Genomic DNA, 288,358 nt, shown 5'->3' on the forward strand with positions numbered 1-288,358 from the left:
GTGTACTTTTCTTAGTTGGAAAATATAAACTCAAAATAATCCCAGAGGATATTTGCATACAAATTATATTTGGCACTTTTATAACATACTATGCAGTCTTCAATGCATTTTGATGCGGCAGGGTATGGTATAAGGGGGAAATACATGGTTTACTAATAACCAATTGCTTTTTTCACAGATAAATCTGTAAGGGCGTTATAAGAAGGTGGGGGGCGGGGGAAGAGGGGAAAAAAATCCCACAACATAATGGTAAACCAGGTCTGAAATGCTGAGAGCATCTTTCAAAGAAAGGTGGTTAACGGGTCTTTGAATCATCTGGGGCCACGCTGCTGCCCAATGCGTGTGCTTGGAGAATGAGTTTTACAAAACCTAGAGAAGAGGTGCTGGGCTGTGATGGGAATGCTTGTAGAAGGAACGTGGAACCTTCATTAATTCACGTGGGAAGCCAGGCTCTCTGGCCAAAGGTGGAAGCGTCCACTCTAGAGAAGAAGCCACTTTCCTGATCCCAAGACTCCACCCAGCAAGACCAAATGGGGTGACAGGCTTGGAGCTCACAGCCAAGGGGGAGGGTTTAAGGTGGTGTCGATGCCTGATATGTTTATGTTTCATATGTATTGATTTCTACCATCCGCGGACAATCACTACCCTACAGAAGCACTTGCTATCTCCTGGGCTCGAATCATTGTTGGATAAACACACACATCAATCGACCTGTTTTTGCAAAACTGGCACTGAGAGAAATGAGGAAGCTTGCCTCCAGGCTCGCTGGAGTTGAAACCCGGGTCTGTGGGACTCAGAGGGTTCCGTGGCCTCTTGTTTCCTCGGCTGCATGGGAGCGTGAGTTCCTCCGTCCTTACAGGGAAAACCATGGGGCAGAAAAGGGGCAAGAAGAAATGAGAGTCATTCCCCTCTGAGATGAGGAGGTGTCCCGGGCCGCCTAAGGATGTTCGCGGCCATCAATGTGCCTTCACAGCTCCCTCCTTTGTAAAACGGTATTGAGAATTACACACACACACACACACACACACACACACGACTGGGTTTGTTTACAGACCAGTATTATTCAAAGTGGGTTTTTCTTCTGACTTTAAAAGAAAGTAAAAGATTTTTTATGAGCCTCTCAAAGTATCCTGGTTGCAGGCATCGCGCCTTCTGTGCCTAAGGGAGATTGCAGCCCTGATAGTATCATGGAAAAACTCCGTCAACTAGCAATGTTCACACAAAAATATGTTATGCAAGTCACATGTCTGCAACGTTCTGATGCTCACAGCATTTGCCAAATACTATTGAATTAGATTACCTTTGGCTGCTCACCCTGGAGACCCATCTCTGGTGGTTTACCCAAATAGAAACTTTTCATATGAAATCGGCCCAGACATGGCAGTGGGTCCAGCTACTCATGGGGAGTCCTAAGGACCCAGGCTCCTTCACGTTTCCTCTCCGACATCCTCACCCAGTGTCTGCTCCTCATGGAAGCAATCTGGCTTCTCCATCTCCAGCCATCACATCTGCATTCCAGGCACGGAGGAGGGAGAGTGCCAAGGAGGAAGGACAAAAGCCTCCCCTGCTTTATTGAGGAAAGAAAGCTTTCTGCAGGGGCTTCTGCTTACATCTCATTGGCCAGACTGGATGCCAGGACCTGGCAGAGCACCTGGGAAAGTGGGCAGTTTCAGGTAGAGCCAGGGCTTCCTCCAAACACAACCAGGTTGTTAGTAAAGAAAAGACTGGGTATGGGGTAGGCAATCAGTGCTGTCTGCTCCAACAGCCATCATTTCTATAAATCAAACTGACGGCCCCGTCCTAAGCATGACCAAAGCTTTGAAACTATGGCTCAGTTGAGGACGTGTCAGCCCACCAGCACACTGGGCGAGTTCTTGGTTGTCACCTGGGATTGCCTCCAAGCCACCTGCCCTCGGTCAGCACCTCCGCAAACTGAGGAGTAGACTGAGCATCAGGCTGTTTGCTAACATGCCTGCGCCTGCGGTAACCACTTCCCCAGGCGAATGCATTTTTATAAATCACATTTCTTAGTATGAGACACCAGGGTTGTCTTTCTAGGCCAACAAAAAGAGGTGTGTCTTTGCATCTACTGCCTGGCTAAGCCTCAGTTGCTTGCAGATTTTTAACTCAGGTGCTGGTTTCTGGATGGAAACTCTGCTGCGCATACCCAGGGCTTGGTCGAGCCTCTCTGCTCTGCCCTGGCCCAGCTCTGAAACGCAGCATCTCGGTGCTTCTCCCACAGGACAGAAGCTGCGTGAACCCTCGCTACTGAGCACGGTTGTTGGTGACTGAAGCACACAGTGTCTATAGACTAAACTATGAACATGACAACAAAACCTTCAGCTGTCCCACGGGATGTGACAAGGTTAACCAGCTGCCCAGGTTTGCCAGGGACCCTGGGGCTTCCCAGGACATGAGATTTTGCATGTTAACACCAGAGAAGTCCAGGGCAAGGCAAGCCAGGACAAGTTGGTCACGGGGGTGCAATGCCCATGCTACGTTGCCTGAGAACCGATCTCAAGTAACTTCATCATGACTAACAAATATCACATTAAGTGATAAGCGCACCTGGGCCATTTCATTTTGTCCTCAGAGGGAGGGACCATGGTTATTCGCATTTTATGGATGGGAAAAGGGGGCACTGACACCTGAGGATCTAGTCAGAAGCAGAGCCTGCTGCCAGAAACCCCTGTTCCTGCCCACAGCCCCTACCATCCCCTGGGCTCCCTCTGAGATGCTGGGCCATGTGAGCTGAGGCCCGTTTTCTGAGCAGGCAGGGGGCCCACTGTCTCTCTGTGCATATGCCAAGGACTTCTGTTTTACAACTGGGAGTGGAACAAGGGTCTATGGGCAGGGACATTTGTCTGTGCTTGATTTTAGGGGTTCACCACTTGAGGCAATTTTCCCCCAGGAACTGATGGAGACATTTTTGGATGGGAGGGGGGTGCTACTGGCATCAAGTGGGTAGAGGTCAGGATGATGCCAAACACCCTGCAGTGCCCAGGACAGCCCCACCACTAAATGATCCAGCTAAATTGTTCAAAAGGCTGAGTTGGAGAAAGCCTGCTTTCCTGGAATCCTCATCCATCTTGGGAAGCAGGGATCATGACATCACTTGACAAGGTGGGAACCTCAGAGAGGCTAAGGGTCCTGCTGGGGGTCAAGGAACTGGTAAGGAGCACAGCAGGGTTTGGAATCTGGGTATGGTTCCAAAGCCCATACACCAAGTCACCTTCAGGTCCTGTCTATGGGCTGAAGGCATCACTCCACCTGGTCCTACTCCCAGCACCCTGCCTAGGGCTCGGCATTTAGGATTTCCTGTTTGTCCATCCCCAGTGACAGCCAGAAATGTTTTGTGGTGGTTCTTTTTTTGTTTATATTTTTATTCCCATTCTTTCTTTTGGCTAGTTCTATCAGCTGTCTAACCACACTCAGGAATCTCCCCTGGTTTGGATTTTAATTCCTCCTCTTGCCAGCTGTGAGGATTTGAACTCAGCTTCTCTAAGCCTCATCTGTGAAAGGAGATATGCTCCCGCCAGGCTGTGGGGAGGATTAGCTGAGAACATGGGTGAACTCCAGGCCTGGCCCAGGCTGAACACAGAACACAACGACTCTCATTCCATCTCTCGTCCTCCAGCTTGGAAACTGGCACAGAGGGGGGTGAAATGGAAGTTATTCCCAATCTCAGTGACATCTTTAAGACTATCAGAGTAGGGTTATTTTGGTTGTTTTTATCTTTTTTTTTTTGTTGTTTAGCTTTCTTGATTCTGGCATGCAGTAAGAAGTAGAGCTTACCATGAGCAGCCTGCATCCGTCCAAGGAGCAGCAGCCTTGCAAGCAGCCTGCCCCAATCTGAGAGGCAGCAGCCCCTTGAGCAGTCCGCCCCCATATGAGGAGCAGCAACCCTGCGAGCAAACTGCCCCTGTACAAGGAGCAGCAGCACCACAAGCAGCCTGCCCCCATCCAAAGGACAGCAGCCTTGTGAGCAATCCACTCCCATCCAAGGAGCACCATCTGCGTGAGCAGCCTGCCCCTTCCAGCCAGAGGAGACACCATTGCTGAGAGAAGAACCCACCAGAGGAACCACCAGCAACTGAGGAGCAGCCTCTGCTGTGACCACCCAAGGAACAGCCAACACCCAAGGAGCTGCTGCTGCCCAAGGAGCAGCCCCTGCATTACTCGATACATAGATCCTTTGGTGAGAGCAAAAATGGGAAGACAAAGAAACCCCCAAAGGAAAGGAAAAGAAGAAATCGCCAGAAAAGAAGCTAAGTGAAATGGAGGCATGGAATATGTGAGAAAAAGAATTTAGAATAAGAGTCTTAGAGTTCATGCCGAAACCGGTTTGGCTCAGTGGATAGAGCGTCGGCTTGCGGACTGAAAGGTCCCAGGTTCGATTCCGGTCAAGGGCATGTACCTGGGTTGCGGGCACATTCCCAGTGGGAGATGTGCAGGAGGAAGCTGATCGATGTTTCTCTCTCATCGATGTTTCTAACTCTCTATCTCTCTCCCTTCCTCTCTGTAAAAAATCAATAAAATATATTTTTTAAAAAAAAGAGTCTTAGAGTTCATAAACTGGATGGATGAAAAAATCAACAACTTCTGTAAGAATCAAAAAGAAATAAAGAGTGATTTAGCTACAATAAAAAAAAAAAAAACACAATGGAAAGTTTCAAAAGTAGACTAGGAGAAGCAGTGGACCGAATTAGCCAATTGGAAGACAGGGAAGCAAAACACACCCAAACTGAACTGAAATTGGAGAAAAAAATTAAAAGACAGGAGGAGAGCCTAAGGGAGCTTTGGGACAACATGAAATAAGCAACATATGAATAATAAGGGTGCCAGAATGACAGGAAGAGGAACAAGGGTTAGAAAACCTATTTGAAGAAATAATGCCAGAAAACTTCCCTGATGTGGGGAAGAAAAAAGTCACACAACACAGAGTCCCAAACAAGATGAACCCAAAAAGAGTCACACCAAGACACATCGTAATTACAATGGCAAACATTCAGGACAAAGAGAGAATCTTAAAGGTTGCATAAGAGAGACAGAAACTTATGTATAAGGGATCTCCCATTAGATTATCAAATGATTTCTCAACAGAAACACTTCAGGCCAGAAAAGAATGGAAGGAAATTTAAAAGTGATGCAAAGCAAGGGACTGAATCAAAGAATACTCAATCCAACAAGGCTATCATTCAAAACTGAAGGGGAAATAAGGAGATTAACAGACAAAAAAAGGCTAAGGGAGTTTATCACCACCAAGCCAGCAATGCAAGAAATGCTAAAGGGAATAGTGTAAAAAGAAGAAATAAAAAGGAAAGAAAGAACACAGGCACAAAAGTAAAAATGGCTACAAACAAGTACCTATCAATAATAACTTTAAACGTAAACAGACTAAATGCTCCAATCAAAAGACATCGAGTGGGTGAATGAATAAAAAAACATGACCCATATATATGCTGTCTACAAGAGCCCCACCTCAGAACAAGGAACTCACACAAACTGAAAGTGAAGGGATGGAAAAATATCTTTCAGGCAAATGGAAAGGAAAAAAAAAAAAAAGCTGGGGTAGCAATACTTATATCTGACAAAATAGACCTCAAAGTGAAGGCCATAATAAGAGATAAGGAAGGCCACTTCATAATACTAAAGGGATCAATACAACAAGATGCTATAACCCTGGTAAACATACTAGTATATGCACCCAATGCAGGAGCACCCAGCTACATAATAAAACTCCGGGAGCCATAACCAGTTTGGCTCAGTGGATAGAGCATCAGACTGTAGACTGGAGGGTCCCAGGTTCGATTCTGGTCAAGGGCATGTACCTTGGTTGCAGGCACATCCCCAGTAAGATGTATGCAGGAGGCAGTTGATCAATGTTTCTCTCTCATCGATATTTCTAACTCTCTATCTCTCTCTCTTCCTCTCTGTAAAAAAAAAAATCAATAAAGTATATTTAAAAAAAAACAACAACAACTCCTGGAAGATATCAAGGGAGAGATTGACAATAATACAATCATAGTAGGGGACTGTAATACCCCACTGACATCACTGGATAAATCCTCTAGACAAAAAAATCAGCTAAGAAATAGCAACCCTAAATGACTCACTAGAACAGATGGACTTAAATGACATCTTCAGAACATTTCACCCCAAAGCCACGGAATATACGTTCTTCTCAAGTGCACATGGGATATTTTCAAAGATAGACCACATATTGGGTCACAGGCAAAATCTCTCCAAATTCAAGAAGATTGAAATCATATCAAGTTTCTTCTCAGACCACAATGGCATAATATTAGAAATAAACTACAATAAAAAAATTCAAAAACTGCCCTAACCAGTTTGGCTCAGTGGATAGAGCGTCAACCTGCGGACAGAAAGGTCCCAGGTTTGATTCCGGTCAAGGGCATGCACCTTGGTTGCGGGTACATCCCCAGCAGGGGGTGTACAGGAGGCAGCTGATCGATGTTTCTAACTCTCTATCCCTCTCTCTTCCTCTCTGCAAAAAATCAATAAAATATACTTAAAAAAATTCAAAAACTTGGAAGATGAATAGCATGCTATTAAATAATTATTGGGTTACTAAAGAGATCAAAGAAGAAATTAAAAACATCCTGGAAATGAAAACACAACAATCCAAAATCTATGGGACATAGTGAAAGCAGTCCTGAGAGGAAAGTTTATAGCACTACAGGCCTACCTCAAAAAAACAAGAAAAAATGGTAATAAATCATCTAACTCTACAACTTAAAGAATTAGAAAGAGAGCAACAAGAAAAGCCCAGAGTGAGCAGAAGAAAGGAGATAACAAAGATCAGAGCAGAAATAAATGACATAGAGACAAAAAATAATACAAAAGATCAATGAAACCAAGAGCTAGTTCTTTGAAATGATAAACAAGATTGATGAACCTCTAGCCAGGCTCATGAAGAAGCAAAGAGAGAGGATGCAAATAGGCAAAATCAGAAATGAAAGAAGCAAAATAGCAACCGACCACACAGAAATAGAAAGAATTGTTAAAAAATACTATGAACAACTCTATTCCAACAAACTAAACAACCTATGGCAGGGGTGGGCAACCCCTGGCTTGCATGCCAAACATGGCACACCAGTAACTTTTGTTGGCATGTGGAACCCTCTCTTATAATCTTCCATTTACAATTTTTTTCTTAATATTGACTTTTTTTATTTTTCAGATAAATTCAGTGTAGGTGCATCTTAGATAAATAAATAATTTTACATAACAAGTTATCTTAAAGACCATAGACATGGATTGACGAGAGAGGGGAAGAGCAATTTCTATGCCTCTGCCTTAACTCTCCCTGACTTCCTAAATCCAACCAGTGTTTTGGTTTCATCCACATAAGCTTGTGAATCTTTGTTCTCAGTGATGAATTTTGTTAAGTCTCGTAATAGGAGTAGCCTGACGGATGAAAGTAGTAGCTCATACATATCTCTGAAGGTCACGAAATATAAACCTGATGTAAAATCTCTGTCATCAGTGATGCAGCAGCAAAAGTCCCACTGATAATATCAAACAAAGTCATAAAGTTTTCTGTCGGACTATCACTGTACATGTATACATTAAAAAATAAATGTATTTTTCATCATCATATACTGTGTTTTTGTTGCTTGAATGAATTTTATTATTTCTTCAAGGTTAATATGTACACCTTCACATACGTACACCTTAAGAGATATCAAGTAGGCATAACATGTTCTCAAAAAATTAGGGTTGGCACGCAGAAAAATTTTGAGTCAGAGATTTTGCTGGTTTTAGCAAGCGCTCACAAAAAGGTTGCCTACCCCTGACATAGGGGAAATGGACATATTCCTAAAAAAATACAACCTTCCAAAACTCAATCAAGAAGGATCTAAAAATATCAATAGGCCGATAACTATGGAGGAAATTGAAGCAGTCATCAAAAAGCTTCCAGCAAACAAAAGCCCAGGGCCAGATGTCTTCACAGGGGAGTTTTACCAAACATTCAAGGAAGAACTAAAACCTATCTTCCTCAGACTATTGCAAAAAATTCAAGAAGAAGGAGCACTTCCAAGCTCATTTTATGAAGCCAGCATTACCCTAATACCAAAACCAGATAAAGACAACACAATGAAAGAGAATTACAGGCCAATATCCCTCATGACCATAGATGCCAAAGTCCTCAGCAAAATTCTAGCAATTTAGATCCAGCATTACATCAGAAAGATCATAATCCATGACCAAGTAGGATTTATCCTAGGATTCAAGAATGGTACAATATCTGCAAATCAGTAAACATGATACATCACATAAACAAATTGAGAGAAAAAATCACATAGTCATATCAATTGATGCAGAAAAAGCATTTGACAAAATCCAACACCCTTTCTTGATAAAAACCCTCAGCAAAATGGGAATAGAAGGATCATACCTCAACATAATAAAAGCCATATATGACAAACCCACAGCTCAATGGGCAAAGCTAGAACCATTTCACCTAAGAACAGGAATGAGACAGGGATGCCCACTTTCACCACTCCTGTGAAGGTTGCAAGTACTGGAAGTGCTAACCATAGCAATTAGACAAGAAGAAGAAATAAAAGGTATTCAAATTGGAAAAGAAGATGTAAAACTGTCATTATTCACAGATGACATGATACTGTACATAGAAAACACTAAAGACTCCATCAAAACATTATTAGACTTAATAAATGAATTCGGCAATGTAGCAGGATACAAAATTAACACCAAGAAATCTATGGCATTTTTATATACCAATACTGGACTTATAGAAAGAGAGATTAAAAAAACAATCCCATTTACCATTGCACCAAAAAAATTAAGATACCTAGGAATAAACTGAACTAAGGAGGTAAAAGATCTGTACTCAGAAAACTACAGAACACTGAAAAAAGAGATAGAGGAAAACATAAACAGATGGAAGAACATACCGTGTTCATGGATTGGTAGAATCAACATCATTAAAATGTCCATACTACCCAAAGCAATCTATAGATTCAATGCACTCCCCATTAAAATTCCAACGGCATATTTCACAGACCTAGAACAAACTGTCCAAAAATTCATCTGGAATAAAATAAAGACCCCAAATAGCTGCAGCAATCGTGAGAAAGAAGAACAAAGTAGGAGGGATCTCAATTCCAGATATCAAGCTGTATTAAAGCCACTGTTCTCAAAACTGCCTGGTACTGGCACAAGAACAGATATATCGACCAATGGAATAGAAGAGAGAACCCAGAAATCGACCCAAGCCATTATGCTCAATTAATATTTGACAAAGGAGGCAAGAACATACAATGGAGTCGAGACAGTCTCTTCAATAAATGGTGTTGGAAAATTGGACAGACACATGCGAAAAAATGAAACTAGACCACCAACTTACACCATACACGCCAGGAGCCAATTCCAGCATGACAGCAGAGCTGAATCTGGGAATGGCTAATGGCATTTCCCCAAACCTGAATAGGATACATTAAATTGATTGTTTGCTGCCACACAGGTCAGGGCATCTTAATCTACATGTTATTGCCTCCTACTGGCCAAACACCTGAACAGCCGTAGGCTAATCCTCCCCATTCTGACAATGGACTCTGTATAGGAAACCCTGACCCTTTGAAGTGTATATCTCTACCTTGCCTCAGGAAAAAAATGTGTTAATAAAAAGCATGGGGTCCTGAGACGAGATCTTAGTTTCCTTTAAGCTAGGCTCCTCTGACCCCCAAATGCCTTTCAAAATTATATTTTGTCATTGGACTATTTAAGTTATACACAGCCCCTTTTCCAGATTGCTGAACCCTTTTTAATGCCGGAACAAGAACCCCGGCACATACACAAAAATAAACTCAAAATAGATAAAGGACTTAAACATAAGACAGGAAACCATAAAAATATTAAAGGAATCCACAGGCAGCAAAATCTAAGACATATGCCGAAGCAATATCTTCACAGATACAGCTCCTAGGGCAATGGAAACTAAAGAGAAAATAAACAAAAGAGACTACATCAAAATAAAAAGCTTCTGTACAGCAAAAGAAACCATCAACAAAACAACAAGAAAGCCCACTGCATGGGAGAACATATTTGCCAATGTTATCACCGATAAGGGTTTAATCTCCAACATTTACAGGGCAGGGAACTCATACAACTTAACAAAAGGAAGATAAACAACCCAATAAAAAAATGGGCAAAAGACCTAAATAGATACTTTTTGAAAGAGGATATAAGGAAGGCCGAGAGACATATGAAAACATGCTCAAAGTCACTGATCCGAGAGATGCAAATCAAAACGATAATGCGGTACCATCTCACACCTGTCAGAATGGGGGGGGGGGGGGGGGTTGATGAAGGGAAATCTTGATGGTGGTGGGTATATGACAGTGTCCATCAGTTGAAATTCATCAAACTACACAAGTAGAAAAGGTAGACATTGTATTTTTTAAATGTATTTTTATTGATTTCAGAGAAGGGAGAAGGAGAGGGAGGGAGGAATAGAAACATCAATGATGAGAGAGAATCATTGATCGGCTGCCTCTTGCACGCCCCCTACTGGGGATCTAGCCTGAAACCTGGGCATGTTCCCCAATCAGGAATCCAACAGCACCTCCTGGTTCATAGGTCAACGCTCAACCACTGAGTCCCACTAGCCAGGCTGGATATTGTATTAATTAAAACTTTATGTAGCTTATTGTTTCAAAGAAGAGTATTATGACCCTTAGTAAAATACCAGTGTCTTACTCTACCCAATTCAGGAGTTCCCAGCATTCAAATTACATTTGATAGGAAGATTCATATTAATCATTGAAGAAGTCAAGAACCAGGTGTCTCTATTGGCCAACCATCCAAATTGGTAACCATTGCCTCCTAAGTGATAGCCATTCCCGAGACCTCCTCCTGGGAGGGCCTGTCCCAGGGCCTGGGGGTTTCACAGCAGGATCACAGCCACACTCTGAGTTAGGAGTTTGTGTAACAACTGTAGAGATGAGGAAACTGAGGCCTGGCCAGTTAACAGTCATTGTCCAAGTTTAACCAGCAAATAAACGGCAGACGGTGAGATGCAATGGTAGGGTTGTCAGTGATATAATAAAAAGTATCTACTTGGTCTTCATCCAGGTTCCTGGCACAGGGCTACTGAAATCCTTGCAATCTGTAGTTATGAGAGTGCCTTTTGTGTGCTTAGATGGCTTCAGGAAGGGGTTGGTGGCTAGAAATACTAAGGCATGATTAGAAAGTTGGAGCTCTCAGCATCACCCCCTGACCGCAGAGACTAGAAGCAAGCGGGGTTGGAGATTGAGTTCAATCGCCAGTGGCCAGTTATTTAGCCAATCATACCTACATAATGAAACCTCCAGGAAAACCCCACAATGGCAGCATTGGGAAAGGGGTTGGTGAGCATGCTTAGGTGCTGGCAGGAGACATGCTGAGAGAGGCATGGAGGTGTCCTACATGATGGATGTGAGAAGTGATTTTTCTTGGTGAATAAAGGGCATCCAAGAATATATGGAATAGCCAGAAACACTGAAGACATCCCCATTTCCTTCAAAATTGGGGAGTAAGATTTCTGCGGACCCAGGAACCTTCACCCTTCACCTGGCAAATGGCCCCCTCATTGGCTTGGGATTCCCACCAACTGCTTCTCTTTTAAGTTGATGGCTGTGGATCCCCCCCTGTCCCACCCCCACTAGAACCTTAGCTCCATTGTGCCACTAGAACATTCTCCTGTCTGCCTCCGGGAAACCTTTCCCATATAACACAGTCAGGGCAACTGTGAGAATGTGGCCTGACACCCAGCCCACCTCACTGTTTCTGTACCTGCTGGTTAATCACTGTCAACAGGTATCTGGAAATTTGGTGCAACAGTATTGTCAACAAGCGTGTCTGATGGCCTGTTTGAGGGCGGGGAGACCTGCCCTCATCTGCCTTTAATCACTGGAAGCTACTCATTCAATAACAACTGAAACCAAAACCTAGAGTGTTGAGTCTGAGTTCATTGTCTCGTGACATTGAAGAATAAAGTCGAGGACAAAAACAGTTAGCGGGAGCAACATTTATTGAGAGCATCCAAGCGAATTGAAGCCTATTACTCCATGTGTGGAGGCCCACATGGCCATGAGCCACATGGGCAATGGGGAGCGCATCTCCTGCCGTTAACCTATGCCTGGAGTAGTTTAGTATCCAAACTAATTAAAGTCTAATAGTCCATGTGTGGAGGCCCACATGGCCATAAGCCACATGGGCATAAGGGATGTGCTTCCCCCACCCCTCACCCCATCTCCAACCCCTATAATGAGAGAGATGAGGGCAAGAGGAAGCACACGCCTTTTAATTTAGGGAGTGAAGACAGTCTTGCTAGTTCCTGATTGGTCTTTTCAAAGAATTCTGCCTTAATAACATTCTTGGGATTGGTTACATGCTTCATTGTCTTGTGATTGGCTATCTGCAAGCTGCCTGTCTTAGCAACATTCACACATTTTAAAGCTCATGTCTCTCGCACTCACCCTTCCTTGCCTGCCCAGTTGGGGTGCCTTAGTAACTCCGCCTAGTTGGGTTCTGGTTCTATTCCCACACCCCAGGGTCCCTGTCCCTAACTACCTCTCTTCCTTCTGTCTCCTAACAACCACCACCAGCTAAACCATCACAGCTTACTGTTGGCGATTCCATTATGTTTATTGAAGGGAGGACTCCAAAAAGACCTCATAGTAAAGCAACTCATTGGCCAAAGATTCACTTAAGAACAAAACTGAGTTAAAACAAACAAACAAACAAAACAAAACAAAACCTGAACTGGCATCTCCTGGAAGGCCCCTGGGCAATCCTGTCCAGCCCTAAGGACCCTTCTCTGTTACCAACATTTCCCCCAGCCAGCACCTGGCCCTGAATCAGACAGCGCTTTTCTGCCTTCAGAGCTCAGCGCTTCCCATTGTTCTCTGCTCCTTTCTTCCTTTCCCAAGTCAATCTCAGGATCTTCAGGACCGCATTGAAGCCAGAGGCACTGTGATCTTAATCTTCAAAGCCATCCAGCTTGGCCTCTGGCTGGAATTTGCATGGCAGCTAAAGGAAAGTAAATTGGGGGGCTGGCTTCCTTTGATAACCAAATGCTTTTCTTCCTTTGTTCTGATGGTACAACTTTGAAAGGAATTCAGCGATGAGGAAAATAATTCTACAGTGTTTAGCTCCGTGCAGTCACTGTGGCGGCTCAGGGCATGTGCTTCAAATAGAAAGCCTGTGGCTTGTCTTCAATAGAGGTCAATTATTCCGTGTCTGGACTGGACGCTTTAAAAGATGAGCCACAGCCCTGGGTGGGAGCCATGTGTGAAGGCAGGAAAGAGGCAGAAGGAAAGTCAGCTACACCGGAATCCTAGGCCCACTCCCCTTGCCTCCTCTTTCAGGAGCACCGTCCAGTCCACACAGGATGGGCCACAGAGGGTGGGACACCCAGCGTGGAATTAAAATGTGGCTCTGTGTTCAAAAGGCAGCAAAGAAGCGCCTTTAGAGGAACTGAAGTCTAAAGGAGTTTCCTTCTCTCTTTCTCCCTCTCCCCCCTTTTCCCTCACCCTCTGCCTCCCTCTTCCTCTCTTTCTCTACCTCTCCCCTTGTCAGTGTGTTTCCTATGGGCTAGTGAGTCATTATGTGGGAGGCAGTTAGACAGACAAGAGCAGAGCAAGGACAATGGGCCAGGTACAGAAGGTCACAAGGGCAGAAAGGCCCGGGCACCCAGCAACAGGCAAAACTGAGAAAATAAGGACCTCGCCCCCAGGGTGCCCTTTCTTCCCTGACTATCACTGGTCATGGGTGTTAGGGTCGTGGGAGGAGGAACACAGGAGGCCACAGTGGTGAGGGATTATGAAGCTATTAGGTCCTCTGGAGACCAGATGGGCTGAGCTCCTGAATGGCACCAGCCTCAGGGATGGGGAGTCAGAGATTTTAAAGGACTCTAGGCCGACTTTTTTGGCGGGGAGCTCTCTGGGCAGGTCTGGATCCTGGGAAAGTCCAGAGGAGAAAGATAATGGTCTTAGCAAGTGGAATGTGGTCTAAGTGAAGGGAATTTCCACTGTGAAAAGGTCTAAAGGTCAGTTCTCAGGGGAGGGGCTATCGATTTGATTATTTGATCAGACCTAACAATGGGGTTTGCACCCTCTGACTATTCCTCCCTAGAGATCACATCTGGGCCTCCGTTGTGTTTCAGCGCCAGGCCCAGAAAAGCAGCAAATCTGGGCTGGTGGTGCCAGGGCCAGTGGCATTGACTAATGACCCCCTCCCTGGCCACCAGTCAGTGGAGAGAAAACGCTAGGGCTCACTATCTCCCCTGACCTGGTGATTGCCAGGTGCACTTGTTGCCGCCTCTCTTTCCATGTCTTTGCTTAGAAAATGATTATTGAATGAGCACCCCCAAAGTTAAGCAGGTATTTCGTGTGATGCTGGGGATACAAAGCTTAGTCGAACAGGTACAATTCCCCACCCCCTCTGGGACCGTGAGAAGCACAGAGAAAGCAGACAACCCACAGCACATGAAAATGTCACGGTGAATAGTAATGAGCGCTGTGCACGAACCAGCCCTAGTAATTTAAATGTCTCTGGCTGGTGGCTCCGTGGTCCTGGGGACAGGCGGGCATTGGGAAGGACAGAGGACAAGGACCCCATGTTTAGGTGGGAGTCTGCCTGCAGGAGATTCTGGGTCTGCAAGCGTGGAGGAAGGTAACGTTTCTGGAGCAAACAGCGGAACCAGAAACCCCTGCGGTGAGGGGGAGCTGGTCCTGCGTGGGGTCCGTAACCTTCCCCTCCAGGGTCACCTTCTGTTGGATTCCAGGGAAGCTGCAGTGGCGGGAGCCAGGATGAGCGGCTGGTCCTTGGATGGGACTCATGCAGTGCAGGACTGGCCAACCTTTCCTGTGGCCAGTCCGCTAGACTCGGAGGCTGTGCCCCCAGAGCAGGCATAGATCTAAAACAGACAACTGTGCTCCAATGAAATACTAGTTTCAAAGGCAGGGGGTTCGGGGGCTTCAGCCAGAACCTGCAGACCCTGCCACAGAGGGTGTCTGCCCACCTCACTGGTCCTTGGCCTCTTGGTTTCCCATATAAACCAGCAACCAATCACAACACAGAGATACTGAGAGGAGCAGGCACGGTCAGTCATGACTCAGAGCAAAAGTCCTCGTTGTTACCTTTCTCCGAAGGCTTCCAACCCACCCAAGCAACCGCTGCTTTTCAGGAGAGGAGGGAACATGACATTGCCAAAGGAAGTGAGGTCAGTTTCAACAAGGATGGGAGCACTTGGGAAGGGGGCGGGGTGGAGACAGGTGGGCCAGCAGGAGCAAGCGCTGACTCATTAACTGGGCGCTGGCGCCTCTCCTGCCTCTGTGCCTGGCTTTCCCACAGGGCTCCCCGTTCCTGGCTGGCTTTTGCACTGCAAGCACCTCAGAGAAACAAAGGAGGTCAAACGGAATCTCTTTATTAGTTGTTATAGCAACAAAAAAAATATTGCAGAGGCGTTGAAAACGCCATTGGGGAGCCCACTTCTGGAGCTGCAATTACTTGTCCCCTTCCCGTGTGTGACCAGAGCATGGGGTCACATTTGCACCTGTGTGCCCGGGGGCCTGCGCCTCCTGGCATCCCACTCTCCCCGCTGACTCCAGACGCTGTCTCGCTTAAGAACACCTTACCGATCGCCTCTGGGTGCCAAGGCCCAGCTAATGGGAACTCTCTATTTCTACCTCCTGGAGGTTTCCTGAAATGGAGTGCATACCCACCTGCATGGAAAAACCTAGAGACGAGGATTGAAAATGTAGATTTATGGGTCCCCCCAGACCTACTGAGTGAGCATCTTTTGCCAACATTTGATACCTAGAGCTCAGAGAGCAGAGTGTGGGTGGCAAGATTTCACTTAGCACAGATGTCAGATCACCAGATATTAAACCAAAAAGCTGCTTTAAAATCAGCTAACTTCCTGGCTGGTGTGGCTCAGCAGTTGAGTATCAATCAAAGCAATAAGAGGTCACTGGTTCAATTCCTGGCCAGGCCACAGGCCAGGTTGCCTGTTCGATCGCCAGTGGTGAGTGTGCAGGAGGCAGCAGATCAATGATTCTCTCTCATCATTGATGTTTCTATCTCTTCCTCTCCCTTCCTCGCTAAAAATCAATAAATATCTATATACTAGAGGCCCAGTGCACGAATGGAGGGGGGTTCCCTCAGCCCAGATTGCGAGAGGGTGCAGGCCAGGCTGAGGGACCCCACCAGTGCACAGGGCCAGGAAGGGACGTGGCAGGTTGGCCAGCTGGGGAAGGACTGCAGGAGGGCTCCAGAGTGTGTCCAGCCCATCTCGCTCAGTCCCCATCTGCTGGACCCCAGCAGCAAGCTAACCTACTGGTCAGAGCGTCTGCTCCCTGATGGTCAGTGCATATCATAGTGAGCAGTTGAGCAGCCTTAGCATATCATTAGCGTATTATGCTTTGATTGGTTGAATGGCTGACCAGACAACCAGACACTTAGCATATTAGGATTTTATTATATAGGCTATAAAAGGTTAAGTGACCATCTGACCTACCAACTGTCCATCTGGTAGCTATGAGGCACAATGACCACCAAAGGGCAGATGCCCCAACTGGCAGCACACTGACCATCAGGGCGGGGTGGGGGGGTGCAGATGCTCAATGCAGGAGCTGCCGAGCTGTGGTGAACCGCCCTCTTGCAATCCGAGATCCTTCGGGGGATGTTGGAGAGTCGATTTTATCTCGATCCCCACAGGCCAGGCCGAGGGACCCCACCTGCTGGTGGGACCCCATTCACTCTGCAGAAGCCCTTTGAGCTGCAGCACCACCCCAGATGCAGCCAGCCAGGGAGGAACCATGGGAGGTTGGCTCTAGGGCGTATCTGGCCCGTCTCACCCAGTCCTGCCCCACCAGCCACCTTCTAACTATTTTTCACTCCATGTGCACAAATCCATGATAATATATATATATATATATATATATATATATATAATATTTTTTTAAATCAGCTAACTGTTGACTTTCATCAGAAGATGGGCAGCCTTACCTCCAATCTTGAACCAAAAGAACTTAAAACCACTCTATGAGTGAAAAATGTTGAGTTTGTCATCTTCATTGAAATCTGAAAATGGATGTATTTTATACTGGAACTACAGGAAAGAAGATTTTGTTAAGAGTTAGTGCAGCCTTGGCCAGTGTGGCTCAGTTGGTTGAGCATCCTCCCATGCATGGAAAGGTTGCTGGTTTGATTCCATATGCCCAGGCTGTAGGTTCAATCCCAGGTAGGGGGCGTGCAGGAAGCAAGTGATCAATGTTTCTCTCACATCAATGTTTCTCTCTCTCTCGCTCTCCCTCACCCTCTCTTTCTCTCTCAAATCAATAAAAACATATTTTTGTAAAAAATCTGTTGATGCAATATTCGCCTCTCAAAGTCAAGACTGTCCCAAAGAGGAATCATAAAATGTCTCTGTACAAATGTGTGTTCTCTTCATTCTGTCTGTTTCCTGAGCAATCGGCTGAAACGCTTCAAGCCCTTGGGTTGGCCGTTGCTCCTGCTTTTTTCACACCGTGTTTCCAGGAAAACCACCACACAGCCATGCACCCACCACACCCACTAAACACGTGGGAAATGCACGGATGGACTTCAGAACCCGGCTCTCCCACTGAGGAGGCCTCTTAACCACGCCTGAGTTCTTCTGCCTTCAACGGAGCGAAAGGCCTTCTCAGGCTTGAGCATGGAAGTGGAATATGAAATTTACTCCCCTACTCCCCACCCCGCCTCCCGACAAAAAACTGTCATTTTTCTCAGTGTATAATTAAAACAGAAACAGCAACGATGCCTAAGGAAAAAATCCCATAGTTTGATCCCCAGATTTCAGTGTGTTTGCAATGTTGGCCAAAGTGCATTAGGATGTAGTTTATGTACAAATCCACCACAGCTTAGAAAAATCCCTTCCTCCTCACACTTGTGTGTTCACCACTTAGCTTGGGGATTAGCAAAAGACGACATCATTGCCAACCAGCTTCCCCTCAGGGAAGGCCGGAAGTGTTTACGTTTCTCCTGGCTTCTACCAAAAACCTGGAACTAATAAAAGACAGCATTGAGGTGCTTTCATGTAGAGCAGGGATTGGTGAATGCAGCGAGGGCCAACCCAGCCACCCCTATGGGTTTATGTATTGTCTGTGGCGATACAATAGCAACAGAGCCACTTGACACCCGAAGCCTAAAATATTTACATTCTGGAGTCAAAATGCCTGGGTTCAACCGTGAGGCTACTCAGCAGTAACTGGGAAAGTAATTAAACAAGGAGGCTATCAGACTGGGTGGCGCTAATGCATTGTTAGCGCCTGAGCTAACCGAAAGGTAATCCAAGGAAAGGGAACTTAAGAACAACTGACCACAAACAGCCAGCTAGGCTTTCCCAAGTAAGGTAACCGTTATTAAGTCCTCATCCGTGCTTTGCTTTCAGCCACATCTTCTCTCTCGAGACCTCTCCCCAAGCCCGTCTTTGGAGCACTCCTAACCAGCTTTTATTTGGCATGGCCCATACCCAGTTGATGTAGGCTCAAATAAACTCTTACAATTTTTTAATGTGCCGAGGTTTACCTTTGAACAGAGCTCAGAAATGTTGGGCACATTCTTCAGATTATTAAAACTCCTTAAGGCTCAGTTTCCTCGTCTGTAAAACGGGAACAATAATTACACTGACCTTCTAGAGCTGTTGTGGGGATCCAATAAGATAACACAAGCAAGGCACCTGGAATAGTACTGAACGGAACATAGACGCTATGTGGATAATCTAATAGAACCCCAACTCTTGTGTGCGTGCGTGCGTGTATGTGTGTGTGTGTGTGTGTGCGTGTGTCTATGTGTGTGTGTGAATATGTTTCTTTTTTTAAAATCCTGAAAGAGGTTTGACTTGTAGTTAACCATACCCAGCATCATTTCTTTACACATTCATTAGCTTTAGACTTGCTTCGGCAATTCTGACTTTCATTAAAATTATCATTATTTCTTTAATTCCATTTTCTTTATCTACTTCAACTTAATCCCCCACATGGGCTGCCAAGGCCCTGGACTCGGGGAGGACCTCTTAAGAGATGGCTTTAGAAGACAAGAAGAGCCAGGCAGAGCCAGGAAAAGGAACAGTGAGGGAATTATCAAGTGTGTGCGGAACCACATCTTTGCAAGATGAATAGGTATGCACCTGGGAGGAGGAGGAGGAGCAAAATGATGTGAAAGTTGCTAAAACACAAATGCGTTCCAGCCAAGCCATTGGCACCAAACCATTTCCATATCCTTAATCATTGGGGCTTCATGGGTCAATCTCTATTTGGGGAAGTTGTGTACTTTTTGAAAAAAGCACAAATGAAAATAATCTTTGCCCTGGTTGGGTAGTTCAGTTGGTTAGAGTGTCCTCCCGATACACCAAGGTTGTGCGTTCAATCCCAGTGAGGACACATACAAGAAGCAACCAATGAATGCATAAATAAGTGGAACAGCAAATCAATGTCTCCTCTCTCTCTCTCTCTCTCTCTCTCTCTCTCATCAATTAAAAAATAGAAAATAAACCTTTTTACGGCCCTTTCTTGAAACTAGCAAAATTGTATTTTTTTTCTAGAAAACACAAGATAATATTTTCTGGTGAAAAATCGCCATTTTGAAAGGGCCTAGCCCTGTGCCTGGTGCTGAGAAAATATATAATCACTATTAATTTGCCTCCTTTAGAAAGAACTCTATCCCTAGGATGGAAATTGATTTGTCTATCCATTCACTCAACGTGTATTTCTCAAGCATGAGCTGAGCCAGGCACCACCCAAGGGCCAGGAAACAGTAAGGCCAGCTGTAGAAGGAAAAGTGCAGCCCACCCAGTCCAACTTGACCTTGAGAGATGCCACGAGCACTCTTAAAAAACATAATGTCCCATGCAACACACTTAGACTAAAAACTACTCATTGCGCATCTGAAACTCAATGTAATGGGCGTTCTCTATTTTATCTGGCAACCACACTGTGAACAGAGGAGACAGATACCTGCCTGCTCTCTCTCCAGCCTGAGGCGCCCACAAGAATCAACTCCCAGGTGGAAAGCCTGGGGGAAAACGAGGCCTTCTCCCTAGAAGTGCGTCCCCCCTGGGGCCCATGGAGCAGCCGCCCTGAACGGTCAGGGCAACCTTATTTCCTTGTTGAACTCTCTGCAGTTAAGGTCCTCAGAGACAGGTCCCCGGGCTCCAGCCAGCACAGCCCCGAGCTGGCAGGTGCTCTGACCAGTTTAATGAATGAGAGTGATGCCCAACCGTGCTCAGGGCGAAGAATGCGCTTTTATTTTGAAACGGGTGACGAAGGTACTTCAAACAAAATGAAGGCTTGGAAAAAGACAAGAGGGACAGTTGTGTGAGAAACGTTCACCCCATAAAGAACACTCCAGGGTCCTTAACAGAATAAGTAAGAGTGAGCCGAAGCCCTGGTTTAAACTAACTGGCGATATAATGAAATGCAGTCGCCGGTAGCTAACCAGACCCACCAGGTATGAGTAACCGAAGCACCGAGGACACACAGGTAACAAATAACGGAGGGCATTTTATTGTCAGTGCCGACTGTGACACAACTGAGATGCAGAGGGGAAATCACAAGGACCACAAAAGAACTGAGAGGTGCAGGGGACAGGGATCGACCATAGAAAATCACGTGTGGGTTGACTCCTTTCTTTCCGGCTGTAAAAGAAGTCGGTATCTGTAGAGCATGTTTCAATTACGCTAAGGGGGCTTGATTTTTTTTTTTTTTTTACAAAAGGAAAGAACCAAGGGGAAAGAAAGAGAGAAAGAAAGACAAGGATAGTATTGCAGTTTCCCAGTGACCACACGACTAGGCAGGACCCGGAGCTTCCTTCATCCTTCTCGCTGCCGGCCCGTGACCTCCGGTGGATCTGTGCGGACTCCTTCCACGCGTGTCACTCACGTGCTGGGCAGTTGCTGTCAATGCTCAGGACGGTAGGCGGGGAAGGTCTCTGTCCGATGAAGCTTCAGAGGACTGGCAACATCTTTTCCAAAAAGAATGTTAGAACAGCGGTTACATACGTGTCCAGAAAGCCCACCTCCAGATTAGCTAGCAACACGTGTCTATGCACGAGAAGTAAGTAACACGGTTCCCACTCACAGTGATTTGCAAATAAAACTCATGGGAGATTACATCATTAACATATCATTTGCATGTGGCCTTTGCCTGGGGCTATAATCAGATAACTGATTATTTTCCTCGATTTTCCTTTCTCATTAACTCACAGGGTATTTAGGAAAAATGAGTCGGAATCATGGGACTGTGGAAACTTGACTAGGACATTCTTTGTAAACCTGACCAGAAGTAAGACAAGTTTATACTTATAACTAGGAAAACTCGCCGCAAAGGAGGACTTCTTAAAACCCATTTGGTCTTTATGATTTCAGGGTGAGGTTCCAACCAAGAAAGATGAGAAGTCAGGAAGTTAAACACGCAAGGCCACGGCCAGCCCTCTGCGACATCGGGGCGCGGCAAACTTCTTCCACGCAGACCAGGCGCTACATGCTTAGATTTCACAGGCTGTGCACTGGTCTCACAGCAACTCTGCTGCCTATAGTTCGAAGACAGCCGCAACTGCCAGGGATTGAAGGAGTGGGCGTCAATGTTCCATACACCTCTGTTCCCCTAATCAGAGAGCAGCTGCAATCCCCCCAGCCAGCCCTAGTTTGCCAATATCTGCAGAGATAACTGGATTTCATAGAAAACGAGAGGTTTTACTGCCACCTGCTGGTTAAGGTTACCAAGAGCCAAGAAATGCACACTGGGCAGGTAAAGGTCAACCTGAGCAGAACAAGCCTGGCCTGGAGCAGGCACTCCTGGGAGCCAGAGGCAGGGGTCAAGCCTGCACCATCCCAGAGAGAGAGGACCGCAGCTCCACGGGCACGCGGCCCGCCCGGTCACTCTCAGAACCACGCTGTGTTCAAGCCTTGGGCCACACAGGAACATTGATGGAGCCCGGGGGCCCTTGCTCATTCCCCATTTATTTCATGACCACAAACAGCCCTGCCTCCGTCTGACCTCATGCCAAGCCCGAGGCGGTCCAGGACGAAAGGAAACACCGCAGGTCTGCTGAGCGGTGAGGTCGCAACCCCCAAACAAAAAGGAAATAGAAATCACGGAGTCGGTATCCACATGCCTCAAGTGTGCACCGGGAGAGAGTTATCTAGCCAGTCAGATGGTCCCTGGCACTCAGCAGCAGGGATTAGTACAGAACCCTTGAACTTTAAAACATCCTACATCCCTTCTTCCAGCCTCCCAGCCATCACAAATGCGGATTCTATTTCCTTTGCCTACACACGTACACACATGCAATAGGAGGGAGGTACACGGTATTCATGAGGTTACAAGTAAGAATCCAGGTCTAGCTTTGTAACGGCCTGGTAACGTTTCCCACAGGAAGCAGCCAGTGTGCAACGGTATTAACGCAACAGGCACGTCCTCGCTCAGAAGCAGAGCCTCTCTCTGTACCATCAACAGCAGCTCCGTAGGCTCCGAGTCTGCAAGGACAGCGACTGATGGCATCCACCTGGGGTCAAGCCAAACTGAAAGCACCTGCGGCCTCTGCCGTGGGCTCCCGGCGGCTCTCCAGCTGCTTTGAACACTGTGCTTAGCTCAAAGCCAGGAAATGGATGGAAAGATTCTCTCCATTCTTCGCAGTTCCCGGAATGGTCGCAAGCCGGCACTGCCCTGGGCCCCCCCTGGGCGCAGCCCCGCTCTCTGGCCTGCACAGGTCACGGCACATTGGGATGTGCTTGCCACTGTTTACATCACCGTGGACTTCCCACGAAGGGGCTCATTTCCCTGCTCTGCTGGAGAACGGAAGGTGGTGCTGGCCTGGATTCTGCCCCCGCGCACAGCATGGCAGACCAGAGGGGACGCAGCTGCCCCTTACAAAGGAGGCATTCGGTTCACCAGGGCCCGCTGCTCCCCTTCTGCCCTAACCCTCTTGGTGTGGCCCCGGGTGCCTATAGACAGGCAAGTTTCAGAGCCTGGTTTCTTTGTCATCTGCTCACGATCGCTCAAGTCTTAATCTGTCTTCCAACTTAAATGCTGCACGCACGATGTCAGCAACTGGGCTAGAACTGATTGAAACCCAACGTTAACAACTTCTCCAAAGCAGCCACATACTCCAAGAATCTATGGTCCTTACAACACATATGTAAACCATGTGGTGGAGCCAGTCCTGTGGAGGTGCTATTTCCATTGCAGGCACATGCCTGTGAGACATCCATGGTGGCAGAATTTCTACCCACAGACAAGGCCCCTGGTAAAAGAAGTAGCCTGGACTAGTGTCAGAACCCTGGAGTTCATGCCACCCCCTTCACTCACTAGTCATGTGATCATGCACAACTACTTGAACTCCAAGCGTCTGGGTTTCTGCCTTCATTGAAACAGAGACGGTAGTCCTGTTCTTGCCAACTCAGACTGTCGCTGGGAGAAGCAAACAGCACCTGGCTGCCCGCTAGCGCCCCTATGCACCAGCCACGCTGCCTGCTCTCTGCTCTTTGAACCTCCCCGCTGGCTTCTGTCTCAGGGCCTTTGCACTTGCTGCCGTCGCCAGGGAGCCAGATTTTCCCTCACCCTCAGTATGGCTGCCTCTTCTCAGACGTCAGGTCTTGGGATAAATGCCACAGCCTCCTGTGACCACCTGGTCTACAGAGGTCCCTTTAGCCCTGACTGGTTTGGCTCAGTGGATAGAGCATTGCTCTGCAGACTGAAGGGTCCCAGGTTCGATTCCGGTCAAGGGCATGTACCTTGGTTGCGGGCACATCCCCAGTTGGGGGTGTGCAGGAGGCAGCTGTTCGATGTTTCTCTCTCATCGATGTTTCTAACTCTCTAACCCTCTCCCTTCCTCTCTGTAAAAAATCAAGAAAATATTTTTAAAACGAGGTCCCTTTATCATCGCCCCTCCCCCCAAAATCAACAGCTACACTTCACTATTCTCTATTACAAACACCTTCTTTTCAAAGTGACATGTGTCAAGTTTGAAATTAAATATATTTAATTATTGGCAATGATCTTTTTTGGACTATAAGCTCTAGGAGGGTGGAAACATACCTATCTAGTAGCTCCAGCGTATCTCCACTGCCTCACTCAGTGCTTGGCACAAAGGAGGTGCTCAATAAACACTTACTGACTAGATGAATGAGTGAGTGGATGAATAGAGAGGTGAAAACCTCAACTACTTACTAGATTGGGAATCTCGGACACATTAGTAACACTTCTAATTTTCAGGTTCTTCCCTACTAGTGGGAATAACATACTCTCAGGAGCTGTTTTAAGGATGAAATTAGATCACGTGTCTTAAATGCCTCATGCAACACAGTAGGTCTTCGAGAAAGGGTTGCTTTCATAAAGATACTCATGGAGAATGTCTTGTCTCCCTTGTAAGGAGCAAACCTGGCCCTTCCCTGGTGGATATGCTAATGTTTGTTTATGTAAAAAAGGAAAGAGGGGCTTCATGTTCAATAAATTTGCACATCTCTGCTTTAAACAAGGCTAAACAGATTATTTACTGCAAGATATCGCAGAGCCTTGAAAATGCTGACCTGCATGCTGAATCTTGGAAAAGAGAATGAACAGGTAGCATGTCCCCCAAACTTATTGGGCATCAGTACTGCTAGGGGGGAGGGTGAAGACGACACGGAACACAACTGGTAAAAAACGAGTCTGTGTTACGTTGTGCAATGCATTCCTAAAAGAACCTCCTGAGTGCAGTTTCATGATACACCTCCTTGACATGTTGATTCTGTATATTCCTAAACGTAGAAGAGAATTTCTACATGGACCCTGGAAAATGGGGTGAGAGAAGGTGTGATAGTGGATTAAATACATCTTACTGTGTGTGGCATGTATCAGAAACAGTAATAATAAAGTGACAATTCCAAGGTCAACCAGAAGGTGGCGCCGAAGGACTAGATTTAGCGAGGAAATGAAAAATTTCTCAAATCAGATAAATTCCCCCATAAGGGCTAGTATAATCTCCAAGACTACACCAGCCAGGGAAATTACAACTCATAAATACCAGCAAAACAAGAAGGGACTATGTACCACGCAATTTTACCGTGTGGCACACACAGAGCCATAACGTCATTAACTTTTTCTAATTTCTCTAATTCATGTTGTCACTAATTTTTTCCAGGGGTGAAGAAGGCAAATGGTATAGCTGGAAAATAGATAAACCTAATTCCATTTATTTGCCATGGAAATTGCCATCCCTGATAACCAAGATAATTTTAGATAGTCTGTGAACAATATATGTATTTTTTTTTTAATTTTAGAGAGAGATTTGTTGTTCCACTTATCTATGCATTCACTGGTTGATTCTTGTATGTGCCCTGATGAGGGATGTAACCTGTAACTTTGGGGCATCAGGACAACACTCTAACCAACTGAGCTATGTGCCCAGGGCAATGGACAATATTTTTATAAGGGAACCAGTTCCTGGTAAATTGTGTCCCATACAACACAGGCCACACATTGACACTGTCTCAAGGAATACCGGCAACTAAAGAGCAGTCCACAAGGTAAAATAAAAGGGTCAAATCTACATAAAACACACAGGTGAGGAGCTACCTCAGTAAACATGGGCACAAATTAATTAGCAACATGAAATACATTTACACAAATTCCTACACAAGTAGCAGAAGTGTGTGAAAACGAATCACTGGGTGAAATAACCAATACAACACCCAAAGCAAACACACACTTGTGAGGCAAGTCCCGCACTGCCCTCATGCACAGGAGCAGCCCAAGATCAGGGGCAATTTCAGGGAGTGTTGCTGGGCAGACAACACAGGAGAAAGGTAAGGAGTCTAATAAAAAGCTATATGTTCAGCGAAGAGCACCGTCGGCAGCAAAAAAGCCAACAGTACAAGTTTTCCTTATGGTCTCCAGAGCCCTGCAGTTGTCGCCACAGAGCCGGACAAGCATCGTCTCTGCAGGATCCCAGGCACTTACTCTGCCTCTCCCCAATGACTCCACCAGAAGCAGAGCCACCCCTCTCTCCAAATGACGGTTCTGTAAGCGCGACCACTGTGCTCCTTTGAAACGTCTGGACCCATGAACTTGAACCTGATTTTACAGTAATAGCTCATTACTTTTGAGTGATGGGTGAAAGGTTAATAAAAAATAAACCCAACTGGACAGGGATGAAACCCCGACTTCCCTGTGCGACGCTGGTTGGTTTGTGGCCTGTATCTTTGATACAAACAACGCCGGGACCTCCTGGAAGAGTGTGCACTTCTTTCTCGGCCGCGATGGTTTGCATCTCGGCCCCATTCCACAGGGGATGCCGCCACTTCTCTCGTCTTGGAATTCGTGGGTTAAGAGTCTTTGAGGGTCACCCCGGACCTGTCTGCTATGCATGGGCCTCCCAACCACCAAAGGCGGCTCTGTGTGTGCAGGTATGTTTGCAAATTGTATTGTTGTTTTTGTTAAAAAAAACCTGTGACTGTGTGCTGCCAAACAGATGTATCCAGATGTAAACCCTGTGGGGTAGTCATAGATACCCTGGGCGCACATAAGCCATATGCTTACAGTACCTAAAACATCCTCCTTCAATTTAAAAAAGATTTTAAAAAATATTATTATATTATGATACATTCAGAAACCTGAGAAGACCCTTCGCCTGAAATGATTGCTCAGGAATGTGCACTTATGTTGGTTAAGGATAGTTGGATTAGTCAGAGATCGGAAAGTGAGTGTGCTCTTCATACAACATTTTCTGTCCAGATTGTCCCGAGGATTTCGGAACTCTGGGATATTGGCTAATAAATTCAGAAACTGCAATTTATTTAAGTGTTCCCTCCCTCTCAGGGCATCTTTGCAGACACGGTGTTCTAGGGAAATGATTCATGCACGCTGTATCTCAGGACTTAAGGCAATTTCCTCTCTATGATGCCTACATCACCTTGGTTCTCCACTTCCTTTTGCATTCCAGACACCTGGAATCTAAGAAGATGTTTCCTTTGTGTAAAGATTGTGTAGGTATATGTAGAAAGTCAGGCTATACAGCCATTCAATAGGTTTTGTGATATAAGTTCATATGCTTTATCTTATTGCATATTGGAAAAATATAATTGTTATAACTGCTTAAAAGACAATGAAATATACTTAAAAATAGATGTATTTAAGTAGATGAGGCTGAACAAAATTGAATATATAGTGTAAGTGGCACATATAGGGCAATGCTGAGATGATGGAACTCAGATATTGAAGCGTCTCTGAAGATGATACAGAACAGATGGCAGTTGTGACAACCCGACCTGACTCTGCGTGTGATCTTGGCAGGTGAGCGCATCTGTCAGTTGTTTAGCAAGGCAGCCGCTCACTCACGCACTCAGCACTCAGTGGTGTTTTTGAGCGTCTACCAGGTACCGTGCTCCCTGCTAGTGACAGAGACTAAAGGCATAAGGACTAAAATGCAACCGCCTCGGTGCCCTCTTCACATCACACACGGCTGCTCCGTGCCAGGTGACGGGAGAACAAGTGATGAAGGCGAAGGAAGGCCCGGCTCCCCTGCCCGCCTGGGCATGACTGGCCGCGAGCCAAGAGGCCCACAACGCATACGAAGTGGAAACCGCTAAGGGCAGTAGGAGAGCAAGTGCCCTTGTCCGCTCCTGTGAGTCACGTCACCAGAGATGCCGGTGCTGGTGATGATAAAGTCTGGGAGCCCTGGAGAGGGACCCGGAAGAGCCCCTGGGGAGGATTGGCCAGCGGGAGGGGCTGGGGGGGGCCGGTGACCAGGCTCGGGGAGCAGGCACTTGACCTGAGCCCACTGTTCCCAGAGGTCACCACTCATTGTGGAACTGAGGGGCTCAGCAAGCGCCTCCTCTGAGCGAGGCGCCTTCTAGCGTGTGCCCTCTGGGTTCTGGCCTCTTGCTCCCCATCAGAGAAGTTCTCCATCAGGGTCCCCCCAGGCCTCTCTATTCACAAATTGTACATGCACAGCTGTTCTTACTGACCATCAACAAAAAGCTGCATCTGAAGGAGTGAGAAAATGCTGACGCCCTCCTGCACCTGGTTCGGAGACCCCGGCTTTGGAAGAGGGGCATCTCAGGATCTGCTTAGAAGTGCAGCAGAGTCTGCACCCAGGACTCTGCCCTCTAGCAGGTTCCTAAGCTGAGAGCCACCTGGAGGCTTGTTAACGCGGGGATGGTCCCCATCCTCAGAGTCCCTGACTCCTCAGGTCTGGGAGGGGCCCAGAAACCTAAGCTTCCAGCAGGTTCCCCAGGAACGCGGGGGCTGCCTGTGCTCAAGCCACCAGACGCCCTGGCACCTGATGACGTGCACACTGCTCAGCCACAGCCTCCGGCTCAATCTCTGCACTGTGAACAGTGTCCCCCGGACATTGTGGCAGACGTGGTGCCTCGGGAGTGAGGCCCTGATGGGCTCTGGCACCAGAAGAAGGGGCTAACCAGCCTGGCACCCAGCAGCAGTGAGTGGAGCAGAGCGCCCTCTGCAGGGCTGCCCATGCTGGCACCCTCGCCCACTGCGGTCCTCCCACCTGCACAGTCTCCCTCCCACACTCAGGCTCCCACACACGGGCTCCCGCACACCGGCTCCCACACTCAGGCTCCCACCACAGTTCCCAGGCACAGTCGCCCGCACTCACCCTGCAGGCGGTAGAGCTGGCCCGTGCTGTGCTGCCGGGTGATGTGCTGCCAGTAGGCGCTGCGGGGCAGGGGCACCATGGTGCTCAGCGAGGCGGCCCGCTCACTCATCTTCATCTGCAGCTGTCAAGGCAAGTACAGGGGTGTCAGCGACGTGACTGAGAGGGACCTGACCGCCCACGGGAACGCAGAGACCTGACCTCCAGACCCCTGGAGGCGACTCACGTCTCCGTCGCTCAGCACCTGGTCAAAGCGTACGACACGCACACACACACTGGATGCGTGGCCACTGCGAACCAGAGGAAAGCAGATTTAGTCAATGAAAAGGGAGGCCTGCAGGCTGTGTCCCTGCATACCACTGCTCAGGAGAAATCCATCAATGCTCACTTGAGAAACCACCTGGGCTGGGGGAGCGCTCTGGGAGATGGACCTGCTTAGCATTTGCCCAGCACAGACCGGGTACAGGAGCAAATGGGGATATTATTATTATTACTATTAACTGCAATACCCATTTGAAGATTATTTAAAGAAAACACCCTGCTTATCATGAGTCATCAGCATGGTAGTTCCAGGTATAATATCTGTACTGTGAGGGAAGCCCAGGTCCTGGGTGCCGGCAGAAGCCTGGGTCCCGGGTACCAGAGGGAAGCCGGTGCCAGCAGCCGGGGGAAGGAAAGCCTACTCTTGCACAAATTTCATGCATCGGGCCTCTGGTATATATATAAAAAGCTAAAGGACCATCTGACCGTCAGACCAGCCGGTACCTATGATGCACACTGACCACCAGGGGGCAGACGCTCAATGCAGGTGCTGCTGAGCTGCAGTGCCTTGGCAGCAGTGGTTCTCGGTGACCTGACAAACCCAGAACCAGAGAGGAGGGAGCCTGATTCCTCGTGGGGGCTGGGTGATTCCACCGTCAGCGGTGGGTTATGTTGTTGCTGGGGCACTGTTGGTCCCGAATCTGGTTTACTGCACCCTTGCGTTTGCGTTCTACACCCTGTACGGCAGCATCATTGCAGAGTGCCCTCGCACTCCGGGACCCCTCAGGGGATGTTAGAGAGCTGATTTCGGCCCGATCCCCGTGGCCAGGCCAAGGGACCCCACCTGCCGGAGGGACCCCGCTCACTCCAAATACACCTTGCCTTTCGAGCCACAGCATCACCCCAAGTGCACCACTCCAAGGAGGAACTGCGGGTTGGCTCCAGGGCGTGTCTGGCCTGTCTTGCCCAGTCCTGCCCCGCCAGCCACCACCCAGGACTGCCCGCATTAGTCCCTGCACCGGAGCCAGCAACATGAGCCAGAAGACCTGAGTGTGAGCTTTCTTTTTCTTCCCCCCATCCCCTCCCCTACTCTGCAGACGCCCTTCGAGCCACAGTGCCACCCCAGGAATTCTAATTAATTTTCTTTCAACATGCGCTAATCCATGCACTGGGCCACTAGTAAAGAGATAATATTTAATAGAATAAGAATGTAATCTAGGAAAAACACTTGGGAAAGAGCCACCACTTTGAATTACTCATGACCATGGATGTGTCTGCAGCCCAGCGCTCTGGCTGTGCTTTTAGAAGCTTGTTGAGGAGGAAGTGGCAACAACATCATGTTTCAGAGAGACCCTTACGAGGCCTGGCACTCTCTTTCTCTCTCAACCCTTTGAACAAACAGCTCAGTTTATGAAAGGAGCATTCTGTCTCTGGAGAAAAAATGATGAAAAGTCTTATTTCATGCAAAAATGTCTGAATTCTCAAGGGTGAGAAGCCTGAGGAAGTGATGTGGTGACACATTGAAGAGGAAAGTGTCAGCCTCATTTTTCTTCATCGTTGCAAGTAACTCTGATGCGGGATTCCAACAGCTACCGCAGGGACTCGCGCAGGCCACTGGCGGGAGTGGAAATTAACTCTCCATTTGGAAGGAGTTAAAATTGGGTAACCTGGGATATCTCCTCCATTTTTTTTTAACCTGATACACTTTTATATAGTTTGTTTTTCCTTTTAAATAAATAGAGTGGTTTCACATTCAACAGGAAAAATAAAAATTACCCCAACCATAATATGTTTAAGTAGAGGTATTTCTGTTATACTGTGATAGAAACGTTCCTGGAAAAAAATTCCCATTTTGAAAATTGTTGGGGAAATCGGGTTATGGGACGATCATTCAAAACATATGCCCATTTATAACCAAAGTCACTTTGGGAGGCAGCCGGAGGCTGGGAGGTCACAAGAACTGTAGAAAATGCAAGAGAATATCTGGTTGAAAATGCTGGCTGAGAAGTCCAGGCTATAGAGACAGGAGGGACTCTACCCCAACAGTGGGTGCTGGAGCCCGTGTAGCCACATGAAGAAAGGATGCCCCAGGCTACCTCTAGTCCCCAGCAGGCTGTGGGTGCTTGTGGTCACACTGTCCACAGCTGCCACTTCTAAGTATTGGACAGTTCAGATGTGCACAGCCCAGGGAGAGGAAGTGAGCCATTCACGGGGAGCCACGAGGATTGCCACGGAAGGGAGTCAGCGTGTGAGTTGGAGCAGTCAATGTAAACATGTAGGAATAAGACTGGTAGGATAATGGGGGGGAGGGGCAACAAACACACAACTCTAGACCCAGGAAACAATGTTGTTGAATGCTCTGTTCACTGATGTGTTCTCAAGCTCCCAGAACCTGGTAGACAGTAGATGCTCAATAAATATTGTTGCGTGAAAGAATGAATCCAGCCAGTGGTGTGGGAGAGCTTCTCAAACAGCTTGCAAAAGCCCACTGGGCCATGTTTCAGGAATTTTGTGAGTGCAGGCTGTTAAATACAGCCATCATTAAATATTAAGTTATATAAACTTACAGTTGAATAAATATATGTATATACCCATGTGTGTATACACACAAAACTCACTTCCTAGTTCTCTCACTAGCCTATACTCCTGAGGTCATGATGCTGACCATGGTCTCATGGGCTCTTCTGTCCCCAACGGGGTCTGTGGTCTCAAACCCTAAAACTGCCATCACTTATGTCAACCACCTGGCCCTGCAGGCAATGAATTTGTGATTCTTCCCCTAAACCAATTCTCCCACTGACAGAGACAAGGGAAGCAGGGGAAAGATTCCGAATCCGCTGACTTAAGAGTCGGAACCTAAGTTTTAGGACTCCCTAGTTCGGGGCAAGCAACCAACATAGAAACAGACACGTGAGCCACTGCCTACAGAACCTTGGCCGAGTCCCCTCAGCCGACAGCCTCCTCCTTCCCCAGCCTCCCTAACAACCTTCTGTGGCTCCCAGCACCCTCAGGCTCACAGCCAAAGCTTCCTAGAATGGGGTCTTCCGATCCTGCTACCCCTCCAGTCACATGGCCCAAAACACACCCAGGTCCAGCCAGCTCCAGCACCGTGGCACCCACTCTCACACCTCTGTGCTACCCAAGCTTGAAAGCCATCCCCACTGGTCACCTGGCTACACTCACCTACCCTTGGGGTCAGCTCAGGGAGCATCTCCCCTGGACACTTTCCTGACATCTCTCCTCCTTTAATGGCATCAGGTGCTCCGAGCAGACCCCACAGAGACCTGTTCTTACTCTGACCACTGACTGTCTTGTGATGGTGCGACACCAGCCTGCATCCTACTACAGCCATGAGCTCCTGGCAGGCGGGGACCATACCTCTACTCTCTGTATCCCCAGCATCTACTGAGGGCCTCCAGAGGCTTAGCAAATGGGGGATGGATGGATGGATGGATGGATGGACGGACAAATGGCCCCAGCCTTTGCCCACGCAGCAGAGAATACTTTCCAGAAATAAATCCTAATGAGCCCAACCCATGAGAAGCCCTGTGAGCCCAGGGCTGAAGTCTCGGGTCCAGGTTAAAGTGCATGTGGCTGGCCCTGGCTTCATGGACGTGGGAATAAGGCTCTGCCTCGTTCTATTTTGCCATTCGAGTGCTGAGCAGCAGTGAGCCTCGGGGAGACCCTCTCTGTGCACAGGCACGTGGGGTAGGACAGTCCCTGGCAGGGAGGGCAGCTCTGCATTTATCCCCATTAGCAGTGTCAGCACAAGATCCCACCAGGGAGGAGAGCAAGCTTCTTGAAAGTCTAATGCTCAGACTGCTGCCTCTTCCTAACCAGCCCACGTGACTCCTGATCTCCCCAGTGGCCTAAATCAATGGAGCTAACTGACTGGGTTGTTTTTATTGATTGATTGATGAGAGAGAGAGAGAGAGAGAGAGAGAGAGAGAGAGAGAGAGTTTGTTGTTCCACTTATTTATGCATTCATTGGTTGATTCTTGTTTGTGGCCTGACTAGGGATAGAACCCACAACCTCGGCATATCAGGAGGATGCTCTAACCCACTGGGCTACCCGGCGAGAGCTGACTGACTGGGCTTTGAAGGCACAAAGATCGCTGTGCTCACAGGCAGGGAACGTAACCATAGCGTCAGAGACCCACATTCCTGTTTAGGTTTTTCTCCGTGAGCTGTGACAGGGGACCCATCCGCCCCTTCTTTGAGCCTGAAAGTCTCCTTTCTCACAGCACTTCCCTTCTAAGGAGACAGATAATTAAACTAACTAAATAAAAGTGATCAGATTAGCATCAATAGCAGTGCGGTCCTGATCCATGCGACAACACGTGTGAACCGAAAGCATGATGCTGAGTGAGGAAGCCACACACAAAAGGCCACACATGTGTGATCCCATGTATAGGAATGTCCAAAGGGCAAATCCAGGGAGAGAGGATAAATCAGTGCTGCCTGAGGAGGGTGAGGGTGAAAGGGCACGGGTTTCCTTTTGGGGTGAGGAAATGCTCTGGAACTGACTGTGGGGATGCTTTCATCACTCTGAATATAGGCCAATGCTCTAACCACTGAACCACCAGCCAGGGTGTAATATTTAAACTTGAGTGACAACTGACCAAAGCATGGTCCCCATCGTTATCACTGTCAACAATGCAGACAGAGCCCTAATTGGCTTGGTTCAGTGGATAGAGCGTCAGCCTGTAGACTGGAGGGTCCCAGGTTCGATTCCAGTCAAGGGCATGTACCTTGATTGTGGCACATCCCCAGTAGGGGGTGTGCAGGAGGCAGCTGATTGATGTTTCTCTCTCATCGATGTTTCTAACTCTCTATCCCTCTCCCTCTCTGTAAAAAATCAATTAAGATATATATATATATATATTTTAAAAAAACAATGCAGACAGAGCCTTTCTGAGATGTCCCAATTCACAGTGAGGGGATGCTGATCACCAAGACCCTTCCCTCAGAAGAATGGACGAGTTTCTTTGGAGCTCAGAGGAGAAAAAATTCTAACGAGCACGTGCAGAGCTTCTGAGCGAGACAAGGAAAGCAAGTGTGGCCACCCGCTGGGCCACGCACCGCTGGTTCCTGTCCTCCTGTCCGCCTGGCTGACGCTATGGGTCGGAGACAAAGGCTACAGAGCAGTGTGGAGTCGTAGCCGCAGAACCACGCCACATCGTCCTCTGGAATCTGACTGGTTCTGCGGCGGAGATTGTGTTTTTGGAAGCTGATCAGCACGACAGGAAGTAATGGTTCGCCGCTGCAGTCAATCACGAGCACCAGATGGCGCGTTCGAGGTGTGGGTCTGGATCCATTCGGGAGCAAGCATCCATCATCACGACACAATAATTCCTAATTCCATCCTCCGACTCCAACTTCCACAGGCTGCTCCTTCAAAGTGACTCAAGGCGGGGTCTCTGCCACAGCAACTTTGCATATGCAAATCACATCGTCATTTCCCACCCACTCAACCTGATGAACAAGTGCATGGCCCATGCAGTGGTCGCTAACCGGTGGTCCATGGACCACTGGTGGTCCGTGAGGTCTGAAAGGTTGGCGACCCCTGGCTCAGGGTGGAGCTGAGTCAGAGCTACGCCCACGTCTGGATGTCTGCTCAACCTGGGAGATTTCCAAAGCTCACCCAAGTCTGAGAGGCCTCTGAGAGTATATACCAGCCACATGACTGGCTGTGGGGTCTATGGGTAGGTGCGCGAGGGTGAGTCAGAAGGGACAAGTCAGTCCACGAGAGAAGAAATCACACTGAGCTCCAAAGAAACTAGTCTCTCGATGTCTCTGTCTCTCATTCTACCCAGAACTCAGCCGTCTCACTCACACCGCCCTCCAGTTGCATGGACAGCATCCATTTGGCTTCCTGAGCTATGTCCTCCTGGTCTGCCCACATATTCTCCTGTGAAAACAATATTGAAAATATCCTCTACCTGTGCTTTCTGGACTCCGGGTCAGTGGTTCTTCAGCTTCAGAGAAGGACTCCAATATCTCATGAGTCGTAAATGTGTTTTGAACCGCATCTTAAAATATTCAGTTTATTTACACAAAATCCAGACCAAACGTCTCCCTTAAAAGAGAACAGTAGCATAGACAATAGTTTCTAAGAAAATAGAAAATTAAGCGTGTGTTTGTGGGCCACACAATCCGACGAATCTATGCTTCGGCAGTTTATCAAACACCCTGGTAAAGTGCTAGCAAGTAGGTCTCGTCCGGTCGGGAGCTGGGAGTAATTTATGCCAGAACCACGCTCGCTGCACTTCGGAGTCCTTGCCTCTTGATGAAGCAGGCTCCCTCAGTCAGTACAAACTGCTCCCCATGCTAATTGCTGCGCTAGTGGCAGGAACCAATTCCTCCTGCACAGCCATGCTGCTGTCCTTGATGGAGCTTTGTAATCCTCCTGGAGCAGCACTGGGGGTGAGAAGAGACTGTCCCAAGTGCAGGAGCCCCGCAGGCAGCTCTGCGCCCGCCTCTGCCCCTGCTGGGCAGTGCGCGCCCTGCATGTTAGAGGAGGAAGGACGTCCTGAAAGGATCTAGTTTTCTCCCATGAGAGAGCTTCCCATGTCCCTGCCTCTAACCACAGGAAACCTTGTACACACATCGTGCTGAACCCGTGCAAAGCCCGGTCAGTGTCGGACAGAACCAGCCGGGGAGGGGATCCGGCTGCACTGACACTGCTCTTGGCACCATGTGGTGCTGGGTGCTCAGTGGAGGTGGAAGTCCCGCTGTGGCTTTTGTGCGCAGAAAGGGCACCGAGGCACGCGGTCCCATGCTGTGCTTGCCCTAGCTCTGTTCCCTTTCTTCCAGGGACCCAGGCGCCAGGTCTCAGTCACTTTAGAGTCGAGGTTCTCAGAGTGCGGTCCCTGGACCAGTGACATCAGATTCACTTGAGAGTTTATTAGACATGCCAATTCCTGTGCCCCACCCAGACCTACTGGAACACTGGCATGGGCCCAGCGATGACCGTGGAGACCCAAAGTCCCTGAGTGTCCCTGTCCCATTCCTTCCCCCGTCACCCCTGCCCAGACCACAAACACTACACTCAGGCCCCGGGTGCCCTGTGTTCTCCCTCCGATTCAGTTCCCACTGAGTCCAAGTCCTGGGCTATATGTCCCTGTCCTGACTCTTCACTTACTAATGCTAAGCCATGGAGCCTCAGCTTCCCCCTCTATCAAACGGACCTAATAACACTGCCAATAAAATGCAAAGTTTTCCTGCATTTTGGAAGGCAATGTAGCAACACTTATTTGAATTAAAAAAAAAATACCCATTTTAATTCAGCAAGCCTACTCCTGAGTTTAGAAAATCCAGTTAAATAAAGTTTTTAGAAACTCAGTTAAATAAACAGTATATAAAGGCACATATATTTGTCTATTGCAGTATTGTTTATTTATGGCAAAAAATTCTGATATTCCCATAGACAGGCTTAATAAATTAATGTTCCATTGAGACTCGGGAATATCACACAGCGATGAAAAAGAATGAATAAGACCAAGGCTGGCAGACTTTTCTGTCAAGGTTAGAAGTGGCTTTGCAGGCTGTACACTCTTTGGCCAACTAACCAACTCTTCTGCTCCACTGTGGCAGTGGCCATAACAATATGGCAATGAGTGGGCGTGAGTGTGTTCCAGTAAAACTTTACTTAGAAAACACACGTGACCTTTAACTATTTCCACTGGATATTTACTACCGAGTGAGAAAACCGGGGGGTAGTTTTTAAAGTGTGTAAAATGGTCAGACTTTTGTAAAACAATGACCCTCAAATCCCCATCTTGTGTATGTGCCCACGTGTGTGTCTGTCTGTAGCTATGTGTATGGCATGTAGATACCTTTCTACACAGGATTGTATGAGTACAGAGGAAAACCTGGGAAGATAAGTGCAACCTTCTAGATAAGATGCAGGAGTTGCTGGAAAGGGGAAATGAGGGGAAACACATGGGAACAAATAATGAAAAGAAAAATCGGGTATAATCATCACCAATATGGTCATATTTTTGCAGTCAGTGAAATTTTACATACATGCATCTATGTAAAAACAAATTACACAGGATTCAAAACCCAACCCCTACCTCCAAGGAGAGCTGTGAAAATTAAACGAAATAAAGCGTGCAGACGCTCAGCACAGGCCAGATGGAGCTGCTAGCTCCAACTTTAATTATCCCTCAATTAGACTAAGCCTCCTAGCGCGGGTTTTCTGCTCACAGGCTCCCTAACAGCCCTGCCTTCACCTCCCCCTTTCCATGAATTCTGCCCTCGGGTCTTCAACACATTTGTTCACCGATTCCATCCATTTCTGTGCTCTGGGCATCATCTCTAAGCCACACGCTGCACTTGGGGCTGGAAACATAGACATGAATCAGACACAGCTCCCCTCGCTCCAGAGTGTACAGTGGATGGCAGAGAGCTGGTCCACAGCCCAGCTTCGATCCTGTTGCTACCTGCTTCCACAGAGGTGCTCCCTCCCGACAAAAGGGCAGACCCTCTTCTAAGCAGAGTGTTCCTTCCCAGGGCACAGAAAATTCACTGCATGTGCTCTTGGACCTGGACCTGGTGTGATTCCTGGCACAGAGTAGGCCTTTTATAAAAAGCAGTTGAACAGCCCTGGCTGGTTTGGCTAAGTGGATAGAGAGAGAGTGTCGGCCTGCGTATTGAAGGATCTCGGGTTTGATTCTGGTTAAGGGCACATGCCTGGGTTGTGGGCTCGATCCCTGGTAGGGGGCGTGCAGGAGGCAGCTGATCAGTGATTCTCTCAGCATTGATGTTTCTATCTCTCTCTCCCTCTTCCCTTCCTCTCTGAAATCAATAAAAATATATTTAAAAAATAAAAAGCAGGTGAATGACTCAATCCCTGATGGATGGGTTGATTGACTTGACTGAATAAATGAATCAGGAAGTGACTGAGAAACCTCTTTCACTACAAGTCAATGATGATGACAGCTCAGGTGACTTGTCGTCAGTAGGTGCCAGGAACTGTGTCCAGATATGGCTTGTTTTATGCCACCTGACATAGCATGTGCCGATATAACCCCCTGTACAGAGGGGAGACAAATACCAAGGGTGGTGAAGAGATTTGCCCAAGGACACTGGGCCGACCCCAGGCACTTCCTGCAGGACTTTAAGTTCACGTCACAACCTGTGTGCTTCTCGGAGGAAGTACTGAGTGTATTATGAAGACCTCAAAGGATGAGCTTGTGTCCTGGTCATAATGATAAAGACACCCGAATTTTATCTCCAAAGCTTAGAGAAATGGCAGCTGGCCAAGTGCCTGGGCTGTGAGGAGACGGGACCCCTGGGCACCTTGAGGAACAGAATCAACCAGTGATTGGGACACAGGCTTCTGGACCCCCGCGGCTTCAGGGCCTGCCTTCTCTCCTGTGGACACCAACTGCCTACCACACATGGTCTTTCTTGGCTTCCTACCGGAAACCTTCCTCATGGGCTGCCTGATCCTGACTCCAGCTCTGAGCCATGAAACACCCAAAGCGCTCTTTCCTTTCTCCAACTCCTCTCCGTATTCTGACATTCACAGGAAAAGCAATGGGTATTGTTATCATCAAAATGCTACCCAGATATCACAGAATATTATTGAACTGTCGAGGAACTAGAGTGAGCCGAGGCTTACTTCTTGAATGGGGAAAGGAGGGAGAGAGAGAGAGAGAGAGAGAGAGAGAGAGAAGAGAGAGAGAGACAGAAAGAGAGACTGCTTTCCTCCCCCGGAGAAAACACAGCAGCCAGTAGGTGAGCAGAACTATGGCTGGAAGAACACCTCCATTGTGGCTGTGGCTTCGATGAAGCAGACTGCTCGTGAAATCAGCCATTTGGGGCCAAATTTCCAAGCGCAGCGTTTTGCTGAGTACCAGATGCACTCGAATGGTTATTTTCATGGGGATTGAAAGTGATTTGCATCTATTTATTCAGAGCCATCTGAATTCCCAGCCACTTGCATAAAACAAAACCACTGCTCCCTTTGCTTCGGGTAACTTTTTATGCCTCCTTGCTCAGGAGCCCCTCCCCCACCTGCACGTGGAGGCTGACACCACAGGGACGGTTTCCCATGGCCTCATGAAGCGGATGTGCTGGGAACCTGGGCATTGCTGGGCATTGAAGGGAACTACAGTTGGTATTCCGGCTTCATTTTTCTTTTTCTCTACGCTCACTAAATTATCTAACCAATCCCCAGTTTGTTCATTCAACAAACTTTTAGAAAGCCCTGTGTTTGGCCTTGAGTTTCTTACAGACACGGGGTGAGGGGGGTGGGGAGGGTGAGAGAGGCCTGGCCCCACCCCACCCCTACCCCTGCAGGCTTAGCCACTCAGAGGTCAGCTTTTGCAACTAAGATCTCATATGAGCAGATTGAACCTTTCAACTCAATGGCTCACACTCACTAAGAGCAGATGTTTTGGGGACAGGATGCCACAGGTGCGCCCGAACTGAGAGCAGTGGGTGGGGTCCTATTACGTGTCCCTGTGCTCATTCCAGGCACAAGCTCAGAGTGGAGGGGGACTGGTGGGCACAGTGCCCCTGGCCCCAGAGATGGCTGCAGAGCGGGTACAACTGGCTCTGCCTGTGCGTGTTTTGGAGGTCCTGCAGGAGCCCCACCCAGCAGGCAGGGCCTCAGCTCAATGGCCGGTGCGGACATGCCCATATAAACACCACCAGTGTCTTAGAAAATGAGCAAACAAGGGCGCTCAGCCCGGGCACCTGAATTCCTGGTGCTACCCGTTTACATCCCATGGCTGCAAGGCGAGTCTCTTTCCCCTGGCCCCTCCAGGCCAGTGGTGTCCTGCGGGAGCACAAATGAGTAAAACCGTCTGGTTATTAAGACAACAAGAAAAGACAAGAACTATGAGACACTGAAGAGCATTCACCATCTCAAAATGGTAGTGGCTGCTCCACTTTAATTCAAGCGATGTTAACAGATATTCCTATTTTTCAAGAGGTAGAAATCTGCATTCTATGTGAAACCCTCCATGTTAAACACTGGGAACTAATTTAATTTTCTAAATCTATCATCTGTGCCAATATTCTGCAGACCAAATAAAAAGTGGCCCGCATAAGCCTGCCCACCCCTACCCTCTAATCTCTGTCATCTGCCTCGCTTTCCCTGGCCTGGCCAATGAAGACGTCTCCCAGAGCTTCCTTGTTGCCTGCAGGTGAGCCAATAGATAGCTCTTCCCTCCCTCCCCCTTGTTACTCACAAAGTCACAAAATAAGGGAGGATTTGTATTCCACACTTGGACAGGTCAATGGACCCTTGGGTAGGGACCTAGTAAGTGGTCAGTTTCCAATTCCGCAGAAACAATTGATTAGATCTCTTCTGAATGTTGAAACTTCCAAAGTTGTTGACAACCATCCATGTTGGCACCACCTCTGGTACCCTCCCCAGTTCTGCCTTCTGGTGGTCAGATTCTGGTCATGCCCAAACTTTAATATCCTGGGAAAAAAGCCATACAAGGCAAAGCATGTGTCTGCTGGGCAACCAAAAGCTGAACCTCTTGTTCAATGATGCCAATGGCTTCTCTAAAAATGACTGATTCTGGTTAAAACCACAAGTGGCTTCTGATTTCACTGATAGGGACTTGGGATTATTACTTTTGCCTCTGGCAACTCCTGCTAGAAAAAGTAAGTCCACATAGCTTAGAGGGGAGAGACTGGTTAAATAAGCTCATTGGTACCTACTGCCTAAAACCTGGGGTGTAGATTCAGGGTCAGTGAACTACAGCCTGCCTGTAGGCCAAGTCCTGGTGGCCTGGTTTTATATGGTCCAGAACCAAGAATAGTTTTTACATTTTTAAAGTTAAAAAAAAAAAAGAGGAGAGGAAGGAAGTGAAGTACTAGCAGCAGGAACTCTAGGTGGCCCAAAAGCCTCAAGGAGTTACCCTGGCCCTTTCCAGAAAAGATTGGCCAACCCGTGGCGGAGATGGACAAATCACCTCCTACCTTCTCAAAATCGATTAAAATGGCATTGAACTGACTCCATTTATCTCTCAGTCCGCGTCACCATTCCTGTCTCTAGCCTCTCTGCCATGACTGGTGCTGGGAAGTGGGAGCACCATATTGCTCACCATGTCCATCTGGTCAACCAGATGCTTTCTGCTCTCACATGAGCATCTTCTATTCAGGTCATGACCTGCTGTCTTGCCACTATCAGGCTTTTCCATTTTCTCTCTACTTGGGGAGCCACCATCTTAAACATCACTATTAGCTTTAGAGTCATGAACAAAGCTACAACCTGTTAGCAACATTCCGTGCGTTTCCTTTTCCTGCAGAGGCACAGCCTCCGGCTAAACAATGACCCCAGCAAAGTTATAGGAGTGGACAGCTCTGGGGAGAAACTGGATGGGGTGGGACAGCACTTCAGAATCAGGTGAAAGCATTATTAAAACCCAGCATCGCATGTTACTATGTCTTTATAAGAGATTGAAAAGGGCATGCTCAGAAAATTACATTTTTCCCAATGTACAGGAACAAAAGTCACAGCAGCTGTTAGAAAGGAGCCTGAGTTGTAGAGTAGTATCTGTATCTAGATTCTATACTGTCTGAAGAAACAACGTCTATTACTAAACGTAGGTTCATTCAACTTAGCCTCTTTCAATTTCTAATGGATTCGGCAGGAGTGCTTGGTGATATAATTCAATTAATTTTTTTAAATATATTTTTTTATTGATTTCAGAAAGGAAGGGAGAGGGAGAGAGAGAAATATCAATGAGGAGAGAGAATCATTGATGGGCTGCCTCCTGCATGCCCCAATACTGGGGATCGAGCCCACAATCCTGGCATCTGCCCTGACTGGGAATTGAACCATGACCTCCTGGTTCATAGGTTGATGCTCAACCACTGAGCCATGCTGACTGGGCCAATTAATTTCATTTTTGCTCAGTGAAGTGTGGGCACTGGTGCCTGGATTTAAATCTTGGCTCCCTCCACTTTTAGCTGGGTGGCCACACTTCAAACTTCTTAACCTTAAAAATAGGAGGACAGTGTCCACGTCAACAGAGACACATCAGTTGAAGGTTAAAAGTTAATACATGTCTAGTGTTAATACATACTCAGTGCACTTGGAATATAGTAAGTTCTCAATAAATGTCAGATATCATCACCATCAGTAGCAGCATGTAGCGAACTGTAGTTCATCTTAAAACTCAGCTCAGGCATAACCTTCTCCAACAAGATGATCCTTCCTCTTAATGGAGACCCCATTTCTAGCACCTGAAAATTTACCTACTAAGCTCTTAGCTTCAATCATTACCTCTTATCACATAATTTTTATACATTCCTAAGACCTCCCTCTCCCCCATCGGTGGTTATCAATTCTGTTTGCCATGTGCCAGAAGCTCAATACTGTTTCTGTTCCTATAAATACAATTATGTAGCCAAGACTTAAAAAAAAAAACCTCAAATGAAGAAGAAAGACATACGGTGAAATATAAAAGTCCCTCCCCAGACCTCACACCGTCGTCCTGCCCCACAAAGGTAACCAATGTTACCAGTTACCTTTGCATCCTCCAGAAGTTGTGTTTGTAGACCGTGGGTGAGCATGTCCTCTCGGCCTATCGCCCTGCCTCTTGCTCATTCATGCCCTTCACACACCTTTGCTATTACCAAGTGTGATTCTCTCTGTGCTCTTTAACCGCCTGTTAAAATTCCGGTGACATCATAGGCCACAGTTTCTCTAACTATCCTCTTCTGATGGGCACATAAGCTGTTTCCACTTACGTCTCTTATTACAAATAAGCTGTCCAAGAATGTGAACTTCATCTTCCTCAGTCATTTCAGCACCTCGAAACCAAGGCTGAGCAAACACTTGCTAAACAGCAGAATGTAAGGACAAAGGCACGTGTCCACGGCATCTCGGTTTCTGCTAGTATGTCTTTAGAGTAGATTCCTACAAGTACTATTGCTGGGGAAAGAGATGTACCAAATTAATTTTGATAAATAAGGACAAGATGCCCTCCAAAGTGATAATAACCAAGTGAATTTACAGGACTATATTGTTGCATGATTTGAGGAATACAAATTGTAACTCCCTATCTAAATTTTAAGCTCCTTTTAAAGATGTAAAATGTTTTTCATACTTTAATTTATATTGTCCATAAGGCCTACCTTATTGCTTTGCTAGAAGTAGATGGGTGTTTGGTCAAAGGATTTTGAATGATAACTAATATATCAGAAAATAAAAAGGATTTAATTCAGGAAAAGGAAAAAGCTGATAACTGCTTTAAGTAATACACTTTTCAAAAATTCCAATTAATCAGAGCCCATAAATAGAAGAAAAGGTAAGAAACATTTTCTCTTTGGGGAGTTCCAGGGGGAGGAGAGGAGATATAAAACCCCAGCAGGCAAGGCTCTGTTTTGGTGTCTGAATAGTAATGAAATGGATGCTGTAATTTCTTGGATTGTAGGGAGCAGCTATAGGGTTAAACCTGGACTGACCTGTTGGCAAAACCACAAACAAGTCCCAGCTTAGAGGGCACAGTCCTCTTAGCATAATTAGGCTTGACCTTATGATGCCCCCTAGATCCTATCTGGGCAGCTAATGGGCTGAGGGGGTTGCAGCAAGTGCTGCCAAAACAAGTGAAACTCACAAGAACATTGTAACTATGGTGACCACTACCTTGTTTACCTCTGGCTATAAAATAAAGGCTCAGCTTGCTCTCTGGATCTCTCTCTGTGGCCTCAGCCAAGCACAGGAGGTTCATCCAGGGGTGGGCAAACTTTTTGACTCGAGGGCCACAATGGGTTCTTAAACTAGACCGGAGTGCCGGAACAAAAGCATGGATGGAGTGTTTGTGTGAACTAATATAAATTCAAAGTAAACATCATTACATAAAAGGGTACGGTCTTTTTTTTTTTTATAGTTTTATTCATTTCAAACAGGCCGGATCCGGCCCACTGGCCGTAGTTTGCCCATGGCTGATTCTAGACCCAGCTTATTCTCTTTGTCTGTCTTTTCTTTAATCCTTCACGGTCCCCCCCCCTCACCCCCCCAGGCTCACCGAACCCTTGGACCCTTGGCTGTGCTGGCTCACATTGGATGCCATCTCTATATATCATTTTAAGTGTGTAGCCTATTGCTTTTTAAATGAGGTTGACTATAAATGATTTTGGCTTCCAGAATTGTGGAAGAATTCCACTTGAATTCTACAAACTCATTAGCAAATTTTATTTGCAGAACCTAGTGTGGAAGAAAATCTGTCAATTAAACCCACCAACAAAAAAAGAGGGAACCAAGGGAGAGTCATTCAGATTCCACTCACACACCTGTGTGCGCGTCAGGTTCCAGAGTGCAGGGAGCCGTCACCGGGGCCCACATGTCACCTCCCGTCCCGCAGCCGGGGAAAGCCTGCCAAATTGCAGTCATTCTCCACCCTGTCGCTCGCTCGCGCCTTAAGGAAATTCTAGAAATGACAGGCCCGTCGTGGAATGAGGACCATCCCACACTCCTCCACTCCTTATTCCAAAATTAGACTCTGTCATAGACACTGATCTCCAAGGTGGCAAAAATAGCGGCTGCTCGGGGAGCCCTGAGCTGTGCCCCAGACTCCCAGTGGCTCCTCCAGCAAGGCAGCCGGCAGCTGGGCCATCTCACTCAACAGAGGGGTCTCCCCTAATCCAGGCCCACCTGCCTCATGGAGCACCCCCTTCAGAGCAGTCATAATAATACACTGGTTTAAAAAGCAATAAGGGAGGGGAGAATTATGAAGTTGCTTTCTGGTGCCAAAACTGCCAAAAGAAATAGGGTGTCCTGAAACAGTGATTTTTTTTTTAAAGATGTACTCTAAGTTGATATTTCTGAAAGGTTTTCAGAATAATTTGACAATGCTGACTGGGGATATAAGAGGGATGTAAGGGCTTTCACACTCTCCAAGGGGGCGAGGCATTGTGGCCGCAGGTAGAGGCTCAGGACCAGATGCAGGGATCCTGCATTCCTGGCTCCAACAATAACGGGCTCTACAGCTGCAGGTTAGTGACTTAGTCACTCTGAGCATCAGTTCTGCTCACTTATATGACAGGGACAGTGATTCCTTCCAGGCCAAGAGTCAGGAGTAATATTCTCTCGAACTGTAAGCCCCAGGGGAGCATGGGCCTCACCTGTCAATCACCACTACATGCCACAGCACATAACAGCATCTATGTCCTCAATGAGCATTTTGTAATGAACAAATGAATGAGAATGCGTGAATGCATCTACCTCACAAAGATATTGTGGTGATCAGAGGAAAAGCAAGTAGAATGTCTGGCATATTGCAGGAGGCTTGATGAACTGTAGTGGCTATTATTACTAACGAGCCTGGCCTATAGCAGATGTTCAATAAATAAATGACATCATTAGCAAAACACCATAAAGTAGAAAAAGTATCAAAAAAGTAAAATCAAAACACTAAATGAACAGGACCTCACAATTCTGCATGGTGTGGGGACAGACAGTAAGGTGGCCCCATGATCTTCTCATCCAGGTCTTCATGCCCCCAGTGCTCCCCTTCTCTGATGGTGTTAAGGACCTGTGACTTGTTTTTAATTAATAGACTATGACAGGGTGATGAGACGCCATTTCCATGATTATGATACTTAGGATTGTGACCCCCCTACCTAGCAATGAGACTCCCTCTCTTGCTGGTTTTGACTAAGTAAGTGGGTGTGTTGGTCCATGTGGCAAGGCAGGCTTTCATCCAACAGTCAAGAAGAAACTGAGGCCCTCTATCCTACAGCCACAAGGAATTTAATCCTGCCAATAACCATAACAGCTTGTAAATGGATCCTTCTCCAGTCTAACCTTCAGGTGAGACTGGAGCCCAGTGGACAACAGTGCCACAGCCTTGTGAGAAACTGAAGCTGGAAGCCCAGCTAAGCCATATGAAAACTCTGACCCACAGCAACCAGGAGACAATACATGGGTGTGTTTTATGGTGCACAGTTTGTGGGACTCTGTTACGCAGCAATAGAAAATGAATACATGTAGTAACATAGGCGAGACATCCATTGCCAGAGCATGGCATAAATGCCCAGAGAAGGACCGGTTGCTGAGTGACGCCGAGCATGGTAGGCACTGGGAGAACTGAAGACGCCATTCTACCTAAGGGGCAGACGTTACTGGGCAGAGCTGATGGTTGCCATGTGGGGATGTGAGACCAGTGTTACCTGCCCTTTTCACTTTTGAAGACAGTACAGAAACCTGAGCTTTATGTGAAACCTTCATTTTTGAATGTTGGCCACTGATTTGGAATTTTTAGAACAGAGTGAGAAGATCTCATGCAGGCAAAGACAACATGTATTAGGGGCTTGATTCAGACATAAAGCATAATTTGGGGTTACCCCAGCAGGTCACCCCTGCTCCAAATTTGAGCCCACTGATTCCAAGCTGGTGTCCTTAGGCCTTAAATCCAAGGGTCATCTTGAGGGTTAGAAAGTACACAGAAAGTCCTTAACAGGTTGTCTGCCACAGGGGAAAGGCATGAAACATTTCCATTACTATTGATCTTATTATTGTATTCATTTCCTATGGCTGTTGTAACAAATTACCACAACGTGGTGGCTTTAAACAAAAGCAATTTATTCCGGAGGCCAGAAGTCTGAAATCAGTTTCACTGGGTTAAGATCAAGGTGTCAACAGGGCTGGTTCCTTTTGGAGGCTCCAGGGGAGACTCGGTCCCTTGGCTTTTCTACCTTCTCGAGGTCATGACCTTCTCGAGGCCACCTACATCCTTCAGCTCACATCTCCTTCTTCCACCTTCAAAGCCTTCAGCATAGAATCTTCCACTGTCTCTCTCTTTCTGTCCCTCTGCTTCCAACAGCACATTGCCTCCTGTCTGATTCTGACTCCTCCTGTTTCTTCCTTATAAGGACGCTGTGGTTAGCTTGGGCCCACCTAGAGAATCCAGGGTACCCTCCCCATCTCAGGAGCCTTAGCTTGATCACATTGGCAAATCCCTTTTGCCACATAAGGAAACATTCACAGGCTCCAGGGACTAAGATGTGGACATCTTTGGGGAGCCATTACTCAGCCGACCACAATAGTAATACTTACTTGCTATTATTATCCAACCCACACGCCTCCTCTTCATGACCTCTGGAACACAAGGTCATAAGTCTGATCAAAACTAATTCACTCCAGGCTTCAACGTCCAACTAGCATTCCCACAGTGCGGGATTCTGTCTGGGGACGAAGTCAGTTAGCAGTGGGCCAGGGCTTCCTAATAATGAGGCTAAGCCTAGAGGTTAGCTTCGCTATCTTTCTCCATTTATAACCTTAGCTATCTCAGGGAAGCAAGCCAACAGTGACATAAAGGCAATTCCTAGTTGAGAATACAGCCAGCTCTGGGTGGATCCATTTCCAATGACCAGAAAACTCAAAATTGTAGCACAAGGAGGGTGGCCAGTAATGTTTCATCACTTGCTTCATGTTAGCACCGCATCTCTTTTCTCCCTTAATCAGAAATTGATTCAAGTACGTGGTTTTTAAGCCTTCTGCAATCCTGTTTAACTCCCTTGGAATTCAGATCCCATTTTGACACTTACTCATTTCCATCTAAAACAAAACGCTATTGCTTTAAAATCACATTCAGTTGTAGAACCCCTTCAGCATACAGTGAATTAAGAACAAATGTTATTTTCCAGTTAAATTTGCAAGGGGATAATCTGAAGGCATGACTCATAATCCTGATTAATTTTAGCGGAAGTAATGAGGAGGTTGTAAATGGAAAAATGTGTGTGCAGAAGTTGCCTTCCAAGCACACAATAATTTATGCTAATTGATGGCTTCACAAACAAGGTCATCTTGAAAAAACCTGCTCAGATGTTTGAAGGCGTCTAATGGATAGCTATACAACTTTAATGCAATCTCATGTTGCCCTGTAAATTTGAAGTGACTTGAATTCGACTGTACAGCTGACTAGCTAATGTCTATCCATCCACCCACCATCCAATCCAGCCAGCCAGCTATCTGTCCATCCATCCATTTATCTAGCTCTATAGTGATATCCAGAGTTGGTAAGCATATGGGGAAATGGATATCAAATCTCCATTAATTCAAAAAGAACGTTTTTAAATGATGAAGGGGAAAATATTTCATGATATGAAAATTACATGAAGTTTGAATTCAAGTGTTTTGGGAACACGCCACACCCATTTGATGATGTTTTACCTATGGTTGCTTTACCTAAGGAGTTGAAATAGAGACCATCTTAGTCCACAAAACCTACAGCATTTACTCTCTGGCCCTTCACTAAAAGCTTTGCTGATTCCTGCTCTGAAATCCTAAAGCAATGCATGCACAAGCCACTTGGGATAACTCAGGACTGCTCTGGGACAGATCATGTTACTGACATGCTTTCCCTCCCTCTTTAAATCCAACCAGCCCACATGTTTATATCAGCAATTTGCAAACTACTCTAGTGTTAGCATGCCAGCACAGTGCCTTTGGTTTTGCAGATTTCCTTCCAGATGTGCAGCCCTGCATGTGTTTGCAGCCACGATGCATGATTTGCATTGTTTAACTCTTCTGCATTCTATTACAGTTTCCTGTTATTCTTCTCAAAGAAGAAACTCAAGAATCACAGTTCTCGGTATGAGTGACAGTCCCTAATACAAAGCAACAAACAGGGTAGGTGTCCCGAGAGAGCGTCTGTGGATGCTCGTGTGTGTGTTTGTGGAGTCTCTATCCTGGAAGACTATGAAGGTTTATCAACCAGAGATGGCAAATGCATGGCTATGGGCAAGATGCAGTCTATGGACAAGTCGTCTTTGGCACACAAATTGGGACAGTTTTGTTGTTGTCTTTAATTAAAATGAATTTCCAACAGTTATAGACTGGGAGGTAGCATATACAGACTCAAATCCTTGGCTTCTCTGAAAAAAAAAAAAATCAAGAGATCTCCTCCATGGAGCCCGAAGTCTCATGTCAACAGTTATTAGGTCTTTGGCTTTTGAGATTTCATTTCAGTTTCCTCTCAGCCCTCTTCTCTCTCTTATGTTTTTCCCCTGACCCCGTTGACATTGGAAATTACAACATCTGATACAGCGATCACCATGTATCTATAGGCAGGTAACCCACATAGGTGTTGTGCCCACAGGTGTCCATACACCCCAAATTGACTCTAATGTACATACTCCCTACAATTATGTCCCAATAATCATGTTCCCCCTAAATCCATACATTGAAATCTTAACCCCAAAATGGATGGTATTAGAAGGCAGGGCTCTTGGGATGTGATTAGGTCCTGAGGGCAGAGCGCCCTTATAAATACACTCCAAGTCCTCTCTGTGTGTAAGACAGAGAGAAAAGACAGCCAGCTATGAGCCAGGGAGTGGGCCCTCCCCGAAGACAGTGACTCTGAGAGCAACTTGCCCTTGGGCTTCCCAGCCTCCCAGGGAGAGAAATAAATAAATGTCTTTTGTTTATAAGCCATCTAGTCAATGGTATTGGTTATAGGAGCCCAAACTGATTACGGTACACACCTATAGGAACTGTGGCACAAAGAAGATAAGGAGGTGACTGCCTCAGCCACGGGCCACTCAGGGCCGTCCCAGGGTGACATCGAATCCGAGGAATACCTAGGTGAGGACAGGAGTAAACCCCTGCCTAATCGCCGCCTGTGGTTTCCAGTACAGGGATCCCAGGTCACAGCCAACGGCAGTTCCCACCGGGACCTGAGGAAGGAACCCCGACCTACCATGGAGTTTTTCACGCTCTGCAGCAGGCGCTCGTGCTGCTCGGCGATGGCCAGCGCGGCAGAGTGCACCTTCTGGTAGATGGCCTCCCCGTCTCGCGTCTGGAAGATAAACAGCCCCTCGCCAGTCTCACACATCCTGTGGAAACAAGAACAGAGCTTCTGAGAGCCCCACCCCAGGAGCTAGGCACCAGAGCCTCGGACGCACCAGGAGACCAGACCCATGGATGTTGCATGAGGGGAGGACACTCATGCCCATCTGCTAAACAGAGTGAGTGAGAACCCACATTTCCAACGAGCTGCTATTACTACAGGCAGGAACCCATCTCTCTTGGCTAACATGTTGATTTTTTTTCTCAAGAAACAAAGCAGAAAGTTAATAAAATAAAAAAGGCCATTTCTTGATTTTTAGCATAATCCTTGTACTCTACTTTCCTGTTGTCAAAGCAGGAAACCTGCGGGACTGCTTTCCCCTTCAGTCCAGGAATCAGACCCTTCGGCATCCCCACTGCCCAGCTCAGAAGTGAACTAAGGGTTTCATGACTCCCAGGCTCAGTTCTAACTTCCCTTACAGACGATGCCTTAAGGATGCCTTCACTTCCAAAGTCAGAGACCCAATCTGACTCCAGCTTCCACTCAAAGTGAGGAGTCAAATGCAGCTGAAAGTTTTGTTGGGGATCATGGTGGTGCTGCATTAACGTGGTCAACAGAAGAGCAGGTCCCCCAGGGAAGCTCTGTGGTCTGATGGTTAGTGTTAATGACTCAGAGGAAGGTCATCTCCGCCTCAGACTGTTACACCAGAAATGAAGTCCACTCACAAGGGAGACTGGCACACACAGGTAGGCAAGAAGTTAATAAAGGTGTTTTAATTGTTAAGTATACTTTAGTGTGTGTGTGTGTGTGTGTGTACATACATGATATGTAGAATTACCAATATATTTAATTAATCTAAATATTTCTAAAGGACGTGGGCAAAATTACATGCAAGGATATTTTTAAAGTTCTGATTTTGATCTATACATCTATCGGCAGTAAACAAAGACGTTGCTTTTGTTTGTTTATTTTAAAGACCTTAATTATTCAAAGACACAATGCCACTCCCTCCATCTCAGAATCTCCTGCTGAAAAACTGAATCCTGGCTTGAGGGCCGAGTTTCGCTCACATCTGAAGAAAACAACATGGAAATCAAGCACATTTCCATCCAAACGGCTGTTAATTACTTTATCTAGCCCAGTCTATGCAATTAATGCAATAAAAATAGGAAGATTTCTCCCTATCTAATTTCCCACAGTTGGCCTGATACCATGACCATATGGCAATTTTCAGCACATATAGCACAGTGTACGTAATCCGTCAAAACCTGCCTCGCTTGGATTTCACTGATATGGGCTAGGTGAGAAGAAGGAAAAGAATAAACGGTGGCTCTTTCAGGAAGCTAATATAAAGAACTACCTCAGGGGGCTGATTGTGTGATTTTAATTATTAAGTCATGCCAATCCAATGAGGAATGAAAACTAAGAACTGATGTGTTTCAGTCATGTTGCAGCTCTTCCCAGAAGACTCCCTCACTGCCTAGTGCTCACTGCCCTTCCCTCCTCATTGATGCCATCAGACAAATGTGACACCTAATTGTGCAAGGTCTTCATTTTTCACAGCTCCTTTTCCCATCAAATAGGAACTATCATTCCCGAAGAAGAGGAAGTAGCCTCAGTCAATTCTTTAAGAGGAAGAAGTGGCCTTTGGCTTCCCCTATGACCAATGTTGTTGTTTACTTACTTATGTATATGTCAATCTTGGCTCTAAAAAGAATGAAGATACCTGTTACCTAGAAATAGTGGTAGTTTATTGCTTAATATCAAATTCTGTTTCTCAAACTTGGCAATCCAGTTGCTCTTAAAGTTCTTGTGACTGCAACCACAGTAATAAGAGTAGCTTAGATTAGGAGCCAGTATATTTACCTCGCTATTTATGCATCTTCAATTATAACATGCTGATGTTTTCTCCTCTATTTTATCTTAACACAGCTGGTGAAATGCTCCATCTATATTATGACCTGCTCGTTGGCAAGACCTCCTCTTTGGCAATCCCTCTTTCATCCAATGTCTACTTTTGCTCAACATAATGAATCTACAACCTTCCCTTAAGGACATCTGCATCTCTAAATAATTATTGTGATAGAAAACTAGTGAAATCACAACCATTGGAGCATTAAGTATTCTTTAAAGTACAGCAACAATAGACCACCTGCCTCCACCAGAGTATCTGGAAGACACACACCTCACAAACATGCACACTCACACAAACACACACACACACAATGCACACACCACCTGCCACGTACAGTAAGGACCAGGGCTCACAATCTCAGATCCAATCAGGTTTACACCAGGTGAACAGATGCAGAGCTCAGACGCACTTCAATGTAGAGCAGGTGGAGTGGCTCCTGAACAGCAGCCCCAACCAGCCCTAGTCACATGGGGACATAGGAGCCCAATGGGGCCACAGCTTCTGATTATCGGGAAGCCAGAGCACCTGATTTCTATGAGAAACAACCTGAATTTTTAATGTTAGCAACTTATTCCTTTTTTTAAGCTTGGGGAGAGTAGGGGCACTGCCCCTATTAACCTGATCTGCCAGGAGGCCAGCAATTTGCTCTGAAGAGCTCTCCACAGAACAGCAGTGAGGCCTGGGTTTGAGCTGTCAGGGCTTTCGTCCACCCTGTTCACAGGCACGTGTCCTTCGATGGGACAGTGAGACCCAGTAAGGTGATATGAATGAAATGGTCCTTCAGATGCTCTTCCATCCGTCTCTGTTAACCTCAGCCCATGAGTTCTTTTATGTCTCTCTCTCCCTCCAGATAGATTCGGTGCTGTTTCATAAGCAGCTTTAAATCCATTAAAATCCTTACTACACGCCTTTGTCAAAACAATACAATGCGCAAACGCCCCAAGGCAAATAAAAGGGAAATAGAGGGAAAAAAGAAAAGAAGAAAGGGGAGGAAGTAGAAAGAACACACACCAAGGGGGCTAATGGCCTTATGTGGCCTTACGCCTGCGGCTCATCTCCAAGAAACAGCCCAGAACGAAGATGCTCTAATGGCTCCAGCCAGACAGCACTGCGAACACACTTCACTGAAGGCCCAACTTGAGAAACCGGCCTCCTTTCTCTTACCCACTGACTTTTCCCACGGACACCGTGCCAGCAGTGCTCCTTCCTGTGGCCCCACACTAACAGAGAGCAGGGATGGAAACCCAGAGGAGGTGAAGTGATGAGTTTAAGTTTGCCATCTCCTGTGTCCTTTCTGAAGATAGGGATTCAGATAGAAGAATAGCGTAGCCATGTCAATGCACTTCGAGTTTTTAATTTCCCAATAATTACTTTGCCTGAATGATATGCCTGTCACTCTAAACCATGGTTTGTGCAACTGGCCAAGAAGAAAAACAAGAGCACCGAAAAACAGTGAGAAGTTCATTCACCTGTGCCCAGAAGTACCACCAGTACCACAGCAACGCAGCAAGAGGGGTGGGACTTGGGCTCCGGGTCGCCTTGCTGGGATGGCCCTCACCTGCTCCATGACCTGGTGCCCGTCATCTAACCTCCCTCAGCCTGCATTTCTTTTGGAAAGTAAATATAATGACAGTCACTGTCACCCAGTTTTACTGAAAGTACCAGCTATGGCATTTAGGGTACACAGAGCAAATTTTCAATTAGATGCCCTTCCATCATTGCACTGAAGTGTGAGGGCCATGCAGACAGCTCTGTCCTGACTTTGCAGCTCTCCCGCCAGTGCCTAGACTGGGTGTGGCCTCCATATTTGGTGCTCAATAAAGAACCGTATAATGCATTGTGAAGGAGAGGCCGTGCTAGAGAACGCATAACTAGGGACTTAACCCAGCCCCATGGGCAAGGCTTCTGAAACAGGTGCTGTTTCATAAGCAGCTTTAAATCCATTAAAATCCATTAAATGACTTCGCTCTGAACGCCTTGAGAGGGCAAATCCAGTGATTCCCACCCGGTGGGGAGGGAGGGATGGAGAGCCCCGTGCCTGGCTGCGGTGTACTGAGCGTGAGTGTTGGGAGGCCACAGTCTTCACTATTCCGCAGTCGCCACCTGAACGCAATGGTCCCCAAGGGCACTGAAGGCCCAACTTGAGAAACCCCTTCTCTTTGCCAATCACATTTCACAGCATCATCTTTTACTTTTTTCAATATTTTTTAAAAATTTATTTTAGAGAGAGAAGAAAGAAGAGGGAAAGAGATAGAAACATCAATGATGAGAGAGAAACATCAATCAGCTGCCTCTTGCACGCACTCTCCCCCCACCCCAACCCACCACTGGAGATTGAGCCTGCAACCCAGGATGTGCCCTGACTGGGAATCGAACGGGCGACCTCTTGGTGCATAAGACAACGTCCAACCCACTGAGACACACTGGCTGGGCTCAACATCCTTTATTAGAAAAATACAAATGGATTGAAATTATATAAACCAAAACGAATGATCTCATGCCAGGCAGTGTTAATAAGAAAACTGGTGAAATCAGTAAGCCAATCAGTTCCATGTTTCCTTACTTTATAGATGGATTCATATGCATGAGTGTGTATGTTTGTTGAATATGTAGCTGTGTGTCTAGAACAGTGGTCGGCAAACTCATTAGTCAACAGAGCCAAATATCAACAGTACAATGATTGAAATTTCTTTTGAGAGCTAAATTTTTTAAATTTAAACTATATAGGTAGGTACATTGTTATTAACTTAATTTGGGTACTCCTAAACTGGCCTTTGCTAAAGACGTCCTCAATCTGATTGAGGTATGTTCGCTAAGCTCGACCCCTTCCAACTCCCCCATCCACACTCGTCTTGTATACTTGTTTCGTCTATCTCTTTTCGTTCATCCTCTCTATATGTCCAAACCATCTCAACATACCTTTCTCAGTCCTCGACACTACATCTTCTTTCACTCCACAACGTTCCCTAAAATTAACTTAATAAACTTTACTTAAAGTTTTAAGTCAACTTCTCACTGTACATGCTCGCCGGCATGTGGTATTTGTGGAAGAGCCACATTCCAGGGGCCAAAGAGCCGCGGTTTGCTGACCACTGGTCTAGAATATTTGGACACTGCTAAAAGCAGGCTGAATCTTATACTCAACATGTATGTAGAGGATACTCTTCTCTCCACCCCTGCAAAAGCAGTTTACTAACTCAACGTTGAATTTTACATTTGTAATTACATATTATAATTGAAGGAATCAGTACTTGTCAGGCGAACATACGGCAAATCATAATAGTGGCTGTGATGGGTACAAACAAAGGTAAAGACACAGCTTTTACAGGTGAAGGGGCTGAGAAGTACAGACTGGCCGCTACCAATAGTCACGGGATGCAGAGTACAGCACAGGTATAGTCAACAATATCGTATCGACTATGCATGGTGCCAGGAGGGTACGGGACTTATGGGGGGATCACTGTGTAAATCATATGATTGTTTACCACTATGCATACACCTGAAGCTAATGAGAAATAATATTAAATGTCAACTGTCATTGAAAAATAAAATTAATAAAAGCAACATGGCTTTTTCTTTACGGTGGTGACAATTTACTTGGTTAGACAAAATCTACATATGTGAATGATTCGAGAATAATATGGCGGCATGAGCCATGTCGGTCAAAGGGGCGATAAGAAAGGAAAGGCACAGCTGGGGAGAGAGGTGGGCACCCCATTCCCTGCAGCTTTAGCTGCTTCTCAGGGTCATGAACACCTCCCTTTTGCTTGCCCGGGGTTCTAGCCACATAGGAACACTATGACTTAGGGTGGGGCTTTGGGTCTCGTGGTATTAGTGGGACTGAGATCAATCAACCACTTGGGCAACCAATAAATCAATCATGCATGCGTGCCATGGAGCCCCCAGAAACATCCTGAGTTCTGTGGCCTGGGAGATCACAGTCATACTGAGGGGAGGAGGGCCACGCTGCCCTGACTCACAGGGAGAAGATGGTGGAAGCTCCTGCCTGCTACTTCCCTGGGCTCCATTGCCCCGCCCGCTCCCGCCCTCCCCCCCCCGCCCCCCACACACACGCTTCTTCCCTCGGCAGATGTCATCTGTGTCCTTCGCTGTAATAAACTTTAACCCTGAGTTTCACAGCTTTCCGTGAGTCACTTTAGCACATTATTCAATCTCGGGACTTGCAATTGGCGTCAGAGGTGAGGAAGGTCCCCTGCAAACTCTGCAGTTGTCCAACTCGCAGACCCAGTGGCTACCCATCTGACTAAGACTAAAAGCGGACAAACCTTTACAAGGGCCTCAAGCCCCACACAGTCTGACAGAGCACCTTTACCACACATTGCCCCCCCCCCCCCCGCCCCCGCTCATTCTGCTCTGAGCACAGTGCACACACAGGCACACTCCCCTCAGCACCTTCCCCAGCCCCCTCCTCTGGCTGGGATGTTCTTCCCCCCATCCCCCCATGGCTCACTCTCTTCCCTCTTCTAGGTCTTATCGTCCCTGACTCAGCAAAGCCAGCCCTGCTCATCCTATTGCAAACTGCACGCTCCTTTGGCACTTCCTCTCAATCAACTTTATTTTTCGCTGTGCGACTCACCCAATCTAACATCCATTTCACATTTTTAAATGGTTTGTGTTGTCTTCCTCTTTTCTAGAGAGTGAGTTTCAAAATGACAACGCCTCAGTTTTACTCACTGCCCCATCCCCAGGCCTGGAACCACACCCGGCCATCAGGATGCGCTCAGTGAATGTCTGAGGGAAGAAGGGATGCCTCGCTTTTGCTAGACGTTTCTGGAACTCTGAGGTACCATCACATATAAAGTGGTCCCACACACAGGAGGGAGCCATCGCCTACTGTGAGATGGCCACACCATAAAGCAGGTACAGGTACATGAAAAGATGCCCAACATCACTCATCAGCAGCGACATCAAACCACTTCACACGGGGAGGATGGCTACTAGCAACAGACGAGAAGTAACAGCGCTGGCAGAGACGGAGAAAAGGAAACCCCTGTGCACTGTTGGTGGGAATAGTAATTGGTGCAGCCACTGAGGAAAGCATATGGAGGTCCTTCAAAAAAAAATTAAAAATAGAACTACCTCTTGATCCAGCAATCCTACTTCTGGGTATCTATCCAAAGGATATAAAAACACTATCTCAAAGAGCTATTTGAACCCCCATGTTCATGGCAGCATTATTTACAATGGTCAGGCCTGGGAAACACCCTGTGTCCACCGGAGGGAGGATGGTAAAGAAAATGTGGCACAGGGAATGTTACTCAGCCATAAAGAAGGAAGGAAAGGCTGCCATTTGTCACAGCGTGGATGGAACTCGAGGCCACTATGGCAGGTGAAGTACGGCGGACAGAGACAGATGGACACTGAATGATCTCACTGAACGTGGGTCTAAAAACTCTCACCTTACGGAAACAGAGGGTAGAATGTGGTTACCAGGGGCTGGGGCTGGGGGGGATGGGGAGATGTTGGTCAAAGGTACAAACTTCCGGTTAGGAGATGAGTAAGTTCTGGGGCTATAATGGAAAATATGGTCACCATCGTTTAAAAAGACTGTATTATATATTTGAAAGTTGCTGAGAGTAAATCTTAAATGTTCTCACCACAGAAAAAGGTAATTCCTTGAGGTGGCGAAGGTATTCACTGACCTTATTATAGCTATCATTTTGCAATATATGCAATTAATCAAATTACACTGTACATCTTAAACTTAAACAATATTATGTCACTTAAATCTCAATAAATCTGGAAAAAGTAGATACATAATACACATTAAAATAAACTTCTGAAAGATGGCCTCCAGACCGGATGCACTGCTGGGTGTCTAATTTTCCCCAAAGGTCCTAAGAGAGTCACCGTTTCCTTTAGGGGTTCATGTGCTGTGATAACAGGAGCTCGGGGGACCCAGCTAAGCCTACAATGGTGGCCTTGGGGTCCGACTTCACACCCCACACCCAATAGCATCTGGCAGAGAGCAGGCACACGATGATGAGACCCTATGAATGATGGTCATTAACAAGGTTATTCTGTGAGTAGAGGGAATTCTTCCTCATATTCATTTGTAATACACGTGTGCCACTTTATAATTAAAACTAGAGGCCCAGTGCATGAATTAGTGCGCCGGTGGGGTCTCTCAGCCTGACCTGTGCCCTCTCCCAATCCTGGACCCCTCGGGGGATGTCGGACTGCCAGCCTTTGGGGATTGGGCCAAAACCAGCAATCTGACATCCCCCAAGGATGTAGTAGTGCACAAGTGTCAGGCAGCCAGAGAGGAGCCGGAGCCTGGGCGGGGTGCTGTGCCGCTGACACAGAAGCGGGAGAGGCTTGCACTGCCTCAGCTGTGGTCGCCAGCCATGAGCCTGGTGGCGCTCCCACTGGGGGAGTGCACTGACCACCATGGGGCAGCTCCTGTGTTGAGTTTCTGCCCCCTGGTGCTCAGTGCATAACAAAGCAACTAGTCGATAGGTCATTTGGTCGACCGGCTGTAACAGTCCCTTAGGCTTTTATATAGATAGATTATTTTGGGATAGGTAATATCCTAGAACAAATGGTATACCTGGTGCAATAGCAGGTTCTGCTTTCTTTGCAACAGAAGTGATTTTACTTCTGAGCAAGCCTGTGCATGAGATCAAGTTCACCTCCATTCAAGTCCATCTCGGCAGCATAGTGGGGAGAGTGGGCACTTGCCATTTGTTAATTTGCTTTCAATCTCTTAACAAGAATGAGGATATGCTCTATAAAATATTCAGAAATCAGAGACAATTAATAGCTTAGAATCAAGACGAATAGAGAACATTCAAAGATTTCTCCCAGAATAATTGTCTTTTCAGCTGCAATTTCACCGACGAGAAGGGGAAACAATTTTCTTTTCCAATGAAAAGTCCTTTCACCAATTGGACTTGTGTTTAGAGTGATATACACAGGAATTAGATTATTTCTTTTCCAAGGTTGTTTGGATGTCTTTCCATCCAAAACAAGCTTTTTCACAAAGGTGTGCTCTCCATGTAAGGAAAAGCACCTGTGAGTGCGATGTCGCTCTTCTTCGCATATTGTTGGCATGCCCAGATGTTCCCTTAAAACAATGTCGAAAGCTCCAGAGAGTCTCCAGCTGGGACAGAGAGTGCTCGAGCGAGCGTGGTAATTGTTCAGTGCTGCCTTCGCCAAGTGTCACCTGAGCAGCTCTCCCTCTGGGGGTGCTAAACCCCGAGATCATTCCCGGCAGTGGGGAGGCGAGGTGGGCCGAGGGAGCTCGCTACATGAACAGGGCACCCGTGGGCACCTGCCACCTCGCTTTGAACAATAAACACTTCAGAATGGCTCCACGGGGGATGGCGCGCAGTCAGCACTTCACGTCAGCTGGATCTTCCCGCAAACATTGGAGCCCCTGCCACCCCAGGGCTTCTCTGAGGTCCCAGGGCTTCCAGGTGGAAAGAGACAAACAAAAAAGACGAGAGAAACCTCTCAGAACAGAAGCAAGCTGTGCCTCAGTCTCCCAGATTATATACTAGATGTTCTTGCTCTCCAGGGGCAACTGATTCTGCAACTGCACTTTACTAAAAAGTGTATGTGTCAACTCTGAATTTCTTCAAGGGAAAAAACTGAGATATGGTCAGCTTTGCTTGGGGGGAGAATGGGGGCCAGGGAGAGAAATAGCATCTGAAAAACCCTATGGCCTGTAGTCACACCACTGCTGCCCGGGAGAGGTGAACAATCCTCGCTGTATGAGCCTGCACTCCAAACCAAACGGACAAAGAGAGGACAAAGAGAAGCTTCCAGAAGTGAAGTAAACTAAGAAAATGTATACGTTAGTGTATCTCAGGGGCTGGCTGTAGGCGGATGCCCTCTCTCCCTCAACCCTGAGAAGTCAATTAAGAATGAGACTTCCTCCGTGGAAGGAGGCTTGGCTTGGGTGGTGAACACACAATACATACACAGGTGATGTGTCATACAATTGCACACCTGAAACCTATGTAATTTTATTAACCAATGTCACCCCAATAAATCCAATTTTAAAAAGAAAGAAAAAAAAGAGCTAGGCTAACTGCCCACAGGATGGTAATACTTAGCCTTTTTAGAAATGGACAGGGTTTGGAAGAAGATCTGAGTGTGACTCCTGAATATTCTACTGGACCAGTCACGCAGATGCCTACCTTTTAAGATGGGAACAGCGCCCTGCCCAGGTAGTTGGTTAGAGCGTCATCCCGATACATCAGGTTGGCAGTTCGATCCTCAGTCAGGGCACAGACAAGTATCAACCAATGAATGCAAAAATAAGTGAAAAAGTGAAACAACAAATCATTCTCTCCCTCTCTCTCTCTCTTCCTCTTTCTAAATCAATAAATAAAAATTTAAACAATAACAGCCCCTAGTTTATATAATCACTGAGTAGCTTAAAGGAGCCTGTATTTGCAAAATGCTCAGTACAGTGACTTCCATGTAGTAAGGACTCAGTAAATACTAGTGATTGTTGTCAGTGGTGGATACCCCTGCAAGAGCAGTTTCTCAGTCAAATAACTGGACCTGATAGCTCTCTGTGTTGAGGACTGTCGGTGAGTGAGGGGTTAGCAGCATCTCTGGCCCCTCTGCCCACCAAGTGCCCCTGCCAGAGTTGTGGCAGGCACCAATGTCTCCAGACCTTGTCGACTGTCCCTGGGAGCCATCCCCCGGTGAGAACCAGTGTTCTGTACCTCAGCACCACTCTGAGTGACGCTGCTAACTGCAGTCGGTCACTTCACCCACTTGCGTTGAGCAATTATTAAAAGTTGTATTGGACACGTTGTCAGTGTTTTTTTAAAATCTCACATCCATTCCCCTCAGATGACATCAGTACCCCTTCCTGGCCTGGGAGGACCACCCCATTCAATTCACACCCTGTGGGCTTTGCATACAGTGCTCCCTGCGGGGCCTGACACCTTGTGAATGTAATGGTCAGCATAGGGCAGGAATAACAGTATCTCTTCTATAGGCTGATGGTGTGCGGTCAGCCCACAGCTCCTAGCAGCCACCAGGTGGAGCCAGAGGGAAGCCATCCTAGAAGAAACAAGGCTGAGAGATGACACCTAGGGTGGTCATTGACACTGAATGCAGCCAAGCCTGAAGTCATCCCTACTCCTTGGGCTTTGGGCTATGCAAGCCAATGAATTTCTTTCCTGCTCTTGTCAGTTTGGGTTGATACAACTGCCTACTCGGTGCCGGCCTTAAGACACGTGTTTGTCCATGTAGCTTTACCAATCTCCATGGCAATCTTGTGAATATGTGTTACATTATACCCATGTCCCAGGTGGCCAATGGAAGCTCAGGAAGTTAGATGACTCACTCCAGTTCCCACAGCCAGTATGCAGTAGAATTATAATTTAATTCGTTTTGTCCGACTCCCAGTCCAGTTTATCACACGTGCCCACGGTCCGTCTTGGTGGGTGGAATGGGGCCACTGTACAGGATGAACACTCAGCTCCATCCACAGAGGCTGACGAGGAGCAGAAGTCTGCCCAAGGCCATTCCCTGTGCTCCCAGCAGACATAGTGTAAAGTCTTGGCGGAAGCATGTTGGGCATGTGAAAGCGACTCGCCTCGAGGGACTTAACTCCTATTCATTTAGTGCAGGGAGACAGGGAGGAAATTATGTTACTTAACATGAAACTGCCTTGTTTTGAACACATCCAAAAATAGCCAAGGAAAAAATTATCTTCACTAATAAAGCAAGGCAGATATGAAACCTTCACGCTTGGGGGGACCAGGGATGATCTCATTATCCAGAGCATCTTGGACTATAAAAATTCATCTTCATTTGAGTTTCAGGCAAAATATAAAACAGTAATAGTACCTTGTGCTTAACACTGTCTGCATCCTGCAAAGCCAGTCCTACCCCCAGGGGAATTGTAATAAAATATCAGAGCTGCTACTTAGAGAAGCCCAGCACCTTCTAGGCCATCTGCATGCACCTCTGCTTTCACCCTGCAAGGAAGTTACTCCTTGGATAAACTTACAGGGGAAGGTGAACTCTCTGCCCAAGGTCAACAGCTCATAAAGACCAGAGATTAGCATCCAGGTCTCTCTGACTCCTGAGCCAGGGTCCCTTACCAACACCATGCTGGCTGAGAAGCGAGTAAGATCCCAAGAACACAAACCCAATACTTGTCCTTCATCTCCCGTTTGCACAGCCTCGCCAGCATGGCATGAATAAGAATGCTGCTCAAGATCACAGGCATCCGAAACCCCTGCACTATATGAGACTCAAGACTCCGTGGAAGGAGTTGTGGGTATTATAACCACCTACATGCTGGAGTTCCTGGAGGAAATACCCAAAAGGTCAGACCATAATGAAACCAAGGACATAGGGTAAAACTCTTTCATTTTCCAAGAGAGCGCTTCATAGCTTTCCATTAAAGGTCACTGGGTAATTGTGAAATGTATGTCTCCAATACATCCACACTTGTACCCACCACTTCTTCCACCTGAACTATTTCAGTATCTCACCACTTCTTCACCTGTGCCCTGCATCCCGTTGTTTACGAAAGAGGAACATGATTTCACACACACGCGCGTGCGCGCGCGCACACACACACACACACACACACACACACCTGCTTAAAAACAGCTCTGGTTTCTGCACGACTTAGAAGAAATATAAGTCTTTAGAATAATCTTAGAACCTTAGAAATTCAACCAGATTTCAATCTGAATAAATTAACATTGAGGAAGGTATGAGGAGCAGTAAAACCTAGAACATTAAGATAATTTCAAAAAGAAGTTTCAAATACTCACGAGATACTATGAAAGTTTGCTAAGGTTTCAAAAGCTTCAGAAATTATGATAAAAAGCCATACACTTTTCCTATTCCTGTTTCCTACAGACAGTGAATCAAAGAACAGCTGAGACATATTCGTGTTAAAATCAGTGCTGCCCGAGATGGGCCCCAAATGTCCCAATGGATGCAGAATTCTCCCGTGCGCCAATGTAAGTAACAGCGGGGAGGGTATGGGCTTATGGCCAATAGAAACATCTATTATAAAACATGTTACACCTTGATTTCACTGGTTAGGATGAGTACATAGGTAACATCTGAGACCCAAACAGGAAAATACACCCACCTTCCCAAACAAATTCTTAATTTCCTATATAGAGGTTTTCCCATGAGGAAATTCTGGCAAAGGAAGAACATTGCTCTGAAGATTAAAGTTTTATTTTCTAAGGTGAGGACCTTAGAAAACTGGGAGATTCACTAGCTTGTTTATAGCATTTCAATACCGTAGGTGAAATTGTGCTCCACCTGACAGGCCCTTTCAGAACTTGAAAATAAATGGACCGAGAAGAGCAGTATGGGAGAGAGGGATCTTACAACTTTCTAGAATGGTTGTAGGAGCACCGAATTGATCCTATTTCTGAAAAGCAATTTTTAAATACTTGGGCTTTGTTTGGAATGAACTAACAGAGCAACTTGAGTGGAGCATTACTGTCACAGACTCGGGTGGATCAGGGTCTCGGGTGGTCAGAAATTATGTGTTTACTCTCCTTATCTCAAATATATCTCTGTCCACTCTGACGCACCATTTTTGATGTTGTTGTTTGTTTTTAGTTACATTTGTATGTTTTATTTTGTCTCCCTTTTTATTTTATTTTAAATTTTTAACACAATTTTTTTTAGGTCATAAGATGTTTCCAACTTTAATGCAATGCCAGGCCATATTCAGAAGGACTTGTGTCTTAAAATTCAATCATTCACAATTCTAACTTGTAAAACTGCATGCAGTGTGTCAAAAATAGAGCCTACATTTGATGGAGGAAAGGTGGGGAGAAGGAAAAGGAGCACTGATGAGACTGATATCTTTGTAGCTAATGATCAACCCAAACGCTAGGGCGCCATGATCTCTCTCCCCAATGAACTTGCAACAGGGAAAGCGGGAGAGAGCTCCTGGGTATTGCAAGGGGCACGTTTTAGAATCAGCCTCCTCCGGGACCAGTGCCCTGCACTGCGCTGCGAGCAGAGCAGGTGGAACTCACCAGCTGCAGCTTCAAAAGGTGCCCACCCCTCGCCTGGCTAAGGGGCCGGTCAGCTCAGAGGAGGAAACATAAATAGAATAACAACAGGGAGGCTTTCCAGATCCAAGGAGCGTGACCAGTGAAGGACACATTTGGACCTAGTTCAACTTCAGGCTGTGGTATGAAGTCAAACTGTGCAATGAAAATTCATATCATATTCATAGAACATAGAATTGTCCCTGGAAAAGAAGCCATGTTTAATATATGAGAGTTTTGCCACACACCCCCTACTGGTATGGTCTATGCAGTCCCTAAGGGGTGGTGCAAGGTGGGTCTCGTACGAAACCCAGGCCTCGGAGGACGTGCACCTGGGGAAAAAACATGGAAAAGCAATGAGCGCACTCACCTCCCTGCCTCAAAAGTGAACCAAGCAGCATCTCGCCCGTACCGCCGCAGGGCGCTTAGCGGCCAAGAGATGAGTTTGACTCTGGGATTCTGGACGTCCCAAAGGCAGATGTGCTCATATGTAATCTGCAAGGCACATTCGCCATGTACATCTAAGTTAGGAGATGGCATCAAATACACATTGAATCTCTCTGGGAGAAAAACAAAAGGTTAGTCTAAAATCCCCAGGAATAAAACAGCAAAGACATTGTAGGAACAAAGAGGCATTTCAACATCATTCAGGCTCACTGTCTAGCTTTTGACTGAATACTCAGGGAGATAAATCTTTCTCATCCGTTAACAGTCCCAGAAAATGATTTTCAAAATGAAGACCATGTTAAATCACATAATAATGATACAATCTGGCTGACAGCATACACTAAACACTATTTAAATGAGCAAAGAGCGGTTTTTTAATTTTTTAATTTGCATAATAAAAAAATGTGTAGGCCAATAAAAGACCAAAGTGATGAAACCATTAAAAACATTTTCCCCTGCCAAGCACATATTCATTACGCCCACACTTTTGTGTTCACAAAAGATGCAGGTGCGAAATAACTGTCGACTTATCATTTTTCTAACTAGAATAAAACGGTATCCCAAACTGTTTGAATAAAACTCAACACGAACACCGTGCACTTCACAGACCAGGAGTTTGGGAAGATGTCAATGGCTATATCTGAACTAGTTTTAATAGTGAGCTGTATTCAGCCAAATACTGGAAAGAAATATTCATTTGCTTGCTGGGGTGACTATAAAAATTTAAGATTACTTTAAATACAGCTCTTGACTTATTACTGCAACCAAATTTTCATCTCTACAGGCACAATCATAGTATTTCTATTATATTTTAGAAAATTCGTTAATTTAAGAATTTACTGAGTCAAAAATCTTTAAGTGAAATCTGAACATCTCTATAGCAAATACATTTTCACCTACTCATCACTGTTGATTGCATATATCTGACAAAACAGAGTGGCACTAATAGTATTGATGCCATTCTAAGTTAATTATTTTATAGTAAAGATGTCATTAGGATTTTCATATATTTTAGTTGAATTTAGTAAGTAGGAGCGTCAAGACTGTGAAATATATTAATGCATCTTTTATTGAAGTTTTCTAAGTTATTCAAACTCCCTCTAACCAAATATTTGCTGGAACAAGTAAGCAAGACTGTCATCATTGATTAGAAAGTAAGAGAGACCATCACCAGTGTATTTGCTTAAAGGTCCTTTTATAACTACCTTGCTTGAGAATGACAACAGCAAATATTGGTGAGAGGGACCATTTCTATCACAATTCCTTGCAGTCATGCAAATTAATATTGTAAAGTGCCTTAAAAGACCTAGCTGTTTCATAATCATCCATAGTACTTATCTACCAGAGAATGTATTCTCATTCCCATTTGATAGAAGAGGAAACGGAGGCATGGGACATTGGTACAGGAAAGGTCACTCCCAGTTACAGCCCACTCTTGCATTCAGCCCATAGTGCCATCAGGATGCAGCCTCACAAATATAATGTGTGAGAAATAAGTGCTGACCGGAGCACCCTGAATTTTACACAACCACAGCCTGTCATGCTTCCTCTCTGTGTTTGGGTCCACGTGCACCTGCCTGTGAGGCGCAGCGGGTGGGGCCTCGCAGCCCGGGCGTATCCTGACTTAGTGACCACAGAAGGAGCCTGGGCCTGCTGCATGGCCCTGGCACGTGACCACTCTCTGCAGCTCAGCTTCCTAGTCTATGAGAGGTGCCTTCGAATTGGCCAGCACTTCCAGGTCCCCGGCAATAATGCTTCCACGGGGGAGGATTAGGGCAGATAACGGTGCCTCCCAAGTAGTCCTAGGCTGTGACTGTGTCCTGAAGACACAGTCCCCGTCAGAAGGGAGGATGTACTTTATGGATAGTGGAGTGTGCGCCCACAGAAGGGGTCAGCCCCATTCCGCCTCTGCCCTGTGCCTGGTTGAGCCAGGTGACCCACGGCCTCTGGGTTGTAACATAGCCTCATAACTCAATGCAGTGGGCTAACGCAGAGCTCTGGGACCCAATCTGCCTATCACAGGCTCAGCCATTTGGAGACAAAGAAATGATTCTCACCTCCAGGCTCACACTGTAAACCAACATCGATTTTTTTTTTTTTTTTTTTTTTTTTTTTTTTTTTGCTGAAGTGTCATGAATATTTTGGTCATTATTACTTGTAATGACTTATTCCTAGGTTGAATGTTGAGCTCAAAGAGTTGGCTCAAGTGTTTCCGTAGAAAGGAAAAAAAGAAAAAAAATCACATATTTAGGTGGGTTTAAACTTGACGAAGTATTTGTAAAGTTCAAGTTCTATTAAAAAACATTGGAAGGCTTTCAATAAAAGTGAAAAAGGCAAGGCACAAATCCATGTCACTGTTTGCCTGGACATTCTAAATACAGGACCAAAAATAGTCCGGAATCAAACACTAGCTATTGGAACTGGAGCAAGATCTTTAGCTCTTCTAAGCTTCAGTTTCCTCGCCTATAAAATGGGAAAGTAATAGGACCTATGTCACAGGGCTGCCGGGAAAACCAAATAATTGAATCCACCTTCCATAGAAACAGGCACAAAGCAGGCTCCCCCCAATTGCTAGCTGGTGTTATTAATGTAGATATATTCATACTATGCATCGAAAACATATTAAGAAAAGAAATACACTAACATATTAACACAGGTTTTAGGTGAAATAAAAGGTTATTTTGCTTCTATATACATTTTTTATAATTCTAACAAGTTTACATAATGAAGATATGTTATGTTTTATTATACGGGGACAAAACAGTCCTAGAAAAGAGCAAAGCAGAGAATGTTCTGTACGTACCACTCTGCTCTCTCTCAACCCCAGTCGCCAGCAGGTCGGGCTCCCCGAGGCTGATGTCGTTGATCCGTGTCCCCACGCACTCCATCTGGAGCACCTTGCACCACTCATCAGCCTCGAGATCTGCGGGAATGCCCAAGAGGAACCGTGAGCCCAGCGCCCACTGGCCAGCTGGAAGCAGCCCGCCCTGCCGCACCAACCTGATTCACAAGCAAAGGTCTTGGAGGTGTCGTCATTGAAATAAATCCCGATGGCGTGCTTCTTGGTGCTCTTGGGCAACCGAGCTACATTCTTCACATTGTTGAGTTCTGTCACCTGGAAAATGGGCAATCACAAGTTGGATCACACCCCTCAAACAGTGCCTCCCATCAACAACCCCCAACCAAGGGCAGACACAGGGAGGAGCATGAACACAGCGTGACGGTGTCATCAAAGCTCAGACTCACTCCAGTGTCATCCTTAGCACAGAGCAAGGAAGGCGAACATGTTACCTTCATTTTCCAAATGTTCTGAGGTATGTTATGTGGCAAGACTCTCCTTCCTAGAGGTAGGAAGCTAGTTTTAGTCTTTTTTATACTAGTACCCCCCAAAGACTCCACCTTCTCCACAGTTCTCATGTCCATCTCCATCACTGGGGACAGCCACTCCGAGTGGAAGCGTCTTAAACCCAGGGACCCCCGAGGAAGGAGAAGGAAAGCTGGCCCAGTGCATACTGAATGATCCCACTCTTTGCCATCCAGAGATGGAGCATCCGGACTCCCAAAACGCTCTCCACTCAGGTTCAAGTCCTCTGTCCGGCACAGAAAGCTGGTGTGTGAAACGTTTCCACTCTTTCTGACCTCCTGGCTTCTCTCTGACCTCCTAGCTTCTCCCTCTGAACTCCTAGCTTCTCCCTCTGACCTCCTAGCTTCTCTCTCTGACCTCCTAGCTTCTCTCTCTGAACACCTAGCTTGTCCCTCTGACCCCAGAGCTTCTCTTTCTGGCCTCCTAGCTTCTCTCTCTGAACTAGCTTCTCCCTCTGAACTCCTAGCTTCTCCCTCTGACCTCCTAGCTTCTCAGTGGCAGTGAAAATGCTGAGAGCTGGGAACACTGCACTGGTACCCCTGGCTGCTGTCAGCAGGAAAAGCTCTCCCGTTGCACACTCTCTCTCCTGCCTCTCCCCCATGATTCCTCCTCCCTGTAACACATTTGTAAGCCCCTCCCCTTCTTGTGTTTCCAAATGGCTGTCCCTGCTGGGATCTGTCCAGGCCCTCTGCTGCCTTCCAGGGGTGTGAGCATTGAGCCCCGCCTAAGAGGAGGTTTACATGGCTTCAGAGTGGAGTATTTACAAGATAAACAACTCTTCCCCACTGACAAGGGTAACCCCCTTCCTTTACCTCCTTTGTGTTACACAAAAGAATGTGCTCTCATCAACCTTGCCTTCAGTCCTGTGCACCATTTCTCCCAACTGTTACTCAAAATTCAATAAATGTCTGGCTCAAGAAGTAGGTGGGGAGAGAAAGAAATACCCCCATAAAGCATGCTAATCTGATTATTTCATTCCTCTACTTCTGTGCCTCCACTGGCTCTCTCCATAGTATAAATGCAGATGTCTTCGTATGAAATATCATAAAAGTTGCTCTGGACCAAATGTTTGTGCCTCCCCATGATTCTTATGTCAAATCCTCCCCTCCCCACCCCACCCTGCCAAGGTGCTGGTCTTAGGAGGTGGGGCCTTTGGGAAGTGCTTAGGTCTTGAGGGCGGAGGCCTCATGAATAGGGTTAGTTAGTGTCTTTATAAACCAGACCCCAGAGCGCTCCCTGGTCCCTTCTGCCAAGTGAGGACACAGCAAGGACATGTCCATGAGCCAGAAAGCGAGTTCTCGCCAGAGAGTGTATCTGGCAGAGCCTGGACCTTGCACTTCTCAGCCTCCAGAGCTGTGAGAAAGACACGTCTGTGCTGACAAGCCCCCCAGTGCATGGCGTTCTGTCACAACAGCCCAAACTGAGGAGGACACCAGCGTCCCCCAAAGTCCGCCAGACCAGTCTCTTCAGTGGCTAAACGCTACCTGTCTTATTTTCCAAAGACACCAAGTTGCTTAGAGTTTACCAGATGGAACCTGCTTCTATTTGGTTCCTTTTTGTGCCGCTGCCCCACTACAAGCCACTACCATCCTCCCAACTACTTGTCTGTCTCTCCACTCCCATCGTAACCTCATTAATTCACTGTGAACCCAGCATCTGGATGGTCTTTTCAAAATACAAGTCCGATTCAAGCATTTCTGTGCATAGAACACTTCAATGACTTCCCATGGCACATGGGACAAAGGCCCAAATCCCCCGAATGACCAAGACCCTCTGTGACCTTCCTCATAGTCATCTCCCCAGCCTCCTTTCTGACACCTTCGCCATGTGTCCTTGTCCCAGCCACCCTAGTCTCTCTTTAGTTCTGAGAAGAGACCTGATTCTCGTGGCAGAGCCTTCCCCACTCTGTCCTAACTTTGCTCCCATTCATCCTTAACTCTCAGTTACCTGCAGAGCCCTAAAGGACAACCCCACCCCATTCCCATCCCATCAGAGTCTCAGGACTCTACCATCCAATGACATCTTTGTCCTCACGCCCTCTGATGGCCACATGGGTGATGGTTTAGTGCCTGGCTTGCCTGTGGAGGGTCAGGACAGCACGTATCTGCTCACCACTATGTCCCCTGAATCTAACTCAGAGCCTGCCACACAATGGAAACTCCGTCAGCACACGTGGACTTGAACAAAAGGACAAGCCACCCACAGGGTGCCTCTCCAGAGCGGATGCCCCCTCTCCGGCCTCTTCTTTCCAGGGAAATGTTACTTCTCCGCTTCCCCTGGGAAACCTGCCCTGACCTTAGTGGGAATTATTGCTCCCCTCTTGCTGCTCCCATGCACGCTGCATGAAGCTGTATCTGTTACTCCAGCTCCCAGCTAGACACTAGTCACCTATCAATGACTTTCTGATGGACTCCATCAATGAAGAACAGTCACTTGAGAGTCAACATTTATAAAGCCTGGCACTGTGCTTAGACTATTCTTACATGGGATGTCTCCTTTTATTGTCACCAAAATCCTATGAGGCAGCTATTATCCTCAGTATTTTCAAAATCAAGAAACTGCAGCTGAGAAAGGTCAAAGTCATGTGCCCAAGCTCACAGCTAAGGACCCAAGTTTGGAATGAGGCAAACCACCCCTGAACCCTGTGCTCCTCAGCTGCCTGGATGGATGCTAATGACTAGCTCTAAGCTTGCAGCACAGAATCCATCTCCTCCTGGAGGGCCTCTTTCTTTTCCCAGGGCACAGGGATAAGTGTGACGTGAGTGCCCCAGGCTGTGTTCTGACCCGCCACCAAGTCATTATAAAAGAGCAGTCTACCCTGGCCTGAAACACAGCAATGACTCTGACATGTGTCGTTTCATTACACACGCAGTAAGGGCAAAGAGGAAGGAATAAGTCACCCAAAGAGTCAGGAAATGCAGGGAGAACTGCATGAGTCAAAACACAATTACCCATTCTGGAAATGGTTTTAGATAATAACCACCCAACACCCCCGCTCAGGGGACGTGAGTGAGTGTTCGCAGACCTGACAGGGTTCCATTTCATTTGTGGAAGGCTATTCAAGTCCTAAAGCAGCAGCTCTGTCCCTAAATCAGAGCTACATCTCAGTGAGTATGTGCATGCACAAACCCACCACCCCACCCACACACACACACACGCGCGCGCACACACGCACACAAGTGCACATGCACACGCGCGCGCACACACACGCACACGCGCACACACGCACACACACACACGCACACACGCACACAAGTGCACATGCACACTCCTTGCTTTAAAAAAAAAATTGCCATCTACCGCAACCCATGTATCTTCCTCAAAATACATGGTAAAGTGATAATTACGAGAAATAACATTTGCAGATATATTTACCTCACATAAAACTTTTATAAGGTATATTTAATGCCACTGTCACTGCATTTTGTAAAGGAGAAAACCAAGACAGGACGTATTTTTTAATATTCCTTTAACAAAGAAACAATTTGCTCCTAAAGAATCACTTTTAAAGCAAACACAGATTTTGATAGGGTCTCAGGGTCTCATTGAATATGGCTCCTCCATGACTAGCGGACCCTCATTGCACCCAGGACCAGGGACAGGCACAGTAACTCAACTCACCGGCCATTTGAAGTTCTTGTCTTTTCCTTATGTCTCAGATCAACCAGAAGTTATTTCCTGCCAAACTCAAAACTTGTTAGGAAAACTCCCCGTTGAGCCTCTGCAGTTATAGGTTTTTATGTTGTCGTTTTTAAAAATATATTTTATTGATTTTTACAGAAAGGAAGGGAGAGGGATAGAGATTTAGAAACATCAATGAGAGAGAAGCATCGATCACCTGCCTCCTGCACACCTCCCACTGGGGATGTGCCCGCAACCAAGGTACATGCCCTTGACTGGAATCGAATCTGGGACCCTTCAGTCCGCAGACCAACGCTCTATCCACTGAGCCAAACCGGTTAGGGCTGTAGTTATAGTTTTAATTTTCGCTCACAGCACAAGAGCAAGACGCACCATAAGCTCTACCTGTAGTATGATGTCTGTCATACAGATTCACAACTAAAACATAACAGCATCTAACCACCATTGTTGTAGGACCACATCCCCTCAAGAACCTCCTTGCATTCATTCATTCATTCACTCATTCATTCATCACAAATGTAAATCCATGGTTAAAAACAAAACAGAACACAACAACAATCCAATGGGCCTAATTGTCATGGCCTCCAAAGCAACTCTCATTTGCTTGGCACAAGCATGACACTAGATTTCAATAGAAACTTGGTAATGATTTGGTTCCCACATGATGTCCCAAAGGTCACTTCTGCACAGGGCCATTTGCTTGTTGTCTCTTTTCTTGCGGGTTTGTTTGATTTTTTTTTTTTTTTTTTGCCTTTTTTGTCCATTTCACAAATGCATTTTCTAAGAAAGGCAATAAAGACAAATTTCAAGCCTCATGACCAAAATCTAAAATGTCTGAGAATTATGATTTAAGAGAAAAAAGAAAGGTTCCAAGATAGGTCTTAAGTGAGATCTGGTTACAAATGTTCACTACTAGCAGGTGAGTTCTTGCATTTAGCAGAAAACAAAGTCATTTGGTTATTAAAAATGGTATGTAGATAGGAGTTTAAATACCAGTATTTACCCTGCCTTTTCATATGATCTCCATGCTAAAACCATAGCAGACCAAGTTAGAGAAGCAAAATAACCTCTGTGACTTCCTGAGCTGCTAGTAGCTGGTTACTTTTTCAAATACATCTGTGACCCCTCAATGTGTAACTTTCCTTTTTCTTTTCCAAGATATATTTAAGTTTACTGAATCCAGCTATGTGATCAAACAATACCAGAAACATCTGTATGGCTTACTGAAAATGTCAATATTAGGACCTTTGAAATACTTGATTTCCTCGAGAAATTGAGTGTGTACTTTCTAAAACCCAGATCAGCTTCAGGCTTAATCTAATTTTGTACATCCTGGGGCCAACACAATCCTTGGACTAATTGAAAATTCATAGAAGACAGCGGCTCTTTGAAAAATCCGCTGATAAAAAGATAATGAACACTACTAGATAGGAAGGTCTGTGATGCAAAAGGTATGTTTCAGAGCATGGAGGCAGGAAACGATTAGGTAAGGATAAGACTTGGCAAGACTGATTCTCTCCAGAATTTGGAGCTATTTCAAGTCAGACCAAAGGCAAATTCTGCAGCTCACAGCAACCTTCCTTTCCTTTTCTAGACTGAAATACTTGTTCACAGGCATCCATTTCTTCTCAGCCCTGGTGACTCTTTCCTGATGAGCGTGGGCTTGGTCAAGCAACTTGCTTTGGCCCACAGAATGGGAGCTGCCATGCCATGTTCGTGGAGATGTGGCTGATGTATATAGAACTAGGTCAGATCCTCTCCTCCTGAGCATCACCCCTCCACCTCACCAATGCTTCCCTCCCTTTCTTCCTGGGTCTCTGAATGTATGGACAGATGGATCAGGACATTGACATTTTAGGAATTATTTCAGTTTTCTTTATTCTTTCTAGTTCATTTATGCTTCATTTTTTTTTTTTAAACAAAAACTTGGATGTGTGTGTTTTTTCTCCCTTCTGCTTGTTGCTCCAGGAATTTTGTGTTCATTACTTTATTTTCCAAAATTTTATTTTGAAGAGTTTCAAACACAGAAGAGCTGAAAGAACAATACTGTCCCACACCATTTTCCAGGGGGACTTGTGTGGATTGTGGTGTCCAGAGGGGCCTGGAACCAGTCCCTGAGGGACAACCATACAACATACACCAAGCACCCAGAATGGAAAATTATTAACATTTTACCACCTTTCTTTTATGAGCTTTATCTCTCTATGCACATAAATATGTGGTGCCTGTGTGAGTGCCCATGCACACACGCATCCACACTTGGTTTTGGCCGAACTATCTGCAAGAAAATTGCTGGCACAGACACACGTCATCCCTACAACTTTCGCAAATATTTCTTACAAATAACAAGGTTCTTACACATCATCTCAATGTCATTGTGACAAGGAAATAAGCAAGAATTCCTTATGTCTTCTAATTGCCATCTCATATTCAAAATCCCTGAAAGTCCCCAAAAGTCTTTTAGAGCTGTGCCCAGACCTGTCCACCACCAGCCCATGCCGGGTCCAAGGACGCTGCTGTGTGCATTGTCTCTTCTTATATTGAGCCGCTCTTAATTTAGAAGAGTCCTGGCATTTTGCAAATGGTACTACCATTTTGAGAAAATCCTGTCAGTGAAATGTTCCATGTTCTAACTGTGTTTGCTTGTCCTCAGTGCCCTTAATTTTTCTATCCCCTGTACTTCTTCTGAAATGGAAGTTACATTGAAAGGCTTGATGAGATTTCAGATAACATTTTTGTTAAGAATGCTATGCAAGGGCCTGGTCGGTGCTGCTCAATGGTGAGAGCATCGGGCCAGCCCACCTAAGGGCCCAGATTTGATTCCTGGCAACAGGGTTTGCTCCCTGTTCCCAGTCGGGGCAAGTGCGGGAGGGCAAGCAATCGATGTGTCTCTCCCATCGACATTTCTCTCTCTCTCTCTCTCTCTCTCTCTCTCTCTTTCTTCACCTCCATTCCTTCTACTCTCTCTGAAAAGCAATGGAAATAATATATCCTCAACTGAGGATTAATACACACACAGAGGAACTCTTTGAAGGGCTGTTGTGGGCTTGCCCTGCATCGTATCAGAGGACAGAGCACGCCTGGGCTGGTGCAGCTCAGTCCACCACTTGGCGGTAGCTGCCATATCTCTCGAGAGTAAAACAGCAGTTCTACTGATTTTTCGACGATACTATGGTATCGTGTGAATACCGTGTTCCCCAACCATCTGTCAGGGAATCATCTTAGCACCCGCATCAAAGTGCTATTCTTTTTCATCCAGCTGGGTTGTCAGCCTAAGCCCATCAATGTGTGACTGCCGACTCGAGGTACATGCTGACTGAGGGTACTCTTCCTGCTCCCACCCGGACTACTTTTTATGAAATAATCTGGAATCACGGATCACAAATGTTGCTAGAATCACTATTACTATGCATTTCTCACTTCAAAATGTGTAGCCTGGCCCCAGTGGCTCTGTTGGTTGAGTGTCACTCCATGCAGCGAAAGGTTGCTGGTTTGATTCCCGGTCCTGGTGCAAACCTGTGTTGAGAATTGGATCCCCTGCTGGGAAGCATACGGAAAGGAACCTCTCTATGTTTCTCTCTCTCTCCCTTCTTCCCCCTAAGCATGTCCTCAGGTGAGGATTAGGAAAAAAATGTTTTTAATGTGTAGCTCCTGCGTTGAGTCAGGTTACCAAGTTGGACTACGTAGAATGCACTCTATGTTTAGCTGAAATAAGTGCCCACCGTACACTCACATATTTGGGCGTCCTCATCCTTGGTTTTAACTGAGATTTGTCCATCACTGAGCTGCTGTAGACACTGATGCTTGACAAGAGCATCAGTCCTCAAGGGTATCTCAGAGGGACAGCCAGCCAGCTGTCATCCCAACTGCAGGTTCTAGCTGTAGCTGGTGAGGGTCTGAAGAAAACCATGCGCAGGTGGATCTAGGCTCCATTTAGGCTTCACTTCCAGAGCCTGTTCTTTGCTTCTGAAGCTGCTGGGTGGTGTCTGCGCAGCATGTTATCGGGCCTTCAACACCCCTCCCCCATGGCATCGAGGTATCTTCCTGCCACAGAGAGGAGAGGCAGATGGCGAAGGCGGTCCAACAACCCTCCCTGGACAAGGCGGAAACGGCAGAATGACGCCTTGTTGGAGGGTGCCTTTGGCCTCGGCGAGCTGATTCTGCTGGACGGTGCTGCCTGAAAACGTGCCTGAACAAACTGCGATTTGCTTTTGTCAAGATGCATGCCCACCGTGCACCCCCAGCACCCTCTGGGTTCCTCTAGGACAGTGGTTCTCAACCTTCTGGTCCTTTAAATACAGTTCCTCATGTTGTGACCCAACCATAACATTATTTTCGTTGCTACTTCATAACTGTCATGTTGCTACTGTGATGAATCGTAATGTAAATATCTGATATGCAGGATGGTCTTAGGCGACCCCTGTGAAAGGGTCGTTCGACCGCCAAAGGGGTCGCGACCCACAGGTTGAGAACCGCTGCTCTAGGAGAAGGGCCTTCTCTCCGCATCTGGAAGGAACACCGCTGCAGAGTCTCCACGCGGTCCTGCTCATCTGGCGGACGGCGGACGGCTCGCTGGATCATCCGGAGTTCCTCTGAAATGCAGCCACGGTGATGCTGTGGTCATTACATGGAGAGACACCCGTCTCTGAAATAGAGGCAGGTCAACTCTTTGTTTCCTCAGCTTCCAGCCTGAGGGAAGTCTCTTCAGGCCACTGAGCAGCCTTATTCCATGTTTCCTCTTCTTTTGCTAGAAACACTCTTCCTTTAGATTCGCCCACACTCGGCGACTCACACGTCCCGCCGTCAATCAACGACACCAGTGCTGATCCCTCCACTGAACTCTGCCACCCTCTCGCACGGTGCTCCCGACCAGTCCCCACCTTCATTCCCTCCTGAGCAGGCCCGTCACACCAACCACAACCTATTGACCTACACATTTCCTGAGCTCTGTCTCCTCCCTAGCTGAGCAGGGGTGGGCAGCCACCGGCTTTGTTTCACTGCATCTCTAGGGCCACGGATGGTGCCTCACTCCTCATGGCCCCTCAGTGAGCGCCTGTGGGATGAAAGCTCCTGGTCCTGCCATCACTGCCATCACCTCCCCTGCAGACAGGGAGGCCGAGGCACCGCGATGTCATTAACGTGCCCAGGGTTGGCCAATCCCCGACCCTGGCAGAGGCAGGTTTGACCCCAGGCAGGGCAGGCAGACTCTTGGTCACGTGCCAGATGTTGGGTGCTGAGCACTTCACACCCACCGTGTTATTTAGTTTTTCACATTTCTGTCCACGGGCACTGTTCCCTGCCCCTCGGACATGTGAGAATGTGGTGGCCTCCAGAGGTTGGCTTGTTCACACAACTGGCAAACAGGCGAACTGGGATTCACATACAGTCAACCTGACCACACCTCACCGTGGAGACAACCTACAAAAGTGAAAGGGAGTATGCCTCTTCATTTTCAGTAGGATAATGGCTTTAAATTTAAAAAATGAATATGCAGAGAAGGATTGGAGAGGCCGCCATCGCTGAGTCAGGCCTTGTTATTCCTCAGGTGGGTCATGAAGGCCATGCAAGGATTTAGGAGAGAGAAAGACCAGTTTCCAGGCAGAAGAAACGACAAGGGCACAATCACGGGACTGCAGTCGGGTGCGATACAAACGTGGCGCCGTTGGGCCAGGACTAGCTCCTGAAGAGCTGATGTGCTGCCTCCGGTAACGGGAATCATGAAGTCTGAAGGGCAAAGATTTAAAGGTTTGAAGCAGATACATGAAAGGGTCGTATCTGTGTGTTAGAAAGACTATTCTGTAGGGCAGTGGTTTGAGATCGGGGGGAGATTTTTGTACCCCTCCCCTCCCCACAGGGAAATATTTAGCAATGTCTACAGACATGCTAGGCTGTCACAAGGGGGGAGCTACTGGCATCAACTGGGTGGAGGCCAGAGATGCTGCTAAACATCGAATGCACAGGAGAGCTCCCCACCAAAATGTGAATGGCGCTGGGGTGAGAAGCCCTGGGAGAGAAGTGGAGAACGGACAAGGCTGGCAGGTGCATCATGTCACTACAGAGCGACCTTCACGGGAACTGATGATAGTGGCGCCCCTTGCAGTTCGACAGTGAGCAGCTGGCGTGGACATACATGGCAGCCTTAACCTTGGGAAGGATGGGAACAGGATCTGAGGGGGAGATAGAGCCTGGAGACGCCAGCAGACAAGCAGACAGGAAGTGGATTCAGCTTAGGTTAGGACAGGAGGAATGAAAAGACAGATTTAAGAGTTACTTAATGACTATGCAGTTCCTGGTTTCTAGTTTTCTCATTATCATAACTCCATCAAAGGAAAAAAATATCCAACGCTCTCCTAAGTTTTTGATGGATCTTTAAGTATGCCATCCAATTAGGGCTTCCCAAATAAAGACCGCCAAATTCTTCTGGCTGTTTAAAGCCAGACTCCAGATGTCTTATTCATCATACGTGACTGTGTTCGTTGACATGAATGCTTAGCAGCCAGCGATTAACACAGTGGCCATACTTTCCAAGTTTAATTTGCTACTGATACAGTTTTGCATTAACAAAAACAATTTACACGTTACATGATTCAATTTTCCAAATGGATTATTTTGTAACTATATAGAGAGACTGTTGAAATTTCTTCTGCTGCTTCATGGGAAGATTAGACAATCGGATTTTAAAACGTACATTCCCTTGAGGAACTGGTATATTCCTGGGAGAATTATGCCATTGGCAGGCACTGTGTGGGAATTTCAAGTGTGTTTTCTGGTGTCTCCATCTAGGAAAACAAGGATTTAATTTCCAATTGTTCTCCTTCCTTTGCTGATAGGAATGTAGGGCTGATGATTTATTTACATTACAGAGTGAAAAGGAGGCCGCTACCTAAAAGGCAATTTGCCGCCTTGCTTTTTGTAGGCAGTATCCTAATTATTTTCTCCTTATGGGACTGAATGAATTAAGTGAGCAATTCACTTTGTATATGCAAATTGCAAATCTCTGCAGAAGCTTCAAATTGCTTTATTCTTTAAAAAAAATTAAAGCCATTATCCTACTGAAAATGAAGAGGCATAAGCCCTTTCACTTTTATAGGTTGTCTCTGAAAATAAAAGTAATATGAAAGCAATCTATTTTTGGGCCCATAATGTTTTCTCAAGTATTAACAAAGTAATCAATTACACTATTCTTATTATTGTTGCTTTTGTTGTAACACTTGTTTTTATATTATTATAATGTGCTGAAATTTCAGAGTACTGCAAAATACCCCACTAAGCCTTTCTGTTTAAAAAATTTCCAGATTTCTTATATTGTGTTCCAAGCCTTTAAATGTTTCCATATTGTCTTTCCTTAAAAAAGCGCCAATGGTTTTAAGACACAATGTTAGTAAGAGGGACAGGCAACTAAGAAGAGATGCTCTCAGTTCCCATCACAAATGTCATCACAAAGCACTTCTCTCCACAGTCTCCCCTGGGGGCCCTGAACACAGCAGGTTAAGCAAACATCTTGTGAAAGGGTTCTTCAGAAAGAACCAGTCTAGACAGTGCTGCCCAACCCCCAGAGAGACGGTTCCATTCTTTCCCCAAATAGCTACAGGCCACTGGTCACTAAAATAAACTGGCCCAGGGCCTGCCTGAATCATCCATCCGAACTGTCTCCCTGAAGAGTGGGCCTTTATTTGCACATCTGAAATAACCGAAATAACTCGTTCACTGTGTCTCCCTTAAAATTAAAAGGCCCTTAAACTGAGAAGCCTGCATCTGAAATGTATGCAGAGAATGGAGTCTGGGGTGAAGGGCTCTCTCCTAGGATCTCGGCGGGGCAGGGGGAGGAGGGGGTGCTTTTATATAGCCTATCTGGGCACAATTTGGCAGTAGCTACAAAAAGTTGAAAGGTGTGGGATATTCCCTGGCAATTGCACAGCTTTGTCTTCCAAAAAGATTAGCATGAGCACATCAAAGACAGAGGCACAAGTTCTTCATCATAATTAAATTTATATTAGCAAAAAATTAGAAACCATTTTGTCCATCGATTTGGGTATTTTTTAAACAGATCACGGTATATCAAATATTAAAGAGTACTCTAGAACTGTGAAATTAATGAGGTGTCATTAATAAGCCACTGATTATTGGCTTGGAGGGAAAGGGGATTGGCATAATTGATGTGACCATTTAATTTATCTCATGAACCATAATATTATGACTGTGAAAGAAATTGCTACTGAAAGTTACGTAAGAACTACAGACCCACCCAAGTATCCCGGGGAAATCTGTAATTATGGTCTTCTGACACAAGAGCGTACAGTATGCAATGAATGACTCCATTCCTGCTCTAAAAATAGCACCTATATATGACACTGATTCTATTTGTATAAACAGAGAAAACAGTCTGAAAAGTGCACATTGATCTAATAGTATTTTTTTTTCCTGAGGACCAGGGTTAGGGTCATCATTTCCTTTCATTTTACTCAATACACTTCAGAATTGTTTAAACTGGTTAAAAGGAACAGAAGTGATGCTTATAATTTAAAGACTAAGAAGAGTGAAGAGGGAAAAAATCCTGTAAAATATTTTAAAGTGAGGTGAGTGGATCTCCATTCTTTGTCAACACAACTCCTTGACCAGTAACTCACTTGGCCCACAGTACTCTGTGATTTCTCTGAAACCAGAAGCCACTGACTAATTTCTCACTAACTTGCCTTTGACATCATTTACACAGAGCTTCTGTGTGCACTTGGATTATAGCCAAGTGTTTCCACACAAAGGTAAGATATCTTACATAGAAACAGCCCTGGAGATACAGGGTCTTAAATTCATGTAAGAAATAAGTGTAAATGGGGGAAAAGGAATTTGCAGTCAATGAACTTTGTAGGTGAAATTTGTTTTCGTTTTGGCCTTCTTATTTTTCCACATGTATGTGTGTGCTTAAGTCAAACACACGTATAGACCAGTGACAGAGGAAACAGATGAAATTTTCATAAACCTTTAAAAAAATGAGGCTCTTTCCAAAATGCAAGGAAAACTAACCACTTCGAATAATTAGTCAAATAATTAAGGGATTGGAAAAAAAATAATTTAAACAAGATGACTGTTTTATCAAATTATAGGCCAAAAATGACTTACACAAAGTAAGCACTTAATCCAAAAGGGCTTTAAATTTAATCCAAACTAAATAAAATAATTAGGCATAAGCTTAAAACGTGTGCAGGATATGAAGACTGAACATTACAAATGCTGATGAAAGAAATCAAATATTCAAATAAATGGAGTGACATACCATGTTCATGAATTGAAAAACTCGACATAGACAACCATGTCAGTTCTCCCACAATTTGATCTATAGTTTTAATATCATTCTTTTCAAAAGCCTAACAGGGGTTTTCTGTAGACATACAAGCTTATTTTAGAATTTTATGGAAAGGGGAGGCACTAGAATAACTAAAACAACCTTTAAAAAGAGAATAAAATGAAAGAAATCATTCTACCCAATATTAAGGATTATATCTACAGTAACCAACTATGATATCAGTAGAAAGATACATAGCTCAATGGAAAAGAATAGAGGATCTAGGGCAGTGGTTCCCAAACTTATTTGGCCTACCGCCCCCTTTCCAGAAAAAATATTACTCAGCCCCTGGAAATTAATTTTTTTTTAAATTTTAATAGCAGTTACTCATTGCCCCCAAATGCACCTGTGGCCATCACCGCCCCCCTGGATCACTGCAGCGCCCACCTGGGGGCGGTAGCGCCCACTTTGGGAATCACTGATCTAGGGATAGACCCAAGCTAGTATGTCCAAATAATTTTTGAGATAGGTACAAAAGCAGTTCAATGGGGAAAGAATAACTGTTTTTCAACAAATGGTATTAGAATAAGTAGACATCCATAGGTAAAAAGAGTGAAACTCATTCCACATCTCACACCCTGTACAAAAGTTAAACTCAAAATGAATCATGGGCTTAAATGTAAAATATAAAACTATAAACCTTTAAAAGTTTTTTAATAATAAAACTGGGAGAGCCTGGCCAATGTTGCTCAGGGGTTCAGCATCGACCCATGAACCAGGAGGTCACGGTTTGATTCCCGGTCAGGGCACATGCCGGGGTTGTAGGCTCGATCCCCGGTCGGGGACATGAGGAGGGCGACCAATCAGTGGTTTTCTCTCATCACTGATGTTCCTATTTCTCTCTCCTTCTCCCTTCCTCTCTAAAATCAATAAAAACATAATTTTTAAAAACTGGGAGAAATTATTCAGGACCCAAGGCTAAGCAAAGAGTGCTTGGAGTTGGCACCAAAAGCATGATTCAGAAAAGTAGCAATTCAAATACAGGATCACATCAAAATTAAAATTTTTGTTCTGCAAAAGACCCTGTTAAAATAATGAAAAGATAAGCCATAGAATGGGAGAAAATATTTGCAACCACATATCTGACAAGAGACTAGTATATAAATTTTATTTTTTTAAAAATCTGCCAAACTTAATAGTAAAAAATAGTTAAAAATAGGTAAAGAACATATTTCACCGAAAAAGAGATAAAGATGGCAAATAAGTACATGAGAATATGTTCAATATCATCAGCCAGCCATTAGGGGATGCAAATTAAAATCCCAATGAGATCTCACTATCAGCAAGACTAAAATTAAAGAGAGAGAGAGAGACAGAGAAAGAGAGAGAGAGAGAGAGAGAGACAGCACCAAAAGCTGGCGAAGATGTGGAGAAACTGGGTCCCTCAAGCATTGCTGGTGGGAATGTAAAACGGTGCAGCCACTTTGTGACACTCTGACAGCTTCTCGTAAAAGTAGGCATGGAACCACCGTATGACCCAGCAGTTTCACTCTTGGGATTTTATCCCAGAGAAATAAAAATTTATATTCATACAACAATATGTACACGAATGTTCACAGCAGCTTTATCCATCATCATAATAAAAACCAAAGTACTGGGAGTCATTGAGAGAAGAGGCGATGGAGACAGCTACATCAGAAGAGGACGTGTTTTAGAGGAGGGAGAAACGCGTAAAAAAGAACGAGTCACTGGGAAAGATAAGCTGGCAGAATTCTCCAGAAATGATGCCAGGACGTTGGCTCACTGGGAGGAACCGGAATCCTACTTTTGCAGAAACAGGAGCAACGTGTGAAGCCTGGGATCCGGGGGCGTGCCCTGGTCGCTAAGGAAGGACCGACCAAGAGAACCAGGAGCCTGAAAGGTTGGACAGAACGACAAAGGTAACCATGGCCACCGTCCCCCGCAGTTGGAGGGACTTCCATTTCACAAAGCCATTCGCATTTATCCCTTAGACATACAAGTGGACGCTTTGATTTCGGTGGAGCGGGAAGACCCCTCCTATTTGCTGAAATAACAATGGGCCCAGCGGACTTTAGTAAACCAGGTGACCCCCAAAGCAGCACTCAAGACGGGGTTCCTCAGAGTGAGATGTGCTGTTCCCTGGAATATGTGACTTAATAAAAACGATGGCTCCACAGGCAATCGCTTTTGGAAGTGCTGCCTTACCGTGGCTCTGCTCTCCTAACAGCAGGACTCCCCGAGTCTCCATAACCCACCCCAGCCCCCCGAGTGCCCATAAACTCCCGTGGGCTTGGCACCTCAGGAATGGGAAGGAAAAGCAGCCGTCCCCCAACCGTGGCCACAGAACCTGGTCCTCCCAGAACTCGCCTCTGCCGCACCCTCCAGCGCACAATTCGGGAAACGCTTATATTAGAGAAATTGTTGGGTCCGGACTCTGGTCCAAGGTGAACTGGATCCCACAGTGAGGTGGAGAAGCTATGATGTGACCTGCCTTGGGGGTCACGTTACACAGAAGCGAAGATGCTTGAAGGAGCAAAGGCAGGGTTAGAAAGCTGGGTCCCAAACCCGGGCCCGGCAGACGCCCCACGCCACGTGCCTTGGTCTTCCTTCCACTCAGACCCCTTCCCAATTGTCCCTCAGCACAAAAAAGTAAACTACGCAGGGAAACGCTCAGCCCCTTCGAGTGAGAGTGAACGACTCTGATTTCCGGAGTAAAAACAGTGGACTTGTGTCTAACGGGAGGAACTCTATTTAAAGCCACTGGCGCCTTCCCACGGTTGCAATTACACTTCATCAAACTCACAGGCTCTCTGACAGCCGAGTGCTGGCGGGCGCTTCGGGACGAGGTAAAGGAACGGAAAATGAACTGCTCTGTATGTGCATTATTCATATATTTACTTTCCCATTTTCGCACGAGAGCACCGTTAGGTACCGGTGCAGTGAGGAAGGCACCAACTTTTAAAAGTCTACAGCCAATTTCTTGTTTTAAAACTTCTAAGAAGGATCCTGTGCAAAACTGGCATTTTTTTTTCCTTAGTAATATCTTTTAAAGGGACACGACAGCAGCACCGTGTTCTCAGAAAGGCTACCGATTTCCTAGAGGAAAGGTATGCCTGCCTAGGTCCCACCGCCCCTGTACTGGCCAAACAGTAGAGTGTGCGGGCCCTCATTTCTCTCGGCAACGGCCTCATTTAGAGCCGAATGAACTCTGAAATCTGGTCACGGTGTGCTACGTATAACCCCCAGCCTGTTATTATCAAGATTCATAAATTACACAGCATTTAGATTTTAAAAAATGCATATCTCGGAGTCACTTCAGCGTTTTTATGCCCCTGAGAGATTAATACTGAATGTATCAGATCTGCAAGAACAGGCAGGAAGAATCGGCGGCAGGAACTCATCAAGGGCTTGGAGGCTTGATGTAGATAATTCTTCCCTCTAATGCTTTGAACTCTGGTTAATGGTTATTAGAGATGAAAGGGAATTGGCTTACCACGTTCCTCCCAGATTTACATATTAAAGTCCAAAGCCAGCAGGTAGAAGTCTGAAATAGGGCAAGCTTGTCCTCAATCTCCCCTTGCTTGTTCCACATTCAAAGGGGAACTACCAGTCCACTTCTGTCTTCCCTTTGAGTCTGTCCCCAGAAAACTTCCCAATCCTGGCTTCCTCCCCTCTGTCATCACTCATCCCATTTCCTCCAGATCAAAATTCCTGCTCCTGGCTTCACATGTCTTAAGTACAGATTTTTTTTTTCTGGAAAGTGAAATAAGAGTTTAACACAAAGGCATCTATTGTATTCCATGAGTTGACAATGCTCACTGCTTCCCAACCAATGCTGTTCAAAGTGCCTACTGTGTGTGAGGCTCTGCTAACTAATAGAGAACCACACCTAACCCCACCCCCAAAAATCTCTACCCTTGTGGACCTTACTTTAGGATGGTCCAGTGGTGAAGACAATAAGAAACAACCAAGTACTAAGTACATATGTAGTGATGAGTGCTCAAGAGAAAAGAAAAGTGAGATGGGGGGAAGGACCCCAATTTAAATCATAGAGTCAAGAAATGGTTTCACTTTGAGAAAATGTAAGCAATGACCTGAGCAAAGTAAGGCAATGAGCTCTGTGGATATTTGTGGGGACAGTATTCCAAGGAAAGGGAAAAACAAGTTCAAAGGTAGGACTGTGGTTGGCCCACCCCAGGGAAAGCAAGGGGCCCAGTGTGCCCAGAGCTGAGGAAAGTGGGATTCAGAAAGCTGAGCCAATGAGGTCAAACAGGCCAAAAGGAGTCAGATTGTGAGTGTGAGTCCACTAGAAGGACTCGGTGAGGGTGTGGAGCTGGGTATTATGATGTGATTGCCATATGTTTCTAACAGACTCTAGGCCGAGAATTAGGCAGCCTAGGGGCTGGGACCACTGCAGTAGCAACAGGGAGTGTGAGGAGTGTTTGGAGTCACTATGCGTATTGACCACAGAGCCAGCACCACATACTGGTGGGGTGGGTTGGGGAAGTTTCTCTGCAGTATTCCTTGCTTGTCCTCTTTCTTCTCTTAGGCATGTGTAGGTCTGCAAGCAAAGCAGAGCCCATTTATTTTTCTAAATCCTGGAAGGCAGGTAGAGGGGACTGTGAAGACTCAGGTGTTTCCAGATGTATGCAGGACCCAATGAAAACAAGGATGGACTGACGGACATCAGGGACCAGACTGAACAAGAGTGTGCTGGTATCTTAGTCTGTTCAGGCTGCTATGACAAATTACCATAGTAATTTACTGTATAAACCAAATTGTCAACATGGGCCCTTAATCAGATGTTATGAAGTTGCCACTTTAGGAGAATTTGCACGAAAGGAAAGATTATTCACTTTCCCTCACTTGGCCAGATTTCCATGCTGATGGATCTACTGGTTTCACATGTTTTAAATGGCAAGTAGCCTCCTGGTAATTTCTCACCAAATGAGGATAAGAGTCTTCAATATGGAAAACCAACACAATCAAAATGTTCTATCATAAACATAAGCATGGTTCCTCCATAGTCAGAAGAGTAGTATTTCCCAGCATGGGAATAACCAGAGCCTTGGGGAAAAGAAGTGATCCCATATGCTTTTACATTTTCACGGAAAGGGAAAGTACATAGGCTGCCTGATGACAGGGACTATAAAAATATCACCATGTGGAGGGAAAGAGGTGCCTAATTTGTGAATCTAATTAGTAAATATACCTTGAATTACCTTAAATTTCTACTCCTGAATGAAGCATTTTAACACACAATTATTATTTTTAGTAAGGAAGTTTCACTACCACTGCTAGGAAAACTGGACTTCTGAATTAAATTTAGTCATCAAACTTAAAGAAATAAATGAATGGACAGGACTTCCTCCTCCTCTACCTATCTCCTGTTTTCTAGCCTCGCAGCAACAAACGCTACGCAGAAGCCACTGCCCCACCCTGTTGGAAAAAAAAAAAAACTTTCGCCACATCTCAGGACCATTGCCTAGAAGGGAGGGGGCAATTCAAGTCTGAATCCTATCAGTGTGTAGGTAGAGGTGTTCTCTGGAGACTTTGAGTCTTTGCCTGATCTAATTAGTTAGAAACAGTGTTTGACACTGTCCTGCACTAGAGTTTGAGAGGCATAGAGGATCTACCTGGTACATAGTCACAAACCCAAACAGATAGCCAAAATGAGGAAACAAAGAAAAAACACCCAAATGAAAGAACAAGAGAATTCTCCAGAAAAATAGATAAATGAAGCAGAGATAAGAAATTTACCTGTAACAGAGTTCAGAGTATGATGTTAAAGATGATCAACAGCATGAAAAAAAGATATAGTAACTATGAAAAAAGAACAGTTGGAAATAATGACATAACACTAATAAACAACGCATTGGAAGGAATACACTGCAGATTAGGAGAAACTGAGGATCTTGCATGAGGGTCTATTCTGCATCAGGCACTGGGCTACATTCCATGCGATCCAATCCTTACTCTCAAGGCTCTGTTGTTGGAAGTGGGGTCTACTACGCAAGTTGAAAATTTACAAAACAACATGGGATTGGAAAACAACAATTATTTTAAACAATTAGCAAGTAGATATTACTTTAGAGATGCTTTGTGCTTGGAAAAATGATTACTTATACCTTGGTCAAATAATCAGGAGAGGTTTTCAGGGTCAATGAACTTGAGTTACCTACTTGTGAAGGGATGAACTGAGGAGCCAGATCAATCGATCTTACCTTATGGTAACACCTAAAATATGCAGCTCGTTCATCAGAAAATTTCTCCAGTCTCTTGGGGCCTTTGCTGGAGGCCTTCTTGAATACTAACCAGCATCGCTGATAAATCTGGAAGAAAATACAGAGGCTGGATTCAGCAACACCACAGACTCAGGTATGATGTAATGACGTTTGCATTTAAAGGTTTCCTTGTTGATGTTTTCACCTGTGAAATGACCAGAATCCATAAAAGCGATGTTGCACTGGAAAATAAAATTTTTTAAAAAATGTTTCCACAATGGGCACATTATGTCATTCTGACAATTACTGGAATCAAAAGAAAAGAAGTATTCGAAGGCAAATTTATTCATGTTTTGATAACAGTATCAGTAGAAATATTTAGCAAAAAGTCCTAGAGATAAAAATCTCAACCATTTCAAATAATACAGGCATTCACAGCACATGCTCTAATTTCAAATGCAATCAGATATGAGAATCATGAGTCCGATACAGTTTAAAGACCTCATTGGTAGTCAAAAAAGAGAGAGCCTCTCAAATATTCAGAGGTATCATAAAACAATATAGTAATTAAAATAAATTCTTTTGGCTTTTTACCTCGCACAGTCATTGGCCTATCAATGGTTATAACATGGAGACAAAAGTGGAAAAGTAACTCAGTGGAGAAAGGTAGTCTTTTACACAAATAATATTAGAATAATTGACCATCCATAGGGGAAAACAAATACATTAATCTAAAACACCTATCTTATACAAAAAAATTAACTCAAAGTGGACTTAAATATGAACCAAAACTATAAAACTTTTAGGGAAAGAAAGAAGAAAATGTTTGGGATTATGGTCTGGACAAAGAGTTCTTGGACTTCATATCAAAAGCACAATCCATAAAAGAAAAACTTGCCCAGTGGAACCTGATCAAAACGGAAGGCTTGTGCTCTGTAGAAAGCCCTGTCAAGCAGATGAAAAGACAAGCTACAGACCGGGAGAAAGCATCTGCAAACCACACATCTGACCAAGGACTGGAACCTACAGTATAGAAGGAGCTCACAAATCTCCACAGTAAAGAAACACTCCAGCCCAATAGGCATGGCTCAGTGGATGAACATCGACCTATGAACCAAGAAATCACAGTTTGATTCCCAGTCAGGGCACATGCCCCGGATGCGGGCTCGATCTCCAGTAGGGGGCATGCAGGAGGCAGATGATCAATGATTCTCATCATTGATGTTTCTATCTCTCTCTGAAATCTCTCTCTCTCTCTCCCTATCTCTCTCTCTCTCTCTCTCTCTATATATATATATATATATGTATATATATATTTTTTAAAGAAACACTCCAATTACAAAATGGACTAAAATGGCATAAACAGACATTTCCCAAAGAGGAGACACAGCTGATTGCGTAGCTCATGAAAAGACATTCCACATCATTCGCCATCAGGGAAATGTTAATTAAAACAACAGTGACATAGCAATATACCCCAATCAGACTGGCTAAAATAAATAACAGTAATAATAATAATACCACGACCACCAAATGCTGACAGGGGTGCAGAGAAATTGGATCACTCATATGTTGCTGGTGGACATGTAAACTGGGACAGCCACTCTGAAACACAGCTTGGCTGTTTCTTTAAAAAGCTGACTAAGCAACATACGACCAGCAGTAGCACTCTTAGGAATCAATCCCAGAGAAACGCAAACTCCCCACAAATCTGAGCAGGAATGTTCTTGGATGCTTTATTTCTATCCATGCAAAACTGGAAGCAACACACATACCCTTCGATGAGTAAATGGTTTATATCCATATCATGCAGTATTATCTATCTATCTATCTATCTATCTATCTATCTATCTATCTAAAACTGGAATGCTGAACAACTGGTCACTATGATGCCCACTGCAGCTAGTGAACCACCCGATCAGGGTTGGGGTTGGCAGGCCAATCTTCTGAGGCCCCTCCCCCTGGCCAGCCCCACCCACAATGGGCTCCAACCATCCCATCAGCCCGCGGCCCCTCCCCCCAGCCAGTTCTGCCCCCAATCAGCCCCCACCACCCCAATCGGGGTTGGGGCCGGCCGGCCCACCGCCCACAGACCCTCCCCACAGCTGGCCCTGCCCCTAAGAGGCCCTCCCACCCCAATCGGGGGCGGGGCCCGGGGCCAATCATCGTGGTCCCTCCCCGCAGCGGGCCTGGCCCTGATGGAGCCCAGACTGGGTTGAGCTGGCCGGCCAATCTCCCACCGTCTCCTCCTCCCGACAGGCCTGGCCCTGATCCGCCCCAATTGGGGCCGGGCTAGCCAGACCCCAACTGTGCATGAATTTGTGAACTGGGCCTCTAGTCTATATATATAAAACCCTAATATGCAAATAGACCGAGCTGGGGATCAACTGAACAACCAGTCACTATGACGTGCACTGACCACCAAGGGGCGCACGGGGAACATTGCGGACATTGGCTGTGGCAGGATGGTGGAACAGGTGAGCGGGGGCACCAGACCAAGGCGGGGTGCCAGTCGCTGTCATCAGGGTAAGCCTCTGGTGGTTACTGAAAACTCTTTGCTCCTGCACGCCATGGTCCCGCCGGACATTCACACCTGTTGCCGGCACCAGCCCCACTCCCACCCGCTTCTGTCACCCAGTGCCAATTTCTCGGTGCTGGCAGCAGGTGCGAGCAGTGGCTGCTAGCCCCAATCACCCCTGAGGGCTTCTCCACCTCCCCCTGCTCCTGAGTGGTGATTGGGGTTGGCAGCACCACTCGCACCCACAGCCGGTGCCAGAGCCACTACTCAACCCACTGCAGGCGCCCAGCGCCAGTCCCAAATCACTCAGTGCCGTCAGCAGGTGCAAGCAGCAACTGTGGGCCCTGGTCCTCCCTCAGGGCTTCTCCACCTCCCCCTACTCCTGTGGGGCAATCAGGCAGCAGCCACCGCCACTTGTACCTGCTGACAGCACAAGCCCCACTCGCTGCTCATGCGGGCAGACAGGGGACCGGGAGCCATGGTGGGCGGGGGCGCAGAGGATGGGCCAAGACCTGCCCCTGTGTCCACTGCAGCCTTGTGGCCCACAGTTCCTTTCAAGGTGCATGAATTCGTGCACTGGGCCCCTAGTTTACCTATAAAAACAAATGAACTATTAATACTGCATCAATTTGAATGAGTCTTCAGAGAATTATGCTGGGGGGTGGGAGGGGAAAAAACCCAAAGGAAGGCTGCTTGCTATATATGTGATTTATAGAATTCTTAAAATGACAAAAAGTAGTGGTTGTTAGGAGTTACCAATTGGGGGAGAAGGGTGTGTCTATAAAAGAGTAACTGAGGAATCCTTGCAGTGAGGGGATTGTCCTGTATCTTGACTGTTCTATTTTTCTTTTTGTTTTAATATTTTTATTGGTTTCAGAGAGAAAGGGAGAGATAGAAACATCAATTATGAGAGAGAATCGTTGGTTGGCTGCCAATGGGGATCAAGCCCACAACCTGGGCATATGCCCTGACGGATAATCAAACTGTGACCTCCTGGTTCATAGGTCAATGCTCAACCACTGAGCCACTCCAGTTGGACTATCTTGACTGTTTTAATGCCAATATCCTGGTTATAATATGCACTGTGATGTTGAAGATGCTACCACCAGGGAAACTGGGTAAAGGTTCAGAATCTTTGGGTAATATTTATTACCACTGAATGTGAAACTACAATTATCTCACTCAAAAAACACTAAAAAAAAACACTCAAAAAAAATTTTAGGTGAAAAAATGTAGAGAAATTTAATCAGGATCTTAAAATTAGAGCCTAAGCTAATGACAGCCATCTACACGCTTCACCAGTCCTACTTGTCCTGCTGTCAAACCACAGTCTAATTAGCCACTAGACCAGTGGTTCTCAACCTGTGGGACGCGACCCCTTTGGCGGTCGAACGACCCTTTCACAGGGGTCGCCTAAGACCATCCTGCATATCATATATTTACATTATGATTCATAACAGTAGCAACATTACAGTTATGAAGTAGCAACAAAAATAATTTTATGGTTGGGTCACAACAGGAGGAACTGTATTTAAAGGGCCAGAAGGTTGAGAACCACTGCACTAGACCAAGTGACTTCAAGAAGTCAAGTTGCAAGAACCATGGGTAAGAGTTCAATCACCCCTTTTAGGATGAAGACTCAACCAGGAAAATGAACATTCTCAGTACTGTGGTTGGCAAAAAGAAGTCCTACCAACATCTCACTTATGTCTAAATAACAGGCTCCCTTAAAATCTAACAACCACAGGAGGACTGCAATTACAGTGGGAACGACTGTCACTCTGATTGTTCAAATAAAAGGTGTGGAAAATGGGTTTTTCACTGTCATTCTATTATTGGCAACTACTTTCTTTTGTACACGCCCCAGAAAATGTGTTAGAAATCGAGCATGCTAAAGGTATGCGAAAAATATGCCACTAAGGAAAAAAAATTATTGTCACTGAGTTAGGTAGCTTAAGTTTGCTAATTATGCATCAATTTTTAGACCCAATCTTGAATGATAGCATTTCTAACCTTTTTGGTTGTTGTTCATTTTCTCTACAATTGAACCAGTTATTTTCCTGGCTTATGTCCAAAGGCTGTTGAGTGCAAGCTGACAATTCCTGAATTTCAGTATGTCGAATGATTTCCATCCATCCATCTGTATTAAGTGTAGGGGTTTTTTGTTTCTCTTTTTTGGTTTGTGTTTCTTTTGTTTTTTTAAGTAGTAGGGGCAAAATTGCCATGTTATAATACAATAACTGCAAACGTACGATCATACACATTCACATGCAACATTGCTTGTACCCACTGGCCAGGAAGTCAAGATGGAGTAGACGAAAACATTAGTTAATCATAAGATAAAGCAAACCAAAATCTAGGTTATGAGAAGGCAGTTCAAAACATACAAACACATCGTACAAAACTCGACACTGCAAAGTTCAGAGGGAAGACCGCTGTGAAGGCATCCCTTTATTCTGTCATACCTCACACATCAGTGTCTCTCGGAGTCGGCCCCACATCGCTCAAGGTAACTGCAAAATGTGCATAGTCCTAGAGATGAGCCAAGTCTACTGAATCATAGCTTCCTGGGGTGGAGCCAGACACATTGGCTCTTGAACTCATTCCCCAAGGGTTCTGTTTGTAATTTGCAAGCCCAGCCATAAATATTCATAAAGACTTTCAGACAATACCACGCTTCCCTCTGGAGCTGCCCACACAGAGCTCCGCAACCCAACAACGCTCCAGAACCAGGGCCCTTGGGTGTGCTTTCCCACAAGTGGCCCCAGGGGCAGGTGAGGGGCAGCTTGAGTTTGAGGGAGGCATTGATGGTGAAACGTTAATCTGTTCAGTAGAGTCAACTCCAGGTTTCACCCACCATGCACTTTCTGTCCCAAGAACACGAGAAAAGCCACGCGGGACCAAAGGATTAAAAACGTACCCTGATGTGGGCTGTAAAACTGAAACTCAGAGACACAGACAGACAACAGCGTGGTGGTTACTAAAGGGAAGGGGGGTGGTTAGTAAAGGACAAAGGGGGTCAAACATACGGTGATGGAGATGACTCAACTCTGGGTGGTGGGCACACAACACAATAGACAGGTCTGTAGACGCAAAATGTACACTCGAAACTTATATGACCCTATTAACCAATGTCATCCCGTTAAGTTTAATTTCTTAAAAAACCTAAATATGTCAATATTGTTTAGAGAAAAATGAAACAGGACACGGGATTCAGTGAACATGATAACACATGGAGACGAGACGGTTAATGCTGACATTGTTAAAAAATTAAAAGGGTGACAATCTGAGAATAATGCCATTCACCTAATTGTTCAGCACAGTACTTTTTCTTAAAATTCATTCATTCAATCATCCCCTTCCTATTTTAAACAACATATGATTTTCAATTAACAATTTCCTTTCAAAAGAGTTTTTAACTAAAAGTTTTAAATCCTAGACAATAGGAAAGAGCAGTGTCGCTGGCCACAAAGAGCAGGTGACCCTAACAATGAATACGCTGCTAGAGAATTTGATGATGATAGTTTTCATGTTGAGAAATCCCACCTCCTCCTATGCACCAGGATTTCTCAGTCTTGTCACTATTGACATTTTAGGCAACATAGTTTTGTGTAGTGGGGGGCTGTCCTGTGCACTGTGGGATGTAGGATGCTTCCTAGCTCATGGCCTCTACCCCGAATGCCAGGAACAAGCTCCCCAACTTCACTGACAACCAAAATTGTCTGCAGACGCTGCCAAACATCCCCCATGAGCAAACCCCTGCTGAAGGTGAATGCACCATTAGGGACAGCTGAGGCTGCACAATCCAAGAACATGCGGCTTTTATGAAGATCTTCTAAGGCCCAGACTCGGATAAGCCCTTCCACACAAGCCACTGGGGGAGCTGAGACAGACAAGCTCATCTGCCAGTCCTGACATCCTGGCGGGTAACGCCAGATTTAGTGCTTACCTGAAAATGTGCTTATGGCTCTGGCTGGTTTGGCTCCATGGATAGAGCGTCGGCCTGGGGACTGAAGGGTCCCAGGTTTGATTCCGAGATTCCGATCAAGGGCACGTACTGGTTGTGGCCGGGCTCTGGTCAGGGGCGCATGTGGGAGGCAACCAATCAACGTGTCTCTCTCAGGTCAATGTTTCTCTCTGTCTCTCCTCCTCCTTTCCACTCTTTCTAAAAATCAATGGAAAAATATCCTCAGATGAGGATTAACCAAAAAAAAAAAATTGCTCCTTATGAATGTATTCTGTTGCTGCTGGTGGTGGTTTTATTATACCTCATTTTTTCAGCCTTAAATTGTCACCAATCCTTAAATGATTCAACTATTTTTTCACTCTTTCCTTTCTTTAAAACTTGATATCCTGAATACTTGCTTAGCTCTGATTTCAAGTGCCTGACATTTTTATTAGCTGCTTTTCCTCACAAAGAATATTTTGGTAAATTCACCAAGATTTCCAGTGCCAAGAAACAGCTGGAACCATTGAGAATTTGTTCAGAGTTGCTAATTTTATGAGCAGCGCCCCCCAATATGAACAACAGTCACAAATTAAACTTCCAGAGGGTGCATGACAGTTATGAAGGCCACAGGAAGCAAGTTTCAATCACAAACTCTTGCTGGAAGAAAATTACATACTGTCTCTACGTCAGCTCAAGAAAAGAGGAGAGCTAGGTAAGATGTGACCATTTAGGTCTTTCGATCTTCTCTGTAAAGAGCCAGATACTAAATATTTTATCTTTGATGACACTGGTCTTTGTTGCAACTACCAAGCTTATGAAAGCAGCTATAGAATACATGTGCAGGTGAATGCTGTCCTATCTTCTAATCAAACCATTTAAAAATCTGGCACCAGGCCAGAGGTGGGCCATGGGCCACAATTTACTAACCTGCGGTCCAAAGTCTTAAGTCTCAACGTTTAAACTCGGGTCACCTTTTGATGAACATAAAAATCAGTGTGACACGTCCCGCAGAGGGGTTGGGGGGAGCAGAGGGGTGAAGAGGAAGAAATGTGCCCCAGGCGAAAATCCCACATCTTCCCACAAGTTGTACTTCAATAAAATGATATTAAAATGTTGGCCCTGGCCGGTTTTTCTCAGTAGTTAGAGCGTCAGCCCGAGGACCGCAGGGTCAAGGGTTCAATTCCAGATCAAAGGCAAGTTCCCTCCCCTGCCCCAGTCAGGGTGCGTGTGGGAGGCAACCAGTTGTGTCGCTCTCACATGGATGGATATTTCTCTCTCTCCCCCTCCTCCCTCCCTTCCACTCTCAGATCAATGGAAAAAAATATCGTCGGGTGAGGATTTAAAATAATGTTGGCCTTGTAGCCCCTCCACCGCATTTCTGCCCCCCCACCCCCCCCCACCCCCATCCCCACTGCGGGGAATCGCTGCTCCACCCCAATGCCGAGGCTTTCCTGAGGAGCTCCTGCACCTGCAGACATCAGCGTCCCACCTGTGCCCTTGGATATAATTAGCTCTTTAGAGCTGTCTTATTCTCCAAAGTCACGGTGCGCTTGGAAGAAAAGGGAGCTTGGGACTGTTTCCATTTGGTCGGCATCCCCTCTCTCTACCCAGAAAGTAAGAGCATTCTCCCCGACTCCAAAGATTCATCCTCAGCCACAGACTAGTAACGCTGTGAGCCTCGCTTCTCAGGCCCTCCCTCCCTTTCACCTACTCTCTAAACACATTAATACTCGCCTCCAGGATGTGAGTACACATATCCTGCCTCAGGTGGGCAGGAGGAACGCTGGGCCTGTGCGGTGCCTTAGCCCATTAACCCTTCCAACAACCCTAGGGGGCAAGCGCCACCATTATCCCCGCTTTCCAATGAGCCACAGGGACGTTGTTCACCAAGCAGGACTCAAGGGCACGAAGCTGGGAATGAGCCAGGACTCCAACCTCGGGCCGCCTGGCTCTGGGGAGCAAGCTCTTACCCATCACCCCAGGATTTTCCCAGAAAACTGGACTCCTAGGGATGCGCACGGGTATGCTGAGGACCGAGCCGTCTGTGAGAGTTTTATTTTCATGCTTAACACAATCTAAAGGGAGACGTTTTGTGGTAACCATATGCTCTTTCATCTAGACGCCGGCTTACAGCCGAGCCACTTCAGCGTGACATTTCCATTTGCGAGTTCGGTTCCCTGGCACCGCGGGCCCACTGCACGGGAGGGCTTAGCGGAGGATTTCTGAAAGTGGCGTCTGAAGCCTCATCCAGGGCTCCAGGGCGTCTTAGCAATCTGCAAGGAGTGTCTGCGCTTAAAATAGTTGCACCCTCTCTGTCCTTAAGTAAGGAAGTACTTAGTCAGTATGCTTCCCTCAGGCCCAGAAACCCAATCATGCTCAGTGTTTCTAGCGACATGGGAAGATATCTCCTGCAACTTAGTTTTGCTTGGCCTGCCCCTCGGCCCTGCATTCTCTCGTTCTTATTTGTTATGTTGCAGTTACATCTGGCTACCTGTCTGCCTGTGGGTGTGGACGGGCCACTCGCTGGGACGCACCGGTCACTTTTCCGGACACCCAGCCCACCTGGCTCCCGGCGCCTGGCCACAGCTCCAGCGCCTCCCAGAGCCATGGGTTCCTCTGTTACTTTGAGACCCAACACCACAGCCAGGGCTGCATGAGGACGGCTGGAAGAAAAGAGCAGGAGACTCTAACAGAAGAGAAACGGGAGATAAACATAAGCCCAGAAGCTAGTTTCCCTCCGTCTGCCACCGTCTGCACATGCCTCCCTTCACAATGTCAGAATGTGCCCCGGTTGGTCTCTGAGACGGAGAGGTGATAACTTTCTGTTCCTAAGAGTGACTGTCATTGTGGGGTTTTAGAAGGCGACAGATGGCGAATAGAAAAGGAGGAGACCTTGGGCATCCTGGAATCGTAACTTGTCGGCTGCTACCGACTGCACTTACCAAAATAACGAGCTGGTTCAGAATCTATATTTTATGAAGGAAAAAAAATCGTTTTAATGAGCCAACAACATGATTCCGGGCCCATCATTTACATAGTGTACCTTTCATTTGCAAGGAAAGAAATGCTAATTTGAGGAAGGGTTCACAAATAGGTAGCAAGGTGCATTTTAAACTCACTGCAGGTAAAAAAAAAATACCAAGAAAAAACAGGATAATTAATCATAAAATAAAATTTTCATAAAGAGGATTAAAAATCCGTAAAAGCCCCCACAGGCAATAAAGTGGCTATGTCAGTCTTTTGCTGATGGTGAAGTAAATTAGGACAACCTTTCCTGAGGCAGAATTATGTCTACCCTTTGACCTGGAAATATTAATTCTTAGAAACTTGCCCCTGAGGAAATAATTAAGTAACTATGCAAACATATGGGAGGAGGGTTTTTCAGCATAAAAACTGGAAATACTCTAAATGTTCCAGGCAACTAATTTAATTAATTCTGGCATACCTGTACACTGGAAATTGCCATCATTAAAAATGACATTGTAAAATAGTATTTATACCACAGAAAATGCTACTGGTAAATTATCAAGCATAAAAAGTAGGCTGTCCCTGCTTTTAATCAGTTTCTACTTCATTATAAACTAGAGGCCCGGTGCAGGAAATTCGTGCACTGGCGGGGCGGGGGGGGGGGGGGGGGGGGCGGTGCGGGGTTCCTCAGCCTGGCCTGTGCCTTCTCACAGTCTGGGACCCCTCAGGGGATGTCCGCCTTCCAGCATAGGAGTAGGCCTAAGCCGGCAGACAGACATCCATCCCTCTTGCACTCCAGGACCCCTTGCTCCTTACCACCCGCCTGCTTGCTGCTCCTTAGTATTGCTGTGGAGGTTGGAGAGGCTCCCACCACCCCAGCTGTGCTCCCCAGCCACAAGCCCGTCTTCTGGCTGAGTGGCGCTCCCCCTGTGGGAGCGCACTGACCACCAGGGAGCAGCTCCTGCGTTAAGCATCTGCCCCCTGGTGGTCAGTGCACATCATAGCAGCTGGTCATTCTGGTCGTTCCACCATAACGGTCACTTAGGCTTTTATTATATAGACTAGAGGCCCAGTGCACAAAATTCGTGCACTCGGCGGGGGGGGGGGGGGGAGGAGGGGGGGGCGGGGGCGGTTCCCCTCAGCCCTGCCTGTGCCTTCTCACAGTCCGGGAACCCTCGGGGGATGTCCAACTGATGGCCCATGGGGAGTGGGCCTAAGCTGGCAGTCAGACATCCTTAGTGCTGCCGCGGAGGCGGGAGAGGCTCCCACCACACTGCTGTACTTGCCAGCCAGAAGCCCGGCTTCCCCCTGTGGGAGCACACTGACCACCTCCTGGGTTGAGCGTCTGCCCCCTGGTGATCAGTGCTCGTCATAGCGACCGGTCATTCCGCCATTTGGTCTATTTGCATATTAGCCTTTAATTATATAGGATGCTCATTCAATAGATATGGCTCAGTTGCTCATACAAAGAGTGTGAGCTACATTCCATCCTTCCACACCAGCCCTCATTCACACATACACACACATGCAAACACACTTACAGGGGAAATCTCTGCCTTGACTGGAAAACTATGCATTCTCTAGCACACACTGCAAAGGTGATCTGCCTCTGGCTTGTAGGAGCTATTCTCAAGTCTAAATTGTTGATAACTCCTAAAAACGCAAAGTGATTCTAGTCCAAAAAGATGCAATTCTGTTCCTTACAGTAGAGGTTCCCTTGACGCCCCTCCCCATGGAGCTCTTCTGCCTCCTTTGGACAGAATCTATGAGCGTGAGTCCCTCCGATTGCCCTTTGACCTGGTGATAGCGTTCTGCTTTGTTCTTTCATTTAACCAATGAGTTAAGCAGAATCTTTGATGTGTGCATTTTATATCTTTATGTCATGACTATACCTGTTTTTGAAAATTCTCTTTTAACACATGCAACTACCCCCAAAGCCTGTGTTTTTTACCTCCTAGTTAAGCCGGAAGCATCCTTACTTCTTTGCTGGGGACTGGCACCCTAATCGGAGCCACCTCCTGACTTTCAGAGTGTCCTGCCTTCAGTCTATGTCCGTCAGTACATGCGGGGTGATGTTTACAATCTGACCACATCAGTCCACTGTTTAAAACATTTCTGCAGCAGCCTTTTGCCTTTAGGGTAAAAACTAAAGCCACGAGAAGACATTCCAGAACCTGCAAGAACTTGTCCCTCCCCACCGTCCTAGGCTTATTTTGCTGCTTTCTTCATTTATAAATACACAAGTATGCATTGGTTAGTAATGCTCAAACAAGGAATATGCTATTGTGCAAAATTCTCATGGAATCAGTATCTTTCAAGGACTGTTCTTGCTGCTGTGGGGGCTAAACGCAAGCAGGTTTCCTCCCACTGTCTAAGTTCTTGTTGCTGGGCTAACAGTCCAACTAACAGACACGGATTAACAGGAGAAAACCACATTTTCATATGTGTGTATGCAGCATGCACACGAGCAGGAAAATTCCAAAGACAATGAGGCCACATTGGGGATATATGTCATTTTGGACAAAGGAAGGAAAGGGGGTGATGAGATTTCAAAGGAAACTTGAGACCCCATGCACAAAATTCATGCAAGGGGCTCTGAGGGCCAAGGCAGAAGCCGGTGCTTCTGCTGCAAGGGCCTAGGTGGCAGCCGGGGCTGCTGCCTCAGCCCTGGCAGCAGCAGCCCTAGCTGCCGCCTCGGCCCTCGCAGCCCCGGCTTCGTCCAGAAGGTTGTCCGGAACGTTGGAACGTTGTCCGGAAGGTCATCCAGAAGGTCATCCAGTCTAATTAGCATATTACGCTTTTATTATTATAGATGGGCATTTTGCAGGTAGTTGAAGAAAAGTAGAACATATATGGCAGGCAAATGCTTGCCTCAATGGGTGATCCAGCCACCAGGCCCCTGCCTGGCGCCCTCCTGTCTACCATCCTAAACTCAGGTCAGGCTAAAGGGAATAAGCTAAGATTTCTTTCCTGGAGCACATCTTTCCATCTGAATCTCTTAAGCAAGAAAGGGAGAAGGTCAAAGATTCTTTCTGAGTTTTTTATTTCTTAGAAACCAGCTTAAGATCGGTACCTCAAAAGGCAGCTTGAGGGTTTGGGCCCACATCAACACACACAGAAGATCCTCTCTGGCCGGAACGAAGCTGACCAGCACGGAGAGGACCCTCACTAAAGGGAAGTTACATGTCCTTTCCTTTCTCTCTCCAATGCCCTCTGTTCGCCAGGTCTACACACGGGAGGAGGAGGGGTGAGGGACAGGACTGTGTAAACAGCCCTAGCCTGTTTGGCTCAGTGGACAGAGCATCAGCCAGCCGACTAAAGGGTCCCAGGTTTGATTCTGGCCAAAGGCACATGCCTGGGTTGCAAGCTTGATTCCACACAGGAAGGGGACCTGCAGGAGGCAGCCAATCAGTGATTCTCTCTTATCATTGATGTTTCTATCTCTGTATCTCTCTCCCTTCCTCTCTGAAGTCAATAAAAAATATATTTTTTAAAAAAAGAACTGCATAAGGCAGTAATATAGAGTGTCCCCCAAAATGTATACACACTTTCAAAACTGATAACTCAATTTTCACTCCTTTTCAGGTTTAACTGATCTGGAATAATAGGTGAAACCAGACTACACTTTGAACAAAGAAAACTTATTCAGTAGATGTTTTATGGCGATACATAAAAGATAAAGCTTATGGTACAAACTGGCAACAGTTGATGAATTGAGGGCACACAAATACCGAACAAAATGATTCTTGATGTTCGAGATTCCATTTCCTCGCATTATCAGCAGTGCCTTGACCAGAACGGTCATCAGTTTGAAAAAAGGCATTGACAAAAAAATATTCATTCCTATATTCTTTTAAATTTTGAAAATGAACTGTGTGTTAATAAACATTGACTTCCTAATCATTCAAAGTGTGTATACATTTTTTGGGGGGACACCTGTATTATTTAGTTAGTTACCATGTCTAACTAACTTTATGGAAAAAACAACTACTCTAGAGAAATGCCAGAGACATTTAACTACTGGATGAGCGTTTTACTCAAACAGAAATTTGGGAGCTGATACTGCTCATTCTTTCACTCAACATGTATTTACTAGGTGCCTACATGTGCAGGCACTGTTAGGTACTAGGCTGTGGCTGTGGAAAAATGGGGAAAATCCACTACCTTCCCTAACCTTACAGACAATCAGTAAGTTATTAAGATATATATGCGGCCCTAACTGGTTTGGCTCAGTGGATAGAGCGTCAGCCCGTGGACTGAAGGGTCCCAGGTTCGATTCCGATCAAGGGCATGTATCTGGGTTGTGGGCACATCCCTAGCAGGGGGTGTGCAGGATGCAGCTGATCGATGTTTCTCTCTCATCGATGTTTCTAACTCTCTATCTCTCTCCCTTCCTCTCTGTAAAAAATCAATAAAATATATTTTTAAAAAAATGAAAATAGAAATATATATATGCGTGTGTGTGCATGCATGCGTGTGTGTGTGTGTGTGTGTGTGTGTGTGTGTGTCTTAGAGTGCATAGATATTATATCTTATGCTGTTAATCACCATGAACAAAAATAAACCAAGGGAAGTGCGTAGAAATTCCAGCGGTGGGTATTTTGATGTTTAATGGGGTGATCAGGGAGGTCCTCAGAGTGAAGGTGGTGTCTGAGCAAAGACCTGAAAGAGACTCAGAGAGGCGGGGGTAAGTGGGGTGAATATGTGGGGGAAAAGGGCTAGAGGCAAAAGAAACAACAAATGGGCTTTAAGATGGGAACATGACTGGCACATGAGAATGAACAGGAGGCAGCAAGTCCAGAGAATTCATAAATAGTGGTGGTGACAGTGGGTCAGACTGGCCCTCCTGGGTCTTCTTGTAACACTTGAGCTTTTTCTCTGAATGACACAGGATGTGTGATGAAGAATTTTTAATGGATGTAATACAGGGTGGGGCAAAAGTAGGCTTACTAGTACAGTTGTTTGTATGGGAAATAATACAATAAGTAATACATAAAAATATAAGAATATAAACTATGTGTTTCACATGCTCACAGCTGTAAACCTACTTTTGCCCCACCCTGTATAATCCAGTTTCTGTTAAGTAGACGTAAGGAGCTAGAGGCAGAGCAGGGTGTCTGGTTAGGGGGCTGCTGCAATAATCCACGTGGGGGTGATGGGTGGTGACTTGAGCCAGGTAGACGTGGGGAAGGAGAGACGTGGGCAGAATCACATATACTTTAAAGGTGGAACCAATACCTTTATTGATGGGACTGGGTGTGGGGATGAGGCAAGGAAAGAGTCAAGCATGGTTCCAAGACTTTAGCTCAAGGAAAGGAAGGTGTTTCCATGAACTGAGCAAGCCTGGAGGAGGATCAGGATTTGAGAAGGACAGTTTGAGGTTGGATATAATGAGTTTGCCATGCCTGTTAAACACCTAAGTTTATATAAACACTAGAGGCCCGGTTCATGAAAATTCATGCACTAGGGAAGGGGGGTCCCTCAGCCCAGCCTGTGCCCTCTCATAGTCCAGTACCCCTCAGGAGATGTCCACCTGCCAGGGGAGCAGGCCTAAGGTGACAGTCAGACATCCCTCTGGCAACCTGGGAGCCCTCAGAGGATGTCCAACTGCTGGCTTAGGTCCATCGGGGAGCGGGCCTAAGCCGTCTGTCAGACATCCTTAGCACTGCCGAGGAAGCAGGAGAGGCTCCCGCCACCGCCACTGTGCTCCCAGCCATCAGCCTGGCTTGTGGCTGAGCAGAGCTCCCCCTGTGGGAGCACCTGACCACCGGGGGAAGCTCCTGCGTTGAACATCTGCCCCCTGGTGGTCAATGTGCATCATAGCTATCAGTCATTCCTGGTTGTTCCAATGTTAGGGTCAATTTGCATATTACTCTTTTATTATATAGGATTCTATTAAACATAATGATGATGCAGTTATGTATAGATGAGCCTATATATACAGCTGACCCTTGAACAATCCAGAGATTAGAAACAGTTGAAAATCTGTATATAAACTTTTTAAATATATTTTTTAATATATGTTTGTATATTTTTTTTTAAATATGTTTGTATTGATTTTAGAAAAAGGAAGGGAGAGGGATGGAGAGAGAGAGAGAGAGAGAGAGACATTGATGTGAGAGAGAAACATCGATTAGTTGCCTCTCACACATGCCCTGACAGAAATAAAACCTGCAACCTGGGCATGTGCCCTAACTGGGAATCAAACCAGCAACCTTTTGGTGCCTGAATCAATGTTCAACCAACTGAACACTGGCCAGGGCTATGTATAACTTTTAATTCCCCCAAAACTTAACTACTAACAGCCTACGGTTGACCAAAAGCCTTACCAATAACATAAAGAGTTGATTAACACATATTTTGTATGTATATGTATTACATACTGTATTTTTACAATAAACTAAGCTAGAGAAAAGAAAATATTTTTAAAAATCATAAGGAAAATACATTTACAGTATTTATTGAAAAACATCTGCATATAAGTGGACCCACACAGTTCAAACCCATGTTGTCCAAGAGTTAACTGTACAATCTTTTATGCACATATGCATAGTCCATGGACATGGGCAATAGTGTGGTGATGGGCAATAGTGTGGTGAAGGTCTGAGGGGGGTGGTCAATGAGAAAAAAAGGACATCTGTAATACTTTCAGCAATAAAGATAAATTTTTTAAAAAATGAAATGAAGTAATAACACTATCTTCCCTAGAGAGCTGGTGTAAGACTTAGATGAATTAGTGCATTTAATGGACGTATATTGCCTGGGAAGTGCTCCAGAGCAGTTGTTGGCTCGTACCATCCAACTAGGTGGTGACCTGCATGTGAACCAGGACAACACACATCTTGATTCCTTCATTTACTTATTCATTTTGCAAATATTTACTGAGTGTCTACTACGTGCTAGGTCCCGGTCCAAGCACTGAAGAAATGGCAGCGTGCAAGTCCCCAGATTCGCTTTCCTGTGTGCAGAGACAGACACGTACCTCTCCCAGCCCCTGGCCCGGTGCCCGGCATGTGGAGATAATGATGATGGGCGACATTGCAGAGCACTGTCATTTGGTCGTGTGCACTCAATAAGTCTTGGGTGCAATTAAAAAAGAAATGAGCTCATGGTGGCTTCCAAAAGGACCCGGAAACGGTCTCTGAGTGATCACCAAACCAAAATCACCAAGACGACCTTCCAGTTTCATAGCCTGGCCCTGTGTCATCGGACCCCTGCCTACTTGGCAGGCCCCATCTCCCGTCACTGCCTGCTTCGCTCATGACACACCAGCCTCCAAAATATTATATTCTTCTCTGATGAAGGATAAAAGTATCTGCCAGAACTCTCTTCCCTTGCTGTTCACAGGGCTGCCTCCTTTTCATCCTTCAGGTCTCAGGTGAAACTTCTCATCAATTAGCTACCGTTGCATACCAAATCACTCTGGAGCTTAGTGGCTTTAGACAACAACCACTTCTCAGGGGCTATGACAGGTGAGAGGCAGTTCTGCTGATCGGATCTGGCTTCACTGATCATGGCTGGACCCGTTCATGCATGAGCAGCCATGTCCCGGTTGTCTTGAGTTTGCCTGGGCAACTCAGCTCTGCTCTAGGAGATCTCAGATTCCCCAGCAGGTCAGCTAGGGCATCTGCTCTGGAGCAAGCAGAAAAACTGTTGATCTGGGGGGGCGGGGGGCGGGGGCCTTCATTACTGCTGGGAGGGGCAGGAGTTCTGTCTCCTCATGTCATCTCCACGGACACCCAGGGGGTGGGGTGGTCTCATTACCACTGGGCGAGAGTGGAAATCCTGACTCTCCACTAGGCCTCCTCTGACACCTCCCCCTCCCACCCCCGGACAGGGATGGGCATCTCATTATGGCTGGGCCAGAGTGCAACCACGTGGCCTTCTCTGACACCATGTGGAAAGGACTAGTTACGCACTGGCAAGGATGAGAGTCCTGGCTCCCTGCTCGGACTTCATAGACACCACCCGGTGGGTGGAGCGGGCCCCTGGGTAGGTTTGAAAGGGATCAGAATGCACCATGCCAAAGTGTGCTACTTCGGCATACGGGTTATTTTGAGCTGAAGGCAACTGAGAAACAGCAGACACAGGAAGAGCTCTCTCCCCTCCCCTTTCTGCCTAAAAGCAAGGCGTCCTTTCCCGCTAAGGGTGTGACACAGACATACTTATAAAGGTTTGCTTCTCTCATACCAGGAAGACCAGGGGAGTCTGTATAACCAGCCACACTCAGCAACCCTGACCTGCTCTAAATTTCCTGGTCACCTTCCCATAATTTACCACCCGAGGAGCTCAAACCCACTTTCCGTTGTCTAGTCCCTTCCCCACAATTTTACACCCTTTGTTAAAAGGGTATATATGACCCTGAACTTAACCGATGTTTGAATTTTCACATCTTCTCTGTGAAGCCCCCAGGAAGGAAAAATTATCAATGAAACTTGTGTACTTGTTCTCCTGTTAACCTGTCTTTTGTCGGTTTAATTCACAGTGCCGAGGCGCAGCACCTGAGAGGGGAGAGGAAAGCATTTTGCTCATTGCAGAGTCTCAGGAGTATTTTGCTCACTGTGAAAGTTCCTGCCTCAGCCTTTGCCTTGGGTGGGGCTACTGTCCACTCTGTGGGGTTTGGTTGACATACAGAGGTCATTTTCTGTATTGCTAGACTGCCTCATTTCTGGTCTGTTGGTCAAAAAACGGGGTTTTGGTCCAGCCGGCGTGGCTCAGTGGTTGAGCATCAACCTATGAACCAGGAGGTCACGGTTTGATTCCAGGTCAAGGTACATGCCCCTTTTGCAGTCCCCATCTCCAGCAAGGGGCATGCAGGAGGCAGCCAATCAATGATTCTCTCTCACTGATGTTTCTATCTCTCTCTCCCCCTCTCCTTTCCTCTCTAAAATTAATAAAAATATATATATTTTTTAAAAAAACAGGGTTTTGTTCGGACTTTTTTGTACGCATTGATGTTTCAGAGTTGCTGGCTTCTTTAGCTACAAGTCGGGGATATATGAGGCAAAGGAAAACCCAGAGAAATCACCACTGTGTTGCTCTCCAGCCCTGAAGTCCCAAGGCAGCTTGGCTTTCAGAGTCTCCTGAGTTTGAATTGTATGATGTATATATGTGCCAGGCCCTGTATAGGTTATACTAGCATATAATGTCCAGGGTGTTCCGTTATACATGTCTGCTCACTAGTCCCAGAGTGCCAATGCTTGTGTAAGCCTCAGCTTCCGTCAAGTTTGCTGATATCCAGCTCACATGATCAAGCCCAGGGTCAGGGCAGAGGCGGGCAATAAAGTCCAGGGCGAAGCCCATGGAAGTCATGGCCATCGACGCACTGCCAATCCACTGTGATGTCATGTCCTCCCCATCACACCTAATGCACCTCCAGCTCCCACACACTCCCTTAAAACCAATACCTGAAGTTATCTTGCTCACTGATTGGTCTGCAAATGTGTGTTCCCTTCCTCCCGGGGGCGGGGGGGGGGGGGGGGGGGGGGAGGAGGGGGGGCGTAAAAATCACATTTTATCTTAATCACCTGAATCCTCAGGGTCTAGGAGAGCATTAGATTCTCAGGTCTTTATTCATGAATGACTGAGTGAATAAATAAATGAGAAATAAATAAATGGGAAAAAGTCATGCTCGGAACCCATGAGATTTCCAAAATTTCATACATTTTGCGCTTGGATATCAAAGTACCTCCCCATGGGCCTGACATTTCCAAACAAGCCTTCACATCTTTACACGGGATTTTTTAAAACAAATCCAAGACATAGAGTACAAACACTCCAGTTACACTGAGAGTCATTCTCTTAGAAGAAACAATCACATAACCTCACTTTTTCTTAAAAAGCGCTTTCTTCAAAATGCTGTTTCCTACACCACCATGGAGGAAGGTTCTGTGGCTATTGGTCACGTCAATGTTTTCAAATATCAATGGGGTTTTGTTCTAAAACCACAGAACCTCAAGAAGACTGTATTCCCTGCAGATAAAATAAATATGTCCCTATAATTAGAAACAGGCTCTAACCACACTGGAAAGACATCGATCTGCCCTGGCAAAAAATAAAAAAATAAAGAAAATCCCAGATTAGAGAGTTTTCATGAAAAATGTCTATTCTGAAGTTGAGTCCCTGGGAGGATTTCAGAAGCGAACACTCAGAGTGGCAGCCCTCCATACCTCTGTATTAATGGGCAACGCGGAGACAGAGTCGTTCCGGGAGAGGGTTTGGTGCGGAAAATTAGAGTGTCCCTCTCAAAGAATGGAAGAGAAATGAATTCCACGGTTGAGAAAGCACTCTTCACACACACACACACACACACACACACGGAGCAGGTGTCGCCAGGAAAGGGCAGAAGGGTGAAGAATAACAGTCATGCTGTAAAAACTACGAAGCCAAGGATGCAAGAGACCTGGGCGGCCAGGGAGGACAGGGCGGCAGGTTTTCATGGGCGATTTATAACAAAGACACCTGCTTCCAGAAAGCATGCTTGCCCTGCAGAGAGGTAGAATGAACGGCACCTGCAAGCTGGGTGGTTGTTGGACTTTGATTTGGGGGGTGTTTGGGTTTTGTTTGGTTTTATTGAAGAACAAGAGGCCCAATACACGAAATTCGTGCAAGGGGGCCGTCGGGAAGGTCGTTCAGCTGTCCGGTCTAAATACCATATTACGCTTTTATTATTATAGATGAGCAGAATTGAACACTAGCAACACGTTAACTACTTAAAACATATCGGCATCGCTGTGGTCCTCACCAGCCGGCACTGGGTGCTGACTGCACGGCAGACCCTGCCTAAGTATTTCACAAGCATTTTCTCGTTTAAAGTGTCCCTCGGCTGAGTGACGAGGGCCTAGGGACGTCTCCTTCATCAGATAAAAGACAAAGGCACAGAGATCTCAGCGAAGTGACCATGGCCACACGGATATAATAGGTGTCTCATTGATATAGGGTATCCCCCTGAAATGTATGCACTCTGTAACAGCTGTTTCTTTGCATGTTTCTTTCTTTTTAGCTTTAACCCACTGGAATGAATAATTAACCAGAGTGTGTACACATTTTGGGGACACCCTGTATACCAGCTAACACAATGTGGTGTCCACACCGGACATGGGGCCTGACTGCTTCCCAGGCCATGGTCTCCACCTTGAGCTCAAATCCCCAGTGTCTGGCAAAAGCAAACCTTCAGGACCGCCCTTTTTGGGGGGGAATTGGTGGTCCAGCCATACTGGCATTTTCCTTTGGAATTCCTGTTTCAGGAATGAATTTACTCCTCACCAGAAACATGGCTCTACAAGGCAACAGCAGAGGAGAAAAAAAAACGAGACAATTCTCAAAAAAAGAGGTTACACTACAGCAGCTGTCCATGGACACTGCTGCTTGAAAACAGTATTTGGGGACATATTTTTCTCTAAAATTACAAAATCAATTCAAAGCTGTCATTTCCATCTCATTCAAACACCAGATCCCTGTTTGCAGGCACGTCTCTCAGGCTTTCCATTTGGGAGAAAATGCTTAACCACAGAAAGTCTCCAGCTTGGCTTTCCTGATGGAAGTGCAATCACTTCAGCATCCTTATCAGACCTCTACAGAAACCTCAGCTATTTTGAATCACTTCTCAGTAAAATAAAAGATCAGGCAAACAGCACCTTCATAAACATGGCCCACGATAAATAAAAGTCCATTATTTCATAGACATTGCTATTTTGCGGCGAGCAATTAATCTTCAAACATCTCCACGTCTGTCTAAGAGATCGCACCCGCCTTCCACAGGGGCGCTCAGAGAGAGAAAGCAAAGGCGGCTTCCTGAGAACAAAGTCTCCCATTTGCTCTGGGAGCTCACGTAGCCACGTGCACAAAGAGCCTTTTAATCTTGGAAGACAGAGGTGCTCCAGGTATTTCTGGAAAACACAGTTTAATTTAATTACACGGTTCTAGGAGGCATCCAGCAATTAGACATCTTCTTTGTGTCTTCAAATTGTGTGTGTGTGTGTGTGTGTGTGTGTGTGTGTGTGTGTGTTAAACCAAGCAGATACTCACTTGGTTTCTAATCAAACCAGCAGTCTGCAGCCAGAAGTGTTTGAATTCTAAGGAGACGGTCGTTACTTCCAATATTCTTAATATCCGACCTGTCGGCCTCTCCATTTTCTTTCACTTCCCAGCTGCCTCCCTGGCAGCCAGATGGATCAGAGGGAACAAATGCATGTCTTTCCTGAATACCCACCAGTCACATCGCCCGACTGTCGGATGGTCGCTGTCCCAGCTCTGGGGCCTCGCCCTCCACAATGCAGAGAAAGGACACCCCCAGACAGGAAGCGCTCTTTGCACAGCCTGTCTTTACCCACATTGTCAACAGAAGGAGGAGAAAGCTCCCAGGTTGGCCACTGTGAAATCTGACCTCATCAAGCCTAACAGAGAGGAATGCGGAAAAACATCTTTAAAATTCTTGGTTTGCTTTGCCGCAGGCTTCAGGGCTGGAGATCAGAGGAGGTTGAACTTGAACTTGGAGGAGCCCCCAAATTTAAAGAAGAATGCTTAGGGTGGGGAGAGCAGAAGGCGACTGCCAGCCTGCAGCTGGGAACTGCCATGAAAACCACGCACCCACCTAACATAAAACGGGCTTTGTTCCCTGGTGTGTGGCCCCACAGCTTCAAAACAAATTGAACCACCAAGTGGGAAGTGTTGGAAGACCAGGAGAGATGAAAGGATTGCCTACGTTTTTATAATAATTTGTAAGCTGTAAAAATAGGCAGCGCAACTTTGAAGTGGTTGACCTACAAGTGGATAATAATGGCCGGACCTAAAAGAGCCTCCACTCCATTCTACATAAATGGAGCCCATTTAACTCGTCCAACAAGGGGACCGTGGTCAATGTCTCCCTGTGACAGACAAAGGAACTCTCAAAAGGTCAAAAAACAGGGTCTGGCGTCGGGAAACCGATCTGCGTCTAGATTTCACCACATCCCCTCTCACCTCTCACAACGGAGCCCCACAAGTATATGAGCCCAGAAGAAATAAAATGATGAAACTAACAAAAAGACATGTCGGCGAGGGCTTTCTCTGAGTGTACTCAGCCTGCATAAACATGCCCCCACCGTCCCTCCGCTGTGTGATGCTGGGCACATCCATTCCTGATCTCCTGGCTCTGTTTCCCACTGAGTAACAGAGAAAACACAGCCAGCACTCCCCTTGCGACGACACAGCACAGTGACGGCCGCGGCCCGGGTTACAATGGTCTGGTTCAGTGTCAGGAGACAGTCCTAAAACCAGGTCACTCGGGAGAGTGTGCAGTCAGGAAGCAGAGCTGGGGTTTCCTGGAGCTGTGGGCTGGCAGGGGGCCAGGGCTGTGAATCTCCACTGCATCCTGATGAAAACACATCGGCAAGTCTTGGCTGATGCTAGCCAGTGGGCCAGCCTGATGTATGAGAACCACAGACAGGGCCACATGCACCCCCTCCTCCGCCCCCACCTGGCATCCTTCACTTCTTCCCTTTGGGCATGAATGCCACTCCCCTCTCTGGTCCTAGACTTCCCTTCAGTCTTTTGTCCCCTCGGCCACCACAATACTTCCTTCCCCTCGGCCCTCCACCAGCTCAAAATGGGAGGACACAGAAGCTGGGGTGGACCTCGGAGGAGCAGGGGGCACAGTTGAGAGGCAAGTGGAGCGAACCACTGCTAACCCATTTCACAAGCCTTTAGCTGCATGATTTTTCAAGATTAACACAACTTCATCTAAATGCTTCCATTCTGCGGCCAGAACAAGCATGGTCGGTGATGCTGGCCTTGAACACAGTCACTTAACTAATAGTCACAACATTTCTACTGGGGCTTTGAAGTGAAGGGCCCTCAAAGAGGCAATAGTTGGGGAAAATACAGGAAGTATTTATTGAGCACCTATTATGTGCCAGGCACATTTCTTTTACTTGTCTGGGCTTCTCAGGGCTGCCTTAACTGAGTACGTTGGTTTGCAGCAAATGAAAATCCCATGTGGCCTCGCTCAAGAAGAGAGGAGCTTATTTTTAGTAGAAGCTCAGGCACTTTCCACTGTAAAACAGTGTCACAAAGGATAAGACCCAAAGCAGAAAGCGCCTCGGAAAACCACTTTGTTCTCTCCCTCGGGTTCTCTCACAGAGGGACTCCTCTCTGCCTCTCTCTGTGGTCTTCCTCCATTAACTGCTGAATTAATGAATGTTCGATTTAATTCAATTAAGTAACTCATTCAATAAATATTGATAGAGTGTCTACGGTGCATCAGGCACTGTTCCGGGTGCTGAATGGAATAGGCACAGTAACAAAACTGGCAAAAGCAGCTGCCCTGCCGCTTGGGGATGTTAATTCCAGCAGGTGAACATAGACAATCAGCATCGAAGTACCGTACCACATGAAATAGGCTGGCATAGTAATAAGTTCTCTGACCCTGGCCAGTGTGGGTCAGTGGTTAGAGCGAGCATGTCAAACTCGCAGCCCACAACGAATATTTTTGCGGTTTGGCCAATATAATGGTATGTAAGAAATGTTTTAATAAAAATGTCATTACTTAATTTGTACAATATCCTGTTATACATAATGATTAATAACGAACTACAACGTTCACTAATGACTGATTACTATAATCGTGTTGCATTCATTTCCCTTACGTGCCTTCCACGCAGGCACACCACTTCTCTCCACTAATACCAGCAGCGAATATTTTAGCAGCAGACTGCCACGTCATTAGTCTTGGACTGACTTGTTTGGTGTGCGCAACAGGAAATAGTTCGCTTTCAGAGTACCAGAAAAATAGGTTTGCGTTACGCTTATTAATTTGCGCAGTTATTCTGTGTCTGGTAAGTTAATGTTCAAGGAAAAAAAATTAATTTTTATTAAAATGTTCTATTATTTTATGTTAACGATGACTCATTGATTTCAGCCTTTTGTATTCAGCATGTCTCTATAGAAATAAACGTATGTCTCTATGAAAATTGAAGCTTTTGTTGTTTTGCAGCCTTTGAGTTTGTTTGACATGCTTGGGTTAGAATGTCAGCCCTTGCAGCAAAGGGTCGTGGTTTGGATTACCAGTCAAGGGCATGTACCTGGATTGCAGGTTTGCCCGCTGCCCCTGGTCAGGGCACTTGATGTGTCTCTCTCACATCAATGTTTCTCTCTCTATTTCCTTTCCTCCTTCCTCTCTCCACTCTCACTGAAAAGCCATAGAAAAAAAATCCTCTAGTGCTAATTAAAAATAAAGTAATAAGTAATATGTATTTCTTTTTTGTCCTTGGTTCCTGCCACAGAGCACCTGAAATCCTTGTAAGGTTTTGAGAGATAGGAAGGATAGAAGTTTTAGGAGCATCTTTCCTTATCCACTAAGGAGCCCCTCTTAATCATGAGTTTATGCTAATGAGGTGATTCTGGATAGGCCAGGGGAACCAACCATGTGATTAGAGTTTGAAACTCACAGCTCCAGCCTCACCCTCACCCTCAAACTCCCAGTAAAGGAGAAGGGTTGGAGATTAAATAAAATCACCAATGGCCAGTGATTTAATCAAGCGTGTCTTTGTAACGACACCCTTGCCAAAAATAAAATCTCCACAGGAACCCCTGAATGACAGGGCTCAGGAGCTTCAGGAGTAGGAAACACATCCAGGTGCTGGGACCTGGGGAGGGCTTGGAAGTTCCTTGAAGACCCTCCCCTCTGTGCTTTGTCCCATGCATCTCTTCCTTCCACTTGGCTTTCCCTGAGCTGTCTTTTAAACAATGTGGTAAATGCAAGTGAAGTGTCTTCCTGAGCTCTGTGAGTTACTATAGCAAGTTATTGAACTTGAGGAGGGAGTCGTGGGAACCCCAAATTCGTCGTCAGCCAGGCAGAAGTCTGGGTAGCCCGAGCACCTCATTTGTGGCTGCGATTTGAAATCAGAGCAGTCTTGTGGATTGAGCCCTTAACCAACAGGGTCTGTGTTAACTCCAGGAATCATCATTGGAATTGAATTGAATTGTGGGACAGACAGCTGGTGTTGGAGAATTGCAGAACTGGTGTGGGAAAAGATACACACATTTGATGTCAGAAGTTGTGTCATAAAAGACACTACAGCTGGTAATCAGGGACATTATGCCAGAAAATGAAGGGCAGATCCCAGGGGAGAAGGCACAAGCTAGTTCAGAGGTGGCTCACAGAAGGTCCTGCTGACAGGTGTCATCCAACCAGAGACCAGAGGATGTAAGGGAGCAAGGTGAGCCACATGCAGGTAAAGAACATTCTAAAGAGACAGAAAGTGTAAAGGTCCTGAGTGAAGGTGCCTGCCACGACTCAGGAAAAGCAATGCAGCCCACAGAGTGAATGCACACGTGGAAGTGTTAGCAGCAATGGAGGTCTAGGTTCTCCAGTTTGGCAAAGAAAGAATTCAGAGACAAGAACTCCAGCACAAGGGGAGATTTATTTAGCAAGTAAAGAGAGTGTACACTAAAAAACAAACAAAACAAAAAAAAAACACAAAATCAAGCCAGCCAGAGAGTTAGTTGCCTTGGCCTATTAAAAAGAAAATCACAGAAGTGAGCCAGATGGGCTGCGTGGACTTAGGAAGCAAGTTTCAGAGGCAGAAGAAGGGTCCTGGGAGAAAGGACAGCAAAGATCCACACCTGAGGAAAGAAGAGGGGGGAAGTGCAGGCGCGCTCCAAGGGCATGCGCTGGGTCCTGTGCCTTAAGGGTTTTCATCTGTTTTCTGAAGGCGGAATTTTCAGAGAGGTCTCAGGCTAGGATCTCGATAGAATACTCATCAGCTTTCTAGGTGTGTTCTTTCCGGGTTGCATCTGGTCCTGATGTCATCCATGGCATCACTTCTTCTGGTTTGGCTGCTTTTCTGCATATGGAGCTGAAACACAACTGAGGCCTGGATGTTATCTCTAGTTATCTGTAGTCCACAGACCTAAGGCTTTGTTCCCACGGTTATTTGATGCTGATCAGAACTTCACTGTCCTGAGACCTAATGCTCAAGGGAGTGATCATGCAAGGGTGAAGGAGGCAGGTGGGACAGGGTGCTGGATTGGGCCATTTTGAGTCAGCCACCTGTCTCAGTTTCCCCATTCCACCTGCCAAAGAATTTTCAGAGCTTCTTACTATCCTACTTCAGTATTAGGGAAGATCAGAGAGTGAGCCAGAGGCACAATCACACAGGATTTCAGAGGCTGTGGATGGGCTCCGGATTCTATTCTGAATGCTGTTTGATACTTGTGCAATTTTGAGCAGAATAGTGGCATGCTCTAACATACTGTATTGTATCAAAAATCATCTCAACCAAAGATGGACAAGGATAGAAACAAGGAAGAAAGCTAGAAGCCTCTTGTAACAATCCAAGTGATAATAAATGGAGTTCTGAACTATTTTGATAGAAGAAAGGGAACAAAGAACTAAAGCCTAGATGTATTGTGAACATAGAGCAGCAGAATTTGCTAAGGAACTACCAAGTAAAGTGAGAGAAGGACAAGTCAAGGATCACTGAAGGTTGATAGGCCAAGGAGCTGCCTTTTACAGAGATGGGAAGGACTTTATGAGGGGCATTTTGGGGAGCTGGATTAGGAGTTTCTACTAAGATATCTTTGGTCCAGTAAACTGGAATGGGGGAGCAATGAAATGAACGTTGCAACAAGAGTCCAAGGTTCAGCAGAAGCTGTAGGTCGAGCATCAGTGGACAAGTACATGTACCACATTGGGTTTCTGAGGACCAAAATGCTAAGATAATAGTATTCTCTCCCCTGACAATTGGAAATGAGGTGTTGCTAAATGCCTACAAATCAGATTTGCCACAGATAATATGCAATTTCTAATGCATCACCTCTCCTTGAAGCCAAAACAAGTATTAATTCAAAGATAAAATCAGACAAATTGGTTATTTCATAGCACAGAGCCAAATCCACACATACAGTTATTGAATGCATCATTCACTTTCAAATGAGCTGGTATAAACATCATGTTTCAACAAACCATTTCTCTCTTAACTGAATCACAAGGGGATGGTGTTATAGATTTAATGATATTTGTTTAAAATACAAGCTAGCTATTTGGGATAAAAAATAGTTCAAGTCATATTCAAACTTGAAACTTTGACCTAACTGAAACATTTGTGCTTCAGTAGATGTTACAGAAATCTTGTCATTCCCTCAAATTTGAGATATGGACACGGATAACTTTTACAGTTCTGTAGAGGAGAATACATAATGTGATCATTTCAGGGTGGTTTTAAATGTTAAAGAGGGCAATAGAAATAAAATAAATAAAGTTTATAATTTATAAGTTAAAAATAGATGAAATGTTAATTAAATATCCAGTATTTATATAGCATTTACTATGGAATGAATGCTAAACATTTAACATACATTATGGCATTACTTTGTTTCATGGAATTCCTACATAATAACATTTGGTCCTTGTAAGAATCCCCACTTACACCCATTATGCAGGTGAAGAAACTGCGGACAATTTAGCCCAAATTGGGTGTTAACCAAATGCTAATAAGGCATTGACAAGGGACACAGAAGGAGTTAGAAACTTAAATCTTCTAAACTATAGTGGTTTAACATTGCACAAAGGGTAAGAAGTTGTATTTCAAACAAATCAACCTGTCAATTCTCTAAGACAGTGATGGCGAACCTTTTGAGCTCCGCATGTCAGCATTTTGAAACCCTAACTTAACTCTGGTGTCATGTCACGTATAGAAATTGTTTTATATTTGCAACCATAGTAAAACAAAGATTTATATTTTTGATATTTATTTTATATATTTAAATGCCATTTAACAAAGAAAAATCAACCAAAAAAATGAGTTCGCGTGTCACCTCTGACACGCGTGTCATAGGTTTGCCAATACTGCTCTAGTAATTTTGTACACAGCAACATGTATTTTCAAATTCTCAAGTAAATAAAAGACATCGAAAAATTATTACAGATCAGAAAACATTATTTCTCATGTGTTATACTTAAAAGTGAATGCATAGCTATGAAGGAACTTAATAATATGAGGAATTTTGAGCCCAGGAGACAGTTTATAAAACCAGAATTGCTTCTGAGAAAAACCTGTTTTAAATTCAGGGTTACAGGATAAAAGCAAAGGTGCTAAAGACTTAATTGCTGCTTTGGAAGTGGGTTCCCCCCTACCCTGTAAATTCTTTCAGGGAAGAAACCAAATCTAAGTTCCATATTTCTCAACCTAACAAATTTTGAGCTTTTGTATTGTGATATTGTAAAATAAGAAATATAAATTTATCTCCATCCTTATTTCCTGGTACAGAGCTCCTAACCCCGTGTAATTTCCTGGGTGCTGGAGCATCTTTTGTTATTCATAATGAGCCCCTTTAAACCATACCAGTTCACAGGAATGAGGTGACTGCTGATGGGCCCCCAAGGAGCTTCAGGATGGGGCTGGTCACCAGAGAAACAACCAAGTGATTAGGGAGCTGGAACTTTCAGCCCCACTTCCTAACCTCCAGGGAGGTGAGAGGAGCTAGAGATCACATTTAGTCAATCATGCCTACTTAATGGAACTGCCACAAAAATCCTAGACAATGGGGCTCAGAGATCCTCCGGGTTTGTGAATGCATCCATGGGACAGGAGGGTGAAACACACCACAACTCCACAGGGACAGACCTCCTGGACTCAGGACCAGTCCAGGCCCTGCCCTATGTACCTCTTCATGGGGCTGTTCATTTGTATCCTTTACAAAATCCTTCCTAACAAACCAGCAATAGAAGTAAAACATTTCCTGCAGTTATATGAGCTGTTTTAGCAAATTAGCACATAGAAGAAGGGGGTCATGGGGACCCCCGATTTCTAGCCTAGATGAACCAATGGGAAACGTTGGGGACCCATTACTTGTGATTGCCATCTGAAATGGAGGGCAGTCTTGTGAGTGAGCCCTTAAACTGTGGGGGTTGCACTAACTCTAGGTAGTCAGTATCATAACTGAACTGAACTGCAGGATGCCAGTGGGTGTCCAAAGTGTTGGAGAACCCCACACATATTCGGTGTCAGAGCGTTTTGTGGGTAGAAACTGATCATAGTTAGCAGTAATTGAATAAATGAATGAATGAGTGAATGAATACCTGTATTAATGTTTTCATCCTTTAGTGCTAGGTTAGGTGTTGGGTCAGTGAAGGGCGCACACCTGGGGTCAAGCCATCTCGGGTGAGCCCATCTCTATTACTTGGACCAGAGTTTTGTGAAGGTAAAGCTCTTAGCATAGGCTGTTTCGCAGGGAAGATATAGCTGCAACACAACAGCGTACTCCACCAGACCCAAGAAAATAAAATGTCCCCAAACCTAGAGTAGCTCCGAAGGGTGAAATTTAAATGATTTCTTCTCTCACTCATGTCTTTCCATCTGCTATAAAAGCCTCTTTAAATAACACAGAACTATAGATACATACACACATACTGTCTCCTAAGCAGCAATCATTTCAACAACACGGCTCGGTTCTTTTTAGGCTGAATTAGAACCTTAATTTGAATAAAATCAACCCCCACATCATATTCAATTTTTTTTCTTACAGTAATTAAATATGTATGTGCAGCTGACAATGAGCTCTCCACATGCGTAATTAAATATAGCTCCTCTTCCCACTGTAATGGGTTATATAACCAAACACACTTCTGCCCACTTAAGGAATGCCATGCGGGAAATGAGAACCCGGGACTGGATTCTGAGATGCTGCCTACCTTTAGCCTAAGGGTGTATGAGGTGCTGCAAGTGAACGCTTTACTATGACACACATCTTGCTCTTTGCACCCCTGTCCACTTTAAGAGTTGATGTAAATAGAACCAGAAAGAGATAGATGGCATCAGGGACTGCTGTCAGCTAATGCATTACCCAATTACTGCAGCGTCAAGAATTACATAAAAGCACACTCTAGACATGTACGCCATGGCCTGACAAATGGGATGACTGCCGGCAATATGATGTCTCTGTGTTACTAACGTACATCCTGGGCAGCTGGCATCTCGGGAGGCACAAAACCCTTCATGGTTATGTCTCTCCGGCAGGGCCATGCTTCCTCTCATTAGCAGCCAACATAAAAAATTCTTCGTGTCCTTAGTAAATAAATTAAGTTTCTGAAATGGGTTAAGCAACAGAGAACACAAGCTCAAAACTTTGCACATTTGCATCTCAAGTGACTTTGGTAGAATGTTCATTAGAAGGCTAAGGGAGTTTATCACTACCAAGCCAGCAAAGCAAGAAATGCTAAAGTGACTGGTGTAAAAAGAAGAAATACAAAGGTAAGAAGGAACATAGGCACAAAAAATAAAAATAACTACAAACAAGCACCTTTCAATAATAACTTTAAACATAAATAGACTAAATGCTCCAATCAAAAGACATTGAGTGGCTGAATGGATAAAAAAAACATGACCCATATATATGCTGTCTATAAGAGCCCCACCTCAGAACAAGGGACTCACACAGACTAAAAGTGAAGGGATGGAAAAATATCTTTCAGGCAAATGAAAATGAAAAAAAATCTGGGGTAGCAATACTTATATCGGACAAAATAGACCTCAAAGTGAAGGCCATAACAAGAGATAAGGAAGGCCACTTCATAATACTACAGGGATCGATACAATAAGAGGATATAACCCTGATAAACACATATGCACCCATTACAGGAGCACCCAAATACATAAAAAAAACTCCTGGAAGATATCAAGGGAGAGATCGACAACAATACAATCATAATAGGGGACTTTAATAACCCACTGACATCACTGGATAAATCCTCTAGACAAAAAAATCAGCAAAGAAACAGCAATCCTAAATGACTCACTAGAACAGATGGACTTAAATGACATCTTCAGAACATTTCACCCCAAAGCCATGGAATATACGTTCTTCTCAAGTGCACATGGGACATTTTAAAAAATAGACCACAGGCAAAGTCTCCCCAAATTCAAGAAGATTGAAATCATACCAAGCATCTTCTCAGACCACAATGGCATAATATTAGAAATAAACTACAATAAAAGCAATCCAAAAAATTTAAACACTTAGAAGCTGAATAGCATGCTATTAAACAATTATTGGGTTATCAAAGAGATCAAAGAAGAAATTAAAAACATCCTGGAAACTAATGACAATAAAAACACAACAATCCAAAATCTGTGGGACACAATGAAAGCAGTCCTGAGAGGGAAGTTTATAGCTCTACAGACCTACCTCAAAAGACAAGAAAAAATGGTAGTAAATCATCTAACTCTACATCTCAAAGAATTAGAAAGAGAGCAACAAGAAAAGCCCAGAGTGAGCAGAAGGAAGAAGATAATAAATATCAGAGCAGAAATGAATGACATAGCGACCAAAAGAACAATAAAAAAGATCAATGAAACCAAGAGCTGGTTCTTTGAAAGGATAAACAAGATTGATGAACCTCTAGCCAGGCTCACCAAGAAGCAAAGAGAGAGGACCCAAATAAACAAAATCAGAAATGAAAGAGGCGAAATAACAACAGACCCCACAGAAATACAAAGGATTCTTAAAAAATAATATGAACAACTATATTCTAACAAACTAGACAACTTGGAGGAAATGGACATATTTCTAGAAAAATACAAACCTCCAAAACTCAATCAGGAAGAATCTAAAAATCTCAATAAGCCAATAACTATGGAAGAAATTGAAGCAGTCATCAAAAAGCTTCCAGCAAACAAAAGCCTGGGGCCAGACAGCTTCACAGGGGAGTTTTACCAAACATTCAAGGAAGAACTAAAACCTATCCTCCTCAGACTATTCCAAAATATTCAAGAGGAAGGAACACTTCCAAGCTGATTCTATGAAGCCAGAATCACCTTATACCAAAACCAGATAAAGACAACACAATGAAAGAGAATTACAGGCCAATATCCCTCATGAACATAGATGCCAAAATCCTCAACAAAATTTTAGCAAATCAGATCCAGCAGTACATCAAAAAGATCATTCACCATGACCAAGTAGGATTTATCCTGGGGATGCAAGGATGGTACAATATCTGCAAATCAATAAACGTGATACATTACATACACAAACTGATAGATAAAAATCACATAGTCATATCAGTTGACACAGAAAAAGCATTTGACAAAATCTAACACCCTTTCTTGATAAAAACTTTCAGCAAGGTGGGAATAGAAGGATCATACCTCAACATAATAAAAGCCATATATGACAGACCCACAGCCAACATCATACTCAATGGGCAAAAATTAAAACCATTTCCCCTAAGAACAGGAACGAGACAGGGATGCCCACTCTCACCACTCCTGTTCGACATAGTACTGGAAGTACTAGCCACTGTGATCAGACAAGAAGAAGAAATAAAAGGCATCCAAATTGGAAAAGAAGAAGTAAAACTGTCCTTATTCTTAGATAACATGATACTCTACATAGAAAACCCTAAAGACTCCATCAAAAAATTATTAGACTTAATAAATGAATTTGGCAATGTAGAAGGAAACAAAATTAACGCCAAGACATCTATGGCATTCCTACATACCAATAATGAAATTACAGAAAGAGAGACTAAAAAAGCAATCCCATTTACCATCGCACCAAAAAAGTTAAGATACCTAGGAATAAACTTAACTAAGGAGGTAAAAGACCTATACGCAAAAAACTACAGGACACTGAAAAAAGAGATAGAGGAAGACATAAACAGATGGAAGAACATACCGTGTTCATGGATTGGTAGAATCAACATCATCAAGATGTCCATACTACCCAAAGCAATCTATAGATTCAATGCACTCCCCATTAAAATACCAATAGCATATTTCACAGACCTTAAACGAACTTTCCAAAAATTCATCCGGAATAAAAAAAGACCCTGAATAGATGCAGAAATCCTGAGAAGGAAGAACAAAGTAGGTGGGATCTCAATACCAGATATCAAGCGATATTACAAAGCCACTGTTCTCAAAACAGCCTGGTACTGGCACAAGAACAGACATATAGATTAATGGAATAGAATAGAGAACCCAGAAATCGACCCAAACCAATATGCTCAATTAATATCTGACAAAGAAGGCATGAACATACAATGGAGTCAAGACAGTTTCTTCAATAAATGGTGTTGGGAAAATTGGACAGATACATGCAAAAAAATGAAACTAAACCACCAACTTACACCATACACAAAAATAAACTCAAAATGGATAAATGACTTAAACATAAGACGGGAAACCATAAAAATACTAGAAGAATACACAGGCAGCAAAATCTCAGACATATGCCGAAGCAATTTCTTCATGATGGTGCTCCTTAGGGCAGTGGTCGGCAAACTGCGGCTCGCGAGCCACATGCGGCTGTTTGGCCCCTTGAGTGTGGCTCTTCCACAAAATACCATGTGTGGGCGCACAGGTACAGTGCGATTAAAACTTCGTGGCCCATGTGCAGAAGTCGGTATTTTGTGGAAGAGCCACACTCAAGGGGCCAAAGAACCGCATGTGGCTCGCGAGCTGCAGTTTGCCGACCACTGGACAATGGAAACTAAAGAGAAAATAAACAAATGGGACTACATTAAAATAAAAAGCTTTTGCACAGCAAAAGAAACCATCAACAAAAAACAAGAAAGCCCACTGCATGGGAGAACATATTTGCCAAGGTTATCACCCATAAGGGTTTAATCTCCAACATTTACAGGGAACTCATACAACTTAACCAAAGGAAGATAAGCAACCCAATCAAAAAATGGGCAATGGACCTAAATAGATACTTTTCAAAAGAGGACATAAGGAAGGCCCAGAGACATATGAAAACATGTTCAAAGTCACTAATCATCCGAGAGATGCAAATCAAAATGACAATGCAGTATCATCTCACACCTGTCAGAATGGCTATCATCAACAAATCAACAAACAACAAGTCCTGGCGAGGATTCGGAGAAAAAGGAACCCTTGTGCACTGCTGGTGGGAATGCAGAATGGTGCAGCCACTGTGGAGAACAGTATGGAGTTTCCTCAAAGAACTAAAAATGGAACTCCTATTTAACCCAGTGATCCCACTTCTAGGAATATATCCCAAGAAACCAGAAACACCAATCACAAAGGATATATGCACCCCTATGTTTATAGCAGCACAATTCACCATAGCTAAGATTTGGAAACAGCCTAAGTGCCCGTCAGCAGATGAGTGGATTAAAAAACTGTGGTACATCTATACAATGAAATGCTACACTGTGGTAAAAAAGAAGGAGTTCTTACATTTGCAACAGCATGGATGGAACTGGAGAGCATTATGCTAAGTGAAATAAGCCAGTCAGAGAAAGATAAATATCACATGATCTCACTCATTTATAAAATATAATGAACATAAACTGATGAACAAAAACAGATCCAGAGACAGAGAATCATCCATCAGAACATCAAACCTCAGAGGGAAGGTAGGGGAGAGTGGGGGTAAGGGGGGGAGAGCAACCAAAGGACTTGTATGCATGCATATTAGCATAACCAATGGACACAGACAACAGGGGGGTGAGGGCATGAGTGGGGGGTAATGGGGGATAAGGACACATATGTAATACCTTAATCAATAAAGAAACTAAAAATTAAAAGATCTCAAAGTAAGATTGTGTAACCAATAGCAACAAAATATAGGTGCCCTTCAAAATGTACACACACACTTTGAATAACAATAAAGGCGGTGTTTATTAAAATGCACTTCATTTTCAAAATTGAGCTATCAGTATTAAAGTGTGTATACATTTTGAGGGACACCTATATATGTACTTCATTTGCTCTCTCCTTGATTCTTTGAAAATGGTATAGAATCCCACAGTACGCACAAGTAATTGTTATTTGACGACTTCTCTGTGAGTGGGCATACGTGTTGTTTTTAATTGATGCCACCAGAAACCGTGAAGCAACAGCCATCCAATTGTACCTGTATATGTGCATGTGTTTCTCTCTAGGTAAGTAAATAAAATTTCTTGCAGAACACTCTGGAACACATATACCAAATAACTCTATTTCCTGGGATATGTATATTTATGCAAATGCTAGTTATCCTCTGAAATTATATTAGGCGAACTGGTAGCAATGGTTACCCCTGGTGAGGAGCTAAAGGCAGGAGGCTGTGGCCGAGGGACACTAGCCTTGGCATCTGTTTGTAATGTGTTAACTTCCTACCATGGAAATGTGCTGTGCCTTATTCACGGAATTAAAGTTAATCAAATGCCACAGCGGCCTACGTTCCCAAATCAGACTCAGGGGGTATCAGCTGGTAGAAATCCAGAAAGAGTCAGAGAGACACAGAAAAGAGGAAGACCCTTGATCAGGCATGAGGCATAAAGGGAACACACACAGAAGTCAGAAGAAAAAAAACCCAGAAAGGCTGGACCGATGACTCATCCCCCCCAAGGGCTGTGTTCCCAACAGACTCCCAAGAGCATTTAGGAGAAAGAAGGAGGCCATCACCTCTGAAAGGTTAGTGGTAGCTGCTTCCCTGAAATGCACTGTGCCTACCCCATCCTGGAAACGGGAGCCAGCCCCGATGGCGGAAAACCATTTGTTCATTGTGCCTTCCCTGAAACCACTCCCTTCAAGGTTCAGGGCCCTTCTCCTTCTAGAAGACTGCGATTTAATGACTAGGGAAGGCGTGGTGTAGGGGCAGGGACCTAGCTTGTCTTGTTCACGTATTATTCTCAGTACATGTGCCTGGCTCAGAGATGGCAACTAATACATGTTGCTTAAACGAGTCGAGTCAAGGTTTCCTGTGTCACAGGTACTCATCGCTCCATTACCTTAAACTGCATTTTCCCTTCGTTTTCTTCTTTAGAGAGAGAGAGAGAGAGAGAGAGAGAGAGAGAAATGGAAAGACAGAGAAAAATGGAGAGAGGGAGGGAGGGAGCCAAGGAGGGAGGGAGCGGGGGAGGGGGGAGGGCGCACAACCTGTCCTTGAACATGGAAGAGTACACTGAGTCCTGTAAGTTCACGCAGCTCCCACCACCCCCATCCCACTCTGCGGAGTTCAGCATGCTGCTCTTCTACAAGTTAGCTACAAAGTCGGGCCTGCTCAGTACATACAAACAGGTAATGGTTCAACTAGAGTTTCACCCTGATCAATGGTTCATTATTTCCCACTTGGTTAAAAGGAACAGAATTAAGAAGAGGAGTAAAATCAGTTATAAATTCAGTTATAACTAAACATATCTCAGAGCCTGAAGTGTTCGTTATGCACTGAATTGTGTCCCCCCCAGAGTCACACACTGAAGTCCCAGGCCCCAATGTGACTGGCATGGAGACAGAGGCTCTAAGGAGGTGACTGAGAAGACCTTGGACTTCCCGGCCTCCAAAGTGTGAGAGAATAATTTCCTGTTGTTTAAACCAGTCTGCAGCGTTCTGTTTTGATAGCCCAGGAAGGAAGGAAGGAAAGGAGGGATACCCTTCCCTCCGACTATTCGGAGAAGCAATGCTGGAGTAGAATACAGTTTCCTTGAAATGAACTTCACTGTCTCACACAGGAACGCGGTGCCACATGTGCCCTCCAACATCAGTCTTACGTGACCTCAAGCCCCAAAGAGACACCTTATTTTCATTCATTTCTCCCATTGCGCTTCCCTGACCGCCTGTCTGTAGCAAAAATAAAAATGAAAGCGAGCTTCTCTTGCACAGCTAGTGAAGCTGCAGTTACTAGGCAACCCTTCATAGGTTTTAAAATAACCTGAAGTTTTCCAGCAGAAGGAAAGAGAATGGTTAAGACCCCGTTAGGCTTGACATTTTTCAAGCACGTGGAACCGAAGTGAGGAGGAGAGGAAATGAGGAGAAGTGAGCAGGAGAAGAGACGGGCTTCCTTCAGAGTCCCTGGAGTTCCACCTGGTCTGAGAGTCCGAGTCCGACCTGGACTCGAACTCCTGACTCCTCTGACCAGCGGCAGAGGCGAGTCCTCGGCTCAGCACAGCCGGGGATGAGCAGGCTTCGCAAGATTATTCAAAGCAACTAACGACAGAGGAGGAAAACTCGAGTTGGCATCTGTCAAGCAGGAGATATGGCTTCCTGGAGGGAAACTTCTCTGTCTCCAAAAGGAGCCCCGTGTTCAAAGCACGTGTCCCTTAAGGGGGGGGGGGGGGGCAGCGGGGGGGGGGGGGGGGCGGCGGTTGCGGCCCGTGAGGGTAATGGCTCTCTCAAGGAATCAGAAGCCCAAGTCCACTGACTGCTCAGCCCTTCCCTGGACTGCACCCTGCAGGGAGCAGGGAGTCGGAAAGTGGGGTGCAGCTACTGCAGTCATCACAGCCTCAGAATTCCAGATGGGGCTGGAGGTCATTCCAAGGTCATCCAAAATATAAAGAGATCCCTCTGAAAAGTTGTCCTATGCTAAAAGCCTTTACAAAATAAGTGTCCATGCCTTTCCTACGCCCTCGATTCTACCTAAAATTCCGTCAGTCCCCGTCCCTGTCCAGAAAATGTGCCTCATATTTATTCATAATTGTTCTCCTTCAAAATGAACCCATTTTCTTTGTGTACTATTCTCTGTAAGACAAAGAACAGTCACCATCAACTGTTTAAATTTCCTTCATGTATTTGAAAACTATTAATTAGCTCATTGCCCACCTTTCTCCACACTAATAATCTCAGTGCCTTTTCTCTTCCTTTGAAAGTCTTATTCTCAAGTCCTTTTTGTGACTCAACTCTGAATTACCTTCAACCTTTCCATCGTTTGTTGAATGAATAAGTGAAATACATGAATGATCAATGCTGGCAAAATGGCAGCCCATGAATGGATAGGAAGGGGTAGCTGCCCACAGAGCATTTAAAAAAATAAGTGAACCCACACTTCATCATCAAGTGTCACATGCAATCAGAGCCCAGTCTTGCTTTAGTAATTGGAAGAGCTAGCAGAGCTGGATCCCTAGACTGGATAAGGGACAGGGCAAAAGTCATTCCACCGCAATCCGTAACCAGCCTTCTTCTCCTATTTAGTGGCAACTTGTCCCAAGGGCATTTGAGGTTTTGACTCTTCTGAATAATGCCTTCCACAATCACAGCTCATTTTAGAGCACCGATTCGGTGGCAGTCATCTGTCAAATGCCCATTAATCCTGTAATTCTCACAACAGCCCTGCTGGCGAGGTGCCACGGCTATTCCCACTTTACAGCGCTGAGCGTCCCAGGTGAGGTGACTCAGTGAGAAAGAGAAGTGGCAGCGATGGGACCTGAGCATGTGTTTCTGAAACCAAAGCATATATGTCATCTACACCGTGACACCTCTGGGACTGAAGTGTCTGTCAGTGACATGGAAGTGAAAGGACAGATTCAGAAGGTCAGCCAGTGACCGCAAGGTCAGCCAGTGACCGGAAGGTCATGATGAACAATGAAAAGGAGCAGTTTCGTCCATTCCCAGGGCCTGGTACTAGTCCACAGCCAGTTAAGTAGTGGTAAGAGCGGGGTTAAACTTCCCAAACCCTGCAGGCCATTCTCGACTTCAGATGCTAACCAGTTTTAAGATTTGGAACCAAGGAATTTTACTGACTTCTCTGCTCTTTACTTTGTCTAATCAAATCTAAAATCGAGTGTGGTTATGAACTTGTCCCAGGAGGCGGGCTTCCAGCTTGTTGTTTAACTTCTTATTTCTTTTCATTTCACCTACCAATGGGGCGGGCAGAAGCGCATTGTAAAAAGTCAATGTATACCTTCTTAATAGCAGAAGCTTTGCTATGGGGCAGACTCTGGTGTACGTCACGGAAATGGAATTCATCCTTTGTAGCAAATTTCTTTTAAAAAAGTGTATTTGTTAAAATAGCAAAGAGCGGAGTTTCAAATAAAAGAATACTCTTAAAAATGCTACACTTTCTTACCAAGCCCAGTTTTTACCGCCCTTATGTCCCAGAGGTAAAGAATTAGCTAGGCCCTAGCTGGTTTGGCTCAGTAGCTAGAAATTTTAGCATCGCCCTGCAGACTGAAGGGTCCCAGATTCGATTCCAGCCAAGGGCACATGCCTGGGTTGCGGGCTTGATCCCCAGTAGGGTGTGTGCAGGAGGCAGCCGATCAATGATTCTCTCTTATCATTGATGTTTCTATCTCTCTCTCCCTCTCCCTTCCTCTCTGAAATCAATAAAAATATTTTTTAAAAATTTATTTTTTTTAAAAAGGAATTAGCTAGCCTATATATACTTAAAGCATTGACTGCTGTTACAATTGTTGAATAGAGTGTAAATGGCACAATCAACTTCCAAAATTGACCCCCAAAATGAGGAAATTCGCAGTTCAGATCTTTCACAAACTCTAATTGTCTAGGTCAATCAGTTCCTTTTGAGTTTCTGGGGTCACCATGAACCATCATGATGGTCTGAGTACCAGGGGTGCACACAATATTCAGGGGCCAGCAGAAAATGTACAATGCTGCATTACAATTGGCTGTTTCCCCTTGAAGGTGATGAATCTTTGTGTTTATTTGTTTGCTTTGCCTTTGTTCTCTGAATAAGTATATTCTGCAGGAAAAAAAAAAGTTCAAGGGAACAGGAAGAGGAGTAAAAAAGCACCTCCTCTGAAGGCTGTTTACCAGGAACCAGTGGGTTTCTTCTGTATGGCCTCTGTTCACTCCCACCAGGAAGCAGCACTCAGACTCCCATAGTGGAGCCCTGGTTTCCTGCTGTGTGTGAGGTACCCCAGCCTCGGGTCAAGAAGGCAGCCTGATTCCCCCAGGCCAACTCGCCTACCCCAGCCTCTGGGCCACGTGATTGGTTCAATGATGGACATATGATCCAAAACTAGCCAGTGAGAGCTCAGAAGGTTTCTTCAACTGTTAGGAGAAAGAAAGACTCTTTTTCTGCCCCACTGGGTAAGAATCTGAAAGGGTAAGAATTTTGAAACTGCTACAATCATCTACAACCTCAAGAAAAAGAGGCTGCCCGAGGGAGTGTCAGTTCCCACCCATGTCAGCCGGCCTCTGGGGACAAGTCATCCTTCAAGAGAGATGCACTTTTGGGCCTTTGAATCTTACGAGCCAATACCTTTTTTTTAAAATTAGATTTTCTGCCATTTACAGGTAACTGACAGCTACGAATCTTTCCCTATAGTTGGTCAACAGCTATCGAGACCAAGCCTACAGCTGTGGAACTCCCCAGGGAACTGTGGCTAACGCGCTAACATACTGGAAAAACCATGTTTTAAGTTATCAGACACCTGCTGCCTTTTCTACTCTACCTTCTTTGGCTTCGTCCTCTGGTAAGGGCTGAGGAAATATTGGTTGTGTGAGCATGGACAAGTTAGGTTACTTCACCTCCCTAGCCCTAAATGTCTTCATTAGTCAAGCAAAGTCCACAACTTTTACTGAGCCCCTACTACGTACCAGGCACTATAGTGCTCTGCTTCATACAGCAGCTCTAGATGGTTGTTAGCATCGTAAAGATGGGGAAGCATAAGCCCTCAGGAGGTAGACCAGTGATGGCGAACCTATGACACGCGTGTCAGAGGTGACACGAGAACTCATTTTTTTTTGGTTGATTTTTCTTTGTTAAATGGCATTTAAATATATAAAATAAATATCAAAAATATAAGTCTTTGTTTTACTATGGTTGCAAGTATCAAAAAATTTATATATGTGACATGGCACCAGAGTTAAGTTAGGGTTTTTCAAAATGCTGACACGCCTCCTCCACAGTCACGTAGCTAGGAGGTGGTCGAGGCAGCATTCACACCCAGGAAACATGTGACCCCAGGAAAGGCACTCCCATCCTCCTAAGTGATGCTACCAGCTCCAAGGTCATGGCCAGGCCTCACGAAAAAGCCTCGCTCAGGATTGAGCACATAGAAAATATCCGCTAAGTGGTAGCTCTTCCTATGATTGCTGTTGTTACTGGTGGAGGGGGAGTCTGGTGGCCCTGACTACCCTCAGACACAAAGCTATTCTGCTTGTCAAGTTGAGCACGATGTGTTGACCAGGCCAGCCTTGCTGAGCCCTCCAGCTCATCCCCTTCTAACGGGCTGCTTTTTCCAGTCCAGAAGCCCCAGAGAGAAATCATGCAGATGAATTTGTAGACGGGTGTGCTCCCAAGGCCTCGCAGGCACAGCGATGCTGGCCCAGTGAGCACACAAAGCCTGAGGCAGCTTTCCAACCCAACGTGACCCTGGGCCATGTACGTGAACTCCAGCAAAGCAGAGAGGGATGGGCTACCTGGATTCCACAGAAGAGGAAGGAGAAATGTCCTCTTTCAAACTAGGCCATGGATCCTGTGCCGAATCCATTTCGAAAGCCCACATGCTATTTCTCTCCATATTCCAACAATATTGTCAGTTTTTCCAATTAGCCATTATTATAAAGTGATTTTCTCAGTGGACATCTCTGGCTGTGGATTAAAGGGATTAGCAGTGAAAACAACACCTCCTTAACTGTGACTAGAAAATGAACACGGGAGGGCTTATTTTCTCTTTAGTTCCAATAAGAAGCTACAAATTATACAAGTCCAATGTTGAAAACAGGCTGTTATAAAAATGTTATGTTAGTTCACGTACATACATTTTAAGATTCAGTATAAAGTGTGACTTAATTATTGAGCATCTGTGGGTAGAGAAACAGCCCCTTCCATGGCCAGCCAGCCTAATTAATCAAGAAAGGGAGAAAAGAACCTACAACAAAGAAAAAGAAACAGCTCAGTTTCTTATAGCAGTGTTGTTTCTAGAAAATTTTGTGCAAATGAACAAAAAAAATGCTAATAAAACAAAAAGGAAGTTGGTATTTTACAGTGTCCACACTCTTGTCCAAAAGCTCCCAGTGGGCCCAGCTGGCTCAGTTATTGAGCATTGACCTATGAACCTGGAGATCACTACTGGATTTCCAGTCAGGGCACATGCTGGGGTGGTGGGCTCCATCCCCAGTGGGAGGAGTGCAGAAAGCAGCCAATCAATGACTCTCATCATTGATGTTTCCATCTCTCTCTTTCTCCATTCCTCTCTGAAATCAATAAAAATATATAGTTTTAAAAAAAACCTCCCAGTGGATATTTCTGTCTCGATATAACTGGGTGGTTTTTATTGAATTAGTTTTTCTCCTGCCGAGGTGGAGGAAGGGGTCAAGGTGAGTTGGAATGAAATTTCTCTCCTCGATCAAAGCCACGCATGGTCTTACCAGCAGGAGTTTTCAACTTATAGAATTGAACTAGAGAAAGTAGAGAGGAGGCAAGAAGAACCTTCTAGCCAATAATAAATGCTCCCTCACCACCTTGCTTTAAACCTCGTCATCTGCTCTTGCTTTGTATGTGTTGAAGACAAATAGGATGAGACATTGAAGGTAAAACCATTTCCAAAACGCTGGATTAAAACCCACCAATGGCTTCCCGTCACATACAGAAATACATCAAAATCCTTCCCACAGCTCCTAGGACTGAGCTCCAGAAACAGCTCTGAACCATCCCCCCACCCATCTGCCTCCTTACGCGCCTGTCCCCAGATGTGTGGCGCTATTGCCGTTCTCCACGTGGGTCGTGGTTTGTTATCTTCTGATCTCTGCCCGTGTAATTCCCTCTGCCTAGAGCAGTCATTTTCAAAATAGGATGCAGTGACGTGCAGAAAAAATATAATGAAACTTGTACTTACTTGTGTGTGCATCAGGAATAAATAAGAAAACAAGTTTAGTAAAATATGACACTGTAATATATGGATTAATAGTAGAGCACGTGTATAATGAATAATTAAATGTAAAGATGTTCGCAGTTGCTTTTTCTTAATTGAATGACTTATGTAATCAGAAAAGTTGAAAGACTATGGGTCTAAACATGCTCTGTGTCTTACCATCTCAACCCACCTATGTCTGGATAATCCTCTTTATGACACACTTCCTCCGAGCTGGACCCTACAAAGCTGGACTGATGTATCACCAATGGCTTTCTGCTCCCATGCTTGCCTCTTAGCATTCTGCTCTCATCACAGAACGATCACATCACTCTGTGTCAGCTTAATCAGACCACTTCCTACTAACCCTCCCACTGATTCCTAACACACTTAGGATCCACCCACCCTCCTGGTTATGAGAGCTAAATTCCTACAGGATCTGGCCCCGGGAGCTCTCCAACCTCATACGACGATCCCCTTTGTCCTCGGGACCGACTGGCCTGATTGGGTTGTTCTCAGTTGCCACAGGATCTTCTACAAACAGGCTTCCCATAAGTCTGCAGGGCTGAGGCCTTCTGGACATAAGGTCTCAGCTCTTTCTGACCACTCAGTGTCAAGCAGACTCCAGAAACTCTAGACCTGAGATGTTCAATATGGTGGCCATCAGCCACAGTAGCTTTCGAGCCCCTGAAAGGTGGCTAGACTGAAGTGAAATATGCTATAATAAATAAAACACCAGATTTTAAAGACTTAGTGGAAAAAGGAATGCAAAATGTCTTATTAATAACTTTTATATGTTTAAATGATAACATCTTTGATATATCAAATTAAATAAAATATACCATTGTTAATTTCAGTTTAATTTTTTAATGTGCCTGCCAGAAAATTTAAAATTGCATACGTGGTGCACAAGTGCAGCTCACTTTCAATTTCTATTTGACAGAGTAGCTATAGAATATATTTCATTTTCCATGGAATTCTTAGCTCAACCTACTATTTTCATTCATTTAAAACTCATTCCCTATCTCAGCCATTCAGGATCTCATTGAAGGCAGGGGTATTTACCTGTCTTATTCATACTATGCCATCCAAGTTCCTGCACATGGCAATACTCAACAAATATTTGTGAAACAAATGATTGCCTTTATAGCACCTTTTATACTAAGCTTATGTTTATTGATCATTTAGATCAGGGGTCCTCAAACTATGGCCTGCGGGCCACATGCAAATACAAACATTGTATTTGTTCCCATTTTGTTTTTTTTACTTCAAAATAAAATATGTGCAGTATGCATAGGAATTTGTTCATAGTTTTTTTTTAAACTATAGTCCGGCCCTCCAACGGTCTGAAGGACAGTGAACTGGCCCCCTGTTTAAAAAGTTTGAGGACCCCTGATTTAGATGCATTATAAAAGTAGAGTTAATGTATCTATTTTATAGACAAAGACAGGATTATAGAGAGGCCAAGTAAGCTGTGCATGATTAATTTCATAGAAATCGTGATTTGGACCCGGGCAAAGTCCTTGTAACTTCTGCAAAGCTGTACTGCCCAGACCCGAGACCAAACATCAAGTCTCCCAGTATTTAACTGTCTCCCCATCAGCACAATGAGAAAGGAAGGAGAACTCATTCAGGGCTGTTTCTCCAGGGCTAACACATAGTAGGTGATAACCCCAATGGCAATAACAACAATGAGCATGACTGACTATTGACTCAGTGTGGCAGGCATTGTTCTGAGAGATGGTGGTTAGACTGAACAAACAGAAGCTGGGTCTCATTTTCAGAGCAAATCAAGCGGATTTGGAATTACCGTTGACCTTGATAACTTGCTCATTGCCGGTTTGGGGTGTCACTTTGCAGGTGCTGGTGTTTGCCCTGATGCAGCTAAATTACACTAAATGTCTAAGAGTCATGGTCCCAGTGAACTGCATGAATTGTATGATCAACCTATTTTGTTCAGGACAATAATATAAAGCAGGGAGGGGTAGGGTCGTGCCTCTTTAAGCTGGTTCTATAAAGGTTTGCCTGCAAACGCTAATACTTTTACAGGTTTCAGCTCTTTGGCCAAATAAGGATGTTTCTATGGAAGAATAAAGCCGCCCGTTGATCACTGTAGACCATGCTGTGTGCTTGATTGTCATGCAGATGTGGAAATAGAGAAGTAGTGACAGAAATTATCCTGGGCTCTGTGAACCCGCATAATGAGTTTGGACTAATAACAGTAGCATAATTGATAGCAGGAGCCATCGGCAAAGCACTGCATTCACATTCAGGGTGCTCAGTGTGTCCTGGAGACCCCCGACTGCTTCCATTATCCATCACTCACTCTGCGATGGGTCCCCTGGTCTTGCTGTTGGTCCCTGCACATGCCCAGCACCCACACTCCTTTGTCATTTGTACCACATTGTCTGCCTGGAGTATTCCTCCCCACTTGTCCACACCTTTCCTTCCGGTCATTGCATAAAAGTATACGTGGGTGCGATGACTATGTAGGTGCCAAGTGGATACTGGAAATGTTGGGGGAAACACTTTGTAAAGTATATGATTGTCTAACGCTATATTGTGCACCTGAAACTAATGCAAAATATTGAAAGGAAACTGTAATTGAAAAAATATTTTTAATGTCAAAAAGTTTATGTGGGGGAAAACAAGGTACATACATAATGTATATGCAAACATTTCAGTATATGCATATGAGTAATGTTGGTATATGTCTGACATATAGCTGAAAAAATACATAAATAACTCAACACTGATGCTCTATTTGGATAATACTCAACGGCTATAAGGAGAGGAATGAGAGAATTTTTGCTGCGTATCCTTTTTAACTTTTACTTCTTGACTTTTGAGCCAAGAAAACAGCTACAAATTTTTTTAAATCAAATACCATACAATTGTGGCAGTAATATAAGATTACTAAGTGTCTGCATTGATCATTAGTATATTCCCAGCTTATTTGGATCCATCAATTATCTGTTAGTGTCCAGGACTCAACACAAAGGTGCTGAACCAATGAGCCCAGGGGATGGGTGAACTCGCAAGTGAACAGTAAGTGCAGGAGATGCTGGAAACCACAGAATAACTCGGTGACAGGAATAATGATTAAACAGGTCCCAACTGCTAATGTGGTTTCTGATGGGCTCTGTGCACACCACTAAGAGCCAGAGGACCGAACCTACTGAACAGAGGGCCTGCTCTCATTATTACCTTTCCCAGCTCCGAAGCAGGTATCGCTGCTCTATCAGCGGAGTATCTATATATATAAAAGCCAAGGGACCGGATCGACCAGAATGACCAGAACGACCAGAACAACCAGAAGGACTGGAACACCTCATTGTTATGACGTGCACTGTGGCCGGCCCGATCAGGGCTGGAGCAGGCCGGCCAACCTCTTGTGGCCCCTCCCTCCCCCACCAGCCTGGCCCCAATCGACCTCGATCAGGGCGGGCCAGCTGGACCCACCCATGCACGAATTTGTGCACTGGGCCTCTAGTAGTTAATAAAGAGCAGAAACCACAAAACCAAGCTCAGTGCTGCCCACTCTTAGTGAGCAATAGCAAGGCAACTGGAATCAGAGCATTACCCAAGGAACTAAAATTTGCTCAAAATTCAGAAACAAATAGCACCAGTCCTCTTCCAGTTTCGGAACAAATTGAACCAAATGCTCATTGAAGTCGGTGGACAGCGCTGGTTAATGTACTGAAGGCCACGCAGCTCACCACTGCCGACAGCATAGTTAATTTTCCTCTTTTATAATGAGATTCCTAAGGCATTTCAAGAATTTACAGAGGATCTAAATCCTAAAAGTCACAAAACACTGTATATATCTTCATGCTAAGGGCTGAAATGTACACTGAAGACTGTAGGTGTAACTTCGTTTTATTACTTATTGGAACCTGAAGCCAAACTCTATAAGCAGTGAATGGGCAAGCTCTATAAGGAGTGTTCTGCCAAACACAGAACTCAGCCTCCTCGTGGCCTGCGGCCAGGTTTCTCACCGAGACACTGGCCTGTCCCATCAGGCCTTGCCGACACCAGTGTCAGTTGCTGTGGCCCTTGGGGAAGTTAATTCAAGATGTACATGGAGGGTCATAAAAATATTCTAATCCTTTAGCATCATAATCACATCCACTGTAAGGGAACAATCCAAACCACTGTCAAAGTTACAGGCCCAAGTGTCATTTATAACTAGAAACAATTTAATTGTTTTAACTGCCAAGCAAATCATGTTCCTACGCAATGGAATATCACAGACTTCAAAATTATGGTTTTGAAGATTCTGAAATCATTTGGGAAAATTTTACAATATAATACAATATATTTTAAAACACGGGATATGACACTGTAAATATGTAATAACTGCAAACATGCGAAATGTCAGATAGGTAGGGGAAAGTGGAAAGAGATATACTATAATAAATATTATTGACATCAGCATGGTCTTCCATATTCTGTGTCTTATGTTCAAATTCAGTTGACTGTATTCAATGAAGTAATCTTGGCTATTAGCATTGGTCTAAACATTCTATTTATAGAACCTAGCTTTATTCTATTAGTCTATTTTCTGAAAGCAGGCCTGCAGTAGGAATTCAAGGTATCCAGTTAGCCCTGTTACTAACATGAAAATGACAAGGATTGGATGTAGAGGCCTGCATGATTACAATAGAGAAAGGCGTGATCAGAACCCGTAGCTGTTCCTGTTTGTCCCTGGGCCATGAGTAAGTCATGCATCTCCTCTAAGCCCCAACTCCTTCATCTATAAAATAAGGCAAATGACAGGACATCATCAGGGGCTGAGACTGAATTCAAACCCAGATTTAACCATTATGCTACATGGCCACTTAGTTAACCACAGAAACAGATGTGGGTGTCTTGTTTGTGTGCCCTTAGAATTACTTAATCTCTCTGTGTCTTCACTGTACTAATGTAGACAGAGGTCCCTTTAAATTGGCCAAAGAGACCATGTCAGTGGTGACGGCCACCTGGCCATCATTCCACTAGCACTGGCTCCCAGTGCCACAGTCCCGCAGCAGCAGCAGACTGGCCCTAGGTGTCCACTAGGGCCCCAGATGACCACTGTCTCTCATTGCTGAAACTGCCATGTTTACGCATTTGAGCCTCTGAATCTAAACCCCAATCTTCTCTCTTGACAAACTGCAGCTGCTGCTGCTTCCCTGATAAACTTAAGATGATTTGTAGTGACCTCTTCATCCTCTAATTTACAACAGGGAGAGACATGCTGCTGACAGCCTGAGCTATCAATGCTCTTACCCAAACGTCAGTAATGGTCACTAAAGGGAAATGTATTTCATTCTAATTGTGAGGATGTCTTACAATGTTTTTGAGAATAATTATGCTAAGGTGCACAGCCACGTGCCTAGCTACCTCTCCTGCAAAGGAAACTATGTCATGAAAATGACGAATGAGTTTACATGTGGATGAATGTGACCTGTTGCTCTCCTAAGTGCCAACAGATACATAAGAGAAATGATCGGTGATATTATTGGACCAGGTTTTTCAGAGTAACACGATATACAAGTATTACCTTTATCATACAGATAATAGATTTTCAGTATGTTTTAAATATAATGAATTCATTAGCAAGTCTTATCTCTCAATTGCTGTTCTTTGTCTCTGGCCAATGAGGGTTATACTTTTTTTTATTGTTTTACAAAATATAGGAATGATCATGGTAAAATAAATAAACAGACAGATAAATACAAAAGCACATAAAAAAGCAAATGACCTTGCCCCTCACCCCTCCATCAATCCTCCTTCTTAGAAGAAAGTAGTTACTTACAATAGTTACTACCAGCAATCTTCATTTTTTCATTTTTTGTACCCGTGCAGAAATATAGACATGCACACAATAATGCCAAAATCTTCTTTGCCACTTGCTTTTCTCACACTTCACAATACATCAGGACAAGTTTCAAGAAGGTCTAGCAGAGGAGTAACGTAGAGGAGAGCAAACCTAAAGGCTTCGCACTCACTGGGGATGATTTTTCACAACAGACTGTAACACTCCTTCCACTCCTCCCTGTTTATTTTTTTAAACTGATTTTTAGAGAGAGAGAAAGAGAGAAACATCAATTTGTTGTCCCACCTATTTATGTATTCATTGGTTGATTCTTGTATGTGTCCTGACCAGGGATTGAACCTGCAACCTTGGCATATGGGGAAAACACTCTACCCACTGAGCTACCCAGGCAGGGCCTAAACTGATACTTTAAACTGACAAGTGTAGCCTTGGTCATCCATGGGGCAGTTTCCCCATCTCTTGGTTTGTGGTGTTTGCTCACTGACTCGTCCAGGTCCCTACGTTCCTGGTGGCGTTCTTGGCTTAAGAATCCAGGTGAACAACACCAGCCCTGGGCTCCAGCTGCAGGGGTCACCTAGAGACTAGGACATGCACTGTCACTTCTTTTATTCCAGTTTTCCAGCATCCCCATGAGACAGACCCATGATTACTGACACCCACTGAACTGGGAAAACAAAGCAGGAGAGGAAGTGACCCGGCCAAACTGCAGAAGGTCAATGGCAGGTGGAGACCTGCCTGCCACCTCTCACAGCTCAATGCGCTTAGCCTTCACAGCTTAAAAACATAATTTCTAAGGGGCCAAGCCTTGGAGATGTCATGAAATCTCTCTTGGCCTCAGTTTCCCCAGCAGTAACATACAGGGATCAGATGAGTTAATATCAAATCTCTACGCACTCTGAGTATTTATTTATTCTGGCACTAGTCTCTCTTTTCTGGTTTCAAACTTGAACAGATATTATTCTTTTTTATGTTAGCCCTTAAATTTAATATAACCTTCACTTGCATGCCTCTCTATGTCAAAGGATAGTTAGAAATATTTTCTTAAGGGAGGGAGAGGAGGGGAGAGTGAGAAACATTGATGTGAGAGAGACACATCGATTGGTTGCCTCCCACAAGCGCCCCCAAAAGGGGCGGGGACAGAACCTGAAACCCAGGTATGCACCCTTGACCAGGAATCAAACCCATGACCCTCTGGTGCACAGGCTGATGCTCTAACCACTGAGCTTGCCAGCCAGGGAAAGAAATATTTTTAATAACCCTTATATTCTCCTGTTAGTCCTTTCCCCAACTTATATGCCAATCATTTGCTCAGTTTTCATCTTTAGAAGAGAAAATGAAGAATTGCTCACTTCTAACTTCATTTACCTAATGCCCATCTCAAATCACAATTCCCCAGGATGAATGACCTTGACTTTGCGGAAGCTGGCCCATTATTTGAATGAGCATTAGAATAATTAGTCTAACAAAAGGAGTTTTTTCATCTCTGACATATTCAACTTCATCTATCTCCCAAAAATAAGCTTCACAGTTAAACACCAGTAAAATGTCCAATCTCCACACATGCTTTATCCACTTTATACTGTATCCATCTCTCTCTCTGATGGATTTAACTTTAGAAATGTATTTCTGTATGACAAAGAACTTTTTCAGTCCCATATGTAAAACTGTCAATCTCATTAAAAGGTAGTCCAGCAGCCCCGGGGAAATGTACTTCTTTCTAGATCTTTAATCATTCTCGAAACATCTGCCAGTCAGTATATGTACCTTCTGTAAACTCCATTTATTTTACAAATGTTCCCCAGAAATTCGCAGTCACCCACTGAAATTGACAGTTCTGGGGAAAAAAATGGTTTCCTCTCAGTGAGTGGGCGACCTGATGGCCCAGCGCCCTGTTTAGGATTCAAGGGGATGAAACCCAGAGCTGAAAGCATCTTCCTCGCTCCTGGCCAAAGCCTTCCGAGGTCGGTGTAAGCAGACAACCACAGGGAAGAGCTGAAATCGGACCTTTCAAGCAAAGCACGAGCTAAAGTAATAGCACGTAAGTCTCGCCTGCTGTTTACCGAGAGAAAAACGTGGTTGAAACTAATACTTTACCAAGTATAAGTTCAATATAATGAACCAGTGAAGGTATTCTCTCAATTCATTCATGAGATGGATCTATTGGAGAGAATGGAGCATTGGAACAACGTAGTGAATGAAATAAGTCACCAAACTTTCATTTTATGAAAATTAAACTAAAGAGCCATCTCAGCTTTAAGAACACGAGGTAAAATGCAGGGGAGACCCTGGACCAACAAATCAAATTAAAAAACCTCTTCCTGCAAAACACTAAAGCTGCCGATTTTCAATTACAAATCCGGCTGTTGGGAGTTGAGCTTACCAAGAAGTAGGTTCTAAGGAGATGTGCATTCGATGTGAGTTTAGTGGGGAGATCTGGGTTGCTACCCCTAGGGCAGAGTCCAGGGGGCAGGTCAGCTGTGAGGCCCTCTCAGCAATGCTCTCTGAAGGCCCCCACCCCAGGCAGGAACTTGGATGCCCACAGAGTTGTCCCAAACTGGGGGAGTCACTGAGTGCAGAGGTTCCCCAGGACAAGCTTGGCTTCAGGCCAGGCCGCTTTCTTCAGCAGCAGCAAGGGGCTCAGCTGCAAGATGTAAGTCAATCCGCCTCCCCCAACTCCACCCGAGGGAAGGGGTGGTGCAGGCCTGGAAGGTTCCAGTGCCCACCACACAGGTCCAGTCCAATCCCAGTCGACCTTTCCACAGGGAGGCAATGGATGCTGACAGGTCAAGCCCAATGGGAAAGGTTAAAGAATCCCAGATGGTGATGGTGAAAGAATTAGGGAACTTCTAAGGTATCCGACTGGAATGTTGATGGGACTTGGGTGAGAGCATGGACTGTCCAGCCCCTCCTTTCCCAGAAGGTCTGCTGATCAATGAGGCACAACAATAAATCTAAGAGCTGGGAGGAATTCATTCATTCACTCAGCAGGGTTATTGAGCCCCCATTATATGGGGAAAGCAAGCAGCAGGATGAGGACAGCTGGAGCCCTTGTGGAGCTCACAGACTAGGGAGGGTAAAGGCATCAAAACTTTACCCTCAGCCTGGCCAGTGTGGCTCAGTGGTTGGGCATAGACCTATAAACCAAGAGATATAGGTTCAGTGGCTCGATTCTGAGCCCCAGTGTGGGACATGCAGGAGGAAGCCGATCAATGATTTTCTCTCATCACTGATGTTTCTATCTCTCCCTCTCCCTCTCCCTTCCTCTCTAAAATCAATAAAAAATATATTTAAAAAAAAACTTTACCCTCAAAGCTTACCATTTGAAGCAGCCATGAGTGTCATAAAGACCCTGTCCAGCAGAATGCTCTACACTGAGGAAATATTCTACTCTGTGCTGCCCAGACGGGAGCTACTAACAAGTATGGCTCTTGAGCACTGGAAATATGGCCAGCGTGACTGGGGAATGGCATTTTTTGGTATTGTATTTCATTTTAATCAATCTATACATATAAAACCCTACTATGCAAATAGACCAAACAGCAGAACAAACCAACACCCGAACAACTGAACAACAGGTCGCTATGACGTGCGCTGATCACCAGGGGTGCGCATAGAACATGGCGGGTGCTGGCAGCAGGCAGCAGAGCACAGAACATGGCGGGCGTCGGCCACGGCGGGATGGTGGAGCAGGTGAGCGGGGGTGCCAGACCAATGCGGGGCGCCAGCTGCTGTCATCGGGGGCGAGCCTCTGGTGGTTACTGAAAATTTTTGCTCCCGTGCGCCGTGGTCCCCCCTGGTGCTCGCACCCACTGCTCGTATCCACAGCTGGCACCGGAGCTGACATTTGCACCTGCTGCCGGCACCCGGCGCTGGTCCCAATCGCCCGGCACTGTCAGTAGGTGCAAGTGGAGGCTGCAGGTCCCAATCGCCCCTGAGGGCTTCTTCACCTCCCCCTGCTCCTGAGGGGTTATCAGGGCAACAGCCGCTACTCACACTGGCTGACAGTACTGGCCCTGCTCACACCAGCTACTGGCGCCAGCCCCAATGGCTCCACACCATTAGCGGGTGTGAGTGGGGGTGGCGCCATCAGTGTGTGGGAGCTTCCGCAGCAGGAGTGGGGCTGCCAGCAGAGAGGGGATGGGGGCTGTGGTGGGAGGGGTGGGCGGGGGTGAAGAGGATGGGCTGAGACCCGCCCCTGTGCCCATTGCAGCCTTGCAGCCAACAGTTCCTTTCAAGGTGCACGAATTCATGCACTGGGCCCCTAGTCCTATGTAATAAAGAGGGAATATGCTAATTGACCCTCAGGCCATAGCAAAGATGGCGGCACCTACAGCCAATAAGGAGGGAATATGCTAATTGACTGCCACACCCTCAAATATGGTGGTGCCCACAGCCACAAGATGGCAGCACCCAGTCCCCTCAGCCCCACCAGCCTTGCCACACACCTGCCACCAGAGTCCCCCAGTCCCCAAAGCCCCCCAGTCGCCCAGGGCTGCCCGAGGTGCAGGTAACCAGGGCCAGCCGAGACTTGCACTGCCAGCAGTGGCAGCAGCAGAGGTGTGATGGGGGCATTGCCTTCCCTTAATTTCTGGGTCACCTCCCGTCCCTGAGGGCTCCCGGACTGTGAGAGGGGGCAGGCCAGGCTGAGGGACCCCCCTCCAGTGCATGAATTTTCATGCACCGGACCTCTAGTTTAAATATAAAGGTCTACATGTGACAAGTGGCTTCTCCCACCAGTTAGAGGGGGGATGGTGTTGGGAAAGCATCTCCAAGACAATGACAGCACAGCTGGAATTTGCTGGATGAGGAGGAAGCAGAAGAAAAAGGAAGAATTTCCTAATCAATGAAAAAGCATGTGGAATGGAATAACAAAGCAAAGAGCTGGGCCACAGGGGAACTGAAGGGAGCATGCTGGGTTGAGCACTGATCCGCGGGGACTGTGACTGGAGCACTGCTTTGGCGCTTCATTGCTTTGATCAATGATGTGGTCTGAGACATGGCAGGGTCCAGATCAGAGCATCTCGAGGACATGCAGGATGTCTATGTGTAAGGGGAAGGCATTGGAGTGTCTGAAAGTAGAGGGAGGACAGGGTTAGGTTGAGTTTTCCAGGTGATCAGTTTGCCATAAACAGAACAGATCTGGAGAGGGGTGGGGATTGAGCCAAGGAGCAGAGGCAGGAGAACACCCCAAAAGGTCACATAGTGAAACATGCCCGGATGGGACGGCAGGAACAAGCCCTCTGCGTGGAGTAGACTGGGACAGCCGCTCTGAAGAAAGAGAGAACCTGCCTGGCTCTGTGCACACAACTGTGAATGGCCACCCCTTCGCAAGGGCAGCTTCCTTTTCAGGATTCATCTTAGAAAATGGCATCCTGTGTTCCCAAGATGCTACTGCTTCATGGTTTAGTCAGCAAAGACGAGAAATCGCCTTAAAATGTCCATTAGTAGCCTGAACTAAGTTTAGAAATTGTGGAGCAGGAGATGAGTGAACACTGAGCATCCACAGAGTTGCTTGAAAAGTGCTCCAACACAAGTTAAAAGAAGAGGGCTGGTGTATAAAACAACATCAAATAAAAGGAAGCCTGTGTGCACCCACCACACATGCACTCTCACGTGTACTTACACATAAACATCTGCACACAAATGTCCAAGAACCCGCTCGAATGGCTGTGCCTGGGAGTGAGACAGGTCTGGGGTAGGTAGGAGGGAAATCTCCTCTTCAATGCTTCCTGGGTTTTGTTGTTGTTGTTGTTTTGGGTTGTTTGCAGTGGTTTTTAGCATTTTTAAATTTCTTCACCTTGTGCATGTAATGCAAAAAAGTTATTAAAAAGAATTGGTGTGTGTATGTGGTATGGTGTGGTGTGTGTGTGTGTGCGCGGTGTGGCATGTGTGTGTGTGTGTGTGTGGTATGGGATGTATGTGTGTTTGTGTGTGTGGTGTAGTGTGTGTGGGTGTGGGTTGGTGTGGTGAGTATGGTGTGGGTGGTGTGGTGTGTGTGTGTGATGAGTGTGGTGTGGTGTGTGTATATGTGTAGTGTGGCATGGGTGTATGTGGTATGGTATGTGTGTGTGTTTGTGTGGTGTGGATATGGTGTGGATAGTGTGGTGTGTGTGTGTGTGTGTGTGTGTGTATGTGTGTCTAGTAAAGTGTGTATGTGTGTGGGGTGTGGTATGGCATGCTATGTGTGGTATGTGTGTGTGGGGCTGTGATGTATATGGTGTGTGTGTGTGTGTGTGTGTGTGTGGTGAGTGTGGTGTGTGGGGGTGTGTGGTATGGTGTGCTATGTGTGGTATGTGTGGGGGGGTGTGATATAGATGGTGTGTGTGTGTGTGTGGTGAGTGTGGTGTGTGTGTGTGTGTGTGTGTGTGTGTGTGTGTGACATGTGTGTGTGTGGTAAGGGGTGTGTGTGTGTTCGTGTGTGGTGTGGTATGTGTGTGGGTTGGTATGATGAGTATGACATGGATGGTGTCATGTGTGTGTGTGTGTGTGTGTGATGAGTGTAGTGTGGTGTGTGTGTGGTACGGGATGTGTGTACGTTTGTGTGTGTGGCATGATGTGAGTATGGTGTGGGTTGTGTGTGTGTGTGTGTGTGTGTGTTATCATGTGTATGTGTGTGGGGTGTGGTATGGTGGGCTATGTGTGGTATGCGTAATGTGGTGTGTGTGTGGGGGTGGATGATGTGGATGGGGTGTGTGTGTGTGTGTGTGTGTGTGTGTGTGTAGCCATGTTTCATTACAGGTAGAGTTGGCCTTTTTTTCCAGAAATTCAATGCTGCCTTTTGAAAGTAATCAATGTAGAAAGCTACCTGTCCTTGTTTGGGGTCTGGCACAGTCACAGCATCAGAGTGGAATCCAAAGTTGTCTCTGCCATCCTCCACTCGGGAGGCCAATGGAGGGCAGGGAGGAGACCGACAGGGCCTACAGAGGCGATGTGTGCTTGGCATGCTTTTCACATCCACCATCCCGCTTGAGGCGGCAGGTGGGGAGGGAGCGAGGTGAGACCTGTCTATCTCCACCCTGCCACCAGGAGGCTGAGGTGCAAGAAGTTCAGGGACAGCTCTGGTCACAGCAGATGGCCAGCAGCAGGCCCGGGTACCAATCAGGCCCTTGTCATTCCAGCCAGGTTTCTCTCCTCCGAGGACTGTGGTTGGAATAATGCACAAGGGCTAACAACAAAAACCACACAAAGGAATTTCTTGGGATTTCTGAATATGCACATGATATGCTAGGGTTAGTGTCTGTTTCATAATTTAATATGCAAAATGCTGTCTTGGGGTTTCATTTATGTACTTAAATGTTTATTGAGCACCTACTGTGTGCCAGGCACTGAGAACTCAGCTGTGAACAACAAAAACAAAAACAATAAAAAAAACAGAAAAAGATATTACCTCTCAATTCTCAGAGACAAGTAGAAAAAAACAAACAATAAAGAGATGAAGATTTTAAAAGTAACATTACAGGTGAGGCGGCTGACTGAAGGAAACAAAAAGGGTGGTGAGACAGAGAATCCCCGAGGGAGGCCACCTGGAATGGGAGGGTCAAACACTGTCTGCGAGGGTGGCTTTTGAGCTGATAACTGAGCTAAGAGCCAGACATGGAGGAGCATCATAGATAAAGGGAAGAATCTGAGTGCAAACGACGTGAATGAACAAGACTGTCCTGTGAAGACCAGAGTGGCTGAAGCTTGGAGGGAAAGGGAAAGAGGCTAGAGACTCCGAATTAGGCAAGGCCTCGCGGTTCTTAGTATCTTGGAAGAACATAAGTGGAATATTCAGGACTTGCATCTAGCCAGCCGTGAAAAGATGAATACCCTCCCTCCACCCCCACCCAGGCTAGACCTACCTGAAGCATATTACAAGGCTGGCCAAGCTAATAAAAATATTGTTTGGGTTACATTAGGCAATATGTACTTATTTGAGTCAACACATAAATCTTTTTTTTTTACCTAACATGTGTTGATCAAATTTTCAATATTATAACTTTGTTTTTAGAATAAAAATAACAAACAGTAACAGTTAACATGATTTAGCATATTTCCTAGACCAAAGATTTCTACAGAGCATTTCCCAGGAAGGTGGGTTTTTTTTTAAGAAAGTGAATAACCTTTTGTGTGTTTCCAAACCCTTACTTAATAACTACTTTTTAAGTTCAGTAAATATCATACTCAAAAGAAAAAGGACTGCAAACTGGAGAGATTCTAATTACAAAATTGCCAAGAACTCAGTGTCATGCTTGAGAAGCCTATGTACAGAGGGTCTGTTTCTCATTTTAGATTAGCAAGCCCTTTCCAGAGCTCGCAGGGCACACTCTTGCCAGAGGAGAGGAGGCTGCGTGCTCAGAGGGGCTGGGGAACATCCGCTTTACAGGCAAATACACTTTGGGCAACAAGTCCCACTTGTGGGAATTTATTCACCAACGTGCTCACCCGCTGGGTGAGACGCTGAGTGGTATGCGGTACCATTTGTAACAGAAGGGGCGGGGGAGAGGGAGAATTACACAAATGCTCCACAACAGAGTTGCAGCTTGAATTCAAATTCAGGTTCTGCCACGTACCAGCCGTGTGACTTGGACGAAAATCTTAGTAACTCCGTTTCAGGATCTGTCAGATGCTCATTAAAATACTTCATGCACATATTTAATAACAATAAAAAGAAAGGAAGGAAAGGAGGAAGCATGAAGAAATAAGCAAATAACTACATGAGTTTGGATGTACCCACACACTGGAATCCTATCTTATCATTCAAAAGCATGGTAGGTTGCTAAACAAGAAAACCATGAAACAGGAAAATTATAGATTATGCACATAAGCACACATATACACAAAACTTCTGGTACATAGACTATTCTGGAAGAAACTCTTCATGGTGGTTGTTTTTGGGGAACGAAACTAGGTGATTCCTGTGGACAAAGATGAAAAGAAATCTTACCATTCAATGCATAAACCCTGAACCTTCAACGTTCATACCATCTGTACGTATTTCCTATTCCCAAAAACATCCAATAAAATTTAATTTGAAGGAGGTCAATCCAAACCTCCAGCATTAAGTGCTGTATTCCCTGATACTGAATTTGGAGGTTACATACCAACAGTAATTACATGCCAATGAGAAATTCTAGAACATTCTACCACTCAAGAGTAGCACCTACAACAAAAATCAGCTGGGACCTGCAGTCTTCTACTTGTCTTCTTACCCTGGAATATCCCATTCTATTATTCAGACCATTTACTATGGGCTGAAAGCTGGGGACACAGCACTGAACAACATAGCCAGGGTCATTTGTCTCAAAGAACTTACATCCTAGTGGGAAAAAAACATAAACAAAAAAAAATTTAAGAAGAATATATCCAGCACAAAAATAAGAAAATTCGTCTTTAAAAGTCCTCTGTATACCCACATTAGAGCAGAATCCCCGAGGGATGCAGGGAGTCTTTAGCCGTGGTGGGCAGGGCAGGGCAGGGCATTTGAGGCGGGAAGTAAAAGCTCAGGCCTGGATACCAACAGTCAGCTCCCAGCCAGGAGAAAATCAGAGAGAAGGCGGATTCAAAGGACTAAGCTCCCAGCAACACACTCTCCAGAGAACTGTTCCTCTCCACCCTCACTAAACACCACATTTGTATCTGAATCAATAGATGTTGAAGACCAGACTGGCTTCATAACATCTATATTTGGGGCCTCTGTTGGTGAATTACAGCCCAGGTTCTAAAGTGGTTCCTTTGCAAATGAGCCCAAAGAACTGCATGTTGGCAGAAAGAAACCTGGAAACCTGAAGAAATGGTTCGTTTGAAGAGTCCATTTTGCTAGGGGATTCGCGGAGGTATGATTTCTTAGAGGTTTTGTAAATAGATTTCTTTTATTGAGTTAATATGTGGTGTTAAGATGATAAAATGCATTTTAAGAATTTAATTGCTTTCCTAAACAGTGAAACTTATGTTAAGTAAAAGCTTTGAATTCAAAGCAGTGTTTTAATTTAAATTAAATTAGTCCATTCATAAGACTGGCTAATTTCTCTATTAACCACTAAAGCATTCATTGTATATGTGAATGAAGGAAAGATAAAGGCTTAGGCAAGAGTGGGGGAAGGAGTGGGGAAGGCTTAGGCAAATTTGAGTTAAGTTCCTGGGTTCTGGGGGGTGAGAAGTGACATATGCACCTATCATAATATCAGATGGAAGTTCCTTAAGAGGATGCTATTGAACACATGGGCTTTTTTTCCTTTAAGACCCATATGTCTGAAAAATATTAATATCCATTTATGAATATATAGAGAGAATACACATTTTTTAAAATTCTCAAAACTCAATGGTTAAAAAACAAACAACGCAATAGAAAATGGGCACAAAACATGAATAGGCATTTTCATCAACACACACACACACACACACACACACACACACACAGAACGTGTGAAATATAAAGAATAGTAACCACATCAAATGCTGGTGACAGGGAATTCTGGCGAGGGTGCAGAGAAGCTGGGTCACCCACACACTGCTGGGTGAATGTGAACAACAGTTTCCACTGTGGAAAGCAGTTTGGCAGTTTCTCAACAAAACAAACAAGAACTACCAATGTAACCCACCCACTGCTCTCCTGGGCATTTACCTGGAGGTGTTACGGAATACAGGGTATGTTGTCTTTCCCTGGAGAGAAAGAGTGGGAGGAGGCGGTAGTTAGAACACAAAAGGTTTATTAAGCTTTAGAGGGAAGAGACCACAGCTTGATGCGTCAGGGAGCACACAGGCAGAGTGGCTATGGCTCCGGAGCCTTCGCCAGGCTGCATTCATATGGTGCTGGTGAGTCCTGGTTCCTGGTTCATCTTCCAGGTCCCTCTTTTGGTGAGCTGGTACCAGCTGGCACAAGTATAGGAGGGCTACATGCTCCAACATATTATGCATGTCTCATTAGCATTTTAAATCTCCACCCAGGGGTGTGTTTTCTACTATCATAATGAGCAAAGGTCACCAAAAGGACAGTCTTAAGAGCTACTGCGCAAGCACGATTTTAGGGACTTTCCCTTAACGGATGGCATCTTTTCTGAGGTTGAAAGCATTCCTAGCCTGTGGAAGGGGGAACAGTGCGCTGCTATCCTGGCTCTGTGCTCGCATCCAGGCCCCTATCACTCTCTGGCAGGTGGCCTCCTACAGAGGTATGAACCCTTCCGTTCACTCAGAAACAAGTGCACAATGTTTATATCAGCTTTACTCATAACAGCCCCAAACTGGAAACCACCCCAAATCTCCTTCAACAGATGAATGACAAAATAAGTTATGGTACATCCTGGCTGTGGAATATTACTTAGCAATGAAAAAGGAATTGACCATGGGTACAATGATAATTCCAGAAAAGTTACATACTATTCTTAAAATTGTAGAAATGAAAAACAGATTAGTGGTTGCCAAGGACTTTGGGCTGTGGGAGAGGGAAAGGGCGGGAGGAAGGACCCTGCGGTGATGGTGACAGAATGTTCTGTATCTGACTGTAGCAATGTCAGCATCCTGGCTGTGAAGTTGTGCGATGGATCTGAAAGATGTTACCATTGCGGGAAACTGGGTAAAGGACACGGGATATCTCTTTGTATTATTTTCACAACTGCATGTGACCCTACCATTATCTAAGTAATTTTTTAAAATGAGACTGTGGTTCTTAACTTTTTGGGAGATGTAGAGAGTGTGTGGTGAGAAGGCCTGGGAGATCCATAAGAATCTGATAGAAACTATGAAGCATCACCTAGAAAAACCACCTGCATTCTCTCCCTGGAGCCTGTTTGAGGACGACTCGGCTCAAGATCATAATCCACTTCAGCTGTTTCCATATCTTAGCTATTGTAAATTGTGCTGCTATGAACATAGGTATACATATATCCTCTCTGATTGGTGTTTCTGATTTCTTGGGATATATTCCTAGAAGTGGGATTACTGGGTCAAATGGGAGTTCCATTTTTACTTTTTTGAGGAAGCTCCATACTGTTCTCCACAGTGGCTGCACCAGTCTGCATTCCCACCAGCAGTGCACAAAGGTTCCTTTTTCTCCACATCCTCGTCAGCACTTGTCGTTTGTTGATTTGTTGATGATAGCCATTCTGACAGGTGTGAGATACCGCATTGTCGTTTTGATTTGCATTTCTCGGATGATTAGTGACTTTGAACATGTTTTCATATGTCTCTGAGCCTTCCTTATGTCCTCTTTGGAAAAGTATCTATTTAGGTCCGTTGCCCATTTTTTGATTGGGTTGCTTATCTTCCTCTGGTTAAGTTGTATGAGTTCCCTGTAAATGTTGGAGATTAAACCCTTATGGGTGATAACCTTGGCAAATATGTTCTCCCATGCAGTGGGCTTTCTTGTTGTTTTGTTGATGGTTTCTTCTGCTGTGCAGAAGCTTTTCACTTTGGGTTTTGGAAACAGCTGAAGAGCCCATCAGCAGATGAGTGGATTAAAAACTGTGGTACATCTACACAATGGAATCCTACACTGCTGTAAAAAAGAAAGAGCTCTTACCATTCACAACAGCATGGATGGACCTGGAGAGCATTATGCTAAGCAAAATAAGCCAGTCAGAGAAAGATAAATATCACATGATCTCACTCATTTGTGAAATATAATGAACAACATATACTGATGAACAAAAATAGATCCAGAGACACAGAAGCATCAAACAGACCGTCAAACCTCTGAGGGAAGGCGGGGGAGGGGTGGGGGGTAAGAGACCAACCAAAGAACTTGTATGCATGCATATAAGCATAACTAATGGACACAGACACCGGGCAGGGTGAGGGCATGTGCTGAGCAGGGAGAGGTGGCCAGGGAGAAGTCAATGAGGGGAAAAGGAGACATATGTAATATGATATGTAATACTTTAAACAATAAAGAATTTTAAAAATAATAATAATAACAAAAACAAAACAAAACAAAAAGAACATAATCCACACAGCTCAAGTTACGATCTCTGGGATCCAGGCCATGAACAGAGGCTTAGAAAAAACTAGTGAAATAAAGGCAGTCCCCACCTGCTCCGCACAGTTCTGCGTGCAGATCCTCAACCCAAATTTAGCCTTCTGCATTCTAGAAAGAAACTATTTTAACTTCGACATTCACAAGTATCTGTGGCATTTCTTAACTCACAATTGCACTTTGAAATTCTCCAAAATGGGGGCTGGTGGGAGGGAGGCAGCAGAATCCGTTCTGGCTTTGGATCTCCAAAGGTTTATTGCCACCCAGCTGGGAGCAATGCGGAGAGAGAGGAAAATCATGCGCCCTTCCTCATGCCCCAACCCCGGGACAGGGAGAGATCTGAAGGTACCTTCCACCTGACCAATGACCTTGTACTGAGACTAGTTCCCCCTGAACTATCTCGAATATACTAATGTCAAGTTCACAATACAAGTCCAAAATCAGCCTGTTAATTCCTCAAGGATGTTGACTGTGCCTATCTAATTTAAGGCGGTTTATCTTGAGCTTAACACTAGTAGGCACTCAATAAATATTTGATGAATGATAAAATGAAAGCAAATATATCCCAAATGAAAACTAAACTCTTCAAATACCAAAGATAATGATTCCCTGACAAAAACTACCAAACTGCTTAAAAATAAATATTTCTCATCTTCTACACTGGCAGATGGATAAGAAAGCATCACAACAGTAATTTTGTTTATGTCCACACACAAAGTCGCTAAATTGGCCATTCTTGGGTAAATCGGTTTTGGGGACTATGATTAAAGGCTGACTTTATGCATAATTAATCCTGTCATCCACGCGGGCCACTGAATGCCGATGCCTGAAATGCCAGCAGGAGAGCACGGCGGACATGGGAACCCGGGAAGCTGATTCAAATTGGACCAAAATGCTGTGTGCTCTTGACTTGGGCCCGTGACTTCCGTCTATCGGGCCATAAATTTCATGACTGGCAAAGTTACCTCCAACGTCTCTTTCTTTTAAGGAAGAAAAGCCACACTTCATACATCTTACTGAACAGTTGTGTTTGTCTCATGTACCAACAGTATCTGATAAAATCATTCTATTTCTGTGGTTTTCATATGATGATTGTGACTTTGTCATGGTATCATTAAAAAAAAAAAAATGCAGATTCCTAAACAGCCCTAAATCCAAAAACCCTAACTGAAATATGAATGCCTCTTTGGCACACTGGGTCAGGTGAAACAGAAACCAAGGGGAAGAAAATACGTCTTCCTAAAATCTGGCCATTTACTAACCAATTTTTCAAATCCATTCTTTGCCTCCCGGACAGACCCCCAAGTAGACAGAAATACCTGCTGGTCGGATGAGCTCCCTCCAAGCAAAGTCAACGGGGATGATTTTTTTCTGGTGTTGATGCCAGTGCCTTTTATCTAAGCATCATGGACAGTCTTGCAATGGCAGAGGTTCCTTCTGTACCCAGCATCGGTGCCAGGCAGCCTTTGTGTTCACATGTTCATTATTTCATACATATGAAGTTTGTTTTCCTAACTAACCAGCAAGTTCTTTGAGGGTGAGAGCTACTGCCACAGAAGCAGTGGAAATAATAGCCACCTAAGCGTCCTCATCCTCCAAGGGCAGGGGAGGAAGAGTGAGAGCAGTAAGCAACATTAGCTGGGTTCCCACTGGACCAAGCATTGTGTTAAGCCCTTTTACGAGGATCATCTACTAGGTGTATATTATGAGTCTCCCTATTTTTACAGAAGACTGAGGCTTACAAATGTTAAACAACTCATCCAAAGTCACATAACCGGTTGCTGAATGGATTTCAACATAGCCTCATGTCAAAGAATGTGCTTTATATATATAGTCCATAGTGATCGTTCCATGCATTCATTCAAGACATCTTCATCACATGCCCGCTCCATGCTGGGCACTGTTCCAGGCACTCGGGTTCACTTATCTACACTAATAAAAGAGAAACATGCAAATTGGTGTCTCTCCGCTATGCTCACCAGCCAATCAGGATGAGTATGCAAATTAACCCAACAAAGATGGTGGTTAATTTGCATATGCAAGCGCAGAGTGAAGACTGAAGACTGAAGAGGTATGGCTTCTCTGCTGCAGCTGGAGTGGAGAAGCCAAGCCTCACTGCAGCCAGAACGGAGAAGCCAAGCCTCGCTGCTGTGGCCAGACCAAAGGCCTAGGTCCCGGGTGCCACAGGAAAACTGGTGCCGGCAGCCAGGGGAAGGAAGGCCTATTGCGCAAATCTTCGTGCAACGGGTCTCTAGTCCTATAAAATAAAAGGGTAATATGCAAATTTCCACTCTCCTAAGAGTGGAAAGTTCGGGAATGATTGGTCACTATGACATGCACTGACCACCAGGGGGCAGACACTCAATGCAGGAGCTGCCCCCTGGTAGTCAGTGTGCTCCCACAGGGGGAGCTGTGCTCAGCCACAGCCACACTGATGGCTGCGAGTGCAGCAGCAGTGGCGGGAGCCTCAGATTCCTTGGTGGCAGCACTAAGAATGTCCGACTGTGGTGTAGGCCCACTCCCCTTGGACAGCCCCCGAGGGCTCCCAGGCTGCCAGAGGGATGTCTGACTGCCAGCTTAGGCCTGTTCCCCGGGTAGAGGACCTAAGCTGGCAGGTAGACATCTCCCAAGGGGCCCCAGACTGCGAGTGGGCACAGGCCGGGCTGACAGACCCCCCGCCCCCTCCCCCAAGTGCATAAATTTTTGTGTCCCAGGCCTCTAGTTTATATATATAAAAGCCCAGTGACCAAACGGCTGAACAACCAGAACGACCAGTCGACCAGTCACTGTGATGCACACTGACCACCAGGGGCAGACTCTCAACGCCGGAGCTGCCCCCCCCCCCCCGCCCCCCCGGTGGTCAGTGCACTCCCACAGTGGGAATGCCACTCGGCTGACCAGGATGAGCAGCGCTCCCACATCTGGTCGATCCCCGCAGGCCACACCCCTGACCAGTGCACGAATCCATGTACCAGGCCTCTAGTAATATAAATAAAAGATAGAGATTTCCCAGCCTTCACTGAGCCTCACGTGCTATCTGGGGGATACAGGCAATCAATAAGTAAACTCTACAGACCAATATGTGAGGCAGGTGATAAGGCTAGAGAGAAAAAAGGGAAGGGATATAGGGGGAGGAGGAGGGAAGAAATAATAAAATAGGGTGTCTGGAAGGCTTCAATGAGGAGGTGGCATTTGAGGAAAGGCTGAAGGAGGTGAGGGAGGCAGCAGGGGGAACAGCATCCCAAGCAGAGGGAACTGCAGTAGAAAAGGGTCAGAAACTCAGAGCCCATTGTAAAGCTTTTACTCTGAATTGCAGGGAAAGACACTGGTGGTTCGAGCAGCCAGGGAGCCAGATCAGGAGGTCATTGCAATATTACAGGGAGGACCTGGGGGTGGGAGGGCTCAGCCCAGGGTGGTAACTGTGAATGGTTAGAGGGACAGTCGGATTCTAGATGCATTTCAAAGACAGAACCCACAGAATCTCCTGATGGTTGGTCTGGGAGTGAGAGCTAAGAGAAGGAGAGAGGAATGAGGTTTGATTGCTGCTTGCTTGTTTGACATTTACCAGGGCAACTAAAATGCTGGGCCCTCTCCTGGCTGAGCTGCAGCCTCCAGCAGAGGCTGGTGTGGATAAAGCCATCAGGGTTAGGGTGCTTTCGGTCTGAGGCAGCTGTCAGAGGTCCGGGGGAGATGTGGGCTAGACAGGAAAGACAGGCCTTGGTAGACAAGAGCCCAGAGGCATTATTTAAAAATGAGCAGTCTAGGGGAGGGATGTAGATGAAAACACTAAATGTGAGTTTAAGCTCTGAGGTCTGGATTGTGGACAAGCCAAAGCAAATATTGATTGGGCTATCCTCTCCGTAGCAGAAGAAGAAACCAAGGAGGACAGTTAAACTCTTCCATGCAAGCCACACACTCAGGTTAATGATGTGCAAGCGGTCTGATTCACCACTCATCCAAGGATACATTTTTAGGGCCTTTTTGGGGGTTAGCCAAATAATTGTAGACAGCTGCTCCCCTGCTGACCCCACAGCCCCCCAAATAGTAACATGGACATTCCTGAACAAATTCTGCCCAGGGCACAGCTTGAGGCCTCCATGAGGCAGCGGAGAGTAAGCTGGAGAGTGAAGATGTGAAGATACCGGGACTTTTGAGTAATAGGAGTTGAATTTCATTAAGCTTTTCTATGTTTAAAGAAAAGTCAATATGTATGTGATTACCTAATCACTTAAACTGGTTAGGATCTCAACTAAAGATGAGCACTTGTCCACTATCCATTTGTGGGGACAGTCTTAGAATGTTTCCTGTCACATTAAAAAAGAATCACTTAGATGTATATAATTTGTAAAAGCTTCATCCAGTGGGAATGCCTCCAGCTGCATAAACGTTTATGCTGCTGGGCACTTGAAAATATAAAAATAAAGAAATCAATAATCCCTATATCCTTCCACTGATTCCAACTCATCTTTGATTTTACTAAAGAAATCATACAGTCAGAATCACTGCTGTATGCTTTCACTGCATTTTTACGAGTATTATCTGATTTAATGCTCCCAACATAGATAATGTTCATTGTATACACTTGAAAACGGAGGCCAAGAAAGGTTAAGGGTCATAGAGCTGATGAGTCATAGAAGCAGAATTTGTTCTCTTTTTCCAAACCCAAGGGAGCATCTCCTGGCACAACAGCTGCTTTCCATGAAATGTTGTTTTCTTGTTTAATTATAAACCCTCCCAAACACGGTTCTAATCCACTGACACTTGTCTGGATTCCATTAATAAAACCAACATGTCATATTAGTTCCTAAAGAGGCTCATGAATTGCAGTTACGTGTTCACTCTGTGAAGTTCAAGGGGCACTGGCTGGGCACCCACTCTGTACCAGACACTCTGGCCTGCCTCCCTCAGACTTACACCTGTTGCCTGCGGTTCCAGCTCTGCAGCCTAGACGAGCACCATTACCAGGGCCCACTTTGGACAGAGGTCCCCTATACAGTTTCCCCGAAGCATTTCCCACCATTACTTGCAGTCTCCATTCAAAACTCTAGTTTGCATTGCTTTCTGACAACTACGTGAATAAGTTATATAATGAGAACACTTTTTAAAAATTTACTGGTGACAAAACCAATGTTAACAAAGAAGACCAGATTCCTTTGATCATATTTTTCAACCTTTCTCTCCATGAGCAATAACCATCTTCTAACAGATATTCTAAAATCGATGTGAGCGTTAACACAGTCTAAATGAATAAATCCTGAGAAAGTCTACTGCTCGCTGGCATCCAAAATACTCTAAGATATAAAATGAATGCAAACTATATTTCCTTTCCTTCTGCTCCAAATATCTGTCCATAAACATTGGCACACACATAGGACTATATTGTGTCAGTTGCAGTAATATAGAAAAATAATCTCAATTACCATAAGCTAGAAAGTTATGGTAACTAGTCTTTCAAATAAATCACCATGTGTCACAATTTGGCATAAACTCCGATCCTGATGAATAATTCACATTTTCTGCATTAATAATGCATGTCCTCTTCCTATTGGAATGCTCCCTAACGCAGAATGGCTGTCTCTGAGCAATTTCCTCAATTGACATGATGGAGTAAGTCTAAACTTAGAAAGGCGTCTTTTTAATGCTGCCTTTACTACTGTAACACTCTGGCTTGCCCATAAGATTATAAAAAATATAAAGTTCCTATCATTTCCTGCCCTTTGCATGAGAGTCGCTCAGTTAGGTGCCCAACAGTAGTTGCTACAGCTGCTGAGACTATCTGCAGAGCAAAAGCGGATCAAGGGAACCCAGGGCATGCTGGTGGGGATTGGTTAGTTTTGTGACATCTCTCCCTAATTATCTATGCACAATAGCACAGGGCATAAATGCTAAAACAAAACATGGTGATGGGCAGGAATGGGGGTGGTGGGGGGGAGAAGGAGGAGGAGGAGGAAGAAGAAGAAGAGGAGGAGGAGGAAGAGAGGGGGCAAAACGAACCAAGCAAGAGTTTTTAATAATTACAAATGCTTCCCATCACCAGGTTTTCTTTCCAAGCCATTTACCACAGTGAAATTATCAGGCACATAAAGGTGCCAAGGTGCCAACGACACATATTTGTAGAGAGACTTCACTATAACTCTCTTCCCAGTGGGGCCAGTCCACATCACCGTTGCCATTTATTATGATTTCAGACATTATTAAGTTAACTTGACTTCCCCCACCTCTCGCCAAACGCACACAATAAACAAAGACAGCCACAGCACCTGACGCGAGGCAAAGAGAAATGAGGTAGTTTGAAATTAAAAAAAAAAAAAAAAAAAAATCACGCCAGTATCCTCCCCCTCCCTCCAGCATCCTTTGTGGTCACTCAAGCCCAAAGGGAAGCAGAATGAGTTCTCTCTGAAGTCCCATCAACGCAGAGAACAGGGGGGAGGAGAGGAGCCATCCCTGTGCCTCCTCTGTCCGCGGTGAGTGCTCTCCGATTCATTCATTCTTTCCTTCAGCACCAATTTAGGGAACACTCGCTCTGTGCAGGGAGCAGGTCCCACCCAGCAGAAATCCACCACCCCGGCTAAGGACGGGGAAAATTCAGGCTCCGGCCCCGTCCCCAAGACGGCTGGCCAGAGGCCGCCCACGCCGCCTTTGCCAACACCTGGGACAGAGGTGGGTCACTGTCCAGGACCCCAAGTCCAAGGAGACCTTTCACGGGGCCGCAACCTCTCCCTGGGGTCAGAGGGTCGGCGACCTGGTCCGCACCGCGGGCGCCTGCCCCCTTTCTCCGCCTGCGGATCCCTCCCCGGGAAAAGTTCAGGCGGCGGCGAGTGGGAAGAGGGGCACCGGGCATCCGGCGGGCTCCGCACCCGCCCCGCTCCAGCTCTAACTCCCATGGCTACCGAGAAATATTTATTTCGAGTAGATGGGCTCCAGCGGCTACTGGAGCCGAACACGCGGCCACCATCGGAAAGCCAAGTCATCGGAGAGATAAAGATAGACCCATGACACGCCCAGACCTGGCCCTGCAGCGGCCGCCCCAGAGGCGTGGGTGCCCGCGGGGCGAGCAGCGCGCAACCCACCGGCGCGGCCGGGATCTTCCTCCCTCCGAGATGCTGGCTCCGGAGGAAGACAATTGAAGCAGCGAACAGAGGCAACGAGGACCGGTACTCACCCCCAGGCGCCTGCTCCGGATCCTCACGTACCCTTGCTTCACTATGTCATTAAAATTGGAAGCCATCCCGGACGGCCAGCCGGTGACCCGCTCACCCCAGCGCACGCACCAGGAGCGGCTTTTGGGAGGGTGGAGGGCAGGGTCCGAGGGGGCGTGGGGGCGGGGAGAAAGTTGGAGAGGGGAAGCTGCCTGGGCTGCGGCTCCGCGTGGCTCTAGAAGACGCACATCAGTCTGTCCCCCCAGACCCTGAAAGTGGGCGGCCGGCTCGCAGCCACTTTGGGGGAGCGCAGAGCGCGGCGGCGAGGCGGCTGGAGCGCCGGCGTCAGCTGACTCATCAGCCAGCCCGCCAGGAGGAGGAGCGGCGGCGGCTCGGGATCCGAGGAGGAGGAGGAGGTGCAGGAGGAGGAAGGAGGCGGAGGAAGGAAGGGGGTCGGAGGGGAGGAGCCGCGTGAGTCCCTGCGCCCCACCGTGGCCACCCGCTGGCCAACACACTCGCAAGCGCCCTCTGGGGCCCCCGCCCACCTGGCCGTCCCGCTTCCCCGAGCGATCGCGCCCCTCCTCCCTGCCCGAGAACGCCCGGCCGACCCCGCACCTCGCCGTCAGCCCTAGGAGACGTCGCTCCCTCTCTTCTCACTCCAGTGGCTTATTTTAGGAGGAGAGGAAATTTCACTTCTTCGCAGCCTCCGCCTACCCGGCCTCTCCCTCTAGCCCCATCCCTTCCCCAGAAGGGCTGACTCTTACCTCTATTGTGTGTGCATCTGGGGAGGTGGTGTTGCTATGGTTTGCCTTGACCTTGGCATATGAGGGCAGGGATACTGCCAGGGCTGAAGCTGCGCGCTCCGTCGGGTCTCCTTGGCGTCCTGGACCCAGCCCTGGTGACATCGGGTGCCACATTTTTATTGTGTGAGCCCGTCTTTCCCAGGGAATATGCTGCCCAGGGGCTAAGACTTGGTGTCACGTGTACCCCTCAAGGCTGGCCCAGAGCAGGTGCTCGATAAATCCTTAGTACCAGGCTCTGTCCTAAGCCTTTTAACCCCACCCTGGACTTTGGGAGGTGGGTCCCCCCTTGAGTAAATAGCAGGTCCATAGTTGGCCCCCAGAGCCTGGCAATAGAGCTCCGCTCCTGACCATCATGGGTTCCTGCCTAGAGAACAACATTAAGGGGGGCCAGGCTTGGCGCTCACCCCACTGGCCTTCCTTCCTGAAGTGGCGTGAGCTGATGATAGCCGCTAACATCTTTGGGGCTCCGGAGGCTGCACGGGGTGCTGATCCTGCTAAAGGAATAATGAGGACGATACTAGCACCCACATTTTGGGGAAACTGAGGCTCAGAAGAATGAGGGGACTGCCCCAGGTCACACGGGCTCGGCGGGGAAACACTGCCCTGTGCCCCTTCTGAAGAGCCGGTGTCATAGTCGGTGGCTGAGGAGGCCTTGCTAATCCTTTGCACTATCCGCACAGGCAAATACGGCATCAGAAACGTGACAATTCTTGTTCACTGCAGGTGACAAACCGAGGCTGGGGGGCTCTGGTCAGAGCTCTTGAGAAGGAAAACCCATGGTTAGTGACTCTTTGATGTTTGAAGTTCTTTCCACTTAAGACTATATGAGTCTCTCTTTTCTCCCTGGGAGCACCAGCTTTTAGTCACCCGGGTTCGATGGGTGTCAGTTAAAGAAGAGAAAAACCCAAGAATGTGTCATAGGGGAACTGAGGCCAAATTGGGACAAGCCAAAGGCAAGTACTGCGGCAGGGAAACTCTTTCTGCTAGGGAGTAACCAACCGCCAGCTGTCAGCATGTCGTCATTGGGTGGAAATGACGTTTTACCTTTAAATCTCTCACCAAAAGATGAGGAAATGATAACATCATTTAGAGAATTTTCATTGAAGGCTTAGAATTTAAACACACACACACACACACACACACACACCACTGTCCATGGTTGCCATGAAATAGACCTGTTCATGGAAGGCATTGGTCCAACACAGTATCATAGAAACAGTGAGGGATTTAGACATGAGGAGCTTGAAGCGAATGGCTCCAGATAGAAATAATTACTGAAAAAAAGTGAGACTGAGAAATCTTGCCCTTGGTAGTTAATGTTAGGAATAATCAACATCCATAAATAATTAAGCTAGAAGTAAGGAAATTGTAGAAAATATCAATTTAGATGTGAAGAGACAGGGATTTCTTTTTCTTTTTTTTTTTTCCCCCTCACCGGAGGATATTTTTTTCCATTGATTTTTTTTTTTTTTTTTTTTTTTTAGAGTGAAAGGGAGGGGGTGGGGGGAGAAAGAGAAACATCCATGTGAGACACTTTGATTGATTGTTTCCCACATGCGCCCTAACCAGGGCCAGGGATGGAACCTGCAACCCAGGCAGATGCCCTTGACCAAGAATAGAAATAGGGTTGACACGCTAACCACTGAGCACACCAGCCAGGGCAGGGTTTTGTTGTTGTTGTTTGTTTGTTTTATCGGCAAGACAAATTTACTTCTGCAGAAGGGCACGGTTGCCAGCTGAAAATCATGGGCAAAGCACACCAAATGGGAAGTTGTTTGGGTTTTCTTTCCTGACGTGGGTCTGCCCTGCCCCTCACTCTGACTTGATTGGTCAGGGCTCAGAGGGATTTTTTTTTAATTGCCAAGTTGAATTCAGTAGATGGTTTTACTTGTTTTGGGGGAAGTCAGTCTGATACACATGCAAGATGCACAGACTGTGCTCTATTATTCCTGGGATGGACGGCCACTGACTCTTCCCCGGAATGTGCAGGGCACACGTGGCAGGAGGGGAAAGAATGGTTCTCAGAGATGCTCAGTGTAAGCAGAGCTCACAGAGCTGCCTGGCTCCACCACTACACCTGCCAATCAGACACAGTCCCTCCCACACGCTGCAGGTTCACTGGAGATAAGTGAGACACACAAAACATCATTATGCCAACCCCCATTTTAACTCAGTTTTCACCACTTAGAACTTCTTATTTTAGTATCCATTTCTGTTTGCTTCCTCGGCATCCAGGCCCCCCTTTTCCAATAGGGTCAGCATTCCTCGCTACCCACAGCTCCCCGACAGGTGCTGAGCCTAGCACACTGCCTTCCTCTGGCCTCACCTATTGGTGCAGACCTGGGCATGTGACCTACACTGTCTGATTAGGGTTCATTGTGTTACTTTTACTGAATCCTGGGACAAAGACTCACTGAGGCTGAGATGCAGTCTAGATGGGTCCCAGGAGCTGTGAGAGTGGAGGCCACAGAGAAGCAGCAGAAACAAGAGATAAAGAGAAGCAAACCAAATCCCAATGACACCGTCCCAACCCCCTTATCCTGCACCCCACGAACCTATTACATTATTTAAGCACATGTGAGGCTGGTATCACAACCAGACTCCAAAATGCAATGACTTCAGTTGAATATGAGTTTCCTTATCTCTCATGAAACCGTCCAGGTGGGAGCCTGGCCTGGAGAGATAGAAGCTTACTCAGTCCACACCTGCTGGGTGTAGTCACTGCCCTTCCCAGGGAGCGGAAGAGAGCACGGAGGGAAAACAGCCGCCGAATAAAAGTGGCCCCAGATGTTTCAAATCCCTCTTCCTCTCGAATCCCACTGACTACTATTTTGTCACATGGCCACACCTCTCTCCAAGGGAGCACAGGGAATGCAGTCTCCATTCTGGCATGGATGGATTTCTGAAAGAACAAATCAGAATTGGTGTTGGACAGGTCAATTGGCACTTTCTGCCTCCCCAGTGCCATTCTTAGGTGATTTAATTGCACAAGCTAAAAAAAATTCCTTTTTTGCTTAAACCAGCTCAGACTGAGGTATTCTGTCCATTGCAACCAAAAGAGTCCTGTCGAAGGCACCATTGTTCTGTGAGTTGAAGCCTCAGGCATCTCAACTACATTCTAGATAAATATACCTAAAAGCCCCAGATTACTTGAGAAAATTCTATGTCATTTTGCCGTGAAACTACCTGCGACAAAAGAGAAAGTGACCTTGGCCATTGGGTCCAGTCTTGTCATTTGGGATTTACTGCTCTTCTAACTGAGTGATTCTGGTGGAGTGGATGAGGATGGGCCATTACCTTGCCCACGGCAGGCCTGGACCCCTGATCAAGTCTGGCCAATCAGCACAGGCCACCCTTGGATGCAGGGATTGCACAGCGATGGACATGTGATCTAGAAGACCCAATCAAAATCTTCCCTGGGGTAAGTAGATGAAAACACTGAGACACACAACTGTCCATGGCCATCTTGTTTCCAAAATGAGAACAAAGCCAAGAAAGGAGAAAGTGGGATTGGAGAGGGAGCTAGAAATAGAACCATCCCCTTCTCGGTGACACAATCTGTTTGCTTTTTGTCTTGTCTATTTGAGCCCATTTCACTTGGGTTATAGAGTGCACTCCCCATGGCTGGGACTAGTGTGAGACAAGGGAGGCGCTTGGGTGCACAGTGTAGGAGGCGCCCACACTGAGGGCCGCTTGAGTGCTGAGCCTCCATCCGCACAACCCTGACCGTGAGTGCTTCTTCAGCTTCTTCACACCATCCTGCACCCTACGTGCCTCGCCCGGTCCTGACCCTGATACCGCCTGTCTTAATCAGTGTGGGCTGCTATAACTGAATACCACATGGCTTTCTTCCTTACAATTCTGGCAGCTGAGAAGTCCAAGATGAAGATACTAGCAGATCCCTCTTCCCTGCTTGCAGACAGCCCCCTGCTCGGTGTGTGTTCACATGGGGGGAGGGGGGGGGGGCGGGGCAGGTTCTGGTTGCTCTTCCTCTTATTAAAAGAGCACTAATCCCATCACTCAGATCCCACCTTCATGGCCTCCTCCGCCCTCACCCAATCACCTCCCAAAGGCCCCACCTCGAACTATCATCACATCTCGGGGCAGGCCTTCAACACTCAGCCCACGATGCTGCCCTTACTAAAGACGCGCTAATTGAAATGAAATCAGTGTGAGTTCAAAGGAATCCACACAGTCATACTCCTACTTGGCCTCTTGTTGACATGAAACAAAACCATGTCCTGCATTGAAACAGACTTTTGTAACCAGAAATTAACTCAACAGTCACCTCCTCTGATGTATTCCAAGCAGAAATCCACTCCGACTGAGAGATGCAAACCTCATGCCTTTCTCTATGCGCTTCATTCAGCCGATTGTTATTATTGCTACTACCGTTATTATTGTTATTATTCAGCTCTTGGGGACAGAAAACTATGTGCAGAAATCCAGAAGATTCTGCACTTTCCTGGAGCAGGTGATGGGCTCCCAAGCTTCACCAAAGGAGGCTGTATTTTCACCAAATAGCACAAAGCACCAGGCTGAGGCGGCGATGGCACTTGGCCAGTATCTTTACCAAAAATAACTTGATCTTTGGCCCCGCGGCCCGCTGCTCTCAGTGGGAGAGTCCCAGAAACATACGCAGCCTCTCCTCCCACGAGGTGAGCTGGGGCTAATGAAAGCGAAAACCATGGGGCCTGGCTGGGGAGAGGCGGTGTGCTCTGCAGCGGGTCTCCCCCACTGACCTCACCCAGCTGAAGAAGGATGACTTGGGAGGCGGCCCCAAGGCAGGTGGGCAGGACCTGGGAACGGGGCTTGCTTTGGTTACTCATGGCTCGCTGCCTTCCTTCCTGCCTCCAACAAATATCGAAGGAGCACCTGCTCTCGGTGGAGACTGTCCACATAACCTGTCCCCATGGAGCCAGGAAAAGTAAACAAGCACATAAACAATTTATATAGTTACAGATGGCGGAAAGGAAGTGAGCCATATGCGGCGTAGGAAGTAACAAGCAGCCAAGTCAGGGAAGACCTCTCTGAAGAGGTGACATCTGAGCTCAGATGAGAAAATGAGAAGCTATGTGAAACCTCGGGCCAGTGCATTCCAGCTGGAGCAAGAACGCTTGAAAAAGCGGAGGTGCAGGAAAGAGCTTGGCCAGTTCAAGTTCAAGGGAAGGGCAGTGTGTCTTATCCCAGCGGAGGGAGAGGTGTGGAAGGCAGCCCTGGAGGTGGAATGGGACAATGTTACCCATGGCCGAGCAGCTGCCCGCAGTGAGGGTACTGCATTCTACTCTAAAGCAGTACAGCAAGCAGGGACATGTGATGGATATTTTCAAAATATGATTCTGTCTGATGAATTAAAAATAGACTAGAAGGAACTGGACTGGAAACGATGCGACCAGGTAAAAATCTGCTTCTAAAGACCTCACTCAAAATCTTGAAGGAAAGAGAAATGAGGCTGCTGATGAGGATATAAGTTTATATCGATGGATATAACTGTTTTGAAGCATAAGTGATGAAATCTATTAAACATCAAAAACTTTGATAATTGCTCATCAACAAGTGCCGCTCTGAGAATGTGTCGAAAGGCACAGCTATTCAGTGACAAGAATATTCACTGTGGTGTGTTTAGGATGATATGCATATTTAATATAATACTTATATCTTAATATCACATATGCTTCTTCACATAATATATACTTATAAACGTATTTTTCACATGGGAGTGTGTACATACATGCAACCAAATATCCAAAGGAGTTGGGATCAATTGGGTGTAATCGTTCCCCATTAAGCTTTGTTTTCTCTAAACCAGAATGAAATCTCCATAAAGTCCTGGCCTTTTTGGCAATGAGTAGGTAACAGAGTTCATTCTAGTTCAATCGCCATATAACATGGAATATCACTCATTTGCACTTAACCCCAGGCCCTGGTGTAGGCATGGGAGTACAGTGGGGGTTGGGAGTGGCTTCTTTGCTGTTTTCTGCTCTGCCTCTTCTTCCACATACTAGCTACAGGCTCTGGAGCCTCAGGGCTGGAGGTCAGAAGAGTTTGCTTGCTCCATGTTTTGCCTGGAAGAGGATGCCCTCTGGACAGCAGGTGTATAAATATTCATTCTTTCCCCTTTCAGATGGTCCTGTTGGTGGATTTACTCTAAGAGAGTCCCTACCTCTTCCCTCTGAGTGCTCAACTGGCCAGAGGAAAAGCTCACTCAGTGTTATCCCCATCAATGAATGGTCAGCTCATTCCAGAGCAGCCTCTGCTCTCAGCGCTGCCAGGAGTCAAGGCAACTGGTCAACCCCAGGCCTCCGCCTTTAGGCCACAGAGGGGTGGGTCAGGCACCAGTCCCTGTGTCCCTGACACTTGCAGGAACTCATATCTTCTTTCTAATTTTGTTAAATACCACTCCCTTGCTGTAGGTAATGGGTAGCTTGCCCCTCCCTGCCTCGTGGGGAGAACAATTCTCTGTCAAAAACCATTCTTCTTTAATCTCTTGAATCACCGTCTCATATTCAGGCTGGAGCTGCATGATCCAGGAATGCAGAAAAATGGTTCTGAATGACTTTCTACGGTTTCTGCACAGATGGCCCAGCACCTTGCTTTACAATGTTTTCTAAATGTTTTCCCGCCCTGGGCTCTGGAGCCTTCTGCTGGGATGGAATCAACAGGGAGAGTCACACTTACCATTCTGTTACACATCCATATCAGAACCATTAAAGCAGATGGAAAAGATGTCACTTCTCATTTGTTCATTCAACAGATATTATTCGAGCCAGGCTTGCTAGGCAGTGAGGGGCCAATGGGCCAGATAGAAAGAGATCAGACTCTGCCCTCATGCCGTCCCTCCTGGAGGTGCAAGGCATTAATAAAATACCCCAAGAAGTGTGAAAGGATGCATAAAGGAAAGTTCTGAGAAGTTGGGACAAGGGGAGAGGACCTGCCCCCTTCGGAAGAGGGCAGATGAAGAAATTAGGGTGAAGGTGCTATTATGTAGGGGAAGGGAGAGAGACAGCATGAATGCCCCAGGCAGGGCAGCATAGGTTACAGTGAGAACAGAAAGGTCAGGTGACTGGAATTTGGAGAGCAGGGAGACGCTAGCGGGCGAGGAGGCCAGGGAGAATAAAGGGGTTTCTGCAGCACAGACCAGCATGTTATCATTGATCTCTGCAGTGTGGTCCAGTTTTTTAAAAAAGAAGTTTTTTTATACATATTTTAAAAAAAACCCAGATTGAATATGTCCAAAGCTAAAATATTAGCGGCGGTTGTTAGCTGTTGGCAGGAATATTGGAAATGTTAATTTTGTCCTGTGCGCTTTATTAAAAAATATATAACTTCCCAATGCAATCTTAAAAAAATAGAACGACTATTTCTTTCTGCATGGGTGCACTCATGTCTTCAGTTTTATAACCAGAGACACAAAAGCAAACATCGCCTCCAGTGAACGTGCCTGGAGTGCAGGTTTTAGAGTCAGGGGCTCACTGGCTCGCCCAGACACTGGAGTTGTTTTCCTGATGAAGGAGCTCTGTGCTCTGGAGGTCAGTGAAACCACCCCAGGGAGATCTTAGTCCTCGCACGAGAGAAAGACCGAGGGGAGCAGCTACAGACAAAGGTAGCTGGCACGGACGGAGCCCTGCTTAAAAACAGAGCATGTGCAGCAGTTGCTGCAACAAGAGTAGAAGTCAATATTCCAGAAGCCTCCTCAGGGCCGGTCCCCAGTTTACTGAGTGACTCTGGGCAAGCCATTCATTCTCCTGCCCCATAAGTTGATCTGGGAAACAGGTAAGTGCGTCCAGCCTGACTGGCACAGTCTGTCCAAGTCTCTGGGTGAAATGTGTGAAGAGGGCGAGTGTTATGTTCAAAGTGCTCTGTTGATGTTAATTAATCCTCGCAGCGCCCCCAAGCCTTGGATCCTTATCCACGTTTCACAGCCCAGGGGCCTGCAGCAGAAAGACCAATGATGAGGAGCTGCTGCAGAACGGGGTGTGGCATCCAAAGAGGAAGCACTGAAACGCCACTGACACAACTAAATCTCGTCTGGAGGGTGTTCACGTTGAAAACAGTTTCCATGTCAATGAATTATAAGGTGGGGAAAAAATCAGACACATTTACAACAACATATGACAGGCAGACCCATCTGCAATTGTAGGGACACCTTTCTTAGACTGGTGACTGTAATTAGCTGAACATGTCAACTTTGCTTTCATCTCATTGGCCAGAGCTTAGTCACAGGACCTTGGCTTCTCAGAGAGATGGGGAGGGGGGCCGTGTAGGCAGCCAGGAGTCTATGGCAAAGGCTGGGGAACCTGCCAGAGAGGACCTAGGAGGGTGGAGTGACCAGTTAGAAAGCTGCTGGGGGACAGCTAGCAGCCGCTAACAACCACATCCCAACCTTACTGTGGCTGGAAGGAGATTCATAGTCTTCCCCACATCATCCCCCTTAGTATTTCCTACGATATCAGTAAGATTGCTTTTAGCTGAAAATAGCATAAAGCTCAGTCACCAGACTCTCAGATCAGAGGCATTTTTCAGGGTAGTTTTTGACATCTAAGACGCCATTAACTTCAGGGGGCACTACCATTTTATACACTAGTAAGGAAGAAAAATTACTACCAACCGCACTTTTCCAATCAATGGCCAACCACAGTCACTTAAATAGCTTTTTGAGGTAAATGGACATCCAACAAACTTCACAAAATAAAATGTAAAACTTGCTAAGTTCTGACACAGATATACCCATGAAATCACCACCATATCCCAGGTAATGAGCATGCCCATCACCCTGGAAGTTTTCTCATGCCCCTGCAAGCTCAGGCCACCAGGTTGTGGTGGCAACCATTGTGCAATATACCAGTGTCTCAAATCAGCTCTTTATCCCCTAAATCTTGGGGGGAAAGTTGTATTTTTTTCTATTTCCACACTCCTTGTCTTGTGGAGGCCTGTATAGGCTGATATGCATAGATCTAGTCCATTAAATTGCTGAATCATTCCATCATCCTATATAGTAAAAGGCTAATATGCAAATTGACTGAACAGCAGAACAACTGGTTGTTATGACGCACACTGACTACCTAAGCCGTCAGTGGGACATCCCCTGAGGGCTCCTGGACTGCTAGAGGGCGCAGACCAGGCTGAGGGGACACCCTCCCGCCCCACGCGAGTGCACGAATTTCATGAACCAGGCCTCTAGTATACAATAACACATTTTATTTCTCCTTCCTCCACTGGTGGAAATTAAAATCATTTCCATTTTATCCTATTACAAGCAATAGACATTAAATTGTTATGCCTAAAATATGAAATAAGAGCATCACTGTAATAATATCTTTCTACAAAATATCTAAAATCACTGTCAGTCATTGACAATATCAGAATTTTTAAAGAATGTAAGTGCTCATGGGCTTTTTAAAATGAAATCAAATAACTCAAAAGAATTTCTAAGGATTCTGTGCAATAAAAATGTCTGCTGTGGAAACTCTGCAGGGAGACTAAAAACTAAACTAATATATTTTAAATATTTCTTAGATTTCCCTTGTAAGCTTCAAAATTAACTCTCACATCAAGTCTATTGAAATAACTGCAAACATATAACTATGAATGATAGAAACAAGATCATATAGGACATTGCATTAGTATTTTAGCTCAAAGAAAGATAGCATTTGGTCTTCTGAAGTAACATGGACAAGATTGTGTTTCATTTACTCTTAGAATAAAATCCACACCCTCTTTGGCCTCAAGGTCAGACATAACCGGGAATCCCCATCCACCTCTCTGACGTCATCTACCTCTTGCCCCTGCACCCCCCACCTTCTTTCTGGCCCTGAAAAACACCACACTCCTCCCTCCTCTGTGTTTTAGCATTTGCTTATTCCTCTCTTGCACACACATTGCCTTCAGATTTTCACATGACTGACTTCTACTTGTCATTTAGGTCTCAGCATATGTTACTTCCTCTGAGAAGCTGCCTTGGCCTCTGAATCCAAAGAGTAGCCTTCTTCCACCTTCCAACCAAGTCACTTGCCCTCATAAAACTTTTCTTTTCTTCAAAACACTTATCACAAATAGAAATTGTGTGGTTTAATCATGTGTTAACGTGTTTCTTGTCTCTTCCCCACCTCCCTTTAGACTAAGCTCCAGTAGGGATCTTTCTTACTTGTCCACCACAGCCTCAGTGCCTGGCACAGTGCTCACCACGGCTGAATGATGAATGATGAATGAATGAATGAATGAATGAGCAAGTGAGTGAATGAATGAATGAATGAATGAAATTAAAGCAACACAGACAGTGCCTGCAGGGTATTATTTGATATTACATGCATCCTGAGATGTTGAACAAATAGTTAAAAACTATAATAATGAATTTTCTTTACAACATTAATAATTTTTGCTTTGAATTCTAATTTTTTATATTAGTATAACATTCTCTGTTAATGTTTTTGTGATGGTCTGGGACATCACTGCCCATTCTCTGCTTTTAATTTACAGATATCATTGTAAAGTATGCTAATCTTTGATTAGTATATTATTAAATGTATGTCTTCACTGAATAGTTTCATACATTTTCATTTTTAACATTTATTGGTATGTTTGGTCTTCCTGTCCTCTTAAGTTTTGTTTTCTGATTTTATGCTTTATGTTCCCCCTTTTCCCTATACATGCTGTTTTCTTTTTAATTTTTAGCAATTCTAGTGTTTAAATAAACATTGTTGACAACTGTTACCATCTAATCAACACAACCTGCTGCCTACATGAACATGACTGTTATGCCGGGAAATGCTTGCCCAGAAAAATAAAGTTGCCAGTAACTTGATTGCTATTTGCAGGAACTTGCTGAAAATCCATTTATCTGAACAATAGACTATTCACCTGGCTCTCTTCAGTACATGGAACAATAACCCCTTCTTCCTATTAAACAAGAGATTTCTCCAGTGGATTCATCAAACTATAGTTTGTTCTTTAAAGACTCACTTCAAAATCTTTGCCTCTCCACATCCATCAAACCTCTATTGCAACCTTTGCCAAATCCCAGTGAGGCTCCTGGGTTGAAAGACCAACCTTAAATCAGGACACAGAAACCTCATTGATAGCCCCTGTTGGCTCTCCCCTTTGGAGATGCTCCTGACACCACACCCTCCCGTCCTGCAGTAAACAATAACCTTGGCTTTGATCTGCAGGTTCCTTTGATGATCTTTTTGGGGAGTCAGCCAACAACACCATTCTATTTATATTCCCCAGGCAGTTAATTTCATAATTTTATGAATACATTTAAATCTATTTTTAATGTTATGTCAAATATTTTTAAAGTCTAACTTTTTGTAGAACATAAAAAAAAAACAAGCAATTTTAGTTCCCTGTGACCCTTCCCCTTTCTTAGCTTTTGTTGCTATGATGGTAGGGGATTATAATGATACAGATGGTGATGTTTTACATCACCTTGCTCTTTCAATAATGGTTTCTGACACCTGTATTAGGTTTTATAAGCATGTAAGTATCTATGATGGGAAATGGAGTACTGTTTTATGTGAGTTCCACTCTCCCCTTCTAGTATCTGTTATATATATCCAGTGAAGGCACACACACACACAAAAACCCTCGCATGTATATACAATCTGATATTTTTAATCCATAAATTTATTATTTACTAAAGGCCCGATGCACAAAATGCATACAAGAGTAGGCCCTGGCAGCCCCAGCTGCCTCAGCCCCCACAGCCCCGGCTGCCTTGAGGCCCTGTGGCCCCGCTCCCCACCCACTGGTCATTCTAGAATGTTGTTCAGGAAGATTAATCTGCCGTCCGGTTTAATTAGCATATTAGCTCTTTATTATATAGGATTGTTTTCTGCATCTTCTCGTTCAAGAATTCTTTTTGAAATTTGTGTTTCCATTGCTATCACATTTAATGAAACCCCACTATTAAATCGCACTTCTCTTGATTACTGCCCATGTTTTATACTGTCATTTTCCTTCTCTGAAATTCTTTGATATATTTTTATGAATAGCAGGAAGGTATCTTTGATTTTATTTTTAGAAAGATTACTTCACTGTTCCTTCCAGTAGAATGACTGAATTTAAATGCAAATCAGATGAAGTCTACAAAATTCAACATTGTAAATATCTCTACCAGTTGTATATATTTTTTAAAATGAGGACATAAAAATGGCAAGTCTTTATCCTTGGGTAGAAATTATATTTCTATGTCTTTAAAACTCCATCAAATTCGTAAGTCTGATTAGAAAGGATCAATGTAATGTGCTTTAAGATGGGGGTGGGGGAGCCAAACAAAATTAAATCAAGTAATCAACGTGGGCAAGAGCTACAGAATCTGTAACTAGCCCTGTAGGTTAGTGAATGTGTATAACTCGAATTTGGGGGTATAGGCTAATTGACCATATCTTGGAATTATAGACACATGATAAGAAAACTGAAATAGACCTCAATCTGTCCCAGCAGCTGGTCACCAAAAATCTTGTGGATGAAACTTGGGGTCATGAATAAATCCACTGAATTGGAATGATAGCTATATTCCTTAAATGTGAACACATTTCTTAAACTTAAAAATTAAGTCCATGAATTTTGAGAGTAACAAAACCATGAGTTGAGTGCACTTTTTATGCATTTGAAACATTTGAAGAAAATGAAAACTTCAAATTTTTATAAACATTAGTAAATGAAAAAGACTTGGTAAATAGTCAAGAACATTGTTTTTTATTAATTTAGTCTCTTGGAGTACTTAAATAAAGAAAATACATTAAATTTATAAAAAATGTTTAAAATATTTGAGGAGTTTAAAAGGAAATTTTTCTTTTTTTTTTTTTTTTGTCAAAGATCCCTTAAAAGTGACTGCTAATACTTGCTGAATTTAAAAATAGAATAATAGACTTGTGAATTACACTGAAAGCCTCAGAAAATGGTAGTTGTTTTCTCTTATAATTGTAACTTTAATACATTGAATATTAATTGTTTGAAAACCTTCTGAATAGTATTTTCTCTATGAACAACCATCACGTGAGGGCACAAAAAAACCCTCACATAACTATATCCTTTTATTCATGTTCCTTCATCAAGCATTTATTTAATCCTGAAACAGAGATTTTTTAAGTGTCTATTATTATCCACGTAATGTGGAAGACATTGGGGAGATATTGAGAAATGGAAGAGGTTTACTAACAATATGTTCACACAGACACAGATTTTTATATTTTTGTGAATTTTGTAACAGTGAGAGGTTCAAGCACAATTGAACTAAAATGCTGCTTTCTTCCCCACTAACTTTCTGCTTGCTCCATTTCCTTGTTATCAAATGGTACTAAAGTGGTTGTGGCCATTTTTAAAATCTGGCTAAAAGAGAAATGAATGTAGGGTACACTGATTTGGGTTTAGTAGGATGTATGTATGTGATTCATAGGCCTTGACATGTTTCAGTTAAATTGTTGCTGACTGATCTGGTGCAGGAATTGCTTCCTGAGAGACTGTCTGGTGCTTACAGGGTTGACTCTCTAGGTGTCCTGACACCAGAGGCAAGGACAGACGTGGTATCACAATAGAGCCACACTCCTGACCTCACAAGGGTGTGGCCCTGGGGAGGAGAAACAACGCTTGGAATGTTCCAAGTCAGATGACAGTCTATGGAAAAACCCCTCACCAAAGATCTGGATCATTGAGAATATATTGGGTCATATAGCATTAGTATCAATAAGTACACCATGCATGTCTATTCCAATTTTGATGGGCATTATGAACAACAGAATTTCAGAAATCTCGAATTCATCATGTACAGGACAAAAATTGAGTAGCAGGTCATTATATCACATCTCAGCTCATCTGACCCACCTTGTCCTGACGAAGTCTTGTGGATTGAGACAAAACACACTCAAAACAGAAATAATAAACCACAGTAGGAGGACTGAATTATCTTTCAATTCTCCCTCTAGAAAATAACATTATGAAATCATTGTCACATGAAATAATGCTCAAAATGTGTGTCCACAGAAAACATGTAGGGAAAAAGGAACCATAGAGGTATGAATTGGTTAACAAAAAATAAACACGGTGCTATTTTTTGCAACTTGGTCACATGCAGTTTTTGTTAGCTTTAAAATCATTTCTGGTTTATGGTTTTTTAATGGTTTACTGTATATTTCATTACTTATTTTCTCATTCTAAGTAAATATTTGCTCTGTACCTAATTCTGTAGTCACAATTTTACATACATTTCCTTTTTTATTTTTATTTTTATTTATTTATTTTTTTTTTAAATATATTTTATTGATCTTCCACAGAGAGGAAGGGAGAGAGATAGAGAGTCAGAAACATCGATGAGAGAGAAACATCGACCAGCTGCCTCCTGCACACCCCCCACTGGGGATGTGCCCGCAACCAAGGCACATGCCCTTGACCGGAATCGAACCTGGGACCTTTCAGTCCGCAGGCCGACGCTCTATCCACTGAGCCAAACCGGTTTCGGCTACATTTCCTTTTTTAAAGATGGCTCTAATAATTGTAAAAGTTTCAGGCCTCAAAACCAGGATCCGTTATTAGAAGGGGACCAAACAGCTGAAACTCCTTGCTTAATGGAACTAACTTTGCCATGGGAAAGTGTCTGTCCATCGCACTTGAACAATAACAGTGATTATTTGGGCCTACATTCTTGCTTTTTTAACATCTTTCTTTTTCTCCTAAAACTATAGACTTCATCTTACTTAATTGTGAGTTTTGGATTTGCAGCAGACTGGCACAACGGGAAACAGAAGGTAGGAGGGCAGAGAGAGGAGAACTGTAGTCAGGGCACACACAAGTGTCTCCCGCGCAAGAGTGTGCTGTGGCACACGCTCGGAGCAGTCGGAGTCTAGCTCTGGCCCTTGACTTTGAGTTCTGTTGCAATTCTGGGAATCACAGATAACGGATATGTGCAAAGTATGTCTTCCTGGTAGAGGTTCAAACTGTCCTCACTCATGCCCTCCACCATAAACAGTTTTTGTCTCCGCTTGCAATTCCTCTCAACATTTCTTTATTCCAGATAAATGTGGGCTGTTTTGACTTTTCCTTTGAGCCAGTTATAACGCCAGCCTGGACCTCTCACATGAGTAAAATAAAACCATATTCACTTTGATATCTGGATGTGAGTCATGATTTCACCTCTTACTGGAAATTATCTTTCCCCAGTGGCCAGGGCTACGTAATTTCCTCTCTCCCACAAGGGAAGGTTGGCACTAGCTTGACTTTGTTTCCTTAGAGAGAACTTGATTGTTTCCTCTAAAAAACTTAAGCTCTTTTTCTTCATCCTTGAAGATATAAACTGTCATCATAGATGAATGGTGAATTAAGAAGTATAGTCAACAACCTCTAATTTAAGACAAGGCAAAATAAAAACCATTGTGTTCATCTTAACTGTTTGTGAACTCTGGGTTAGTGGAATTCGTCGATGTTATTAAATATTGTTGACATTTCAACAAACGACTGATTTTTCACATTAAAAGACATAATCATCTCAGAGGTAGACCAAGCCTGTGAGAATTGTACAAGCCCAAATTCCTGTCAGTTGCTTTATTTCATACCTATTGGACCCATTGTGATCCATTCTAATGATATTCTTATGATCTTAAATTTCAAGAATAAAATTTAAAAACTCTAGTGTGGACTATGGTGTTATTTTGACCTAAGATTTATTCTTCAGACAGATTCGGTGAGATGGCTGTAATACTGACAACCAGGTTTATGTGTCTTGCAATGATGCAGTTTATGGAAATCTCAGGATTAATGTATTGCATGTTCAGCATGTGCAGACTGTAAGTATAAATAAAGAGAAACACTTATATTTGGAAAATAAATGCACTGTTTAAAACCTGCCATTTTTCCTCATCAACATTTTCTTTCATTTGTCACTTAATATCCCCCTCATAAAAAATGAAGCCACTTGTTTTATTTCTGTGAATCACATGATGAGTTGAAATGCGTCAAGACTGAATGAATTCTACAGCTAGGAATGGCAGGCACTGGGTGATAGCAGCAGCTGCGAGTGAGGCTGGTGCTGGCAACTGGTGTGAATGCCCAGCGGGACCATGGTGCACGGTAGCAAAGAATTTTCAGTAACCACCAGAGGCTCGCCCTGATGACAGCCACCAGCACCTCGCCTTGGTCTGGTGCTCCTGCCCCCACCTGCTCCACCATCACACAGTGGCCCATGCCCACCATGTTCTGTGCTCTGCCGCCGAGGCCTGCCATGTTCTGCAAATGCCCCATGGTGGTCAGTGCATGTCACAGCGAGTGGTTGAGCAGCCTTAGCATATCATTAGCATATTATGCTTTGATTGGTTGTTCGATTGTTCTGCCCTTTTTATTTGCATATTACCCTTTTACTATATAGGATTATGTATAACAGGATATTATAAAAATTAAGTTGCGAAATTTTTATTTAAATGCTTCTTACATAGTGTTATATTGGCTGGGTCACAAAAATATTTGTTGTGGGTCACATGAGGCCTGGGAGCCATGAGTTTGACATGCTTGCCTTACTGCCTACCCTCCAGCCTCACGGAGAAACAATAGGGAATCTATGCCTCTCAGCTTTTGTAGCATTACATTCCTTGCCTTTGTTGTTTCTGCCTCAAGGAAACCTTCGCTGATTTCTTTCAATGGCATCACTTGTGTCCACAGCATTTTGCAAACACCTCTTCAGTGGAACTTAACATATTATGGCTATTTCTCTACCTGTTTTCCCCACTCACCCGTGAGTTATCTGAGGGTAGGGTACGTGTCTTATCTATCTTTGTGCCTCTGGTGGCTCTGTCTGACATCTAGTGGGCTCTGTATTTGTTGAATAAATGAGTGAATGAGCAACAAAGCCCAGAACAAGATGATGGGGTCGTGTTTTTGTTTGTTTGTTTTTTTGTTTTCAATTTCACTCAAGCCCTGCTTCTTGAGAGGCCCCAGAGTACCCTGCATCCTCCATGAAATTCTATGTGTATTGACATTCTCTTCTACAAGTTCAGTGAAAAAGCCAAATGTAGACAGTCTGTAGTGATGAAAACGTCCTTTTCTTCCAGAACAAACAGAAGAAACACTCCTTCGCATGTCTGGGGAGAAACCGGGTTTCTCTTCAGAAATGTCCAGTCGATATATAAAGGAAGCAATTTCTAAGACTTATTGCAGAATCACCTCTAGGGCAGAGATGATCATCCTTTTGTGTACATTTCACTTATTTTGAAGTTACTTATTATTTGGGCAAAAATACGCATTGGGGAGTTCGGCTCCTGTAGAAAGGAAGTTGGTTGAGTCTATAATAAAAGAATTCTCTTTATGAAGGCTGCCCATGAATACACCCTCATCTTTTGGCTTCGTCAGACAGTGATATCTTTAATCTCATTATCTTCCCTCAGCATCCCTATGAAGAAGGCAATCTTATCATCATAAAACAAATGGGAAATGAAATCCGGGTGTAATGGTTGAATTGTGTCCCCCCCAAAATATATGTTGAAGTCCTAGCCCCTGGGACCTTAGAATGTGAACTTATTTGGAAATGAGGTCATTGTAGGTGTAATTAGTGAGATGAGTCAAAGTAAGAAGAGTGGGCTTTTAACCCAGTATGACTGGTGGCCTTATGAGAAGAGAAGAGAAGAGAAGAGAAGAGAAGAGAAGAGAAGAGAAGAGAAGAGAAGAGAAGAGAAGAGAAGAGAAGAGAAGAGACTTAGAGACAGAGACTCACAGGAGATAAAGCTGTGTGACGACAGAGACAGAGATTGGAGTGATGCATCTATAAGCCAAGAGATGCTAAAGATTGCTGACAAACAGCAGAAGCTGGTAGAGGCAAGGAGGTATTCTCCGCCAGAGTCTTCAGAAATAATATGGTCCTGCCAGCACCTTGAATCCAGACTTCTGGTCTTGAGAACTACAAGAAAAATATTTCTGTTACAATACCCACTTTACAGTACTTTGTTATAGCAACCCTAGGATACTAATACATATGGATAGATTCAACCCATTTCCCAGGATTTTGCATCTAAGTTACTGGTGAAAATAGAAATAGGTCCAAGTCTTCTGTCCCCTGTGGTCAAGTCGGAGACAGCTATAACTCTTTAGTTAGAATTCTCCTAGTTCTGCCGTTAATGTTGGCCGTGACTGCTAAGTCCTGTAAGTTGTAGAAGGTGAACCATGAATTTTCAGAGAAAGAAACTTGTCTTTCCCTTAATTTTCCATTTAACCTTTTGCAAGGTTGGCCTAAGAGTCAAGAACAAGCCCAGTGGGGTTAAACTAGGCTATAATTTTGCATTATCTTTCATGTAGTCATTTATCAGTACTGACGTACTGTGAAGTCAAGATTTCTGCGTATTAACCTTTCAGCAAAAGCAAGCCTGACTTTTTGGTTAGAAGCTAAATATTAAGAATAATTACCTTAAATGGCACTGCATTTCACATCAAGGAACCTGGCCTTGTGGGTGTTCTTTTCTAAGTGGCCATTTGTTACCTAAAAGAGGGAGCAGAGATGAGGACAAATGATGACTTAAAATTAATAAAATATATGGATTCAAGTGAGGAATTCCTTTGAATGCCTGTAAGTGATCAACCTGTGATTCTCAATGAAAGCAAACATGTGACATGGGAGGTAGAGTGGGTCATTGTTCAGAGCACAGAGTATGGATCCCACTTTCCATTTTAAAATCCTGGCCCTACCATCTACCAGCCCTCAGATCTAGGGCAAGCCACATAACCTCTATATGCTTCTATTTCCTCAAACTTCAAGTGTGGGTCATGAGAGTTTGTCCCTTCTAGGTATGTTGTAAGGAACAAAAGATCATAGGATCCAAATTCAAGATAGAACATTCAAGAGTCTATGCCCAGAACAAGTAATCACCAGAATTGGTTTAAATCCATCCCAACCTACCAGTGACAACTCACTGAGCACCACCCTTCTATCAGTGCACCCACAGCAGCCTCAGGCAATTAACCAGACCTCTGAACTAGAGGTAGCCCTTTGTCAACGCTCAGCTCTGGAAGCCACCAACCCTTGAACTCCGTACTTGCCCAAACTGTGAAAAGGTCAGCTCTCTCTCTCTCTCTGCTTGTCCAGAGAGAATTAACCAAAACAGTTCTCCCTTCCTAGCAAACGAGAAATTCCACTCTTTATTTCAGATGTGGAGTGGTGGCTTCTTCCGTCAACACTGTGAGGATTAAATTGTTGCACTCAGGGTGGGGCAAAAGTACGTCTACAGTTGTGAATATGCAAAACACAGAGTTTATTCTCATATTATTACTGATTAATTGTCGCATTATTTTCATATGAACAACTGTAAACCTACCTTTGCCCCACCCCATCTACACATAGATCCCTTAGGCATAGCCTGGTGTGTAGGAAGCAGTCAATTAATGTTCATTATACTTATTAAAAGCTGTGGTGGCCCCTGCCTATTGGATGGGCCAGCGGGAAGGTAAGGCGGCACAGAAATGAACATTAAAATCTAGCATTCAGCAATCAGGACAAGCTAAGTTCAAACCCTAGCTGCCACTTAACAGCTATTTAAATGCAGGCAAATTACCTCCCCTCTATAAGAGAGGCTGGCAAACTGTAGCCAGCTAAATGCAGCCTGCAGCTTGTGTTGGTAAACTCAAGGTTATTGGAGCACAGCCACACCCATTTACATGTATCATGGCTGTGGCTGCTTTTGAGCTACAAGGTCAGCCGAGCACTGTATCTGCAACAGAGACCAGATGGAGCCAACCAGTCCTCCAACATTTACCCTCTGGCCCTCTGCAGAAAAAGTCTGCCCTGCTCTGTGAATCCCAGGTACCTCACATATACATGAATCCATAACAGGAGCTCCTTCAGGGGCAACTGCGGGTGTTAAAGGAAAGTGCATAGGAAAGCTCTTGGCCGAGCAAGGATGAGAAACCAGCCCGTGACTCAGTGGCAAAGGCTACAGTTTTTGTTTTTTTAATTGAATTTGCGTTCTTTTAGGTGGGGCATGGCTCTCCAGTTGGGCCTCAGATCTAACCCTTGGTCTTTTCTTTAAAATTAGGTTGATTTCAAACACTGTTTACCTGCTCAGTGCACCATTCTACCTATGAGCCCTGGCTGTTACTCCCTCTCTAAGGGATCACTGAAATCTCTTCAGGCCTCCTGGTTTCATTCACACCTAAATGCTTGCTTTCAAAGAGAACAATTTGCACATAGGAGATGCATTATTCATGTGACTTAAACCAATCAACTACTAGCACCTATGATGTGTGTGGTACTGTTCCAGGCGCCGTTCCAAGCACTGGAGAAGGAGTGCTTACTTTAAATAGGATTGATATGAAAAGGCTCCATGGGGTGCATGTGCTTGAGCTGAGCCGGTCATGGGGAAGGTGGAGGAAAGCATGCTGTGAAGAGGAACGCTGGGTGAGTTTGACTCCTTCAACGACAGTGTGGCCGAAGCAGACAGACCCAGGGTGTGATGCTAAATGAAGACAAGAGCCAGGCAAGATGGGGACCATGCCAGGTCTTGTGGACTAAAGGGGACAAGCTTTTTCTCCAGAATGCATGAGAAAGTGCTGAAGATTTTAAACATTTAAGAGTGTTTGTGGTCTGGTTCACTTTCTTCATAGACCACCGTGGGTGCTCTTAGAAATGGACAGAGTGAATGAATGAATGGCAGTCTCCAGTTTTCTGGGTTCATTATTAAAAAGTCAGCCGGGGCGGGGGGGCTTAATGCCTCTGCTGAACCATAGGCACAGAAAGCCCGTCAGAACCTTTCCTGTGGCGAGTGCCGTGTCCTTGGCTGTTGCTCTGTGGCACCGTGTGCCAGACCTGGAAAAGGAAAGATGCCAACCAAGTGGCGAGCTGATCTGAAGTCGCAGCAGGTGGCATAACTGTCCTCTGCAAACATTCCAGGGGAAAAGTCTGTGTGCAAATATTTAATTAAACTCTTGAGGTTCTAGCTAGAGACACCCAAATCTTCATGCAAACATGTGGAAATCTTTCAGGCTCTCGTTGAAAAGACAAAGGCTTTGTTGTCGATGTGTTTTGTGAATTCTGGCAGGGTAGCACACACTTTGAAACTCCTGTGCCCGGAACACCTTGGCAATGCCTCTGAAATTCAATCACTAACGCAGCCTGGGGCTCCTTGGCGGGGTCTAGACACATAATTGGTCTGTTCCATTTGACTTTCCCAGTTCATGCATTCAATTAATATGATCTTGGCTACTACACATTTTAAAATATTTACAACATATGAAGCACTGTGTTCAGGACATAACATTGCATCTTATCTTCACAAAACACTCTGATTATCAATATTAATAGCAGTGAGTGAGTGAACACATGAGTACTTAGAACAGTCCTTCTCTCTCAGTAACGATTACCTACCATCGCCATCATTATCATTATCACTGCTATTAATGTTACTCTTGTATTTGTTAGCTCAGTCAATAAATGAGGATGCTGAGGCTCAGAGAAATAAGGTAACTTTCCCCAGGTCACATGATAGGGTGAGATTTGTACCCTGGAGACTGGCTTCAGGGCCACACTTTGAACAACCAGATTCCACCAGATCTACAGTGGTAAGTCTCTGGCTGAAAATAGGTGATTATTGGGGTCAATATTTGAACCAGTTGCCTTTGGAATCCATCCCTGATGGCTCTTTAAGATTTCCTATATATAGATACACACACAGCTATCCATATAAAATGCATTCATAGCTCTAGGTACACTTGAGACCACTAATACATTACAATAGAATTTGTGTGTGATAAATGTGCTGTTTATCAAGTAAAGAAAAAAAAGTTATTTTTTTAATATTTAAAAAATATATTACAGATCTAATAGTGGAAAATAATTCTCAGTGGAAAATATTCTATGATTATGAATCTAATTCATACCTTAAATGTCCTCATGTTGCCGTTGTCACTCCAATAGGTGTACCTGATGAGCAAACACCAGGAGAAATTTCCAAATAAGCTTTCTGATTATGCACAACAGTCACATTTTTTTTTAATTAATTAAGTTTTTGCTTGCCTCAGGTATTTCTTGAACAAGGTCTCAGGGAAGCAAAAAAAAAAAAAGAGATTTTTCTGTGGGAGCATATGCAGAACTTAAAAACCTGCAAATTACTGTCAATGTGGTGAATATTATTAAAAGGAGGAAAAGAACGCTGACTAAACCCGAGAGCAAACAGACGGTGCTGAGTCCTGGGCTGCGCTGCCCACTGAGAACCGGGGCATTCATTGTGCCCCGTTGGCATTTTTGTGACAGGTTCCAGGCCCGAGAACAGCTCCCCCGCTCCCTCTCCCCGGCGGTTGGCAGCATATGCCACGAAGACCTTCTCCTGGCTCTGGGCTCAGTGGCTGGGAACACACAAGGCTTGACTCAGATTACAGAGTAATTTCCCTTTGCCCTCTCTTGTGCTCTTTATTTAAAGTTCACGGAAGTGGAGTTCTTTGCCAAACTAATTGGCAGGCTCTGTATTCTTCACCCAACCAGGCTCATTGTCACCCCTGGGAAAGGCCCTACATTAACCAGACAACCCAGGGGTCCGGGCTGCCTGTCACTACTTCAACCAAATAAGCAGAGACAGGGTTGAATCATATCTGAGCATTTATTCCACTACTGCCGGCAGCATGGGAGAGCAGCAGGTCACCCATGAAAATCTGCTCTGGCCCCCATAAGCCAGCTGCCTATATTGGGTAGAAGGACAAAGATGACGTGGGAAAGTAGGACTTGCCGGCATGGGAAAGTGGGCACGGGATAAGCATGACAGGTTACAAGTCATGCGGGCGGAGGGGAAGTCACAGAGGCAGGTGCCTCCGGGTGCCCTGGGACCAGATTACAGGTAATAGGGGCTGGTGCTGTCAAGAGCAGGTGTCTCTGGGTGCCACGAGGTTGTAAATCTTTCCATAATGACAGGCAGTTCTGGGAAGGAAGATGGGCTGCATTCGATGTGAGCTCCCATGTCCCAGGGCGCACAACTCCCAGCCAGGTTAGAATGTGCTTCCTCTGATCAAAACAGAACCGTCATGGTTAACAGAGCATGATTAATATTTCTTATCATTGTAGCTGGTCCCCAATATTCTATTTCTGCCCCTAACACTGCGACCAAGCCACTACTTGCATAGGTGATGATGGGAACCGGCCCATCCTGCTTGTCCAGTGCCCTGGTCTGGATGCCAGAAAGGAGCCGGGGAAGCAGCGTCCAGAAGCCATCAACCCCCCTTCCTCAGTCACAGGGCCTCGGCTTTATTGAAATATCTGGCACAGGTCCTTTTGGACAGAGAGAAGAAGATGCCAATCTAGGAGCGGTCATGTGACCCAGCTTTGGCCAATAAGATCTAAACAAAAATCCCCTGGTGGCCCCTGAGAAAGTGAGTGCTCCCCCCTCCGCCCCCGCAAAGGAAGGCATTGGAGAAGGAACGCTCTGCACCGCTCCCTTCGCTTTGGGAATTTGGGGTAAGAACGTCCTGCTCAGAAGAGCAGGCCCCTCTGGTCACTATGAGTGGAGAGTTCGAGGGCCTGCAGGAGTGCTGCCCGGGCCTTGGCAGAAAACCCCCCTTTATTCTATGTGGGAATGAAGCCCTCCTTTAAGGCCCTGTAAAGTGAATATTCCCTTCCTTGCAGCCAAAAGCCTTCAAAACTTTACGCCAGCTCACTGATTTCTTAGGCGGCGCTTTGCCTTTTTCTGAAACAGTGTGAGGGGTACATCTGGGACACCTTTCCTGAGGCAGTGGCTGTTTCCCCCGGGGAAGCTGTAGGCCTCGGGTGCATGGTGGGGGAGGGGTGGCAGGCAGTTGCCATGGGCCCTGAGCTTTCCCGCATAACTCTGCTGCACGTGCCTAGAACGCAATGCCTCCACAGCTCTTCGGCCACTTCTCAGACTCTGTTTACAGCCAGGAACTTTGAGGGATGAAGTAACACCTCCCCCAGAGAGGAAGCAGGGTTGCTTGCAGCTCACTGTAAGGGCAGCCCAATCCCCAGACTGCACCCTCATCAGAATGCAACGCTGCCATCATGTCCACCTTGGTCTGCCCTCACCAGAAGCCCTGTCCCTCCTTCCTTTCAGCCTCTGATTCTGGAACAATAGGAAGCCTGCGGACGAGCCAGGTCCAGGAGGGACCTTTATTAATGTCTCCGTCAAAACCACACACATCACGAGACACAGAGTGGACAGAGACGCTTGTTCTGGGGCTAAAGGTGGGGAATAGAAGAATTCTCTTTTATTGCTGCTGTGACTAATAAACAGATTGGCTCCCTTTTCTGACCATTTTTAGATATTTATAACATCCCCGAATCAACTGCCAGGATGGTTATTGGTGTTGAGCAGGGAGGGGTATTTAAGCAAGAACTACTTTTTATTAATTTAAAGTAGTCTATTACTCAACACTGTGATTTATAACTTTTGAAATAGTTTATTAATCGATACTTTTATATTATAACTAGAGGCCTGATGCATGAAATTCTTGCAAGGGGCTCGGCCCTCGAAGCCCCGGCTTTGTCCGGAAGGATGTCCAGAAGGTGTTCGGATGCCCAGTCTAATTAGCATATTATGCTTTTATTATTATAGATAACTTTTACTTTTTCCCAAACCACAAGGTTCAGATAAGGAAGACCCTCACACATAAATGGGTTAATATGAAATTATTGTTTTTAACTTGCATTGTTCATTAATAATGTATCAGGCATACTTCCCATATTATTAACTATGCTTGTGCAACATCCTTGCAAATGCACATATAATACTCTATTGTGAGGACACACTATATCTATCAGTATATACTACTGGACACTTAGACTCCTAAAATTTAAAATATTATTATTAATGCTGCATTATATATGTGTATAGTTAACTACTTACACATATCCTTAGCTATTTATTTGAGGTAATAAATTTCTAGAAGGGGTATTGTCACATTGAATGATTTTTATATATAATAGGACAATTATAAACAAGTCGTTTTTCCATTAGCATTCACTCAGAAGTGGCCTTTGCCAGCTCCCTCCCTCAGCATCCTGTGAGAATGTGATTGGCTGTGTGGGAACCTGACCCTCACTTTCTAACCATTGGCTGTTTTCTTCCCAAATGTACATGTCAGTACTGGAAAGTGGAAGCCCCCTGGCCAGCTCTCCTTCTGCAAACATTTCTCCTCCGCATACTGTTCTGCGTTTCTCCACCTCCGACTTCCCCAGCCTTGGGAAACCACATACATAGGTGTCCAATTAGTTCTTCAACCTACCTCCTCTTCACCATGCTCTCAGTCCTTGTTGTCCACCACGCTCCTATGCTCCTCTAAGCTCCCTGCTTTCTGTGGACCACTGAAGGGGAGCCACACTGTCTTCCCTGCCCCAGTTTCCAGCGGGAAGGGATGGTTCAGCATTCTCAGAGTTTTTATTGCCTCTCCTTGGCCATTGCATTACATCCTGGTGTGAAAATATCCTCTCCTTTGGGCATCATAGTATCTTGCTGTCTGTCCAACTTTTTCACCTTCTCTCTCTGCTGACACCCTTGCCTCATACAGCAGCCAGATGATCTGTTTAAAATACATAAGTCAGAGCATGCCATTCTTTGCCTAAAATCATCTAATCATCCCCAATACACACAGACTAAAATCTGAAATCCTTCCCATGACCTACAAACCTTTACATTATTTGTGCTCCATTTTCATTTCTTGCTAGTCTCCAAGTACACTATGACCTCAGGGCTTATAAGTCACACTTCCACCTGCTGGATTAAGCATCACCTTATCACAGAAACCATCTCCAACCAACACATCTAAAATAGTCACGGGGCTCCTATCTGATGTCATTCTCTACTTCCTACCTCCACTCTCTTCCTCCTATAGCCCTCATACCAATCTTATGGCAGGCATGCAATTGTATGTGTCCATGAAAGTAGGGGCATTTTTTGTTTTCTTTGATGGTGAAAATCCATTGTCTTTAGTCTTTGGCACTTAAGAAATCCAGAGTCAATACTTGTTGAATGAAGAATGCATGAATGAATGAATGAATGAATGAATGAATGACATTTTGGTCACTCACCCACACTTATTTTAACACTCTCTGCATATATGATAATGTAACCATCTATTTTCCTGTCTTGCATAAGAGTACAAACTCCCTAAAGGAAGGGGTTCATCCTATTTTTTAGTTTCACATACACTTAGGAAGGACCTAACATGTGATGGAGACTTGGGACAATATTTGTTGAACTGAGTGCTCCTTTAGTTCAGACCTCTCTCCTACCTCCCCTATCATCCCAGTTTTTCAGGCGAGAGACAGGCCCAGAGGAGTTCAGAGAATTCCCCCAGCTTGTGAATGGCTGAGCTATGACTTTAACTCACATATCTTTACCCCAAGCCATGTTCTTTTTTTCCCTTTTAATCTTGTTTTTCCTGCTAATGGCCCATCCTCGTCTTGAATTGATATATACAGAAGCTTCCAGCATTATGCACATGCTGTGAAAAGTTATGTTTGAAACCTTGGGATCCTTAATTTGTCAAATGTTTGGAAGAAAAATATACTGCTCTAATTATAGAATGCAGATGGCACTTCAAAAACTTACAAACTATGTCATTTAACAAAGTGGAACATGAGACAATCATGCTTCATAAAGTGACCTTATTTTTTTAAGGGGCGATTTTTGCGACTCTCCCTTTGAAAGGCATAAACAGGCTGCCTACACATTCCTGATGATAAGAGTACCTAAAGGAAGCCCATTAAGCACCAGTTACAAAATTTTAACCATCAATTATAAAAGTGGGCCTTTCTAATTACAGGCAACACTTAGCTTTGGGGACTGTGTTATCACTGCTTACATAAGCTTCCAGCTCTGATAGGTGAGCTGGATTTTACCCCACATTCCCACATTTCTAATTATATTGTGACAGCATCAGCACTACCCTCAGCAAAAGTCTAAAACCTCAGGACTCAAAAACAATCTACAGGGAAACTCCCAGAAGCAAGGGGAAATGGGAATGAGGACAAGGCCTGGTATCATAACCAACTATCCCGAGGAACAGGATTCTTTACTTTTTAATGAATTTTCTAGAAGTGACACAGAGTCCCCAATTCTGCCATTTCTTTCACAGAATGCACACTAACCATAAACCTTGTGTGACAATTCCCACTGCACCCAGAGCGTGGCATGAAGGAAGAGAGCAAAGGGCTGAATTAGTCCAGTAGTTGCACACATATTTCTGGAGCAGTGGATAAGACCGAAGGTCCCACCTTTATAGAGTTTATATTCAAGTTGTAACTAAGAGTGATTATGAAATCTACTCAAGAGGTCTTTATAAGTAACTGCGGCGAGGACCTGATATGGTGAAGAGAGCACTTCTGCCTAAACTATAGACTCATCGGTGTTTCCCAAAGGTTGGGTGTGAAATGAACTCAGGTGTTAAACTTTGCTTAAAAATAGAAATACCCTTATTTTAATTTTGAATATATTTTTTATTGTTAACAGTATTACAGGTTGCCCCCATTACCCCCCTTTTGCTCCATCCCCGCAGCCCCCACCCCACCCAAGGCCTCTGAACACTATTGTCTGTGTCCATGAGCTATACATACATGCATATAAGTTCTTTGGTTAATGTGTTAGAAAAATACTGTTTCTTCATTTAAGTCAGTGACATATTACATACTTATGTAATTATGTAATGTGTACAATATGAATAGAGACATATAAAAAGACATCATATATAAATATTTGTAAATATATTTACACTAGAGGCCCAGTGCACAAAATTCATGCACTGGGGGTAGGGGTGGGTCAGGCCTAAACTGGAAGTCGGACATCCCTTTCACAATCCAGGACTGCTGGCTCCCAACTGCTCACCTGCCTGCCTGCCTGATTGCCCCTAACCACTTCTGCCTGCCAGCCTGATCACTCCTAATCACTCCCCTACCAGCCCTATGGTTGCCTAACTGCTCCCCTGCCGGCCCAATTTCCCCCAACTGCCCTCTCCTGCCGGCCCAGTCTCTCCCAACTTCCCTCCCCTGCTGGCCCAGTCGCCCCCAACTGCCCTCTCCTGCCAGCCTGGTCGCCCCTAACTGCCCTTCCCTGCAGACCTGGTCCCCCTCAACTACCCTCCCCTGCCAGCCATCTTGTGGCTGTGGGCGTCGCCATCTTTGAGGGTGTGGCGGTCAATTAGCATATTCCTTCCTTATTGTTGTGGGCGCTGCCATCTTTGTGATGGCATGAGAGTTAATTAAAATATTCCCTCTTTATTAGATAAGATACATATTTAAAGATAAAAGAGAGTCTTTTCCATTTAAAGAAAAATAATATATACCATTTGACAAAAACAGTGAAGGTGACACAACCAAAGTTTTGCAAACACTAATTTCTTTAGAAAGTGATTTTTAAAAAAATATATGTTTTTATTTATTTCAGAGAGAGGAAAGGAGAGGGAGAGATAGAAATGTGGATTAGCTGCTTCCTGCCTGCTGGGCATGTGCCCTGACCAGGAATTGAAGCAGTGACCTCCTGATGCATGGGACAACTGAGCCACACCAGTCAGGCTTTAGAAAGTGATTTTAACCAACATATTCTTAGTTGAAGATCCACAAATCTTGATATTAAAAAAAAATTACTTAACTCTAGAATGTTCTATCAAACAAATGAATATATATATATATATATACACACACACACATATATAATCAAATAACTAATTGTACAATAAAAATAATATTGATTGTGGTTTTTTGTTTTTTTATATTCCAGGAACTGCACTAATCATTTTACATATTTTACATTATTTACACACAAGAAAATCATGAGATAGTTAAAATTACTGTTTCCTCTTATAGTTTAAGGAACTATGCCATAATAGGAAGTAATCTATACTAATAAAAGGGTAATATGATAATTAGACCAGACATCTTCCGGACATCATCTGGACATCCTTCCGGACAAAGCCACAGTGGCGGGGGCCAAGGCAGAGGCAGTTAGGGGTGATCAGGACAGCAGGAGAGAGCAGTTAGGGGTGACCAGGCCAGCAAGCAGAGGCAGTTAGGAGCGATCAGGCAGGCAGGCAGGTGAGCAGTTAGGAGCCAGCAGTCCTGGATTTCGGGGGGGATGTCCGACTGACGGTTTAGGCCCGATCCCGCAGGGATCCCAGATTGGAGAGGGTGCAGGCTGGGCCGAGGGACCCCCCGCCCCGTGCACAAATTTCGTGCACTGGGCCTCTAGTTCTATATAATAAAAGCCTAATCTGCTAAGTGTCTGGTAGTACAGTCATCCATTCAACCAATCAAAGCATAATATGCTAATGATATGCTAAGGTCACTCAACCGCTCGCTATGACATGCACTGACCACCAGGGGGCAGATGCTCCGACTGTTAGGTTAGCTTGCTGCTGAGGTCTGGCCAACCAGGACTGAGCAAGACAGCCTGGACATGCCCTGGAGCCCTCCCATGGTCCCTCCCCGACTGGCCAACCTCCTGTGTCCCTTCCTGGCCCTGACCATGCACCAGTAGGGTCCCTCAGCTTGGCCTGAGCCCTCTCGCAATCCAGGCTGAGGGACACTCCCCCACAAATGCATGAATTTTGTGCACTGGGCCTCTAGTTAGATATAAGGATTAGAAGAAGAAGCAAAGCTAGCCTTATTTTTACATAACATATTTATATATCTGGAAAATGTCAATAAATTGGTGGGAAATTACTACAAACAAGACAAGCTAATAAAGTAGGAGATATAGGGTCAACACTAAAACCAATAGCCTTTACATCCTATATAATAAAAGGCTAATATGCAAATTGTCCCCTTGGGAGTTCGACCGATTGCTATGACGTGCTGTGACCACTAGGGGACAATGCAGAACAAAGGAAGGCCCTGGCAGGCAGCCAGCAGCCAGGGGAAGGAAAGCCCCGATCAGCCCTGATCGCTGGCCAGGCCTAGGGACCTTACCCGTGCACGAATGTCATGCACCGGGCCTGTTGTATATATATCCTATATAATAAAGAGCTAATATGCTAATTAGACTGGACTGCGGAATGACCTTCTGGAACAACTTTCTGGGACAACCAATGAGTGGGGCCACAGGGCTACAGGGACGCGGGGCTTTGAGGCAGCCAGGCTGCGAGGTCTGAGCCGCGAGGGCTGAACCCCTTGCATGAATTTCATGCATCAGGCCACTATTATATGTATATAAGATATATGGAAGCCCTAACCTGTTTGGCTCAGTGGATAGAGCGTTGGCCTGTGGACTGAAGGGTCCCAGGTTCAATTCCAGCCAAGGGCATGTACCTTGGTTGGGGGCACATTCCTAGTAGGGGGTGTGCAGGAGGCAGCTGATGGATGTTTTTCTCTCATCGATGTTTCTAACTCTCTATCCTTCTCCCTTCCTCTGTAAAAAATCAATAAAATATATTTTTAAAAAAGATATATGGAAGAGAAGGGAAATATAAATGAATGAATGGACAAAATACCTAGGTGTAAACATGAGAAATGCTCAAGAGCTATAATGGAAGCTATAAGATACTCCCGAGGGACACAAAACTAACATCAACAAAAGGAAAGACACAGCATTATAAGAGGATGTGATAACCATAAAAATGTCAGTCCTCTGTAACTTTATATATACATTCAACATTATCCCAGTAAAAATACAAAAGCATTTATTATAAAGTTTATTTGGCAGAACAAAAAGGCAAAAAAAGTCAGGAAAACCCTGAAAAGGAAGAATAAAGGTGGAGTGGAGAAAAGCTAACCCTACCCAATAGTAATACACATTGAAAGCCTCTCAAATTAAAATGGTGCTATTGGTGCATGAATGGGCGTAGAGAACAATGAGTCAAAAAGGAAATCTGGAGATTGATACAATCATATATATAAATTTAGTATGCAATAAATTCTGAATTGAAAATCAATTGGGTAAAGATGGACATTTTAATAGCAATGTTCGAATAACTGGACTGCTATATGGGAAAAGATAAAATTGGGTATAATCCTCACGTTGTACACAATGATTTCCAAGTAGTCAAAGATTTTTAGATGCAAATAATAAAATGAAATAATATAAGTATTAGAAAAAAAACATTGCTAAATCCCTCTGTAACTGAAATATGCAGAAAGATTTTCTAAATATAATTCAAAATCCAGATGCAAAAAAGAAAAAGACTGGTGAATCTGACCTCTTAAAAATAAGCACCGTAAGCAATGTAAAAATGTAAATTACAAAATGGGGAAACAAACATTTGCATTCATACCAAAAGATTAATAATCCTAAGACATAAAGAGCATCTAAGAGTCCCACACTCCTGTTAGCAATGAATATGAACAGACAGTCCAGAGGAGAACATGCAAATATACCTTAAACATAAGCAAAGGAGCTCAACTTTGACTCATAAGATGAACGTTGGATAAAGTCACTGAGACAATGAGAAGCGAAACAGCAGACCTGTGACTCCCTCCCTCTCTCCTTGGGTTGACCTCAGTCCGCCTTGTAAACACTGCAACACGGGCTAGTCTAGAGTGCGAGGTATAAACAAACCTCTGGACTTTATTAATGGAGGGAGCTCGCATAGCTGGACGTTGGAAGCTGAGTCACACAGACTCTGCACAACCAACCGAGCCAAAAAACTAAGAAGCCCAAAGTTGGCAGCTCCTCTGAGGGACTGATGCCACGCACTGTCAGAAAAAGACACTGAAGCTCTGCGATGTGGGTAGAAGGATAGTTTTGGTAGATGTGGCCAATGGGAAGAGTTATCAACCACCACAGAAATTAAAAATGTGTTAAAATAATGAAAAATTTTATGGGAATTATTTCTTATCTTTTTAAAAATCACCAGGTCTTAACAGAATATTTGACACATAGTTACCCAAGAAAGCTTTGTTGCATGAAATATTTTAATTACTTATGCCCTGGTTCATTTCAAAAATGATTTAGAATTAAAAGAGTGAATAGAGCCAATATGCAAAGACTTCTTACGAAACGAGGACCTTTATGTAGATGAATTTTGGTTTGAGACTCATTGTAATCCATCTTGAAAATACCAACTTGATTATTCAATTTTTTTCTAACATGGGCATTTAATATTAGCTTTTGACTACAGCTGGATTTAATAATTTATCGAGGAAAGTGTTTTTGCTGAATAAATTACAGAGCTCTTATAAAGAAAAGGTATAGTCCAAGGATATCATCTTTCTTCAAGAAGTCACTCAGTCCACAATTACGCTGCGTACATACCAGGTGTTCTGTTGGTATTCAACACCAGAGTTGTTGTTAAGAAAAGTACAACATATACATTAATCAATTTCTTTGAGATTCTCTTTCCCCTACACTTAATACACAATTCTATTTTGTACCAAACTCCCAACTCTACATCAAAGGTGTACACCAAGGCTTGCCCCCTACATGCAGCCTGCCTTGACTATCTCAGCCCATTTTCTGTTTCCAACTTAACACACAATGCTTATATATTCCCATCCCTGTGAATTCCTTGTTACTCCACCTAGGCCCTTGAAGACAGAGCCTGTTTTTCATGTGTCTACTTTCTACTGTATGTTGGAGAGCACCTTGCATTTGGCAGCACCTCTGAGAATAGTGATACATTTGGAAATTATTGATAAAATTAAATGCAGTAATATGAACCTTGCCAAGAATGGTATTAAGAGTAATAACAGTTAACGTTCATTGAATGCTTATTGCTCTCTCAGCGTTTCTTATTTTATTTAATTCTCTCAAAAACTTTGAGTCAGTTATAACAATCAACACATTTTACAGTTGATGAAACTGGGTTTCAGAGAGTAGGTAGAAGGGAAAGGATTCAAACCTAAGCTGCTATGACCCTCAAAACTATGCTTTTAAAAATTATGTTATACTTCTGTATTTTTCTAAAAGAAAATATTACTGGACATAACAGAATGACCTCCACCTATTGCTGTGACCATAGCACTTAGACATGAACTTAAGAACAGACCACTCCAGTAACATTTCAAATAAAAAGCTAGAGATGCAGGAAGATATAACCTCAACATAACTGGGTACTTCCTAATAGACTATTTCTTTGTTAGATACTGAATACTCAAGAGGGAAGTGAAGAAGTTCCTTCCTCTGTATAATTTCAAAGCCCACCCTTATAAAGTTTTATTGGAACGCAGCCATGTTTATTTGTTTACATATGTGTTATCCATGGCCACTTTCGTGTACAAAATTCCCCAGTTGCTTCAAAGTCATCTTTTCAATTGATATGTTAAAACCTGAATCAAATCAAGCTCCACAATTTGCATTTAATTATATCCCTTTAAATCTAGAAAGGACCCCACTCCTTTATCCTTAATAAAATAACATCGAAGAGATTGGGTCAGTTGTTGCATAATTATTTAGTACTAGAGACCCGATGCACAAAATTCATGCAAGAGTAGGCCTTTCTTCCCCTGGCTGCCCGCACTGGCTTCCCTCTGGCACCTGGGACCCAGGCTTCCCTCCAGCTGCGGCTTCATCCAGAAGGTCCGCTGGAAGGACATCTGGTCTAATTAGCATATTATGCTTTTATTATTATAGACTAGAGGCCCAGTGCACGAAATTCGTGCACTGGGGGGAGGGGGCCCCTCAGCCTGGCCTGCACCCTCTCCAATCTGGGACTCCTTAGGGGATGTCAGACTGCCTGTTTAGGCCCGATCCTTTACCAGCAGCCGGACATCCCTCTCGCAACTCAGGACCGCTGGCTCTTAACCACTTACCTGCCTGCGTGCCTGCCTAATTGCCCCTAACCACTCTGTTTGCCAGCCTGATCACCCCCAACTGCTGGCCTGATCACCCCCAACTGCCTCCCCTGCCAGCCTGTTTGCCCCCAACTACCCCCTGCCACCAGCCTGATTGCTCCCAACTGCCCCTCCCTCACCAGCCTGATTGGGGTTGGGGGGCCGATTGGGGGTGGGGCTGGCCATGGGGAGGGGCTGTGGTTGGTGGGTTGGGCAACCACCCCCCCAAATGGGTTGGGGGGTGGCAATCAGGGCCAGTGGCCTGGGGGAAGAGCCATGGGTGGTTGGGCAGCCAGCCCTGCCCCTGATTGCGGTGGGGGTAGGGGGGCAATCTGGGGTGGGGCTGGGCAAGGGGAGAGGCTGCAGGAGATTGGCTGGCCAGCCCTGCCCCCTATTGGAGTGGGGGGATCAAAGGTGGGGCCAACCTGGGGAGGGGCTGCAGGACATTGGCCGCCCAGCCCTGCCCCCTCTTGAGGTGGGGGGGGTGCAATCAGGGGCAGATAGCCACGGGGAGGGGCTGTGGGCCTATTGTGGTGGGGCAGGTTGGTCAAGAATGTGGCTGGCGGGGGGGTTGGGGGGTGGGAAGAGAGGGGGTATTTGGCCAGCCGGCCTGCTCTTTTTTTTTTTTTGGCAACTCCACAATTTTAATTTGTGGTGCCTATGCTATGTCTGAAAAAGACCTTCTTCCCCTGCCCAGGAGAGCGATGGGGAGGGTGCAGCAAAAAATAGAAGACATCCCTCCCTATTGCACACAGACCCTATATACATGCTCACCTGGCCCAGGCCGGCGGGATGCTTGGCACATTCTAGGATCCCTGTTCAGGGCCTGGAGGGGTGACTGGTGGCAGCACACGTGAGAGGGGACCTCTGGGTGACCACTCTGGTCCTGGCTACTGGTCTTGGCACTTCCTGGTCCCCAGTTCCTTTCTGGTCCTGCCTGCAGCCTTGGTCCCCCTACCTGGCCTCAGATGGCCCCCTTGGCTCCTGGGGGCTCTGTCCTCCCCTCCTAACCTGGAGATCTCAAGGAAGGTTATGGCTTCTCAGAGACTCCTCGACAGCCCTATCACTCATGTTCACACAGGGAAGGGGTGCATGTGGCAAAAGCAGCTGTATAAATGCGGGTGCAGGAGCAAGTCCTCCGGGGTCACTTGGACAATTTGCTGATGACGCAGATCAGGGCCACATTTTCATCCTTGAGGCGCTGGTTGTCAGCTCGGAGATTGGACAGGCCCTTCAGCTCCTCTTCCAGCTCAGCGGCCTTGCACTCCAGGGCCCTGCACTCAAATCTCGCCTGCACTGGCCCACCTCTCTGCAAAGTGCTCTTGCCTCTGCATGGTGCACTCCAGCTCCACCTTGAGCTGCTCCAGCCGCAGCATGGTCTGGGTCAGGGCCTCACGAAATCTTTCATTCTCAATGTGCAGCTTTTCGTAGAGTTTCCTGAAGCTCCCCCAGGCTCTTCTAATTTTGGCTGGGGTTTGGGGTTTAGGTCCTGCTGCCTCTGGAGGGGAAGAGCTGGATTCTGGGCTGATGTCCACTGGCTTCACCTTCTCACCCTTCACAGGCCCTCTCCTCTCATTGCCAACTCTGCGGTGCTCCCTGGAGGCCTGTGGTCCCTGTCCCTGCCCCTCAGGCACCTCTACTCTCTGGGCAGGGCCATCAGAATTCTTAACCCCAGGGACTCGGGGCTGCCAGGAAGGGTCCAGGCTCTGAGCACCCTGCTCTCCATGTGGATGGGAGAGTCTGATCAGGGGAAGGCCTGCAGGGGGGAGGGGCTGCAAGGTTGGCTGCTGGCCCCCTGATCAGGCAGTGTGCTGCTACAGTGGGCATCATAGCGACTGGCCCAATCAGGGCCATGTTCTGCCTGCTCACCACTCCCCAGTCCCAACATGGCCTCCACTGCCCGGCTATCAGGCCTTTGGGATCACCAGCTCAGGGCGCCTGCTTTCCCACAGGCCTCAGGGGCTCAGGCCTGTGGGAAAGCAGGCGCTGGTGATTTCACCTGCATGAGTGTTCGCCAACCATCAGCTGATGGAAAGCACTGCCCGCTTGGGGCCGCTCAAACCTGAACGGGCAGGTCGGGGGCACTGCCGCCACTGCTATTGCCACTGCCTCTGCTGCTGCTGGGGCTTGAGGCACTGACTGAGGCTGCCAGGCATGCCCCTGACCTGCCCGCCCCAGTTGGGTAGCACATGGGATGCGCCAGCGGGCAGATCACTGCTGCCGCCTGGCCGGTAGCACAGCGGATACCCGGGTGGGTACCCGATAGCTGCGGCCCCACCGCCAGCCCCAGGACCCGGCAGGAGGCCCGGATGAGGGTGGAGCAGGTGCGGAACACCCTGGTCGCACCTGCCAGCCCCAGGTCCCCCGCGGGAGGCCCGGATGAGGGTGGAGAGGGTTCGGTCCACCCGCCAGCTCCAGGACCCCCGAGGGAGGTCCGCATGAGGGTGGAGCGGGTTCGGTCCCACCCGCCAGCCCTGGGTCCCCGCGGGAGGCCCGGATGAGGTCGGAGCGGGTGCAGAACATCGCGGTCCCACCCGCAGGCCCGGGTCCCCCGCAGGAGGCCCGGATGAGGGTGGAGCGGGTTCGGTCCCACCCGCCAGCCCCGGGTCCCCCGCGGGAGGCCCGGATGAGGGTGGAGCAGGTTCGGTCCCACCCTCCAGCCCGGGGTTCCCTGGGGGAGGCCCGGGTGAGGGCAGGGACTTCTGCCGCCAGCCCTGGATGGAGGGGAGCTGGCGGTTGGCACTGTCTGCCCGCCCCCAGTATGCAAATTAGCCGCCATCTTGGCTGGTGGTTAATTTGCATATCTATCTAATTAGCCAATGGGAAGGGTAGCGGTTGTACGCCAATTACCATGTTTCTCTTTTATTAGTGTAGATATTTGCTTGTTAGCTGGTTTTTATTTGAGTCTCAGGCTATCAGCTCCAGGAACCACTGGCTTTGTCTGTTTTGTTCCTTGATGAGTCCATAGTGCCTGAAACATAGCTGATACCCAATAAATATCTCTTAAACAAGTGAGTGAGTGAATAAATGAATGCAGTTTTATGATAGGGGCCTGGACACAGTGCTATGAGAACACTGAGGGGCTCATTTTCATGTAAGTCCTCCTTTAAGACCATGAAAGAAACTACAAAACCTAGAGTATAGAGACTATATCTTTTTAAATCTACCCTAATGGAGAAGCATCTCTCTCTGAAATGTTCTGACAACAGACATATATCTGGTTCCTTATTTAATTAGAAGATGAGCTATGGTATTAAAGTTTCGGGCCACCTTCTTCTTTGATACTACATTGGTCTTTTCATCTCTCTCAAACCTCTTGCATTTTAATTCATCTTCCAAGAGAGAGGATTAAACTTCCAGCTCTGACATGGGCACAGGTCTTTGGACTTTAGAATAAACCCTTTGGTTCCTGAGGTTCACAGCATAACATAGAGTCCACATGGGGGTGGGAGAGGTGTGACTTCTAGCTACAGTTTTCCTCCTGAGACTTCAACTGTCTCCTCTCTCATTGAGATATGAGTCATGAAAGATGGCCCCTATGGCATTTAGGACGAATTTAAAATCTGAATGCACGCACATTACTTTACAAGCTCTGCTGCCTTACACCTCCCGACAGAGCTCATTTCCCTAACATTAAAATTTAATACTAGCATTTCTGCTCTTTTCAATTTGCTGTTTAAAAATGTAAGCATTCATACAGTCAGACTCTCTTTAAACAATCCTTTCCAGTCTCAAAGTACTTTACATGAACCTTAGAACTTCTTTTTTCCTTTAGAATATTGAGGTCACTGGTGCATTTAAATTTTGTCAGCAAGAATAAAAATGAGCCCAGCTGGTGTGGCTCAGTGGTTGAGTGTCGACCTATGAACCAGGAGGTCATGGTTTGATTCCCAGTCAGGGCACATGCCTGGTTGCGGGCTCAGGCCCAAGTGTGGGGCTTGTATGAGGCAGCCAATCAGTGATTCTCTCTCATCATTGGTGTTCCTATCTCTCTCCTCTCCCTTCCCCTGTGAAATCAATAAAAATGTATATATTTTAAAAAGAATAAAAATGCAAGGACCTTGTAATGATTTTCAATGTAAGACACATACTCAGTTGAGTTGTATGAACCTTTTCTGGGGGCATGGGGGGGAACATCAATAGGAGATGGTGAGGATAAGCCAATTACTCAACAATGTTCTTTGCCACAGCCTGACAGTTCTAGTAGAATCATAGTCTAATTATTCTACTAGAGAGCCCACTGAAGCAAACGCTGGGGATGAGCCATCTTTGATAGCAAAGGTCTTCCCATCTCTGTCTCCAGTGATGGACATTTTTGTGTGGGTTGGTTCCTTTTTACTGCTCATCATCCATTCCCTGTTCTTTAGTAATAGCCTATTTTTTGTCTGTTGAAAAGAAACCCTCCTTAATTTAGTCCACACAGTTGTGTAGGATTGAATCTACTGACTTGACTCCAGCAGTAACCATATGACTAAACCAGGGGTGGGGAACCTTTTTTCTGCCAAGGGCCATTTGGGTATTTATAACATCATTTGAGGACCATACAAAATTTTCAACTTAAATATTAGCCTGCTATGTCTGGTCAAACACTTAATTAACTCACCCCTAATGCCTTGGTTCAGGAATGTACACAAGCCGGATTGGTAAGACACAGCCTTCAGATTTTGATGAAATTATTATAAAAATAAATTCTCTTTATAATGGTGTTGCTATTCTACCAGGATGTATATTTAGAACTGCTGGAGGCCATTTTGTTACAACAAATCAAGAACCTGACTAAAGCCAAAACAGAAGAAAGCAAAGAGGAGAGATACAGAGAGACCCCTATTGACGAAGTCTGAGCACCTGAATTTAGCCACGCCTAAAGATTACTCTGAACTTTTCTGTTACAACAGCCAATAAATTATTACTGAAGACAGTTTGAGTCACATTTTTTATTTTTGGAACTGCCAGCATATGGAAAAAAATAAACATGCTTTTCTGATTATCATTGGCCCAAATTTGAGAATCCAGGAACAGGCCAGGCAATTCTCACATTAAGTGCTTGCTCTAAACAAAGATTTTCATGGTGTGCATCCGGAGCCAGGGGATTTCCCAGGAAGATCCATTAAGAACTGAATCTTTGTAGAAAATTCTGATCTTATAAGAAAGATCTAAAAAGATGTCCATTTTCCTTCTGTTTGACATTCTTAGTAGGCTTTCAAAAGAGAAATATAAGTCTAGAAGTAGTAGTTTTCAGTGGATCCAGTCCATATTCAATTCTATTTCTTTTCTTTGCATCTTTTGGCCAAAGTTCTGTTGCAGGTTCAAGTCGAGTTTGCCTGAAGACCAGGTTGGACTGTCGATTTAGCACACAGATCGGAGGGCCCACTTTTTGCCGGTCAGGCCAAGGTACTCTGTGGCAAATGGAATCAGATTGCTTTGCACAAAATCATCTGGATCTCCATTGTGGGCAAGGTACAGAGTCTGTGAGGGTGAAAATAAATCCAGAAGCTCCTCTCTCCTTAAATCGCCCACATTCTTGGGACAAAGAGGAAAAGGGAAGAAAAAAATCCATCTACAAATGACAAATGATCAACACTGCTTGCTTGCTAAGTGAAGCTGACTAATTAATCTATTACCTCTGAAATGACTTCAAGGTGCTACAGAATGAGCTTGCCTATATTTCACACTTGCTAGGACATGAGGCAATAAATTCTAAGCATGCTTCATTGCCCTGTAATAAGTTCTTCACATCATCTGCACTCTAGTTGATTACCGATCAAATCATCAGGTGACCATGATCGAGACTAGAAGCACATTTTTTCCCCCAAAGCATATGCACTGCAAAATGTTTTCATAGCAGGAAGATTCAAGGAAATGCACAGCTGGATGTTCCTGAACTCTGATTTCAGTCGAATAGCAACATTTGACTTATTCAATCACAGCACCTTATTTGCAACCTGTGTAATTTGCATGTGCTTATTTCTAAGGAAGCCAAGAACATTCATGTTTTTAAACTTCATTTATCTCCATAATTTCTCAGGGTGGAGAATAGACAGGATTCATTGGCAAACCTGACCCAAACCATCCTGATTTGCAAATGAAGACCGCGAAGCAATAAAGTTGAATTCATTGGCCCCAGGGCACTCACACACCAAATCTAAATTATCAAGACTATATTGATTTTCTCCCTCACCATTGGGTCTCAAAGACCCTGAAGTAGAAAATGAAGCTAATCCTATTGGTTATAGGGGCCATTCCCAAGCAACCCCTTTTCCTTCATGCCCCATGTCAGCACTTTGCTCAGAGATTTCTCAACAGTGCAGCCCAATACAACACACAGGATTTCTCAGTATCCATATGCCTTCATCTGTGCTACCCCTGGAGGTTGAGAGACGAACATAAGGGGATTCCTGACCTCCAGAAACTCTTAATTTTATGGGAGAGTCAGAGAGTTAAAGGTGTACTAAAGGTGTGCTAAAAGTTTTGGTACTATCTCAAAAATTATTTCTTCTTCATTTATCAAATAAACAAAAATAACAACAAAATAAATAAGAAGCTAGCAACCCCCATCTATTCCTCTAATTCTAAAGCCTAAAGCAATACTTGGAACAAAATTGGTATGAAACTATCCCCGCCATTTTTTTATGCTTGCGCAAATTTGTACAAACCTATGTAGGCCTTTTGTTCATTTTCTAAATGGAACCACACAACATTATATACACTGCAACTTTCTTTTTGTTGTTGTTGTTTAATAATATAACAGCTATCCCTTTAAGTATATATGGGGAAATACAACTTTTCAAACAACTGTATAATATTCTATTTACAGACATACCATACTTTATATTGATAGACATTTGTGTATGTGTGTTTTGCTTCCAGTGTTTTTTCTCCTCTTTTCTCCATCACCTCCTCATGTCCTCCTCATCTTTTTCTGATGGTGCGACAAATGCATTCATACTTACGTTTCCACTGAAATTTTCCCACTACTATAGAAAAGATTCACAAAAGTGGGATTTCCAGGGCAAGAGTATACTTTCCATTTTAATATTAGTGTAGTCAATTGCAACTTCATCTGAAGTCTTTTGTACTTTCATGAAAATGGTCACATTGTAATCAACTGATTTGAATGTCTCCTGTCATTAAATGACTAGAAGCCCAGTGCAAAAATTCGTGCACCAGTGGGGTCCCTCAACCTGGCCTGTAGGATTGGGCTGAAACTGGCTCTCTGACATTCCCCAAGGGGTCCCAGATTGCGAGAGGGTGCAGGCCAGACTGAGGGACCCCACCAGTGCATAATTGGTGCTGGGGAGGGACACCGGAGGTTGGCCAGCAGGGGGTGGAGGGACTGCAGGAGGGCTCCAGGGCATGTCCGGCCCATCTCACTCAGTCTCAATCAGCCTGTCCCCAGCAGCAAGCTAACCTACTGGTTGGAGTATCTGCCCCCTGGTGGTCAGTGCACGTCATAGTGAGCAGTTGAGCGGCCTTAGCATATCATTAGCATATTATTCTTTGATTGGTTGAATGGATGACTGGGCAACTGGACACTTAGCATATTAGGCTTTTATTATATAAGATTTTTATGATAATAGGGGCCTGTTGTAATAGTCTTGTGATTTTTAAAATTATGTTTAATATGCTAGCAAATGCATCAGCACTTAACTACGGCCCAGATGCTATTCTAAAGCTTTATTTCCATCAACTCGCCTGACCTTACAACAACCTACCTGCCATTAATGTCTCCAGTTTACAGTGGCAGAGGCTAAGTAATTTGCTGACAGTTACAGAGTTCAAAGGTAAAGGAGCCAGGGTTTGATGGTGAGGAGTCTGGTTGAGCCCACGTGCCCTCCACTGTGTTACACAGCCTTTCAGTAAGCAAAGAAAGGGCCTAGGATCCAGAGGCAGACAACCTTTGGTACAACTACTGACTCTGCTACTTACTAGTCTCATAGTCTTGATAAATCACTATTATTTTCAAGTCTCAGTTTTCTCATCTTTATTTTTTTTATAATTCTTTTATTTTATTTTATTTTTATTTATTTTTTTTATTCTTTTAAAAAATATTATAGTAAGTATTACAAAGGGTATTACATATGTGTCCTCTCCCCCCCCCCCCCCCCGGCCCTTGACAATCCCCTGCCCTCCCTTACCCCCCAGTGTCTTATGTCCATTAGTAATGCTTATATGCATGCATACAAGTCCTTCGGTTGATCTCTTACTCCCCTCCCTTCTGCCCCCCAACCCTCTCTGGCCTTCCCACTGCAGTTTGGAAATCAGTTTGAGGCAGCTCTGCCTCTGTATCTATTATTGTTCAAAAGTTTGTAATGGTCTTTATTATCCATGAATGAGTGAGATCATGTGGTATTTTTCCTGCATTGACTGGCTTGTTTCACTTAGCATAATGCTCTCCAGTTCCATCCATGCTGTTGCAAATGGTAAGAGTTCCTTCTTTTTTGCAGCAGCATAGTATTCCATCGTGTAGATGTACCACCGTTTTCTAATCCATTCATCTACTGATGGGCACTTAGGCTGTTTCCAGATCTTAGCTATGGTGAATTGTGCTGCTATGAACATATGGGTGCACATATCCTTTCTGATTGGTGTTTCTGGTTTCTTGGGATATATTCCTAGAAGTGGGATCACAGGATCAAATGGGAGTTCCATTTCCAGTTATGTGAGGAAACTCCATACTGTCTTCCATAGTGGCTGCACCAGTCTGCATTGCCACCAGCAGTGCACAAGTGTTCCTTTTTCTCCACATCCTCTCCAGCACTTGTCGTTTGTTGATTTGTTGATGATAGCCAGTCTGACAGGTGTGAGATGGTACCTCATTGTTGTTTTGATTTGCATCTCTCGGATGATTAGTGACTTTGAGCATGTTTTCATATGTCTCTTGGCTTTCTGAATGTCCTCTTTTGAAAGGTGTCTATTTAGATCCTTTGCCCATTTTTTGATTGGATTGTTTATCTTCTTTTTGTTAAGTTGTATGAGTTCCCTATAAATTTTGGAGATTAGGCCCTTATCAGATATGACGTTGGCAAATATGTTTTCCCACACAGTGGGTTTTCTTGTTGTTTTGTTGATGGTTTCTTTTGCTGTGCAGAAGCTTTTTATTTTGATGTAGTCCCATTTGTTCATTTTCTCTTTAGTTTCAACTGCCCTAGGAGCTGTATCAGTGAAGAAATTGCTTTGGCATATGTCTGAGATTTTGTTGCCTTTGTATTCTTCTAGAGTTTTTATGGTTTCCTGTCGTACATTTAAAGTCCTTTATCCATTTTGAGTTTATTCTTGTGTATGGTGTAAGTTGGTGGTCTAGTTTCATTTTCTTGCATATATCTGTCCAATTTTCCCAAAACCATTTATTGAAGAGACTATCTTGGCTCCATTGTATGTTCTTGCCTCCTTTGTCAAATATTAATTGAGCATATTGGTTCGGGCTAATTTCTGGACTCTCTATTCTATTCCACTGGTCTATATGTCTGTTCTTGTGCCAGTACCAGGCAGTTTTGAGAACAGTGGCTTTGTAATACAGCTTGATATCTGGCATTGAGATCCCACCTACTTTGTTCTTTCTCAGGATCGCTGCAGCTATTCGGGGTCTTTTTTTATTCCAGATGAATTTTTGGAGAGTTGGTTCTAGATCTTTGAAGTAGGCCATTGGTATTTTAATGGGAAGTGCGTTGGATTTATAGATTGCTTTGGGTAGTATGGATTTTAATGATGTTGATTCTGCCAATCCAAGAACACGGTATGCTCTTCCATCTCTTTATGTCTTCCTCTATCTCTTTTTTCAACGTCCTGTAGTTTTCTGAGCAGAGGTCTTTTACCTCTTTAGTTAAGTTTATTCCTAGGTATATTAATTTTTTTGGTGCGATGGTAAATGGGATTGTTTTTCTAATCTCTCTTTCTGAAAGTTCACTATTGGTGTATAGAAACGCCTCAGATTTCTTGGGGTTAATTTTGTATCCTGCTACATTGCCAAATTCATGTATTAAGTCTAGTAGTTTTTTGATGGAGTCTCTAGGGTTTTGTATGTATAATATCATGTCTCCTGCAAATAAGGACAGTTTTACTTCCTCTTTTCCAATTTGGATGCCTTTTATTTCTTCTTCTTGCCTAATTGCAATGGCTAATACTTCCAGGACTATGTTGAACAGGAGTGGTGAGAGTGGGCATCCCTGTCTTGTTCCTGTTCTTAGGGGAAATGGTGTTAGTTTTTGTCCGAGTATGATGTTGGCTGTGGGCCTGTCACATATGGCTTTTATTATGTTGAGGTATGATCCTTCTATTCCCACCTTGCTGAGAATTTTTATCAAAAATGGGTGTTGGATTTTGTCGAATGCTTTTTCTGCATCAATTGATATGACCATGTAGTTTTTTTCTTTCAATTTGTTTATGTGATGTATTACGGTTATTGATTTACGGATGTTGTACCATCCTTGCATTCCTGGGATAAATCCTACTTGGTCATGGTGTATGATCCTTCTGATGTACTGCTGGATCCGATTTGCTAAGATTTTGTTGAGGATTTTGGCATCTATGTTCATGAGGGATATTGGCCTGTAATTCTCTTTCATTGTGATGTCTTTACCTGGTTTTGGTATTAGGGTGATGCTGGCTTCATAGAATGAGCTTGGAAGTGTTCCTTCCTCTTGAATTTTTTGTAGTAGTTTGAGGGGGATAGGTTTTAGTTCTTCCTTGAAAGTTTGGTAAAACTCCCCTGAGAAGCCGTCTGGTCCTGGGCTTTTGTTTGCTGGGAGCTTTTTGATGACTGCTTCAATTTCTTCCATAGTTATTGGCCTATTGAGATTTTTAGATTCTTCCTGATTGAGTTTTGGAATGTTGTATTTTTCTAGGAATTTGTCCATTTCCTCCAGGTTGTCTAGTTTGTTGGAGTAGAGTTGTCTGTAGTATTGTTTAACAATCATTTGTATTTCTGTGGGGTCTGTTGTTATTTCGCCTCTATCGTTTCTGATTTGGTTTATTTGGGACCTCTCTCTTTGCTTCTTGGTGAGCCTGGCTAGAGGTTTGTCAATCTTGTTTATCCTTTCAAAGAACTAGCTCTTGGTTTCATTGATTTTCTGTATTGTTTTTTTGGTCTCTATGTCATTTATTTCTGCTCTAATCTTTATTATCTCCTTCCTTCTGCTCACTCTGGGGTTTTCTTGTTGCTCTCTTTCTAATTCTTTGAGTTGAAGAGTTAGATGATTTACTACCATTTTTTCTTATTTTTTGAGATAGGCTTGCAGAGCTATAAACTTCCCTCTCAGGACTGCTTTCATTGTGTCCCATAGGTTTTGGATTGTTGTGTTTTCATTGTCATTAGTGTCCAGGATGTTTTTAATTTCTTCTTTGATGTCATTGGTAATCCAATCAATATTTAATAACATGCTATTCAGCTTCCAAGTGTTTGAGTATTTTGGGTTGTTTTTATTGTAGTTTATTTCTAACATTATGCCATCGTGGTCTGAGAAGCTTTTTATGATTTCAATCTTCTTGAATTTGTGGAGACTTTGCTTGTGACCCAATATGTGGTCTATTTTTGAATATGTCCCATGAGCACCTGAGAGGAATGTATATTCCATGGCTTTGGGGTGAAGTGTTCTGAAGATGTCAATTAAGTCCATCTGATCTAGTGAGTCATTTAGGATTGCTGTTTCTTTGCTGATTGTTTGTCTAGCGGACTTATCCAATGATGTCAGTGGTGTATTAAAGTCCCCTACTATGATTATATTGTTGTCGATCTCTCCTTTGATATCTTCCAGGAGTTTTTTTTATGAATTTGGGTGCTCCTGCATTGGGTGCATATATGTTTACCAGGGTTATATCTTCTTGTTGTATTGATCCCTTTAATATTATGAAGTGGCCTTCCTTATCTTTTGTTATGGCCTTCACTTTGAGATGTATTTTGTCCGATATAAGTATTGCTACCCCAGCTTTCTTTTCCTTTCCATTTGCATGAAAGATATTTTTCCATCCCTTCACTTTCAGTCTGTGTGAGTCCCTTCTAATGAGGTGGGTCTCTTGTAGACAGCAGATGTATGGGTCATGTTTTTTTATCCATTCAGCCACTCGATGTCTTTTGGTTGGAGCATTTAGTCCATTTACATTTAAAGTTATTATTGAAAGGTACTTGTTTGTAGCCATTTCTTTTTTTGTGTGTGGCTGTTTTCTTTCTGAGCTTGTTATTTCTTCTTTTTACACCAGTCCCTTTAGCATTTCTTGCATGGCTGGCTTGGTGGTGATAAACTCCCTTAGCCTTTTTTTGTCTGTGAAGCTTCTTATCTCCCCTTCAATTTTGAATGATAGCCTTGCTGGATAGAGTATTCTTGGATTCAGTCCTTTACTTTGCATCACTTTGTAGATTTCCGTCCATTCTTTTCTGGCCTGATGTGTTTCTGTTGAGAAATCATTTGATAATCTAATGGGAGATCCCTTGTATGTAACTTTCCGTCTCTCTCTTGCAGCCTGTAAGATTCTCTCTTTGTCCTGAACATTTGCCATGGTAATTATGATGTGTCTTGGTGTGGGTCTTTTCGGGTTCACCTTGTTTGGGACTCTCTGGGCTTGTGTGACTTTTTTCTCCCCCATCTCAGGGAAGTTTTCTGATATTATTTCTTCGTATAGGTTTTCTAATCCATGTTCATCTTTCTGTTGTTCTGGCACTCCTATTATTCATATGTTGTTTCGTTTCATGTTGTCTCAAAGCTCCCTTAGGCTCTGCTCCTGTCTTTTAATTTTTTTCTCCAATTGCAGTACAGTTTGAGTGTGTTTTGCTTCCTTGTCTTCTAATTCACTAATTTGGTCCTCCGCTTCTCCCAGTCTACTGTTGATACTTTCAATGGTGTTTTTTATTGCAGCTATGTCACTCTTCATTTCTTCTTGGGACTTACTTAAGTTGTTGATTTTTTCATCTGTTTCTTCTAGCTTCTTGCATAAGTAGTTGATTTTTTCATCTGTTTCTTCTTGCTTCTTGCACATCTGGTGCATGTACTCTAGGACCCTTATTCTGAATTCTTTTTCAGTCATGTTGCATATCTCTGTCTCACTTAGCTGCTTTTCTGGTGAGTCCTCCTTCTCTTTCCTTTGGGGGTTTCTTTGTCTACCCATGTTTGATCTCACTGACATATCTAGTTGTTGAGTCGTTCAGTGCTGCTCCCTGGGTGGCAGTGGCTGCTCCCTGGGTGGCAGTGGCTCCTCGGGCTGTGGTTGCTCCTTGGGCGGTTGTGGTAGCAGCAGCTCCTCCATTGATAGCAGGGCCTCTGGTGGGTGCTGTTCACAGCTGTGGTGGCTCTTCTGGCTGGTGGAGGGAGGCTTCACACACAGCAACTGTTCCCCAGACAGAGCGTGTGGTGATCAGGAGGCCGCTGTTGCTTGAATCTGCTTTCCGTGGAGGGAAGCAGGTCTCCTCTGAGTTCATGTAGTCGTGCTGCTTGAGAGCCGTTGCCTCCGGGTTAGTAGCTGATCTCTGGATGCGGATAACAGCTACTCAAGATGGCGCGGTCTCGCGGCTGAGCTGGCGCCCAGGGGGAAGTTTCAGCCTCAATCTCTAACCATCCCCATTTTCTAGGAGTTCTCTGTCTTTCCTGGCTGCAGACTGTCTCTCAGCTGAATCTCCTCTGCTTGTTCGGGCTGTATGTTACCCATTTCAGCTGCTCGCCCTTATCTGCTCCGGGACAAAGCACCAACACGTCCGTCTAAGCCTCTGCCATTTTCTCAGTTTTCTCATCTTTAAAATGAGTCTAATATCAACCTCTTGGAAGGACTGCCATGAGAACCGAATGAGGTCATGTTTGTAGAGTGACTAATAGCTCGCTAGCTCTATTTTCTCTTATCCTCCTCTTTCCCTTTCCTTTCCTTCATCATTTCTTTTTATTCTTTCTTTGTATCTCTAGCTCTTTGTTCAGTGTCTGGTCTGCAATATTGAAAAAAAAAAGATGTTATTGCTCTTCTTTCTTTTTCTTGTTCACATCTGCTCTCAACCTGCCACTTTGTCACCTAGAAGGCCTTCAACAATTGAAGGTTGAATTTAGCCAACTTTAATCTAGAATTCAAATCAGTTGGAAAAATTAAATACATTTTTATGTGTGTAGAGATAGAGAGAGGGGCCCATGCCCCAATCCTGGAGAATTTATTTAGATAATTTTGTCTGAGCATCAGGACCTTTAAAAATTCCCAGGTGGTTCACACATAGTTGGAATCAAGAACTATTGATCTGATAGGAAAGTCTGTACTCTTGACCATTTTGATGTGTCAGTGGCTCCTACACTTGAGGCATATCCAAATTACTCACCTGAAGGGCTTATTAGGACAGAGTTTCTGCTTCAGGAAATCTGGAGAGGGACCCCAGACTTTGCATTTATAACAAGTTCCTAAGTGAGGCTTCTGTTGCCAGTCAGGGGACAGTATTTGGGGAACCACTGTGCTATATTCCCAGTAAGAGAGAAGGATGCCTCACCTTGCAGGGATTCTGTGATAGAACCTCAAGTTGGATATGAGCCTAGTCTATGCTCCCATAGCACCTAATGTGCATTTAGCTTCTGTTTCCATCATCATATTAGCATCCTTGTCTGCTTCCCCAACTAGACCGAACTCTTCCCTCATATTGAAACCATGAGTATTTCATTCCTGGAACACTCCAAGGTTAGCCTAGCTTACTGGCACACAGTAGGCACTCAGAAAACATTGAATGGATAGGAGATTTCTTCCGGGAGGTAGGAGAAGTCAAGGAAGGTCTTCAATCATCATCAACTGTTACTTCACTTGCAACGCACTGAGCTTCCTGAGCTCAATTAGAGAGGCTCATGCAGTGAAGAGACTAAAAATACCTGGCGCTACATCACACCTGTCCAAGTGCTGGTTGTCCTAAAACAAAGGCATAGACAGCCACCTCTGGCTGGCATTTTCCTCTGATGAAAATCAATTTCACTTCCCACAACAGCAATATTCAATTACTCCATAATCCTTGTTCCCCCCACCCACCTCATTTTAATTTAGCAGGTGTTTAATAGCACATAATTATATCTTACTACTGTTCAGGATAAGGAAATTAGGAATCTAATTTGCATTTTAGGAATAATTTGGAAACATGAAAGCTAATTATCTAAGATCAGATTTGGCCACATGGAATAAACTGGTATCATTTGACACTGAACTCTGGAATTTATCTGAATAAATCAAAGATTTGGGTGTGAACTCATTTGTCAATTGATTGTTTTGAGGTAATATTCTTAATAGGGACACTTTTTCCTTTGCCTGCCCATTCTATTCCCGTCTCCTTATAGGGATCCTCTCTTTCCATTTGTATGTAGTGTTGATAATAGGATAATCCTAGGTGTTATCTCTTTCTATGAAAGCTAATGTGGGAAAAGTACTTTCTTTTCTTAGCATGGGAAAGGGAGTTGGTTGTGAATAAACCCCCAACATCAGGTGCTCCTTCCCAGGGTTTTAATTTTAACAACTAATAAAAGGAGAGAAGAAAATGTTTCTGGCATCTTGAACCAGGTTGTTCCAGATAGAAGATGATTGCTAACCTCCGTGAATCCTTTGTTCTGGGTATTCCCAAGTCTGGCGTACCAATTTCCCTTTAATTATGTTAGTCTTCCGGCTCTATGGTCCCATACTGTTCTAATAAATTTGCTTTGGTCTATATTTGCCATATTTGGTTTCTGTTGCTTGCAACCTTAAAACTTCTGCACAGATTGGCTCCAGCACAAATAACTCTTTTTTATTGTTTCCTACTCAAGTTCATTTGTTGTCATTAGCTGGGACTTTGTTTTCAACTCACATTTAAATGAAATATTTTCAGTTCTTTCATAGCTTTTTCCTTTTAAATAAAAGCCCCCACTTAAATTTTAGGGGATTTATTTTCTTCATTAGTTACACTACTGCTTACAAGCTGTAAGTATTATATTTAAACCTTGTGGCCCATACTATGTTTTAATAAGAACAGCTTTGTCCTTAGGGAAATTGCTCTTTTCTTCAGAGTTGTAAAACATATCCTGTGTTCTATGAGAAATACAGTTCTTATTTCTAGAAAGCAAATTCCATGGAAAAATAGCTGTCATCAGAATTTAGCAGCGTCTGACACATACTCAAGTTATTGTTTTGGGGCTGAATATTATTTCAAATAAGTATATTTGAAGGGATGTTAAAACTCAGTGAAACCAACCCATTCCTTATCCCTTTAGAAAGTGAGGTTAGGAGTTTGTTGATTTGCTTGTTACAGATGCCCAAAGCCAACCCCATAACCAACCCATGTTGAGTTCTGACATATTTGGAGACTACACACGTCATTTAAAACCATAGGGATTAAGGTCCCTCAAATTTATAATAGGGATCATAACATCCATCTCCTTTAAGGCACAAAGGTTTAGCAGAGCCAATCACATAAGTGCTAAATAAATAAGACCATTATCCATTATCATTGCTGCAATTAAGGTTTTAATCTGTTTCCTTAGTGCACTGAAGCATTTTTCCAAGTGAGAATTTAGTAACTATTTTATGATTGATGTCTTCATTAAATATTCATCTTAGAGATGTCGGCAGTTCTCAGTATTATGAAAGGGCTGCATACCTGGGAAAATCAAAGCACACTTGGCCATTTCAAAATAGTACAACCTGCTGAGTTACTTTAAAAGATCATATTTAAAGACACAAAGATGGCACTGGCTACTGATCAAACTTAAGACTAGGTAGAGATTAAAAAATATATATCATCTGCTTGATATGAAATCAAATAGATCAGTTCAGGCATCAGCAAAGTATGGCCCTTGGATCAATCTGATCTTGCACCTGTTTTTGTAAATAAAGCTTTATTGGAACAGCACCTAGGGTCTTCCTTGACATGCCATGTATGGTTGCTTCCCCGTGGCAATGGGAAAGTAGAGTTGTTAGGACAGAAACCATGCGGGACTGCGGAGTCTGGCTCTTTCCTGAAAAGTTTGCTGATGTATTGATTTAATGAAATGGCAATAGCTACAAAATTCAATTTCTGTGAAATACTTCAAGCCCTGGTTTAAAATAGTACCTTTGCCCTGGGTCCGCCTTCTGCCCTTCACACAGCATCCACACGTGTTCACTCTTGCCTATAGTTAATGTCATCTGACTCACGTGTACCTGTACAGGTCGGCTTCTTTAGTTGCAGGTACCTGTATCATGATGGTGGGAGGAAAATAAGTCGATTTGCAGACAGGAATAAGTGGAGAATGCCTTTGGGTCTGGGGTGCTTCTCTAGGAGGAAATGTAGGTCAACATCATTATATCCATATAAAACAACATGCCAGGGTGGCCAAAGCCAGGTCTCAGAAGGACCGGGCAAGTCAGTAAACTCACCTCAGGCTATGTGTGTTTCAAGGAACTGTGGCTAGTGCACAACCCTTGCAAGCACAGGCCACTCATGGAGGAATTGCTCAGATGCTCATCACCAGGGTATGACGTGGAAAGGGACTCTTCCCTGCTTTCAGGTGGTGACTTCTGGGTGGGGAGGAAAAGACCTCTGAGGCTAGCAACATGGAAAGAAGAGTTTTAACAGGAGGAACAGTACCTGGAGTGACAAAGGAAAGGCCACATGCCCGAAGTGAGAACAGGGGACACCTGTAAGTCAATACACTAAAAATTAATTCACCAAATACCCAATTTTCTGAATGGGCAACCTGCTCCAAAGTAGGAGAAAAAGTTAAAAAATAATTTTAGTCACTTTCATGGTAATTATTTGGACCCAGAGCCTCGAGCAGGAGGAAGGCTTCCTCCTGCCTGCCTGTGGGAGTGGCAGTGTCCAGAGAGGAGTGGGGGGTGAGCTCCCAGGCAGTCCTATTGGCCTGTCGGTTAATCTGTAGGTGTGGCCATGGTGATCACAGGGAAGGCAAATCTAGAGTCTGCCCCTCATGTTTACGAGGGTTGAACTGGAGTGCCATTATGAAGCAGGCACACCAGGGTAGGAGGTGCCCACTGCCTAAGAGCTCTAGTAGGCCCCCTTCTCACCCAAGTTCAATATCAACATACAGCCGGTGCTTCCATGTAATGAACATTGCCTATGCACCAGCCACTTACTGAATCTTTACAACAATCCCATGAGTTGGTGCTCTTAACACCCCATTTTACAGGTGAGGAGACTGAGGTTAGGTGGGTTAAATAATTGACCTAAGGTCACACAACTCTAAGAAGCACAGCAAAGCAATAATGCTGGTCTGACACCAGTGCCTGACCCCTGACCACGATGCTATACAACACCCAGCCTCCTTAAGAGTTTTTGTCAAAAGGGTATTAATAATCAATGAATGTCATAATCCTGGGATTGGCAAACTATGGGCCCTTGTCCAAATCTGGGTTACCACCTAACACAGCTCAGGAGCTAAGCATGGCTTTTACATTTTAAATTGTTTGGGGGGAAAATCAAAAGAAGAACATAGTATGTAAATTACATGCAATTGGAATTTAATTTCATTACCTGCAATTAACTTTCAATAAAGTTTTGTTGGAACACAGCCATCCTCATCTGTTTACTTACTGTGGGTGGCTGCTTTTCTGATACCTGGCAGATGTGAGGAGTTGAGGTAGAGACCGTGTGGCCAGCAAAGCCTAAAATATTCGCTCTGGCTCTTCATAGAGAGTGAGCCGAACCCTGCCCTCATCTGCCCTGTAGGTACAGTTAGTCCTCAAAGAGTCAGTGGGCTGTTTACAGCAGACATAACTTTGTGAAAAATAATGTCAGAAATCGTTAAATCAAAGAAACTGTCTTTTGTCTTTCTTAGACTAACAAAGGCTGTAAGAGCCATAGGTGCCTATTGTTTGAATCACAGCTAGAGTTCCATGCTCTCACTTTAGGTTTAAAAATATCACGAGCTTCCGTTCAAAGGCAAGCTAGACAGTAAGGCTATGAGTATGTGCAGCGGCTGCCTCTCTCGGAGATCTGCTGTGTGAGTAGAGGGCATGTTCCCACTCCCACTTCCTAAAAAACGCTATTAAATTTATTGGGGTGACATTGGTTAATAAAATTATATAGGTTACAAGTATATAATTCTATAGCACATCATCTGTGTATCGCATTGTGTGTTCACCAGCCAAAGTCAAGTGTCCTTCCATCACATATATTTAGCCCCCTTTACCCTTTTCTACCTCCCCCACCCCCTTTCCCTCTGGTAACCACCACACTGTTGTCTGTGTCCATGAGTTTTTGTTTGTTTGTTTGTTTGTTCATTTGTCACCTTCAGTTTTATACTCCACTTGAGTGAAATCATCCGGACTTTTTTCCGTCTGACTTATTTCACTTAGCATGATATTCTCAAGATCCATCCATGTTGTCAGAAATGGATCCTCTCTGATGGCTGAGATAGATGACTGGATAAAGAAGAGGTGGTATAGGCCAGCCAGTGTGACTCAGTGGTTGAGCACCCACCCATAAACCAGGAGGTCAGGGTTCAATTCCCAGGCAGGGCACATGCCTGGATTGTGGGCTTGATCCCCTGTAGGCAGTGTGCAGGAGGCAGCCAATCAGTGATTCTCATTATTGATGTTTCTATCTCTCTCTCCCTCTTCCTTCCTCTCTGACACCAATAGAATTATTTAAAAAAAAAAAAAAAAAAAAAGTAACTGGTTCCTTTGCTAACAACTTCCTAGTGTGAAGAAAATTAAAAAAAAAAAAAAGATGTGGTACATAAATACAATGGAATACTACTCACACTCTTGCTTATTGAAGTTTCCTCCAATAGTGCAATTAGGAGGAAAATTTAACAAACTGATACAATAATGAGAATGACTCACTATAGCAACAGCAACAACCACCAATGAGGCTGCTGGGTGCCATATTGGTATTTGCAACTGGTGAACATGAAAATATATCTTTAAAATAATCTGACAGAGTTACAGTTTTTATATTTTTTCATGTGTTTCCATGGAAAAAAAATGCTTAATCCCTAAAGTCTGAATCCATTAAGAAAGCTGTCCACCAGGAGAGCCTTACAGTAAAGGTTAGCATGCCTCATGGGTAGCATCCCTATGGTACTCCCTACTTCAGATTTCTTCTCCCCTCATGCTTATTAATGGACTTGCTGGCCCTATGTCTCATTACCTAGGATTCTGCTGACTAAATGGCCCCTGATAACTAAGCAAATGGGAGCTACAGTTTTAATGACTAGGAGTTGCTGTATTGCCTCTTCCCCAGGCTATCTCCCAGTTTAATTGGCATTATTTCAATAACCATGACTCCCCTTTATTCCTAGTGTGAACCTCTGAAAAGTTCTGCTTTTTTCTTTAAATTTGGCCCTGCATTTTTTAAAAATTTACTGCCAGTTATTAGTGTATTTTTTTATGTTATTCCTGTGAATAGGATCTTATGTTACACCATATTTTTTTAACTGGCAATTTTTAACACATGGAAAAGCTACTGATTTTTTGAAAATTTATTCCACTGCCATCTTTCTGAACTTATTGTAAATTCCTTTCTTTTTTCACTTGGCTTTTTAGTAAGAGAAAGAATGAATCTGAAAATAATTACAATTTTGTCTTTTATATTCTAATATTTATAAACTGTACTTCTTTTCCTTTTCCTATTATAAATGTGGATATCCTTAAAATTGGTTTTCATTCATTTTTTTTTTAGACTTGGACATGAATTTTATTTTTTATTTATTTATTTTTATTTTTAATTTTTTAAAAATTTTTTATTGATTAAGTTATTACATATGTGTCCTTATCCCCACATTACCCCCCATCCCCTCCACTCATACCCTCACCCCCCTGTTGTCTGTGTCCATTGGTTAGGCCTATATGCTTGCATATAAGTCCTTTGGTTGATCTCTCCCCCTTACTCCCACCCTCCCCTACCTTCCCTCTGAGGTTTGATGGTCTGATGGATGCTTCTCTATCTCTGGATCTGTTTTTGTTCATCAGTTTATGTTGTTCATTATATTCCACAAATGAGTGAGATCATGTGATATTTATCTTTCTCTGACTGGCTTATTTCACTTAGCATAATGCTTTCCAGTTCCATCCATGCTGTTGCAAATGGTAAGAACTCCTTATTTTTTACCACAGCATAGTATTCCATTGTGTAGATGAACCACAGTTTTTTAATCCACTCATCTGCTGATGAGCACTTAGGCTGTTTCCAAATCTTAGCTATGGTGAATTGTGCTGCTATGAACATAGGGGTGCATATATCCTTTCTGATTGGTGTTTCTAGTTTCTTGGGATATATTCCTAGAAGTGGGATCACTGGGTCAAATGGGAGCTCCATTTTTAGTTTTTTAAGGAAACTCCATACTGTTCTCCACAGTGGCTGCACCAGTCTGCATTCCCACCAGCGGTGCACGAGGGTTCCTTTTCTCCACATCCTCGCCAGGACTTGTCGTTTGTTGATTTGTTGATGATAGCCATTCTGACAGGTGTGAGATGGTACCGTTTTGATTTGCATCTCTCAGATGATTAGCGGTTTTCATTCTTTGAAGCCTAAATTTATAGACTTTGGTAGTGATCTGTGTTCTTTTTTTAGAAGTTAAGCCACATGCAAATAAATTAGTAAATTCTGATCTGCGAAGTTGTTTTGCTCCAGTCATTTTTCTGTATCTTTAACTTTTAAAGAAATGAGCATTTCTGATCTTATTTTACAGGATTATTAGGTAAACAAAATATAATTTATAAATGACCTAGTAATTTTACTGCTCTGTACTTACCCAAGAAAAAATGAAAACATATCCTATATAAAAAAGATGTAATATGCAAATGGTTGTTATGCCGTGAAGCGTAATGACCGACCATGTAACAACCGGGTCATGGATCAACAGAAGGGTGGAGCAGCGAGCTACAGCGGGCAGCGGAGAGCTGCAGGAGGGGGCAGGGCAGCAAGCTATGAGGGGGGTGTGGCGGGGAGGGCGGGGGGAGCTACAGGAGGGCGGCAGCGAGCTACTGGCGAGCTACTGGCACATGGATTCGTGCACAGGGCTACTAATATTCACATAAAGGCTTGTATCAATGTTCCCATCACAACTTTATTTATAATAATTCTAAATTGAAAACAATCTAAATATATATTGGTAGGAAAATAGATAAACCAATCCATATAACAGAACACTAATCAGCAATGAAAAAGAAACAAACTGATGTTACATGTAATCATATGTATGAATCTAAAAATACTTTTTTCTGTTGAGTAGTAAAATCCAGATACAAAAGCTCACATTGTGGGACCCCATTGACACAAAGTTCTAGAGCAGGCAAAACCCATCTCAGTGTGAGAAGTCAGGCAGACAGGGGTGGGAGGGCCGTGATTGGCAGGGAAGGGGGCACACGGGAACTTTATGAGATGATGGAACTAGTTCATATCTTGAGAAGTTGACAGGTCTGTGGGTTATATGAATGTATGTATTGAAATTTAAAGTGTGCATTTCATAATATGTATAGTTCATTAAAAAATAACACATGAAGTTCTATAAATATAGCACATACTTCTTCTGTGTTAGCTACTGCTATTAATTATGGTGCAGTCTCTTGCTAATATATGTATAATGCATACTATAAATGTTGTTATAATGTAGGGTGTCCCAAAAATGTATATACACACTTTAAATTATTATAAAGGCAGTGTTTATTAAAATACATTTCATTTTCAAAATTGAGCTATCAACTGTTAAAGTGTATATACATTTTTGGGGACACCCTGTATACCAAGTTAATTTAATCACATTTTAACCCTTTAAAATATGTGTTTGACTTTATATTACTGCTATTACCTAAGTTCACCAGTAGCCTACTAGCACATAGTTTTGCTCAGTTTTACCCACATTGAAGAAAACACCTACAATTAGATAAAAGACATATTAATAGCATATTGAATTGCAATCCACAAGATCAACAAAATCCTATTTATCTAGCTCATAACTGAATAATCTTTTTACAAAATCTTATCAGTTAACCTAATGGAAATAGGTATTTTTTCCATATTTTAGCATGAGTGTGACCTGGATTTTAGTGGTTTGTAGGATGAGGCCAGGTGGTCCAGAGGAAAGCTCCTTCATCAGTCAAGGGTGGCCGCCATGGGTACTTGGCAGGCTGCTTGAAGGTAGCATTTGTCATCCTGGACTGAAATAGTTAAAACTTATGTCATTGTGCCAGACAGCAAGCTGGGCACTTTATATGATTAATAATTCAAATACAAGTTCAAAAGACTAAAAATTCACTTAACAATTTAATCTTTCTTTGATGACTGAAAAGATACTTAAAGATATCATAACACAAACAGGCTCATCATTATGACCATCCGTTATTGACCAACTAAACATTTTGGTTTGGTTGAGTTCTGAGTAAGCAGATCTTTCTGGTATAGCAGATGTCTGTGTGCTTAAATAAAAGTACCTTTAATTGAGAAATTATGTACAGTGGAAAACATTCCCTATTGTAGACAGCACTTCGTGCTCTTTTCTGAGATTTCAGCAACACGAGGCAAGACTTCCACAAGATGATCAACATTCTAATGGTCAGAGGAATCCCTGGACATCACTCTGAGCCCTAATGAGCATGACTCTATCTGCTGCTGGCAACAGCAGGCGCCTAGATTTCTCACTCCCAGTTTCTGCAACAGTTTGAATTCCAGATGTTGGGGGCTGCTCAGCGGGATTCTGGCAGCTCCACACATTTCTTAACAGTTCCGCCTTCACTGCCTTGGGGGGAAGAGCTGGCAATTTGCAATGCCATCTTTTCAAAGAAAATATGAAGGAAAAATGACCTGTATATTTACTAAGCTGTTGGTTACAATTTTCATCATCTTTGCTCTGTTTTCAGGCCCATGAATCACTGGGGAGAGAAGAGAAGAAAGGGGCTGAATCCACAAAGCCCCAACAAAAATCTAGCGTTTGGTTTCCAGACTTCAAGCCATCAAAGGTGAGGCTACAGTATTGTGTTGCTCCCCGGAGAGGAAGCAGACAGAGTGAGGTTGTTTATCTGAGGAGCCACATGTCTACCGTAATGATGCTCGCTTCATCAGAGTGCTGGTCCGCTCTTCTTGTCAGAAATCCATCCCAATACAGAGCCGGGCTGGATGCATTAATAAAACCCCACCTTCTCCCCTCTCTCTACTTTACCCGGGATTGAAATGATAGATTCAAGTGTCTTCTCTTTCTAACAGTTTTGCTCAATACTAAGAAGCTGCTAGAAATGATCAAATATTATTATATCCAACCCCTAAATGTGAGGGGTCATTAAATAAACCTCCTTGGTTGGGATATGGCACAAAAGACTCATGAACTTGAAAGACAAGCTGGCTGGTTACAGATGTGGTTGACACTGAGTTAGTGAACCGAAGCTATGCCATTGGTTCAGATTTGGGGCTCTGGACCCGAGACCCTTGGTCATAGCCCAGCTCTGTCCCATTAGCTGTGTTAGCTAAACTGTAGCTTCTCTGTCTGTGGATTTAGAATACACCATGCCCACCTCACAGGAATTTCAGAAAGATTAAGGAAGTCCATGCCTGGGAAGTGCTTGCTTGCACAGAGCCTGGCCAAGAGTGAACGCTGAGTAAATTTTAGCCACTATTTCCAGAAAGTGAGCACATTGAATCTCCTCTCAGGGCTCCATGTGTGTGCACATGCACGCACATGTGCACACAAATGTCAATACTATTTTCCAAAGAAGAAGAAAACTCTGGGAACCCTGTTGAACATCTTGATGATGAGCAAGGTTGGGGGGATGGTGCATGTGGGTGTGAGGCTCCCAAGATATCACACAAAGGAAGAGCTGCTTCTGATTGTGAGAATCGGGGACAAATTGACAGTGGAGGTGACATTAAAACTGCCCATTATTAATAATCTATATGTATATATAAAAGGCTAATATGCAAAGTGTTCCCTCGGGAGTTCGACTGGGAGAATGGGAGTTTGATCACTCGCTATGGCATGTGCTGACCACCAGTGGCTGGTGCAGAAGGAAGGAAGGCCCCCGACTGGCAGCCGGAAGGCCCTGATTGACCCTGATCGCCGGCCAGGCCTAGGGACCTTACCCGTGTATGAATTTCGTGCACCAGGCCTCTAGTAATAAATGACAACAATCACTACGGGCTTACAATTGTGCCAGACAGAGTTCTGGGGGCTTTATATGAATCACCTTTTTTAAATCTCCAAGAACCTAATCCTTATCCCCAATTGAAGAGTAAAGGGAGGCACCTCTGCTCCAAGTGCTGGAGCCAGTGTGTGTGCGAGGCCACTGGCTTAGAGGCTGGATCCAGATTTACTAGGACCACAGCCTCCCTAAGGCAGCCCCACTCTGAAGGGCAAAGACCAGATTCTACCGATTCTAAATACACTTTTTGCTGACATTTTATATCTCAGAAATCAGGGTGCATCTTACACTCAATGACATGCCATCAGTTTCTTGGCAGCACCTTTTCTCTCCTGGTGGCACATAAGTAACAGACGTCAAAGGCGTCTCAGATTTGATGAAGTGTGATGACATTCGGGCAGGAAGCTAAGAAGGTGGGACACTCCAGGCAGACGAATCGGTGTGTTCACAAGCACAGAGGCAGGAGTTGGCATGCACTCCGGGCGCAGGAATGATGGAGGGGATTGGTGGGCACCGGTGAGAGGGAGGCCACAAATGCAGAACTGGCTACACAGGGCATCCTGACACGTGGTGGTGCTTCCCGGAAAGGAACTGTGGAAATGCATGGGGGATTTCTTGGTTGTCCTAGTGTGGGGTCCTAAGACATAGCTTAAGATGCAAATATCTTGCAAGGCATCCGATGGTCCTGCCCGAAGAACTGTCTCACCTTCAGCCTAACTTTCAGATGCCACTCACAAGCAAAAAACCTGCTTCCAATGAGCAGTGATTAAAACCTAATGTCCATTGAGTAGGAACACAATGTAGGATTCTTAATAGGCAAAGACTTTCACAATTAGGAAACCATTTTGTAAATCAAGAGAACCTGTGCTTCGTTTTGCCAGAACTTTACCAACTTTCCCTCTTTTACGAAATCCCATCCCTGACATCCATGCAGACCATGGTGTTTCAATTTCTGTCCACACACCTGCATCGGCCTGTACTGGAAGCTGCTGAATCCATGCTTCCATCTAGGGTAAGAGGGTCAAGAGATTTCATTGTTGCATCTAATGTAGTTAGGTTCAACCATTTATATTTTTAATGCATATTATTCTGCCATAACTTGCTTTTATTTTCCTTTTATTATAGTGATAGTATTATATCTATCTTACATTATATTTAGATTATATTATTTATGAATTTTATGCCATAATAATTACGGGGATTTTACAAATATTTCTTCAAAAAGCTGGGTCAGCTATGCGTGGTTGAAATCAAGCTTTGAATATTTGACAAAGGTTCAAATATAAGAGGCATGGGAAGGGATGAAAGGAATATTTGACAAATTCTGAAAAATACAGAAAAAATATTAGGATTAAAACAAGAATCATCCATAAGTTAATCATTCAGAAATAAGCACTATTTGATTTTTTTGTCCCTTTTTTCATATCCGCATATATTCTCTTTAAAAAAAAAAAAAGTTGGGATTGTATTGTCTTGGGAATTCTTTCCTACATGTTGACCCACATCACTATTTTTTAAACACCCATTTCACCCTGGCCAGTGTTGCTCAATGGTCAGAGCTTTAGCCCTCGCACTGAAGGGCCATGGGTTCAATTCCCGGTCAAGGGCACATACCTGGTTTGCAGGTGTGATCTCCAGCCCCAGTCAGGACGTGTGCAGGAGGCAACCAATTGATGTGTCTCTCTCATCTCTCTCTCTCTTTCTCACTTTCTCTTTTTCCACCCCCCTTTCTACTCTCTCTAAAAATTCAATGGAAAAAAATATCCTCAGATGAAGATTAACAAAACAAACAAACAAACAAAACAAAACGAAAAGACCAATTTCCATGGCTGCACAATAGTTCATCAAAGGTGATTGAGTCCCTCTACTTGTTTCAGGGTGCATTCAAAAGACCCGAATGCATAGCCTCCCACTATGTTTGTAAACAGTATACAACCGCAGTTTCAGTGATGAAAGAGGCCTCAGGATTCACCCGATGGATTCCGTATAACACAGAGGTGAAAGGAAAGGAGCAGAGAGAATCGTTGCAGAGCCCCTGAGCAGCACAGCAAGAACTAGCGTCCGGCCTCTTTACTCTCAGACTAATGCTGTCTTTGTAAGATTCTTAACCTGCCTTCCCTAGAGCTCCCTCTTGAATGAACTGACCCGGGATTGGTGTCTCCATATATGAAATCACTGGTTCTAACTATCGATTGAGCTCTCAGCACAAACCAAAGCTGGACTCTGGAGGCGTGCAGCTCAAGGCAGTGCTCTCTGCTCGGAGCAGAACAGACACAGAGAAACAACCATCTCTCATTCTCAGGGCCCCGCAGGCCACGGCAGGACTTCGTGGATGACACAGAAATGCTGCAGGATTTCAAAAACAGTTTTATTACCAGAAACATATGGGTGACCGAGAATGGCAGATCACTGTGAGCTCTAACAATGACGATAACAGCTTGACTTCGCTCATGATACGCGAACACAGGCTTGGGAATGACAGTGTACGTGTTCAGTATAACCCAACCCATTATGCAATGGATTCATCACAGAGAGTATCCTGGGGCATTAAATGTAAATACAGGACAGCTACTCAAAGTCCTTTCGGCAGATCTAATATAAGGCCTGTTCTGGAAATGGTGAGTGGAGGCTCTCAGTGAGGGACTAATACACAGCCCAAGCTGCATGTTGGGAGTCAGGCTGGGGGAAGAGGCAGGGGATGAGGCCAAGAGAGAAGGGCAACGAGTATTATCTCAGTCAGAAGGGAGACTGATGTCCCTGGTAAAGGAAACCAACCAACCAAGGAGACGTCTGGGGCACTGGTTGCAGATCAAGTCTCTACCGCCATCACATCTCCCTTAACGATAGCAAATGCTTCTAGCCAGTCGTCCTGCTCCCCTCCTTGCCCCACAGCAACACGCATGATCTTGTTAAAACCTAAGACATGAGCCTTGGAGTTGGGACAAAAGTAGAAGCGAGGTATATAGCTTCCAGGCCAGTGCGGTCCAGAGCCGGTGTGCCCCTCTCGCTGCCTCAGAAACCTCGGACACCCCAGGGTCAGGTGGAGGAAGCCTGCCTGAATGGCATTTGACTGGCATGTGAGTAACACATCAACCTGTACTGTGCCAAGTCCCTGAGATTTGGGATGGGGAGCGTTTGTTATTGCAGCATAACACAGCTCATCTTGACTGATACAGCTCTTATTTCAATACAGTCATGGAAAGCCTTGATGAAAACTATCCACCTTGTGACAGTGTCTCAGGTCCCACAAGGAAGGCTGAATTACTTTTCAATGTGTATTTTGTTCTGTGAGAAGTTAAATGCATGATGTACAATGTTGGAGGTGAATCCAATCACTATGCCTCCCCAAACACATGATTCCTCTTTGAAGGATAAGTGACTTTTATTTGCCTGTTTCATTAAACACCTTTTCCCTGAAGGAATTAAAAAGGGAATTCGAAGATGTAAGTCTGTGAGATCTTCACTTAGTCATTGACGAGTGCAGTTGGGACCATGATCAAACACATTAGCTCAGCTCTGCGGAGGGAGGAAATATCTCCCTGCAAAACAACACAGAACTTCCCACAAACCTTACGTGGGCCGGGCATGAACACCCCCGGGGGCTCTAAAATGCACTGAAAAATCTGTGTGGAGACATGCTGACACTTAGGGTGGTGTCAGCTCTGTTGAGAGACTTGTGACAGAGAAACGGGGATGAGGCTGGGCGTCTGCCAGGATGGGAAAGTGGAAATGATGGTTAATGACAATGATGATGATGGCAGCTTGCTGTTTAGGAAGAACAGAGTCAATCATCAGATAACCACCAGAATGAAAGTTTGGCATTAAAGTGAGAAAAATGTCATGGAGAAAAGGAACAGGGTTGCCCGGCCGACCTGGCTCAGTGGTTGAGGGTCAACCTATGAACCAGGAGGGCATGGTTAGATTCCCCATCAGGGCACATGCCTGGGTTATGGACTAGATCCCCAGTGTGGGGCGTGCAGGAGGCGGCCGATCAATGATTCCCTCTCATCACTGATGTTCCTGTCTGTCGCTCTCGCCCTCTCCCTTCCTCTCTGAAATCAATAAAAATATATTTTAAAAAAGAAAAGAAAAGGAACAGGGTCTGTGAGAATGGAGCCTGACCCAGACCAGGAGTGGGGGGGTCAGGTTTCAGGAAAGGTTTCCTTGAGGAAGTGATGTTAAGGTGGGGACTGAAGGTCCAGGAAGGGGACGATTTCAGATGGTCTGAAAACTTTAGCAAGAAGCAATATCTGAACAGAGAACTGAAGCAAGCAAGTAGGGAGGCTATGGCGATGTCTGCAGGGGAAAAACACATTTTAAGCCCAGGAAAGAGTAACGCAAAGGCCACGTGTTCAAAGAACAGCAACAAGGGGAACGTGGCTGACGCTGTGTGGTTGTTGGGAACAAGACCTGCAACAGCTGAGTGGCACCTGGAGGATGTAGGACCAGGGCTTGCACATTTCCATCTCGCATCACAAAAGCTGCCACGGAAACTATGTTAAACCAATGGGCGTGGCTGTGTTCAAGTAAGTCTTTATTCCTGAACATTAATTAGCATTTGAATTTCATATAATTTTCACATGACACAAAGTATTACTCTTTATATTTTTTTCAACCATTTAAAAATGTAAAAAAAAATACTTTTTTTATAAGGTCATTGGCCATAAAAATTCAACAACGGGCCAGATTTGGCTCTCGGGTCACAGCTGGCCAGCCCCTGACATAGGCGATGACTCCGCACGGGGAGGAAGGGGAGGCTGTGAGCAGAGCCTCAGGACTGGACCGAGGTGGGCAGAGCGGCTCTGCCTTTTGTGTTGAGAGTGAGGACCAGGGGACAAGGGCTGAAGGAGGGGACTGAAGCACAGAGGCTTGTACAAAAAATATTTAACTGTGTATTAAAAAATCTTTATCCTCACCTCAGGATATGTTTTTATTGATTTTTAGAGAGAGAGGAAGAGAGAAACATCAATTAGTTGCCTCCCATATGCACCTGGGAATCGAACCCACAACCTTTTGGTATATTGGACGATGCTCCAACCAACTGAGCCACCTGGCCAGGGCTACTATATTTTTAATTAAGATTGTTGTGCTTGGAATTACCAGCTGTAATTCCAAATACATATTTTCAATTTCCACTAGTGGTCAATGAGCCCTTGTGATTTCAACCCATTATCACAGTGTTTAAAATAACCGCGTGCTATCAAAAAACAAATCACTAGATCAAACGCTACAGGGCAACACTCCCATTTATATTTATATTGGATGGCACTGAGAATGAGTTATCATCAAGAAAGTGCGCTCATCGCTTATTTTGCATGTGCTTTTTATCTGTGGCTTAAAGGCAATGCTCTTTGGTTATGCTATTAATATCGTCATGTTTGCATTCAACTCAAAATCAAAGCTGACACAAAGCTCCCAGTTCTTTGAAAATGCATCACCCGCGCCTCCTATCTCCCGAGCACCTTCCTGATTCTGGGCTTTGCATGGGAAACCAGGAGAGCTGTTACAGACACGGATGATATATAACTGGATGATTTCTGTCTGAAAACAGAATTTACCACTGAGCCATAAAAATGGTGCTATTAGGGCAGGCTGTCAAGAAATGATAAATACTTCTAACTGGCTATCATTTCTTTTAGTCTTCACACTCGAGTAGGCCATTAATCTGAAATTGCTACCCCCACAACAACTGTCACTCGCTTTGTTTGCCCATAGGAACCAAGATATCTTCTTCAGAATGGGGAAAGATGACCAGATTCGGTCTGCCTCACTGTGCAGGTTATGAGTGTGTGTGTGTGTGTGTATGTGTGAGTGTGTGTGAGTGTATGTGTGAGTGTGTGTGTGAGTGTGTGTGTGTGTGTGTGTAATGGTCCATGAATCAGCATGGGGCTGTTGCCCAGCAATTTAGTGATGTAACATTTCATTAGTGCACTGATGTGGTAAATGATTTATATTTCAGTTACAATGGACCAAGAATTGAAAAATGCTCATAAAAATTGAGCCTGGGGTCATGAACATTATTTTCAAATCCACTGTAAGTGAAGGGAAAAAAATAAAATATGTTATGTAAATATGCTACTTCTATTAAGAACTTTATTAATAAGGACTTTATTAAAGACTTAACCTAAATATAAAATTAAGAAACACAGGCACTGTTTTCTCACCCTCCCATGTTTTTTATTTGTGTGTGTGTGATGTTCTTTTAAAAGTTATGAGACAAAAAACGATCATCATCACACTATTATTGAATGTCTCAGTGGCATAATCCGTAACAGGCAAGACAACAAAGAAGAAATTTGCAGGGATATGTCTGCACCAGAAGAAATGTCAAACTTAACTATATTTCTAATCTAAGTGCAAGAAGATTCATACGGGAAAGAAATGTGAAAGGTAAACCAGTTTCCTTATTGAAATATGATAAAAGCAATGATGATAATAACATTAAATTACATGTTTGTTTCTACATTGTGATCTCTGACTTTTTAAGATGCTGTGCATTTGAACAGCTTCTCAGTGATGCAGAAATGAGGGATTATGGGACTCAAAACCAGGATTTTACGGAAAAGAATCACATCTCAATAATCTCTGCCAATAGGAGCAGTGAGAATATTGTGATTCAAAACATAATAGAATGTCATGATTTTTATAGACATTAGATTTTGTGGAGAGCGGCTACAGCATTCAGACAGGATCAAGCCTCGGACTGACGAGAGGGTAAAGTTCTCTTGTGGTAGACCCACGTACAAGTCCCAGCTTGGAGGGCAAAGCCCTCCCAGCACACTTAGAGCCAAAGGTTATGGTTGTATGTAAGCTTGACCTTATAGTCTGACTGCAGTCCTAGGTAGCTAAGGGATGTGGGCTGTGGGGGGTGCAGCAAGTGCTGCCAAAACAAAGTGTGATAGAGTTCAGAGAATGGCAACAACAGGAAAGAAGCAGATTTGAAACTTGCAAGAACATTGTAAATATCTTGTTCTTGTTTTGCTTTGTGTGATCTGACTATAAAATAAAGCCTCAGCTTATAGGCTGTGTCACTGTTTCCTCATCCAGGTGCAGTGATCCACCTGGCCCCAACTGTATTCTCTTCTCTGTTTTTTTTAATCCTTCACCACCCCACCTCAAGTTTACCACTGGCCATGCTGGACTCAGTTCAAGATATCAGTCAGGTTTCTTTTTGTAATATAGTTTTAGTTATTTAAAGTGCTTAATAAGCTATTAAAATGAGCATCCTTTTTCTGCTACAATATGACTAGTTGCTTGGAAGGGATGCTAAAGAGCATTCTGGTTGAAAACATCCTGGGAGAAGATACTCATCGAAGATATTTTATTAAGTGAGACTTTGGCTCAATATGGCATCTAACCCGGGTCATAGGGGAGTAACTGGCACTGGATTACCCTCACCTGTAAACTGGAAACTGGACAAAATACAGGGAAAACTGTTTCAGACACAGACAGTCAGTGAAGGACTGTGATTCCTAAAGAACACGAAGAGAGCGGGCCCGCAATGTCTCAAGTCTACGCTTACAGTCACGCTCTAGCCTGTGGTCAAGACCGGGGAAGGCAGAGGGACAGGTGGTCTCCCTGAGCTGAGAAGATCAAGATTGGAGTTCACGGAAGCTGAGGCTGCTGGAAGACACAGGATAGAGTTCCGGAAAACAGAGCTATGGAGAAAAAGAATTCCAGATAGCCATCTGCACTGGGGTCTCTTCTGAATAATAAAATTAGCCCGGCAAGTATAGACCCACACCCTCCGAGGAAATGACTGGAAGCTGTAGGATGAACAATGTTAGAAGCTGAGTGAGACTGGGGCGTATCCAAGTACACACCAACCACAGGCAGCCTTTGTTCACTCCTCAGAACATGGAGCAGTCCCCAGAAGAGCCATGCCTTAGTGGTGTGGCTCCACCTGTCCTACACCCATAATATTGAAGCCTTAAAAAGACTTGACTATATCAAGCTGATCTGCAGTTTCCTTGTTTTAATATGTTTTTATTGATTTTAGAGAGACAGGAAGGGAGAGGGAGAGAGAGAGAGATACAAACATTGGTGAGAGAGAAACATCGATTGGATGTCCCCTGCACACCCCCTCTGGGGATCAAGCCAGCAACCCTGGCATGAGCCTTGACAGGGAATCGAACAGGTGACCTCTCGGGGCAAGGGACAATGCTCAACCACTCAGCCACACCAGCCAGGGCTGCAGTGTCCTTAATTGCTTGTCACTACCAAGCTTAACACTCCCTAAAAGAAGACCACAAAACCCAGGCATTCAGCAATGGGAAAGTCAGAATATTACTAGGCCAGGAAGCAGGCAGATGTGGCTCATAATCAGGAGAAAAATAGATCAATTATGAACAGAATCAGAAATGATAGAGAGAACCTGCTGACAATATATTAAAACCACGATGAACATAACGTGGAGACGAATGAGCTATAAGAAAAAAAAACCCAAATGGAACTTCTGAAATAAATAAACTACTGGGTGAGATGAAGAGAAAATGAGATACAGCAGGAGGAACAAGTCAGGGAACCTGAATTACGACCAGATTGTACTGCATTATGAGTTGGAATTTTAAATTGTCTCCTATAAGTATCTTGTAGCAAGCACAGTATATTGCATTGTACTTTTGTGATATAAGTTAATTTGTAGATGATAAATAGTTAAAATATATCTTATGTTACATAACCCTGTTTTAGCATATCTTTTTGTCAATATATCAGGTTTGCCTGATATGTTTTCATATATATGTGATATTTTATATATCAGTTATCCCCAAAGAAATACCATATATGTGGACTATTTCACTTTCTTTTTTAAAAATATTTTATTGATTTTTAGAAAGAGAAGAAGGGAGAGGAAGAGAGAGAAACACCGATGTGAGAGAGACACATCAATAAGCGACCTCCTGCACTCACCCCAACCGGAGATCAAACCTGCACCCTGGGCATGTGCCCTGACCAGAATGGAAATGGCGACCTTTCAGTGCACAGGATGATGCCCAACAAATCCAGCCACACCAGCCAGGGCTCCCCTAACTCACTTTCCATGGCAGCCTCTGGGCCTAACTCAGTGCCGAGCACAAAGTAGTACTCTACAACTGCATAGTGACTCGAGTTAATTTAAACCTTGCCCCAACTGGAAGGGATTTTCTTATAACAAGAATCTAGTTTTTCATCTGATGTGGTACCACGGTTTCCAGTGTAGGAACAGCTTATTACTGTGTGTGATGAAAAGCAATAAATCATTTTCAATTTGAGAAAGAAATAGAGCATCCTAGGAAGTGGGGTGATTTTTTTTAAAAGTCCCCAATTCTTCAACCCTCCTCATTTCCACACCATTTGTAATTCACCTTACAAGAGATGGTGTCTCCTTCTCCACCTGTGACTCTGTCGACTCTTGGCCATCTTTGGTCAATAGAATGCAGGGTATTTATTGCCAGAGACCAATTCCAGCATGATAGCAGGGCTGCATCTGGGAATGGCTGAAGGCATTTCCCCAAACCTGAATGGGATACATTAAATTGATTGTTTGCTGCCTGACAGCTAAAAGGCATTTTAATCTACATGTTATTGCCTCCTACTGGCCAAACACCTGAGCAGCCGTAGGCTAATTCCCCCATTCTGACAATGGACTCTGTACCAAACCCTGACCCTATGAAGTGTATATCCCTGCCTTGCCTCAGGACAAGTTGTGTTAATAAAAAGCATGGGGTCCTGGGGACGATGAGAACCTAAGGCCTTAGGCTTATGACCTTAGATCTTAGCTCCTTTAGCTAAGCTCCTCTGACCCCCAAACGCCTTTCAAAAGTATATCTCCGGACTTTTTATTAGTCTCTGGATTCCTATTTAACATCTATGCACAACATTCTCCAGATTCCTGAACCCTTCTTGATGCTGGGACAAGAGCACCAACAATAATTTATGGTGTGTGAATTCTGAGACAGGGACTCCAGAGACCCCTGTATCCCTCTGCTCTGCCTAGTGCCCTGCCTCCATCACATGAACAAGCCTGTACCAAACTGTGACAGATGTCAGATCACACGAGATAGAGCCCAATTGTTCCAGCCAAGGCCATTCTGGACCAATGTACTGCCAACAAACTCCTATACATCTGACAAAGCCCATTTAATCCGCAAAGCCACCCACTTGGTCTGGAGTTGACACAGCAGTTAGCTCAGCTACCATAAACCAAATCCCACATGGACCACCCACCTGATCCACAGACTCATAACCAATGCAATTGAGCCAATGCATTTGGGGGAGGGGAGTCCACAGCAATAGCTAACATGCATAGATATGCAATATAATGGATAACAGTGCATGCATTCTAGTGTAATGATTTTTAATATGACATAATTAGTTAAATCTAAAGTTTTCTTAGCTTCTCAAAAGAAACGAGAGAAGTATGACAGCCAAAATGAATCTTCCCAATTATTTTCTTTTCGATGACATTTAATAACATTAACACATGATGCTTGGAAACTATCTTGTGTTTTTCTCCCTGCTGGCTATTTGCATAACATAATAAGCAATCTTCCTTGTGTCTGGAGATTAGTGTGACTGACATGACATAAGTGCTTCAGAATCTTCCAAGTTGAGGCTTGAGAACTTGGCATCTTGCATCACAAGCCACATTTTCTCGACCAAGAGGATTCTTTCTGAATAGCAACTCCGAGAAATGCTTTCTTACTTGGATGGCGTTACTACGACAACAGTCCCACCCGGCTCTTTAGCTCAGGTTCATTCTTTTAATTAGCAGCCTGAGATTCCTCCTCCTCCCCAACCACTTCCCCGAGGAAAATTTTCTAAACATCTCTGGCTGTTCTCATTCCTTTGGCTGTTTGCACAATGCCAGGAGGAAGCTGCTAATTAGAACAGCTTCGTGGTTGGTGGTGGCTTCTGTAATTTTGAGAGAGTCTTTGTAGAATAGATTTTTTCTAAGAGGTATTTCCCCCCAAGAAATAACCCGCATTCCTGCAAAAAGAGAATTAGGAATGGGCCTCTGATAGGAAGCCAGGCATTCATGTCAGCAAGATGGGGTTCCAAGCAAGGAATCACAGTGACCTGGGCTTTTTCCTTAATTCTGCGTTACTTTTATTAATTCAGCTAACACAATTTTGGAAGCATCTTGTAATACATCACCAAATATAATGGTGATCAATTATGATAAACTATGATGAAGTACACACTTGCTAGGAAGACAGTTAACTAACCTATCTGGATTTTCTTTCTCTGACCTCTAGAATTCTCACTATGCCATTACCTGCCTTCTGTGAGTTTTTTTTTTTTGGGGGGGGTGGGGGGGGGAGGAATATATATAAATGTCGGTTGAGGTTACATTCCAGTATGAGGAACAGAAAGCCTGATTTGAAGTTTATTGTTCTCAGGAAACAGGAAGTCTGGAAGTAGACAGCTGCTGCTATAATTTCAGTGGCTCCACGTGAGACCGTCTGTAGGCTTTTCCCTCAGAGTCAAAACCCAGCTGCCATGGTTCCAGCTATTACACCCGCATTCACAGCAAGCAGTGTGAACAGCCAGACGAAGGTATCAGTGTTATTGGTAAAGTAACAGCTGTTCTAGAATCCACCCAGAAAGACTTCAGGGTAGGCTGTACGGGCCAGACAGCACCCCAGGGTGCCAGCCAGCTGTAGGTGAGGCTGTGAATGTAGGGTCTTAGCTTCCTCACCCTCTGAAGAGGAGGGGTTGAAATAGGTGCTGGCCACAACACGTCACTCAAGCTTGGACTAGAGTAGCACCAGGTGTTCTGATGTTCTAGACACACAAAAAGATTTCTCAATGAAGTGGCCTGATCCAGCCAAAAAATTGAATTTCCTTTGACCCAATCAATTTAGGATCAGGCAGCAATTTCCTGGAACTGAACATAACTTCTCAGAAAATTTTACATAAAAAGGCAACTCTATCCAGGTAGCATCAAGAAATGTCAAAACATGTTCCCCAATGACCACAGCTGAGGAAGGGCACATGGAGTATTGAATTCCATACCCTCACCCCCAAGAAACACATCACCTACATGTGTTGCCCCAAATGGATCGATTTGGCCCAAACTGAAGTGGAAATCTGCAAATTTCTGAGGTATTTGATTAAAGGAGTGAATCAAGCCATATCATTAACATGCAATATTCAAAAGCAATAATCAGGATAGGAGTGGACGTATTAGCCCACAAATTACAGAGAAAGCATCACAGTCCTTTTGATGTTTCTGAAAGTTGGTTTTCAGATGAGATCTCCAGAACACCACCCACAAGGTATCACTGAGCAAAGCCATGGCAGAGCACTTCACTGCTTTCTTACAATTTCTTTTGTCCCCTTCCCCCGACCCCCACCACCAAGGATTTCCTGGAGCTGTACAAAGAAATGCTATAAGCAAAAACAGTGCAAAGGACTCTTTCCTGGTAATGCTTTTGGTTGTTGTTGAGTTTTTTTATTCGCATGTTTGTTTGCTTTGCTGAAAACAGTCTTCTTTTCTATAGATCTACCTCCTGGAGCCACTAAGAGATGTAATTCCACTTAGGTATATAAATATTTATAACCCAAAGTGCAGAACATGGCAATAATGAAACGCAGGGACATTTTTTAAAACAGTGATGACTTTAATTTGGTGCTGGCAATTAGCATTTCCAAAACACAGAGGCTATGAATATATGAGTACCCAAATTGATCTCCAACCAACCATCTTGCATAAACATATGCATCTTTTACGCTTTGTAAACACCAAAGGCCTTGAGAAGCAATTGCTCAACAAATAATTTTTAATGTCACTTTCTCATTACAACAGCCCAAAGTCATAAGGTAATAGTCACCTAAGGAATTTCTTTCTCAGGTTAGAATTTCAAATGGAACTTTCCACATCAGGAATTTTGCTCATGACATTGAAAATCAAATTGTCTTACGCATAACTACAGCCTTCAAAAAGGTAATTGGTCATAAGTGTAGCAAATGCCTTGTATTATTCCCAACCTAATTTTCAAATTTGATTTTCCAATGTGAACAAGGCAAAGCAATAGCCAATCATGCCGCTAATTGCTGTGAAATACAAAGGCATCCTCCCTCCGATTTATTTTGTAATTCGGTTTGGTCTTATTTACCTGCGATGCACTCAAAACATTAAAACTTGTTTATTTTTATGAAAATGAATGATAAGCAGAGTCTTCATTTGGGAACTGGAGAATCCGACTTCTTTTGGCTTGTTTACAGAATGACCTGTCTTCCTTCCTTGAGCAGCAAATAAACGCTCCTCACAGGCTGAAGGGAGGCAGGTAACCTCTCACAGTGGTTCTCAACCTTCTGGCCCTTTAAATACAGTTCCTCATGTTGTGACCCCAACCATAAAATTATTTTCGTTGCTACTTCATAACTGTAATGTTGCTACTGTTATGAATCATAATGTAAATATCTGATATGCAGGATGGTCTTAGGTGACCCCTGTGAAAGGGTCGTTCGACCGCCAAAGGGGTCGCGACCCACAGGTTGAGAACCGCTGCTCTCACAGAAGGAGAACCTGTCCTACACGAAGAGCCCGGTGGCCAAGTTTCAGTTGATCTTTAAGAAAAGGGGCAAAATGGATTTCACTCAGAATTTATATTTCTCCCTTGAAATAGATGAAACAGAGCCAACTAGATGGTCTATCTTTATTGTGTCTAAAAATCTCTGTTGGGAAACTGCCCACCAAGGCACTCTTTAGCACTTCCCAGTTTCTGGGCCATGTTTGTGTCCAGAGCCATGTAAATGGGAAAGGTTATGAAACCACAAACTCATTTATTTCCATCTGAATGCTGGAAAACCATACTTTCATCAGAATCCTGTGTTGTCAGGTGGCAGTGGATCTGTTATGGCCACTATCACATTGTATCCAAGATGGTGTGCATGTTGGGGGTGGTATTCCTCAACAGTTCGTGAGCCCTTCCTAGGAAGCGCCACGTTTATGAACTCTGGTTCCCCCTGGCTCCTCACCTTGCACCTGGCACAGAATGGAGATGCAACTTGTTGAATGAATGAGTCAATGAGTGCTTATTGAGGGCCCATTATGTGTTAGGCATCATTGTAGGCACTGAGGATATAGTAACGAACAAAAGAAATAGGTCTCCTGGTCTCATGGAGTGTACCAGCAAATTGTCTTACGCATAACTACAGCCTTTAGTGGGGAGGACGAAAAACACAGACAAATACTTAAATGAGCAATAAAAAAATACCAGAGAGTGATGTGTCCTGCTGAGAATTAAAAGCAGACAAGGGACTAGAGCTGTGATTCTCAGAGAGAGGTCTCCAGATCAGTCAATATCCCGGGGAACCTTTAGAAATGCTAATTCTGGTGCCCCATGCAGACCTCCTGAATCAGAAACTCTGGGCATGGGCCCAGCAGTCTCCACCAAGCCCTCCAGGTGACTGTGACCTGTCTCGGGTTTGAGATCTTTGAGATAGAGAGCTCCAGGTTGCTCCTTAAAGAGACCAGCGAAGATCTCTCTAGGAGGTAATATTTGAGGTGAGAGCTGGATTTTTAAAAAAGGCAAGGGGTGGTGGTGGTGGCCATGAACAGTTCAGGAGGGAGACCATGCCAGGCAGAGGAGCCAAATAGTGAAAATACTGACAGGAAAAGTTGGATGACTTCGAGGAAAAGAAACAAGGCCACTGTGGCTGAAGTAGGGTCACTGGATTTGAGAGATAAAGAAGAAAACCTCTTTTAAGGCCTTTTAGGCCATGGTGCAGACTTTGGATTCTCAAAGGGATAAGATGCTGTGACGAGTTCTGACTAGAAGAACAGCGTGAGCTGAAAATCCAAGCTGAAGAACCTAATGCATATAAAGCACATCAAATGCATATATAATGTATAGATATTATATATGTATGTGCATATGTATATCGTATATATTGTGCATGTATTAAACTTCTTTTGTTCAAACAAGAGTTTTGTTTAGCTTTTCCAAAAAAAACCACAAATGGATTTGTTAGTTTGAGAGAATCAGAATGAAAATGGTGGGGGAGGGGAGGGTGTATAATTTTCCACACCACAAGAGCGGAACCTGCTTTGAAGCAAGAGGTTTCCAGTGACAATAATTACTCCTGGTTTGAGCGGTGCAGGCTTGTGAATACTGCCTGCCAAAGCACGTCTTACTAGACTGACAGCAAAACATGAAGGTGTGGATAAAGAGGAAGGGGTGGAGCCAAACTAAGAAAGAACAAAGTGGGAAATCTCTTACTTGGTTGCCACAATGAACCCTGGATCTTGTGTTTTTTAGGGAAGGAGGGCAAGTGGCCTTTCATTTATGGGACAAAATAAAATTTCCGAATTTATTAGTACACTTATCCAAATCACCAGCTTATCTCTATGCACTAGGGAAGCTTTTCAAAAAATCACAGATCGTCAATAGGCCTAGCCCTCTACTAAGGCCAAAATAACTAAACATAATTGCTTGCTAAGAGCAAATTTATAATTACACTCAATGCCCGCATTTTCCTATGCCATCTGTAATTATATTTCACTAAAGTAGTTGCTATTCTTCCAAAATACAGCATCTCTCACACTGTGGGCGACAGAACCATGGACAAGTTCCTAGAAATTCTCATTTTACTCTGATAGTTGTGCTCCTGAATAATTTACATACTAATGTTAATTGGATGAATTAATAATTTTTCTCATGTGGCAAGATTATTATTAAAATAGTTCATCCTTAAGGACACTGGCCCATTTCTCTGCAGTTCTAACCAGCAGTGGGTTTGAAAGGCCATCAATTTGTCCCTCTTGTCTCTTCTCCAGATCTGCTCTCCATTAAAAATAAATTCCGGCATACATTTTTCTCCTCCACACATTTGCATGTAAATTAGAGCCTTCTTTTAGGAGCAGAAAATGTCTTTCTTTTTATTCTCATTTACTGGCCTGTTAATAGGTTTCCGCATATTTGTTTTCCAATTCACAGCTCCACTCATTAAAAAGAAAACCTTTTGAACGTTACTTGGCTAGAGATAACTTGAGAGAAATTTGTAGAAATAGCTTAAGTTTTTTAAAAGATCATTTACTTTGATTAAAAGAAACACGTGGAAGCATTTCAGAACATTCTTTTTTAAAATAAAAATTCAGGAATGAAAATAAAAACCTTCCTATTGACATGCAAATTATTTCAATTATTGCTGTTACCTACTTTTTCCTGAGGACTCCATTATTAGTATTTTATATGGGAGAACTAATGCGGGAGAGGGACAGGAGAACTATATAGATTCACTAACGTCAAAGTTAAGTAGAGGGTCAGCTGCCTGCTGCCTGACAAGGAGCTGGGCTGGCCGAGAGGCAAGTGGGCCAGGAGGAGCCTCCGGACAAATTCCTACAAAGATTGATTAACAGCTCCTCACCCAGACCTGCCCTTTACCCAGATCATAAAGGAAAACACAAGGCCATACAACATACCTTGTAAAGGCTAACTCGAATCCCAATGCTTTTCCACTCTCTATTTTCCCCATGCGGGCAATTTCCCATAGAAACTACAAGCATAAGCTCCATCTCTAGACATGCCTGGGGTCTCTCCTCCTCTCGTGAGAGGAGTCCGCCACGCTGTCCAGGGAGTGGCTTTCCCTGCTTGTCCTCTGCTCAATAAGACCTGCTTTTCCATGGTAACCTCTTGTCAGGCTCGTGTCTTGAATTCTTTCCTGCGCGAAGCCAAGAACCTTCTTCGCTCAGGGACTTGTCCCTCCAAAAGAATTCAGTGCATGAAGACCCACCCATCTTTCAATCTTTACGATGGCTAAATGATTTCTTGATGACCTACTCTGGTGAAACAGCAGCAGTAATAATCCCTACTCTGAGTTATTTACAAGCTAATTAGAAAAGAGATCATTTCTGAAAAGAAAGGGGACCACACAGGGGCATGTGCTAAATATCTGATGAACAAGATCTCTCGGGTGCTGATTTCTGTGCATGACTTTTCATTGGAATCCCCTGGAGAGCTCCAGGAAGGAGGCCCAAGCACTGCCTAACGCCGCCCCTTGCCTAGCCATACTGAGTCTCACCCTCTGAAGGAAGACCAGGAAACCGTATTTGTAAGGTGCTACCAGATAACCGTGAGACATCTCGGCCTGCCCCAGCCCATGACCCGCTCTGGAACTTCAGAGGAGCAGAATCACTTCCACCGGAAAGGGTCAGGGGGGTCCCTGTAGGTGGGATGGGTGGAGGTGGGTCTGAGAAATATGGCAACGCAGAGAGGCCTTGGGAAGGCAGTCCAAGGGCTGCAGCTGTCTGAGCAATGGCACTGCTGGCATCCTCTGCCGACCCAGGCCCTGGGAAGGGGATGCCTCGAGCTTGTACACCCTTCAAAGGAAGAGGCTGCCTAGGGGACATTTGGGAAATACTAAATCCTGTCTTCTCTGCCCCACAAGAATTTTTATTTTTCACCTTGACCCTTCTCCAGATGTAACTACAATGTCACTGGTCACCTAGCCCAATCCATTAAAAAAATCCAGGCCCTTCTCTCAGTTAAAACATTTTGAACACGTGTTTCAGTAGACGTATAACCACTTACTGTGTATTACATACATGTGACACTATCCTATATTATATAGGGTGTCCCGAAAAATGTATACACACTTTAACAACTGATAGTGGAATTGATATTTTTTTTTCTTTTCAGATTTAACCCATAGGACTTAATAATTATTGAAAGTGTATAGCTTTTGGGGGGGACACCCTGTATATGTATGTTGTATGAGCTGGATTGAAAATAGGAGTTTTTAAAACTGATGAAGACCAAAATAACAATACCTTAATAGTCGCAAGTTCACTTTTATGTATTCATGATAAAACACCATTTTTGTTCCTACTAAAAATCCACCCTAACGCTGCTTCATTTTGCTCGACAGCAGTACTTAACACAGTACTCATGCTCACTAAACACTAGTTATTACCATTATTCAGAATTCATTTTCTCTGCCTACCTTGCAGGGGTGTTTTACCATCTAATGAAAAAAATTTGCATAATTCCATGAGCACTTCCTATTTTTAGTGGAATCTGGGTTAATTAGGATCTTAGTCACTAGCCAGTCATTGGCGTTTTTGAAAAGGACTCATTAAAGGCATTGGAAAGCGGGACACTAGCCCGAGGCATTTTCCTGGGACTGCTACTCCCCGCCCTGACCCTGCAGCCCTGCCTGGCAGATGCACTGCAGGCAGAGAAACAGGTTTGGGGCTCCCCAAAATGACCTTGGTGCCCAGTGCTCACAGCCAAACTGAGCCACGTGACTTAAACCTTGTTCAAATTCTGAAAATAATTTCATAAATCACTTATCTGGGAGAACTGTTGACTCTGACAGTCTTTAAAAAGTTATGTTTAAAACCAAAACTCCAGAGCCGGCTTTCTCAATGTGGGCACTATGACCGTTCAGTGTGGGCCCTCCGGGCACTGTGGGGTCTTTAGCTGCATCTTCGGCCTCTGCTTGTAAAAGCCGGTAGCACCCTCCACACCCCGCAACCCCACCCAATATTGACAACCAAACAACTCCAGGATTGCTGAATGTCCAGGGGCCGTGGGAACGAGGGGAGCTGTCCCTGGCTGAGAGCCACACTCTGAAATAATGATCTATAAGGCATTCCATGAGATAGGCTATCAACCCCTGCCCTGTTGATGGTGGGGTGGGGTGGGGTGGAGTGGGGTGGGGGGACAGTGCTTTATTGATGACATATAAAGCAGTGCCGCATTTTCATTTTGGACCTAACCCCTGCACTCATAGACTTTATACAACATCTGAATGACATAGCATCCTATTATGTTCTGCTCTTCCTGGAATGCATCCAACTTAAACCAATTCAATACACAGTTTATAGTCATATTCATAAGTCCTGAATGCTCGCCATTGCCGGGTCCTATGCATACACATACGTTGCCTCACTCAACCACTGCATAGAGTCTGACTTAGCTATCATTGTCTTCAGTGCAGGGGCATGGAGACTCAGTACCTTGCACAAAGTCACACAGATGAGACGGGCTGACCCTAGCCTAACCCCCAAGACTCTTTGATTCCAAGGCCAGTGCTAACTATTGCGCTATGGTACCCAGTCACGGCATCGCTTAGCCATGGCATGCGGCTCCAGGGATCAGCAGAGGGGCACGTGTCTAGGCTGAAGCAGCCTCTTTGAAGGTCTCTATTTGTGCCTTAAACAAGCAGTTACCGGGCACTCACTGTGTGCCAGCCACTGTCCCAGGCCCTGCACGTGCACGGGTGGGCAGCACAGCGGGAAGCTGGCACCACACGAGGATCTGCTTTTCCATCATCTACCCATCTTCGCTGCCCCCAACTCTGCCTCAGCTCTGCAAAGCTCAAATTGCACCCATCAGTTTGAAGACATGACTGTATCTTGCTTAATTGCCGCCAGCATTAGGATCCTGACAGTGTGCATATTATTAAATATAATGAGTGCACGAGAAGCTGAAGAAGATGTTGCCCAGGTAGCATCATGCAAACCTTGAAAAACGGTCCTCGTTGACCTTAAGTGTAAGTTTTGAGCAGTAGGCTTGTCTGTACTCCCTAAGTACTTTCCCTCCATTCAGCTTCGGATGGCAGCATCACGGTGCTTCTAAATCAGTGGTCCTCAACCTTTACTAATGTTGTGGCCCCACCCCACAACAAAGAAACAGAATTTCCGGAGGATGAGGCCCAGAAATCAGGATTTTAAAACGATTCCTAGGTGATTCTAATGTGCAGCCGAGGTTGAGAACCACTGGTCTAAATGGTGATGGCCACATGGAACAGTTCTCTCCTGGGACGCACTCAGACGCGCAGTCTGGAGCAAACTGGGGCATTTCCTACATAAAGAACAGGGCCTCACTAAGCTGCAGGCGAACCTCCTCCGATGTCAATGGTAGGCTGGGGACAAAGAGTTAAATTGTGGATAACAAATTTCAAGTCATTGCTCAGCCAATGGCGCAGAATGGGATTGACAAGGTTCTGGTGTGTGGAAAGCAGATGACTATGTGAGGTTCAATTTGCCCATCCGGTCGCAAAACTGCCAGGGAATGAGAAATGGGGGAAAGGAAAGAGAAAGAGGGGGCAGGGGCAGGGGAGGAGAGAGGAGGGAGAAAGAGCATGTCTGGAGATAGAGAGTGCATCATCTGAGCCCCTGGGAATACATGCTAACAGACTGCTCACGTGCCAAAGAAGTCAGCTAGAGGCTTGGGCATGCTTTGTCAACAGATTCCAGCCTGGTTAGGTGACTCTGAGGTGGTAAAAGGGGGGACATGATGCCCAGCCACATTTGGAGAAATGTGTATTTGCATATTTATTACTGCAGGAATTCACATTTCTTTTTACGGCATTTCCTAGCATTTGCAGACCGAGCAGACGTGTGAACAGTGGGGAGGCGATTTATTTCTCCCTCACAGGCTGAAATTCAATTTGGGGGTGTGCGGGGGGGGGGGGGGGCATCCGGCTTTCAAGAGCAAGGGGATGGCTGCCTAATGGCTGCCCTGGGCAAGCTGGATTGTCTGCTGTGAGCACACCTTACGCCACTTGGCAAGTGGGTGGCAAACCATCTATGCCACCCTTTTCCCACATGTTTTCTGAATAACCCTCACCCCATGACAATGTGTTCACTGGTCAAATAAGTTAGAAGACTCTGCTTCCGCTATTTGCCTCTGGAAAATCACAATGCAATGCATGCTTGTATATTAAAGGCTATGAAAAGTCCTGCAACAAATAAACACAGGAACTTGACTTTTGTTCGTCAAGATTTTCCCAATCTCGTTGGACACAAAACATTTTCCTGGTGAGCCACTTCGTTACTACATCTTACGGTGGGCGTGTGCTCTTGACACATTTTAGGAATTTGTGGGCTATGTGATTTGCTCTTGTTTGAGGTCGCAACTATTGTGTTCTTATGAACCAAATAGTTAGATGTAGACAGATGAAACAGACAGAATTCTTAAGCTGCTTTAAACATGTTACTGGGTATTTGCTCTCATGAACATAAATAAGAGTCATGTAAACATGTTAGTTAGCAATTTACTGCATACTTACCATGTGACAGAAATAGACACATCAAGTATCTCATCTGATCCTTATGATAACAGTAAGAAATAGATATGTTTAGCCCTGTTTTATGGATGGAGAAACCAGGGCTCCGGGAATTTCAGCAAATTGCCTGTTGTCACCTAGCTTGGATGTGGCAGATTTCAGATCTGGATTCAGGTCTCGGTTTAAATCATAAGCTCGCAAATATCTTGCTTTCCGCTTGTGCCTAGCAGAGCCTTCTAAAAGGGGCACGAAGAGGGACCTTACATGTGTTTAATGGCTACTCTGTGTTCTCTGCCAGGCTTGCCCACATCGGTTCTCCTTTGATACACACTTCACACGTGGGAGGACACCTGGTGTTGGAGTAGGATGCGCACATCTGCAGGACTCCAGGAGCTCACAGTCTCAAGCCTCCACCAAAGTTGCTTTGCAGCGGTTCTCAACCTGTGGGTCGCGACCCCTTTGGCAGTCGAACGACCCTTTCACAGGGGTCGCCTAAGACCATCCTGCATATCAGATATTTACATTACGATTCACAACAGTAGCAACATTACAGTTATGAAGTAGCAACGAAAATAATTTTATGGTTGGGGTCACAACATGAGGAACTGTATTTAAAGGGCCAGAAGGTTGAGAACCACTGCTTTAGAGGAATGCGACTTAAATCCAGGCCCAGACCTCACATTTTTGTCTTCTATTTTAATTCAGTAAAAATTAAATAGCACCTTCATAACCATAGCCCAAACCGATTAACACTCCATTGGAATTAATAAAATCAAGTACTTGGGCTATAACTATGTGTACCTTCGGATAACTTGGTTTTAAACTTTAAGAAATGTGATTCTAACATTTGCATTATAGAGTGGGCTTGTAAATACATAAATGAAAGGGAGAGATTCTAATAGTCCCCATTTTTTCCCACTGATGAGGGTGCTAGGTTTTTTAATTACCTGCGGAATAAAGTGAGATCTGGCCAACACAGTGACCACCGCATTGGAAAGGGAGACCAAATTTACAGTAAGAAGCAAACCCTCGAGAAGGAGCCCATGTGAGTACAAAGAAAGCTTTCTAGGCAAAATGTAATGAAATTTATTTTGCTTTATAGCTCTAGGCACCTACTACTCTCTTATCATCCTGGATGTCATACCAGAGAACTCTAAGTCCAGTTCTGCCCTTTGGAAGATTCTGATATAGGAAAGATCTTTATAGAAAACACTGCCTCTGGTCAGGTAACATTTCCATTGTGGAATAAACAAATTGGTTATCAATTAAGAGAAATCGCATGCTGTGTTCCCTGTGCAGGATCCCCTTCTGGCAAAAGCACACTGAATAACAGGTTTCTTTGAGTACAGGTAACCGGAAATTACTGTAGCGACCGAAGCGAAGGAAACTGTGCAGCTATTGGAATCTCACAGACTCAGTCCTCCCCGGAGACGGCACACCTTGGAAAGGACTTTGCAAGAACTGAGGAAGCTGGGACGGGCCAGGAAGCAGGACCTCCCCGTTTACTTGTTTACATTTTAGCAAAATAGTCATTGACATAGGCAGTTGTCATGACATATTGCTGACTGAACCGAAGAAAGAAAATAAGGCTCTGTAATCACCAAAAATGTATCATTATTTAAAACATCTGTATGTGTGGCATTATAAAAATAAAGGTCTGCAGGATGCATATGAAAACAATAGGGTTCTTTTCTAGGGGACCCTACTCCTCCCCTCAGTACTCTTGATCGAATTTAACCTGCTTTCCTTTTCTTTTTCCTACTGCATTTTTTACTTTTGAATATATATACTATACATATTTTACTTACAATAACATGCTAATTTATTTATCTTTTTTTTTTCTGCCTGGCTTATTCTATTTCAATGTAAATTCCCTAAGGAAAGGGACTTTTTTTCCTACTTTCTTCATTAATATATGTTAAGTTCTAGATAAATGCCTGGCACATAGTAGGTATTGACTAAGTGTTTGTTAAATGAATGAGTAAATGACTCTAAAACGAAAGACCAAGAATCTGCCCTCAGGAAATTTGCAATCTAAACTTTTCCATATGATTTTTTTCACTTAGCATGATATTTCAAGATCCATCCATGTTGTCACAAGTGACAGTAATTCATCTTTTCTTATGGCCGATTGGTATTCCAAGGTATGGATAGACCAAGAACCATATGACTTCACTCATATGTGGGGTATAAAACTGAAAGCAACAACAAAAACACAAAAACTCATAGATACAGACAACAGTGTGGTGGTTATAAGAGGAACGGGGTTGGGAGGAACGCAGAAAAAGGTAAAGGGGGCCAAATATATGGTGACGGAAGATTAGACTTTGGATGGTAAACACACACTATAATATACAGATGGCGTATTATAAACTGGTACACTTGAAACCTATAATTTAATTAACCAATGTTACCTCAATAAATTTAATAAAAATATATTGAGAAGAATTTTTGTCATCTAGAACTCAATTTTCTTTTTAAAATTACTCTTTGCTAATAATGAATTTCCATCCTTTCCTTGGGTAAACCCTGCCTGACCCATCGCGAGAATGGAACTGGTCAAGGTCAGGTGAAGGAGAAAATGAGAATTACATCTTTATTTTACCAAAAGGAGATTCGTTGGCTGTTCTCCTCCCCTTCTCTGGGAACAGAAGCCTCAGCCCCTTTATGTAGATTGTCTTGCTAAAGTGTCTGATCTTCTTAGAAATTAGATGGTGACCTATAACGTTAGTGTGACTACCTTCTGCATCTCTAAGGCAGAGAAAAACGTGTTTGCATTTTACGATGCGAATGCTCACCCGCCTCATGACCTTCCCATCTGTTTCCATCTGTGGAATATCTCAAAGGACCAAAGAACACTAAAATCACCTAAAAGAGTTTCTTTATTAGTTATAAACTTTTACAATTCAATTTAGAGAGTTTACGGTCCCTGACGCTGCGAGAACTGCCATTTTGCTGCTCTCTGTCAGGGGATCTGACAGCGGCTCTGACCTTTCCCAGTACGGGTACTGGAAGGAGAAGATTTGAGAAATAGATAATAAAGGACCAAGGCTTTATTGATATTATAATGCGTAATACTTAAAACAGGTCATGTTTATTGGACGATGGGAAATAATGCCTCATTACAGAATTATCTGTTTCCTGCGTGTCGGCTTCTTTTCCTGAAAAACATCTTTAAGAGTTTATTGTAGAAACTGCAGAGCCAATAAACCCGCAGGAGCAGGCTGGATTGCGTTCTGCGCCACACATCCCATCGGGACTGTCAGCCCGACTCACAGGCTATACCTGCTGGTCAGCTGCGGGCTGGGCCTGTTCCAGACACAGAGCACAGCGGCCTGAGCTCCGGGCGCGCCTCTGGGGAGGGCTCCCTCCTCGGGGAAAATAAAACCTCTCTGATGCCTCTTAAGGCTCATTTGCTATTGATAACGATCTAGGGAGGACTAGTCTAAACATTTGCACAAGGACATCCTTACCTGTTCACAACCGAGAATCATAACCGATGGAGGCAACAAAGCATCTTTTGCCCACCCCTCCGCCTCTCGGCAAATCTCACTGAATCAGCGCCACCTGGGCCCTGGCCAGCTTAGGCTACATCCCAAACTAATGCCCAGGACAATGCCTCCTGCCCACTGCCTCCAAATATTTCCTGCTCCCCGGTCCTCAATTCCTCATCTCTCTCCCTTTCTCTCTCTCTCTCTCTCTCTCTCTCTCTCTCTCTCTCTCTCTCTCTCTCTCTTTCTTCAGCAACTATGGCAAACTCCAATGCAAGAACTCTTTAGGGAAGTTTATTAAGCCATTAGGTTAAACTGTTTAATAACTATACATTGAAATAAGTATTGATATCTTGTGGGGTTTTTTAATAGTTTTAGACCTTTTCTTATTCTTCCCAATGAATTTCATAATACATGCATTAGGTCCTCTGAGAAATCCTGTTTAGTGTGATTCCAGCTAAAATGCCCATTTATAGATTAATTTGGGGGAATGAGCATACTTAGAATAATGAGTTTTCTCACTTATAAACATGGTCCCTCTTCATAAAATTCAGGTGACTAGAACTCTTAACTGTCTCACTACATCTAACAATTACCTTATCATCACAAATTGTAGCAAATATTCAGAAACATGTACTATATAATTTTATGATAAAGTCAATATAGAAGTTGTCAAAGAAATTTTTGCTACACATAGATCTTACCATGCTGGTACATTTTGGAGTGAGATGAAGAATTTGAATTATAATGATTTAATTTCCTTAAATAAAAGGTTATTAGACAAGGTGTTAAGGTTTTTTCAGCTGTAAACATATATATAAATATTATACTGAGCAACTGCTACTTTTTTTTAAATATATTTTTATATATTTGAGAGAAAGGGAGAGGGAGAGAGACATAGAAACATCAATGAAGAGAGAGAATCATCGATCAGCTGCCTCCTGCACACCCCACACTAGGGACTGAGCCCACAACCTGGGCATGTGCCCTGACCAGAAATTGATCCATGACCTCCTGGTGTACAGGTCAACGCTCAACCACAACCACACCAGTGGGTGCAACTTCTACTTTAAAACAAGAGAAAATGTGTGGCTAAGGAATAATGCTAAATTGTACTTACTTGAAAGTGATTCTAAATTCTATAAATTGGAAGGTTCTGTGTACTAATTCCAAGTCATTCTGGTTAATTTGCTGAGGAGATAACTAAATTCCTTTGTTAATCTTATTAACTACTGGGGTCATATCTTATTTTTATAAAAAAATAGCCTATTTATTTCTTGGAGCAGTAATTGTTTTGAATCAGTGGTGAGGAGAAATGTGCATATAGCAACTCCAGAAAAAGGTTATTGGAGCAAAAACATCTCTGAAATAGATCTTCAATTCCAGGATCTTATAGGAGTTGAGACTTATATTTGCAGCCCAATGAGCAATGCATTTTCATTGTTTCACCAAAAAGAAGAAAATACAAAATTTAATCTTGAGATGATTCAAAGCTTTCAATAAATAAAAAAACTAAAAGCCATCAGATCACCAAACATAAAAAAGCAAGATAAATCAATATATGAATAAATGTACAGACATATAAATATGTTTGTATTTTTAAATACATTATGTAAGTTTATAAAAATCATCAACACAAACACCCTGGTTTTAAAAACAATGCTGGCTATTCTCTTATGAACAATGAGTGACAAATTCTAAATAGGAAGATGCATAAAGCGGGGGGGTGGGGGTGGGGTGGGGGGTGGGGGGAGAGATTTACAGGATTTGGGAACTATCTTACTAAAAACTGGTTGGAGTAGAAATGGCTCCTATTAGTTCTATTTCTTGGGAGACTGCTGACTGATACAGGTATTGAAAACAGCAGGTCCTGCTGGGAACTTTACGAGAAAGTCACGTGCATATGTGAGCATGGAACATAAGACCCTCCCCCCCCCCCCCCCCCCCCCCCCACACACACATTTACAGAAATACTGCAGCAACCCTGAACGCTGTGGGCACAGAAAGATCTTGCAGGGTGTAGTGCCCATCTTAGCTGTGTCTTGAGAAACAGAGTGAGTTGCACTGACTCCTGGGTTATACCTATTTGCATTTCTATTTTTGGAATGTATTCATCTTTTGTTTCCTTCCACCCACTCCTTAGCAGACAGCATTTTTAAAGAATTTTCTCTACCCAGTTTTTTAACCCCAAATCCTTGAGGAACTCATCAGCGTCATCCCAGGAAATAATTTAAAATTGACCCTTTTCGACCCATGAAAACAACATTTGTATCTGAAACCCTGACATTAACAGGTACCTTATTTCACTCGCCCCAAGCACTCCTTCTTTTATTCACTGCAATTATTTACATACGTTTGTCTCCTCAATTATACTGCCAGCTCCTTAAATGGACTATGGCCGGGGTCATTTCCATATCCCCCTCCCCAGCCCTTCAGCATGGTCTGTTGTGCATTGTAAGGGTCACAGGTGACATTTATGAAGTCAACCCAGGAACATACTTTGCTGCAGTTATTCTGGCTACGATTATGAGTGAGAGCTACCCCAATTTTCCAAATTTGCTTCCACTTTCACCCCTTCACCCTGGCTGCCCGTGCAGAGACGTGCTGGGCTTCCCATCGCTCCAGGAGGTCTCTGCTCCAGACACATCTCTATGAAAAGGCTGTCCCTAAACCCAGCGTCCAGAAGAGCCACCGCCCGCCCAGCTCTGCCCCAGGTCCACTTTATCTCTAAGCGATTTCGTTTCGTTTCTCACATTGATCACTGCCTGCAATGCTGTTACTTACTTACCTGCACACTCTTTAAGCTGTCTTCTCCCCAACCCGTGAGGAAAGCGCGGGAGGGCCAGGAATTGGGTCTGTTTGTTCATCTGGGGTGCGGCAGGCGACCAAGGAGCACTTGCTCAATATGGGCTGGATGCTCACACCAGTAACTCGGGTTTTCTGAGAGCAACACCCCTGTATGGAACCCCGACTCCGTCATGCACAGAACGGGGCTTGACGTGTTTGCATGCCTGTTTTCCATCTTCGCAACCACCCCAGGGGGTAGATTTTACCGATTCCATTCCATAGGTGAGGAAACGGGCCTGAGAAGGAAGGCCGCTGGAGGCAGGCGTGCTGGGGTGGTGGTCAGATCCACTGGCCCGACATCCATGTGCTTAGATGGACAAGCCTCCTTTTCTTACACAGCTCATTCCCCCCTCAAAAGGCAAGTGCCTGAGAGAAAACCAAAATAATTTTGAACGAGCCCCACATTGTTGAAAGCAGGACTGACGATATAACTTGTGAGTCCCGGCACAAAATGAAAATATGGCGTCCCTGGTTATAAAGTATTCGATATTTGAAGAAGGTGACAACAGAGCATTGAATGAAGCCTTCATTGTGTCCCAGGCCCTTCTGAGCACAGGGCTCAGTGTGATTGCCCGTCACACTCCCGCGAAGTCAGCCCTGGAAATAAGAATATCCCCTTCACAGGGGTTAACTCGGGAAGGATGGTGTTCACATTCGTTTGGGAATGTTCATGGAAGATCCAGCAAGCAGCCCTCTAACAACACGCTGCACGTGTTCCTGCTCAGCCCGGGCCACACTGGCACACTCAGCGGGAATGTTAGGGACAGCGATCTCTCGGCCATGAGGCTCCTGCAAATTCCATTTGGCTTCCAGTTTGCAAGAGGGAGCAGGACAGTTGGATTATGGGCTCTTCAGGTCTGAACAGGTGTCAAAGCAATTTTCCCCACCGCGAGGCGGTGCATCCTGACCAGCGGCCATCTGGCTCCAGGGCCAGCGCTCAGCTGTTGAGACCTGCCTGTGCGCGGTCAGAGGCACAGACCCTGCATGGTTGCCGCTCACTGGGGTGCCAGCCTCAGCTCCCCTTTCTAGAACTTTCTGCTCCCCTTTCTAGAAGTTTCCTCATGTAGTGGCTCAGGTGCCTCAGTGTCATCCATACACTGCCAGTGTCCAGATATATCCTTAAAGTCTATTTCTCAGCTCTTAGACATCCCTACCTGAATGTCCTGCCGGAAGCTTAAATCAGAAATGTCTACCCAGCTCCCTCCTCCTCAGTCCACAACAGGTTCTCAGTTGGTGTCTGTGGAATAGAATTGAGCCCCACTCATCCATTCAATATATATTGTCAAAGTCCTGTGTTCCACAATAGTGGGGTGAATAGTGGTCCCTGCAAAGATACGTCCCCCCCAAACCTGTGAATGTGACCTTATTTGGAAGAAGGGTCTTTGCAGGTGGAATTAAGATGAAGATCTCAGGATGACATCAGCCTGGATTAGGGGGGACCTTATATCCAATGACAGGCGTCCTTAAAAGAGACAGAAAAGAGCAAAGACAGAGTGAAGGGAAGGAGGCAGTGGAATGGAGGCAGAGATTGGGTGATTTGGCCACAAACCATGGAATGCCAAGAGCCATTAGAAGCTGGAAGAGGCAAGGAAGACTTCTGGAGGGCAGACGTCTGAGCTCCAGACTGGGAGAGAGCAAATTTCTGCTGTTTTAAACCAACAAATTCGCAGTCATTTGTCGGGACAACCCAATGGATTAATGCAGCCATGTTCCCTTAGGATGAGGCCCAGGATAAAATAAACAAGCAGATAAATATATAATACAATGTTGTATTAAGTGTTAGGAATAGGGTTGCTAAATAAGATTCAGAACAACCAGTTAAATTTGAATGTCAGATGAGCAACAAATAATCTTTTAGTAAAAGTATTTGTTATTTATCTGACATTCAAATTTAACTGGGCATCTTGGATTTTATTTGCTAAATCTATCGAACCTAGTTATGGAGTAAGGCCAGGGGCAAAGTTCTGGGGAGGGGGACGTTCTTTCAATCAGGGCGGTTTGGGGAGGCCTCTCTGATGAGGGCTACTGAACTTGAATCGAAGGAAAGGAAAGGGTGAGTCATGCCATCATGAGGCAGTCGTGTCCCAGTCCAGGACCTCACAGGCACAGGCAGGAGCTGGGACTGCGCTGGCTGAATTTGGCTTCATTCAATAATCCTGACAGCACAATAGCACATCTCATCCTCTCCTGAAACCCAAACTGTTCATGAACTAAAACCAAGAAATCTGTGTGAAAGCATTCACCGAGCTATTGATCTCAGCTTTTAATGAGCTGGACTTCGATTATTTAGATGTCAAGCAGGTCTGGTATCTGAGGTTTATGATCCTCTTAAATAACCACAGGAACCCAGCAAGTAATAAAACAAGGCAAGCAGCAGGAAGTTGCCATAGTATTAAATGTGAGCATATCGTTAAAACAGAGGCCAATATTTATGTGTTTTTTTCTGCAACAGATTCATTAACAACATCTTAGGCTACTTTACTGACTTTTACATTTCTGGTGCTATTGGCATCCATACAGAGAAGGAAGGTGTGTTTTTTAATTGTTAGGCCTTTCTCCAAATTACTAAAATGAATACACATCCACTCAAACACTTATATGTGAACTAGAGGCCTGGTGCACAAAATTCGTGCACTGGAAGGGGGTGTCCCTCAGCCCAGCCTACATCCCTCTCACAATCTGGGACTGCTGGCTCCCAACCGCTCGCCTGCCTGCCTGCCTGATTGCCCCTAACTGCTTCTGCCTGCCAGCCTGATCACCCGCTAACCACTCCCCTGACAGCCTGATCGATGCCTAACTGCTCCCCTGCTGGCCCAGTCACCTCCAACTGCCCTCCCCTCCTGGCCTGGTCCCCCCAACTGCCCTCCCCTGCCTGCCATCTTGTGGCTATGGAGCCACTATCTCAACTGCCAATAACCCCTCCTTATTGGCTGTGGGCACCATCATCTTTGAGGGCAGGGCAGTCAATTAGCATATTCCTTCTCTATTAGATAGGATGCTCACAGCAGAGTTATCCACTATAGGCAAGAAGTGGAAATGCTGAATGTAAAGTTACTAAATGTAGTAAATAAAAACACAAGCTATTGGGTTACATTTGAATTTCAGATACTCAGTGAGCCTTTTCTAGCATATGTATGTCCCAAATTATTTGGGACAAATTCAGTGGGGCAATCTGTACTTAATGGACTACCCAAGTGTCCATTAACTGGTGAATGAATAAACAAATTGTGGTATATAAATACAGTGGAATACTACTGAGCCACGAAAAAGAACAAAGTACTGATCAAGCTGCTGCAATATAGATGAACCTCAAACACATGATGCTCAGTGATAGAAGCCAGACACAAAGGCCACATAGTTGTCTGATCCCATTTATATAAAGTGTCCAGAAAAGGCAAATGTATAGAGACAGAAGGTAGATTAGCTAGGGGCTGAGGGTGGGAATGGGGATTAATTGTATTTGAACATGAGACTTTTTATTGGTTGATGAACTGGATTATGGTGATGATTATTCAATTTGGTAAATTTACTAAAATGTGTTTGTTTAATTGTACTCTTCAGTGGATGAATTTTATGGTAAATATCTCAATCGTGTTTTTTGTGTTTAGCCCTGGCTGGTGTTGCTCAGTAGTTAGAGCATGAGCATACATACTGAAGGGTCGCAGGTCCGATTCCAGGTCAAGGGCACATACCTAAGTTGCAGGTTCAATCCCAGGGCCTAGTCAGGGTGTATATGGGAGGCAACCAACCGATGTGTCTCTCTCACATCCAAGTTTTTCTCTCCCCCCTCCCTCCCTTCCACTCTCTCTAAAACTCAATGGAAAAAATATCCTCCAGTTAGGATTAACAAAAAACAAACAAACAAACAAACAAACAAAACGTATATCTGTGTTTATTGCAACAAGTAAAATAGTGTAAAAACATTAAATGTCTTTGTGTCCTTCTCCTTGGGGTAACCAATGTTATTATATGATGTAGTGTCCCTCTGTCCATACAATTTTTTTATCTCATACAAATAAGAACAAATATATATGCACATCTTATGCATACCTCTCTGCAATAGCCATTTATAATTTATTACATCATGGACATACCTTCAAGCAAATCTATTCTTTTAAATGCTTGCATAATATTCCAGATATAAAGATATCCTATGATTTAGTCAAATATCCTTTCACTTACTAATAAAGATTTAATTTTTTTCCTTCTTTCCTTTCTTCCCCTTTCTTTTCCTTTTCCTTCCTTCCTTTCTTCCTTTCTTCCTTCCTTCCTTCCTTCCTTCCTTCCTTCCTTCCTTCCTTCCTGCCTTTCTTCTTTCCTTCCTTCCTATTCTTTCTTTTCCTTCTTTTTGCCCTTTCAAACATTGCTTCAATAAACACTCAAACATATATCATCAAAGAGAGTCACTTAAAATTAGCAAAGGTTTCAGAATGAATAAAGAATGTCAAGATACCAAAGCATCATTAAAGGTCAAAACTTTTTTTTTTTTTTAATATATTTTATTGATTTTTCACAGAAAGGAAAGGAGAGGGATAGAGAGTGAGAAACATCGATCAGCTGCCTCCTGCACACCTCCCACTGGGGATGTGCCCGCAACCAAGGTACATGCCCTTGGCCGGAATCGAACCGGGGACCTTTCAGTCCACAGGCCGACGCTCTATCCACTGAGCCAAACCGGTTAGGGCAAAGGTCAAAACTTTTACCTCATGTTAATATAGTGCTCTTAGGTTAATTTAGACTTCATATGAAATGATGAAAAGGCTAAATTATGCATCTACTATCATAAACATTTGTTCATTTTAAACACACAAATATGTATTTGTGGCCTAGAAACCAAGTAAAGCATATTTCTCAAATATCATAGACATGTACTGAGCTGAGATTCAAGTTCTGAAATACAATGTCAGTGGGTTATGGGATTCTAATTCTCTCACCAAGACCCAGATGCAGAGATAAATAGAAGATTTTTAAATGTATAGAATTGTCATATCTCTGGGTACACACCTAAACACCTGGGGGGAAGCTAATGAATTAGGGATGATGACAGAATTTATCATGAACTAGGCCATTTATGTGCATCATTAGATCATTTGCAGAGGTAAGAGGTGAATATGATTATTGTACTCATTTTCCAGATGAGGAACTGAGACTTACAGTGCCTCATGCAACATCACTCAAACAACAGAATCAGAATTGGAACTCAGGCTCCCAATACGAAGCTCTTAGTGCCTAGACACTACTGGTCTTTGGAAGATGTATTTTGGTTAAATATTTCTAATAACTGGCTCTGTCCACGATATCATGGGAATCTTGGGACATCATTCCTCAAGGTGCAGAGCCCAGTGAGAATAATTGGTTCCCAAACAGAAAACCACAGCTGGTATGGTGAAGCAGTGGTGAGGACTGTGTGGGCAAAATAGGGGTCCCTAGCCTGCATCCTGAAAGGCTCCTGAGGTAACTTCTGAATTGAGTTTGTAGAGACCCTAGCCATGTGCAATGGGAAGAAAGAAGGCAGCATTCCAGGCAGAGGAAGCCACATGAGAAAAGGCCCAGAAGCCAGAACATGCTGAAGAGCTAGAAAAATAGCAGGTAGGTAGATGCTCTCCTGGAAGGTAGGCCATGAAGCAAGGAGAGATGGGAAATTAGGGAATTACTTGGGATGCATTCAGCTGCAAGTAAGAGAAAATCTCACTAAATAAAGGGCAAAAACAGCAAGGAACATATTATTTCATTGGACAAGAAGTCTGGATGTAGGGCAGTTCTATGAATGGTTAATTTGGAGTTCCAAAACTGTCCTTAAACACTGTATTTTACCATAAAAATGGAAAATGCCGAATACTTCCTTTGCTAGATTCTTTTGCAGCTAAGACATGCCATCAGGCACACCCAGATTTTGAATAGAAATAGAAAGGTAAGGAACGAATTAGTAACACCTGGAAGACAAGTGAGCTGAAGAGCTGTAGTTACATCCATTCTCTATGGGCAGCAAATAGTGGTTTTAGCAGCAGCATCCCAGGGCCATTGCCGGTGGCATTGGTGGGACAAACGGTGGTGTCCCTGCCCAAGCAGCTATGGCAGCTGTGTCTCCAAAGGACTAGATTGGGGCACTGCTTCCAACTGCATAAGCTACACCCTCCCAGGGAGGCTGTGAGCTACCCAGTATCTCCTGGTAACTCCCTTTCTGTTAAAACAAATAAGTGATCATTTCTGTTACTTGCAATTGAAAATCCTGAGAAATAAAAGCTCTTAATACTTGTTCTAGATCACTTAAGGGGCAATGCTATTAACTCTTTTCTAACATCTAGTTCAAGTGGATTTTTATAGAAAGAGGAAAAGAAATGGTAAATATAACTCACCATTCTTTTCCTCTAAGACTCTTTAAAATATGTTTGAATGATGAGAGTAAAATTATAATGCTGTCCGATGGCGTTTCCAATGTATATAAATGGTATATGTAAGGCACCGAACACATAAAATGGAGAGAGTGCAGGGACCTATAGGGTTGTCAAAATTCTACATTCCATGTGAAGTGGTAAAAATTGATTCCAAGTAGATTGTTAAAAGATATATATATATGTAGGTTGCAATTTCTAGAACAACCACTGAAAAAATTATACAAAGAATTTTTCCAGACTGAGGCTTTTGCTAAGACTTTCTTGTCATACATGTTACAGGGTGAACTTAATTTTATGTCTCTTATCATTCAAATATATTTCTTGTCTCAGCAATTGGTTGAACGAATGAAGCCATCTGCTATTTGGGTGGAAGAGGGATGAAAATGGTTTTCAGTAGTTGGTGATGAATTCATCCCTGTAACTACCCATTTGCTTTCCTCTTTTACTAATACTTCTGATAACATACAGAAATATTCACTGAATCATGATCCTTATTACTTTTAAAATGTAAGTATGACTCAAATCAAAACAAGTGCCAGGCTGTTGAGTAATATCTCGTTTCTGTGCAATGACTCTAAATCCGAGCTAATTAAATGTATGAGGTACGATTTGTACCAGAGAGGATACAACATCAAAAATTGGTGACGTCATGGGTAGCCTAAAATAACTGAGTCAGGAGGCTTGCATATCAAACTACTTCCGGACTGATAAAGTAATTATTGAATAGGAGAGGACTTTGGGCCAAAAAAAATATCTAGTTGCTAGAGTTAGATTGCATGAGTTCACACAGGAAAAAAATTATTCCCTTAGTTTGACACTTGAAAAATTATCTGATATACAGTTTGACACTATATTCCCAAAGCTATAAAAATGTACATAGCCTTTCAGTTTTACTTTTTACTTTACCCAGCAGGCCGAAGCAAATGAACGATTTTCCTATTATGGGCCCAACACTATTTGATAGCTACAGCAGGAGGCAAGATAGACAAGGTCTCTGCGTAGTTGGCTCTTATGGAAATCTACCATCTAAGACTTTACCCTAAGGAAAACTTTGTTACTATTCAGCTCAAATATTTAGCTAGGAGAGCATCCACCATGGCAGTATATTTATAATAAAAAACTAGGGAAAACCTAAAAGTCCAAAGCCATAACAGTGACAAAAAATAATAATAATTTCTACCCATAAAACAAAATATTGTGACATTAAAAATAACAGTGACAAAAAATAATAATAATTTCTACCCATAAAACAAAATATTGTGACATTAAAAATTACATAGAAAAGTGGTTCAAACAGCTTAACTAAAAACTAGCTACAAAAGGATTTGCCCTATACAATACAAACTCATTCTCATTTTTAAATCTGTATGTATGGATAATTTCCCAGGGCTGCTGTAACAAATGACTACAGAGGTGGTGGCTTAAACAATAGAAATATATCCTCTCACAGTCTTGGTGGCCAGAAATGCAAAAGTGCTGGGTTGGTTCCTTGTGGAGGCTCTAAGGGGACTCTGCCTCTCGCCCCTGTCCCAGCTCTTGGTGGCTGCCAGCCATCTTGGCGCTCCTGCCCCCATTTGACATGATATTCTTTCCTCTGTGTGTCTCTGTGGGCCTTCTCCTGTTCTTATAAAGACATTAGTCATTGAACTTAGGAATGACTTAATCAAGTACCACCTCATCCACAGTAATTGAGTCATCTGCAAAGACAATTTCCAAAAAGATCACAATCTGAGTTTCCAGTGACGTAAATACTAGTATGGGGGAACACTACTCAATCCACTACAGATAGGTAGGTAGGTAGGTAGGTAGGCAGATTAAAAAATACTTAAGTGGGCACACTCTAAGATGTTAATGCGTTTATTTTGTGAAGTTGAAAATATAACTTTTATTTTCTCTATGGCTTTTCAACATTTTCTAATTTTAAACAATAAATATGTTTATTTGCAAAAAAACTATTTTAGAAATTATTTTCATGTTAACATTGCAGGATGGAAGGTGTATTAGTCTGAGTATTAAGGAATAATTTATATGCATACATATGTATATATAGATATATCTATACATATGTGTATACCTATACACATACATATACATTTTATACATATATATACATATATATAAAGTAAGGGGTTGGCTCACACAACCATGGAAGCTGAGAGGCCCCCGCTCTGCAGGTACAAGCCAGGGGTCCAGGAGCCAATGGTACACATTCCAGTCGGTCTGACTTCAAAGGCAGGAGAAGACCGATGTCCTGACTCAGACAGTCAGACAGAGAGAGGAGGGTGAACAGGAGAAAGGTGGCCAACGGAACTCTGTAACTTAAAGACTTCCACCATCAGACAAAGCCTTCCACTGAAACATGGGAAAGATGAGAGATTTTAGAACCACCAGCTGCTTTTCTTCGTGGTGACTCCATTTCTAATTCCTGCTGGGCCAGGAATTATTTTTATGGCTGATGTAAATGCAATGACTACAATCATTATTGAGTTGGGGACTAAATTGTCTACTTTCCAGAAGTTCTAAAATAATAACATGTGGTAGTCTTCCAACAGTCACAAAATTCAGTGTGTGCAAAATTCTTTGCAAAATTTCTGTTTCTCTTACAGGTTATAGTTATAAAAATGTTAAGCATACAGAAAATAATTTTTCAACCATATATGCTTCACCAAGATTTAGAAGTAGTCAGTCACTTTTATCTTTTCTTTAGCTCTCTTTTTATCTTTCTCTTTTCAAGAAAATAAATTCTAGATTTGACTTAAGCCTTATTTCTCAAATCTTTTCCCTCCTTCTTTCCCCAGAGATAATTACTGTACAAATTTTAGACTGAGGTATATATATATATATATATATATACATACACACATACATACATAGATACATACATACCAATACACAGATACATAGATACATGTGTATGTATACCCTTAGGCAATGTGTAGTATGGTCGTCTGTTCTTTGAAAGTGCAGATAAATGGTAACCATGTTTTTGTTCAGCATTACGCTGTTGACATGTATCTCTGTTATAAATGTGGAGCCCACGCAGACCTGCTGGAGCATAATCCACCGCATGAATAAGCTGCAGTTTATTCACCAGTTCCCTGTTGACGGAAAATTAGGCTGTGTCACTGTTCAGCTATGATAAATGGCCGCCATGAACATCTCTGTGTTTGTCTCCAGGTGCACAAGCAACTTGCTCCTTCTCACTCCCCAGCTCAGCTCACAACCTTCCCTCTGGCCTTAACTGGGAGGACCTCAGCCCTCCCCGGGGACAGTGTGGACTCCGGGATGGATTTGCTGATGTGGGCAACTAGAGACGATTAAATCCACTTTTACTCCGACCTGCAGCTCAGACTTGAATCCAAGTCTCCAGATGTTGGGGGGCATGCATCATTTACCAGGAAATCATACTAAAAGGCGGGTACTGAGTCCTTGGGTAAGTTGGTTGATAATCTGAGAAGGCAGTTAAACATTCCATTAATCATTGCATTGCCTGAGGGAGAAAAATATCAACTTTGCTTCCTTACCTATCCTTAAAAGGAGTCACGGATCCTGACTCCAGCAAGGCAGGAAAACTTGTTCAAAGAAGAGTCTGGATTGTGAAGAATTGTGAGATTCCCCAGCAAACTCACCTCAGCAGCAATCACCTTCTGTTTAAAAAGTTGTTTTATAAAGATAAGAGTTCATGCTTCTAAACTATAGTGTTAGCACATCATTTCAAGGATTGTGGGTGTTTTTTAATCTTTGTGTTAAAATTCAATTGTCATGCCTTCTCCCCCCTCTCCCCCCGGAAGTGGCACCATGACACTTGAATGGCTAATTCAATCTGGTGTTCATTCAAGCATATATTGATCATTTATTATAATAACTAGAGGCCTGGTGTATGAAATTTGTGAATGGGGGGTCGGGGTCCCTCAGCCCAGCCTGCACCCTCTCCAATCCGGGACCCCTTGGGGTATGTCCGACTGCTGGTTTAGGCCTGATCCCTGCATCGGGCCTAAACTGGCAGTCGGAAATCCCTCTCTCAATCCAGGACCGCTGGATCCTAACCGCTCGCCTGCCTGCCTGCCTGATGGCCCCTAACCACGTCTGCCTGCCAGCCTGATGCTCTTAACTGCTCCCCTGCTGGCCTGATCACCCCTAACCACCTCTGCCTGCTGGCGTGATCATCCCCTAATTGCCCTCCCCTGCCGGCCTGATCGCCTCCTAACTGCTCTCCCCTGCCAGCCTGATCGCCCCTAACCACCTCTGCCTCAGCCCCCACCACCTTGGCTTTGTCCGGAAGATGTCTGGGAAATGTCCTATCTAATTAGCATATTCCCCTTTTATTAGTATAGATAGTTGTCTATTATTTTATTGAGTGTGTATGGTATGATAGATACAATGGCACTCTAGATACATTTACTTATTTAATATTCAAAACCATCTAACAAGACAGGAATTATTATCCCCACTGTGGAGATGGAAGGACATGGAAGGACAGACAAGTTCAGAAATTCCCCAAAGTTCAGACAGCACAACTGGATTGGAACCCAGTCTGCCTGACCCATGACCCCATTCTCTCACCTTTCCTTTTGGGCTATATAGCATGTTCTAGAGCTACAAAGATGGGCTAGGCATGACCAAGGCCATGAGAGAAGGTGAGGTTCATGAGGAAAGGGCCTATCCTGGCCAACTTCCTCAACACTTCATAGTACCTGGAATATAATAGTGCTCATGAGTGAGTTAGTGAAGGGATGAATCAATTAATAAGTGTAAGCATGGTGTAGGCTTCACAAAAGATCTGAAATGCCAGGCCATGTTTGCGGAAAGAAGATGGTGTGTCTGGGAAAAGCATTCCTGGCAGGGGAGACATCTGAGCAAAGATGAGGCTGCAAAAAGGCACAGGGAGGGACAAGAAGGGAGTCACATTGACAGCACCAGTGAAGGGGAGGCAAGAAGGCTGAGGGCAGGATGGGGCTCAGATTAAGAAGAATCCTTTCAGACCAGCTAAGAAATGTAAAAACATAAAAGTATGTATGACATTTTTAATCTGCAGTGGCAAAAACTATAGGGGACATCTGTTTTCCTTGCCTGCTCAACACTGTTTTCTCTTCCGATCTTGCTGCTATGATTTTTCTTGAGGAACCAGCTCTTCCCACACTCATCCTAAGCCTTAGGACTTAAGGGATTCAGAGGGTGTCAGAGCGCTGCTGCTCACCTCAGAGGTAGAGCAGGGTCCCACGCCGGATCTGCCAGCTCATCAATTCTGACACGAGGATGGATTAAGCAGAGGTCCTCAAACTTTTTAAACAGGGGGCCAGTTCACTGTCCCTCAGACATTCCACACATGCGCACTGCGGGCCCGGGACGAGTCGGCTTCTAAGCAGGACAGGCAGCAGGGACAAAATCACCCGGCGGCCCGGATAAATATTTTTAGCGGGCCGCATGTGGCCCACGGGCCGTAGTTTGAGGACCCCTGGATTAAGGGATGAGTGAGTGGCTCGAGCAAGCATCTCAGAGTCAATCCAGGACTTCTGTTGCAATCATCCAGAAAGGGAAGCTCTCTTTTCTCTCTTCCCTCTGGGTTATTAAGCTGAGACAATATAAACCTGACGTGGTCCCTTAAAGAGGACCTTCCTGAGATGAAGCTCAAGCAGATAGAGAAAGAGAAAAAGTTCTAATCATAGCTTCTGAGCCCTGGATCCAACCAGGCCTGAAGCTGGAGTACTCCTTGACTATCCAAATACATGTCAACAAGTTTTCTTTGAAATAATTGCACTCAATAAAGCATAGAAGTTCAAAGTCCAGCCTTTGCCATTTTTAGCTTGGAGACATTAGGATGAAATGACACAGGTAAAGTGTCAGAACAATGCCAGCCAGATAGCTAACCCTCAGTGCGCATTAACCATTATTCTGAAGCCAGTTTTATTCATTGTCTTGCTACAAGCAAAGATCCTGGGATGGTTCATTTTGTGTCAATTTGGGTATGCAATAGTTTCCAGTTATTCAATGAAACATTCACCTAAGTGTTTCAATGAAAATATTTTGTAGATGAGGTCAACATTTCCAATCAGTTGACTTCCAGTAAGGAGGTTATCTTTGATCATCTGGGTTGACTTCATCCAATCAGTTAGTTGAAAGGTCTTATGAGAAACACTGAGATTTCCCTGAAGAAGGAGAAATTTTGCCTCAAACCTCAAGACACCAGCCCCAGGATTCCCAGCCTGCTGGCCTGCTCTACAGATTTCAGACTTGCCAGCCCTCATAAGCATGTAAGTTCATATCTTGAAATAAGTCTCTATCTATCTATCATCTATCTATCATTTATCTATAATCTGCTCCTATTAGTCCTGTTCCTCTGGCAAACACTGACTGATAGAGATTCTTACTAATACCATTTCTAAAAGGTAGCAAAGGAAAACCAAATAATTAATTTTAAGCCCAAATGATCTACACCGATAAGCTAGGGTACTCCGAATAAAGACTTAGTGAACTATCTTAACTACCAGCCTCGCCCCTCACCACATTTAGCAAGAAATGATGCAGAAGGTGAGAAGCAGGGCAGGCAAATGTGATCTGAAATAAAATTACTGTTAGGGTTTAAGTTGACACACTGTATGTTAGCAGGAGTTGGACAGCACGTAGTGTTTTTCTGGGCCCTTGATGCTTTTCTCCGTGCCAGAATACTGTTCGTGTTTTTTCAACACTGTAAAGTGTCTCTCTTTTCCCTCCGGCGCACGGGGAATGTCATCAGGTAAATGATCTAACTACATATAACTAAACCTGGGAGACTGGGATTTATGTTCATGAGGAGCACACAGACACATAATTCATGCGCAGTGCTGACATAAGTGAGTAATCAAAGGACCACAGTGGACTACAGATGGCACTAAATCTTCCACACATTTAGTGCATCGTTGAGTTACACAGCTCTCCATCTTGAAAATTGTCATCGAGTAGATTGCATTCAGGGCTTGTAAAGGCTGAACTATGGGGCTTCCTTTCATGGACACGCATGTGGCCTGTGTTTCGTTTTAGTCAATCTCCATGTTTTCCAATAATTCTGTCGTGACCTCAGTACTTAGGACCTTGTGTTGATTTACTGGCCTCCCAGATTCCAGGGGGAAACTGCCCAGTTCCAGAAGGATTTCCCTGAATGGACACATTATGTTTCTGCTAACATGAGTAGGCATAAATCTCTACCCTCCCGCACGGAGTTTATTTGAGTGCCATTAAGCGAGTGACTGCCCCAAGACTCCATATTGCCAAGTATCTGAGAGAAGATAAACAGGTGAGTAATTCATGTTGAAAACACTGAGAAGACAGGGCCTTCTGTCTCATACCTACGCACAGTACCATTGAATGAGCTAAGGGTGAAAGCCACATCTAGGCAAAATTATCCTATCTAATAAAAAAGTAATATGAAATTAACCATCACTCCTCACTCCATCAGTCCATCACAAAGATGGCTGCAGCCACAGAACTGGAGTGAGCAGGAGACTTGTGTTGCCCCCGGTGATGGAGAAAGCCAAGCTTCCCGCCTGCCCTGGCTGGCCCTGAGCTCCCCTCAAGGCTACAAAGTTTCAATTATAGAAGATAAATAAATCCCAGATTCCTGCTTCTAGCCAACAGGCATGGCCAGCCTGAAAACGGCCCTCAGCCCCTCACTCAGGCTGGCCAGGCACCCCAGCGGGACCTCCATGCTGATCTGGACACCCTTCAGGGTAAACCAGCCGGCCCCCACCTGTGCACCAGGCCTCTATCCTATATAATAAAAGGGTAATATGCAAATTGACCCTAACAGCAGACCGACTGGGAATAACTGGTCACTATGACACACACTGACCACCAGGGGGCAGACGCTCAATGCAGGAGATGCCACCTCGTGGTCAGTGTGCTCCCACAGGGGGCACTCTGCTCAGCCATAAGCCAGGCTGCCAGCTGCCAGCACAGCAGTTGTGGTGGGAGACTCTCCCGCCTCCTCAGCAGTGCTAAGGATGTCCGACTGCAGCTTAGGCCTGCTCCCCACTGGCAAGTGGACATCCCCCAAGGGCTCCCGGGCTGCCAGAGGGATGTCTGCCAGCTTAGGCTCATACCCCCGGGGAGCGGGCCTAAGCCAGCAGGTGGACATCCCCCGAGGGTTCCCAGACTGCGAGAGGGCACAGGCCAGGCTGAGGGACCCCCCGCTGAGTGCACAAATTTTTGTGCACTGAGACTCTAGTCTATTAATAAATTCTTTTTTAAGCCACAAAAGGGATTTATCGGCCTATGGAACTATATGTGGCTTCAGGCACAAGTAGATGCAGGAGCCCTCTCTCTGTGAGAGTCTCTTTTCATCTCTTGGCATTCTTAAATGGGTCCTTCCAGACTTAAACTTAAATGGGGACTTGGAAGGAACATCACTCAGTCACACCCCACTCACTCCACTCTGTTCTCTGCCCCTGGGGTCCTAAGAAGGTGCCCATAATAATAATTTAATACAGACTTTCCACGTTTCTGTTGATTAAAAATCAATCAGTGAAAAAGATTATGAACCTCAACAAGCACACACAGGAAGAGACTACTGCTCCTTGTGTCTAATTATCTAGCCATTAGGCAGTAAATGGGAATTGCTTTTTGATTATTCAATGCAGTTAGTAAGAGGGCTTTTGGTGTTTTTGCTATTGGGAGAGATAAGTGGTTAGTCCCCAAATTAGTTTTTGAAGAAGAGGTTGGTTAGACAGCCCTGAATTTGTTTTTGAAAACAAGATTGACATTTAATATGAACGCTAATTAATGTCAGACATTTCATAGGCACTTACCATTATTTTCTGTAACACAATGTCCAAATAAGACTGAAAGGCCCTTTCTAGGGGGTAAGTGGCTGGAGCTAAGGGGAGTAGAGGGCTCTATTTTTAAATCACCTTTTGGCACATGTTCATCCTTCCTCTCTGAGAAGAGCCGTCTGAGCACTGGAGGGAGTCACCGTGGCAATGTTTACAGCAAAAGGCCCTGACCTCCTGGCATGAGCCGGTGGGTCCAGGAGTGCACCCTCACCAAAGCCGCTGACCGCACTCTCCATGCCGGGGACCTGGAGTGCAGCACTGGGGTGTTGGTTAATTTCAGGGCAAGAGCCTGGAGATGATTTCCCTCCCAGGCAAGGGAGGCCATTGTTCTTTGTGCAAAGAGAAGCAGAGGAAACTGGAGGGGGTGGGGGGACGGAGAATAAAGCAAAAATGAACTCTCTTGGACATTCAATAAGAATAATAATAAAAGCCGAAACCGGTTTGACTCAGTGGATAGAGCGTCCGCCTGCGGACTGAGGGGTCCCAGCTTCGATTCCGGTCAAGGGCATGTACCTGGGTTGCGAGCACATCCCCAGTGGGAGATGTGCAGGAGGCAGCTGATCGATGTTTCTAACTTTCTATCTCTCTCCCTTCCTCTCTGTAAAAAATCAATAAAATATATTTTTAAAAAAAGAATAATAATAAAAGACAAGATAATAACAAGCCTCCTCTTTGCTTCCTGATAATTTTCTGAGTCTTGCTCCTCGGGAGACCTGGTTTTCCCTTTTCCCTTGAAGTCTGAGACAACTGGGTGTACTTATAACAAATTCACCGCCCCCCACCCCCAAGCAAATTTGCAAGGATTTCTGTTATTTTCAAACAAACAAGGCAATCAAAACAGAGAAAGACAGGAAGACTTTCATGCCAATCAAAAAGCAGCCCATGAATACACAAAGGAAAAAAACTCAGGCTTTTATTGAACGCCATCAAAGAGACGTGGTTACAAAGAAAACCAGAAGGAAAAGACAGAGGATAAGCTCCTTGTGAGAGGACAAGCGTGTTTCCGCACCGGGGCCAGGTGCCGCGGGTGAGGGCAGCCAGGGAGAAGAGCGATCATGCCTGAGGTGGACACGTGTTGCTTGAACCAACAAAAAGCAAAAAAACTTTGGGTGAACTTGAGTGCTGGGGCTTTGGATTTGAATCTGGAGGAAACACAACTGCAGATGATCCTTTTACCCAGTAATTCTCTTGGGAATGTTGCTGAGTAAACAGAGGCCAACAGAGGGCTGGACTCAAGAAGAAACTTCATGCTCTCGCCCTGGGGTCTCTTGCACCTTGAAATAGGAATAGCTCTAGCGTCCGGAGCTTGTAGCCTGTGGTCTCACAGACTGCACACTCTCACAACCTCGCAGTGTGGCAGATTCATGGATCCACTGTCCTACCGTCTACCGTCTCATCAGAACGTGTAGTGGTTTTGACATCTGCCAGGATTGCGGTGCAGAATTCCTGCGCCGTTTGGTCTGTGGTCTCCTGGAGAGAGGTGCCCAGCCTCAGCTAACGTGTTTGAACCCCGATGTAAACTGAGTCTTACTCAACTTCTGACAAGATCAAAGCTATCGGCACTCCGGTTGCCCAGGAAGTTGAGTATTAGGCTCAAAAGCAAAGGAGGCACTTCACACCTGCTGGGATGGTTAATATAAAAACAAACAAACAAACAAAACACCAGAAAATAATAAATATCAGCACGGATGTGAAGAAATTGGAACCCTTGTGCACTGTTGGTGGAAATGTAAAATGTACAACCACCGTGGAAAGCAGTATGGCGTTTTCTCAAAAAATTCAAAATGAAATGACCATGTAATCCAGGAATTCCTCTTCTGAATATATCTCCAAAAGAACTGAAAGCAGGGACTTGGAAAGATATTTGCACATCCCCATAGAAACATTATTCATAACAGCTTAAAGATGAATTCATGTAAGTATCCATCAACTTATAAATTGATAAAATTTGGTGTAATATATACAATGGAATATTATTCATCCTTAAAAAGCAGGAAATCTTGACGTTTGCAACAATGTGGATAAACTGGAGGATGCTATGCTTAGTGAAATAATCCAGTCATAGAAAGAGAAATACTGTACGATTGCACTTAAAGGGGGAACCTGGAACAGTCGCATCCATAGAGGCAGAAGGTACAGTGATGGTTACTGGGGTCTGGGGAGTCATTGCTTAATGGGGACAGAGCTTCAGTTTTGCAAGATGAAGAGTTCTGGAGATAGACTGCACAACAAGGTGAATGTTCTTAATACTACTGACCTGCACACTTAAAGATGGTTACCATGGTTCTGGCCAGTTTTGCTCAGTGGTTACAGCATTGGCCTGCAGAATGAAGGGTCACGGGTTCGATTCCTGGTCAAGAGTACGTACCTCTGTTGTAGGTTCAATCCCTGGCCCTGGTTGGAGCGCATGCAGGAGGCAACCAATAGATATGTCTCTCTTACCTCTCTCTCCCTCCCAATTCCCTCCCTCCCTTCCACTCTCTAAAAATCAATGGAAAAAAAATATCCTCCAGTGAGGATTTTTTTTAAAAAAAAGGTTAAGATGGTAAATTGTACGTTATGTAGATTTTACCACAATTTTTTTAAAAAAGTAAATGTACTTTGATTTCAGGTGCTGGAAATCTCAGGAGCTGCTCGATGCTTAAAGGCAGGACCCTTCCCAACCCCTGACCAGCTCAAATGGCTAAACACTCACATTATGTGGCTGAAAAAGGAGAGGGAACTCCCTTCTACCCCCCACTCTTCCTCCAGGTCCAATAACCTAAACATCATTTTACAAATTACAAGACATTCAAAGAGTGAGAAGTGACCCATAGTCCAGCTAAAATTCAATCAACAGGAAGAGACCCACAACTCAGCCAGAAACAGACACCTGGAGGCTCCGTGACTCTCTCCTCAGGGCCAACAGGACCAACATCTCCTGTATCTATCAGAACACTTATTCATAAAGGTGTGTGCACCCGTAAGCTCGTTGCAGCATTATTTACAATAGCCAAGACATGGGAACAGCCTAAGTGTCCTTCAACACATGACTGGAGAAAGAAGATATGATACATATAGGCAATGGAATACTACTCAGCCATGAAAAAGGGAAGTACTGCCGTTTTCAACAGCATGGGTGGATCTCAAGGGTATCATGCTAAGTGCAGTAAGTCAGATGGAAAAGAACATGAACCATATAATTTCACTCGCGTGTGGGATATAAAACAGAAAGCAACAAGCAAAAGACACAAACTCATAGATACAGACAACAAAATGGTGGTTACCAGAGGGGAAGGGAGGTGGGGAGAGGATGTAGAGGGTGAAAGGGGTCAAATCTATGGGGACAGAAGGAGACTAGACTTTGGGTGTTGAGCACACAAAAGAGAATACAGAGTTCATATGATAAAGTTGTACACCTGAAATGTGTATTCTGCTAATAACCAATGTTATCTCAATAAATTTAATTTAAACTCTGATCTGACCGTTGCAGTGTGTGTGTGTGTGTGTGTGTGTGTGTGTGTGAGATCAGAATTATCCAGATTTGCAAACCACATAGGAGATTATGAGTGTGGAGAAGAGATAGGGACAGTCAATGGTGGACTGCTCTTCAGTTGAATTAATAGTTATGACAAGTTATTTCTCATCCTCGTCAATCCAACTTGTTCTTTCGGACACTTATTATACACCAGCCTGCCTGAGGCTGGAGGGGGCAGGGACTTCTCCTGGGAAGCTTGCTTGAGTTTCTCATGGGTTTTACTGCTACAATAAGCATCACTTCTTCCACTTATTCTGCCAATCGATAATGAGGGATACCAATTTTCAGTACTTAATTATATGTCAATTTACTGTAGCACATTTCATCCCCACATCAGCTTAATGAAGGTGGGTATTGTTATTCCGTTTTTACAGATAAAGAAACTGAGGTTTAAAGAGGATAAACAACTTGGCACAGGGCATTTAAGTAGGAAATGAAAGAACTTGACTCAAATCCTGGTTGGCAGGTATACTAAATCTTGGTCTGCAATTGCTTTTTGTTCCCTAATCCTCTAAAAAAATTTTTTTTAAATCTTTATATACCTTGACACATTAAGTTGACAACTACATCTTTTCATCATCAGTTGAAAAGAACGTCATTTCTGTAATATTGAAAGTATTGCATTGACTTTTTTAGAAAGTTACATCAATCTTTTATAGTCACTGGAAGGAATATAACTATCATCCCAATTTGACATCCACCATCACCCATTTCAAAGACCACTCAAGAACAAGAATGCTCTGTCAGCAGTCAGATATTTCCCACAGTTTGCCTCTTCCCCTGAAATTGTTCAGCTATTCCACATCTACCACAGAATCTTACTTTAAGACAATTTTTTGTGCTTTAAAACAGTGTTCACCAACAGGTGGTCCACAGACCACTGGTGGTCCGTGAGGCTGGCAACCTCTGCTTTAAAATCTATTGATCAACCTCCTTCTTTGCAACAAAAATATGTAGGGAAACTAAAATGTTAAACTTTTGTTTAGGTTTCCTATGACCATAAGCCCTCAGCATTAAAATGTTGCACTCGGTGGATTTGTAATTACACTTACTATTAGCACACGACTGAGCAAAACAACATACATGTCTGGTGAAGGTTAGCAGGAAATTCATTACCAGGCTTCTCCTTAATGAGATGGATGGCTGAGCGCAGGGCGAGGATGGCTTGCCCTGACTCAATTACAGGCTGCTTCTCTTCAATTTCTTCTTTGTTCCTTTTTGTTTGCTTTTTTAAAAAAAATCTGGAAATGTTATTCTTCAGGGCAATACACAAGAGTACGATGCCGGATGAGGCGAGCCTTTCTCGGGTAACTGGGAAGAGGGCAATTTATAAAAGAGAAGCATGATCTCTAATCAAGGCACGTGCTCGGCTGCAGGAAGAACAAATGAAAGTTGAGGTTCTTGACAAAGATTCTTAAAGTGAGCCATGCATACAGACTGCTTGTAGAGCCCCTACTTGGGCCTTTTCCTTTAAGTGACCTCATTCTTTTGGAAGGTTTATCAACTGTCTGCCTACATCGAACCCCTGGGGAAATTACAGCATTGCTATCTGGTCCCCACTAGCACCAAAGATCAGAAGTGAGGCTGATGAACGAGTTTATGAACTATTGTTATGTATTCAACTGAACTTTAACCTGAGTGTGCACACCTGGTTGACAAGCAAACGCTTTGGTATAAAACATTTCCCGGAGACCTGGCCAGTATGGCTCAGTTGGTTGGAGCATCGTCCCATACACCAAAGGGTCATGGGTTCGATTCCTGGTCAGGGCACATGGCCAGGTTGTGGGTTTGATTTCCAGTTGGAGCGAGTGAGTACAGGAGACAACTGATGTTTCTCTCTCTCTCTCTCTCTCTCTCTCTCTCTCTCTCCCTCTCATTAATAAACAATAAAAACATATCCTCAGGTAAGGATTTAAAAAAATTTCCCAGATGAGCCTCACATGATTCTGGAGAACCTTTGCCTAAAACCTTCCTTCCTCATAACTGAGGTTACAGCTAAAGTCTCCCTTTGCACTATCCAGTGTGTGCCTAGTCTAACCTGGGGTCCACCATGTGCCTAGTCTACCCTAAGATCCATGATGTGCCTAGTCTAACCTGAGAAGCAAGCTCTGTAACTGTAAAATACATACAAGCTAAACCCTACATGCTTCATATGCATAAAAGGAATGTACACTACCACATTAATAATATTTATACTGGTTACATGTTGAAATTATACTCTGAATATATTGGGTTACATAAAATAGATCATTAAAATTAACATCACTTTTTTCATTTCACTATTTTATTTTTGTTTTTTAGTAAAAAAAAAAGACTTAATTTTTTAATTAAATGTATTAGGGTGGCATTGGTTAATAAGATGAAAAAATATAAGAACCATATGATTGCACTTATATGTGGGGTATAAAACTGAAAGCAACAAATGAACAAACAAGAAAACCAAGTAAACAAAAACTCATGGATACAGACAATAGTGTGGTGGTTACCAGAGAAGGGGTTGGAGGGGTGGTAAAGGAAAAAGGGGGTCAAATATATGGTGATGGAAGAAGATTGGACTCTTTTTACTTTCTTTATATCTATACTAGAGGCCCGGTGCACAAAAATCTGTGCACTCGGGGGGGGGAGGGGGGTCCCCCAGCCCAGCCTGTGCCCTCTTGCAGTCTGGGACCCCTCGGGAGATAACAACCTGCTGGCTTAGGCCTGCTCCCGGGTGGCAGAGGGCAGGCCCAATCCCTAGGTGCAGCCCCTGGTCAGGCTCAGAGCAGGGCCGATTGGGGAGTTGGGGCGCCGCCCCGTCATGCACAGAGCAGGGCGGATCGGAAGGTTGAGATGCCACCCTCAGTCATGCTCAGGGTAGGGCCGATTGGGGGGTTGGGGCACTGCCCCCTGTCACTCACAGAGCAGGGCCCATCAGGGGGGTTGGGGCTCCATACCCTGTCACACACAGAGCAGGGTCGATCAGGGGGTTGGGGAGCTCCCCCCTGTCACGCACAGACCAGGGCCGATCAGGGGGTTGAGGAGCTCCCCCCTGTCACTCACAGAGTAGGGCCGATAGGGGAGCTGGGGCACCACACCCTGTCACACACAGAGCAGGGTGGATCAGGGGGTTGGGGTGCTGCACCCTGTCACACTCAGGGCAGGGCCAATGGGGAGGTTATGGCTCTACGCTGTCACACACAGAGCAAGGCCCGTGGAGGGGGGTTGGGGCGCCACCCTCTATCACCCACAGAGCAGGGCCGATCTGGGGGTTGGTGCGCCGCACCCTGTCAAACACAGAGCCGCAGGGCGATCAGGGGATTGGGGAGCTCCCCCCTATCAGGCACAGAGCAGGGCTGATCAGGGGGTTGGGGCGCCTTCCCCTGTCACGCTGATCCCGGTGCCGGGAGCCTCGCTGCTCCACTGATCCCGGTGCTGGGAGGCATATTACCCTTTTACTATATAGGATAGAGGCCTGGTGCATGGGCAGGGGCTGGCTGGTTTGCCCTGAAAGGTGTCCTGGATCAGGGTGGGGGTCCCCACTGGGGTGCCTGGCCAGTCTGGGTGAGAGGCTGAGGGCTGTTTTCCGAAAGCAGGTGACTGAAGCTTCCAACCGCTCCTTTTTTTCTTTTTTTTTTTTTTTTATTCTGGGCCAGCTTTAGCTCTGAGGCCTCGCTGCTGAAAACATCGATACAATGTTGCAGCCGGCTGGCTGAACCTGGCTGACTGACAACGGTTTCTGGGGTTTTGTTTAGCTTCTTATTTGCAACATAGTACATAGTTGCTTAGAGTTGCAGCTGAGAGGCCGGCAGCGGCAGGCGGGGAACGTTGGAGTCCGCAGTCACGGGAGCAAGCAAGCCTCCCTGCTCGCTTCAGTGCATGGCTGCCAGCCGCCATCTTGGCTGACAGTTAATTTGCATAAGAATATGCTGATTAGCCAATGGGAAGGGTAGCGGTAGTACGCTAATTACCATGTTTCTCTTTTATTAGTGTAGATAATAAAGAGCCAGGCTCCTAACGACCAAAGGCTCCACCAGACCGGAAGTCAGTGCTGGGGTCACTGAAGGTGCCCCAACCCAGAACTGACTGCCTACAGGGCTGTGGATCAGGCCCAGAGAGAGGCCTGCAGAGAGAGAGGCAGGGTCTGATCCGTAGCCTCTGAGGCAGCTGTTGATCAGAACTTGCCTCTCTTTCTCTCCTGGCCTCCAACCAGGCTGCTGATCAGCCCCATCTTTCTGATCAGGCCCCATTGATAGGCCCAGAGATGCTGACTGGCATAGAAACTGACCAATCAGAACCAAATCTGGGTCAACTGTGAGGAGCCAATGGCTGCCTAGGTGGTGGAGCTTTTGACACTGACTGGCATAAAAACTGACCAATCAGAACCAAATTGGCCAGCAGGGGAGGGCAGTTGAGAGCAAGATCAGGCTGGCAGGGGAGAGCAGTTAGGGGCGATCAGGCAGGCAGGCAGAGGCAGTTAGGGGTGATCAGGCAGGCAGGCAGAGAGGTTAGGAGCAATCAGGCAGGCAGGCAGGTGAGTGGTTAGGAGCCAGCGTCCCCAGATTGTGAGAGGGGTGTCCCCGATTGGAGATTGGAATGGGTGCAGGCTGGGCTGAGGGAACCCTGCATCCGTTCATGAATTTCATGCACCAGGCCTCTAGTGTCTAATAAAATTGAAGAGGTCTTGCATTATATTCATTTTGAAAGTACTGATCTAACGCACAGAAAAAAATAGCCCTAAATTGTCTCTTAAATCACCTGTAAGACACACACTCTTCCTCATATAGCAATTCTTATGCTCAAAGACCAAGAGGGCCTGTTGTTTGCTGTTTGGATTCTTTCACCTATAAGGTAGCTAGAAGGTCCCTGGGGCAAATAAGGAAGGGGTGGAAATTATAGTGTTTGCTTGTCAACCAGGTGTGCACATTCAGGTTAAAGTTCAGTTGAATACATATCAATAGTTCATAAACTCGTTCTGTAAAGACTAAATGAGCATGATGTGGGTTGAGGCAGCAGTCAAGTAAATAGGACAGGAGATGGCTCTTCTTGGCAGCACATCGCATGGGGTGGGCTTACACACCTGACCTTATTCAATGGTCCGGGCGGGTCTGGAAGACAAGCAGGCACATCTTCAAAGGTTTCCAGTTGGAAACCTTCCTCCTCACCAGCTACTCACCACCATCTTTCTCCTGGGCTAATGAACGAAAGAGTATTGTTCCATGTACTGGTGGGCTGAATCCATCCCCGCTTGAGTCCCTACTACCCATTTTTCACTAAGCATCCTCAGGGATCCTTTTAAGTCCTATGTCAGATTAAGTCACTTCTCTGCTCAGAATCCTCCAGTGGCTTCTCGAGTCACTCATAATCAAACACAAAAGCCTTATGATGAGACACAAAAGACCCTCATGATCTCACCCCAGTTCCCTTCCCATCTCCCCTCCCATTGCTCACTCAATTCAAGGCACACTTCCATCCCCAAACACATCGAGGACACTCCAGCCTCAGGAGCTGGCACCTACGATGCCTTTGCCTAAACACTCTTCCTGCCGTTCTGTGCCTGGCCCAACACCTGCCTTCCTGCAGATCTCTGCTTGCACCAGGGCGGCCCTCCCTAACTTCTGATCTCCATTGAACTCCTGTGACCCTGCCGATCTGTCGTCTCAGAGCACTCTCACATCTGCTTGGTAGCATGTCTGTCTTTATCTCATGTGTCTCCCACTAGAACATAAAGGCCATGTCTCTCGTGATCCTCTCTGTGTCCCTACCTTCCAGAAGAGTAGGAGGCACATAGATACAGATAAATAATTGTGAACTGCCTATGAGTGAATGAACATCACCTATGGGAAAACAGACCTGGAGAGGTTTAGATGATTTGTCCAAGATCATGTAATTTGAAACAGTCTTATGACTCTAGGTTTAATTAATCTAAGGTAAATGGAAAGATTAATGGTCCGTAAATAACTGCACCTTTTTCGCATATCCACACCTCTTGGTTCCATGTACAGATTGCACAAATTATCTGCAGATAATTCAACAAGCTGCATAGTAAATGCTTCAGAAAATATATTTTCAAACGTTAAATGTAGGAACATTTTGTGACAGTCCAGTCACGTACAGCAGTGTAGGGAACTGGTCTCCAACAGTAATCTACCATCTTTCTAGAAAATTGAATAGTTTCTTAGATGCTTACAGGTTGAGAACGGGGAAAAGTACGCATTTGCCAATGCATTCCAGAGAAGACCGAGGGACTGCTTTCTGTTTTTACTCTCCTGCCAGAATGAGATATTCGTTTTTTCTGAGCCAGCACATTAATTATTTAGAACTGGTCACTGTTTCTATTAGGTCTAAGGTTGGTGCATCTCAAGGTCAATTAAAAACTTATCTGGTGGTAATAACCAGTTTACTCTTAAATACCTCAATGCTATATTTCTTCTGGGTTGCATTCATTTCTCTGTTTCTTTATAACCAATATAAAATTCCTTAAAATTGTGATCTGCCTTATTGTCCACTTCCCAGGAAATTTGTGGTGGCTAGCCTCCAATACGGTCCTCAGTGGTCCCCACCTTCTAGTGTGTCACACCCTCTGACCTTAAACAGGGCTGCGTAGGATACTTCAGAAACGACAGTGACGGACTTCCAGTCAGGGCTGTTTACCTGCCCCTGGTTCCCCTGCATCTCTCCGGTTGTCCTCCTGCTCGGCCCCACGAGGCTGGTGGACCTCAGCCAGTGGTCCTGGCCCTTGAGCCTGCAGGAAGTGGACAAGAGGCTGAAGCACCCGCTGCAGGTCAAATACTCTGGGGCGGAGGTCGACGAGCTGGGCAAAGTGCTGACACCCACCCAGGTTAAGAACTGGCCCAATGTCATTTCACGGGATGGCCTTGATCCAAGTAAACTCTACACCCTGGTCTTGACAGACCCAGATGCTCCAAGCAGAAAGGACCCCAAATTCAGGGAATGGCACCATTTCCTGGTGGTCAACATGAAGGGCAACGATATCAGCAGTGGCACCATCCTCTCTGATTGTGTGGGCTCTGGGCCTCCTAAGGGCCTTCACTGCTACTTCTGGCTGGTTCGGGCAGGCCAAGCCACCAAATGTGACAAGCCCATTCTCAGCAACCCATCTGGAGACCACCGTGGCAAATTCAAGATGGCATCTTTCCGCAAAAAGTACGACCTCGGGTCCCCAGTGGCCGGCATGTGTTACCAAGTGGAATGGAATGACTCTATGAGCAGCTGGCTGGGAAGCAGGGGAAAGCCAGGAGACAGACATGGCCTGGGGGGCCCAAGCAGTGTTCTCAAGGTCAGTGATACATGTTGATTTCTCTTCTTCCCTGTTCCCACTCTCACAGGCGAGACCTGAGCAGACAGAGGTGTAGGGTGACTTTTCCTTCTGCCTGTCCTTTATCATTGTACAGGCTCACACACCCTGGATTTGTGTTGATCAAATTTAAACTCCATTTTGGGGGTCTATTTCGGTACTATGATATAGTCATCAGATTGTTGATATAAGAATAACAACCCAGTCTGGAGAGTCCCTTTGCTGTTGAGCTGCAGGGCTGGGTGAGAGGTTCTCTGAAATGTGTTAGTCTGTGCCTGTTAAATTTATCACTCTTCACTGGTGTAGCAAAAGCCAGTCTGGAGTTGCTAAATGTTGTGTTAATTCTGTTGTTTGCTTATAGTTGAATAAAAATAAAAACATTGTGTGGAAAAAAAACAAAAAACAAAAACAAAACAGTGACGTCCCAAGCTAAGTCATGAGAAATGTCATGGCTACCATTTTACGTTCTTGGATCACTTGCTCTGGGGGAAGCCAGCTGTAATCTCACAAGAAAAGGTAAGTAGCCTGTAGAGAGCTCCTCTTGTTGAGGAACTGGGGCCTCCTGCCAACAACCGGCAATCTGTGAAGGAGCCTTCTAGGAAGTGGATCCCCAGCCCCAGTCGAGCCTTCCGATGACACAGCCCCAGCTGATATATTGAGTGCAAACTCAACAGAGACCCTGAGCTAGATCTCCCAGTTCAGCTGCTCCTGAATTCCTGAGTCAAGAAACCATGTGAGATAAGAAATGTTTGTTGCTGTTTTCAGCTACAGTTTTGGAGAAATTTTTAGGTAGCAGTAGATAACCAATACCCAGTAAGCATCTTAAAAAAGAGGCACATGCCATCACTCCCCATTTGACATGGGCCAAATTCTTGTTGCTAACTACAAAGTAGCTACAATCCCCACAATCTTTATGCATATTTTTTCAGCATTTTAAGACAGCCAAACCAAAAACTATAGGCTTGACTGACAGTTAAAAGTTGAGCTTGGCTTTGCTGCCATGTTGCTTCCCAAGCATAGTTTGAATAAAATAAATCATTCTCTGGGCTGGTTTATTTAATAATCTATAAAAACCTAGAAGCCAAAAGTCAATGTTTCACTAAGCCTAAATGTTAACCCATAGTCCACTTTCATTTACACACATGAATTAGCTCTCTTTTTCCTAGATAACTTTGACCTTTGTGGCAGTTCTATTACTGGATTCTGAAAGGAATAATTTTCTTTGGTGTGATTCCTTTTTTAAGTCTTCAAATTGTAAGACATTAAAATTACACTCTATTGGAAGAACAAGCATGGTTCATACCTGATTACATTTTCTTAATGTTAGCTGTGAACAAAGGATCAAAGCTAATTTGTCAGAGTGGATCTGTGTTGATGGATATATGCATTTTCTCTTGGGGGGAAAATGCGCTACAGAACTAGAAATTAATTGGGTTAATATGTTCCTTTTGACAAATTCTTTATTTATGTCTGTCTAAACAGGTGCTAAAAATCAAAAGCAGAAATTCAACTGTCATCATTCTCAGAAAAATCTAATAAAACTTGTTGTCTATAAAATCAACTTCGTGTAAGTTAAAATGTGCATTTGCATCCCATCAAATTTAATATATTATGAAGTCAAGAGTCTACAAACAGGGAAAATTATATGATTCAGATATTTTAAATCTAAAAATTTACCATTCCCAAAACATCTTTTAAAAAATATTATATTTAATTTCAGCTTTTAGAGCCAAGCCTTGCTTTAATGCAATTAATTTCTGTTTTCAAATTCTCTCTTTTATGCTCTCTTTTCAAATCCTTTGTTTAGGCATGGCCTGGAAATATTGTTCCCAAATATTAAATTGCTATCCCTTGTCCCATATCCCCTTTGAGTCTTCAACAAAGTGTAACCCCTTTTAGAAACCTTTTGATAACTATTATTATCCAAAACAATGTATCCTAATACTCAAAAGCTATAATTCTGAAAAAGATGTATTTGTTCACAACTCTGTCCCTGGGCCCAGTATAATGCCTGACACAATTAGGCAAGAAAAAGAAGGGAAAAAAAGCATCCAATCTGCAAATAAATAAATAAATAAAATTGTCTGTTTGCAGATGACATCTCATATACAGAATATTTTAAACTTTCCAGCAAAAACTGATAAAGCTAATTGAAAAATTTAGTAAAGTTGCAAGATACAAAATCAAAATATAGAAATCAGATGTGTTTCTATACAAACAATGAAATGTCTAAAAAAATTAAGAAAACAATTCTATTTCCAATAGCCTAAAAAATAAAATATTTAAGAATAAATTTAACCAAGGAGGTAAAAGAGCTATACACTGATAACTATAAGAGTTTAATTTAAAAATTTAAGAAGTCACAAATGGAAAAATATCCTGTGTTCATGGATTTAAAAAATTAATATTGTTTCAATGTCCATACTACTCAAAGCCATCTGTAGATTCATTAAAATTCTTATCAATATTCCAAAAGCATTTCCACAGAAATAGAAAAAAACAATCCTAAAATTCCTATGGAACTACAAAAGACCCCAAATACCAAAAGCAATCCTAAGAAAAAAGAACAAGGCTGGGGCATCACAAGTTCTGATTTCAAACTATATCACAAAACTATAGTAATCAATACAGTACGGTGGTGGCATAAAAACTGACACATAGGCCAATAGAATTGAATCAAGAGCTCAGAAATAAACTCACACATATACAATCAACTAATATTTGACAAGGGAACCAAGAACATTCAATGGGGCAAGGGTATCTCTCTAATAAATGATGGTGTTGGGAAAACTGTATAATTACATGTAGAAAAACGAAACTGGACCCATATCTTACACCACTCACAAAAACATACTCAAAATGAATTAAAGACTTAAACATAGACCTGAAGTATAAAACTCCTAGAAGAAAACATAGGAAAAATAAACTCCTTGACATTGGTATTGGCAACATTTTTTTTAATATGGCATCAAAAGCACAAGCAACAAAAGCAAAAATAGACAAGTGGGACAACACCAGACTGAAAAGCTTCTGCACAGCACAAGCAACAATCAACAAAACGAAAAAGCAGCTGTGGAGTGGGAAAAATATGTGCAAGCTGTAAAGGGATAAGGGGTTAATATCTTAAATGCATAAGGAGCTTATCCAACTGAGTAGCAAAAAAAAAAAAAGCAAACAATACAATTTTAAAATGGGCAGAGGACCTGGAGAGACATTTTTCAAAGAATGCACACAAACAGCCAACAAGTACATGAAAAGATGCTCAACATCTCTACTCATTGGGGAAATGCAAACTAAAACCACAATGAGATGTCACCTCAAATCTGTTCAAGTGGCTGTTATCAAAAAGACAAGGGATAACAAGTGTTGACGAGGATGTGGAGAAAAGGGAACCCTTGGGCACTGCCGGTAGGAATGTCAAATTTTACAGCCACTGTGAAAACCAGTATATATCTGGGGATATATCCAAAGGACATGTAACCAAATCAGGATTCCGAAGGGATAGCTGCACTCCTCTATTCATTGCAGCATTATTCACAGTAGCCAAGATATGGGAACAATCTAAGTGCCCACCAACAGAGAAATGGATAAAGCTGTGGGGATATGTATATGTATATGTGTAAATAATGAAATATTATTTAGCCATGAGGGGTATAAAGAGGAAATCCTGCCATTTGCAACAATAGGGATGGACTTTGAGGGCATTATGCTAAGTGAAATAAATCAGACAAAGAAAGACAAATACTGTAGGATAGCACTTATACGAATCTTAAAAAGCCAAACTCATAAGAACAGAGTAAAATGGTGGTTGCCAGGGGCTTGGGGTAGGGAAAATGAATAGATGTTGGTCAAAGAGTACAAATTTCCACTTATAAGATGACTGAGTTCTGGGGATATAACGTACAGTATGGTGACTATAGTTGGCAATGCTGTAGTGTATATTTGAAAGCTGCTAAGTGAGCAGATCTTAACTGTTCTCAGCACACACACACACACACACACACACACTCACACACACGCACAATCATTATGTGAAGTGATGGAGAGGTTAACTATTTCTATTGTGGTAATTAGTTGGCAATACATGTGTCAAATCATCATGTTGTATACCTTATATTTACACAAGCTTATCCATCAATCATATCTCAATGACACTGGGAACACAAATGCTTTACTTTGGGAGTTTTCTGACAAATTCAAGAAAAAGAAAAGAAGTGAGTGGTGGGCTGGGGCAGAGTAAGAAGAGGGAAGGTGCTAGAAATAAGGTCAGGGAGATAGGAAGGATGCACATCATAAGGATTTGGTGGCCAGGCTAAGGCATTAGCATTTATTCTGAGTCTGACAGCAAGCCAAATTTTTCCATAAACCTTGCATGTTATGCTGAGGCATTGTCAAGAAAAGTTGTGCAAGATTTTAAAGTAGAAACCAACACAAACGGTCTACAGTATGTGGGTTATCGCCATCTTTTGTTGTCTTTGAGCTAAACATTGAAAGTAACGTATATGATTCTTGCCCACAGAAATGTCCATGGTGTCTGCTGGCATGCCATCATAACTGCCCTGTGGATACTGATCACTTCTGTATCTATCAAGCAATTTCATTTCAGCATTTCTGATGGGATATATAGTTGTCCATTCTTTGGATTCTCCTTTGAATGAGTGGTAATGTCTTTGTTCCATCATTAATTAATAAGAGTAATAAAACATTTGTCCATCTTCATTTTTTCCTTGTATGAAAATGAAGATTTTTGTCTTTTCAAAACATTATTCTTTAACCACATAAACACCCTCCACAATAGGATCATATGCTACCAAACATTCAGCCTGTCACCCAATTTCAACTTCCACCTTTTCAAGTTAATTCCACCAATCGCGGCAGCCACATAGCTAATCCTATAACCCAGCACACCAGCAACCCAGACAGCAATTGCTAACCTGCTATTTGTTAAGGATAAACTACAGAACGAAGCCACCACAGTTCTACAGCGTTCTCTTTACAGAAAACGTTTATGCCTGCGTACCACACTTCATCATGTCTCACAACCCACACCGGAGACCACACGGCACCCCTCTTCCCCCCTCTCTCTCCTAAGGGAAAAGCATCCCTACATCCACCAGAAGCCTGCCTAGGTGGGAGAGAGTCGTGTAGAAGTTGTTTACAAACACTCGTTTCCTTTTCTTACTTTTCAGAGGGAAAAAGATGAATAAAATATGCTTAGTACATGTTGATAATTAGATTCCACCTCTCAGTTTTGTCATCACCTGACCTTGTATCTCTGCTTGGCAGCCACCCCTGAACAGCATCTGCAAAATGTAAAATACCCTTCTCAGCAAGGATTATGATTTCAAGTCTTACCTTTTTAGAGATGACTTCAGAGGCACCTAGACATGCAGCAGATGTTGGCTTGGCCCCCAGAGACATTAAAATTCCCATGGTAACTTCTTTTAAAATATTTTTTTATTTCAGAAAGGAAGGGAGAGGGAGAGAGAGAGATAGAAACATCAGTGATGAGAGAGAATCATGGATTGGCTGTCTCTTGTATGCCCCTACTGGGGATCGAGGCAACAACCTGGGCATATGCTCTGACCAGGAATCTAACCATGACCTCCTGGTTCATACGTCAATGCTCAACCACTGAGCCACTATGGCTGGGCTCCAATGTAACTTTTTAATGTGTTTTGCAAGTACAGGATCTTTGCTAGAATTTCTGAAGATAGTAGGTTAGCTCTAGCTGGTTTGGCTCAGTGGACTGAAGGGTCCCAGGTTCGATTCTGGTCAAGAGCACGTACCTTGGTTGCAGGTTCCCTGGCCCTGCCAGAATATGTGCAGGAGGCAACCAATTGATGTGTCTCTCTCACATTGATATTTTTCTCTGTCTCCCCCTCTCCCTTCCACTTTCTCTAAAAATCAATAGAAAAATATCCTTGGGTGAGGATTAACAACAAAAAATAAAGTAGCTTATAGTTCATTTGCAAACCAATTTATTAAAAATAAACCTATTTATTAAAAACTAGAGGCCTGGTGCATGAATTCACGCATGGGTGGGGTCTGGCCAGCCCGCTCCGATGGGGGTCGATTGGCCTGGGGGAGGTGCCATGGAAGGTCAGCTGGCTGGCCCTGCCCACGATCGCCCCCCACCCTGATCAGGGGCGAGGCTGACCAGGGGGAGGGGCAGCAGGAGGTTGTGGGGGGTCCAGTTGGGGCCCCGATCAAGTCGGTTGGCCCCCACAGTGCTTGCCATAGCAACTGGTCATTCTGTTCGTTCCGTCATTCCAGTCGCTTGGCTTTTATATATAAAGATATTCAGCCAGAAAAAGCATGAATCACAGTTGGTCCATCTGCTCTCCGGGTCCTCAGGAAAATCTTCAAGACTTTCTCCTGAGCTGGAGGAAGCAAGATGGCGGCGATATAGGCAGACGCGTCCCAGGTCTTGTCCCGGAGCAAACGGAGTAAGCAGCTGAAACTAATAACACCCACCCCGAATTGGCAAATTTACTCAGCTGGTGAGACGGCTTGCAGCCTGGAAGGGCAGACCTCCCCTGGAAAGGTTAAAAACCAGGGATCTGGGCAGGAAAGTTTGCCAGACCTGAGCCCAGAGGGTCGGAGGGAGACCGCATGGCAGACAGCCGCGTCTCTTGGGACAGACACAGACCCTGACCAGGGTAAGGAGTTCCACGGGTTTGCTGGCGCCAGGAGATTTGAGATTTGGATTTTGTGATTGCGGAGAACTGAGACTAAAGGGGGCATCCTGAGGAACTGATCAGACCATGCAGTGCCCATAAGAGAGGAGCGTTTCCCAGACCATGCAGTGCTGGTAAGAGGAGCGTTTCCCAGACCGGACTAAGGCGAACCAGGCTGAAGAGTAGAAGAACCGAAAGACCATCACTACTGCAAATTTTTTCTTTTTCTTTTTCTTTTTAATTTTTTCACCTTTTTACTAAGAAACCAATTTTTTTTTTCTCTTTTTCTTCTTTTTCCATCACCTGATTTTACCCTTTCAATTACCACATTTTTATTTTTAACCAGTATTATTACTCCTACCATTCTACCATTTTTTAAAGTGCCATTTTATTTTCTCTTTATTTTCTTTTGGGATTAGTGTTCTCCATTCTATTTTCATCGTTCCTTTAGCATTAATTTTCCCTATCTCAATTCCACCTCTTTGCTAAAACCCTCTTCCTTACTTTTCCCCTTTTGGTGTCCTGTTTCTCTTACCCTATTCCTGCTCCAGACTTTCCCAATTCCCTCTTTTTACCCCCTGTCTAATTCCACCCTACTTATATATCCTATTTCTAATCTACTGCTCTAAATCCTTATACACCTATTCTTTATCCTTCTTCACTTTCCAACCATTTTTTTTCTCTCTTATCTTTCTATTGTTTTCTTGATTGTTGAATATATTGGGCTTTTTTTTTTTTTTTTTTTTTTTTTTTTTTTTTTTTTTTTTAATTTGTTTGTTTGTTTTGTTTTGTGTTTTTTCTTCTTTTTTAGGACTGGTTGTGAGGTTGTTTTTCTTTTTCTTTTTCTTTTTCTTTTTTTTTTCTGCTGGTTTTTCCCTTCCCTCCCCCACCCCACCCTAGTTATTTTTGTGCTTCTGTTTTCCCTTACCCCTCTGGATATTATTGGTGGTTTGTAGTTTGCATTCATCTCCAGGGATCTGTTGCTGGAATTTGTTGAGATTAGTGGCAGTTCTATTGGAGTTTGCTCCTCATACGGGGAGTCTCTTCCCCACTTCTACTTCATTCTCTTTTTTCGCTCTCTTTTTTTCCCCCCTCTTTTTTCCCAATTCTATTTTTGCACTCCTTTTTTGTTTGTTTTTTTCTTATTTTTCTTTTCTGTTCTCTCTTTTATCTTCTTCTCTTCTTTCTCCCTTATCCCCTAATTCTCTTAATTCGGGTGGTCACCTTTATTTGGAGTTATTAATATTGTGAATATACTTGTGTTCAGTGCCTGGTACGTTGTGCCTTGCTCTGTTGTATTTTGTGCCTTTAAATCAACGCAGCAGATCCAAGCAACAGCAGCCCCCTGATCACCGCAGCCTCCTGATCACCGCAGCCTCCTGATCACCACACCCTCTGTCTGTGGAACAGCAACTGTACGTGAAGCCTCCCCCCACCAGCCAGAAGAGCCAACACAGCTGTGAACAACACCCACCAGAGGAGCTGCTGCCAACTGGAAAGCAGCTGCTACCGCAACCGTCTGAGCAGCAACCACAACCCAAGGAGCCCCTGCCACCCAGGGAGCAGCCACTGAACACCTCAACATCTACATATGTCAGCGAGATCAAACATGGGTAGGCAAAGAAACCCCCAAAGGAAAGAAAAGGAGGAGTCGCCAGAAAAGCAGCTAAGTGAGACAGAGATATGCAACATGACGGAAAAAGAATTCAGAATAAGGTTCCTAGAGTACATGCACCACATGTTCAAGAAGCAAGAAGAAACAGATGAAAAACTCAACTACTTATGCAAGAAGCTAGAAGAAACAGATGAAAAAATCAACAACTTAAGTAAGTCCCAAGAAGAAATGAAGAGTGACATAGCTTCAATAAAAAACTCCATTGAAAGTATCAACAGTAGACTGGGAGAAGCGGAGGACCGAATTAGTGAATTAGAAGACAAGGAAGCAAAACACACTCAAACTGTACGGCAAATGGAGAAAAAAATTAAAAGACAGGAGGAGAGCCTAAGGGAGGTTTGGGACAACATGAAACGAAACAACATACGAATAATAGGGGTGCCAGAACAACAGAAAGATGAACATGGATTAGAAAACCTATTCGAAGAAATAATATCAGAAAACTTCCCTGAGGTGGGGAAGAAAAAAGTCACACAAGCCCAGAGAGTCCCAAACAAGGTGAACCCGAAAAGACCCACACCAAGACACATCATAATTACCATGGCAAATGTTCAGGATAAAGAGAGAATCTTACAGGCTGCAAGAGAGAGACGGAAAGTAACATACAAGGGATCTCCCATTAGATTATCAAATGATTTCTCAACAGAAACACATCAGGCCAGAAAAGAATGGACGGAAATCTACAAAGTGATGCAAAGCAAAGGACTGAATCCAAGAATACTCTATCCAGCAAGGCTATCATTCAAAATTGAAGGGGAAATAAGAAGCTTCACAGACAAAAAAGGGCTAAGGGAGTTTATCACCACCAAGCCAGCCATGCAAGAAATGCTAAAGGGACTGGTGTAAAAAGAAGAAATATCAAGCTCAGAAAGAAAACAGCCACACACACACACACAAAAAGAAATGGCTACAAACAAATACCTTTCAATAATAACTTTAAATGTAAATGGACTAAATGCTCCAACCAAAAGACATCGAGTGGCTGAATGGATAAAAAAACATGACCCATACATCTGCTGTCTACAAGAGACCCACCTCATTAGAAGGGACTCACACAGACTGAAAGTGAAGGGATGGAAAAATATCTTTCACGCAAATGGAAAGGAAAAGAAAGCTGGGGTAGCAATACTTATATCTGACAAAGTACATCTCAAAGTGAAGGCCATAACCAGAGATAAGGAAGGCCACTTCATAATACTAAAGGGATCAATACAACAAGAAGATATAACCCTGGTAAACATATATGCACCCAATGCAGGAGCACCCACATACATAAGAAAACTTCTGGAAGATATCAGGGGAGAGATCGACAACAATACAATCATAGTAGGGGACTTTAATACACCACTGACATCACTGGATAAATCCGCTAGACAAAAACTCAGCAAAGAAACAGCAATCCTAAATGACTCACTAGATCAGATGGACTTAATTGACATCTTCAGAACACTTCACCCCACAGCTGCGGAATATACATTCCTCTCAGGTGCTCATGGGACATATTCAAAAATAGACCACATATTGGGTCACAAGCAAAGTCTCCACAAATTCAAGAAGATTGAAATCATAAAAAGCTTCTTCACAGACCACGATGGCATAATGTTAGAAATAAACTACAATAAAAACAACCCAAAATACTCAAACACTTGGAAGCTGAATAGCATGTTATTAAATATTGATTGGGTTACCGATGACATCAAAGAAGAAATTAAAAACATCCTGGACACTAATGACAATGAAAACACAACAATCCAAAACCTCTGGGACACAATGAAAGCAGTCCTGAGAGGGAAGTTTATAGCTCTACAGGCCTATCTCAAAAAACAAGAAAAAATGGTAGTCAATCATCTAACTCTACAACTCAAAGAATTAGAAAGAGAGCAACAAGAAAACCCCAGAGTGAGCAGAAGGAAGGAGATAATAAAGATTAGAGCAGAAATCAATGAAATAGAGACCAAAAAAACAATACAGAAAATCAATGAAACCAAGAGCTGGTTCTTTGAAAGGATAAACAAGATTGACAAACCCCTAGCCAGGCTCACCAAGAAGCAAAGAGAGAGGTCCCAAATAAACCAAATCAGAAATGATAGAGGCGAAATAACAACAGACCCCACAGAAATACAAATGATTGTTAAACAATACTACGAGCAACTCTACTCCAACAAACTGGACAACCTGGAGGAAATGGACAAATTCCTAGAAAAATACAACATTCCAAAACTCAATCAGGAAGAATCTAAAAACCTCAATAGGCCAATAACTATGGAAGAAATTGAAGCAGTCATCAGAAAGCTTCCAGCAAACAAAAGCCCAGGGCCAGACGGCTTCACAGGGGAGTTCTACCAAACATTCAAGGAAGAACTAAAACCTACCCTCCTCAAACTACTACAAAAAATTCAAGAGGAAGGAACGCTTCCAAGCTCATTCTATGAAGCCAGCATCACCCTAATACCAAAACCAGGTAAAGACATCACAATGAAAGAGAATTACAGGCCAATATCCCTCATGAACATAGATGCCAAAATCCTCAACAAAATCTTAGCAAATCGGATCCAGCAGTACATCAGAAGGATCATACACCATGACCAAGTAGGATTCATCCCAGAGATGCAAGGATGGTACAACATCCGTAAATCAATAAATGTGATACATCACATAAACAAATTGAAAGAAAAAAACCACATGGTCATATCAATTGATGCAGAAAAAGCATTCGACAAAATCCAATACCCATTTTTGATAAAAACTCTCAGAAAGGTGGGAATAGAAGGATCATACCTCAACATAATAAAAGCCATATATGACAGGCCCACAGCCAACATCATACTCAATGGACAAAAACTAACACCATTTCCCCTAAGAACTGGAACAAGACAGGGATGCCCACTCTCACCACTCCTGTTCAACATAGTACTGGAAGTATTAGCCATTGCAATTAGGCAAGAAGAAGGAATAAAAGGCATCCAAATTGGAAAAGAGGAAGTAAAACTGTCCTTATTTGCAGATGACATGATATTATACATACAAAACCCTAGAGACTCCATCAAAAAGCTACTAGACTTAATACATGAATTTGGCAATGTAGCAGGATACAAAATTAACCCCAAGAAATCTGAGGCATTTCTATACACCAACAGTGAACTTTCAGAAAGGGAGATCAGAAAAACAATCCCATTTACCATCGCACCAAAAAAATTAAGATACCTAGGAATAAACTTAACTAAAGAGGTTAAAGACCTCTACTCAGAAAACTACAGGACGTTGAAAAAAGAGATAGAGGAAGACATAAACAGATGGAAGAACATACCATGTTCTTGGATTGGTAGAATCAACATCATTAAAATGTCCATACTACCCAAAGCAATCTATACATTCAACGCACTTCCCATTAAAATACCAATGGCCTTCTTCAAAGATCTAGAACGAACTCTCCAAAAATTCATCTGGAATAAAAAAAGACCCCGAATAGCTGCAACGATCCTGAGAAAGAACAAAGTAGGTGGGATCTCAATGCCAGATATCAAGCTGTATTACAAAGCCACTGTTCTCAAAACTGCCTGGTACTGGCACAAGAACAGACATATAGATCAGTGGAATAGAATAGAGAGTCCAGAAATTAGCCCGAACCAATATGCTCAATTAATTTTTGACAAAGGAGGCATGAACATACAATGGAGCCAAGATAGTCTCTTCAATAAATGGTGTTGGGAAAATTGGACAGACATATGCAAGAAAATGAAACTAGACCACCAACTTACACCATACACAAGAATAAACTCAAAATGGATAAAGGACTTAAATGTACGACAGGAAACCATAAAAATTCTAGAAGAATACAAAGGCAACAAAATCTCAGACATATGCCAAAACAATTTCTTCACTGATACAGCTCCTAGGGCAGTTGAAACTAAAGAGAAACTGAACAAATGGGACTACATCAAAATAAAAAGCTTCTGCACAGCAAAAGAAACCATCAACAAAACAACAAGAAAACCCACCTCCTGGGAAAACATATTTGCCAACGTCATATCTGATAAGGGCTTAATCTCCAAAATTTATAGGGAACTCATACAACTTAACAAAAAGAAGATAAACAATCCAATCAAAAAATGGGCAAAGGATCTAAATAGACACCTTTCAAAAGAGGACATTCAGAAAGCCAAGAGACATATGAAAACATGCTCAAAGTCACTAATCATCCGAGAGATGCAAATCAAAACAACAATGAGGTACCATCTCACACCTGTCAGAATGGCCATCATCAACAAATCAACAAACGACAAGTGCTGGAGAGGATGTGGAGAAAAAGGAACACTTGTGCACTGCTGGTGGGAATGCAGACTGGTGCAGCCACTATGGAAGGCAGTATGGAGGTTCCTCAAAAAATTGGAAATGGAACTCCCATTTGACCCTGTGATCCCACTACTAGGAATATATCCCAAGAAACCAGAAACACCTATCAGAAAGGATATATGCACCCAGATGTTCATAGCAGCACAATTCACCATAGCTAAGATCTGGAAACAGCCTAAGTGCCCATCAGTAGATGAATGGATTAGAAAACTGTGGTACATCTACACGATGGAATACTATGCTGCTGTTAAAAAGAAGGAACTCCTACCATTTGCAACATCATGGATGGAACTGGAGAGCATTATGCTAAGTGAAACAAGCCAGTCAATGAAGGAAAAATACCACATGATCTCACTCATTCATGGATAATAAAGACCATTACAAACTTTTGAACAATAATAGATACAGAGGCAGAGCTGCCTCAAACTGATTGTCAAACTGCAGTGGGAAGGCCAGAGAGAGTTGGGGGGCAGGAGGGAGGGGAGTAAGAGATCAACCGAAGGACTTGTATGCATGCATATAAGCATAACTAATGGACATAAGACACTGGGGGGTAAGGGAGGGTAGTGGTTTGTCAAGGGCGGGGGGGGGGGGGGAAAGGATACTTATGTAATACCCTTTGTAATACTTTAAGAGGAAAATAAAAAAAAATAAAAAAAAAAAAAAAGACTTTCTCCTGAATCATGTCACCATAGGTTCCTGTACTGTGATGTCACCTCCTTCAGTTGTTTCCTCCCTTGACCTCTACCTCAACCCCAAATTGCAATACTGAATTGGATTTATGATGTCATAGTCTCTTGTTTTATAAGAACCACTGGTATTTACATGAAATTTTTCTGTATTCTCTTCCTATAAAAGAGATGTAAAAATTCCTGAGTATTGGGTAATTTTTATTTTAAGGTAAGTAATTTGTTTCCATTTTCTCATTACCTGCTGGAAGCTCCAAACCAAATGTGTACCTCAGCTACAAGTTTGAATAAATGTACAGATCAATAATAATTGAATAAGTGTATAAATCAGTATGTTCTAAGATCTTTTTCTTCTTTTTTTCTTGGCTTAGCCTTCACCACAGACTTTTAGGTTTTGCTATCTTCTATTTTTGTTCACCCTTATACCTTGAATCTTTTCTGTAATTTGACAGTGTCTAAGGAAAACAGGGAGGGAGGGAGTTAAAATATTTTTTAAACTGACAAATTCACAAGGTTAAGTAATAACCTTTATTTTGCTTGCATTACATAATCCTGCAAAGCATATAATATTACAGTATTTTAAATATTAATGAAAGATTTTTTTCTATTCTTTAAATTAAAATTTCAGGTGGATTTTTTAAAATATATTTTTTTATTGATTTCAGAGAGAGAAAGGAAGAGGGAGATATAGAAACAATGACAATGCGAGAGAATCATTGATGGGCTGCCTCCTGCACGCCCCCTACTGGGGATGGAGCCCACAACCCAGGCATGTTCCCTGACTGGGAAGTGAACCATGACCTCCTGGTTCATAGGTCAGCGCTCAACCACTGAGCACACCGGCCAGGCTCAGGTGGATTTTTTTAATGATAAAAGTATACATTCCAGCAGCACATATACAACACTTTTCTCCTGGAAATTTTACTTTTCAAACTGAATTAGGTAACTGATGTGTTTAAAATTACTGGAGCAGGTTATGTGCTGGGAAAATGTACCAATAAGAACACTTGAGGGCAAGAAAGAGAAATCTGGTTCAAAATGACCCAAGCAAAAACTGGAATATATTGGCTCATGCAGTAAGCAACAGTAAGCTCCAGCCATGGCTATATCCAGAGGCTTAAGTTACATCATCTAGTCTCACCTATATTAGCTTCATTCTCAAGAAGGCTCTTTCTGTCTAGAAATAATAACTTTGTCAGAAGTTCCAGGTTTATATCTTACCCACTATTTTAATAACCCCACTCCCAAACACCAAATACTAATATTAGAACACATTTATAGAATCCTCATAAATCAAAGTAACTCTGACAGAGAAAGCAATGGTCTTAATGTCATCAAACACTGTCTCATGAATGTTAAATGAATATAATTTAGCAGATTATCAGACCAAATAAAGCATCTATAACATATTTTCCAAAATAGAAATGTTGATGGAGAAGAGGCATCTTTTGGTAAATCAAATATTGAAGTTCCTCACAGATTAGCTGAAAGTTCTTTTTTCTCTGATTCAGTTTCACTCAACCTCCAGGCATTTAGCTACACAGCCAGTGCTTTTATTGTTCTTATACTTCCAAGTCACTGAGCCAAAACTCATGATGAATGACTGTTCCATGACTTCCTGACTTCAATTTTTTGTAGATTAACAATATTCAATTTATGGTTAATATACCTAAAATATCATAGGAAAGCACAACAGTGGAAGGAGACCCAATGACTTCTCACAATAAACGAGGTGAAAAAAATTGGCAACTTTATGAGGTCTTGGCTAGGAGGTATTTGGCTCCAAGTAGGAATCATAACCACCAGGCTAATCAGGCTGATCATAGTGATGTATTTATAGCAGCAAGATTGATTTCAACTCACAGAACAGAATCTGGGAAAGGTACATTGCCCCTGACAACCATTTATAGTGTTCACTCTTGCTGGCTACCTATGGAAGAAAAAAAGATTGATGTGAGTGGATACATACATACTCACATATTACACCTATATCTATACTGATTCCATTTTTTCTTGGTATTGAGGTAAAAATGGTAGATTGGAAGGAGGGCAGGAAAGGATCTATCTATACCCATGTATTCTCTGAATTTTTATCCCACTTCCCAAATCTGATCAAGCCTGCTTCTTGCAGAGACCCCAGCAAAAAAAAAATTTTCTTATTTTGTGAAATATGAAGTGAGGGGAAGAGAAAGGAGAGAAAATGAACACACCAACTATGGCTCATAGGAGTCATGTGTGTCTAGATCATTGATCTGCCAAGACTAGAACAAGAACAACAACCAATATTCAGGAGGCTCTCAACCTTCCCAGACACTGCTCAGTAGTGTTTCCTATTTAGTATCCCATCATTAGACACAGTCATTAGATTTCTTAATTAGTATTTTAAAATGCCTAACTAGGTGGCAAATTACCCAGCTCAAGCACATTTATAACCATATTAACTATTTAAACACAAACTGAAGCAGATGGGGACAGCTACTAGTAAATACTGTCCTCATACAAGATTTTAGATGAGATCTGCATGGTTCAACTGTAATGAATTAACCTCAATATTTACATTGAAAATAAGAAATGTTTGCCAACACAAATACCAATTTATACTGTCCTGGAATTTACAAACTATAACAATTTAGTCACTGAAACATATGACCAAAATTAGTTACTTAAGAGGTAGACGCTAAGGAGGAAACAGTTCAAAATTCTAACTCTGGCTAAGGAAACAGAATCATAGACCTATAGCGATCTTCTAGTCCAGTCATTATTTTGATGCATAAATTCCTCTACAGTTTCCCAGATCAGCACTTTAGGAGGTTGGGCGTGGGAAGTGAGTAATTGTGTTATGTATGGGGTGTGTGGATTGGGAAGACTGAAGGAGAAGACCTTATACTTAAGTTGGGAAAGCTTAATGTGCTTTGTGATGCACAGTTACATGGATTGTTCTACTGCTCAGCTCTCCAGGGCCTTTCAAAGGATAATATTGTGCAAATCTCAAAGAAGGACCAAGGTATCAAGTATTTTCAGACTAGGTTGGACATGAGAACCTTCTGTTGGAGCCGCTGGTTCACTTTCTTCTACTGGAATGAGTGTTCTTTGGAACGCATTTTGGGAAATGATCCTTCACTGTGCCCAATAAGAGGAAACAGGTTAGGACTATTACAATATGATATATGGTTAGCTGTCATAGAAACATCCAAGGTGCCCTAAAAATGCGGTGTCAATTTATAGTCCCACCACCACGGTATAAGACCGCCTGCTTTGCAATCCCTCATTGACATGACAATTGCACAACTTCCATGAGAGTAAATTGAATTCCAGCGAATTCAAGCCACCGTTTTCACCTCATCTCCATTTTTCTCAGCTCAACAGGCAAATCTATTTTTCACTGGAATAAACATGACAATTAAAAATTAACCTAGCCACCTGGTGATCTGCTGCTCATGTGTCTTTCTGACAAGAACAGACTAGCAGAACTCACCTAGGAAGAATGAGAGTGTAGTTTATTAGAAACGATAAGTTGTGGTTAACTGGCTATGAAGAGACCAGAGAATTGATTCCTGGTGCCATGGCAGTGACGTCTAAGTGGGAGAATTCTAATTTGGCTGTCAGACAAATGTAACCGTACCAAATTATGATCAAAACATCATCACATGTAGGTGCTATTTTATATTTAGTTCCTACCTGTTTGGTATCCAACAACAGAATAACAAAATGTGGTAGATTAAAAATGGCCGCGCATTCTTTGCAAATCCTCTCATCAAGCCATGGAGTCTCTTTCCTTCTTGAATCTGGCTGGCTAGCTTCATGACTTACTTTAATCAACAAATACAGCCGACATGTAATGGATGACTTGCCTCTTCTCTCATTTTCCTGGAACACGGTTGCTATTGAACAAGCCCAAGACAACCTGTTGGAGAGGGAACATGGAGGAGATGGAGGAGCCCCAGCCAGAATATGAATGAGGCCAACTGGGAGCAAGCTGCCCCCAACTGACCTGCCAACTCAATGCAGATGCCTGAATGAGCCAAGCCAACACCATGTGGGACAGAGAAGAACCGTGCCAGCCGAGCCCAGGAGTAATCGCTAGCCCACAGAATAGGGATTGCTGTTTGAAGCCACTAAGTTGATAACTGATAAAAAGTAGATGTTAAGGAAATTTCAATATAACCCCACTACAAATTCTACACATCTCACTGGAAGTTTCAAATACTCATCTATTACTACAAACATGTTACTAAATATCTAATTGATCACACAACTAATAGTTATGAATTTTTATTTTGCAACTAATTCTTCTCACTTGTTTAAGAAAGAATGCTCATTTCAATAAAAATATAAAGTAATTACTCATGTCCAGGTTGGTGCCAAGCAGCCACTTCTCCCCTTCCCCTAAGTTTCAGCTAGGGCAATCCGCATAGAATTTTCATTTAACTCCTATGTCACTAGAGTGCAATTTGCTTTAGGATAAGGATCTTATCTATTCTCTTTCCTGCTATAACCCCAGCACCTAGAACAGTGCCTGGCACAAAGCATTCAACAAATACTTACTGAATAATGTGACAAGGGCTCTAATACTTGAATAAATGACATGAATTTATCATTTTCAAATTCAATCATTTTTTTCTCTTAAGTAAGTGATAAAATTATATTCAATCTGTAAAAGCAAATTTATTAGTTTTATGAGAAAGATGATAGATTCTTCACAGGTAGTTATGCAGCTAATAACCTGAGGAGTTAAGTATAATTAAGGCATATCACTCTGAGGAGAAAGCTCCTATCTTTTTCTATCTCTGCATTTATGTTCTACTCATTAAAACTGTACAGCCCATTAGCCCATCAATAATCACAGAGTACAAACCCAGGGAGGTCTAGGTGAATCAGTATTTTATCTCACTTTCTTGGTGAAAGCATTTTGCTTTCAAAGTGACAAAAAATTCCACAAATACAGCAGCAGAAAAATTTCTTTAAAAGAAAGTTTAAAAGCAGACTCAAGTTAGTAACTATTTGTATGTTATTGCAATCAGGAAAATATTAACACATAATTAAAAGATGAGATCAAGAACTAAAATAGAGTCATATTCAATGTCCTTAACTTGTTGTCATTGTTACAGGCAACACAAAGCTATGATGAATATTCCGAGCTAAAGACATTTTTGCATTGTTTGGGGCATATTTTATAGGATAACTCCTGAAGATATTAATGTTGAGCACATTAGTTTTAACAGCTCCTGCCAAATGCTATCCCGGAAGGTTGTATGTACTACAGAATATTGCATAGCCATTAAAAAGATTGAGTGAGACCCACAGTTTGTACAAAGACATACTATTAAGTGGAAAAGGACATCATAAAACATTATGAATAGTATGTTACAAGTATTGGAAGAAATGTAAAAGTTGATAGTAATAATATGGGGGGGGGGCAAAAGCATATATACCAAACTATTAATGATAATTTCCTTCAGAAAATGATTTGCAGGGAACTAACCCATTTTGCATTATTCATCTTAGCAGTATTTGAATTTCACATGACACTTATGTATTTTTGTTTCAATAGTTGTATCTTCAATTGTTAATCTTTAAAATATCAGCCTTTTATTATGTAATAGTCCACTTGTCTTAGCTATGATGCTTTCACCAAATAGCAAATACTCACCAACAGTTTCTTCTTTCCTTTCTTCTTTTTTTAAAGCAGCAATTTTGTTTCACTCCTTTTCTAGTTTCTTTTTTAAATTAAATGTATTGGGGCAACAGTGGCTAATAGCCTCATAAGAATTTGAAGTGCATAGCTTTACAATACATCTGTCTACTCTACTCTGCTCATTAGTCACCTTCCATCAGGTGTTTGACGCCCTTTGCCCTCTTTGTCCTCTCCCTTCCCCCTCCCGTCTGGTGCCCACCCTTCTGTTGTCTGTGTGTAAGAGCATAGGTTTCTTAAATAAGAAAAGACATCCACCTTCCATTCCTCCTCTCCATCTATCATCTATTTAAATGACAAGAAATTTGCAACTAGCTGGTTCTGGGGTTTGTGGGGGTAGAGGGTGGACTAAAAATACCTTCAAGCACCCAGCCTCTCTCCCTCTTTTCTGTCCTCAGCATTGGGGATTTTCACCTTGGGCTTTTTCTCATCCATACAAGTGGTTGCTACAACTCTAAGCTTCAAACACTCAAATGACCAAGTTCAAAGGAGCGTGTAAGAGTGGACAAGGATTGGACTCGCCTCACATTTCTTTTTCCTTGTTCCAGGAAGGAGAGTGTTTTTCAGAAGCCTTTTTACCTTGCATGCCAAGCTTAGTGTTCTGTGACATCTCAACCTACCATAGACAGAAGAGAACCAATTTCTAAGGCTTGTTTATTTCCCTGTGCTAAGCACAGAATAAAAGGGGGTTTCATTACTCATGAAAAAAGGAAAGTGCCTGACACTTCTCTCTCATTTTAAATGGGTGATTCCCTCATTAACTTCTTGGATGGTTTTCAAACACACTTATATTAATAAGCCCTATGGAATCAAGTCATTATGTCTATTTCCTCACATGTCAGTTCTACCATTACATGGAATCGCTGACTGTCATTTTTGGTTGTGTATTTTCTCATGCTCCTAATTTTCATTGGAGAGTTTATTAGAGAAGGCAAGAATGTGAAAA

The 288,358-nt window shown here is 44.2% G+C and overlaps 1 protein-coding gene and 1 pseudogene across 4 annotated transcripts; one reads left to right on the top strand and one right to left on the bottom strand.

Moving 5' to 3' along the window:
* Positions 1-20,553: 20,553 nt before the first annotated feature.
* On the bottom strand, positions 20,554-156,292 carry DOK5 (docking protein 5). Of its 4 annotated transcripts, none has more exons than XM_070421390.1 (8): positions 156,244-156,292; positions 86,614-86,721; positions 67,083-67,197; positions 66,886-67,005; positions 64,006-64,195; positions 49,602-49,737; positions 28,666-28,786; positions 20,554-21,033 (listed from the first exon to the last, which is right to left on the bottom strand). In XM_070421390.1, the coding sequence occupies exons 4-8, from the start codon at positions 66,968-66,970 to the stop codon at positions 20,969-20,971; spliced, it is 597 nt and encodes a 198-aa protein (XP_070277491.1). In that variant the 5' UTR covers positions 66,971-67,005; positions 67,083-67,197; positions 86,614-86,721; positions 156,244-156,292; the 3' UTR covers positions 20,554-20,968. The 4 variants fall into 4 exon arrangements, with proteins under 4 accessions (XP_070277491.1, XP_070277494.1, XP_070277490.1 ...); XM_070421393.1 differs by lacking the exon at positions 156,244-156,292 and adding an exon at positions 156,095-156,117; XM_070421389.1 differs by lacking the exon at positions 156,244-156,292 and adding an exon at positions 155,503-155,815.
* Positions 156,293-192,437: 36,145 nt separating this feature from the next.
* LOC139014343 (phosphatidylethanolamine-binding protein 1 pseudogene) lies at positions 192,438-268,313 on the top strand (annotated as a pseudogene).
* Positions 268,314-288,358: the final 20,045 nt, after the last annotated feature.

The sequence above is a fragment of the Myotis yumanensis genome, unplaced genomic scaffold (genome assembly GCF_028538775.1).
Source record: "Myotis yumanensis isolate MYYU_CA2020_CCGP unplaced genomic scaffold, mMyoYum1.0.hap1 SCAF_7, whole genome shotgun sequence".
Classification (NCBI taxonomy): Eukaryota; Metazoa; Chordata; class Mammalia; order Chiroptera; family Vespertilionidae; genus Myotis; species Myotis yumanensis.

Bases quoted from the DNA above. Each gene is read 5' to 3' on its own strand.
- DOK5 (XM_070421389.1), bottom strand. From the start codon at position 155,568: ATGGCTTCCAATTTTAATGACATAGTGAAGCAAGGGTACGTGAGGATC. The intron at 86,722-155,502 runs GTGAGTACCGGT...ATTTTCTTCCAG, and splicing joins TCCGGAGCAGGCGCCTGGGG to ATTTATCAGCGATGCTGGTT. The intron at 21,034-28,665 runs GTGAGTGCGGGC...TTTTTGGAAAAG, and splicing joins CCAGCTCTACCGCCTGCAGG to ATGTTGCCAGTCCTCTGAAG.